Source organism: Pseudonaja textilis, chromosome 2 (assembly GCF_049901715.1).
Source record: "Pseudonaja textilis isolate UNSWEBS1 chromosome 2, rPseTex1.2, whole genome shotgun sequence".
NCBI lineage: Eukaryota > Metazoa > Chordata > Lepidosauria > Squamata > Elapidae > Pseudonaja > Pseudonaja textilis.
In genome coordinates, this window is record NC_141991.1 from 239,901,895 (window position 1) to 240,190,252 (window position 288,358).

At 41.6% G+C, this 288,358-nt stretch overlaps 2 protein-coding genes across 8 annotated transcripts; one reads left to right on the forward strand and one right to left on the reverse strand.

The window, feature by feature from the left end:
- Positions 1-26,181: 26,181 nt before the first annotated feature.
- On the forward strand, positions 26,182-228,431 carry PDZD2 (PDZ domain containing 2). 7 transcript variants are annotated; one of them, XM_026715483.2, is made up of 24 exons: positions 26,182-26,790; positions 132,793-133,210; positions 152,100-152,242; positions 156,663-156,795; positions 160,383-160,544; positions 174,387-174,507; positions 177,155-177,300; positions 178,516-178,635; positions 181,244-181,358; positions 182,252-182,325; positions 183,819-184,044; positions 188,821-188,938; positions 191,086-191,218; positions 195,548-195,629; positions 197,683-197,786; positions 202,073-202,244; positions 203,556-204,346; positions 206,207-206,351; positions 207,735-211,209; positions 213,727-213,844; positions 221,722-221,823; positions 224,345-224,609; positions 225,914-226,048; positions 227,378-228,431. In XM_026715483.2, exons 1-24 carry the CDS (start codon positions 26,306-26,308, stop codon positions 227,542-227,544), a joined length of 7,950 nt encoding a protein of 2,649 aa, XP_026571268.2. In that variant the 5' UTR covers positions 26,182-26,305; the 3' UTR covers positions 227,545-228,431. The 7 variants fall into 7 exon arrangements, with proteins under 7 accessions (XP_026571268.2, XP_087783533.1, XP_087783539.1 ...); XM_087927407.1 differs by having other exon boundaries at positions 202,076-202,244; XM_087927413.1 differs by lacking the exon at positions 26,182-26,790 and adding an exon at positions 54,706-55,194 and having other exon boundaries at positions 202,076-202,244.
- A 25,546-nt stretch (positions 228,432-253,977) lies between these two features.
- PMAIP1 (phorbol-12-myristate-13-acetate-induced protein 1) lies at positions 253,978-258,371 on the reverse strand. The gene is made up of 2 exons (XM_087927414.1): positions 258,173-258,371; positions 253,978-256,165 (listed from the first exon to the last, which is right to left on the reverse strand). The coding sequence occupies exons 1-2, from the start codon at positions 258,231-258,233 to the stop codon at positions 256,059-256,061; spliced, it is 168 nt and encodes a 55-aa protein (XP_087783540.1). The 5' UTR covers positions 258,234-258,371; the 3' UTR covers positions 253,978-256,058.
- Positions 258,372-288,358: the final 29,987 nt, after the last annotated feature.

The window sequence follows — 288,358 nt, forward strand, 5'->3', positions numbered from 1 at the left end:
ATTTATCTATCACATTTAGATAGCTGCTCATCCTACAAAAAGCAACTTTAGTGTCCCAATAACATCTTATCTGGAATGGGTTATTAGTTATCTATCAGCCGATGTTGGTAATGGGTTAAAAAAATCTTGTGTAGTGGTACTCAACTGCTTTGAAACTCATCGAACTTGGTCCTCAATGCATTTTGACATGAAAATTTTGACCCGTTATTCATTGTTTGTTAGTACTCAATGCACAAGCTAGATAGAATGTTAATGTTAGCTACCTTAAGAATCACTACATTGTTCCTTATGGAAAATATGTGTTTGATACTCATCATTTTTGGTACTTAATGCGCTTCCTGGAAGCAATTAATGATGTGTACCGGGGTACCAGTGCATAAGAAAATGGTGCTCATATTGGTATAGAAAAATATTTATCTTTCCAGTTTACATCTGAGCCTTTTTAACTGGTGTGATTTCTCATGTTCTGAATAGATTTTCATTTTGCATCTTTAACTCTTTTTCTCTTCAGGCCTTTCTGGAAAACTACTGGAAGACTGAACAATATTAATAGATGAGTAAAAATCCATGATAAATTTTTGTTTAAAAAAATCCTAACTACTGAATTATTAGCAAATAATGCAGTTGAAAAACTGCTGCTTTCAGCATTTCTTTAGAGAAGAAATTATTCCAAAATTAACAACTCCTGTTCCTTTTACTTTCTTCAAATTCCCCAAATTCTGAAGAGAAATTCCATTCCCATGAAATGTTGATCTTGCATGTCTATGCTGAAATCTTATATATAGTAAATTTTGTCTATCATTATTTTAATTTTGATGGGCCACAGGTGCAGACATGTTGAAGAGACATCAAGATTGGCTGAATAAGCATTGCCGTTGCTTTTGACTCACCACTAAGCAGACTTGGGGGAAATATCCCCACATATCAGGCATTTCCTAAGTCGTCTGAGTTCCCCTCATGTGATGGTGCTCTGTGTACTACTTCTGATGCAGGCAATTCTGGATTTAGGAGCACAATTGGCATCAGAATTTCCATTGATAAGCAACTGGGCAAAATTCCAAATGTGCATTTTGCCACAGTTGTCACTGAAATTATTTCAGGGAATCATACAGTTGTTAAAGCAAATTATGTCATTCTAGTATTGGAATTCAGCTCACCCCATTGACTTGCTTGTCAGAAATCCATTAAGAAGGTTACAAAGGGTGATCACCTGATCCCAGGACATTGCGACTATCATAAATACATGCTGGTGGCCAAGCACAAATTTTGATCACATGACATGTGAAGATGCTGAGAAAGTCATAATTTGGAAAACTGGTCATAAGTCACTTTTTTCAGCACTGCTGTAGCTTTGAATGGTCACTAAATAAATGGTGGAAATCAAGGACAGCCTGTGAATGTGGGCCAGTCTGGACTCCCCTTATTAGCCAATGAGATATATATACAGACCCAGTTAGTAGAAAATTGTTTCTTGGGTCAACTGAATGGTAGTGTGTTGTTGAAATTAACTTATTTAATAGTAGAGTTGGAAGGGATTAATTTTAATTTTGAATAATGTTGGGCTTGATTGGGTCCAAAATTACAAAAAAAAACAACAAAAATGGGGCTTCTCTAGACTTTAGGCTTTCCTCATTTTTTATTCTGAAGAGGACAAGAACATTAACAATAGGCAAGACTCCCACAGTACATGGGCTTTTAGTTATTTTTGTTGAGGTGTAGAATACAAGAAGTGATAGGTTTTTCACCTGATTTTCAGAGGTTCTGACATATTTGAAAATAGCCGTTCTCTGGTTGAATGGATTACTGACATTTTGTTATTGCCAAGGTAGGGGAGTGAGGAAATTAAATTAGTGTAGTCACTCAAGTCATGTTTGCAAATGGAATATCCTATATAAAACACTGAATTGAATCTGTTTTTCTCCCATCTCTGTCTTGTTTTTCAAAATGTGCAGAAAAGATGGTAGATTTCCCCCGCTCTGGAGATGAATAAACAGCAAACCACAAAAGCCATCTATCTAGAAATGAACTGCTCTTTATTGTAGCTAACTTCTTTTTTTAGCATTTCTTTCACAGCAGGCTGTCCTGTGAGTCTTGTATCCTCTGAGTAGAATTATACTGCCAAGATGATTTTTTGAGGAGACTAAAAGGAAATGTTTCATTTTCCTTATTCTCTAGCAGGAGTGAATCTGCACATCTGCCAGCCATGTCATTGGGCAGATCGTTGGAAGTGCCAAAGTTGGTTCTTCTGTGCGCTAAGCAGGCAGAAATGTCACTGATCCCTGGAATGATCTTTTTGTTGACCAACTTTCATTCGTGGAATGAATTAAAATGTGCTTTTGTGTTTGAAATCAAAGTTGACATTTTCCTGACGGCGTCTCATGGATTTGTATGTCAACACTTCAAGGCATGACTTTTCTAGTGCAAAAGTAAAAACGGCTGTACGTGTTTTGCTTTGGAGTGTAGGAATCAACCAAGTCCAGTTTGTTATGAGGTTCTCTTTGCTTTCAAATTGAGATCAAGCAAAAATTCATGTCCTATTAAGCAAAAGACCAGATGCATGCACATGGCATTTTCAACCTGTTTACTAAACTAACTCTCTTCTTCCCCAGAAGTAGTCATCTACTTAGAATTAGTTAATATAGAATATTAATAGGATTGGAAGGTACCTTGGAGGTCTTCTAGTCCAATTCCCTGCTCAACAGGAGACCTATACCATTCCAGACAAATGGTTGTCCAGTCTCTTCTTGAAAACCTCCAGTGATGGAACATCCACTGGAGGCAAGCTATTCCAGGGATTCATTGTTCTCATTTTTAGGAAATTTCTCCTTAGTTCTAGGTTGAATTTCTCTTTAAAGAACTTTTACCTTTTCCTGTCATCAAGTGCTTTGATGAATAGATTGACCCACTCTTCTCCGTGATAGCCCCTCAAGACTTATATCATGTCACTCCCTAGTCCTTTTCTTTGTTAGACTAGACATATATACATTCCTTAATGGTTCATCATACTATTTAGCATCCAGACCCCTTGCTCTTTTTTGTACTCTTTCTAAAATTTTGGATCTTTTTTGTATTGTGATGACCAAAACTGGACACAGTATTCCAAGTGTGGTTTTACCAATATAGTATAGAGCTGTACTATCACTTCACACGATCTCATAGTACCCCTCTGTTGGTGCAGCCTAGGACTGCATTTAATTCCAAAAATAGTAAATAAAATTATGTTATTAAATATTATCATCAATTAATATTATTGAATTATTAAATGTTAATTAGTACACCCTAATAATTCAAAAAATTAAAAACACTTTCAACATTGTGTTCAGAATAGATTTTTTTAGAGTAAGAAAGTTAGTATGCTGTTATGATTTGCTGAGGTTTCATGAAGGATGTAAAATTCATGGCTGGGGTTGAGTGAATGGGAAGCCCAAACGGTGTTCTCAATAAAAATAATAATGGATGCCTGTTTTGTTGTTTCCTGGGAAATCCACCATTACCGTGAGACCAGAATAACCTCAAGGGAAATACTATATTCTTCAGTTTTTGGCTCTTGCCTTGAAATGGCAGTATATCGTGATTTAAGTAACCACATATTTATGTTTGTAGCATGTTTCCTCTGCTGGCAGTCTAAAATAGAACATTCAAGCATATAAGAATTTCTGATAAGGAATTTTTATTGTAGAAAAATTAAAAAGTCGTTATGAAAGAAATCTAGCGATTGCAGTACGTGTTAAGTGAGACTTAGGTGTAGTCAACTCTACTTCAATTTTTTGTCTCTTTCTCCCTATAACTGATCCCCACTTCGTGTTGGGCATGAAGCCATTTTCCTTCTGTTTTGATCATGAGTATATTTTATATCAAGTTTGTGTTCGTTGAGCCTCTGAGAACTTTCAAGAGTTTTATGAAATATGCAGCATTTTTTTTTTTTTTTGGCAGATTAAGCTTCTGGTTTTCTAACCTATTTACAAAGGACTAAAAATCTCATTTGACTCAATAGAGATGAATGTGTTGTAATCAGGGCTGAAGTCTTGAATCACTAAAGCTGCAGGTGGTATCCAGAATCTTTGTGCGGACAGTTTTTGTTTTGGCAACCAATAGATCCTTCCACTGAAAATAGGCAAAATGTAAAATGTGTTTCTTCCTTTTTCTTCTGTTTTCCCATCTAACTGTGTATTCTGACTGTCATGGTGGCTTGGCTTACAGATTATCATTTAATTGTTTCCGCATTAGTGTTTATGTGGACCAGGCCATAATGGCTTATTACATGAACCCAGAGGTGGTATTCAGCAGGTTCTGACCAGTTCTGGAGGAGTGGTAGTGGACATTTTGAGCAGTTTGGAGAACCGGCAAATACCACCTCTGACTGGCCCTGCCTCCATCTATTCTCTGCCTCCAATTGGCTGGGTCTTCTTTTGTTGCCCTGCACAGGAGAACAGAGCTGGAAAGCAGGGTAATGGGGTGGGGAGGGAATGGGGTTTTGCAGTATCCTTCCCCTGCCACGCCCACCAAGCCACACCCACAGAACCGTTAGTAATTTTTTTTGAATACCACCACTCCATGAACCCTAGGTAAGTCCTGGCTTAATGTCAAGTGTGAATTCAGCATTATGTAGTAAGACCATTAACAACTCCATTGATAGCACCAGTCACTGATTATGATTGGAAATAACGTAATCATAATTTAACCACTTTGATATTAATGATTAATCAAGTACAGAGCAAACAGATAAAAAAGTATTTATGTCTTTTAACTCTGTACACTCTTTATCTTTTATGATTTTAAGCTACCTAGAATTACACTGAGGTAAGATGGGTGGCCAATAAATTTTAAAAACAAACAAAATATGAAAGAGAGTGAGGTAAGAGATTTCAGACATATTTTAATTGCCATCTATGCACTATATAAAGAATTAATGCATATTTACACATAGATACATTCATTCAGCTACAGGCATTTATAATAGGTCTTTACATAACTTCTGAATAGGAACATGTCAGTCTCTCTACATAAAATGAAAAGGAGTGTGAGAGAAATGCCAAAGCAGTGGCATAAACTGCCATCTTGATTTTTTTAAATCATTTTAAAAATTTATTTAAAACAAAGATGTTGCTTCAGAAAAGATGATATCAGTAAGTGAACTAAGAAAATCACTGAATTAATATTCCATATAGCATAAATAAGAGATAAAAAGATAAACAGAAGTACATTTAAGTAGTTTTTGTCATATGAAAACAAAGTATAAATTTTTAAACTTAGTGCCAAAATCTCTGTTATATGTTTTTACCACTCCCTGTGGACATCCCTGTGTGGGAAAGTGGATGTTGTCCTACACATCTGTTAGGACTACAACTCCCCAAATTCTCAAACAGGAACTGACCTTTGGTCATAACAATTTCAGGGAGAATTACAGCTTTTCAGTGTTTATTCTTTCTGGGTGTAGTGGAATCTACACGAAATAAGATCTAGTTTGAAATGATAATATTTATGATGATAATGATAATGCTTCTACTGCCAAAACCCCAAAAAGAGCACCCTCTTCAAAACTGTGGTGGTAGAATATCATCTGTAACATCTGGTTGTTTTTCTGGCCTTCATTTTGGAACACTTCTGGCAGATGTTTGCAGGAATAACTTAACACCAGCACACAGAAGTTATGTCCCTGAAGGCTAACCCAGAGTGAGCCATGCTTAATTTGACTTGAAGGTTGGGTGCAGTTTAGCAAAGCAGGAAATCAGGAATACTATTTTTAAATTCAGAAGACTCTTTTTTTCATTCAGAGGATGAAAAACGTTCCACATGGTTGCAGTATTTCTCACACCATAAAAATCAACTCTGGATTCCCAGGATAATTCTATAGCTATATTAAAATATTTTTATTTTATTGTTTCATAAGAGAGGGAGGGAGGGAGGGAGGAGAGACAGAAAGACACAGAGAGAGAATAAGAAATCATGTGGTGTTACGTACAGGAAATCAATCAGCCTGATTTTAAGCCCACCACTAAACTGTAACCACACAGAATAGTATTGACCAGTCTTTCTATCGCAGTAAAAAGCCAGTTCAAATTCAGAAAGCAAATGCATTTGTGATCCAATGTTTCAGAGAAGAAACCGTTTGTAGTCCTTAGTGTTCAATGTGTGAAGGGTGAAGGATGTGTGTTTGTGTTTATTTTCATGGTCATGGTCATGACGTGCACTGAAGATGGTGTTCAATTTTGTTGTACGAGGTGCAATGACACTAAACTGAACTGAACTGAACTAAACTAAACTAAACTAAACTAAACTAAACTAAATTAGTGCTCCAAAAATTCCTATTCTTTCATATGGTAATTAGTTTCCAGCGTTTGTGATGTAAACTCAACATGACCCAGTGGGCCAAATAGTGCCAGTTGCAGCTATTTGACATGGAAATCCAGTGGTGTTCTGCACCCTTACTGGCATGTTCAAAGCTTCATCCCCATGGCATAAGTGAGCAATGTTGTGATGCCCATAGAAATAGTGCCCTTTGGAACATCCTGTCCTCTAAAAGACACAAGTTGGGGAACCATGGCCCCTTTATGACTTATGGACTTCAACTCCCCAAATTCCTGAGAATTCTGGGAATTGGAGTCCACAAGTCATAAAAGGGTCATAGTTCCCCATGCCTGCTGTAAGGTAAGATATATGCCAGCCCTCCTATTCTTCCTATCCTTTAAGCAAGAATCAGTGGTGGGATTCAATTTTTTTTTACTACCGGTTCTGTGGGCGTGGTTTGGTGGGCGTGGCAGGGGAAGGATACTGTAAAATCTCCAGTCAGAAGTGGTATTTGCTGGTTCTCCAAACTAGTCAAAGTTTCTGCTACCGGTTCTCCAGAACTGGTCAGAACCACCTGCTGAATACCACCTCTGAGAAGAACCTAAAGACCTGGCTTTGCCAGTTGGACTCGGGTCCAAATGGGGAAGTTCCACACTGGAGGTGGCTACTGGATTGATAACTGACTTCACTTGTCCCCCACTCCCTCGTTCACTGCTCTCTACCTAGTATCTATCTTTCTTTTTAGGTAATCATATTAATGTATTCAATATGATTACCTACATTCATATTCATATTGATGTATTCAGGGACGTGGTGACTCAGTGGCTAAGATGCTGAGTTTGTTAATCGAAAGATCGGCAGTTCAGTGGTTCAAATCCCTAGCGCTGTGTAATGGAGTGAGCTCCTGTTACTTGCCCCAACTTCTGCCAACCTAGTTCAAAAACACGTAAAAATGCAAGTAGAAAAATAGGGACCAACTCTGGTGGGAAGGAAACAGCGTTCCGCACATCTTTGGCATTAAGTCATGCCATCCACATGACCACGGAGACATCTTCGGACAGCGCTGGCTCTTCAGCTTTGAAATGGAGATGAGCACCGCCCCCTAGAGTTGGAAACGACTAGAACGTATGTGCGAGGGGAACCTTTACCTTCTTATTGATGTATTCTTGTTGTGTTCTTTTTCACTGTTTATTTTGTCATTCTATTATCTTCTGTTCTCTTTACACCCTTTTCATGTTTTCCTTTTTATTGTTGTAAGCCTCCTAGAGTAGCCCCATGGTGAAATAGGAGGCAAATAAATTTAACAAAGAAATAGTGCAGGAGTTAACAGAATAACAGAACTGGAAGGGACCTTGGAGGTCTTCTAGTCCAACCTCCTGCTCAGGCAGGAAACCCTATGCCATTTCAGACAAATGGTTGTTTGGTTTCTTCTACAACTTCTAGAGGCAAGTTGTTCCACTGATTGTTCTAACTGTCTAGAGAATTTCTCCTTAGTTCTAGGTTGCTTCTCTCTTTGATTAGTTTCCATCCACTGCTTCTTGTCCTGCTTTGGAGAATAGTTTGACTCCCTCTTGTTTAGGGCAGCTCCTTAGATATTGGAAAACTGCTACCCTGTCCTTCTTTTCATTAAACTTCACATACCCAATTCCTGCAACTGTTCATATGTTTTCAGTCCCCTAATCATCTTTCTTGTTCTTCTCTGTATTCTTTCTAGAAGCAGAGTTTGTGTCACGAGACACATTTTGTCAAATACCCTTTGTTGCTCTTGCATACCTATGACAGAAGGTTTTTCACACACACACACACACACACACACACACACACCAACTTTCCCCCTCTCTTTCTCCCAACATGGGATACTGGGTTAAACTTAACATTTTCAAAATCTCATTTGTATCTTATTTGGTCTAAGTCCAACTTAAAACATTCAAACTAAATGAACATATTTTTATAGGGTGGAGAGAAGTTGAAACATGTGTTAGAATTTTGCAGCTTTTCTGTGGTAGGTTGAGGGAATGAAGCTCCCAGCAGAAAATACACTCTGCAAGTCTGGGTGACATTAAGAATTTTCTTCTAGAATTTTAAGAAGTCCCGAGGGAAATTAAATGCAAAGGTAATTAAGTGATTCTGATTTTTTTTTTATTAATTCTGGAGCTCAACCTTTTATAATAAAGAACTGTTTCAAAGGAACTCTTTTTTTATTTTACTGTAGTACATGACTACTTCATATAATCCATGAAGTCTGCCTCCTTATCGAAGAATTGCAGGCGGCAATCCGTTATTGGCCTATGGCTTTTAGGGCTTAATTTGAATTGGGGCTTACCAGATGCTTATTTCAAAGCTATCTGTAATGGCAGAAGCAAGAGCAAAAAAAGTCCATTCTCTGAGTATGTGCAGACTGTTTTTATCCTTACCATGAGCAATTTCTTCTCTGAAGACATTTTATAGACATCCATACTCATCTTTCAAGGTAAGCACCATGCAGAGTGAAGAAATGGAGAAAACCCCGGTAAGCCAAAGAAATTAAGATAGAGAAAAGAAAAGGAAGCGGGAGCTGCTTCTAGTAGTTTACACCAACACATTTGCTTTATGTATCTCGCTGTTTGTGCTTCCACCATGTTCCATATACTGCTTCACACACACAGGTAGTCCTTGACTTATGATCACAATTGAGCCCAAAATTTCTGCTGCTGACCAACACACTTGTTAAGTGAGGCTTGCCCCATTCTATTACCTTTCTTGAATCACTGCATATTGTTAAGTTAATCTAGCTTTCCCATTGACTTTACTTGTCAAAGGGTGATCACATGACCATGGGGCATTGCAGCCATGATAAATACATGCAGGGGTGGGATTCAGCCAGTTCAGGCCGGTTCAGGCAAACCAGACGTTAAATTAATATCTGGTTCGCTGAACAGGTAGTTGAACCAACTGATGGCCCTGCCCACCCCTTCCCTCCCCGGAGTCTCCACACAGTCCATTTTGGATGCAGGTAAATACAGAGTCCGCGTGGAGGCTCTGCAAGGGTGAAAAATGGCTCTCCTGGAAGTCTGGAAACGGGCTTGTTTTCGGCTTCTGGAGGGCCTCCGGAGCCTGGTGGAGACTGTTTTCACCCTCCCAGAGGCCCAAGGGAAGCCTCCGGACTCTGGGGAAGGTGAAAAACGCCCCTCCCAGAAATTCTGGCAGGCCACGCCCACCATGGCCACGCCCACCCAGCAACCAGGCAGAGAATTGGTTGTTGGGATTTTGGAATCCCACCCCTAAACACATGGCAGCTGCCAAGCATCTGAATTCTTTTTCCAGAAGGCAACTGGACTTCCTTGTTTTTTTTTCTTTGAAAAAGTTTCATTTCTCATCCAAGAGGATACTTCAGTTGTAACTAACTCCTCACAAGTTCTTGGATGAGAAGCAAAATGTTTTCAAGGGAAGAAACCCCAAGGAAAATGTATTTGGAACAAACTGCATCCGTATTTCACTCTCACTTTAACACTGTCTATATTTTCATTGTTTTTATGACTGACTTTTCATTATCTTTTTCCTTGAGTAACTAACCTAAATAGCATTTTTTCCTATTCTATTCCCCATTGTTTACTATTATTCCTACACAAACATTTTCCTGATCTATTTGCATCCAGGAAATTTTAAAAAATGGCAATATTAGCCGAACTTGACTGATTTTGACAGAAAGCCAAGAAAGACCATCCCTCATTAGAATTGGGTTTAGAAATGACCGGAAATCCCAAGCTTGTATGGCTAAGATTATGAAAATACCATTTTTCATACCATTTTCTAAAAAAATTGCCTGAACACATCCATGTGGGAAGTTTGCTGATCTGTTTCCTAAACAAAAGTCCACGAATGTATCTCACTATCAGGTCAAATGAGATTTTACTTTCTTTGCTTATATGCTGATGAAAGATTTCTTTAAGGTGATAGGATAAAAATTGGTGACCTAGCTGTATGTTCTAAACACAGCACACAGGTAGTCCTCAAGTTACAACAGCAATTGCAGCAGGATTGTTGTCATTGACGGATGCAGTCCTACAGTGTCATGTCAGGACCTCATGGGTCATTAAGTGGGAAGATGCTGGAATCCCAAAAGAGAGAGAGGAGATAAAAAGTTGCCACCAATAGCAGGTGCTATTGAGTGCAGGAGGATGGGAGAGCCCTTGCGCGAAGCTAGCAGGGAAGGTCACAAATTATAATCATGTGACTAAGGGAATTCTGCAGTGGCTGCAACTTTGCTTGCAAGTTCACTTTTTGAGAGAACAGTCGTAAGTCAAGGACTACCCATGTGTCCTTTTTTCCCTGCTCGCACGCAAAATGCTTCACAAAAACAAACCTGCAGCTACCCTTGCCTGCAAAGGTTTAGATGCCCCTAGTCAAATTCCATGTTTCAATGAATCCATAAGGGAACAGAAGATACTACAGAGTTAAGCACAATCTCCTTCTGCAAATTTGGATGCATGTTTAATATTTATGTGCAGTTGTTTACTGACTCAAAATATGAAACAAATTAATGTGGCGGGTGCAGAAGTTTGGATACTTTTCCAGTTGATTCAATGTTTTCTTGTTTTATTTTTATAAAGTTGATAAGATTCCAAAAGCCAGTTGAATTGTTGGGCTTCCAAGTGAACACAGATACGCCAACTCTTCTAACCTCTCAGTTGTGACTCAGTTGTTTTGTCTGCTTTCAATAACCATGGGATCCTATATGCAGCTGTCCGAGGATTTGAAACTAAAGCAGGAGAATGCTTTGCAAATATCTAAATGCTTCAAGCAAGCAATTTCATTTATGAGAGACGTTCAATACAAGGGAATATTTGTAGCCCAGGATTGAATTATGGGGTTCTTGGTGCTCTCTGAGCTTGGGGAAACATTGTTAGGAAATATAAGTTATGTGGAACTGCTGAAGTCAAGGAAAAATCCGGAAACATGAGGGGGGAAAATGCCTGAAAAACTGGTTATGTTTGTAAAGTCGAGCCCCCATATTATTGCAAACTATTTGCTGGAAAGTTTAACTGCCAGGAGTTGGCCACAGTAAAACTTTACTTATACAGCAGCAATCTACATACAGGTAGCCCTCAGCTTATAATTGATCACTTAGTAACCACCTGAAATTATGATGCACCCCTCAAAAGGTATTTCCAACCCACTTCTGAAGTTCCAATGGCTCCCTCTCCAGTGCTCATTTTGGTTGCTCATCATCAGGATGGTGTTGGCAGCATCCATGTTTATGTGACTGCAATTTACAACTTTTTTTTTTTGCTAAAAAGTTCTGATTTTCAGCAAAAATGCCTCATAGCATACAATGATGATGACGATGTTATCCATTCAGTCATGTCTGACTCTTGGCGATGGGCCAGGTCTCTCTACAACTTCCTATCTTGTACTGCTTCTTTGAATTGTTCTAGGCTCATTTTTGATGGTGTCTGACCACTGTCTTCTTTGGTGGCCTGGTTTCCTTTTACCGCTAACTCTTTCTAATGTAATTGCTTTTTCCAGTGAATTCCCGCACGTGACATGGTCAAAATACGCGAGGTGCAGTTTTGTGATTTTTGCCTTCATGGCAGTGGTGGGATTCAACATTTTTTACTGCTGGTTCTGTGGCCGTGGCTTGGTGAGCGTGGCTTGGTGGGTGTGGCTTGGTAGGCTTGGCAGGGGAAGGATACTGCAAAATCCCCATTCCCTTCCCACCCCACTAACCTGCTTTCCAGCTCCATTCTCCTAGGCAGGGCAACAAAAGAAGACCCAGCCAATCAGCTGGGACTCGGGAGGCAGAGAATAGATGGGGGCAGGGCCAGTCAGAGGTGGTATTTGCCGGTTCTCTGAACTACTCAAAATTTCCGCTACCAGTTCTCCAGAACTGATCAGAACTTGTGGAATACCACCTCTGATTACAATGGTTGCTTATCAACCAAAACTAAAATGGTTGTAAAATTGGGTCAGACTCATGATGACCTGCTTTATGTCTGTCATGACTTATGACCATGATGGTTGTAAATTGAGGAATATCCATATTATATTTGTCAAAAGGAAAACTCAGCACAAAACCCGTTGTCTAAAGTGTGCAAAAGAAAACCCTGAAAAGGAAGAGACAGGTTGGAACAAAATGCTTTGGACTGACAAAACAAAACTTGGACTCCAAATGACACAAGATCCATTTGTGTGGGGGGGGGTGGGGGGGGCGGGAAGGACATTTGAAGAAGAAAAAAATACATTTGTCAGCCATTAAGCACAGGGGTGGCTCTATTATGCTTTGGGGTTTTGCAGTAACCAAACGCATGAAAAAGAAAAGTGTGTGGGTGGAATCAAGACTGGATTCAGCTAAATACCGATATATCTTGAGGCTAATTTCTTGCAGTCAGTGGGGAAAAAAGAAGCTGACAAAAGCTTCAGTTGGGTATTTCAGCAGGATAGCCAAACAGAAAGTATTGCCAGATCAACCAGGAAGCATTTGGGGGGATGGGGTGGGGTGGGAGAAATCTTAAACATTGCTCTCCCTGCAATCGACACGACAATATTTCTGGTTTAGAAGATTCTGCAAAAACAACGGAAAGCGGGGAAGGGGAGATCCAAAAATGAGAACCAAAATGCTCTTCACTGGTTACAGGGAAGCTGTCATTTCTGCAGAAATAGGTTGTTCAAAGTATTGATTGAAAGAACGTCCAATTTCCTGCACTTGTCATACTGTCCTCATAATTGTGTTTGAAAGCCCCTTCCTGGGCTTTGACTTACAATGACTCATTGACTTGCAGTGAAATGGAAGCAGAAGACTAAAATTAGAACCAACAAGTTAGAAGGACAATTGTTCTAAGGATGCACTCCACTGTTTCTTGATACTGTCAGGCTTATTTGTAGGCACTTCTATTAGAATTGATTATTATTAGTCTATTCTCTATTAGAATAGACGTCAACAAACATACCAATCTCAATAAAAAAAAGATGACAGACCAATTTGAAGAACCTTTGTGCAAGTAAGTCCTTTCTAATGCACTTTCTCAAGCTGTCCACTGTGATGGGACGCAGGTGTATTTTTTTAATGTATGAAAATGACATCATAGTCAACTGCAATTTTTTCTTTAAAAATTTGAGTGATTAATAAAATACCTTCACCCTGAGGAATACAAGAAATACTGGACTCCAAATACAAATGATGTCTTCTCTTGCAGGGTTCTGTTCTTTATATGGGTGGGGTGGGGTGGTTGAGGGATTAGAATAGAAGAGAAGAGAAGAGTTGGAAGGGACCTTGGAGATCTTCTAGTCCAGTCCCCTGCCTAGGCAAGAAACCCTACACCACTTCAGACAAATGGTTATTCAATCTCTTCTTAAAAACTTCCAGTGTTGGAGCATTTACAACTTCTGGAGGCAAGTTGTCCCACTGGTTAATTGTTTCAGCAATCAGGAAATTTCTTTTTAGTTCTAGTTTGCTTCTTTCCTTGGTTAGTTTCCCTCCATTGTCTGATGTATTACTCTCAGGTACTTCGGAGAATAGCTTGACCCCCTCTTCTTTGTGGCAATCCCTGAGATATTGGAAGACTGCTATCATGTCTCCCCTGGTCCTTCTTTTCAGTAAACTAGACACATCAGTTCCTGCAACCGTTCTTTATATGTTTTAGCCTCCAGTCCCCTAATCATCTTTGTTGCTCTTCTCTGCACTCTTCCTAGAGACTATTCCATTCAAGCTCAGTTTAAAAACCAAGAGCCAACTTGGTCTGTGGCCAACTTGGTCTGTGGCCAACTTGGTCTGTGGCCAACTTGTTGCGGGACAAGAGTTACACTAATATTGAAGAAATGGTGGAATAGAATCATTAAAGAGAGGATGCCAAATAAGGAACAAAATAATTTTTGAATTATTTTAGGTAATTAAATTGAGTTGTTGAATTGCCCCGTGGTGAGTTGTCACTCAGAGTTGGCCACAGTGAGTTGTCCCCCAGCAAGTTGGCCATGTCAAATTGGCCACAATGAGTTGGCTGTGGCGAGTTAGCTGTGGCAAGTTGTCTCAGTTCTGTCAGAAGAAAGAGAAGGGCTTTAAATGGTCTACAACAATACTTAACATCTTAACGCTTTAACATCTTAACGTATTTCTAGCAGGACTACCCAATTCTGTAACAGTTTTGTTTCCTTTGCCATCCGTCTGGTAAACTGGCAAGATTTTTTTTTCTTGCCATGTACATGTATACATCTGAACTAGACAGTGTTATTTCTCTGTGTCATATAATATATGTGAGTATCTGCATAATTTTGTATTTATTTGTTGATTTTGTCATGTTTATGTAGTGTGTGTTGGAGATGGTGACCCTTTGAGAGGTGTATGCAATGAAATTTCATTTTAATGTATGTTGATTAGTGTACATTCAAGGTGATAATAAGGTGATTCTAAGTCTAAATCTAACATCTGGGCCAGGGGTCCTCAAACTTGGCAACTTTAAGACTTGTGGACCAACTCCCAGAATTCTCCAGCCAGCTATGCCTACATTTGTATATTAAACAGTCCCATTCAAGTCAAAAATTGATTTCCCCCACAACTGAAAAACCAGTAGGCCAGGGATGGGGAAACTTTCATGGCTCACGTAGGAATTCTGGGAGTTGAAGTCCATAAGTGATAAAAGTTTCTCTACTCCAGACCTATGCCAACAAAGTAGAATTCTAGTATTATTATTATTTTTTGCATTTCTGTTTCCTGACTTAGTCTGTCTGAAGTTGTTAGCATATGAAAATTTAATGCAAATTTGTGTGTTCCTTGTTTGGGGAGGACATTTTCTACTTTGAGAAACAACCTTATAATAATTGGGATATTCACTACCTGTACCTTAGTAGCCTCGGTAATGGAATAGATAATTATGAGTGTAAGTAGCACATTTGTGTTTTGTGATTAGTTACTACTGTTGACTGATAATTAGGAATCAGTGAGAAGCAGTGAGCAGCAGGGTCTGCCTATATGTAATTAATTTAAAGTGCATGTGAATAATTAATCTGTTATACAATTTACAGGCTGCAAAACACAGAGCAAGCTTAAATTCCACCTTACTGCTGTGTAGAACCAAAAATGAGACATGCAACATGAGATCAAAAGAAAACACACAAAAGAAGGCTAATGGAGGCAGATATTCCTGTCCCTTCTTTTCCTAAGATTACCCCACAACATTTGGGAACTCCCATTTCACTACTACATAGGTCATCCCTCTAAAGGGATGAAAATCTAGCTAGAACCTAATTCAAATACAACTTATTTGATAGATTTCAGGTAAAAAATTGTGAAGCCCAAACTAGGATATAGCAGAAGCTAAGTCTGTCAGCACTAAATGAGAAAGCTAACAACAATCTCCTGTGTCCAGTACTAATAGGCCTATAAGTCAGGGTAGATAAAAAAATGATTAAAAAAAAACATTTAAAAAATCAGATTATTAAAAAAAGTTAAATTGGATTTTTAATTTTTTTAATCAAATTTATTTTAATAAAATGCTTTTGGAGTAAAAATCTATCTAAAGGAAGTTTTCTATTTAAGATACATTAATAATTTAGTTTATTCAGCATGAAATGGAGCTTAGTTATGTAGCATCAGGTTGTATATTCTGCAATATTGGGACTGGGTGAGTCAACAGTGGGTCAGAGGAGGAGCTGCTGCAGGACAGAGATGATAGCTGCTCTTTAAAAATTATGATTTAAATCGAGTTGATTTTAAATCAAATCCTCCCTGCTATAAGTTCAAGTTCTTGGGGAAAAGCAAACAAGAGCTGTTACAGCGAGAACTGAAGTTCTCACTGTCTTTCACTGTAGATCTTTATTAACAACTGGAGGGTCACAATTTTCCCATCATTAACTTATGAACTTCCTAAGACCATTTGGCCCATCACTGTTAGATGAACGTTTGGATTGTATTAATCCATAGTTGTCAGGCACAAGGAACCAAGAACTACACAAGTTATTTAGAGTTGGTTTTTTTATTGTTGTTTGCCCCTGTAGATAGGAATCCTGCCAGATGGAAGCACAACTCTGCCTAACTCAAGGGTGTCAAACTCGATTTCATTGAGTGCCGCATCAGGGTTGTGTTTGATCTAGGGGGGCTGGGGGAGGTGCATGGCCAGGGGGCGTGACGGCACTTGTCAAGGTTCCATTTTCACCCACGATGATCTTCTGCAGGTCTCTGCCAGCAAAAATGAAGCCTGCGGCCTCCCTGGGGCTCCGTTTTTGCTGGCAGAGGGCTGCAGTAGGCCATTGCAGCCAAACACAGATAACAATCGGAGTTGGAAGGGACCTTGTAGGTTATCTAGTCCAACCCCCCGCCCAAGCGGGAGACCCTACACCATTTCTGACAAATGGCAGTCCAATCTCTTCTTGAAGGTCTCAAGTGATGGCGCTCCCACAACTTCCAAGGGCAAGGTGTTTGTTCCATTGGTTGATTGTTCTCACTGTCAGAAAGTTTCTCTTTATTTCCAGGTTAAATCTCTCCTTGTTCAGTTTCCATCCATCATTCCTTGTTTAGCCTTCGGGTGCTTTAGAAAATAGCTTCGCCCCTTGGCTGCCTTGCACTGCCTCCCTGAGCTCTTTTTTTCGCTGGAAGAGGCACCATGGGCTGGACCTTTGCTGTTTCCAGGGCAGACCTGTGGGCGAGATCTAAGCACCCCATGGACTAGATCCGCCCCCGGGCCTTGAGTTTGACACCCCTGTCTTAGATAAACCCTGTTAAGGGTTAGGGAAGATCTAATCCGGCTCTCTTCCTGCATACCAAGGATTCCAGGGTGATTTGTCTCTTAGTCCCTTTGGATTCCCTTGTTCCTGTGACTCTGTACCCTATTCTATCCATCACAATGGTTTTGTCAACTTTTTTTTTCCAGATAAACCATGATGGGATGAAACAACAAAGATATATTAACACAAATGTCAAGCATGCTGCATTATGACTGTGTGAGAATCCAGGCTTGTCTAGAGGTCTCTTACATTGATGCCATGCCATAAAATGTGGTTGTAAGAATTTGACAATTGAATCCTAGGAGGAAGGGTAAATTCCACAACAAGAGGAGAATATCTCCACTTTTTCTAGTTTTCTGCTGTCTTGCCCTCAGGTGCTTTGGAGAATAGGTGGATCCTCTCCTCTCTGTGAAAGCTCCTCAAATAATACCAGGAAGAATACCAAGACAGAGTAGTCCTATCATTCTATAAGAATTTTATAACACCACTCTGGATTTTCAAAGTAAAATTAAATATGTAAATAAATCAGAATAAATCAGGGACCTCTGAGTTGGGCTTGACTCCTGGTGAAGGCATCGACAAAGACCCACCATTCTAACTTGAAATTGTGGGACAATTCATAGCTGCTCCCTGGAAATCTCAATAATTATTTTTCCCATCTATTTCCTGTATATAAAGAAAATAAAATTTACAGTTACTGCTGCTACTTTGTCTTACAAAAATGATCACTGGATGCTACCAAACAGATATAGAAACCTCTTAACTATTGTTTGCCATCTGTTGCTCACTCTGATCTTTGCAGCTTGATAGGTATACCAAGAGATCATATTTTAATAACATAAAGCTAACTATTGCAGTGCAGGACAACACACGGGCAATGCTACTAGATCTTCATAACTCTAATAAAACCTCAAGCAAAGTTTACGCTTTGTGTGTTATGGCATACCCATGGCTTGTTTCTTAATCTATGATTTCCTGGATGCACTCATTAAATTTAAATGAATGTGGCTGGGTACAGAACACATGTTTAATCAAAAGCAAAACAGTTGTGTTATGGATTAATATGATGTATGAACCAAGTTCTGTGTGAAAGGCTACTATGTAAAGATTTTGTCAGTTGGTTGTCCACATCAACACAGATCCATCAAAGGGTTGAGCCAGCTCTATGGCCTTGATCCAAGAAAATGCATTAAAAAACTATATGTTTAGCTCTTTATATGATTTATATCAGGGATCTCCAAACTTGGCAACCTTAAGACCTGTGGATTTCAACTCCCAGAATTCTGGGGATTGAAGTCCACAAGTCTTAAAGTTACCAAGTTTGGGGACCCCTGGTCTACAGTTTTGCCTTCATAATGATATATCTGGATAACAGTTTAGATAATTATTTGACATGAAGATTCAAGGACATGATTTATTGCAAACATTAGCTTTTGCTAAATTTGGATTTGAAGATGAGGCAGGAGGTCAAACTAATCATTGTACAAAGCATACTTTTGTGCCATCAGTGCAACAATGTTGAGCTAATTTAGAGACATATCTCTTGGAGTCCTTACACAGATTTTTTTAAAATAAGCATTAAAAAGTGTTATGTTTCCATCAGAGGGGGAAGAACCCACTGGAGATTGTATATTAAGATTGCATCTTTTAGCCTAGCTATTCCTTTGAAAAATCTAGTTTGGCATAGTTGCAGTGGGATACTGAGCAGCACATTGCCTGCAATCTCTTTCTGGTTCTGTGATGATTGGATCAAACCGAGAGTAATTACCTCAATAGATTTGGGAAGTATTTATGTTGGAAGCCCCGTCTTGTTGCAGCTGGTAATAACTTCTTTGAGTCTTTGCAATCACAAGCTTAAGGTATTGATTGAATTCAAAGGGTTGGGGCTCTACCAGTGTGGCCTGCCCTGCTCTGGCCTTGGGGAAAATTGGGACTCTGAGGATTCAAAATTGGAAACTCCGAGAGTTCAGCCCTGCTCTTACAGCAACTGGCCTGAAAAAGTGGGGAAGAGAGAGAGGGAGGTGAAATGGGAGAATTTGAAGATCAGAATGAGAAATAAACACATAAAACCTGCCCATATTTTTGGGTGCATATGCCGAAATGGCCTGCTTGGAGGGTAGCCAGCATCTTTTCAGCATGAGCTCTGCTGAACATTGCTAGATTGTGTTGTTTTAAAGAGCTGTTTTGGAAGTCCCATAAAAAACAAAACAAAAATAGACATAGTGCAATGCTTTACAGATACTTTATATAGGGGTGGGGCAAAAAAAATCAAACCTGGGTTTGTGATTTCTTTTAAACAGCCACTGCTTATGAAAAGACCGTAAGGACAATCAAATATATTGAGGACATATAAAACTCTAATTACAAAACAAATAAGCATTTCATGTTAAAGCTTTAAAATATAAAAGGCTTGAGAAATTGGGGGACTGAGGACTAAAACATACGATGAATGGTTGTAGGAAGTGGGCATGGCTAGTCTAGTGAAGAGAAGGACCAGGGGAGACATGATAGCTGTCTTCCAATATTTGAGGGGCTGCCAGAGAGACGAAGGGGGTCAAGCTATTCTCCAAAGCACCAGACAAGGAATAACGGATGGAAACTAAACAAGGAGAAATTTAACCTGAAAATAAGGAGAAACTTTCTGACAGTGAGAACAATCAACCAATGGAACAGCTTGTCTTTGAAAGTTGTGGGAGTGCCATCACTTGAGACTTTCAAGAAGAGATTGGACTGCCATTTGTCAGAAATGGTATAGGGTCTCCTGCTTGGGCAGGGGGCTGGACTAGATGACCTACAAGGTCCCTTCCAACTCTGTGAATTGTTAAAACAAGAGGTAAAATCTGTTTTTAACTCTATCCTAAGTATTCCTCGACTTACGACCACAACTGAGTCCAAAGTTTCTGTTGCTAAGCAAGAATGTTGATAAGTGAATTTTGCCGCATTTTATGACCTTTCTTGCCCCGATTGTTAAATGAATCACTTCAATTATTAAGTGAATAACACTGTTGTTAAGTAAATTTGGCTTCCTCATTGACATTGCTTGTCAGAGGGTGGAAAAGGTAATCATATGATCTCAGAACACTGCAACCTTCATAAATATATGCCAAGATAAATATATGTTGCCAACATCGGAATTTTGATTACATGACCATGGGGATGCTGCAAAAATTGTGAAAAATGGTCATAAGTCACTTTTCTTAGTGCTATTGTAACTTCAAATGGTCACAAAATGAAAGGTTGTGTTGTAAGTCAAGGACTACCTGTAATTCGGCTATAGTGGGAATTTCTTTTATACTATAAATCAAGAGTCTTCAAACTTGGCAACTTTAAGACTTGTGGACTTCAACTCCCAGAATTCCCGAGCTAACATGACTGGAGGAGGAATTCTGGGAGTTGAAGTTCACAAATCTTAAAGCTGTCAAGTTTGAAGACTCTGCTGTAAATGGGTCCTGGTAGCTAGGCCATAATGAAATCATTTTAGTTATGGCTTAATGCATTGTAAACCATGGTCCATGGAGTAATATTTTTGCAGTTTAGGGCAATTGTAATTTATCCAGTTAAATATGGTTAAGGAAATCAGAAGTTACTACAATGTGTGAAGCAGAGAGTAGTTTGAAAATTATGCAGCAGCGACAGGTATGGAAGGCTTATAGAACATCAGTAAAAATAGCTGAGCTGTATCTTTAAAAAACAAGAACCAAGTACAGTAACAAAGGATACTGAGTGCTAGAAACAACTAATTCCAATTTCCACTGGTGGGTAAGTTGTTGGCCACACTGTGTTTGCAATGATCTTGTTTAATATATTGATTTTTCTGGCTCAAAATATGATTTTGCTACTCCATCATGCCATGCTAAGAAACCCATTTTTGCTATACCGTTTTATTTTTCTGCCCTATACTTAAGGAAGGATGGAAGGAAGAAAGAGCTGCCATCTGGAGAACATAATCGCTGCAGCAATTGCATTAAGTGAACTTTTATTGATTAGTCTTGCAATGGGTCTGCATTGTCAACTGCAGGATAAAGTAGGATGGTCATCAGAACTTAAGGAGACTTAAAGCCCCAGGTGATGTTCTGAAATGCCCGAAGGAATAATGCAGAGGGTCGCTATCTCCCAGGAGATTTAGGATGAGGTCTTTGTTTGGTGAGATTTTTGGTCCATCCTGTTCTGTAGATGCAAGGTTGAGAACCCAGGTCCTTCACTGTTTCTAAGAAATATAGGAGACTATATTTCTAGAATATACGGTACACAAAAGCATTTTTTTTTGCAGTCCCTATTTTGTCTCTTCTTTGTTTTCGGTTCTTTGAGTATGCCATAAACAACATTCAAATCAAAAGCATTGCATAGGTAGGTGGGTAGGTAGGTGGTAGTAGGTAGGTAGGTAGGTAGGTAGGTAGGTAGGTAGATTGATAGATAGATGATAGATAGATGATAGATATTGATAGATGATAGATTTTAGATATAGATAGATAAATGATAGACAAATTGATTGATAGATAGATGATGGATGATAGATGGTAGATAGATGGATTATAGAAATTGATAGATGAAGATAGATGATAGATTGATGATTGATAGATGATATAGATAGATAGATGATAGACAGATTGATTGATAGATGATAGATAGACGATAGATAGATGATAGATAAATAGATGATAGACAGACAGAAAGACAGACAGATGGACAGATGCATGCGTGCTCATGCACACGCACCATACAGGATTTGTTTTGTGTTTGGAATTCCAGATCTTGGAAGAGATTTGTCAGGTCACAATGAGATTCTTGTTGCTTTCTGACCAATTCTCTTATCAAAGAAATTTCCCATAGGAGGAACTAGGGAAGCAAATTAATCACATTTTCAGATGGGCAAGCATCTTGCTGAATGTCTTCGATTTCCTGGTTTCTCATGAGGAACTGGGAATAGCCAGATGTAAATGCTCTACTTCAATGGACAAAGGAGTCTGTATCTGAAAAGCTGCAATACATGTATGCATGTTGTGGTTACAAACAAGTCTTCAGATATTCTGTGTTTTAAAAATGCACATATGGCATCAGACCCTTTTGACCTGGCTTATATACATTGGGTAAGTCATAATATTTGTTCCGTTTTGGCTTAGGAAATACATGAACACGGTTATTTTAGTTTTGCCTTTTCCTTCTTTCTCCAGATTTCAGGAATACATTGACCTTATTCAGAAAACAGCTTGATCCAGATCAGAAAACTTTCTCACTTGCGGGGTGTCCAAAATAGGGGATTAGCTGATTACTTACTTACTTAGGTTTGCCTGAATTGATGAGAGCCAGTAGCAGCCCACCCTTGATTACATATCTAATTCTCCCACCTGGAAGAGAGAGACACTTTTGCTTTCATTTGGGTCCTAATTCGAGTGGTGTGTGAATTCAGGGAACTGTAGTTTCTATTAATTGAAGTATATCAGCATTGAGAATAGTCATGACTCCACTCCCCAATCAGTATATCTCCTGATCATGCCCATTGCTTCCAGTTGCCCAGAAGAGTCCAACATTCATTTTGAGATGTCTTGTCATCTAGTACTTGGAGTTTCTGGAGACTCTGACCTTGTCCCTATCAGCAAGAGAGAGTGAGTTAATGGTAAAAGTAGCAATAGCACTTCCCCCATAATGCTTTACAGCCCTCTCTAAGCAGCTTACAGAGTCAGCTTATTGGCCCCCCAACAATCTGGGTCTTCATTTTACTGATCTCGGAAGGATGGAAGTCTGAGTCAACCTTGAGCCACTCAGAATCAAATTCTTGGCAGCGGGCAGAGTTAGCCTGAAACACTGCATTCTAACCACTGCGCCACCATGACATGGTATAGCATAGCATAGCGTAGCACATAGACTTATATACTGCTTCACAGTGCTTTATAGCCCTCTCTAAGCAGTTTACATATTGCCCCCAACAATCTGGGTCCTAATTTTACCGGTCTCGGAAGGATGGAGGGCTGAGTCTACCTTAAGACAGTCAGGATCAAATTCTTGGCTATGGGCAGCGTTAGCTTGCAATACTGCATTCTAACTATTGCGCCACCATGGTAAAAGTAAAGCTTTGCCCTGCTCAGTCATGTCTGACTCTAGAGGGAAGTGCTCATCTCCATTTCTTAGCCAAGGGAGCCAGCATTGTCCAAAGACTCTTCCGTGGTCATGTGGCCAGCATGACTATATGCTGAGGCACACGGAACGTTGTTACTTTCCCACCGAAGTGGTAGGATAATCTTCACCTCTTTGTGCGCCCCGATGTTGATCCCGAGTGATAGTTCCAGGGGAATCTTTCTATATATCTACAAGATTTCTGTATCTCGAGGGAATTTTTAATGGCTTTGATTCAGTTGCTGATATTTGCCAATTTCCTAGAGAAAGAGACTAAATATTCAGTTTTAGCCCGTGTCAATACAGGCCAGGGGTGTCAAACTGGATTTCTTTGAGGGCCAGATTAGCATTGTAGCCCGGGAGTGTGGGGGAGGCAGGACAGACGCCTCCTGCAGCACCCTGCCGGCCAAATTGGAGTGGGGGGAATGCGCATGGCCTCCTGCAGCACTTTTCCAGCCAAAATGGGAATATTTCCCTGTTTTTTAGCTCAACTGATTCGCCGCGAATGGCCATGCGTCAGCTGTATTACTCACCAGCACTGACATAGAAGGTGATTTTTTAAGCTTAAAATGAGTGTTTTTTGAACACTTTGCTCACACAACGTGTGCGTGCAAATGTGCGAAGTGCACGCTCACCGAACCGGTTGTTAAACTGGTTGCATCCCACCACTGGGCAAGTGGTCTTGGTGACAAGGATGGTATGAGGGTCCTGCCTTCTCACAGTAACAACCTCACTCAACTTCAGATGCTCGTTCATTGTGGGCCTAACCCTATGAATCTGATGTTGAGATGGACCAGCTGTTATCCAGTTCAATCTGTTAAGCTTTTTAAGGCTACGAAATGCCAGAATCGTGTCTCATTTTATTGAGGATTAAAGAAAAACACTTATGAAAATAAACTGGATTAAAATGTTTTGCTAATACTCTATTTCCACTAACATTGAATCCAAATAAAAAGATGATAGTGTGCTTTTTTGAGCAAAGGGAAGGTCATAAAACACTGTTTGGATGGGACTGGAGAATGTCTAGCATGAGGTCTTTAAAAACAGCGTCTAAAAAAGATAATGGAAAACCACATCTGAAAGTTTCAAGTGGAATTCTTTTAATTACCCTTTTATTTCTTTTTGTAGAAGTCAGGAACTGGGTCTGGAGGGCTTTTTAGAAATTCCATTGGGAAGGACATATAAGGAAGGAAAAGCACAATTTGTTAGGGAATGAAACAAAAGTTTACATGTAATCAGGATATCCCAAAATGTTGTAGGACACATTTGATAAGTGAATCCGGAAAAATATTTGTATAATATTCTTGAGTATTTCACTCCACCCTTCTTAAGAAACCATTTTAAGAGAGATTTGATGGCAATTCTGACTTCATAAGATATCTATATAGAGTATCATTTTTCAGATTCAAAACCAACTGGGCAGATTTTTTTAGGCCATTCATTCATTATTTTACACACATTGGATTAGGAATCTAGCCACAGAATAAAACATTTAAAGACTTGGAAGAAAATCATACACTTTTATGAAACTGTTCAGTCATTAACATTAACAACAATTAAAAATTGCTGAGAGTTGAATGGCATGTAAATTAATAATAATGAAAAGAGAGGAGAGAACAAGTTTGACTTGAAAACTGTCATTATTAAATAACTGAGTTTGTACAGTGAACCAAGCCGACCTGTAAAGTGGCATTTTTGTATTTTGGCTTAATATCTAAGCAATATAGTGTGTCTGTCATGAGGTATGACTTAGGATATTGTATGTTCAAACCCAATTGTAGCTTACTCAATAAACCATGATTGATCATGCAATCATACGGTTGGAAAAGACCATGGAGGTCTAGTTCAACCCCTTGTCCAGGGCAGAAATTCTCAAACCATGGCATGGTGACATGTGTGAATGGCTTGCTTTTGTATGTCACACTAATCCATAATCAATTGCCTGAAAATCAGAATGTCTGAGTTCAACCGAAATGAAATGAAGTGTTGTTTTGTGATTCAGTACAATGGATGAACTTGGCAAAAGGCTGCATTTTCTTGAGATGCTCTTTTAAAAACTTTTAAAAACTTTGAATCTTGGACAAAACGTTAACATTTATTGGTATCTAAACTGAGTTTTGGTTTTTTTAAAAAGAATATTTTACTTAATAGTTTTATTTTGGCGTTATTACATTATATACTACTCAAAGCAGCAAACATACATAATACTCTTTCCGTCTCCTATTCCCCATAGCAACTATCCTGTGAGGTGGATAGGGCTGAGAGAGAAGGACTGGCTCAAAGTCACCCAGCTGGCATTCATGTCTAAGGCAAGACTAGAACTCACAGACTTCTGGTTTCTAGGCCAGCATCTTAACCACTATACCAGTCTGAAAAACAAGGAGAATTTGAGCATAAATATTCAAGATTAAAAGACCCTTCCTTCCTTCCTTCCTTCCTTCCTTCCTTCCTTCCTTCCTTCCTTCCTTCCTTCCTTCCTTCCCAAGATTAAAAGACATAAAAGAAATACCTTCCTTCTTTCCTTCCTTCCTTTTTTATCCTATGGAGATGAAGAGGTTAACTGTAAAGTGTGCCTCTGTCTGTGAAACTATCTGCATAATTATAAATTTGTCTTTGATGCCTCCTCTTCTTCCTGCCTGCAGTCCTTGTAGTAAATAATGAATAACCCACATAAGTTAACAGAAAGCAAAATGAACAGATTATAGAATTAACCAAAGAAACAAAATAATCTTAGGCGAAATCTTCTCATTATTAAGCATTGCAGATAAGCTTCTAATCCTGCATCTGAAACAGATTTATGGTTTTAATTGGGCTGTTTCCCTTTTTCTAGGTCAAGCAGGTGTTGGTGAGTGTGGAGGAGAAATTCCAGGCTGGTGATCATACATTTCTGTGTGGACAGCTGTAAAAGGAGGCAAGCATGAAATTCTGGTCTCTTCCTTTGTTCTCTTGCTATGGATCCCAGAGCAACAGTCTTCATTCCTTTTCATAAAGGCCCTCTGTTGTCCTGGCCAAAGTGGGAGTGGAAGAAGAAGCCATTATTACTATTATTATTTATTTTTTTTAATTTTGGCTGTCCTTGTGTGTCTTTTTCCTGCATTTTCTTGGTCCTATCAAGATGGCTGTGAAAAAAGCACCTAACAACCTTGGCTTGGAAAGGAACATTGATCTGACCCCATTGAAGAAGAACCATTTCTTGACATAATGGAATCCTGGCATGACCACAATGCCCATCACTCCAGAAAACGCGATGCTGTTTCTTCCCATCCTTTATCGATGGCTGCAGGGCCACCTGAAACTGGAAGCTGAGGAACCTGAGCACAGCCTTTGTCATTCGGCCATTAAGAAGCTGAGAGAGTACATCCAGTTGAACTTCCCAATGGAAGAGGGCAAGCGACACTACAGCCCCGGTCCTGTGGATATGGAAATCTGTACGGTTTACTTAACCAAGGACCCAGAAACGACGGAGCCGCTTGGCCTAAGTTTTGGCAATATCCCTGCTTTCGGGGATTATGGTGAAAAAAGGAGAATGGGGAGAAGAAAGAGGGGACATAAAGGCCCAGTGCTTGACGTTGGAAGCATTTGGGTCACTGATTTGAAAAAAAACAGTCCGGCAGGGAAATGTGGAAGAGTTCGCTTGCGAGACGAGATCCTTTCGCTGAATGGCCAGCTAATGGTTGGAGTGGATATTGGTGGTGCAAGGTAAGACGGGATGAAGAATACTTCAAGACTGATATGGATGCTCATAGTGAAATCTTCCAGATATTGGTAAATTGCAGCTCCTGGCAGTTTTACCATGCTTCCTTCTGTTTGTCTTGAAGCTGTTCTGATTGACACTATAGCTTCTAATGCTTGGAAATGGGATTGGTTTGATTCTCTGTATTCTTTCACAGTGAGCAAAATTCATTTAATTTTCTAATCCAAAGTTTAATCGCACTGATGGCTGTAAGGAAACTTGAGTTCATGCTCAGAATCTGTACATCTCTGGGTTCTGTAAGTCATCTAATGTAAATAAGAGCGATTCAAATTGCGTAATTGGAAATGCAGCTGATTCAGAAGCAGCCCAAGACTTGACAATCCAATTGTTCTGGTGTTTACAGCAAAATATAAGACTAAATCTTTGGCTTTTTGATTTTAGTTTAATGGGACCTCAGTGGGATTCTTTAGATTGGGGCAGTCAAGCTCCCAGCCTATAGGACAGATGCATCACGCACTGGCCACGCCCACATCCGATTTAGCGAAGGGGGGGAGTTCCGATACATCATGTGATGCTGCCGTGATGATGTGAGTTAGACACCCCTGTTTTAGATCACGTTTTTCTGCATTGGGATGATGGGAAATGTAGTCGAGCAGTATGGAAGATACAGGTAGTTCTCCACTTACAGTCATTCATTTGGTGACTGTTGGAAGTTACAACGGCACTGAAAAGAGGGAGTTAAGACCATTTTTCACACTTACGACTATTGTAGCGTCCCCATGGTCACGTGATTAAAATTTGGCTGCTCGGCAACTGGTTCATAGTTATGATGGTTGCAGTGTTCCGGGATCATGGGATCACTTTTTGCGAGTTTCTGACAAGCACAATCAATGGGGAAGCCAGGTTCATTGACCAACTACGTCACCAACTTAACAACTGCAGTGATTCACCTAACAACTGAGTCAATAAAGATTGTAAAATGGGGCAAAATTCACTTAACAACCTTCTTGCTCAGCAATGGAAAATTTGGCCCCAGTTGTGGTTGTAACCGGAGGACTACCTGTATAAGAATAAATCATTGGTATTTTGGGATTTCACGTTAATGGGGAATTCTTTAGATCACGTTTCTCTGTGTGGAGATGATGGGAAGCGCAACCCACAGCAATATAGAAGATACCAGCTAGAACAAAGCCAGCATTACCCAACCTAATGGTAAGACTACTGGAATCCCAGGTGGATTTTTAGATACAGGGACAATCCAATGTCCTTTTTCCTTCTATAAAACCACACTGTAACCCCCAAGAATACTGAAGCAGTGAGGCCTCTGCAGAGAGCTAGAGCTTTTGGGGGTGGGTGCATGGGAATGTTTTATTGTTTTTATGGTAGTTGTGGCCTGACTAAAATAGATATATAAAACTTATCAGGGACTTATTGCACTGATTTTTTTATCTTCTTTGGTCAGAAAATGTTGCCTGTTTGTGCTGCCAACATTTGAAGTGAGGCTTAAGAGCTTTTCTGGCCCACTGTCATTTACCTCTGGTCAAGCCTTATGTACTTCTTGGCTAATGAGTAGAGCTACAATAAATTGTGCAGAATGATACAAATCACAGTGTTGTTTAAAGAAAAAGGAAAGGAGCAATGTAAATATGGAACATGTGGAGCCAGTGGATTTGTCTTTCTTTGGAGCAGACTTTAAAAGAAGAGATAAGCAGTGGATATGTGTTTTTACTGGACTGCCGAGTTTATTGGACTAACCCTCTTTGTAGAGCGTGTTGGCAGATACGCTCGCGAAAAATCACCTTTCAGCTTCCTTAAGATTGTCTTTAGTATTGAGTTATTATATTGGGATAAACAGTTGGTGCAGGTGTTTGATGAAAACTAAGCCTGGAAACTAAGTCTCCTAAAGGAACCGAACAGGAGTTTGAACTTGCCAAATACCAGAAATAGGGAGTGAGCAGTCAATTTGGCTTCCAAATATCTCTGTTCTGGCTGGTATTAAGCCCACTAAGAATCAGGGAAGGATTAACACACTTTTGTTGGTGGGATTTTAAGCATTGGCTGCCAAGCCAAATGTTGCACAGAGAGAAATTGCTTGGGAAAATGGAACACCTGCCTCTGTCCTGTTGGTTTGCAAGAAGAAAAGATGCACGGGGAAGAGTATCAAATCCCCCCAAACAATAGCTTAATTCCCCTTCTTCTTCTTCTTTGCTTGCTTGCTTATTTTGGACTCCTGCATCTGTTGCCGTTAATGATGGAGTCAGCGGTTGTTTGCCGCTCCCAGAGTTGGAATGGTTGGATATTTATTTGGATTCTTTTCAGTAATGCTTTGATTGCTTGAAGGATCCAAATTTATTTGGATATTTTTCAGCAATGTTTTGATTGCTTAAAGAATTAGTCAGAAAGAAGATGGTTTTTCTTTGAGATTAGAAGAGGTGAACGTGTGTATGTAAAATGAAGTTTACAAATCACCCCAAGCTGAAGTGTGATTTGATACATTTTGGCTAGTTGGTTGGATGTACCCAATCAATTATTAGTCACTCAATAAACCAAACCTAGCTTAAAGTAATCTTTCCCAGCCTGATACAGCAATGTATTGGAGTCATGGCATCCAGAATTCTTAGCCAGCATGGCACAATAACTAGGAATTTGAGAATCCAACCCATTTGAGGATTATCCAACTCAGGAAAGTATAACTTAATGCAGCAGGAACACCACATATAACCAGCTTGTTGCAGAAAGAGGAATGGAAGGGACAGATAACCAAGTAGTGGTCCACAGAATGAAGCTCATCAGGTTTCATGAATCCATGGTGTCTCTGTATAGCTTGAATCAAGGCATATTTCATTTTCTGTGAAAAGATACCTCCCTCCACCTCTCCATGAAATGTTAGCAATGAAGCTGCTTCAAACAGTACATCACAACAAACAGATTAGTCTAATTTGTGATTCAAGCCATTTTACAGTCTGTAAACTGTGATTTATGGATTAGCATTATCTGTGAATTGGGTCATTATGGTTGGTTGAATAAATCATAATTAATGCAATACATTCTTTAATGTGATATATTCATCCAATCATAGTTTTCTTTGATGTGTTTAATGTTTGGAGTTATACTTTGTACCATGGCTTGCCAAATGCAATGGCTAGGTTGACATTAAGCTCTAACTAAACTGATCACACATTATAATTTTTCACAGTAAATATGTGCTTGCTGTCTTGGGAATAACTAACTGAATGTGGAGTGTATCCACAGGCTCTCATCTGACAAACTCAGGTTTCAGAAGGGTTACCCAAATAGCTAACAGTGAAATATCTATATGAAGAAAACCTACATTCAGTTCTTAGCTTAACCAGCAACTGGTATGATTGCTTCGAAAACAAAATCTTCATATCTGTTTCTTGAAGAAGAAGAAAAATGTTCCAGAGAACTTGGATCATCTGTAGAAAGTGTGCAAGTGAATTCTTCTGAATCCAAGTGAAATCATTTTTTTATTGGTTTTCAGATTTATATAGCAATAACAATAGCGTTTTAGAAGCATCAGTGCTTCAGTTGAGAACTTGTGCATCTGTAATGAGTTATTGTCAATGATGTTGTTGCAGAGACTCGCATAACTGAAGGGCTGGATGGAGAAGACTGTTATTCTAGTAGACATTTCTTGATGGCACACATGAACTCCACTGAAGAATATAAGTATGGGAATACTGTATTTAAGAAAGAAACATGATTTTTCTGTCAATTGACAGCATGTGGTGGAATGGAGACTATTGTCTTACGTTTGCTGAGGAAGATACTGCCGAGAGACATCCTGAATCAGTAGGAGGTCCAAATAATAACAAACCATAGATGAAATGCAGGCAGACAAGAAGGAGGCTCTCTTCATGTTAGCCCTAACTGAATAACAGAGTTGGAAGGAATCTTGGAGATCTTCTAGTTCAACTTCCAGCTCAGTCAGTTAACCCTACAGTATACCATTTCAGATAAAGCTCTTAAAAAGCTTCCAGTTTTGGAGCATTCACAACTTCTGGAGGCAAGTTGTTCCACTGATTAATCGTTCTCACTGTCAGGAAATTTTCCTTAGTTCTAGGTTGCTTCTCTCCTTGGTTAGTTTCCAACCATTGCTTCTTGTCTTGCCTTCAGGTGCTTTGGATAATAGATTGACCTCTCTTCTTTGTGGCAGCTCCTTAGATATTAGAACACTGCTAACATGTTCACTCCTAGTGTTTTTTTTCCACTAGACGAGACATACCCTGCAACTGTTCTTCATATGTTTTAGCTTCCAGTCCCCTATGTTTTGCTGCAGCTTTCAGCCCTGTAGCAGGTATGGAGGGATGAGTAATTGGAGTGGAATTAATCCATATTCATGAAAATTCTTTTGCATGAACAAGGACTCCTCAAGATCTTCAACTATGGGGAATCTTTGCAGATATGCAAGATTTTTCTAAACATCACCTCTGCATGTGGGGTATGGAGCACAAGGAGACATTCTGAATGAACAGGGCTACAAATCCCAAGCAGATGGAGGTGGAGCTAAGAAGTACTAGAATCAACGACTTTTCTAGATGGTAAACATGTTTGGCTTTCTGTATTTCGGCTTAACTTGAAAAATCTCTGTTGGTAGGAGGAAAAGTATTCAACATCTCAAGGAACTTTTCACCAAGCCTCATTCCAACTCACATGGATTAAACCTTGAAATATACCAAGTGGGTCCGATACGTGCATCCATTAAAAAGTAGGAAAGTGGAAATCTCTACGTAGGATTCATTTCAATAGGAGAACCGCTGTGGGTGTTTATTATCTTCTTTCTATCTATTTTTTTCCGTTCTTTCCTTAGCTTGCTTCAGGTGCAGGAACAGGGGGAAAAATATAAGCAGTTCGAAAGAAGGGATTGCTTGTATGCTTATGGGATAAAGTCCTTCCTGTTTGAACAGCTTTGCTTTCTAATTATTTGATTTGGCACTTATGCTTTCTAATTATTTGATTTGGCACTTATGCTTTCTAATTATTTGATTTGGCACTCTAGGCTTAGAGCCACTGCTGTGGGTATCTTATGTTTCCCGCCCCCTCCCTGTTCCTCCCCCTTTTAAAAATGAGTGTAGCAAGGGAATGAAGGAAGAAATGCAGTATATTAGCTATCCGGTGGCTTCTTATTACTGTTGCCTTCTATCAGGCCATTTTTTTTTAAATTATAAACTTCTCTGAGACTGCAGTGCACTTGGACTGAGTCTTTTATAGATATATTTACACTTCTTGGCCTTAGGAGGGCACTATCTTAACATACTTTAATTTCTTGGTTAAATGGAACAGCAGTAATTTAGGATTTTCCTTGCAATTTTAAAAAGAGAATTCCCGTCAAACACATTATTAAAATTGCTTTCAGTTTCGTGGCTGTTGGATCAGGCTGTAGTGAACGTCTGTCTAGAGAAAGGTTTGTATCTCTTTTATTGAGAGAGGAAAGTGAGTGATTTCCCCGCAAAATCTTCAACAGTAACTCAAATCCTCAAACTAGAACTTACTGCATTATTTAAATTAGTGTTAATTAAAAGAACAGATAAGTCTTTTTTTTTTTCATTTAATGTTGATCTCCATCCCTGATATCTGCCTTCTCCATCTTGATGCTATTGGTTTTGGGGTGGGAATTCTGGGAGTTACAGTCCCAAAATATCTATATTCTAGAGTAGGCAAGCCAAGTTTGCCTTATTATTTTCAGAGTGATCTCAGTAAGAGAAAAAAAACCCTGCAGCTTATATTTGGACAAGGAGCAAGAAGAAATTACATTAGAATAAATACAAAATGATAAATCAGTGATAGAGAACCTGATTAGGGATGTACAATAGTACTAACTGCCACAGGGATCTTGGAGTCCTAGTGGACAATCACTTAAATATGAGCCAATGCAGTCCTAGGCTGCATTAACAGAGGGATAGTATCAAGATTACATGAAATGTTAGTGCCACTTTATAATGCCTTGGTAAGACCACATGTGGAATATTGCGTCCAGTTTCGGTCATCACAATGTAAAAAAGATGTCAAGACTCTAGAAAGAGTGCAGAGAAGAGCAACAAAGATGATTAGGGGATTGGAGGATAAACATACAAAGAACGGCTGCAGGAACTGGGTATGTCTAGTTTAATGAAAAGAAGGACTAGGGGTGATGTGATAGCAGTGTTTCAATATCTCAGGGGCTGACACAAAGAAGAGATGTCAAGCACTAAATTCGAGAACATTATAACAACAATTTATAACACCCAACAGGCTAACATACTAATCAACGGTGAACAAACAGGTCCAATAAATATTGAAAAGGGTGTCAGACAGGGTTGTCCTCTCTCACCCCTCCTATTTATATTTGCTTTAGAATAACTTTTAACGCGGATAGGACAAAATCCTGAAATTAAAGGAGTAAGGTCAAAGCAGAGGAATATAAACTACAAGTGTTCGCAGATGACATGGTTTTCTTCTTAGAGGAACCTATGGAAAAAGGACATAATTTAATAAAAGAATTAGAACAATTTGGTTCAGTAGCAGGATTAAAGATTAACAGAAAGAAGACAAAACTAATGACCAAAAATTTAACAGAGACCCAGAGGAAAGAATTAGAAAAAATTATAGGGATACAGGTAACAAAAAAGGTCAAATACTTAGGCATATGGCTAACACCACAAGGTAAATCGCTTAAAGAGAATAATTACAATAAATTACTCCAACAAATCAAGAAAGACCTAGAATCCTGGAACAAGCTGCAGCTTTCCCTACTGGGCAGGATTGCCACGATCAAAATGAACATTCTACCAAAATTTCTTTATTTATTCCAGACAATTCCAATTAAGTTACCAAAAATTTTTTTTGAAGACATAAATAGGTTAACACTTAAATTTATTTGGTGAGAGAAAAAAGCCAGGGTTAATATTAAGGCCTTACGAGACGCAAAAAGTAGAGGGGGGCTAGCGCTCCCAAATTGGGAATTATATTATTTGGCAGCCATTTTATTATGGTTAAAAGACTGGGTGAATCTACTCAATAAAAGAACTCTAGCTCTAGAAGGGCATGACCTTCAGAGAGGGTGGCACGCATTTCTATGGGGAGTGGGGAAAATTAAACAGTCGTATTTTCAGACACCTTTCACAGACACCTTATTAGAGACTCATTATTAACTAATTGGAAAAAATATGCAAAAAACACTATCTAAAAATTCCGATCTGGCTTTCAACAATGGAGGCAATGGTACATCCCAACAATTTGGATATAACAAAAATGATTAAATATAAAGATTTATTAGACCCACTAGGAAAATTAAGAACTCGACAGGGTTTACAGGAACAGGGATTCAAAATAGACCAGTGGTTATACATACAAATCCATAGCAGATACAAACAAGAGTTTGTACTCTAAACAAGTTTGGAATCTATAGCAAATTGCAATATTTAGACAAAATCTTATTAGGATCAAATAAAAAGAATATTTCTAAATTTTATAAATACTTACTGGAGGTAGAATTAGAGCAAGAGATAGTGAAAGGGAACATGATAGCGTGGAGTAGGAATATTGGAAGAAGCATTACATTAACAGAATGGGAAAAGATTTGGAATAGAAATATCAAGTTTACGAAATCGGCGGCGTACAAAGAAAATATATATAAAATGTTATATAGATGGCACTTGTCCCCTTCGAGGCTGGCGAAGATGAACCCTAATATGAGCCTAAAGTGTTGGAAATGTAAAAGTACAGAAGGAACTTTCTTCCACATGTGGTGGTCCTGTAAAGCTACTCAAAAATTTTGGCAAAAAATTAGAAAATGGTTGGAGGAGATAACTAAAGAACAAATAGACTATAAACCAGAGTTCTTCCTGTTAGGGATCTCTAACAGATATCTATCCAAAAAGACAAAATATATAATAATTCATATCTTAACTGTGGCTAGACTAACGTTTGCTCAATGTTGGAAATCACCCCATACACCTACAGAGCAAATGGTTATTCAGAAAATATGTGAGTGTTCTGAAATGGATAAACTAACTATAGCCCTAAAAAACAAAGAGTCCTCAACATTTTACAACAACTGGGATTCTTGGTACAATTGGCTTATTCAGAGACAAATTGTGTAAATGATATAGGGTAACTTAAATATAATGGAAAAGCGGAGTAGATCTGATCTAACGGAGAGAAATGAACCTTACAGACTGTCACAAAAAGATATCGTCTGCTTTTAAATGTACTTTTTTATTCTATTCCCCCCCTCCCATCCTTTCCCTTTCTCCCTTCATCTTAAAGAGTCATCTAAATCTGTGCTCTGTACCCACCACTGCCACCGGCAGAACTGTAAGCAAGTCTAATAGTATGTGAAAATGACTTTGAGAGATGGAGTAAACAGAATGCTCAAGTAAGAAAGAGCGTAGCCCGTAACTTCATAATGAGTGGAGAAAAAGAGGCTCAGAAGAGCATCTTCCTAGCTCAGGGGTCCCCAAACTTGGTAACTTTAAGACTTGTGGACTGAAGTCTACAAGTCTTAAAGTTGCCAAGTTTGGAGATCTCTGTCCTAGCTTCTCGGGCTTGAAGAGATGATGGGAGATTTGTACTCCCAGACTTGCAAGATTCTGTTAATGTAGTTTTGAAATAAAGTAGAATCAGCTCATCTGGTTGTGTTTCGTGTCTGGTCTACCTGGGAAAGCAGACACAAGAAAGGACAGCAACGGAACGCTCAGGTATGGCTTTTGCACCAGGAATTATATTGCATTAATATATGGACATTAGGTAGTCATAATTTGTTAAATAAATTACAGTTGACTGCACACAGCATGTTAACTCAAACTATGGTTTACAAATCATAGTACTGGAATCACACAATATGCTAAGCCAAAAAAACCAAACCATTAACATTAAGGAAGTACATTGTATGAACCAAGTCTCAGGCTCACTTCATTACTCATGCTATTTGGAAACTTCCCTAAAGAAGCTACCATCTCTCTCCCTCTCCCTCCCTCCCTCTCTTTCCCTCTCTCTAGTATAAGCATCCATCTCTCAAAAAAGTGAGTCATGGTTAGCCCTAGCTAACATGTCATTACTGCAACATAAGAATGCTTTGATGATCTCTCTAGAAAGTGGCCATCTCATTCATGAATTGCTCCTTGAATTTTTTGAAACCTTACTGAAAGAATCTTGTGCATAGGGGAATTTTTAGATTTGAACGTTACACATGCTGGTTTTAAATTAACTTTTACTGAACTCTAAAATATCGACTACTGTGTAGATTAGCATCTTCTAAGGCTCTTCATTGAATAGCCTTTTATTATCTTTCTTGCTATATAAAATTGGATCTTATTTATAGACTAGAAATTCAGTTTAAAAGTCAGAGATAAACTTTCATAAAGAACAGAGCAACTTTGATGTATACTAACCACGCGTTTTGTAAAATGCACACAAATGTGCATTATTTTTTTTCTCCAAATTTAGATGGCAAGGTTTCTGACTGAAAACTATTTTGTTCAGAAACAGGAAAAAGCAGTTAATTCAATTTTGGACATTTCTGTTCCCAGAAATGTCATATTTTGAAATTGTGAGGTTATGAGTTGGGCAATCAGTGTTTCTTCTGAGGTTTTGTGGGATTACTCACATAGTAATTACTTCAGTTAGTTTTCAATAAACAGCAGAACTGGAAGTTTTTGCCAATGCATTCAGGTGCAAAATAAACTTTCGTACATCATCATAGGCAGTGATATCTGTCAGAGCCAGTTCTTGCTGTTTTAACCCATGTTGCAAAGAATTGTACGGAGTTGAAAAAGTAATGGACCTGCAGTGACGTAAAGTGATTATGTCACTTTAAAAATTGATTGTCATTTCATATGACTAAATCCACAAAATGCCATTCAAAATGAAAGGTTGCAAAGAAATGCCTATGCTAATTGAATGCAATTAGCTAAGTCACATTATGACTTTGTTCCTGCAAGGTTTCCTTTAAAAAAAATTTAGCCCAATACTATCATATTGCAAGTTAATGTGACCTACTAGCAAGTTTTAAGGCCCAGCAATAGCGTAACCCCATTCAGCATGTGTTAACCAGTTCATCAATGTAAAAATGTTTATATTATACCCAAGAGTAGGTTCTGCAGCTTTGGCTAGTCATTCTTCAGAAATGTTGTGGGCAAAGTCTGGTCAGATGCTTCCAGGTTCTAATGCCTGAGGAAGATAAGGTACTCCAATGGTTCAGCTGATCACCTGTTTGTTTGACATTTGATCTTATTGCTTCTGCTAGGAAGAATTGTTCAGCTAAGGCTAGGAGGTTATATGAAAGAGTCTTCCAGTCTCAACAACCCAAAAGTTCTTCATAAGTATAATATGGGCAGGCTGTTCAAGAGAGTGCATACTCGTCAGTTCCAGACACTGTTGACTGACATGACGTTCTAGAAAAGGTGTGCCCAACTCATGACCCATGGGCTATATGCAGCACCTGGACAGCTAGTAACATTGTCGCCCACAAGATCGTAAACTTTTAACTTTGTTATGTGATTTTTACAGATATTTATATACATTGACTATATCTGTGTTGGTGAACGTGTGCCGGAAGTGACATCCAGAGCAGGGGTGGGATGCTACCAGTTTGCACCTATTTGCTAGAACCGGTTGTTAACATTTTAAGCAGTTCAGAGAACCGGTTGTGAGAAGAAATCACTGGCCTAATCCTGTAAGGAAGGCAGGAAGGAAACATTCTGGTGTTGCTTACAGAAACTGCCCCTCCGTTAACCCTGTGTGCGTAGGAATGTGCTATGCATGAGGAGATCGTGCGTGCATGCGCAGACATGCTGTTTGTAGGGTGAATCGCGCACACAGATGCAGATATGCGCGGTGTGAGGGGGGAATCGCAGAGGGGGTGTGGGGGGCCCAGCACACATTGCCTTCTGGGTGCCGGCATGTGAGCATGCACAAGTGAGCGTGTGCGCAATTATTGGCACGGGAGCCAAAAAAGGTTAGCCACTGCTGGACTATATAATATACTTTATATTCAGCCCAGGCAAGCCAAATGGTTGGATACCCATGTTCTAGAACCTTTCAGTCAGCTTTAGATCTGCTTTTGGCACTAACCAAATTGCGTTAGGGCAGGAATAGGATTCAAATCTTTTAACAACCGGTTCTGTGAGCATGGCTTAGTTGGTGGGCGTGGCTTGGTGGTCATGTTATTGGCTGGGCATGGCCAACTCAATATCACTCACATCAAGGCACACATCTCCTCGCCTGGCCTCTCATGACTGTGGGGATGCTGCAACAGTCATAAGTGTGAAAAAGGGTCATAAGTCACTTTTTTCAGTGCTGTTGTACCTTTGAATGGTCACTCCACACAAGCAAAGTACCAGCAAAGGAGGGAAAAAAACCTCCAGAGAAGTTCCTGAGAGAAGAAGTCTAGTCCTGCCAAGAATGGAATAAAGGTTAACGTAGAGGCAGTTTCTATAACCAACACCAGAATGTTTCCTTCCTGCCTTCCTTACAGGATTAGGCCAGTCATTTCTTCTAACAACCGTTCTCCGAACTGCTTAGAATGTTAACAACCGGTTCTAGCAAATAGGTGTGAACTGGTAACATCCCACTCCTGCATTAGGGATAATCTTTGCTGGAAAGAGTGATATTATGAAATTCTCCTGAGCCTTTTTGTGGCTTAGTAATGCCATTAACTATGATTCTTTATCTATTTGTATCCTGCCTTTATTCTTTTTGCAAATAACCTTCTTCCTATTTTCTCCACAACAACCCTCTGAGGTGGATTGGGCTAAGAAAGAGTGACTGGCCCAAAGTCACCCAGCTGGTTTTCATGGCTAATGTGGGACTTGAACACAGAGTCTCTCCTTTTCTAGCTTGGTGTCTTAACCAGTAGGTCAAACCATCTCTCTGTGATGTATTTCTGGAGAGCTTATTGGATATGAGAGGTTCTGAATATATCTAGATAGCCATCTCCAATGGTGCTTCTGGAGGTTTTCATTGTGAGTTCTTGTGAAATTCCATTTTCTCTCTTAGGCTGTTCAGCAATTATATGGCACCACTATGTCAAATCATCCAGTGATTTAAAGTGAAATGTTATCAATATAATATGCTGATGATATACAATATAGGTCCTTTTTATCAGATCAGAATGAGGCAGCATCAGAGTCTAAATCAGTGCTTGGCTGTATTAATGAACTACATGAAGCCAAAACACTGGTCCTTGAACTAAGAGATATCATTGATGTTTTTTTAAAAATGCCTTTGACTCATAAATGTTGACTTCTGGTGACTTCCTGGGCTAGTCCATGCAATTTTCTTGGTAACAATTTAGGAAGTGGTTTGCCACTGTCTCCTTCCTGATGCTGAGAAAGAGGAACTTTTGCCCAGTCATCCAACTGTTTCTGTGTCTCAGGTGGAAGTAGAACTAATAATATCCTGATTTCTAGCTTGATGCCTTAATCACTACACCAGGGGTGTCAAACTCGATTCCGTTGAGGGCCGCATCAGGGTTGGGTTTGACCTCGGGGGCTTGGATGGGTGTGGCCAGCTTGACATCATTCGTGTCGGGGGCGCCTGTGGCGGCCTGAGCACTTGTGTCAGTGAAAATGGGCTCCCAATCTCCAATTTCATCCTCAATGGCCTCCTGTAGCCCTCTGCCAGCAAAAACAGGCAGAGGGCTGCAGGAGGCATTGTGGCCAAAAATGGGGCCTGGGAGGGTTGCACGCGGCTCTCCCGAGCTCCGTTTTCACTGGCAGAGGCACCACAGACTGGTTCTTCACTGTTTCCATGTGTCTTGTGGACGAGATCTAAGCATTCCACGGGCCAGTTCCGTCCCTTGAGTTTTGTTAGAGTTTATTGCAGAAATAAAATCCAGAAAGCACACACAGATGACTGATTCAGCAGGATTCGTTATTTATATACATAATAACATATGAGTAAATTGTACAATAACAATAGTAGATTTTTCCAATGTAACACAAACAGAGAACAGTCAGACAAGTCCAGACAAGTTTGCAGCTTCAGAGCTTAGAGCACAGAGATAAGCCACACCCAGACTCTCTCTTTAAGTTTCAGTTTCTAATTCAGCTCCCATTTGTGTTACCATGTCTCTGCCAGTTCATGAATATTCTGACAAGTTTGACACCCCTGCACTACAACAAACTGGCTCTTATATATTGTTAGTGGATGGTTTATCTGCCTGTAGCATTCAACCTGTTCAAAAGAAGATGTCCTCTCCCTAAAAGATCAAGGTCATAGCTTCTGGGTGGATGGAGAGTATCTGAATAATATTCGCTATTAGAGGCAGAAGTGTTATCTGCATCAAACAGAATCTTTTCCACTTTAGATTATGTGCTGGTTATGGCCTTACTTCAGTAAAAATAGCCTCTTTATCCATCCCATGGCAACATTTTCTGTTATGCTGTTAGAATACATTATGCATGGGAAGGCATTGTTGTGAGTCCAGACACTTCAGGTAGTATGAAAAAAATTGCCACAAGAACCATTGACCATAACTGGGATTTACTTTGGTCTTGATATTCACAGGCTCCCAGTTTGTTCATCTCAAAATGGTACTAACTTACACTATTCTGACAGTTTGGGACCACAATATAAAGGAATGCTGCTTCTAGCATGTTCCAGGTGTGGAGCTTGAAAGAGTGCAGAAAAGAACAATGAAGATGGAGAGTTGAAGCTAAATCTTATGAAGAGTGTTTAAAAGAACTGGATGTATTTAGCTTAAAGAAGAGAAGGCTAAGGAGAAACATGACAGCAGTCTTCAAAAACATGAAGAGGATATAGATTTATTTTCCACAGGTAATGAAGGCAGGACAAGAACCAGTGGATCAGTGGTGGGAAAATTTCAAAATTTTTAATACCAGTTCTGTGGGCATGGCTTGGTGGGCATAGCAGGGGAAGGATACTATAAAGTCTCCTTTCCCACCCCACTCCAGGAGAAGGTTACTGCAAAATCCCATTCCCGCCCCACTCCACTAACCTGCTTTCCAGCTCCATTCTCCTGTGCAGGGCAACAAAAGAAGACCCAGCCAATTGGAGGCAGCGAATAGATGGGGGCGGGGCCAGTCAGAAGGGGTATTTGCTGGTTCTCTGAATTTCTGCTACCAGTTCTCCAGAACTGGTCAGAACCTGCTGAATACCACCTCTGCAGTGAATAGTGTACATGAGATCTAAATTTGGAATAAAGACTTTCCTGGCCATAAACTTTCTTAGGCAGTGGAATAGCTTGCTTCCTGGAGTTATAGATGCTCTTATCACTGGTGATTTTCAAGCAAAGACTTGGTTAGCCATTTGGCTGGACTGTATTAGGATTTCTACCCCAGAGAAGGAACTGATCTAGAACAGGTTTTTAAAGGGGGTCAACATGAAGAAAAGTTTGAGAACCGCTGTTCTAGAAGATCTCCAAGGTATCCTATTATTCTATGATTTCTTGATATTCTTTTGTTTTCTTATAATTTTTAAACTTTCGTTTTCAGTTTCATTATTATAATTTTTCCTTGTATGTTATCACTTTGACTAGTTATTGGTTGCTATTATTTATATTTTATTTCAGCTTTTTAACTGTTGTTATTGACTGTTTTGTGTAAACCAGTGTGAGTCCATGTTGATTCATAGTACACAAGTTAGCTCAATGAATGTATGAGATAATAGCAATTGAGCTACACAAGGAATACTAAAGACGACTGTTGGAGCAATTGAATAACTTGTTTTCTCAGATTGTTTAGCTACTATTAAACAGCTTGGTTGGGCACCTTTCTGTTAAAAACTGGGTATGAAAGCAGCCTTTATGATTAGGATGACACATCTGTATGTATTAGACTTGCAATGTGATGACTTAAGCTATATGCAACAACAATTTCTAATTGTTTCCAGCTGGATGGCAATTGATTGCTATTTGGAGAGTGTTATTTGGCAATATCTTTCAGATGGGAACTCTCTTGCTTCGGTGTTCTCTAAAGCACCTGGTACCCTATTGTTGCCAGGTATGAATATTAAACAATTGCAAATAGCATATATTTCAAAAGAGATTTATGCCTGTAGCGATACAAAAGTTTGATGGATGAGTTGCCAGAATGGCAAGGAATATGCTTCAACTCACATTGAATTGTTAAAATGGTATCACTGATAATGAATAGGTTTACAAAAAGTTGTCGCTTCCTTCCTAAGCTGATACAGGTAGTTCTCGAATATTCATTTAGTGTATGTTCTAAGTTACAACAGCATTGAAAAAAGTGACTAATGACCATTTTTCACACTTACGACTGTTGTGACATCCCCATGGTCACATGATCAAAATTCAGATGCTTGCAACGGACTCATATTTATGGCCGTTGCATTGTCCTGGGGTCATGTGATTACGTTTTGCGACCTTCTGACAAGCAAAATCAGCGGGGAAGCCAAATTCACTTAACAAGCACGTTACTAACTTAAGAATTGCAGTAATTCGCTAAGCAACTGTGGCAAGAATGGTCGTATGATGGGGCAAAACTCGCTTAACAAAGGTCTCACTTAGCAACAAAAAAGTTGGGCTCAGTTGTGGTCATAAGTGGAAGACCACCTGTACTTTATTCAGAATGTACCCGTCAGGATTCCGGCAGTTACCCCAATTAAATCATGAGTCTGAGCCAAACTTCCAAAACTTCAAAAGGATTTATTGGGAGTTAACATGTCCCGCGTTGTCTGGGTGTAGCCAAACCAACTCTCTTTTCCCATCTCCCTTCCTGTTGGCAACTCTTAAAAAGACCATAGAAATATTTTATGAGTTGACAGTAGACTTGAATATGACCCCTTGTAGTTCTGCTTTGCAAGGGGAGGATCCTGCAGAGGAGCTTACAATTTTGGAAACCTCCATGCACAATTAAGTTGAGGTTCTACCTACCCTTATCATTCACGGTCATGTCCACACACCCTCACACACCCATGCTCAGAATTTAAATCCATTCAGCCTTATGCAGGAGTAAGCAGGATCTGATTTAAGACGCTGGTAGTCTCTGTGACTAGGTCTCCCCCTAGTGGCTTTAGTGGACCTTCTGGGATCTCTTAGAGTAGAAGTTTGATCTTGTATGGAATAATTTCCTGTCTCCTTTCCAGTGCCTCTTTGAAAGAATACAGTAGGGTAGTAGAAAGCTTTGTTATGCATTTCCTCTCAATATTTTTTTAAGTTTAGCTGCGGACACAAATAAACCCCCAGGAACCAGGAAATATGTCAGTAGTCTGGAAATGGTTAATGAACCAAGACGGTCAAAACTGGAGAGGAATCAAAGAATACAGAAGAATGCCAGAATGTGGGAATATTAATTGCTTGGTTAAGGCTGGATTGAAACAGGAAACTTTCATTTTCCTAACAGTTTAATGATCACCTTGAGTGACAACGTTTGTATGAGACTTCAACACATTAAGTTGAAAGTAAGGCCACACTTGGAATACTGCATCCAGGTCTGGTCACCACAATATAAAAAAGATCTTGAGACTCTGGAAAAAGTGCAGAGAAGAGCAACAAGAATGATTGGGGGTTAGAGGCTAAAACATACGAAAAGTGGTTGCAGGAATTGGATATGTTTAGCCTAATGAAAAGAAGGACTAGAGGAGACATGAGAGCGGTGTTCCAATTTCTAAAAAGACAAAGTAACAGTAGGGCAAAAGTAACAGTAGGGCAGAACAAGAAACAACGGATGGAAACTAACTAAGAAGAGAAGCAACCTAGAACTAAGGAGAAAATCCCAAACAGAGAGAGCAGTCAACCAATGGAACAACTTGCCTTCAGAGGTTGTAGATGTTCCATCACTGGAGGCTTCTGAGAAGAGATTGGACAACCATTTGTCTCAAATTGTATAGGATCTCCTGCTGAAGCAGGGGGTTGGACTAGAAGACCTTCAAGGTCCCTTCCAACTCTAAAATGAAAAAAAAATGTTGTCTAAGAGACATCTCACACAGAGAACAATGGCACATGACCACATGGAATACACAAATGCAAAATATCCTGATTTGAAGCCTTCGCTTTTGAAAATGTTCCGTCAGGGTGACCCCAAAACCACTTACAGTGGTAAGTGCTTTGATGTTTCTTAGAGCTTCTTCTATTCAGAAGTATTTCCTTCCACTTCAGTTGAGAGGGATATTTCCACGCGTCATTTTCTTAGATTGTAGGTTCGGTTGTAACCCTGAAATTAATGGGAAATGGCACTTGGGAGTGAAAGGGTGTGTGTGCTTTGTCGTTTCTGTCTTTGATAAGCCAAAAAAACCCATGGGTTTCAGAAGAATGACTCATGGGTTCATTTAAACTTTCCAGTTATGCCAATCACATTTGCAGCTCCATCTATCTAAAGACCACACTATTTGTGTGTGTGTGTGTGTGTGTGTGTGTGTATGTGTGTAAAACACAAACTAAGAGTTGGATGGGATAATGCAATGCTGTCACTTACAGGATTAAAATGTCAGGAGGACGCCAGGCTTGGCCAGTTTCTCTGATTCCAAACTAGGCCAACAAACTGTTTTAATCTTTCTGTTTTAATCTTTCTATTGTAAACGTATGAGTAAGTCATATTAACACAAGCAAGAAAGAAAGGCAGATTTCCATCAAATGAGATAGAAAGGTCGAATTACCTGATTATCCTAGAAGGTGGGATTATCTGATTATCATAATGTAACACAATTTATTCATGGATGCAGACAATGTTGGTCTCTTTTTCCTAAAACTGAAAAGCTTAAGGAATGCTTCACAGGTAGTCCTTGACTTAAAACGGTTCATTTTAGTGAACAACTGACAACCATTCATTTACTTCTAAGTTACGACGGCACTGGAAAAGGTAACTTGTGTCTGGTTTCCCCACTTCCGATAGTTGCAGAATCCGCTCAGTCATGTGATCAAAATTTGGAAGCTTGGCATGCATTTATGATGATTGCAGTCTCCTGGATCGTGTGATCACCTTTTGCAAACTTCTCATAGGCATGGTCAATGGGGAAGCCAGGTTCACTTAACAACCACGTTGCTAACTTAACAATTGCAGTGGTTTGTTTAAGCTCTATGGCAAGCGATTTGTGGGTCATAAATGAAGCAAAATTTACTTAACAACTGTTTTGCTTAGCAGTGGAAATTTTGGGCTCAGTTGTGGTCGTACGTTGAGGCTACCTGTACCCTCTATTTTGAAGAGTTTTTATGACTTGACTCATATCTTGCCTTTTCTTGTATCTTAAACCCCGATAGCTGGTGGAATGTCATACAACTGAATTTCCACCACACCAGTTGGACTTTACAGATTGAGGTGGGAGGCAGGAAGCAAATGTTTGGCACATGTTTCCTTTTGATAGAGTGGAACTGAAGCTTTAGGAAAGAAGCACGTTGCTCAGGGAAAGCAGGAAACTCTGAATCATAAATTCATCGTACAAATAGAACTGGATAATGTGGTTAGAGAGCCATGGAATTAAATCATTCATTACTTACGTTGCAGTGAAAGTGATAGCTAAAAAAAAAAAATTAGAGTTGGTGCCAAAGAATTATGGTATTCAGATGGCAAAACCTTCGGAATCAGGCTGAGGGTTTTAATTCATCACACACTCAACGACTTCCAAAAACAAAACTTGAAAACTGCTTCTGCCCCTGCTTTAAATTAGCGTGGTTTGCTGTATATTTGCAGATGTTCTTTTAACCATTCTAGCTCTCACCGATCAGGACGTAGATTGTACACAGCAGGAATTGAGGGTCAGGTGAGCAGAGCATTAAGTACTAAATCCAGTGGCCCTTTAAGGTTCTGATTATTCACTGAGCCTGATAATAGGCTGAAGAATGACCGTGGGTGCTAAGAATCTTGGGATTTGTAGTCCTAGCAGGTAAGGCATCAGGATGAGAGTGGATGCTGTAACATAAGTTTTTTAACTCACCGCCATTTCTATGTGAAAGCCTTGGAGAGAAGGGCTCTTAGTGAAGGGATGGAGGCAGGGAATTCATAGCAGACCAATAGGGACCAGATTGGGATGAGACAGGCAAGTTGGTATCTGTTCTAATCAAGGCTTCCTAGATCGTAATTACGCACACGCTTAAACAAGTCTTATTTTATTGCAACGCTGGGAATTGTTTTCATTCCCAGCTGGTAAAGAATCTTAAAACAGTCCCTCGAGATAAGCACCCACCTTTCTTTTCTGTGAAGTGCTGCCAACAACAGAAGTGTCAAATGAACTAGAAAAAAAACCAACTGAAGTACAAAGAGATTCAAGAATGAATCTGAACTGAATGAATTACTTTGTTTCCTGCAAAGCTTTCATCATGGAGGACTGACTTTTATCTCTTACGGGAGGGGCAATCACCTCCCAGCCTTACTCCAGAGCCACCCCTTTTGTTTCAGCTGCTCTCGCCTTCTAGCAGCTCTGTGCACACACACACACTGGGAACAGGCTCCCCTGGGTCCTCTGCTTCGCTGCTGCCAGACTTCGAAGGCTCCAGAGGCAGCACTCCACTCCCAGATGGTCCTGGCTCCTTCTCTGCATTGGGCGCAGGACCCTCGTCCGAGTCCTCTCCCAGCTCCTGGACCGATCCCCGTTCTTCCCCACTGTCCGATTCTGCTGCCGTCTGCACAGGCTGCCAGCAAACCACAACAGTACCCAAATAATTCAGTTTTGCCTAGAAACAGGTGAGAAAGCCATTGGGCGATGCCCTGCCATGCAGTGGGGCACTTGGCCAATGGTATTGAATATTGAATATTTTTTCCCTCATGTTTTCTTGCTGGAAATGACCAGGGTTCGTCCCATGAATCCTAGGATGTTCGTAGTCTTCAAGTTAAAGCATTCCTTGGCAATGATAAATATAAGGCAGAAATTGGAGAGCAGAGCATGTGTGTGGTCTGAAGAAATTTTCTTGAAAAGCATAAATTACAATTACTATTTTCTATAATGGAAAAGCAAAAATGCAAATAACCTTTCGATTGCTGTGGTCCTTTTGGTTATATGCGCTCTGTAGGCAACTTCCAACATGAAACAGAATCCAAGTTAAAAATAGTGTTTTTGTGTGTGTTGAAATTATTCTTTGGAGAATAAATGTCTGTGGGTTATTTTTTTGTAATCCTGACCTTTGCATGAGATGAACAAAGAATGTGATGTGCATGTTTTTTACTGAATAAAAAAAACATACTCTCAGGGACACAAATATTAGGAAGAAACTAAAGAAATGATGGAACAAAATATTTTTTAAAAGTAGCAAAACAGAAACAAACACAAATAAGTTATTGGCTGTGTTTTCATGGCACGCTATGCCAGTAATTAGCCATTCACATATTTGTCCTGGTGTGTTGTGTAAACTCAGTTGGTAGGTTTTGTTTATGGTTTAGTATAGAGGTAGTGAACCTGTAGCCAAAATCCCTCAAGGCCTCCAAATCCTATCTATCATTTCAACTCAAGATGATTGATTGGTACAGTACTTAAAACAACAGAAAGCTCATCTTGCGTTGGAAGAAACACTTATTGAAGTATCGAATATATCAAGTGGACATATTCCAGAGCTTGGGGTAAAAGCTGAATTGTAAGAGCAGTGGTCCCCAACCTTTCTGGCTTTGTGGACCAATAGCAAAGCGGGGGGAGCGGGAGAGGCAGTTGTTTCGTGCACGCATCTGCCGCTTGCACAGTCCAGTTCCCAATGGACCACTCACCAGGTCAGGGCTGTGGACCATGGGTTGAGGACCTCTGTGTTAGAGAATGTCTGAAGGCTTGCATCTTTCACCAAGAAAACTGTTTCAGAAGGGGGAAAATGATGAAAAAGTTTTTTTAATAAATCCTAAAACAGGCATAACACAATAAAAATAAAACTCTTCCCTGGGCCTCAGTCCCTTTTATACAATATGGATGGGGGGTGGGGTAGCATATTGTGTGGCTGGGCCTGAGAGCCCATGCGTTGTGGTCTCTTGTCTTAATGTGTGATGTGACTATTTCAGACACAGCTCTGATTGTTTCTTACTTCTCCAAAAAAAAACCCAACAACAACAACCCAACCACAAAAAGGGATTTTCAGAAGATCTTCATGAATGTTAACATATCTGTAGATGGGTTAGAATGGAAGCAAGCTGAGTCATGGTAACTAGGTCTTTCTCTTTTTTTTCTCCAATGTATTCTAAGGAAGAGAAATAAACTTACTGGAATATGCATTACATGTTCAAAGCTGTGGAACATTAGATTAGTAAAAATTATGTTTGAGTACAGCATACCACTCCAAACCCAGAAGAGACCCTCCACCAGGGGTGGGGCTGCTGGGGGTTCGCAGGGGTTCGGGGAGAGCCCCTAGCTAAGATTCTGTGCAGTTTGGAGAACCCCCCAATCCCACTCCTGGCTGGCCCCACCCATCCTGCCCCTCCGTCCCAGGAGTCCCCACGTAGCCCATTTTGGATGCAGGTAAGTGCAGAGCGCATGTGGAGGCTTGGGAAGGGCGAAAAACAGGCCTCCCGGAAGTTTGGGAAGGCTGGAAATGGCTCGTTTCTGGCTTCCAGAGGGCCTCCAGAGCCCGAGGAGGCCATTTTTGCCATCCTAGAGGCTTGAAGAAAGCCTCCAGAGCCCAGGAGGGCAAAAACGCGCCTCCCCGCCCGGTGCAGGAGGATGACTAGGTCACGCCCACAATGGCCACGCCCACCCAGCAACCGGGCAGAGAACCCATTGCTAAATTTTTGAAGCCCGCCCCTGCCCTCCACCCCCAGTATCCCTCCTTTGCTTGTCATAATGTACAAGCAAACTTTGTATGGTCCAACCATATATGAGTCTAATGATTAATTGACTCTTTCAACTACCTTTCAAGATATTATGTAATTGAGGATAATAGAAGACTAATGCATCTGAAGGGCACCAGGTTGGAGAATAGTCTTAGAGGGTTTAAGTTAAGGAGGTTGTTCTTCACAACTATAGGAGGAGGAAGATGTGTTGGATATGTTTGCCACCTTGAGTTACTTGTAAAAAAATAATAAAAGTGGGATACAAATGAATAAATAAATAAAAATGGAGACTGAGTTTTATTTTGGAGATGTCCAGCATTTGCATGCATGGTCTTTGGCTCCTTCTCACGGGACACATGAATCATGGACTCTAAGTTGTGAATTCCAGATGCAGGAGGTCCAGATAAGAGGAAGTTTCTGCGTGTCTGTTTCTTGTCAGCCTTCGTTGGCAATAGATCTTTCAAAGAATTCACGTACAATAATGCATTGTTTATGTTGCACCATGGGAATGTTCTGTATGTCTCTTTCTTTCTTCTCTCCCATTATGCATTCCAGTTCTGAAGCTGGTTTCATGTTTTTTTCTTTTAGGTCTAATGCAAGCAAACAAGGTTTGCACCACGTTTAAACAACAATGGAATGCGAATGCAATATAGTTTCATGTGCTGAGAGGATAAACTTTTAGGCTAAAAAAGAAGTTGCTAAACCTCGCTTGAGGCATTATCTTGAAAATTATTCTACGCAAATTCGGCCAATGTTTGAAAATGTATGTAATTCAGTACAAGTAGTCCTCAAATTATAACTATTTCTTCAGTGACTAAAGTTACAATAATATTGAACGAAGTGACTTATGACCAATCCTCACAGTTATGACTGTCACAGCATACCGACGGTCACATGATTAAAATTTAGGTGTTTGCACTCAATATGTACTTATGGCGGTTGCAATGTCTTGGCTTCACATGAGTGCTTCCTGGTTAAAAGATTAGGTGGTGACATCATCCTTGTCTGGCGGATGCCTGATTGAAGGCTCCTTACATGTCCACATTAATGTGCCTGCCAAAGTGGTACCTGTCTATCTACTCGCAATCACGTGCTTTCGAACTGCTAGGTTGGGGGACCTTGCCCCATCTCAGATGTGACTTATTTAACAACTACCTTGCTTAGCAGTGGCAATTCTAGTCTCAATGGTATTATAAGTAAGTAGGTCATAAGTTACCCATGCTTGAAATTCTATGGAGTTTATAGTTAATGTTTAATAACAGAGAATTTTTAATTGGTGATACTTAAAGGAATTGCATAGATAACATACCAGTAATACCATGCTCTGCCCACTACTAAAGATTTTGCAGCTGTTTTTGGACTTCTGTAAATATTTATTTATGCCAGCCTTTCTCAATCCTGAAGGTGTACTGGATAACAAATCTCATCATTTCCAGAAAGCCCCGTGGTTGGAGATTGTAAGATATTCAGTCCAGCATTTCTAGGAAATCACAGATCAGAGAACGATAATCTAAGCCATTAAATCTCAACCAGGTTGGGGCCAGGGTATTTCAAGGTGGCCACAGGTGAAAAACATGTTACAACATGAAAAAGTAAAGGAAACCCAAATAAGCTTCATCACTCCAAGAAATGGCTTGTAAAACTTTAGCTTATTGTCGTTTTTTTTTCTTTTGAAACAGATGGACACAACATTTCCAAGTTTTAATTTCCTTTATTTTCTAAGAATGCCTACAGGGCCCAGTTGTATTCCTGTAAATAATGATATGAAATAATACCAAATCTAGCAGTTTGCTTTGTAGAACATTGACTTCTACTTTTTTAAAAATAAAAAAAGGATTCTATAATAAAATGAAGTAAAATAGGGAATGGAGGCCAATAGACATCAAAAGATGTATTAACAGGGGTACTGATGTAAATGATACCATGTTACTCACCTTTGACCTAAAGATTTACAGTAAGTAGTTAGAAAGTACAGATAGTCCTCAAGGTATGACCATTTGCTCATTGCCTGAAATTATGATGGTGCTAAAAAGTGGACTTACGATCCGTGCCCAAAAATGGGTAGAAGGCAAATCAAGCTGTTGATGACTTAACTATGCTCCTACAACCTGCAGATTAAAATCAATTGTAGATCTAGCCAAGGCTCAGGCATGCAACAGATGATTATCCATACCAAAGGTAGAAATCCTATACTATGAAAATCCAGCACCAATTTTTACTGTAGTACGAAATTGAACTGAGGCATATTAAATTCAGAAACCTGGTCTGGAGTTCTTGGAGACCAGAGGTTATGGCAAGTTCTTGTTGAAGACTGTGGAATAGAGGAAGGAGCCGGAAAGACCAAGCATGTATATCTAGAGAGAAGAATTGTCACTGAATTCTGGCCTTGTACATTTGCATACTTAACCAGGTATGCAACCAGGCCAGGGAAATTAAGGGGGAATAATTGTGTTAGGGCAACAGTGCAACTGTTTCAGCCTCCTTTTTACAGCCAATGTCAGCTGCCACCTCATGCTCACGCTGTGCAACTGTTCGGTATCAGCTGCCATGAGCTCAAGGGGGCCTGGATGAGGGTGTGTGTGAGGGAAATAAAACTTAATCATATCTCTCCAAGATGGGCTTCAAAGTTAACCAGCTGGCAATGGAACACAGTTGCACACCAAACATACACTTGAAGTGACTGTTGTAACATCTTATTTGAATTTGATTGGACATGGGGGCCCAGTAATGGAAAGTGATTAAGAGAGGGAAAAGTTAGGCTTGGGTATTTTGGCACATGGTTCTCCATTTTGGCTATGTAGTACTGTAATTCACTTGACTTCTAGTAAACTATACCTTTATCAATAAATGGAATTAAGGATCGTCCTTACTTAGAGGTTCAAGCTGAGGCGGGTCTGACAGCCTTAGACATCTTGGGCAAAAGGGAATGGATTTGGATGCTTTTAGTTCTCATCTTGGATATGATTTAGTTCAGTTGCAGGTAGTAGCCCTATACATCTAAAACTAGTTGGTCTTAAACAATCCTGCAATTTATATTTCTTTTCACCAGATGATCAGTTTCTAGACTTGAAATCCTACATGTTGGAAAGTTCTTGGCCAGTGTCGATGCTGTGATATTTTTCTGTAGGGCCTCAGAATAGTTTACAAAAGAACAACTAAAACAGTCTTAAAAGCTATCCGTCTACAAACAATTCCCTAAACCAGCTATCCTAAAAGACAGGAGGTGTTTTTTCTCTTTTTTTTTAGATCAACCAATCTGAAAGGCAGACCAAACAGCACTGCACTCCTGACACAATTATCATCCAAATGTTTGGTAAATATGCATATTTAATGCATCTTCAATCATTGTTTAAATTAGAAGAGAGCTTCTGTATTACCAATAGGTGGCAAGAGACAGAAATCTCTAGGTCTTTGCGATCACCTGTTGGTGGCCCAGTTTTTTGCATTTCATAGATCCATTTTACTTGAGACAAACACAAACACATCCTGGGATGTTCCCCTATCCCTGGTCTTCTTGAGACAAACACGTCTGTTTTTCTTCACAGATCTTGTTTTTGTAGCCTTGGCCATTTTTATCCTCTGTTGACTGACATCTTCCTTGAAGCGCAGTGTCCAGAATTAAACGCACTGTGTAGTTTAAGGATATGTTGAAGGCAGTGTTTAGTTTCTGGCTGCATCCTAATTACACATAGGGATTTTGCGCTCTTGGCTATTTTCTCAGGGTCATAAATAGGCTTGTGCAGTGCACAGTTAGTATCCCCAAGGCCCTCCCATTGCCTTTACATTAATTTTTAACAGAGTTTTAACCATCCTTGCCTTTTTAGATTTTTAACTGTTTTTAAAAATATTTTAATATTTTATTGACATCGCTCCAAGTCCCTCTGTGAATGGATGAATGAATGAATTCTTTATTGGCCAAGTGTGATTAGACACACAAGGAATTTGTCTTGGTGCATATGCTCTCAGTGTACATAAAAAGAAAAGATACTGTGAGGCAGTTCAAAAATGTGATAAATAAGTAAATAGTGTGATCATGTGTGTGTGTGTGTGTGTGTGTGTGTGTGTGTGTATGTATATGTATGTATGTATGTATGTATGTATGTATGTATGTATTGCTTAGTGTGGTAAAGGAATGCAATAATTATAAACCATGCTTTCATCACCTGGCATTTTGGACAGATCCAAGTCATTTGGACAGCTTGAATAAACCACGATTAAGCAAACCATAAATTAATCCCAAATGTGAATCCAGCCTATAGGCTTGCTTGTGTAGCTCAATCACAGGAAGTTTAAAACAGAGTAGTGCTCTTTAACAAAACAGTGTGGCTTTAAAATGATTGCAAGAGGCCCAAACCCAATTTGGTCTAGTGGTTAAGGCAGTGCCCCCCCCAGTCTTTTGGGTACCAGGAACCGGCTCTGTGGAGAAAGGATTTTCCACGGTCTGGAGGGGGCCTGGTTTTGCATGCTGCCTGCATCCCACGGATGGGGCTTCACTTGTTTCCGTGGCCCAGTTGCCGACACGCTGTGGACCAGTTCCGGTCCGCCAACAGTGGGACTGGGGACCCCTGGATTAAGGCATCAACCTAGAAACCTGGAGATGCTGACTTATAGTTCTGCCTTAAGCATGAAAGCTGCTTGGGTGACTTTGGCCTGATCGCTAGGAGATGGTGAATTCTAATCCCCCCTTAGGTTTGGAAGCCGGGTGGGTGACGTTGGGCCAATGACTCTCTCTCTCAGCCCAACCCACCTCACAGGGTTGTTGTTCTGGGGGTTAAAGAGGAGGAGGAGGAAGGAAAAGGTTCTGACTGTGAGAACAATCAGCCAACGGAACAGAAGTTGCCTTTGGTAGTTATGGGAGCTTCATCACTGGAAGCTTTCAAGAAGAGACTGGACTGCCATCTGTCAGAAATGGTGGAGGAGGGTTGGACTAGATGACCTACAAGGTCCCTTCCAAATCTCTGTATCTCGAGCCGTCAGTTATGTGAAAAATAATAGTAAAGGCGAGAGAAAAACAATTAAAATCAGACATGGTACCTTCCACAGCCCTCTCTCCATTTGGGGAATTTGGTTTCCCTCCAGACAAAAAGTCCATCCATGAGGCCTGTGAGAAACCTTAGGAGAGGGCTTGGGATGCTCCGGTTTCTTTGGCCAGGAGGACCTTGTCCCGGCCGTTCGTTGCCCAGGTCCCCGCACAGCCCTGAACAAAAGTTTGCAGGAGAGCCGCCTTGGCCAGCCCACAGCGGGACTGTGAGGTAAATCTCCAAGCAACAAAAGCGTTGCCGCTTCTTGCATCAAGGCGGGAAGCCCTGAGGAGGAGCGCTATAAGCAGCTTAGCTGCCTCGGTCGCGCTTCTTAATCACTTTGCAGAGGGGGAGGGGGCGGGGGGAAGGAAGGGAAGCGGGTAAAAAAAAGGCTGTGCCCCTCCCGGGGTGGGGGTGGGGGAATGATCCTGCCGGCTGAAGTTATCCGAAGCAGCGAAAGGAACTGCGCGCAGGGGAAGGTGGAAAGGAAATGCTTGAGCGGTGCGGTCAGATCAGACCCTGTCACTCAGCCAGCTGGGGCGGGGGTGGGGGAGGGGAGGGCGGAGGTCTCCTCTGACCATCGCCTTCCAGGGTCGCCTCCAGGCCCTTTTCCTGCCCCAGGCCTCGCCGGTGCCTTCTTGAGGTTAGGGAACCAGCCATGCCAGGAGCTCGCGGGATAGCCGTAGGGGCGCACCGATCTTGGCGCTGACCTTCCTTCCTTTCTTTCTTTCTTTCTTTCTTTCTTTCTTTCTTTCTTTCTTTCTTTCTTTCTTTCTTCTTCTTCTTCTTCTTCTTCTTCTTCTTCTTCTTCTTCTTCTTCTTCTTCTTCTTCTTCTTCTTCTTCTCCTCCTCCTCCTCCTCCTCCTCCTCATTTTTCTTCTTCGCCCCCCTCCCCCAAATGTTTCTCGGCTTGACAGCAAAGTAGTTGAGGGTTTGCTTATTCCCTTCTCTAGCGGGGTTTGTTTGGAAGGGCCAGCTCTTCTCGCTGCTGCTGCTGCAACCCAGAAATAGGTGAGATTTCACCTGCCCGTTGAAAGCCCTCTGGGGCTTGTGCCCGCTGAGGCTGCCAATCTCTCCGTGGAAGAGGAGGAGGAGGAGGAGTGGACGGGGTTTTCTCTGCCTCTTTGACAGCTGAGCGCCTTGCAACTGACAGAGCAGCGTCAGAAATGCCTCGCGATCTATTTGTTTTCCTTTTGCCAGAAGCATCGAGGAGGAGGGGAAAACACGCCCTCCGCCTTCTGGAAACTCAATGAAGCAGCTCCAGAAACCCTTACTTCGTTCCCCCCCTCCTCCCCATGCATAAACAAATCCATTTGTGGGGGAAAAGAGCTTTCCCCCCCAGCAGAAGCCAAGCCAGCAGCAGCAGCAGCAGCAGCACTAGCTGCTGGATTTTGCTCCTTGAGTATTTAAGTTCCCCTTCTCCTTCTCTTTCTATCTCTCTTTTCCTCCCTCCCTCTCTCTTCCTCCCTCTCTCTTCCTCCCTCTCTCTTTCTCTCTTTCTCCCTCTCCCTCCCTCTTTCTTTTTCTCTCTCTCCCTCGTCTCGGGTGCCAGTCAGCGATTAAACTAATTAATAGACTTAACGGGATTCTAAGCCACCCGCTCACCGATTAATCCAGAGATGCCAGCTGCTCCTTAAAGAAATTCCACAGAAAGCAAGTCTTTTAAAGAGGAGGAGGAGGAAGAGAGAAGGGGAAAAACACCTCCAGGGAGATCTCAAAAGGAGAAGAGGTAGGAGTAACGGATGGTGAAAGTCTTTCAGAGAAATGGGCGAGTATTTGGTCGCTTCTGCGTAAACGGAACTGGGAAGCTAAAAAAGAAAAAAAAAGTTATGTAACTAAAATGACAACTCCCACGCCAGTGGTGCTTTCCTCGGAAAGGTAAAACTCTGGGGAAATGGATATCCTTTCATTATGGCTAATTGTTGTTTATGGTTGTGGGAAATGCCCGGTTTGCACTCTCTTTTAAGAACGTTGTTTAAAATGACTTTGGTTTGTGAAACCATTGCCACAGCTGTGCGTTTGAGCGACAGTGCCTTCTTACCAGTGCTTTTGGCTTCGGTCGTGGCTTTGCAAGGAACGTTTTTGATCAGATTTGGTCTCGTTTGATTAAATGGAGAAGATGCATCAGAACTCATGAAGGGCTCCGTGGTGCCAGAACTGAGCCCCGGGGACAGTGTAGAGCTGCGACAGCAGCCTCAAGGAAAACCAGGGATTTTGGAGAAATTGGATGTTGGAATCCTCAATAAATCAGAGCAAGCACCGCTTGGGGACTCCTTCCCCATCCCTTGCTGGATTTGAATTTTCAAGAATGCAAATATAGACAGACCTAGATTATTGTCCCAAAGAGGTGAACATTCACTGAGAATGTTTTACAATTACAACCAGCAATTGTTTTACCAAAAGTTGTATGTGCTAATGCCCACGGACTCACCAAATGGTTCTTATCCCACAGGGACCTTACAGTAATAGTGATAACATTCAGTGCAGAAAGTGAGAGGTTTGTTTTAACAAGGCTCACCTTGTTGTATGTGCTTGTGGGTTTATATGGGTGTGTTCTACGCTACTGAATGAAATGGGTGGGGATTGGATCCTGTAGGAAGAGGAGCTTTCTATTCAGTGCTTCGATGAGTGTGAATTTTGCTACAAAAATGTGAAGACTATATTTTTATAGGTAACCTTGAGCTTGCAGGGATTGGCTTGGTTAAAATAAACTTTATAAGCATGCATGCTATTAGTGCTGTTTTGGTACGGCTTTGGCTCACAGTGAGACCACAAGAGGGAGTGGGTGGGCAGAAAAATTGTGTATGAAACAAATACATGATAGTCCTCACTTAACAAACATTTCCTTAGTGACTGTTCAAGGTTACAACCGTGCTGAAAAAGAGAGACTTACAACTAGTATTGCACTTAAGCCCATTGTAGCGTCCTTGTGGTCACATAATTGCAGTTTGGATGCTTAACAGTGGACACACATTTCTGACTGTCACAGCATCCTGCAGTTACCTGATCACCATTTGTGACCTTTCCACTGGCTTCCAAAATGCAAAGACAATGAGGAAGCCAGCAGGAGGTCACAAGTAACAGTCATATAATATTTCATTTAGTGACTGCAAGTGATTCACTGAATCACCATCACCCTGGCGGCTGGAACTGCTTGTGATAAGGGCAGTCATGTGATGTTTGAAGTGCATCAGAACTCATGAAGGGCTTCACTTAGTGACAGAATTGCCAGCCCAAGTTAGGGCTGTTAAGCGAGGACTACCTGTAAGTAAAATATGGGTTAGTAATAAAAAGTAGCAGGGATTCTTTAAATGTTTCGTTATTCAAAAGTATTCTTACTGTTAAGAGCAGCATTTTGCCAAATCAGTTTGTAGCCTTGGAGTCCTATTTTCGGAATGCTATTAGCAACTCTACAGTTCAAGTTATCAGTATGCATACCGCTGCTTCAAATAAACAAATGCATAAATAAAGTATGGTGGGATGACCTCAGGGCTGCTTAGCATCTATCTCCGTGATAGACAAGTAGCGTCTCTTTAAATACATTTGTGTCAAGAATTCCCTTTATAAAAGATCATAAGCTGGAAAACTGAGTGAAGCTTTTGCTCCTTCTGTGTCCTTCCAAATTATGAAGCCCAGAAATCCTGATACCATGTTGGAAAGCTTAATGGGGAGTTCATGTTTTTCCCGTACAGACTCAGTATCTAGTAGCAAGGATGGGAAAGATTGTTGCTGGACATTGGGGGGAGTTGCTGACATCGGTTGATTGGACAATGCAAGGAAATTCGATAAAAAAAACCCATTTCCTATGAAGGTAAAGTTACACAGTCAGAAAGATCTGTCCTATCTTGGAATGGGGACAGTCCGTCAGTCAAAAGCATCCTTCCAGAAGTACAGATTACAGAATAAGAGAGCTAGAAGGGACCTTGCAGGTCTTCTAATCCAACCCCCTGCAAAGCAGGCAACCTGTGACGGCGAACCTATGGCACGTGTGCCACAAGTGGCACACAGAGCCATTTGTGCCGGCACTCAAGCCACAGGCAAACTTACCTCACTGCGCATGCGCACGCCTCACAGCTGATTCTATTTTGGTTAGTTTGAGGCCTTTTTCGGCTTCCCGGAGGCTTGGAAAAAGCCTCTGCAAGGCTTTTCAGGACGAAATAGGCCCGTTTCATCACTTCCCGTAGTACCGGAAGTGATGAAACAGACATATTATTCAGCCTAAAAAGCCTTGCAAAAGGCCTCAAAAATCAGCTGTGAGACGCAGTGCAGGTAAGGGGGTGGCGGGTTGGTGGGATTGTGTGAGCATGCGCAGGGTGTGTGTTGGGTGCGTGCATTGCATTCTGGGTGCTGGAATGTGAGTGTGCATGCGCTAATGAGTGCCCAATTTTGGGCACAGGAGCCCCAAAAGGTTAGCCACCACTGCCCTATACCATTTCAGATAAATGGCTGTCCAATCTCTAATTAAACACCTCCAATTCTTCTCTGACTTGAGTTTTGCTGCTAGTGGTTACTGTCATGTCCTTTCTTTTCTATATTTGATCTGTAGACATTTGTAATTTTATAAACTGCACCTTTCCAGCAATACGCTAACAATTTAATCTTTCTTAGCCTTATCCAAACTGTCACCATTAGAAAGGGTTAAACGTAAACATTTGGGATCCATAGCCACCATGGCACCAGTTTAGGGAAGACTGCTCCATTCAGTCAGCCACAAGAAGAACATTCTGTCCAAAAATGCTTGTAACCTAATTTTACCGTGTCACTCCTACCAATAAAGCTTGCAGTAAGAAAAATGTATGAATAAACCATAGAACCGGTGTTCATTTGTTTGATGTTACCTTAGGCACTTGGCATAAAATAATAGAATCTGGTTCAGCCAAAATCATCATAGTCCAAGTAATAAACAGGAACATAAGAAGTGGCTTGGATCACGCAACAAGCTAAGTTATATTGAGTTTTGTTCATTTTAGATTTACTATGTTTGTGAATCCATCCATCCACTGAGGCTTATATGCCCACTGCTTACGGCTTTGCAATTTATTTATTCATTTATTCAAGCTGTTGTTAAACAATGGTTTACTGGGTCACTGAATTAGATTACTAAGCCATTTAATTTTGAAAAGACTGATCCAGGGCCATGAGTACAGTAGCATCCTGGAAAATGGCAATAGCTCAATATTTTTTGTAAGATAGTGGCCTATATTAAAGGAGTTAAGCTCAAATCAAAGTTGATTTTATTTATAGCTCCTTTCCCAACTTGATATCCTCTTGATCTGTTTCTATAACCATAATTCTCAGCTACAATTTTGGTCATGCAGGCTGGGGGGTATGGAAGATGAAGTTCAAGGCATCCAGAAGGTACCAAGTTGACAGTAGGGATCCAATGGTAAATAGGAGGACCTTAACATGTTTTTTGTGATATCCTCTGTGCTCAGTCCATTCATACTTGGGTTGCAGTGTCACACACAACTTCATAAGATGCATTGTAATGTCATAAAGTAAACAGATGTTTCATTTACTTGACCACCTTGCTTCTTGCATATGCCTATATCTGTTTTGATGGCAGAAACTTTTGTAGAGTTCTTTGCAAGAATATGAAAATTGTTCATCATTGTCCTCTTTCAAGATGTTCCTTAACTTCTCAATCTTGTCTACAGCTTTGTTATTTCCTAGTGGTTCTTCATCCAAGTAGTAACCAAGCGTGATCCTGTTTAGCTTTTTGAGATAGGCCAAGATTGGCTAGGTGTGCTACTTAAATGGACCAGAAACTTGAAAAGGAACATAAAAAGCAAGAATTATCATGTGGAAATGTTAGCATTAGTTCTTTCCATGCTCCAAATGGTTTAAAGGTACAGTATCTCCACATTTGTTCAAAAGCAATCTGATGTCAGATTGGGGGACATCTTTTAAATCGGCCTTCCTGTGGTTTAATGTGGCGTGCAGTATGGACCATGGGAACTCTTTGTGACTCAGTTCACTTGATCCAAGAATAGTGATACTTTCCTTCCTGCCTCCCTTTCCATCTTAGAACTCGGTTGAGTTTAGCAGTAAATGGAGTGGAAGTGAAGCATTCATTGATCATCTTTAATTACAGGCAATTTGTGAGCACCGCAGTTTATGCTGTGCTCAGATTTCAGCCCAACAGACAAGGGAACAGATTAAAGACTCTCATTTGTCTGGTGCCAAAGTGACAATTGTTGCCCAGCAACATGGAGGGCGTGTATCCTTCTCAGTGTATGAATGAAGAATTGCTGAATTACTAGCATTAACAACATTCCATATTTCATTCTTTGGGGCAACTTCAAAACTGGTTCTATGTATAGTGATTCTGGGATCCAACTCTTGAACTGTTTCCCATTTTAATCTAGCATTCTGTGAAAGTATTTATTTAGAATATGACAGTTTCCTAGTTTCGGTGCTGTTGACATCAGTGACCCCAAAATAAATGTGATTAACTTTTCTATTTAGGAATAGGCTAAAGATCTTTGGAATCTTGCCTTAAAATCTTGCTGCTTCTTCAGGATTTGCATAAAAATTCTGTTAGGTAGAAGTTAAAGGTCGTTCTCAATTTATGATTGGTCTTTTAGCCACTGTTCAAAGTTACAGTGGACCTTCCAAAAGCTACTTATGGTTCTGAAATTCCAATGCTCCCTCTCCACAGTTACGTTGAGTGTATTTTGGGTGCTCGGCAAACAGCCTGCATTTATGGCCATTTACAGTGTCTCATAATGATGTAACAGGCATAAAAAAGGGTTTGCTTACATGATGTCCTGCTTTACAACTCTCATGACTTATAACTGTAATTGCCTGGCTAAATAATGGTCATATGTGAAGGACTACCTTTGTACTGATATATTGTAGTAATACTCTGATTTTGACCTTTTCGTTACTGGTATGTTAAGACAGCCAATTAGATTTTTAAACCATGGCTTGTGAATTGGCATATAGCGCCAGTCCATCCCATTGTGGCTTTTTCATTTAGTCTGGTATATGATTTAAGGTCTGTTAGCATCCACTATCTTAACAGGGAAGATTTAAAAAGAGACAGTAAAACTTAAGACGAGTTTGAACCCCTGGCATTCTTCAGATGTATCATGACTGTGTTCCTAATGATTAGGGATATTAGGAGCTGAAATTTCTAATTTCATATCTGAAGAGTAATTGTGGGGTAAAGGCTGGATTAGATTATTTTGGTTAAATGAGAATCACTGCTAGATAATTAAATTGTAGTGACAGACAGAAAAGGTTCTTGGATTTCTAAGGTTGTTTGATATACAGTATTATCATCCAGTTATATTTGTTTATCTAAGTGACATTAACTTGATAAAGGAATGAAAGAAAATGGGAATATATATGTAGATATTGAATAGATTTAGAATACTCCAGTAAAATACTATATCGTAATTAGACTTCATACCTCTTGAGATCCTTATTTATTGTGATAAGGATAGCTCAGTATAAGAAAATCTATATAGCTCAGGCAGGGGTGGGATTCAAATTTCTTAACAGCCGGTTCTGTGGGCATGGCCTAATTTGTGGGTGTGGCTTGATGGTCATGTGACTGGGGTGGGAGTAGCTTGCTGACTGGGCGTGGCTAGGTGATCATGTGACTGAAGAGGCCCCGGGCAGGTGGCCACGTGACTGGCAAACCAAATTTAAGTGGTCGTCGCTTAATGACCAGATCCTCACTTAATGCCAGTTGCTTAGCAAGTATTTTTTGCCACTTTCCAAGGCCAGGGGAGCCCTGGAGAGGGCAGGGCAGGTGGCCATGTGAATGGCAAACCAAATTTAACTGGTCCTCGTTTAATGACAAGGTCCTCACTTAATGGCCAGTTGCTTAGCAAGTATTTTTTCCCAGTTTCCGAGGCCTGGGGAACCCTGGGGAGGGCAGAGCAGGTTGCCATGTGACTGAGAACCTGAGAATGGATTGATAATCTTAAAGTTCTACCAAAGCAGTACATTCAGATATGAATATTACCTTCATCCAACTGCATCCCCATGAAGATGAAGAGAACAAATTGAACTCAAACTCAACTATACAGTTTTCTTGACAATAGTATGGAAATGATTTCCCACCACTGTCTCCTGGGATGTGTTTGGATATATTGTTAGAACTTGATGGAAAGGAACTTGAATGGAAGCCCTTGTCCAAGGAAGACAGCTCTAGCATTGTCAACCTTCCCAGGTAGAACAGACAGGGAAAACGAGCAGATGAGCTAATTCTACATTAACAGAATCTTGCAATGTTTCTGCAAGTGCGCATATCTTGCAGTCTCCTTTATAGTCTGAGAAGCTAGGAATGGTCTCTTTTGAGTGCCTTGATCCACTCGTTTTGCAGCTGTGGGCTGTGCCCTCTCTCTGACCATTCTCTAGGCAGCATTTCTTCGTCCATCTTTCAAGGTCTTTTTTCACTTACTGTACAGGTGTTCCCCAGAGGGCCCCCATCTAGTTCTAACCAGATTCCTGCTTAGTTTCCAAGGCCAAACAAAGTCAGAGGACACAACTATGCTAAGGAACATCTCCGTTACACCAAGTGTAATGCTTGTTTTAATAAAGAGTAAATTTAGGGTTTTAGGAGCAGTAATTTTACTATATACAAAATTTTCTATACTTCCAAAAATGCTAATTTACATGGGAAAACTTCCAATAATTTGGCAGATGTAGTGTACTTCCTGGTGGAACACTGTGTACAATTTTATAGGCAGAGTTAAAAATCTGAATTGCATCTGAATTGCGTCTTTTGAACTGAATCTTATTAGAAAAGCATATAATTAGTTATTTGTGCTCATTTAATACGGTAAATTTGAGTTTGTATCTCAATAGAGAAGATAAAATAATGCCTACTTTAGTTTACTGTCTTATCTGTTGGAATAGAATAGAATAACAGAATTGGAAGGGACTTTAGAGGTCTTCTAGTCCAACCCCCTGCCTAGGCAGTAAACCCTGCACCACTTCAGACAAGTAGTTATCCAATCTCTTCTTAAAACTTCCAGTGTTGGAGCATTCACAACTTCTGGAGGCAAGTTGTTCCACTGATTAATTGTTCTGTCAGGAAATGTCTCCTTAGTTCTAGGTTGCTTCTCTCTTTGATTAGTTTCCATTTGTTGCTTCTTGTTCTGCTCCCAGGTGCTTTAGGGAACAGTTTGATTCCCTCTTCTTCATGGCAGCTCCTGAGATATGTGTCAGGCGCACAAAACCAGGATCCAGAATAGAATTCAAAAACATTATGAGTTTATTCCATGCTACAAGAATCTGAACGGTGAAGGCAAATTGGCACCAGATAACAGTCAATAGACTTAGGTCTCTTCTGGGGGCGTAGTGACTCCAAACTGATGATATGTTTTACCACGCCCTCAGTCTCAGCCTGGTCATCTCCTACATTATGCCTACTCTGATTCCCACCCCCGCTTCTATTCCTCCTCTTGAAGTATGAGTGTTTGTGTTGGATTTCAGGATCCAGGACTGCAAAACACAAAAGAAAACAAACAACACCCCCCCACCACCACCTTTCTCCTTTCAGCCATCAGAGCACCAATGGAAGGGCAGGGCAGGATAGTGAAGACTGTGAAGAGACATTTGTGTGTAGAGAGAGAAAAACACAGGGAAAATCCTACCACTCTTGAAATGACCTTTCAGTGACCAACAGATTGCGCTAGCAATTCCTTATCAAATACCATTCATTCAAAGTTTTAATCTTGTGCTTAGTTGTTGCAACTTCCTTTAAAATTCAGCTGCTTTTCTTTCTGTTTGGTATTTTGTAGCTGGAAGACATTCCTGAGCTAACCCGCAGTGGCCTATAGCCCCTATGTTTTGGAGAAAGTCAAAAAGACAAAGGATGTGTCAGAATGGATTTTTAAAAAAGCAATAAAAGCAATTTCTTGCCTACCCATTTCTAAACTCATTCAGAAAAAGACAGAAAATTTCTACTGGCTCTAATCTTTAAATTGTTTTGGATCCCCAAAAGTTAATGGGGGAAAAAAAAAGGAGGAACAGCCATGAAATTTTCTTTATCCAGATCTGAAGTCAAAAGTTTAGGACAACCAAGGGTTATCTGTAATTATTCCCACTGGAAGACTTCAAAAGACATTCTTATTGCCTGTTCTGGTTTATTTTCCAGAAGCGGTTGTTTAGAAACTTCCAAATGCCATTCACAGCTGCAAATTCAATTTTCTCAGCTACTATCATGGAACGTTTAAGAAAACCCAGCTGCTTTTAAAGGAGAGCAGCGGAATCCAGTTAAGCAAGATCTAATAAGCATGGCAAAACAGCGGCTTCACCCTTCTCGCACAGAATTTGTATGAGAGCTAGTCTACAGAAAAAATGCTTGGACTATTTTAAATTTAGAGGAAAGCACTGTACGCCTGAATGTGTCACACGCCAAACACGGTTTCTTGATTATAGATAGAAGGATGTTAAGAGGACGAGGTTTTTAAGGCAGTGTTTTCCAAAAGCTAATGAAAAGGGGGATGCTAGCTCTCTGGGCATTTCATTCTATCAGTTCTGACCTCAGGTTTGGCTTTTCCTTTGCAGAAAGGCATGGTGCACTGCTGAACACTATTAATCGGGTTGGCTCCTTTTGCAAAAAAATAAATAAAATAAAGAGAATAGATTGTTTATTTGGATAAATTTGCTCCTAGGAAGAAGCAACCTTTTGATGCAAACATGGTCCTAAGGCATAGTATTCAGCTTTGTAGCATTGATTGATTGTGCTATCCTTCTGGCCATCTCCAGGGGTTGGGAGAGGGGTACTGTTCTGTAGAGATCTTGTCCTTCTTTCGGGCATGGTTTTGTTTAGTGGTGGGGGCAGGAGAGGGATAAAAACCTACAGCTCTTTGTTGTGGGTGTTGCACGGATCAACTCTCTGGTCCTTCCTAATTCATGCCTATCTGAAGGGCCGCCCGGGAACAGCTGTACAGGCAGAGGAAGAAGGCTGAGGAGGAGGCATTGGGCTGCTGCTGATTGGTCATTGAAACTAGTCAAGAGGAAAGAAGGATTGGGGGTGACATGATAGCAGTATTCCAATATTTGAGAGGGGACAAAGAAGAGGGGATCAACTTATTTTCCAAAGCACCAGAGGGCAGGGCAAGAAGGAATGGATGGAAACTAGTGAAGGAGAGAAGCAAGCTGGAATTGAGGAGAAATGTGCAAACAGCGAGGACGATTAACCAGTGGTGTAGCTTGCCACCAGACATGGTAGGAGCTCCATCACTGGAGGTTTTTAAGAAGAGACTGGACAGACATTGGTCTGAAATGGTATAGGGTCTCCTGCTTGAACAGGGGGCTGGACTAGAAGACCTCCAAGGTCCCTTCCAGCTCTATTCTGATTGGATTGGATTGAAGTCTTTTAATGAGAGAAGTCTTTTAATGGCATGGGGTCAATTTAGAGGGTAAGAAAGATGACCTTGATGAAAATATGCAACAGCCATTATCTTCCCCAACCCTTAGTCCTAACCCTAACTTCCCCACAGCTCAGAGGTGGTTCTGACCAGTTCTGGAGTAGCTGCGAGAACCTGCAAATCCCACCTCTGACTGCAGAGTTTACAGAGTTTCCCCTGCCACGCCCACCAAGCCACGCCCACAGAACAGTAGTAAAAAAAATTGAATCCCACCACTGCCATAGCTACTTTTGAACTAGTTTCAAAATTACAATGGCTCTACACACACACACACACACACACACACACACACAGGGAGGGAGGGAGGGAGGGAAAGAGAGAGAGAGAGAGAGAGAGGTGATGGGAAAGAGATTTTGAGCATTTGACAACTGGCTCACTTTTATCACTTCTAGCCTGTGGTCATGCAGCCATTTGCAATGTTATTTTTTCCTGGTTTCCAGTATTCATTTCTTGTTCCATTAAAAAATGGCCATTGGAGAAAATGAATTTTCTTAACGACTGTGGCATTCTCTTTAACAACCATCACAAAAAATGTGTCTGGTCATATGATGCCTCATCTTATGATTACAACGGCTGACGGCCATGATTCCAGTCTCAATTACAGTCATAAGTCGAGGCTTGTCTGTACGACACAGTGTTTCTTAAACTCTTTTGCTCTCCGGACCCCTTACCATTTTTCATAATTATGGAGGACCCCCAAAGAGCTTTTGCTTATATGGGTCATATATTTATCAACTTTTACCCTAGTCAAAATTAAGTGATAGACTATTTATTGAATCGTATAAAAATGACTGTATTAAAATATTAGGTATTAATATAAAGTATTTTACATGAAAAGTTTTTAAAAAAACAAAACAAAAAAACAAATAATAATGAGAAGAATGAGGGTGTTTTAATTTTTTGCCAGTATCTTCAATTCTGCCAAATAATTTTGATTTTGTGAATGGATCTGGTGACCAGACTTTAAGAAATACCAACATAAGGTATAAGAAAGGTGATAACTGGCTTAGCAGCAGTATTTGTGACAAGGATTACCTTAATAGACTACAGATTAAGCATGGACTACAGTGTATAGCAGCTTTTAAAGAACCAATGCAATCTTTGGCTGCATCTGCAGAAGGATGACTTCAAGATTACAGGACTTGATAGGCCTGCTGTAGGGTCTATGGTGTAGGGCAGAGGCCCATTAGCCACGGCGAATGGCTAGGGGAGGACCAGTGGAGGTGGAAAGCTGGAGATAAATGGGTAGAGATGGGAGCTTGGAAGAGAAGGAGGCGCAGCCAAAGGTAGGAGCCTAAAGGTCTCTTTCTGCTGCTGTACACTGCAGGGTAGGACCACACTTAGAATACTGTGTCAAAAAAGGATGCTAAGAAACCAGAAAGAGTGCAGAGAAGAATAAAAAAAAGATATGGTGAGAAGATTGGAGGATAAATCCCATTAAAAGAGCTGGGTAAGTTTAGCCGAGAGAAGAGAAAGCTAAGGGGAGATAGGATAGCAATCTCCCACTATTTGAAGGACTGTCAGAAAGAAAAAAGGATGTGAATTTATACCCTGTAATGGAAAGAACAAAAACCTGTGGATGGAAGCTTTCCACCTTTGAAATAAGGAGGAATTTCCTGCCTGTCAGAGCTATTGAGCAATGAAATAGCAACCGAATGAAGAAATAGCATCGCCAGTGCCTATCACTCACTTGAGGCTTCAAACAAAAGTTGGACAGCCATTTAGGATCGCCTGTGGATTCCTGTCCTGGTGAAGAGTTAGACTAGAAGACTTCCAAGGTCCTTTCCAACCCGGTGTTTCTATGATTCATCATGTTTCCTTCAACTGTCTTTAAACACTCTCATCTATTTTGAGCTCTGGATTACTGGTGTTAATTGGAGATAGAAATTAATTGGTAGATGTAATAATATATGAAAATGACCTTGTGGGTGGGGGGGCAGGCAAAGTCATGTTGCCTAGGGAACAGTCAGATAAGATGGAGCATAGTCTACGGCTGCATAAAGGGTGGGGCAAGAGGCTTAGAAAGAACCCACCCCAGTTTCTCAGGCTGTAATAGGGACTGCAGAAAAATTGTACATTCAGACGTGCAAGATTCTGTCCGCTTTATGATATAAAGTAGAATTCGTTTATCTGGCCGTGTTTCCTATCTGGTCTACCTGTAAAGTTGACATCAGTCTTTTAAGTCTGAAAGTATAATTGTCCCACTGGTTCCTTTACATCCCCATAACTTAGGGAGGGTTCCCCTTGATCTTCTTCTCTACCCACTGTGTAGCTGTGGGGTATGTTCCTTCTTCCCTGACTGTTCCTGTCTCTTTATCTGGTCTACCAAGGTCATTCCCACCTACCATTACAGTAAATGGGTTGAAACAGATGCATGTATGGTAATGATGGTTTCTCTATGGACACTCATTCCTTTTGACTCAGTTTTCCTGCTGGTGAAATGGGTTGTCCAGGCCTTCTGAATTGGGCTGTGGTTGTTCTGAGCGCATGGCTTATTTCATGGCTCCGTTAATTTGCTCAAAAAAAAACCCCACCCCTTCCCTCTGTCTATCTATGATAAATGGCTGCCCTAGTGACAATATTTGTGAATGGATGAATCATAGGAGGGAAGAAAACGTTTTGTTTGGCTTCAGGAGCATCTGCCAAATTCCTTATTCTCCGAGAGTTCAACATCTAATGTGCAGAGAGTCTCTGTATTATGTATTATGTTTGGCTACAGGAGGCTTTACAGCTCTGTAATTGGATACTTATTCCTATATAAAAGCGATTGCTCCATAAGAGAAGCAAAAGGGGAGCCAAGTTATGTTCCGTGGAGAGTTTTGGGTGGCCACTAAGGAACTAAGTTCAAATGCAGGAAGCGAAAGAGATCAAGGGCAGGCTTCAAGAAAGGAAAAATGAGTGGGGCCTTTGGTCTTAGATTATGAATGCACCTTCTTTTGCTCTGCCCGTATCTCTAGATCTATTCAGACAGATTATCTTGTTTATGCTAGAGCTCCAAGGGGCCCTTTGCAAAGTTTGTTGGCATGAGCAAAGGTCCGTCTTTTTGCAGCCCCTAAAAAAGGCGTACGTGGCCACTTCAAAAGCCCACTCAGATTGCCGATTCATGCGCAACCATAACTCTCCCCTCCTCCCCAACCCATTCCTCTCGGATTAATGGTGAATGAAGCAGATATTTGTGCAAGTGAAGACAAGAGAAGTCTTATCTGCTTGCCTGATGCCCAGTTTTTCAGGGGAAGAGGTTGCTCAAGATACAAGGCCTCCGTGCATCAACATGTTCTTTTGACTGCTTTGCAAAGCCCAAATTTATGTATCTGTCAGCCTGATGCCTAAGTCCAGCAGATGCCTAAGAGAAGCCCCGAAAGAGTTGAAAAGGATTGGTACCCAAAGATGTGAGGACTGCTAGATTTGGAACTTTATAGGTAGTCCTCAACTTACAAATGGTTGCTTAACAGGGGTGGGATTCAAATTTTTAACAACCAGTTCTGTGAGCATGGCTTAGGTGGTGGGCGTGGCTTGGTGGTCATGTGACTAGTTGGGTGTGGCCAACTCAATATTACCCACATCGAGGCATGCATCTCTTTACCTGGCCTCTCATGACTGTGGTGATGCTGCAGCAGTAGTAAGTCTGAAAAATGGTCATAAGTCACTTTTTTCAGTGCCATTGTAACTTTGAATGGTCACTCCACATAAGCAAAGTACCAGCAAAGGAGTTGAAAAAACTCCAGAGAAGTTCCTGAGACAGGAAGTCTAGTCCTGCCAAGAATGTAATAAGGGTTAACGGAGAAGCAGTTTCTGTAAGCAACACCAGAATGTTTCCTTCCTGCCTTCCTGACAGGATTAGGCCTGTAATTTCTTCTAACAACCGGTTCTCCAAACTGCTTAGAATGTTAACAACCTGGTTCTAGCCAATAGGTGCAAACTGGTAGAATCCCACCCCTGTTGCTTAACCATTCAAAGTTATAAGGGACCTCCCCAGAGGTTCTTATGACTCATTTTTAAAGTTACCATGGCTGCCTCCCACCCCACAGTCACTATCACTTTTCAAGCACTTCTTGGCAACTGGCTCTACTTTACAGCATCCCACAGTCAGGTGACCATGATTTGTAGCTTTTTAGCTGGTTCCAGGATTTACTTCCGGTTTCTGATTAAAAAAAAAAAGGCCATTGGAGAAAATTGTACTTAACTACCACAGTGTGTTTGCATAACAACTGCTATGTTTGCTTGAGGACAGTGGCATTTGCTTAATGAGCACCAGAAAAAAAATGCCTGGTTATGTGATGCCTTGACTTTCAACCAAAACAACTTACGACCAGAATTCTGGGCTCAATTAAAGTCGTAAGTTGAGGACTCAACCGTCATACGTAGTAGCAATTGATTAGTCCAGATGGCTGAGATATAGGATCAGAGGTGGCTATTAGAATTGAAGAATTTTTTTCCTTCTTTTTCTTCTTTCTGCTCTTTCTCCTATCCTGTCCTCTGCTATCCTATATCCACTTTGCTCTTTTCTCAGTTTGCCAGCTTTTTGAGAATAAAGTCTAATTTGTCAAATGGAAAGTTTATTTTAAATAAGCCCACATTAAAATGCTTGTCTGTTTTGTTCCATACTTCTTCAGAGGTACATATCATTCTGTGTAATTTTGCCCGGTTTACACACACTTGTAACACGTGTTCATACATTATTCTCATGCATAGATGCAACTTTCCCATTTTTTAAAAAAAAATCTCAGGGGCATTGCAAAATTTGGCAGGTTCCAAATTTAATGTATTTATTTAAAATGACAATGTTGGAAATGTTTATGTAAATGTATTTTTCCCCAGTGCCTCACTACAAGGAGAAGGTCAACCATGGAAAGGCGGACTGTGTTGGCCTGTCTAACTGAAGGTTCTGCCTTCCATCTGATTTCTTCTATTGCCTCCTTGTTCTTCAGCCCACTACCATAGCCGGGGGTGGTTTTCCAGGGTTTTGGCGGGTTCCATACATGCTGTATTTGGAAAGGAGTGGCAGTGAAGCAACCTAGAGAAGCAGCCATGGCCAAGTGCGGTGTTCATTTCATATTAGTTCACAGCACTGTTTTTTTTTTCCTTTATCCATTTGGCCCTCGGCCATCACGTTGGCTGTAGAAGAAGCAAGTAAGATGCATGAATATGTAAATTAACCACGGCTCCGTTGGAAATACTTCGTGGTAGCCAGAAGCTGTTTTATGACAACACAATGAAAAAGTGTAATTGGCAATGCTCTGCAATTGTAGCAGCCGTCATACTTATAATCTTAAAGTTTTGTCCTTAGTGCCACACAAATTGGCAAGTTAGTGATGGGTGTTGCCTCATAGACTTCACAGTAGTGGTAAGTAGAGCATTGTCCAACTCAGATTCAACTAGACAAAATAGAAATAGATGCCTCAGGCTGGGAGGTATGTTAGCAGGATGTTGATTTTTTGCTTGATGGCTATAAACTGTCGTGAATTGGCAAGTCAATGGGTTTAATTAACCCTTGGTATGTTAAAAGGAGGATTGGGGGAAATTTCACTTTTAATTTCCCCTTCCACGATTTTTATTCTTTTAAATGGAAAGATTGCTCATTGCGGCACTAAAGACGTGCTACTCAATTTGTGCAGGATTCCTGCAGCTGTGCATTTGGGATTCTCTAGGGAGAGCCATTGAAAATATGCATAATCTTAATCCATTTGGGGAGAATAATTCCTCACCCTAATAGGAAATCCAGTAACAGTTATAATCCAGTGAACAAAAGAGGTAAGTATTTTCCTCTCTGCACTGAAAAGGTGTGAGAAATCCAAGCAAATTCTTTTTATCTGGATTGCATGTGTGTGCGTGCACATACATATACACATGCATACACATGCAATCTAAATAAAAAAGAATTTGATCGGATTTCTCACACCTCTTTGGTGCAGAGGAAAAGACTTATCTCTTTTGTACACACACACACACACACACACACACACACGTGTGTGTGTGTGTGTATATATGTGTGTATATATATATTCATCATCTTCAGGCTTGTGTCTTCGGCTTTGTGCTTCTCGGAGTAAGAAGCACTTTTACTCCAAGAAGCACGAAACGTCGCCTAGATACTTCCAATTTTACGCGGGAGAAAACCCGAATAACCAAAGATCCACATACCTGTGAAAACCTCAGTATATATGTATGTATGTATGTATGTATGTATATATATATATATATTACAATCATAAAGCAAATTATTTTAATTATTAATGTTTATCTACCTATCTATATCTAACTATCTGTTCTCTCTCTCTCTCTCTCTCTCTGTGAATTGCTTAACTAAAATTACTTTATGACTGACATAAAATGGTTGTAAAATTGAGTTTGGTCACATGATGATTCAATATACGACCACAATGACTTACGACTGAAATTCTGGGCTCCATTGTGATCCTAAGTTGAGGACTACCTGTATTAATCAGAACTCTATTGTTCTTTGGATTAACTATTTCCATTCCAGATTGATAAGAAGGAATCTTTCAATACACTTTTTTTATATTTGCTTCAAATGAAAACCTTTCTGTCTGATCAAGAATTGAAAATAATACAGGTGGTCCTTCTTTAGCAACTGCTTCATTTAGCGACCATTCATCCCTATGACCATGATGAAAAAGTAGCTTGCTGATTAATCCTTATATTGATGAGCTTTGTAGATCTGTAAAGCAAAGGAAAGCTGATGTAGGAACATAAATACAGAGGTGGTTATACTTCCAGTCGCAGCTGTTTTGTTTAATGATTGAGTTTCTGGTGCCAATTGTAGTTGCTAAACAAGAACTACCTGTATTCCAGATCAGGGTGTTCTTGCAGAAGAAAACATAGTGCCTCCCCAAACAGGTGATTTTTCATCATTTTTCAGAGGAATGCTTGCGCTTTCTTGCAACAACAACTTATAGTAAAGGGGTGTCCAACCTTTTGGACCACAGGGACCACCAAAATCATAATTTTAAATCCTGCGGACCACCAATATGGATTTTGACTGACGGCAGCTTGCTGATGTTGGTGGGAAAGTCGGTCCCATATTCCAGAGCTGCAGTTGTCACAGGACTGGCCCTTTGGTCATCCCGGAGCAGCTGCTCCTCCACCTGGGTTCACCGGCCTGCCATGGACTGGAGGAGCTACTCTGGGATGACCAAAGGGTCAGTCTTGTGACTACTGCAGCTCTGGAATATGGGACTGACTTTCCCACCATCAGCAAGCCACCCCGGGGCGGATTTCCCTCCCCCGCTGTTGGTCTTACCTTCCAGTTCCAGCTCATGTGGCTCTACTCAAGGTAAGCTTTGTGCTTGGTTGAAGGTTGGGGGCCAGCCTTGTGTTCCTGCGCAGCCTGGATTAATTGCTTTGGGGGGTGGTGCTTTGGGGGAACATTTCTCTGTAGACCACCAACATTTTCTCATGGCCCACCAGTGGTCTGTGGCCCACCGGTTGGTGACCACTGTTGTAGAACATTAAGACATTTCTTTTGGCGGCTCTCTGTGCAGACTAAGCTTTATTTCAATACATTTTTAGAGTTTTTAGAGAGAAGGCAATCCCCTGAAAATTGTGGCAGGTCAAAGACAGAGTACTGTGAAACACAGGCAGTCCTCGACTTACAAAAGTTTGTTTAGTGACCTTTCGACATTACAACAACACCAAAAAAAGTAACTTCTGACCATTTTCCTCATTTATGACCAATGCAACATGGCCATCATCCCAAGATCAACATTCAGACACTTGGCAACTGACTCATATTTATGACCATTGATTGCAGTGTCCCGGGATTGCATGATCCCTTTTTGAGACCTTCTGGAAAAGCAGTGTCAGTGGAGAATCCAGATTCACTTAACGACTGTGTTACTAACTTAACAAGTGCAGTAACAACTGTGTCAAGAAAGATTGTAAAATAGGGCAAAATTCACTTAACAGCTGTCCCGCTTAACCACAGAAATTTTGGGCTCGGTTGTGGTTGTATGTCGAGGACTATCAAGTATGAACACTGGCTCAATGGAAAAATGATCTCTGTGCCCATGCACAGTTGGGTCTGCCAGGCAGAGATTTTACTGGTGCCAATTGGGTTGCAGACGTTCCTGAGGGGTGAAGTGGTGGGAGAATTCCTCGTAGTCTCTCGCTTAGTGAGCCCTACAACCATGCGCTGAATTCCCTAAGTTTGACAGTTTGGTGTCCACAATTGCTCACTGTTTTCTTTAAAAAATGACCCACAAATTTCTCTGTAGGAATCTTGGCAGGATGAATGTGAGCTCCATTCTTCTTGTAGGTGGGTTGAAATTTTCATTCTGGTAGACGTCAATGGTGGTTTTGTTCTTAGCTTGAGAACCCAGAGAATAATTTGGCAGAGAGCGTGAAACTTCTTAAAGAAGATTAATCCAGAAACGTGCAAACTTTGCTTCCCTCCTCAGAAGAGCTCCCGAGCTTATCAATTTTATGCTGCCACTAAATTTTTGCATTTGACACAGCCCTGGTCACTTCTAACTCTGACCATCCTGGAAAATTGTTTATCCTTAATTGGTACTTTCTGAATTTGTACATTTGAATCCTGGAAATGCTGTAAGCTAAACACCTTCTCCAAAAAGAAGAAAGGAGGAAAAACTTCAAAGCCTTTTTTTTTTTAAAAAAATAAATCTATCTGTATAAGCTTCAATTTCACAAGTAAGCACTACCTTTGAGGTTGAAAATCCTGATTGACAGGCTCATTGTACTGGATATGAAACTGAAATCTCAATTGGATAAAAAGATGTATTTGGACCACTCTTGATAGATGGATGGGAGAAATCTTGAGGGTAGTATAAGTGCTTCAGATCTTAGTAGAGTCATATTCAATTTGGTGCCTTCTAGAAGCATTGGACTTCATCTCAATAATTGTCTATCAACCCACAGTTGGGTTTTGTGGGAGAAAGGGGAATAAGGGAGTGATTCTTGAACATCCTGTCCAGCATCTGGAAGTTGTGGGGGCCCGGATGAGGTGCAACAGAGTTCAGCTCAATGAGATGTCTGGAACCTCTGACAGCAAGAACTTTCCATTGTCGGTCTTGGAAGAGTGACCTGCCTCAGACAGACTCAGTGTGAAGCCCTTCTGGACTGCCGGCTCCTGTTGAAAGAGCAAGTGGCAGCCATGGCTAGGAGGAACTTTGCACACCCTCAAGTTGTGCACAAGTTAATGGACCAAGAGGCTCTGCTCATTGTCTTCCATACCTCATGATTCCCCATCTAGACCATTGAAAAGCACTCTACACGGGGCTGTCCTTGAAGAGCATTGGGGAGCTTCAACTAGGTTCAGAATGTGGAAACGTGGGTGTAAAGGGGGCTAATTATTTGGTGCGTGTAAAACCTGTATTTAGTACCATTAACTGTTATATCCTTCTGGACTATCTTAGAGGGTTGGTAGTTGGGGGCATTGTCCACAGAGGTTTTTCTTCTTTCTTCTTTCTGTGTCTGGGTCTAGTTGGTGTTGAGCCCAAAGCCTAGGGTCTTTAGGGTGCCACAGAGTTTGGCACTCTTACCCTTCTGGTTTAACATATACAGTCATGTGATCAAAATTTGGGCACGTAGGCAATTGATATGGTGGTTGAAGTGCCTCGGGGGTGCAGTGGTTAGAGTGCACTACTGCAGGCTATTTCTGCTGACTGCCGGCTGCCTGCGATTTAGCAGTTCAAAACCCACCAGGCTCAAATCCCACTCAGCCTTCCCTCCTTCTGAGGTGGGTAAAATGAGGACCCAGATTGTTGGGGGCCATAGGCTGACACTGTAAACCGCTTAGAGAGGGTTGTAAAACACTGTGAAGCGGTATATAAGTCTAAATGGTATTGCGAGTGCTATTGCAGTGTGCTGGGGTCACATGGTCACAATTTGAGATCTTCCCTTTCTGGTTTCCAACACGCAAAGTCAATGGTGGGAAGCCAGATTCCCATCATGATTGTGTGATTCACCGAACTGCGGTGGTTCGCTTAACAATTCTGGCAAAAGTCATAAAATTAGGCATGACTCACTCAACTGCCTAGCTTAGCAATGGAAATTCCCAACTGTGCTCATAAGTTGAGGAATACCTGCACTGCTACTATCCCCACTAAAAGTAGTAGTAATAATAACTACGGGTCATCCTCAACTTATAACCACAATTGAGCCCAAAATTTATGTTGTTAAAAGTGAGATATTTGTTAAGTGAGGTTTGCCCCATTTTAACGACTTTTCTCATCACATTTGTTAGGTGAATCACTGCAGTTCTTAAATTAGTCACAGGGTTGTTAAGTGATTCTGGTTTCCCCATGGGGCTTTGCTTGTCAGAAGGTCACAAAAGGGGATCACATTGACCAGGGGACATTGCAACCGTCATAAATGTGAGTCAGTTGTCAAGCATCCTCATGTAAATCACGTGACCACAGGGATGCTGCAATGGTCATGTGTGAAAAATGGTCAGAAGTCACTTTTTTCGATCCCGTTATAACTTCAAATGGTCACTAAATGAACTGTTGTAAGTCAAGGACTGCCTGTATAATAATTTATATCAACATTTTTTTTAGTTTGTTTTGCCTTTAAAACAAAAACAATTCAGTCATCATTTTGTAATGTCTGTGGTAATGAACGCTCTAGAAATCCTGACATTAAATCAAAACTTTGTTGTTGCCAGAGCTTTGCAGTCAAATATATTTATAACTCTGTTTTGTTTCATGCCTTTCTTTGGCAACTGTAGTTAGGTTGACTTAAAAGGTAGAGAGCCAGGATACTTTGGGACAGATGAGAAACAGATTGCATAGGAGAAGGGAAGAAAAATGGAGAATTAATCTGTTTCTCTATTTTAGGAATGCTTTTAATGCTTGGCCTGAAAATTATAATCTTTTACGCCCCATCCCACCCACCACTCCAAAAAAAAAGGTATTTATGAAGTCAGGGTATATTCCAGCCAAAATTAAATACAAAAGTATACCAAGTACCTTTTTAGATCTGCTAACGTTCATAATCGATCACTCTGTTCCCTATAGGTGACATCTAAATGTATTTATTCAAAATCAAAATAAGCATGCTTATTAAATTATTAAATTATATGTATGTATGTATGTATGTATGTATGTATGTATGTATGGTATTCAGCTTTGTTCGGGTATTTTCCCACGTCATTATAGTTGTCTACACAGACAAACACAATACAGAAGCCTGATGATGGCAGATGAGATTCTGCCGAAACGACGTTGCTACAACTTTAAAAGCACAACTACAATGACGGGGAAAATACCAACAAAGCTGAATGCCATACATAGTACCAAAACTTAGAATATATATATATATATATATATATATATATATATATATATATATAATTATTAAATAAATATTAATTAAAATAAATAGTAGATAGTTAAATAAATAAATTTAAAAAAATAGAATAGGTGCCTCCAGGGCTTAAATAATTTGGTCTAGGATTAGAAGTAAAACAAAAACAAAAACCCCTGTTTTTGTTGGCTATCCATCCCTACCTTCTACCTTGATACTTGAATATCCACTATTAATGCTTGTGTATAATTTGGTACTGGTGGGTGAGAGGTCCAAAAGTGTTACTGATTTCCAACCAGGATGGGGAACAAATTTTTGCCTTTTCAAAAGAAATTAATTATGTCGACTTTGCAGATCTCACGCTTCACAGTTCTTTCTCCAAGCATGACACAATCCTTGATTGCCCTGTGATAATTTTCCATTTATCTGGGGTCACCTTGTCATACGATGGCAATGAAACTCCTTAGCAGGATGTTCCTTGCCTGAGTTTATAGTTAGGAATTATTGCCTTGGGCTGCCAAATAACTCCCCGGATGATGAGAAACTCCCAGTATTGTATCTAGCAAAACTTCATTGTCACGCTGCTTTTGCATGACTTAGAATTGCTTTCTCTTTTCATGGCAAAAAAATAGGCAAGAATCTGGTGGCACCTTTAAGGTTAATGCCTATATATTTATATAGGTGTACATTGGCTTATTTTCAAAATGCCAGAAGTTTTTTTTTCCTGCTGCAGTAGTAAAGCAGCCCTCTAGACATTAATTTAAACATTAATCAGGTAGTGCTTTGATGATATTTCAGTCATGTAGGTAAGGAACAAATTCTTGCCTGTGTGAGTTTGTAGCTATTTGTATTTGGGAAGCTGGAAACCAAAGAGACAGAAAAGGACAAGATACAAGGGAGGACAAGTGGTAAGTGCTCAGTATATTTAATATTTTTTATTTCCCCCACTACAATTTCACCTAACCCAATGCCAAAATTGCAGCCTACCCTTGTCAAATCAATACAGTGTTCTTGAGATCTAGTGACCTGTGAATATTGCTATGTCTGTATCTTCTTTGAGGAGTTTTCCCCCCAGATGATGCTCATGAGTTCTGATTCAGCTATGTGGACCATTATAGTGATTTAATATGGGCATTTGCACTATAAGATATAAGCAACATCCTTTCCTTCTTCAGAATTAGAATAGGAGTCCTGTGAACAACCTTCATTAAATAAATACCATAAGGACAGTTAAAGAATTAGCAATGTTACAGGTCTAGTCTTAGACCAGGTCCTTTATTGGCTATTGACTGTAACTCTGCCATGTCTGGCCTAAAGTTATAAGTCCCTGGAATTCATTGGTTGGATTTCCACCAGAGATGGTATTCAGCAGGTTCTGATTAGTTCTGGAGAACCGGTAGCAGAAATTTTGAGTAGTTCAGAGAACCGGCAAATCTCACCTCTGACTGGCCCCACCTCCATCTATTCTCTGCCTCCCAAGTCCCAGCTGATCGGTTGGGTCTTCTTTGGATGCCCTGCACAGGAGAATGGAGCTGGAAAGCAGGTTAGTGGGATGGGGAGGGAATGGAGATTTTGCAGTATCCTTCCCCTGCCACGCCCACCAAGCCCGCCACATGCACCAAGCCATGCCCACAGAACTGGTAGTAAACATTTTTGAATCCCACCACTGATTTCCACATTGCGTTAAAGTCGAACGCAAGGTTGTCAAACTCGATTTCATTGAAGACTGCATTAGGGTTATGTTTGACCTCGGGAGGAGGGGCTGGGGGGCGTGGCCAGGGCAGGTGTGGCCAGCTCAACATCACTTGTGTTGAGAGGCTCCTGTGGGGGCCCGAGCCCTCTGCCAATGAAAACGGGCTCCTGAGCTCCATTTTCAGCGGTGACAGTCTCCCGTACTCCTTTGCCAGCCAAAACGGAGCTCGGGAGGGCTGGTCCTTGCTGTTTCCAGGGCGGGACCATGGGCCAGATCTAAGCACCCCAGATCCAGCCTTGAGTTTGACACCCCTAGTCTAATGTTTAATTTTGACTTAGTATATTGTGTGAACCCTGTCACTATTGTTCTTAAGCTACCTTACCACTGTAGCTTCCATCAGCTGTAGTTCAAGTAAAGCATATTGTACGTGTGTGAACCCAGTCACAGAGAGTCCTTATATGAATTTGAAATCTCAGTAACTGGGCTTAATCAGGAGCTGATCTCCTAGGTTAGATATAAACCAAAGGGAGTAAACTCAAGGCAGGAAACTGGTACAACTAAAAGAGATGTTCTGCTGCATTCAAGCATATCCTGTTCATAGGTGGAATGCATGAATATATAATAAATGCCTTATCTGGAATATTTTGCAGTCATGTCACATCTTCCTTGAGAAATCAAACCTGTTCTGGTGCTTCCTCCTTTCTCTCTCTCCCCCCACCCCCGATTCCTCTGTACTGGAAAGCTTTGGAAGTGGATATTCTTCAACTGTAATCGCAGCATCCTCAAATCTTGGCAAGAGAACTCTGACAGGCCATCTGCTTTTGATTTTAAGGCTTTCAAAAGGGCAGCTGGAAGACCAGGAACCTTACCAATGAAACAAGATGGAGAGAGGAGCAGCAGCCCATGAAACAGTCTTTTCAGGGCACTCCACAGGTTGTCTAGGTGATGGGCCACTAACAACTGTCTTCTTGTCTGGCTCTCATTCCAAGGACAATGGTTGTGTTTCCTTTTCAGGATAGGCTAAACCAGGGGTGTCAAGCTTGATTTCATTAAGGGCCACATTAGGGTTGTGTTTGACCTCGGGGGGCAGAGATGGGTGTGGCCAACATGACATCACTCGTGTCAGGGAGACACCTGTGGTGGCTCAATCACTCTGCCAGTGAAACGGGCTCCTGAGCTCCGTTTTCGGCTGGGACGGTCTCCTGCAACCCTTTGCCAGCAAAAATGGAGCTCAGGAGGGCTGCGCCCAGCCCTTGCAAGCTCCATTTTTGTTGGCACAGGCACCACAGGCTGGCTCTTCACTGTTTCCAGGGCAGCCCTGTGGGTGAGATCTAAGCACCCCATGGGCCTTGAGTTTGACACCCCTGAGCTAAACTAAAATTGCCTTTAAGTTCTTCTGTTGGGTTTCATAGAAGTACACGAACAGCCACAGTGAAAACAGAACTTTGTACAACAACCTTGACTTTGAGACAAATCCAGCCAATATTGGGATTCTGAAGGCAGGAGATCAAGTTTTTAGAGTCTAAAACAAGGGCCTTCAAACTTGGCAAGTTTAAGAGTTGTAGACTTCAACTCCCAGAATGCCAGTGCTAACATGACTTGAGGAGGAATTCTGGGAGTTGAAGTCCACAAGTCTTAAACTTGCCAAGTTTGAAGACCCCTGGTCTAAAGAGATGGTAAGACAAGGGACTGCCATGCTCTTGAAAGTATATTCAAAGCCCTTTAACTGTCACTCCAGTACCAGGAGAGGGTAAGTTAATCAGGACCAGGGAAAAAAAATACGTGCAAATGCATTGATTGGCCCTTGCTTCTCAATTCTAGGTTCCGCCATATCACAATCACTGTCAGTTGCAAAAGGAATAAATGAAATGCAGAGATCTCAACTGGCACAGAATAATCATATCACCTTATACCTGCTTGATGGAGGGAAGAAATTTATGGATCATCTCCTCTGAGTTGATGCTCTAGTCCACCATCTTCCATCTCCTGATCCAGCCCAGACATTGTTTGAAACCCAACTTTTGGCTTCAGCCTAGGAATGAGAAAATTGGCTGTTACCCTTTTTGCTTAAGTTAGCTTTCTCTAGAAGACTATCCGGCTCAGTGGTGCCTTTACCGAGCCGGCTTTTAGGTCACTGAAGAATTGATCTATTCTTAAAATCACATTTATCTCTATCTTGCTACGTGTCACAGGCTGAAAGTACTCTTTATACAGCCTTCCCCTTCCAAAGGAAAAAAGTTTGAAAGTGGCATTAAAGATTTAAAAGGTGATGACAGTGACTTAAATGGTGCCCTCTGAAGCAGTTTCCTTTTTCCTGGGAAGTGTGCAAACTAGAAACTTGCAGAAATAGTTCATTCCAGGACATAAAGTGGGACTCTCGTATTGGCTGTGATAAAACCAAATATATTCTTGAATTATTTTACTCCTGGGATTCAGGATCCTAAAAAGGCACCCCCTTTTAAAATGGTAACAGGTATTTATTTATCTCCTCCCCATCTCACAAAATGTATGTATCATCCTTTTTATTGAGGAGAGACTAATCAGTGTTCTCCTCTTGGCAAATTCTTTCCCCTGAAGTTCCCTATTGAAAAACTTTAATATAAATTCGCCTTTAGAGAAAGGCTTGTTCTAAATTCTGGGTTAGAGTGTCCAACCTTGGCAACTTTTAGACTTGTGGACTTCAACTCCCAGAATTCCTCAGCCAACCATGGTCTAGATTGTGTGTTGTTTTTTTAAAAAGAAACCTGATATTGTACAAGTACCAGCTTTTTACTCAGGATTTTATTTTCCTAGTTCTGCCCTTTGATGGACACGTCTAACTCACATCTCTTTTTAAAAATCTCTCCAAGGAGGATTGTAGGTTTGATCAGGTTAGGAAGTAAATTCACCTGACCTACTTTACTTTGATTTTATAATACTCATATCCCTGACTCCAAAAGCTGATAATATAATTCCTTAACATAAAAGCACACATTATACTAAAAAAAAATGACATTTAGTAGTTGGCCATTGTGATTATCAAACTGCTAGATATCTATCTGTCTTTGAATTGTTGGTTGCACATGAAAATGCAAAATATTGCACAAGTAGGATTTACTTTTCTTTTCATCAATGCTTGCTTCTTAGTCACTGACTTAATAACTCCTGGAGGTAAAAGGTTAGAAAATCCGTGCACCATTTTGACTTGCTGTCCTTTTGCTAGAAAAATGTGCAGAATCCACTTCTCTAAGAAGTTACAGAATACTGTTAGCTTTATTCATGTATTGCCTCACTAAAGAACAGTGTAATAAAAAAATGTACAACTGTAAAAGTAATGGCATGAATCTTCCTCTTGCTGCTTGAAGACCAAAGACTTTCTGGGAAAACTAGATTTTCACTATTATCTGGAAATTCATGACAACGAGGGGGCCATGTTGTTCTGAGGGTAAACTGTGCCTTTGGGGGGCGGGAAGGAGAGGAGCAATCTCCAAGGATACTCATTTCCCATCTTTATTGTTTTTATAAATAACTTAAGATAGCGAACATGCGTAATATTCCTTCCACCTCCTATTTTCTCCACAGCAAACCCCGTGAGGTAGATTGGGCTGAGAGAGAGTGACTGTAAGTTTATGCTACTTTATATTTTCTGCTCTTTATTTATAGGCGTAAGTCTTGCAACCTAGGCTAGGGTTGTCGAACTCCCAGCCCTCGGGTCCGGTGCATCACGCGCTGGCCACGCCCACCCCTGGTTTAGCGAAGGCGGAAAAAGCCCCGATACATCACGTGACACTGCCATAGCAACATGATTTTGACACCCCTGACCCAGCCTGTCACTTAATTAGAGGTCTGCACAAATATATCTCCTTCCTTCCTTCTACTCATACACACAACACACACACACACTCTTTTCTCATTGTCCTATATTTGTCAAAACTATTACATTCTCATCCCTGGCAAAGACAGACTTGCTTAATTAAGTGCAGACATTGGAGTTTGCTCATCCCTGGGAGAAAATCTTGGCTAATATTTTTAGAACTAGTACAAACAAACGAGAGCCTTTTGTTGGTTCTGATTTTGCATCTTTGCTTGCTCCATCCTCAGGAATCACCAATCCTTCCTTGCTAACACAAGAACTGGCTAGGATCCTCCTAATAAATTAGGGCTTGCAACATGAGTAATATGACTTTTCCCTATCACAAGCTGGAACCTGTTTGCCTAAAGTAAAGTATGTTGCAGGTTAGTTTTTCACTTTTGGGAGGTACATTACTCAAGTCCATTCTTTGGTAACTTGAAATGACTCACCTTGTATATGTCATGTCTTCCACATCCAAGAACATCTTTACATTGAAAATTAAAAGAGACAATATTCCCCGCAATAATTGAAATATAAATACAGGTAGTCCCCGACTTACAGCAGTTCGTTCAATGACTGAAGTTAGAACGACACTGAAAAAAGCGACTTATATCTGTTTTTCACCCTTAAAATTCCCACGGCCACATGATCAAAATTCAGACGCTTGGCAACTGACTCGTATTTATGACGGTTTGCAATGTCCCAATGTCACGGGATCCCCTTTTGCAACCTTCTGACAAGTAAAGTCAATGGGGAAGCCAGATTCACTTAACAACCGAATTACTAACTCATCAACTACGGTGATTCACTTAACAGCTATGGCGGGAAAAGTCATAATATGGGGCAAAACTCACTTAACAAATAATTTGCTCAGCAACAAAAATTTTGGGCTCAATTGTGGTGGTAAGTCGAGGATCACCTGTAAATAACTATGCTCTTGTGAGAGAGCTTCCTTCGGGTAGTTAATCTTCTGGAGACTTACCTCTTAGTTTGATCTTGTTGGTGACCCCCTCATTTATGCCTATTTCTGTTTTACCTGTCACATCTCTCTTTGCAATGTTGTAAATAATCTCTCACCTTGATTCGGGTAACTTCATCCTTTCTGATCTTCCACTACAACATTGCTATCCAAAACGAACCACACCAACATATATATTAAAACTTGGTACTTGCTTTTTGTCTGCTCCCATATGCAGTGAAAAACTCATTTTAATACAATTAGAGCCAAGGGTGGGATTCTACCAGTTCTCACCTATTCGCTAGAACCGGTTGTTAACATTCTAAGCAGTTCGGAGAACCAGTTGTTAGAAGAAATTACTGGCCTAATCCTGTCAGGAAGGCAGGAAGGAAACATTCTGGTGTTGCTTATAGAAACTGCCTCTTCATTAACCCTTATTACATTCTTGGCAGGACTAGACTTCCTGTCTCAGGAACTTCTCTGGAGTTTTTTTTCCCCCTCCTTTGCTGGTACTTTGCTTGTGTGGAGTGACCATTCAAAGTTATAATGGCACTGAAAAAAGTGACTTATGACCCTTTTTCACACTTACGACTGTTGCAGCATCCCCACAGTTGTAAGAGGCCAGGCAAGGAGATGCGTGCCTCGATGTGAGTGATGTTGAGTTGGCCATGCCCAGCCAGTCACATGACCACTAAACCATGCCCACCAACTAAGCCATGCCCACAGAACCAGTTGTTAAAACTTTTGAATCCCACCCCTGGTTAGAGCCTTGTAGTTTAGGAAAGAAAACGAATTGGTTCATACGGTAAAAAGTGAATGAAATTAGGCAGGATATGGAGAAAATACAGAGAAGATTTGAGCCCTTCGTACCATAAAACATCAGACTTCCCAATGAAATTGAACAATCAGAGAGCTAAATTAGATCAAAGGAAGAATTTTCTAGTGTACCTGAACAGTGGAATTCCCTTCTAAACATTGAAGTGTCCATTTGGGATGGTTTTAAAGGGAATTTTGATTGATTCACAGAAAACAAGAGTTGTATGGAGTTGATTTCTGAATAAGATGTAGGAAGATGCTATTCGCTTAGGTCGCATTGAGCTTTCACATAGACACCAAACTGGTCATGATAGCAAAGATGGCACTAGAATTGATGGCCCTTTAGTCATATTTGGCAGGGCTGTTTTATATTTTGGGTTCTCCTCTTTACCTGCTTACCCCTGCTTACGTGTCACTCAGATTTCACCCACCACACTTATCTGTTGAAGGTTTCCTGTCTTCTCAAACAATTTATTCCTCCTTATATGATGTCAGTTTTAACTTTTTTTAAAATTTGCTGCCTGGGAAATTTTGGAAGTTGAAGTCCACAAGTGCCAAGGTTGAGAAACCCTGGGTTAGTGCAAAGAGATGCATATAAGGACCTGCCTTTTAAAATAACCTGAGAAACTTCAACCAAGCCAGAGTTGTCAAGCCAGCAAGACAACGGTATTGAACTACGTAGTCTGATTAGAACAGCACAGAGTTTGTGTGCTCTAGCATGGCAAATTTAATTTTGCATGTCTTGTAAAACTAGGAGGACTCCATAGACCCACTTTTCAGGAGGGCTTTGGGGATTCAATAATTAACGTTCAGTCTCTGCTGTGTTTCCGATACCTGTAAACCAAATTTCCAAGGTTGAGAAACGCTGCTCTAGGGGTAGATAACTGGTTGTGTTCGAGTGTGGCTTGAGTAAACTTCCTCTGCTCCTTAACCTCTCTCAGAAGCCCATCAAGTTCTCATAAAATTCCATGCAACATAGTTTGAAGAACCCCGGCCCACATTTGCACTCTAAAATCCACACCATTTTTAAAAGCTCTAACCTCAAACCCGAGAGAAATTGGAAAGGGTAGGCAACTACGCTACTGCAGGATCCAGTCTGCAAACCAGAAGTTTTGTTGTCTTGAGTTTTTGGACTCGTGCTGGAGCCCGTCTTCAGGGAACTTCTCTCTAGCAAAATGGGACAGCTCTTTGGGCTGTTGATACTGTGCAGCCCATTATAGCTAGTCTATTAAACCTGCCCTTAATAACGTCTCTCTCCAAGAAGTTGAGCAGAATCCATTCCGTTCCATCGTCCATTATTTCAGATTGCTTTTCATGTGGAGGTGCCAGAGGTTGATCAGAGGGAAGAGGCTTTTTACAGGTGGAGCACAAGCTCTCATCAGCAAATGGCAGGTTCCATGCTCCATAAGGATACTCACGAGAAAGTCCTGCCAGCTAGGCACTTGGTGGAAAACTTTGATGTGTGTGTGTGTGTGTGTGTGTGTGTGTGTGTGTGTTATGAGTGAAACGTCTCCTAGGCTCCTTGCCAGAATCCATTTATCTTTTCTGTGTTTTAGTGAAACAAGAAGAATATTACTTTCCCCAATACGTACTAATTGCCTTTTTAATTTTCATGAATGAGATGCTTTCTATGCTCAAACACAGCTAAGATTAGCCAGCTTGCCTGCCCATATGCAGTCTCAAAGAGCTTAGCTAAATGAGAATTGGAACGGCCTGGCATCCCTGTTTCAGCTTTCAAGGCAACCACAAAATATTCCCTTTTAGCCACTTATACTAGCCTGGGAAACCAGTCAGGCGTAGCATTTTATTAAAGCAGATGCATTCTTATTCTGTTTCTCTCTGAAATTCTCTCATATATATATATAGAGAGAGAGCAGAGTGTATAGCAGAGTGTGAATGTTAATTACTTAATCCTCCAATCTCTCATGAAAAGAGGGTTTGTGGAGTCCTCCTAGGTTTTACAAGACATGCAAAATTAAGATTGCCATGCTAGAGTAGACAGAGTTTGAATACCAGCATTCTTAATACAGGCTAGAAACAAAGCATATGCCAGCAAAGATGACAAAACACTGGTCTTATGGGACCATGTAGTTCAGCCCTAGTTGTCTTGCTGCTCTGTTCTGGATTGGTTGAAGTTTCTCAGATTATTTTAAAAGGTAGGTCCTTATACATCTCTTTGCAGTAATCCAGGTTTCTTAATCAACCTTGTCACTTGTGGACTTCATTTCCCAGAATTCTCCAGCTGGCACGCTTGAAAAAAGTTGAAAGTGACATCATACAAGGAGGAAGAATAAATTGTTTGAGAAGACAATTGAGCAGATAAATGCGATAAAGCAAGATTTTGCTCAGGTGGCCTAAAATATTCATATCCAAAATAGGTAATCTGCTACATTTTCACTCTCCTCCATCTTTACTTTGTTTTATTCTTCTAATTAAATAAAATGTTAAAGCTGGTATGTTGCAAAGCAAAGCATTTGTAGGGAATCACATGGGCACAATTTTCTTTATTACACACAACATTGTAATAGGGTTGACAGAGTTCGGATGGAAATACATAAACTCTTCTGATATTTATTATCTAATGAGATGGTAAAGGTTATATGGCGGATTTTGGATATGATTGGCTTAGTCATAGTAGATGTCGGGCTTTATTATAGGTAGATAGCTCAAGTTCAGGAAGATAACTTGAAGGTCTAAAACTTGAAATTTAAATAACTTGAAATTTAAAATGTCAGGTTGGTTCTTTGGTGGATGAAAAGGGATAGAAAACAGAGTCCATGTCCCTCTGACTTTGGTAATATTGACTAAAGGTCCTGACTGAGTTAAGCTCAAGAATTTACGGTGAGAGAAGTTTCCCCTGCCTGTCATTGTAAAAAGATCTGCCTCCATCCATGGTGCCACCACCAAGTCTCTGCTTCTTAAACTATAGAGAAAGACCCTAATTAGTAGACAAGATCTAGTGCAAGGGTCTCCAACCTCGGCAACTCCTCAGCCAGCGCATGCACTGGCTGAGGAATTCTGGGAGTTGAAATCCACAAGTCGTAAAGTTGCCGAGGTTGGAGACCCCTGGTCTAGTGAGGGAGATAGCTGTCTTTTGTGTAGGAAAGTTATCCTTAAGTATAACTTAAGGGGACCTCTGCTGATCTTTAAAATATGAGTACTCTTGTCAGAGTATATTCATGAATTGGAATAGAACATGGTAACAAGGTCAGCCAATGAATAGGCATAGTAACAAAGTCAGCCAATGAGAACTGTTTGGAAACTGAAAGTAGAAGTAGCCTAGGAGTGGCTCTATCTTAAGCTCTGCAGTTATGTTAAGCTCTGAGTCTGTCTATTGAAAATGTAACTGCTTTTCTCCTCGGGCTGTGTTTTTTGCTTGCCTCCTGAATGAAAGTGAAACTGATGTCTGTTTCTGAGCTCCTGAGTTGCTGTTCTGCTCTAAACTTGTAACATGTCTGCTTTTGTTTGAGTTTGCTCCATGTTGGAAAAAATCTACAACTGTTATTGTAAAATTTACTTAATATGTTTGTAAAGAAGTTAAATGAAGCCTCAGCCATCTGTGTTTGCTTTTCTGGTGCTGAATTTATGATACAAAACTCAGAACAACTCTTATCCATATTTAATGAATATAGTTGTAGTACTACAGTCATAAAGCAAAACATTGGTTAGTTCTCCTTCTTTGGATTTATACCAGAGGAAGATCAAGAGTAGGCAATAAAGTAAATTTGGCCAACCATATCTGGTTATTTCCCTTTCTTCTTTCAGTCTGGAGATGCATTGAGTCAAAGAGGATCTCCCTAATTCTGAGAAAGGAAAATACATTTTTTTTTTATTGAGAAGGATAATGAAGGCTATTAATGCCTCTTCCCACTCTCCTCCCCACTTTTTCCACAACTCTGGAGAAAAGCGATACCTAAGCATTCCCTCAAGTTATATTATAAGTATTCCTCAACTTACAATTGCAATTGGGACCAGAATTGCTATCATAAGTCATTGCTGTCATAAATTAAGTCACGGTGTGATCGGACCGGATTTTACAATCATTTTTTTATGGTGACTGCAAAGCGAGTCACAGCCATCATTAAGCATATCATGTAGTTGTTAAGTGAATCCAGCTTTTCCGATGGCTTTGGGTACACCGCATCCCTAATCCTAGTCACCACAAATCCCAGTCACATGACTGGAGGGTATTGCAACCATTTGTAAGTGCGAGGCAGCTGCCAAGCATCTGAATTAGGATTGCATGACCTCAGGGAGGGTGAGGGGGCAACTGTGCAACAGCCTTAAGTGAAAATTTAGGTCACAAATTACTTTTTCAGTGGCTGTCATCATTCCAAACCATTATTAAAGCAAAGACTGTCAAGGTACGAGTTAGTTCTCTGAGCTTTGGGTTGATTCCTGAACGTTTCATTACCAGGCTAGGTTACATCTTCAGCAGAATTTAGGGGAATTATTCAGAAACCAACCCACAAGCTCGAGGAACAAACTCCCACCTTCATCCTAACCCCTGAGCTACAGATATATTCCATTGTGAGCAGGGGTGGGGCTTCTGGGGGTTCACAGGGGTTCGGGAGAGCCCCTAGCGAAGATTCTGTGCAGTTTGGAGAACCCCCAAATCCCACCCCTGGCTGCCCCCCCCCAGTAGTCCCCACGCGGCCCGTTTTGGATACAGGTAAGTGCAGGGCGCATGTGGAGATTCAGGGAGGCCAAAAAACGGGCCTCCTGGAAGTTTGGGAAAGCCGGAAATGGGCCCGTTTTCAGCTTCCAGGGAGCCTCCGGAGCTGGGGGAGGCCGTTTTCATTCTCCCGGAGGCTCAAAGAAAACCTCCGGAGCCCGGGGAGGACAAAAACACCTCCCTCACCCGTGATGCAGGAGGCCGATTAGGCCACGCCCACCACGGCCATGCCTGCCCAGCAACTGGGCAGCGAATCCTTTGGTAAAATTTTTGAAGCCCACCCCTGATTGTAAGTCAAAGAGCTACCTGTCACGTTAATTTCAGGCAGAGCAATTTGAACAATGAATCACGCTGCCTCTACAGGGGCTGTGTTTAGCAAGTCCCAGGCTCCAGCGTTAAAAAAAAAAAAAAAAAATTCAGACTTTGCAGAAAATTGCATCCTGTACAAGCCACCTTTGCTTCTGTAGCATCCCAGCTGTACCATACGCAACCTGCTCGGGGATATCGCACCCCCACTCACCCCCTGCGCTTTTCATGCTAGAATTCAGTTCACAGTTTAGCTTGTTTCAGCAGTTCCTCATTTGGCTGTTTGTTTCTGAGGTCACTGCCAGTTCATCAAGCTCACAAGCTGGTTGAGGCAAACGGAAATCACACACAATTCATTGTTGGAGAAGGCTATGGGAAAATAAAGCTAAATAAGACAACAAGGGACTGCAGCTGTCAAAATCCATAAATACTTGAAGGCTGGAGCTGGCTGCGAGACTGGTAGGTAAAGAAACTAAAATCCTGATTAGGTATCAGGACCTTTTTGAACTCGTTAATGTATTTCATAAAAGCTCACTTTGTTGTCACTTTGTTTCGTTTCTGAGAAAGATGTAACCTTCTTTATAAAGACTTCAACTATCTAGGAAAAGGACAATCAGCAAAATCATTTAATTTGACTCCTGATGGCCTTTCTCGGATTTAATCAAAAGATGATAAAAGGATTTTTCTTACGAGGGTAATTGAATCTCACAGGAATTCTATCATCATAATTCCCAAGCTATGTTAAGCATGAAACTCTAAAGTTTGCATCGGTGAAGAATCATTGCCATTCTCTAAGCAGAGAAAAAGCTGGGCTTTTGGATCTAAGATTATTTACATTTAGGGAGTTCCTCTTTCATTGAGAAGGCATTAGACAAGGATGAGTTATGAATGAAATAAAGCCGTGTCCTACACAAGAGAGTTGAAAATTGAGCAATTTGTTTGGTTAAGGTTGAGTTAAAGTCTCCCCCGATGAAGCACCCACAATTTCTGAAGGCAAATTAATAGTTCTCACAGTGAAGAAATTTCTCCTTAGTTCTAGGTTGCCTCTTTCTTCCTTGGATTAGTTTCCAACAACAATGGATTGAAACTCATCATGGAGAGAAGCAACCTAAAACTAAGGAGAAACTTTCTAACACTGAGAATAATTACCTAATGGGACAGCCTGTGGTCAGAAACTGTGGGTGCTTCACCCCAGGAGACTTTTAAGAAGAGACTGGACAGCCACTCATCTGGAATGGTTTAGGGCAGTGATGGCTAACCCTTTTGTTGTAGCGTGCCAAAAGTACATGCTTGCACGCATGTCCAGGGGCGGGATTCTATCAGTTTGCACCTATTCTCTAGAACCGGCTGTTAACATTCTAAGCAGTTTGGAGAACCAGTTGTTAGAAGAAATTACTGGCCTAATCCTGTAAGGAAGGCAGGAAGGAAACATTCTGGTGTTGCTTATAGAAACTGCCTCTCCATTAACCCTTATTACATTCTTGGCAGGACTAGACTTCCTGTCTCAGGAACTTCTCTGGAGTTTTTTCCCCTCCTTTGCTGGTACTTTGCTTGTGTGGAGTGACCATTCAAAGGTACAATGGCACTGAAAAAAGTGACTTATGACCATTTTTCACACTTACAACTGTTGCAGCATCCCCACAGTCATGAGAGGCCAGACGAGGAGATGCGTGCCTCGATGTGAGTGATATTGAGTTGGCCACACCCAGCCAATAACATTTAATGGATAGGTGATTAATGAATATATAGCCACACCCACCCAGTCACATGGCCACCAAGCCACGCCCATCAGCTAAGCCACGCCCACAGAACCAGTTGTTTAAAAATTTGAATCCCACCCATGCGCATGTCTACACCTGTAATGCAATGCACGTGCGATTCCCCCCGCATGACCCCCACCCCCTGCATATGTGCATGTGCTCTCCTGCGCTCCCCCTGCCCCCTGTGCATGCATGCATGCGTGCCCCCGCGCTTCCCCTCCCCTCTGCGCATGCACACCCATCTCCCACATGCACTGCGCCCCCCCCCCGTGATGGGCTGCAGATACTCGAAAATCAGCTGGCTGGCGGGAGGTGGAACTGAGCTGGGGTGATGGCTCACGTAGCGGCAGAGATGGCTCTGCGTGCCACTTCTGGCATGCGTGCCATAGGTTCGCCATCACAGTATAGGGTCTTCTGCTTGAGAAGGGGGTTGAACTAGAATAGCTCCAAGATCCTTTCAAACTCTGTATTCTATATCCTAAATTGTCCAAGGTTAATGTTATTTGAGTCACTTCAATGGAAGCGGTTGCCTTACATAATCTGGGCTGGGCTCAAAAGATTCAGAAGTGCATCTTCTCTGTTGCAGCATCTACTTTCTGGAATGAGGGTCTCCCTCCCCAGCCCCGAGACCAGAATGGCTCCACCCTTTTGTTGTTAGAAGGGCTTTGAGAACCTTGACTTTTGAGCCAGACCTTTGGTGCAAGCAACAAAGACCCTTTGCTTTGTCCTTGCTTGATCTGCCGTTCTTGATTTTATTTTATTTTTTAACTGGTTAGCATTTTCCTTGCTTTAGTCACTGTGAGCCATCCACAGCTATTGGGTGATATACCAGATTTGATAACATCATTTTAAAAACTCTGTACTGCCAATGGAGGGTAGCAGCAGTGTTTTTCAACCTTGGCAACTTTAAGAGGTGTGGACTTCAACTCCTAGAATTCCCCAGCTTGTGTTGCCCGTGCAGTTCACACATCTTCAAGGTTGAAAAACACTGGGTTAATGTCAGCCCTTTGAGGTGCTGTTATACCTTTATTATAATAATAAAGATTATAGTAACAGAATATTGCAAGTATGAAAGCCGTTCCCTTTCCCCTGCCTTTGTTTGTTTGTTTTATCCTACTTTTATTGTTTTTGTAAATAACTTAAGGTGGCAAATAAACCGAACACACCTTCCTCCCCCTATTTTCCCTATAACAGCAATCCTGTAAAGTGAGTTAACCTGAGAGAGAGTGGTTGCCCCGAGGTCAACCAGGTTGCTTTCATAGATAAGCTGGGACTTGAATTCACAGTTCCTTGGCTTTCCAGCCTGGTGCCTTTAACCGCTAGACCAAACTGGTTCCCTCTTTATTTTCCAGAGTACTAGAAAGGTCCCTTCTGTGGTGTTTCCTGTTCTTCCACTTTCCTCTGAAGGTTGAGATATTGGTTATTAGACTGTTTTCTAGGTTGCAATTCTTCCTCCTGTCTCCCAAGGTCATTCTCACAGCCTTTTACATATAGGATACAGCAAGAAAGTGAAATCACATTCAAAACAAAAAGTCAGGGTTGTAGATAATCTGGGAAGGCTTAGATTCAAGGCATAAATAATATACTTTACTGGAAGTTGCTTCAGAACTTTTCTGTTCTCAAGTTAAAACTTCAGTTTCTTTTGGATTTCCCAGTGTCTAGCTAGTTTATTAATTGCAGAAACTGGTTTACTGGGTATAATATATTTCTGAATATGCCACTATTCCCAGGATATTTTTTGTAGCTCTCATCTGGCTCTTTGCCCTTTGGTTCTAAACTTGGAATGTCCATCTCTTTTAATGATAGGGTAATCAATCTGAATGGGATTTGGATTGGAACGGATCCCTAGGATCAAACCTGTCTATCCAGTGCCTCATTCAAGGCCTGGATGAAGATCTATCCAAGAAAGTTGTGGTAATTAACATTTGCTAAGATAATTTTGGATCAGGCTACATCAGAACTTCCTTTGTGAATGTGCAGGTAGGCCTCCATAAACCTCCATAGTTGTCCACTGTGGAGGACATAACTAGGCTAAATAAGTCTGTGGTTGTTGTGTTCTTTTGCTGCTCAGAATAGCCCATGCTTTGGATGGCAGTGAGAACATCTCTCTTTTTTAGTATGCCAAATGTGTATCGTTGTTTCCATCTGAATGCAAATTTCATTATTAGTTTTATGGAGGAATTCTACTGTCCGTAGACCAGTTCCAGATAGACAGTTTTACCTATATGAGTTAGACTGTATATGTCTAAACACAACGTTATTCAGTTGTGTATCTGTTCTCAGTCCAGGTGACATCAGATAAATCATCTCACAACTCATGCGAATGATGTAATTTGTGCCTGTCGAATCATGATGCGAATGCAATACACGGGATTAATTCATGTTGTTTGTGCAACCATGTCACAACACACATAATGTTTCATGCCCCAACTTCTGGATTCCTATACATGCACTGCTATTGTGGCTGCTTAGAATCGCTGGAAACAAGGAGAAGGCATTTGGTAGGTATCGAGAGCACATGCCTGTTCCCATATCATGGGCTGGATTGTAGAGTAACCCAGCTCCTCCGTGTTCCTGCAGATTCAAACATTAAAAGAAAGAAGAGCAGAGAAATTTCCAGGCAATTAGTTTATGCCTCTTTCATTCAAACTGAGTTGGAGAAATAGATTTCATGCGTGCCTACAAATGTGGATTAATTTTACTGCCTGTTAAGGATAGATTAATGCAAGTATTAAAGCTGCATAACTGCCTTCCTTCTGCTGCACTGCAGTGCCCGTGTGGTCACCAGACCAAAATTCATGCCCTTGGCAGTCCAACACACGTATTTGCAGAAATGCTTCCATTCTCCTTCCATGCTGCTTTTGCCAGTCCTGCCACCCTGTCTTCGGCTAGCCCCACTCACCTTCACTGTCTTCTTCCTCCCGCAGCTGATGAAGTGCACCTGGCCACACAAGTCCTTCTTCCTGAGGCTGTGTGCGGCCTTTGTCACTGGTGCGCCTTCCTCCTGCTTGTAAACTTCCCTTCCAAAACTCTTCTGGGAAGTCTATGTGCAGCCAACAGCTTTCTAGCAAAGGGCCAGGAGAGCCACGCCTCAATAGCAGTGGGAGCAGAGGTGATATTCAGCAGGTTCTGACCAGTTCTGGAGAACCGGTAGCATAAATTTTGAGTAATTCAGAGAACCGGCAAATGCCACCTCTGACTGGCCCCGCCCCCATCTATTCTCTGCTTCCCGAGTCCCAGCTGATTATCTGGGTCTTCTTTTGTTGCCCTGCACAGGAGAACGGGGCTGGAAAGCAGGTTAGTGGGGTGGGGAGGGAATGGGGATTTTACAGTATCCTTCCCCTGCCATGCCCACCAAGCCACACCACGCCCACAGACCTGGTAGTAAAAAAAATTTCAATCCTACCACTGAATGGGAGATCACCTGAGAACCAGCAAAACCCAGGGCGGTGGCTCAGATCTGGGGCTAGGGCTTAGTGCTTGGGTGCCAAGGTGGCTGGCCATGGCAAGGGGCTTGCGGTGGCACTCCTCAGCAGCGGTGGTGTTGCTGAGCAGTGCCATTGTGCAGGGCAGCCAGTACTGGTGTGAGATAAGTGGCTATCAAAATTAAATAAATGAAAAGGGCGGGGATTGTGGGGAGATAGGTGGGTGGGAGGAATTGAAGAGGAAGCTGTCCTTTACGGAATCTCGGGACTTAAAGGGCCTCAGCCATAAGGGTTGGGTTCTTGCCTAGCAAGGGATTTTTGCTTAATGACAGCAATCGGTTTTGCAAAGGTTGTCAATAAACGAAGCTGTTCACGTGGCACCACACTTTATATCCTCGTTGCTTAGCAACAAAAATTAGGATCCCAATTACCGTTGTTAACTGAGGTAGTTCGATTACATTACATTAAATGCTTCATGGTAGTTGCAAATAACACCGTGAGAGATTATTAGCCTTTGCATCTTGCTTAGAATTTCTGAGTCACCAGAAATTACTCACTGTTGTGAATGAAATGGAAGGCAAAGCAATCAGGCTTCAGCTCTGAACATGCCGAATGAGAATTTGGGGAGAAAGCACCAGGCTGGGGGAAGATAAGAGAATCTTCACCAGGGAAGATATTTTTAAGTTTGTTTGACCTGACTGCGGCATATCTTGTTTATAGACAAAACTAGCCTGCTGTCAGGAAAGATGCTTCCTTTTACGTCAAGTCAAGATTTGTCCTAGAAAATATGGATTTGTAGGAAAGGAAGTCATGGGGAGCAGCAGGAGGAAACAACGTGGAGGTTAGGTTAAAATGAATGAGAAGCCTACAGAATTCATGGTATTTTGTGCCACTCAAAATGCTTGCTGTGTGTGTTGGTTTGTGTGCTGCGTTAGGCTGGTATCTTAAGGAGGGAGGGTTTAAGCCCGTGATGGTGAACCTAAAGCACGTCTGCCAGTGGTGGCATGCAGAGCCCTCCCTCTGGGAACACCTGCTGCCCTTCTGGGTTCCAGCATGCATATATGCGGTGGTCAGTGGCACTTCCGGGTTCTGTCATGCGCCAAACAGCTGGTCTGGTGTGCATACGCACTGGTCAGCTGCTCTCTTCTGGTTTCCATCGTGCATATGTATGCTGGCCAGCTGATCTTCGCCAGTGTGCATGCAAGTAACGGAACCCGGAAGAGAGAAGCAGGCCAGCACGCATGCACATGATGGTACCCGGAAGTGTCGCTGGCTGCTGCACACATATACACCGACCAGCGCTCTCTTCCGGATTCCTGCACACTGGTGCGCACATGCTCCAGTTTCGGCACTCTGTGCCAAAAAGGTTAACCACCGCTGGTTTAAGCACTCATTGGCATCCGTAAAGGACTAATAGGCTGTGTGTTCCAAGATATAGTGAGAAAAAGTGTTGTTGTTGTTTTTTTTAAAAAAAGAACCCTCACAAAAGCCCAGATCAATGTGCTGGAAATGCAGACTAAAGGGATCTTAATTTACATTGCATCAAAACACAAAAGTGGACTAAACCGTATTGCAAGGTGGTAATTACTTTTAGAAAGAAAGAAAATCAATGGGTACTGTATTCGATCTAACCTCTGTGGTAAGAAAGGAATAAAAGTTCTCACACTCAAGCAGGAAATAAGATATTTAAATGCTGGTGGCTGATGGTGGAAAAAGTTATGTCGCTCCTGAGTTGTTTTAGATGGAAAAGACAAGGCTGGAAGAGGATATGGAACCATTCAGGCTTATGAATGGTTATAGACATAACCATCTACCAGGGGTCCCCAAACTTGGCAACTTTAAGACTTGTGGGCTTCAGCTTCCAGAATTCTCCAGCCAGCTATGCCCAGAATATATAGCCGTATGGAGGTTGAGCAGAGCCATTTAAGGACCCAACAGATTTCAGAGGATGCCATTGCCACCATACAAGCATCCAGACGGTCCTCAACAAATCGTATATATGAGGCTACGTGGTCCGCTTTCTGTCGCTGGTGCCGGGGGTCTAAGATCGATCCAACTGCCCCATCAATAGGACAATTATTGGACTTTTTACAGGAAGGGTTGACCAAGGGCCTATCTCCAAATACTTTACACAGACAGGTGGTGCCCTTAGCCTCGGTGATATCCTGGGGTGACCTTCATTCCATAGCATACCATCCACATGTCCGCAGCTTCCTTAAGGGTGCTGCAAACTTACGGCCTCCTGTAATTCACCGCTATCCCACTTGGGAGCTCAACAAGGTGTTAACTGCACTTACATCTGGCCTGTTTGAGCCTTTAAGAACTGCTAGTCTCAAATTCCTGACATATAGGGTGGTCTTCTTAATTGCGATCACATCAGCAAGGAGGATTTCCGAATTGGCAGCATTGTTGATGAGAAAGGACCTGTGCGTATTTCATGAGGACAGAGTGGTTCTCAGATTGGATCCATCGTTCACCCCTAAAGTAAATTCAGTCTTCCACAGAGCACAGGAGTTGGTGCTTCCAAATTTTTGTCCGAAACCATCTCATAGACTGGAGCATCAATGGCATTGACTTGATGTTCGAAGGGCGTTGAGCATCTATCTGGACTGCACGGCAGCATTTTGAAAATCTGGGGCTCTATTCCTATCCTTCAACCCATCCACTTTAGGACACAAGGTGTTGTTGATGACCATTGGTAGATGGTTGAGAGGCACCATAGCTAAAAGTTATGAATGCCAGTCCATCTCAGTTCCTAAGGGCATTACAGCCCACTCAACAAGGAGTGCGGCAACATCAGCAGCATGGGCCACTCGGGCTTCCATAGACGAAATCTTCAGAGCAGCAACTTGGGCTTCACCATCGCCCTTTGTCAGAAATTATAAAATTGATGTCTATGCCTCAGCAGACGCTTCATTTGGCAGAAGTGTTCTGCAGAGGGTCCACAGAGTTTAGGAGTGGATTTCGATCCAGACAGAGTCCCTCCCTAAGGACAGGCCAAGCTTTGGTATGTCCCACTTCTGGATGCTCTGAACAGCTCATGGGAGAAAGGGCGTTGTTACTTACCTGACATGCCCATTCTCTGTGAGTTGTGAAGAGCATCCAGCCCCACCCATTTCTTTCCATCTGGTGGGGTTCCGTTCCAGTCAGGGATCTAGATTAGGTGATGAGTTCCGGACTTTGGCACTTAGTCTTTGCAAAAGACTGAGGACACTGAGGAGGTGTCCGGTGGAGGAGGAGGAGCGTCCCGGAGTTTTAAGCCCAGCCTTTCCAGAAGAGACTGAAGCACCTCCCGCTTCTGGATGCTCTTCACAGCTCACAGAGAACGGGCGTGTCAGGTAAGTACCAACGCCCTTTTTCAACGTCCTTGAAATTTTTGAATGGAGATTGTTTTGTATGCCATACCAGGAGAGCTGGTCCTGTCTTATGAATCAGACCGGTCACACTGCACATCTACTTCTACCTTTCCTACTGAAATCATTTATTCATTGAATTCAGATGTAAACTAGGTCATTTTAAAAAAAAAGCCAGGCTGGCTGGTTTACTTATAATTCAGAGTCAGACTGGCTGGATTGGTTTTGAATCACTTCGTAGCAAACACCACACTCTCACTCACTGTGATGTGGAAGTTGCTCACTGAGATACGTAGGTCTGACTCATCCACAAGGTGAAATGAAATCATCCTTTTCCACATTTATTTATTTATTTAAAACATTTATAAAGCTGCCCATTTTTCAGCCGATGCTGGATGGTTCCCCATCAAAGATTACAAATAGCAATAGGACTTAGACTTATATATCACTGTGGTTTACAGCCCTCTCTAAGCGGTTTACAGAGTCAACCCCAACAATCTGAGTCCTCATTTTACCCACCTCGGAAGGATGGAAGGCTGAGTCAACCTTGAGCCTGGTGGGATTTGAACTGCCAAATTGCAGTCAGCCGGCAATCAGCAGAAGTAGCTTACAGTATGGCATTCTAACCAGTGTGCCACTGTGCCACAACAGCATTAGCCATAGCACTTAGACTTATATACTGCTTCACAGTGCTTTACAGTCCTCTCTAAGCAGTTTTACAGAGTCAGCCTATTTCCCCCAACAATCTGGGTCCTTATTTTACCCACCTCGGAAGGAGGGAAGGCTAAGTCAACCTTGAGTCTAGTGAGATTCGATCTGCCAAATTTCAGGCAGCCGGCAGTCAGCAGAAGTGGCCTGCACTACTGCACTCTAACCACTGTACCACCGAGGCTCACAAAACATATTAAATCATTTTAAAAGCTATAAAACACAACCAGGTAAAACATGAAACATTAAAACAGACAAAACCGTGATGCCAAACACAGCTAATGTGCTATCATCTAATCTCCCAACACTTGAGGGGGGCGGGGGGGATTAGGTCTCTAAAGCTTTATGGAAGGCTTAAAAGAGATGGCTGAAATTCAGGGGGCAAGATGTTCCATAGGGCAGCGGCTATATTGGAAAAGACATGCTTCCTAGATAAGCCTTGACAATACCAGAGAACTCATGATTTGCTCCCAACAACTTGCTGTGCGCAACCTCCCCTTTTAAACACGGTGTTCCCAGATGCAGCTAATGAAGAGAATCAGGGCCCTTTCCTCCCCCATAAGCCATGCAACCCACATTGCTCCCTTCTTTGTTCCTCCCTGCATGCCCTAGGATGAAGAGGGGGGTGGGCCTGGATCTTCCTCTGAATTCCTTCTACCTCTCCCCTGCTCTACCCAGCCGGACTTTGCCCTTCCCCAGTTTCTTCCACAGCCAATGGAGCCACACTCCCACTCTGTCAGCTGCGCGGCCTCCCCCTCCGAATCAGATTCTGACAGAGGTATGACAATATGCCACTCTGTGCTTTTAAATACTTTGTGGTTTCACCATCCAGAGAAATCCGGAGGGTAGAAAGAAAGTTTAAAATAGAAATATTGTGTAGGGAACTCTGGGAAAGGGTTCCTTTGGTTTTTCTGCCTTCTATTTACATTCGTCCACGTTATATAGAAACGGGAGGAATTTCTATTTTTGTAGAAAAAGCTCCAGAGTATAAACAAGCCTATAATGTAATTAAGGAGCAATGATTAAGAAGTGGTTGTTATTAAGCCTGTAATACCGCTGACCTTTCAGGCTGTGTGTCCTTGTCATCATCTGCAAGAATGAGCCTTTGCAGCTTTATAAATTATGGAATGGAGGGCAAGAAGAAGGAAAAATGCTGATAGAGAGAATAGGGGAGACAACCCAGCCGAGGAGACGATTTTTGATGCTAAGTGATATATACCAGGTGGTCCTCAGCTTGCGACCACAACCGAGCCCGAAATTTTTGTCGCTAAGTGGAACATTTGTTAAGTGAATTTTGCCCCATTTTACGGCCTCTCAAGCCGCAATTATTAAGCGAATCGCTGCAGTTGTCAAATTGGTATCCCTGTTGTTAAGTGAAGCTGTCTTCTCCATTGACTTTGTTTGTCAGAGGATCACAAAAGGGGACTCACTTGACAATTTCCTTGCTCAGCAACAGAAATTCTGGTCTCTATTGGGATCATTAACCAAGGACTACCTGAGTGCATTCACATAGCTTAATGTTAACCTTGGATAGATCTTTTTTGGGCCTGGTATGCAGCAGCTCCTTTGAGTAGGTTAGACTTCAGTGTATTGTGTAAACTCAGGCAGTTGTTAATGTAGTAACTAAGTTAAGAATGGTATGCAAACCCAGCTCCAAAATTATTAGCACTTTACCCCTAACCTAATAATTAAGTGCATTTGATAAATAACTATTTGAAGCCACAGTACTATAGCTAGTATAAACTTTACTTCAGCCTTGTTTTAATAAGCACATACCATTCCATAGAAGAACACATGACTAAAGCAAAATTTGAAGAAAATGAAGACAGTTGATTGCCAATGTCGATGCATATGTCCCTATGTGCATATGTGCTTTTGCTTATCTGAATATTCCTGTTGCTGTGGACTGTTGCATTCATTTAGTTTTTAGTAGTTGCTCTCTGTATAGTGTTCATGATCAAGAAGACAAGCTTTGAACTTCTGAATTTCCATAAGGTGGAGCTCAAGAGAGATGCAAACAGGGCAGAAATTTCACTCATTTGATTACAGGATTGCAAAGCGAGCATCTAAAATTTTTTTCCTGTTTACATTCTGATGGGAGAGAGGCTTTCTTATCTTGCTGAATATTCATTACCCAAGAATGTTCTGTGCAATGAAGAATGTCAATGTAATGTTTTTCTGGCATCTCTGTCAGTTTTTTTAGGGTTATCAGTCTCTGCTGCTGAACATGTCTGCTGTTGCTAGATTTAAACATCTGAAAAATATCAACTGTTGGAGGCTAGTTGACTTCTAGCGTACTGCTAGAAATGTTGGGTTTCTACCTGACCAGCTGTGGCTGGATATAAAATGGCAGTTGACAGATCCAGCAATAAGGAACTGCTGTTTCCCTTGGAAGGCTTGATGCTGTGGGAAACCATGTTAAGGGAATCAACCAGGCATGTCCAACCTGTGGCCCACATCATCTGATTAACAGAGTTGGAAGAGACCTTGTAGGTCAGAAGTGTCAAACTTGCATCATCACGGCGGCGTCACGTGACATATCATTTACCCTTCACTAAACTGGGCATGGGTGCGGCCAGTGCATGACACATCCAGCCCGCAGACCATGAGCCCTGTTGAAGGTCATCTAGTCCAACCCCCCCCCCCAAAGCAGGAGACTACCCTACACTATTTCTGACAGATGGCAATCCAATCGCTTCTTGAAAGCCTCCAGTGGTGAAGCTCCCATGACTTCCGAAGGCAAAGCTGTTCCATAGGTTGATTGTTCTGTCAGAAAGTTTCTCCTTATTTCCAGGTTAAATCTCTCATTGTTCAGTTTCCATCCATTATTCCTTGTCTGGCTATTTAGAAAATAGCTTGATCCCTTCCTCTCTGTGGCAGCCCCTCAAATATTGAAACTCTGCTGTCATGTTCTCTTCTCTAGACTAGCCCTGCCCAATTCCTGTAATCATTCTTCATATGTTTTAGTCTCCAGTCCCCTAATCATCGTGGTTGCTCTTCTCTGCCTCATTCTAGAGTCTCAACATCTTTTTTATATTGTGATGACCAAAACTGGATGCAGTACTCTAGATGTGATCTTACTAAGGCTTTATAGAGTGGTATTAGTACCTCACTTGATTTTGATTGTATCCCTTCGTTAATGCAATTTAGGATTGCATTGGCTTTTTTGGCTGCCACCACACATTGCTGGCTCATATTTAACTGGCTGACCATTAAGACTCAGGATTAGTTTAGACTCCTTGCTTTGCCACAAGAGATCCAAGTCCTCCCCTTCTTGAATTCTATTGACTCTTTATCTAGCTGACCATTAGTTGACCAGATTCTTGTGTGTAGGTTGGAATCAATCTTCAATGCTGCAACTTTACAAGTGATCCAGATTCTTTGCGCCTGACACTGGACAGCTAGTAATGTGGCCCTACGAGTTCTTAAAAAAATATAAAAAATAAAAGAAGCTTGTTATTCAGCTATATTACATATTTTATATGCGGCCCAAGATAATTCCTCTTCGCTCAAAAGTTGGACACCCGTGGTATAAGACACAAAGTTTCAGGTTTAAACTCTTCAGTAGTGAAATCCTAAATGCATTCTTAGACTAAGTATGGTGGCTATGTTAGATCAGGGTCTCCAGCCCCCGGTGTGATGACCCGGAGCGTGGCACAAAGGCAACATAATTAGATAATAAGAGTCCCTTTATTAGCTCCAACTTTGCCCCCAATGTCCAGGTTACCTTCTGGCTGGAGAAAAACTCTCCCGGGAACAGCCTTTGACAGCAGATAATGAAGTCCAAAAGATGGTCAACACAAACTGTAACTTTAAATCCAATCAAGCCAAACTGAGGTAATTAGTTTGGCAGGGAGGAGGAAGAATTCCAGACTTGAAGGCATGGCAAAACTCACACAGTTGGGAAGATGCCAGGAACTCAGATAAGCAATGATAACACATGATAAAGTCATACTTGTTCCCAGCAGCTGCTGCACGCAGCCTGACTTTCTTATAAACTGTCTCCCCAGGTGTGGCTAATGAAGGGAATCAGGACCCTTTCCTCCTTCGTAAGCCACACAACCTACATTGCTCCCTTTTCCGTTCTTCCCTGTGTGCCCTGGGATGAAGAGGGGGTGGGCCTGGGTCTTCCTTTGAACTCCCTCTCCATTGCTCTACCTCTGCCCTGCTCTGCCCAGCCAGACTTTGCCCTTCCCCAGTTTCCTCCACACCAACGGAGCCACACTCCCACTCCCTTGCAGCTGTTTGGCTTCCTCCTCGGATTCAGACTCGGACAGGGGCATGACACCAGGGCTGCAAAACGGTACCAGTCAGTAGCCTGTTAGGAAACAGGCCACAAAGCTCAAAGATGAGTGACAGGCAAGCGAAACTGTGCATGTGATCTAGATTTCACGCTCCTCCCACCCCGCAAGGCCATGGAAAAATTGTCTTCCATGAAAATGGAAGACAATTGTTGTGTCAGATGCTTATGAACCTGAAAGCATCTGCTCCAAAGGCAAGAACAACTCCATTTATTCATTTATTTATTAAAAACCTTTTTATTAAGTTGTAAAGTATTATAAAGGATAAAATACAAAAATAAATAGAAGAGCAGTGAGTGGGGAGGGGGAAGAGAAGTGAAGAAAGATAGGCGGGAAGAAAAGAAAAAGAAGCATTGACTTCCGACGCTCTCTGTTACAGTAAAATAAGGCATTAACATCAAATCAGAACTTTTGGCTTTTCCATAGTAGTATAAACAAGCCATTTCTATAAAGATCTATCAGTCTACTAATCAGGAAAACCCAAAGCCAGAGTTTCATTCTTTTCCACATCAAGCACAAAGTTCAGAAGCGGTTTCCAGGTGGAAACAAAAGTACTCATGTTTTTTCTTTAACCAAAGTAGAATATTCTGAAAATGGAGATAAAAATGAAACAATATTTTTTTTTTCCTTTTGGGTCTAATAAAAAAGAACTGGAGAAAAAATTTGGAACTTTGGCACTATATATGTTGACAGCAGCAAGACTATACTTCCATCCCTACTATGGAAGAATGGTTGAAGAAGTTGATGGAGGTGGCTGAAATGTCAAAGCAAGCACAACTTTCATCAGGTGCAATGTAACCTTCTCAGAAAAGTACCTTCAGTCTCTGATTGGCTTTACCCAACCAGATTGCTCAGCTTCCCACTGTAATTGATTCTTAGTTGGACAATAAGGTCTGTTTCAGAGTTAGGGGTTGCTGCATTCTTAAATACCCTTCAGTTCCAGATTGTAGGTTATTCCTTAGTTTAGCTCCTAGGTTGTCTTTCAGACCTAATATGCTCTTAAATCCTAAATCTGTCTTCTTGGCTCAGTTCAGATTACAGTCTGTCATGTATTTCATGTATCATAATTGTGTTTCTCGTCCCTATAACCATGGAGAATCTGGTTCCTACCATTTCTCCTTATTGGTCACATTCTTTGAAACTGATGAAAATCTTTATGAATGTATGAATGGGTCACCATGATGAGAGCAGACTCAGCCATGTGACACCTATGCTAAATTGGTGCTATGGCAATTACCAATTTGGTTTCAGGAATAAATGAAACTGCTGGTTACAGGTAAACCCTGTTTAGTGATTTTCATTTCTAGACTGTTTGCAGCTAGATGAAAAAGTAACCTTATAAGCAATCCTTACATGCTCTTTTGTATATGCAGCTTCTGCAAATACATTGTTTTTGGACACATCTTTTACCACAAATACATGCATGTATCTGGGTCTCTGGAAACTAAGTAATGATGGACTGAGTTTGAGGAATTACTAAAATAAACCCGTGATGAATTGATATTATACCCCTAATACAAAATATTGCCTGGCTAGATGACAGCACATAAAGGATCTTGGCCAATCTTGGAAAATGAGCAGGGTTGATCCTGATAAATATTTACCTAGGCCATCTCCAAGAAATACTGTGATTATATTTGAGATAGGACATGCCGCAAAGAAAGCAATGATTAATCCCTTCACACTGTTGCCAAGAAAATTTTATGAACCTCATGAAATAACTAAGCTTGACTCAAAAGAATTTCCTTTAATATATACTATTGGGAAAGAGCAGAAATATCCCCTGGATTGGTTACCTGTTGTGTACTGTTTCTTAATCTTGGCTACTTATAGATGTGTGGACTCCAATTCCCAGAATTCCATAGCCAACAAGTTGTGGAATTCTGAGAATTGAAGTCCACGCAACTTCAAGGTTGAGAAACAATGCTGTGTTGAATGCATTTTCTTTTCACAGACAGATTTTTTTTCCCCACTTGAGTTACATGGTCATGGAGAATATAGGTTAATATTGCTTTTCCTTCTCAGCATGGTATCAATTCAGAGCAGTTGTTTTCTCTCCTTGGGGATCAAGCATGGGCAACATCTGCTCTGAATGAGGCTATCAGGAAAAAGCATGGTTGGGGAATCTATGAAGCTGTCCCAGTGCTCCCATGATTTCCCCGTGTGGCTCTGCTAGTCCTTAAGGTCTTTAGCCATCCAGAGAGATGTGGCAATTTCAGCTATTTCAAACACGACCAGGCTTAGTTTTTTTATGAAGGGCAGTGATTGTTCCTGTGAGCTTCAGATTCTGGTGACTGCTATACTTCGAATTGAATACCTGAATCTACATAAGATGGATATTACCGAAGCAAAGTATTTTACTGCTACATTGATTATTGCATTATTTTGATCTTATCTTGCTGATCTCATTGTTTAGATATGGTGAATTAGTGATATTATTGTTTGAGGAGATTCTCAGTCATTCATGTCAAAGTTGTCCCAAAGGCACTTTTTCAAAAGGCAACTGGATTGTTTTTTTCCTTGAGGAAGAAAACGGTGTTTTGCTTCTTCTCCACCACCTCCTCCTCCTCCCCTTCTCCTTCCCCTTCTCTTTCTCATTTTTCTCCTTGTCCTTCTCTTTTTTCCCTCCCTCTTCCTCCTGGAAAATCCAGTCCAGTTGCCTTTTGAAAAAGCACCTTTGAGACAGTGATTCATATTCTGATCCAGATAGTCCTTGTTTAATGCATATGAATTTAAATATTAATATTATTACCGTATTTTGGGGACCATAAGATGCACCTAGGTTTAGAGAAGGAAAACAAGAACAAAATAGGGTTTTTTTGCCTCCACGGGTCCCATTTTTGCACGTTTTAGTGTGAAACCACAACTGCCAGTACTTTAGTTGGTGTTTGCCTTCCTATACATTGAAGAACCTAGGATGTTGTAGTGTATCAATCCAAGCAGCATGGCTTTTTGTAATTGATGAATGGACTTTTTTTTATCAATGAGTAAATTTTCTATGTAGCATCCAAGATTTTCTGCGTAGGACATCCTAATTGCCAATAACCAGAGACCACCATCGCTGACTTCTGCCATTCAGATCTTGATATTTTGTGGTCTTTTTTCAACTTTAGAACTAAACTACAAGAACTTGAGATTGGAAATGTATTTTAATTTATTTGCTGCCAGACCATACTAAGGAAGCTGCCCTGATATTGCTGCAAATGATTAGGAATTCATGATTCATAAATTACATTGAGCTCTTAAAGTGTTTACTGCTTTGCCAGAAGGTTGGAAAGTGGTTTGGCTTCCCCTTTGACTTGGGATTCATCCCAAGGGTTCCTCCAGGACATCTGGAGATAGACCTGGGGAGTTTAGATCTTTGGATCCTTTGCGTCAGTTTCAAAATCAAGGACCTCCGTCTCTTGACTTTTGGAAAGAACAGATCTTCTCGAACATTTATCCTGAAATAAATGTTTATTCTGGAGAAAACATATAAAATTTAGCCAGCTAGTTTTTATGTGGAAGTGTGGTTTGGTTTGTTTCCATGATACGGAACAGGACCTGACAATATGCAATTGGTCGAATCATTTCAGGTACAACTCTATTTTTCCCACTTCATTGGGCATTAATATCTCCTTGCCTTGTGTCTAGACTAAATTGTCTACAGGTGTTTATTTTTCTGTTCCTTTCCCTGTACTTCTCAACTCTGTTTGCATTTCTGAAAAATGTCTGCTGCGCTCATGCCAAATAATAGTTGGAAACAAATGTCTTCTCTTGTAGCCCAGCCAAAGCAATAGATAATTCTTCTAAGGACTCCATTTAGCTGGGAGCATTTTGAAATGAAAATACACGGAATGGATTTGGGTGGGGCCCGCTTGTGCCCAAGGAGGTGAAGTAGAAGGTGGAGAATTAGAGAGGCGGAATCAAACGTGGGACATGTTTGTAGCACGGTCCATCAGCAGGAAGTCTAAGGCAGGGCTCTGAGCTATTTTGCATTCTCTACAGAAAGCCATCGTGGGAAACAGCAGGTGGAACCGTAAGAAAAAGGGAAGACGAATGCATTTCCTTCTGAACCGGTTGGATTTCACATTACAGAAATTGTCAGAATAGAGTTTTGCAGGTAAGGGGAGGCGGGTTTGATGCTCACCGTGCTAAGGTTCAGCTGTGTTACAACTTGTCAAAGGGTTCCTGTGACTTTTGCTAAACATGTGCTCAGACAGCTCCTTCTTAGAGTTTAATTTACGGGCGGCTTGAAAAATTGTGCATTCGGAAGGGATTTCGTTTCTGCTAAAGTTAGATTGTAGTTGGCTTGTTTCTGCTGAAAGAGGAGAAACCGCGTATGGAACAGAGAACGGGCGGGCTGGAATTCCCCCTGTATCTTGTGTTCATTAAACATTAAACATGTTTTTCCTTCGTCATTGTTGCATATGAAAAATGTACTCTTTACTTTTGTAATTCAAAACAAAAAGGGATATAGTACACTGGAAAACCTATAATTTTATAGAGAGACAATATTTTTTTTTCCTCCAACAAGTTGCTTTCCAAATATATTGCAATTCCAAAACACCTAGAGAGAGGCAGATAGAGAACGCTGGAAATAATAGTTTTTATTAGTACTATGGACTGGATACGGAGGGAAATTGCAACCAATCTGTGCATTACAGTGATTCAGAGGATACTAGCCCATTATTAGGTGGGATAAAAATACTTTGGGGTGGCCTGGGTTATAAATCAAAGGAAGTGCGATTCATCCACTCTAAGGGCTTACTGTGGAAAATGGTGAGGGTGTGTAAATTTAATTTGAAGTTGGGTAACACGTGCACAATTGACTCACCTTCACTGCTCAACAAAATTGCCTGCTAATACTGAGCAGCAATCAAGTGATTGTGAAAATAAGACCTGCAAAAAAGACGGTTGGTTTCACACATCTGAGCCTTTGTAGCTTTTGGGGGACACAATAGTACAGATAGTGCTCGACCTACAACAGTTCATTTAGTGACCGTTTGAAGTTCAAACAAAAATAAAGTGATCAGTGGAAGACAACGCACATATTGTACACGTAGGTTTTTCACACGACCATTGTAGCATCCCCATAGCTACATGATCAAAATTCAGATGCCTGGAAATTGACTCGTATTTATGACAGTTGCAGTGTCCCAGGGTGACCTTCTGACAATCAGAGTCAATGAGGAAGCAAAATTTACTTAACAACCGTGTTACTAACTTAACAACTGCACAGTGGTGGGATTCAGTTTTTTTTACTACTGATTCTGTGGGCGTGGCTTGGTGGACATGGCAGGGGAAGGATACTGTAAAATCTCCATTCCCTCCCCACTCCACTAACCTACTTTCCAGTTCCGTTCTCCTGTACAGGGCAACAAAAGAAGGCCCAGCCAATGGGAGGCAAAGAATAGATGGGGCGGGGCCAGTCAGAGGTGGGATTTGCCGGCTCTCCGAACTACTCAAAATTTCCTCTACCAGTTCTCCAGAACTGGTCAGAACCTGCTGAATACCTCTGCAACTGCAGTGATTCGCTTAATTGTGGCAAGAAAGGTCGTAAAATGGGGCAAAATTTATTTAGCAAATGTTTCATTTAGCAACATAAATTTTGGGCCGAATTGTAGTCGTAAGTGGAGGACTCCCTGTACATTGTTGTGTTAAAAACAACATATTCAGTTAAAGCTGTTGAATGAAGGATTAACTGCGTGTGTGCATGTATCCCTTTGTATTTCTCTGACACTAATAATTATACAGAGGGGGAAAAAAAAACCCCACCGTATAGTAAATCTACTGACTTTGTATGTGTTGGATTTTGCAAGGGTTTCTCCTTTTGCGGAGTTGCTGTCATTGAGAGTGTTGACAGGAATAATGTTGCATGCTGTGTTACTAGTGTAACCTTTTCTCCTTCCCACATTAAATTGTGGGCCGCACAGCAGGGTAATGCATAAGACACAGATATGGATTGTAGGCTTCATTCAGTGCCGTAGCCAAATCAGTGAATGACAGTGCACATTTGTTGCCTTACACATGCACAAATCCTTCTGTAGCTTGCAAATGAGGAGCCATTCTGGCACCACCATTCTGGTTTTGGATATAGCGGTCATGAATCTCCAAGACACATATGCTACGGGTGTCTTGTCATGTCTGGTCTTTTTTCCTTTTCTTCCTTTTCCTTTCCCTTTCCTTTCCTTTCCTTTTTTGAGGTTGCAGAAAAGAAAGAAAGATGTGCTTGGTGAAGGGTTTTTTTTTCTTCTTCTACAGAAGCAGTTTGGCTGTCCTTCAAGTATAAACCAAAAGCTGTGAAAATGTTGACCTCACACTCAGGGAAAGCTGCAAACAACCCGCCTTGTCTTTGGTTGAATTGTTTAATTAACCACTCTGAGTTACCAAGAACTCCTGGGGTTTTAGTTGTTATTCGACATACTTTTTAAGGTGGAGCTGCCTTTTTGAGAGGGTGGGAGGGCCGAAGCAACTTTAAAGCTCAGCTCAGAAGAATAGGTGGAGGCCCTAAGGCTATCGGAATGCCAATCATGTGAATGGCTTCTTGCAGGAAGGGCGATTCTGAAGGTTCCCCCCCCCCCCACCTCCAATAAAGGAGAATAGTTGTAACTCAGGGCTGAAATTGATGTTTTCCAAACTTGGTTGTTTTCTTGCAGATGTTTCATTGCCCAAACTAGATAACATGATGAGTGCTAGTAAAAGTGTTTTTATCTCCTCTGGGCCTCTGTATTATATATACTGAAATAGAGGTCAGTAGCATGGTAATATCTGGAATGTAGGGCCATCCCCAGCCCCTGTGATGACCAATTTCCAAGAGATGAATATTTAAAGGGGTAAGGTTTCAGCAAATAATTGACAGCTCTGAGTAGCCAATCAACACATTGGGGATGATGCAGCTGTTAAATTGAAGCAGGATTGAAGTTCTTGCATCGTCAGATTGGCCTTCTTGTTTCAGATGTGGAAGCATTTCCCCACACAAAAGAGGACAAGTTGAATGGCTTTGCGGTCTCTTTTCATGGAAAATAGTGGGAGTGAAACTGCATAGAAAACAGAGGGGGGGGGGAGGGAGGAGAGTGGGTGGAGAGAGATGTATCCCATGGGTCATACTTCTGTTCATTAAAAGAAATGTGGCATTGGAAGGGACTATAGAGGCTATCATGTCTAAACTTTACCCAATGCAAGAATCCATATCAAAATATCTAATTGTCCAGCTTCTGCCTAAAGTCTTCATCTTATTAATTGATGGAGTTGATTTTTATACATCCAGCAAAAGGTAGTGGATCACCTCTTGTTGATCTATTCTTATAATAAGATACTTATCCTAATAATCAACTGATACCTTGATAACCTTAGAGAGGCGTTTTGGGGACTTTACTACATTACACGAACATTAACTCTTGATACACTTATTGATGTTGACCTCCTCCTTGTACATTTAGCTCTCAATCCTTTCCATTAACTGGCTGTTACACCAGTCTTCCTCTATCTGGTTTTCCCATTCCCAGGCATATTGGAATGAATGCAACTCCCATGCGTTGTCTGAAGATTATGACATGCCTCTTTGAGATGTCTTTGATGTGCAGAAACACTTTTCTCATTTGAGATCAACCTGTGAATGTACTTCTGTTCTTTGGTTGGTGCTTGGATGCAAATTAGATGTGAGAAAACCAAACTTCCCATTAAGAGTGGAGCGTTAGTCTTTCACTTGATTTTGATGCCTTCAACTTTTGCTCAAACCAGCCATTTTACATTTTGCAATCGTTCAGATTTTTCCCTTTGGAGTAGAAGAGGAAGTAGGCCAGCTGAATAAAGACCAATGCTTGGCTGTCAAGAACTATTAGGTAACCATGCCGATTTTGATACGTAATATGTGCCTTGGAGACAGCCCCCTCCAATATATTTGGGGCCCCATAATCTTTCCATTTGTGAAGTGGATTTCAGCATTTATACGTTCACACCTTCCAAAGGCATGGAATGCTAGCATCCATCTACAAGACTCTAACTTGTAGAAAAATACTTACGCTTGAGAATAATCCCCTCAATAAATTTCATTCTATTGAGAAAGTTCATTAAAGTTTTTTTTTAAAAAATCATGCTCCCTATTCCTTTGCAGTTGATAAGTGGACCTATTTTCATTTGGCATATCTTGGAGGTTGTCCATTAGCACATTAGTAGCTTGTGAAATTCCAGTCTCTTTAAAGTTGCATGTTAGCATTTAGCCGTATCTAAAGTAGCCAAGACGAATCTTTAGTCTTACTGATCTAATTGTTGTGTCATAGTCCTGGCTATGTATCAGTGATACAGATTTCTCTCTCTCCTCCTCCTATTCTCAAATTTTGGTATGCATGCTTTCAACAACAACAAGAAAGGATGTTTTATGCTGGAATGCCTTTGAATAAACTGTGTATGTATTCCATCTGGTTCTCTGCTTAAGAAAAACATTTTTTTTTAAAAAAAGAAAGTCGCCCAAAGTCATTGTTGAACTGGGCAGCTTCTCCATCAAAACAAACCAACTAATCATTCAGATGCCCTTTGGGGGCCAATTTATCCATGAATAAAATGGAACATTTATCTGTCTGAGTGTCTGTCTGTCCATCCATCCATCCATCCATCTACCTATCTACTATTTATCTACCTATTTATCTATCTACCTATTTATCTATCTACCTATTTATCTATCTATCTATCTATCTATCTATCTATCTATCTATCTATCTATCTATCTATCTATCTATCTATCATCTATCACCATCTATCAGTTTGTGTGTTTACTGCCTAGGCTTTGCAGCGTGTAGCGCTTCAGTTTTTGATTCACAACTTGTGCTTTTACAGAAGGTGTGTAGGAGGCGGAACAGAAATATTTCGTACAAAGGAAAACCACCATTTTTGCTTGATTATTGACTCTTTCTCCCAGAGCTGTTCATAGCAGTTGTGGGCTTTGCTTTGTCTTTCTTTCCCCATCTAGGCTTCTTTCACCTGTCAATCTAGAATTGTTCAGCAAATGTGATGACATCATCGAGGACAAATAGAGCCCATTCAAGGCAGGATTTTCTCACTAGGCACTTTGATCCCCTTTGCGGCAGGAAAAATGGAGGTATTTAGTCACCTTTTATGCTGGCAAATCATGGGTGAAAGTTCCTGCCCTACTTTTTAGCTCTGTCAAAGCTTGCCTTGCAGCAAGAAAAAGTTAACACCATTAACAACATAGGCAATCACATTGTGCACTCCAGCGTACTTTAATGTTCTCAAATCAATCCTAATTCATTTTAAACCTGATTTCACAAACCACTGTTTATTGGTGTGCCATAGTAAGCCCCTCTTTATTATCAGTGAGTCCAAAAACTTCTTAGTTCTACATTTACTGTACGTATTGTATATTCAGATTTTATCTTTCTGAGGATACCCCATTTATCTTTCTTCTGTAAGATCTGCTCAACCCATCATTTCCTGTAAGCACATTTCTACTTTTTGTGCTGGAATTTCCAGCAGTGCCTCATGTCAGACGCATGCAGTTTTACGGATGAGTACATTATGTGTTGCAGTATTTTTTTTTTCTCTCCATGCATGGCTCCCAGACAGTCCTGTATGAACAGTTCAACCAATTACCCCTCCTCTTGTGACTCACTTCATTCTGCCTTAAGCCCGAGATTCAGTTGCCTGCAGAGACCTCTCCTAAGGTTTGTGCCTTGGAACAGGGGAGAAAATGCTGTGGTTAAGAAAGGAATTAGGCGTCCCAGGTAGAACGTTCTACATAAACTACATTTGATGAAAGCAGCTGATGTCAGGGAATCTGGGATTTTATCGGACTTCCTTAAAAATGGCTCATATGGTGCTAATCACTGAGTTCCGTCTCATTCAAATTAGTCTTGGGCCATGGTGTTGATTGAAACCTCCTTCCTGGCAGTTTTCATTGCCTGCTCATTTAGAATAACAGAGTTGGAAGAGGCCTTGGAGGTCTTCTAAACCAACCACCTGCTCAAGCAGGGAACCCTGTACCATTTCAGAGGAATGGTTGTCCAACCTCTTCTTTTAAAACCTCCAGTGTTGGGGAATTCACAACTCCTAGAGGCAAGCCATTCCACCGATTAATTGTTCTCACTATCAGGAAATGTCTCCTTAGTTCTAGGCTGGATTTATCGTTGATTAGTTTCCATCCATGAAAATTGGTGAGAGAGGTGATAAATATAAATATAAAAATATATTTATATAATATATATATTTGTATGTGTATTTGTTTTCTTAAGTTTTCGCGGGTACTTACATGTATGGCATTTAGCTTTGTTCGGGTATTTTCCCACATCATTGTAGTTGTGCTTTTAAAGTTGTAGCAACGTTTCGGCAGACTCTCATCTGCCATCATCAGGCTTCTGTATTGTGTTCGTCTGTGAGTGAGACTTGAGTCAGAAACAACTGTAAAAGTCATTTTATATATATATAAAATGGTAATAATACAAATAAAAAACATACATTAAATGTTTGGATTTAAGGCCATGAAGTGCTACACCAAAGATCCATTCAGTCGCAATGCTAGGAAGAAAAAGAAGCAGCTAGGAATTTAAGCCCCTGAGGTCATAAATGTCATTTATAGCTTTTTATCCATTGTTGGCAATCAATTGTAGTTTCATTTTTGTCTGCAATAAAGGTTCTAATCTAGAAAAGCCACGTCTGTAAATCCCTTAGTGGAAAAGTCCAATTACAATAAACCAGATCGATGGTTTACTACCGAATGCAGGTCAAGAAGCCTTGAATCTCTCTCTCTCTCTCTCTCTTTTTTTTTTTTGGTCTCCCATGTCTGATTTTTGGACATAACATTCTCTCCAAACACCAATTTTTCTGTAATCTTCATCAGCCTGAGCTGGAACATCAAATAATGGAGCCCGTTTCCATATCCAAGATGCAGTGCAGTTGGTCCTTGACTTACAACCGAACATTTCTGTTGTTAAATGAGACATTTGTTAAGGGAGTTTTGGCCCATTTTATGACCTTTCCTGCCACCCTTGTTAAGTGAATCACTGCAGTTGATAATTTAGCTGTTTAATGAACCTGGCTGCCCGCTTGATTTTGCGTGCCAAAAGATTGCCAAGGGGGATCACATGACTTTAGGACACAGCAACAGTTGTAAGTATGAACCAATTGTCAAGAATCTGAATTTTGATCACACGATCATAGGGATGCTGTATGAAAAAAATGGTGATAATAAGTCACTTTTTTCAGGGCTGTTGCCAGCTTTGGAAGCCATATTGAGATTCGATGGTCCCACGCTGCCACCATTGAGCCTGGGAAAGTGGGAGGGTGGGAATTCATTTGAGGATATCTAGTTAGACAAAATACATTTCTTTTGTTGCTTCAAGGTCACGTAGCGTTGCGCATAGGGAAAAGGAAAGTTTACTTTGGGGACAGATGGTGATTGGGCCATGTGATGTGATGATGGGTATGGGGGGTTGGATTTGTAGTTTTTTACTTTTGCAAGGAAGCCCCAAACTTTCAGATTCAGGATTCCACAGATGCTGGAACGCTGACAGCTGTTGTAACTTTGAATGGTCACTAAATCAACTGTTGTAAGTTGAGGACTACCTGTATCTCAAACCAACCTCTTACTTCTGCAAGTAAGCCCCAAATGTGCTTCCATCAAATTGTGCCTACTATCTCAGCAAAAGAAGGGACTTCTGGCATAGGAATGAGGAGTTTCTTTGGCTGGGGCCAGTGCTCCATAGAAAACGAAGGGACACGAACTACCGCATTCCTTCTGCTTAAAATATGTAAACATATTTAAAATTTTAACAATGCACAAGGGCCCTTCTGTGCTGCTTTTGCTGAGATCTTGGCTGCTTCGGTTTCAAGAGCTTGAAGAAGCAGATTGGAGCTTTCAAAGAGGAGAATTGCCGGGATCCAGAGTTTTCCAAATAGTAGAAATAAGATGTTTGCTGTCAGACTGCTTTAAAAAGCTGATAAAGCATACCAAAGATGAAAGTGGTGCTTTAAAGCTGCTGGCAGTCTGAAAAAGTCACTACCGCCTTGAAAAGTAGCTTGTTCTGGAGACAAGCCCTTGATGGGGAGAGATGTGATGGCTTCTCTTGTGCTGGTAGCAAAGATAATAACCATTGGGTGTGTATGGCTTTGTCTAGGGATGCTGTTTAGATTGAGATGCACTGAATCTAGGGTGACATTCCAAAGGTTACTTTCAAAAAATAGGTCATTCCGGGAATATAAAGGTGGAGCTGAAAGAAGAAAACGGGTAGTTCAAGATTTAAAAAAAGAGAGAGAGAGAGAGCAGGCTATATACTGTATATATATATTTAAAATTTAATACATTAAGGACATAAATAATTTAAGAATAAGAGCCAGCCAGTTGCAGTTCTTTCCGGCAGAACAGCATCAAAAATCTTTGCAGGCAGGAAGCAAATTCTTTTCATATCTAGACACACCTCCACAGATGCACACACGTGCACACACATGTGCCTGCACACACGTGTATGCTTCTATCTTCTAGCAGTGCTATTTTTCACTTCAAATTACAGATCAACTGCTTTTAATTTTCACATACACTCACTTGTGCACGGATTTACAAGCAAAACCATTTCCTCCATTTGGTCATCCAGTAGAGCTTTCAGAAAGAAAAGACAAAATGCAATTTGGAAGATGAGCAAATCCAATCCAAGATATTTAGGAAGCTTAACTTTATTTGCATCTATATAGTTTTTCATTCATCAAAATCTCTTCATAGCCCTGAGCCCCTCTGACGTTCAGAGAGCTAAAATCTGTTTTCAGGAGATTTGTCATATTGGCAACAAAGGAGACAAGAACTATAGAAGTTTCAGGGAGCCTGTATCTAGTTGGCTGCTTTGATTAATTTAGATGTACTGCAAAGTTATTTGCATGGCTGTCAATGAATGGATAAATAATAATTTTCTTGATGTGTGCTGTAGATCCTTTTAAAGGAGCTTATCCCGGAAATATTCTAAAATATTCTAACATTTCATTGTTTCCGACCACATATTTCTCTCTCTTCAACTGAAGACAATAGAACCGAGGCTACAAATCAAAGCTGCATTTCCTAGGGACTGAGCTTTCATTGATTTAAATTCTGAATTAATGTTAGGATCTCACTATTTAACCAAGTTCTCTAATATTTTACATCTTCCAAACTCCCAGATAAGTTAGTATTCAGGGTATCAGGTTTATACTCAACTGTAGTTTGATTATGTCCTTGGGTTGGTTTCTATGCTGGGTAGAGGCAGCACAATGCACTCAAATGAATCAAAGTAAAGCTTGTCTCAACTTATAGCAAGGCACGATTCAACATGTTAGAAATGAAAGTGTCTTTCACTGGCTTAGGCTGTCTTCCAGTTTCATTGATCCTAGTTATGCTGTCAAGTTATTCAAACAACTGGTGCATTCAGTCTTTCTTTTATATCAGTTAATAAGTCTTCTTTAAAAAAAATAATAGTTCACTCACTGCCGCCCCCCCAACCCCCCGCCCCCCAATGTTCTTTACAAAACCAAAGAGAAGAAAAGAGAAAGGAACTAAAGGCTTGAATTGCAGGAGGGAACTCATAATGAGATAACAGACTGATCAAATCCAAACAAAAATTAAAGAGACAGAGAATATTTCAGTGGCTATTTGATGTTGCTCTAGCGGAAATAAGATGAGCTTTCTTCCTTGGTGCAAAAAAACATGTTCTTATGAAAGCCACTCGGTCTGGCAGAATTACTTATGAAAATCCTTGATGAAAGAAGCCATGAGAAGCAGTGGATGCGATTCATAAATATTTGCATAAGAAGAAATTGCCATGGAGCTCGGGAAATCCTATACTGCTGTCATGAATTTCAAATCCGCTTAACACTTTTTGAATGCAGCCCGAGTATTCTCCCAGTTCATATTGCGGAATCAGCAATGTCGTGGATGTGATGGTGGATGTGAAGAAAAACTTAAGACTTGTTTACTATTTCTTTTATAAAAATCGCTTTAGGCCTGCCCTATAAGTACCCCAGGGATGTGCATGGATCTGGTTCTGAAGATCTGCCCAAACTTCTCCATTTCATCCGTTTGTTTGCATTTCCTTTAACTGATCCAATAGTTTTATATTCTGCCTTTTCTCATACGGTGTGATGACCTGGGGAAAGGCATGGAGGCAACATGGTCAGTTGATAGTTCAAGCTCCCCTTCATTGCTCCCAATTTTCCCCCAAACACTCCCACATTTATGGCAAGTCCTGGAGCAAAGTGCTCTCACACACACACACCTCCAGCAGCCTCTGGCTGCAAGCAGCCTAGCAAAATGCTGTCAGCACAATGGTTTCAAGGCAAGAAGTCCAGCGGGCAAGGGAACAAGGCAAGGAGTTCAATGAAGCAAAGGAATAAAGCAATGAGTACACAAAGCAAAGGAACAAGGCAACTATAAGGCAAGAAGTCCAGAGAACTCCAGTTGTCAGCAACGGCACACAAAACTCCACAAATGCATACTTGTTTCCGACAACCACCCTCCCTATAGCGTCTCCTTAAGTCTCAGTTCCCAGGTGTGCCTTGTGAAGTGGGGTGAGGCACTCTCCTCCCAAATTGTCGGGTCAGCCTGTGCTGTTCCTGCCTTCTCTCCATTCTCCATGTCTGGGGATCAGGAGGGGGGTGGTCCTTGCTCATTCCCTGAGTTCCACTGGTCATCTCCACTGCTTGCCCTCTCTTCCCCCTCCTCTCTTGGTTATCCTTCTCCTGTTCTTCCCTGCTGGCAAGCAGTCCCAAGGGACCCAGGGCTGCCTCGTTTTGTCCTCCCCGTGTTCTTCTGAAGCCAACGAGGCCACCCCCTCAGCCTCCATTGACCTCCAACTCATCATCCTCCACGGACTCAGGCTTCGAAGGAGCCACGAAATAGGAGTAACGTATGATTTGTTATACTATCTCCATCACCACCACAACCATGGGATGTAGCTTGGGCTGTGGAGTGTCATCCAGTGTGTTTCTGTGGCTGAGAAAAGACTTGAACCTGGATCTCCTCAGTCTTGACCCCTTCAGTAATAATAGGGAATCTCCCATGGAGCAATCCCGAGAGTTAACATCCCAACACACCTGAAGGCTTCGACTTTCAGAAGGCCTTCACAGATGTTGAAAGGCATCTGTCAAACTTGGCCAAACAGGAATGCTATTTGTGTTTAGGCTCGTAATGTGACTCACTCATTAGAAGTAATTATTGTGGCAGCTTAGGTACTAGCTGCTGGTTTGTTATTTTGGAGCTTGTTCATATTATCTTTCCAAACAGGTGTTGCTGGCTTGCCCAGTTCTTGCAAGCTTGAGAACCAGAATTTGACAGAATGAATGAATGGCTGAAACACCATTAAAAGTAAACAACTCTCTGTTCTAGCTTAGAAAACCAAAAGGGGTTGGATTGCTGATTGATGACCAGCAACAAGCATGAATTATTGTTCTGCCAGTGGCTTAGAAACAAGATACTATGGTGCCTCCCAGTACTTAATAACAAGTACTTTGTCCTTCCATTGTGTAACATCAGTTAAACCTTCAGGCCAATCTGATACAAAAAGATGTCAATTTTGAGTGACTTGCCCAGCATGTTTTGGTCTAGTGTATTCTTATCTTGGTCTTTTTACATCAGAGCTGGATGTTTTAGGTGATGCTTGGGCTACTGCCAATTTGCATTAATGGCAGGATTCTAAAAACCAGGCTTTCAAAGGTCCCAATGCTTGGGTTGGTGTTTTGATGTTCAGTAGTCATTTTTATAAATTATTTTAGCCAATCTGCATTTTCTTCTTTGGGTTGAGCAGTGCTGGCCCTGTCACTGAATAGGGTCAGGTAACAATGCCAGGAGATAGCAACAAAGTGTTAAAAGCAGGCTGGGTTTGATGTGACACAGCTATGTTTGTGGCCTTAGCATCAGAGCGTGTTAATAATAATATACGGAATACTAATGCTCTGATGATCATTTCAGAAAATTGTTAGTGAGTCCCTAGAAGCCAAGAGGAACATACGTGCCAAATTTCAAGTTTGTAGGCTTTACGGTACTGGAGATTTTATGATGATGCGTGAATTATATTTCGCTTTTATATATATAGATAGAATAGAATGTTGTACCTGCTATTCTTCTCAAAGGAAATTAGCTGTTGGGAGGAAAAAATACAGGTAGCCCTCAACTTACGACCACAATTGAGCCCAATATTTATGTTGCTAAAGTGAGATATATGTTGTGTATTGCCCCAGTTTACGACCTTTCTTGCCACAGTTGAACAGTTGAACAACAGTTGAACCACAGTTGAACAACTGAAGTGAACCACTTCAGTTGTTAAGTTAGTAGCAAGGTTGTTATGTAAATCTGGCTTCCCCATTGACTTTGCTTGTCCGAAGGTCGTAAAAGGGGATGGCATGATCCTAGGAGGTCATGTGGCAAAGGTCATAAGTTGACCTTTTGCCAAACGTCTCAATTTTGATCACATGACCATGGAGACGCTGCAGCAGTCATAAGTGTGAAAAACAGCAATAAGTCACTTTTTTCGTTGATGTTGTAACTTTCAACGGTCATTAAATGAACTGTTGTGAGGGAGGATTACATGTACAGCAAACTCTGGAAATTTCAGGATTAACCTACTTAATGATGATTAGTCAATCATCATTACGCTAGAGGTGGCCTATGTAAATTTATGGCACAATAAAAAGGAGCATTCTCTTTAAATTGAACCTACCTCTTGGTGGCTTCATCCAGTTTTCTGGGCACAGTGTGGATGGCACTTTCTTCCTTCAGAATGCTTTTTTTTTTTTTTAATTTCCAGTTTGGCCTACATACAGTTACTAACCCCAAAGGGACAAGGGAACTCGTGTTGGTATCTGAATAGGTGAAGTTCACCTCTGCAGAAAAAGCCTTGCTTTGGGGAAACAAAGAGAATTCGGGGAAAGAGAAATGACAGTAATTTGTCACACAGGGTTCTCTTAATTTCCAAACTGCTGACACAGATGTTGTCCACATGGAATGTCAGTGATTTTTGCTCAGTTTTCCTGCATTCTTTACCTTCCAGATGCCTCAGCCAGCATGCCAACAACGGGGCTGTAATCCAAAACATATGGAAAGCAGAGGAAGTCTACCACATACCATAGCAGCTTCCTTTATTTTGCAGTGTTATTGGCCTGTGTAAAATACTCACCTTCTGAGTTTGTTTGCTTAAATGAAAGGATATGGTATGCCTTGTGGGTACACAATGATGGTTGGTGATGTAAGGCAGCTTTCGCCAGCCGTATGCTCTCTATGTTGGACTTTTACTGGAGAATTGTAGAAATTGAAACCCACTGAAGCATATTTAAGGAACCTAAAAGAAGGAATGTACTGTACACTTTGGTTGTCTACAAATGTAGACATTTCTGAGAAGGATGCATGTTACACCATGCATATAGTATAATGTGGTAGAGAAGAGGAAATTTACAATTTTAAAGTGCAACCCGTCTGAAATAATAATCTACAGTCAAAATATTTTTGTCTGTTTTCATTTTGTTCTTCCATTCTTCATTTCTGTTTTAAGGATTTGGGGGCAATTTAGACTGGGATAATGACAGAGAAAGAAAGGGATCCAGATTCTTAAATACATTTTTCCAATTTTGCATCTGTCAATCCATCCATCCAATTCATATTCAGCTTTCGCTCTGAGACCTCAAAATAGTGCACAGAGGAACCCTGCCTCATTTTATTGTCACAGCAGTGAGGTGGTGATTGCATGTCTCACATTTACCATATTTTAAAACATTTATCTGATTTAGAAGATGGATATGGAAACTATAATTCTCTAAAGGGAAGCTAACAGAGAGTTTTCAGGGAAAAAATTCCACAAGTTTTTAGGTATGCCAGAGAAGATTTCATACCAGAACTTTGTCAAGTAAATTGCATCTTTTTTGAGACATCCATCTTCCATAACTGAGTTCCTTCCAAATTCACCATGGTTCATGCTAGCTGAGAATTTTGGGAGGTGTAGTCCCAATGCACCTGGAAAGTAGTAGGTTTAGAAAGGCTGTTCCAAGATGCAGTGCTGTCATTTTTTATTTTTTCTGTCCATCTTGTTTGAGGTCAGTTTACACGCTGAAAGAGAAGGCAGGAGTGTTTCAAAGTAAATGACTAATTAAATCACTCAGCTGCCTGACAACTAAAGCTTCAATATGAAAAAAAAAAAAAAACCAGAATAACTTCACTTAAATGAGGACAGTGAGATGAGGACAGCGACAATTATATGTGTTTTCTTGTTCTACTTGATTAATTCTGTCAATTGATGTTCCTGTTGTGAGATATAATTCTAAAAAGCAGCTTGCTATACCTTGCTCCCTTTCTAAGTAAATCCCATCTTGTCTGAAAGCACAGAGTGGGATTTATTTAGGGCACTTTTAAGATTTGTTTTTCCAAACGTATTATGTTAACCACGGTACCAGGAATCGAAGAGTGGCAACTTCTTATATTAATCAAAGAGACACAATTATAACTGATGCTACAGTTAAGACTTAAGGTGAAGGGGCCAAAAGATGCAGTTATATCTCTATGGAGATTCTCAGTCATCCAGGTCATGGTTGCCCAAAGATCCTTTTTCAAGAGGCAACTGGACTTTCTGGTTTTTCTTTGAAAACATTTTGCTTTTCTTCAGCTTCCTTTTTATAGGTTGCCTTTCTGCATAAAATAGAATAGAATAGAATTCTTTATTGGCCAAGTGTGATTGGACACACAAGGAATTTGTCTTGGTGCAAATGCTCTCAGTGTACATAAAAGAAAAGTTTCATTTGTTAAGAGTCAAGAATCATAAGCTACAACACTTAATAATAGTCATAGGGTACAATCTAAACGAAAGAAAATTCCACCTCACCCTGTTATTTTGTATATATTGATAGCCTAACCCACCTTGTACTTTGTTTCATCTCCCCTCTACGTTGGACCCTTGTTCCCTACTTAAACCATGATCAAGCCCCATTCTTCAGCTTATTAAATCTTCTACACTACTTCACTCCACCCAACGTATTCAGTTGATTGCCTTATCACATCTTGAGCTGCTTTCAAGATATCTATCTCAGCTCCTGCTTTTCTGCACAATGTTTATCCTTGTGATTTGCACCCACACAACGTGCTCTTTGGGCTCAAAGTTTTGGCTCAGAATAATCAAGAATTTAAGTCTAATCCAGCCATTACCAAAATTGCGACCGCGTTTTGTTGCCAATGCCAGTGCCGGCGGGAAGTGAATGCTATGTATGGTTCTTGAAGAAGCACGAAGGCCTCTGCCTCTTTTGACGGTTTCCTCAGTTGACCTCTGCTTCCCAAGAGACCTTCTCACAACAAGTAAAGAAATTTAGTACTGGTGGCTTTGTGTCAATGAGAGGAAATATTCAAGCTCCACGGTAAAATAATTATCATGGAGGTTTTAAATGCTGTGAATGAATTAATTAAGTGGAATCTGTTACCAGCTTCTTAAGGGTTTTAATTGAATCCACTTTCAAGCAGTGGAACCCTCCCTTTGCCAGAGTGAACATTCCAGTTACACAACAGTGATTACTGCAGTTTCTGTTTTCAATATCAGAGCTCCACTGAGATCTGGTTAGCAATATACTCTTCCTTTCCTTTTTCTAAAAAAAAAAGGGGGATAGCTTAAAATATGAAAGCAATCGTTTTCCACCAGAGCCTAGGGCTTCCAAGCTGAAAATGAGAGGAACAACACAAGCAGCCTGAGAATGGTGTGGCAAATTTGAATATAAACTGGATTGAAATCCTGAAGGCATATGGAGTTTAAATGCTGAAAATAAAGCACAAAACCTCCTGAATATTCTGAGGCTAGCTTTATTGAAAGTTTGACTCATTTCAAGCACTCTACAAGCTGCCAGAAGTGGGGTTTGGGGTCCTATTTATCCTGCTGGCTGCCAGAACAAAACAGATTTGATAGAATCCAGCCTTTATTGGCAGGGTGCTACAGACTGGAGTCTCCTATTTTTGCCTTGAATATAGCAATCTGTGTCCAATCTTTGAAGGAGCCCACAAGATAGGAGAGAGGGCTCCAGGAAGAGGTAACAGATCTCACCAGCAGTAACAATATGTGCCACAAGGTTGTGCAAACCATAAGAGCCTTGGTGGCACAGTGGTTAGAGGGCAGTACTGCAAACTACTTCCGCTGACAGCCAGCTGCCTGCAATTTGACAGATCGAATCCCACCAGGCTCAAGGTTGACTCAGCCTTCCATCCTTCTAAGGGGGGTAAAATGAAGACCCAGATTGTTGGGGGCAATAGGCTGTCTCTGCAAACGGCTTAGAGAGGGCTGTAAAGCACTGTAAGTAAGTCTAAGTGCTATTGCTATTTCAAAGAGGGTTGGTGTGGATTCAGCAACTGCAAAGAAGGCATATTCATATAGACACATAGGCGTCATTCACAAATAATGCTAGATCAGATTTTTTTAAAATTATGGTGGGTTAAGCAAGCCATAATGGCCTCCTAGCTCAGCCATCCCACTAGCAAGTGAATCAAGTTCTGGTTTGGCCATAGGGTTCTACAGTGCTTAGAAGGAACTGGTTTAGCCAGGATTCACCTTAGCACGGAGGAACTTCTATCTGCATGCATGGTCTTTATGAGAAAAGGAACCGTCTCAATCTTCTCATATCTCCAACAGGGCTGCGGTGGCTTCGCTTGGTCACCTCACAAAGTTTTATAATCATTGTGCTTTTAACATTTGAAGACGTCCCGCTCTGACCCAGCTCCCCAAACACGACAAGCCCTCTGTAGCTGAAGCAATGAATCCTTGATTAGGAGCACTAGTAGCCTCTGCAAAAAGTTTCTCTCTTACAGCAGGCTAACAAGTCTGTCCGGCAGGGAGATGAATAGTTGTCTGCCACATCTATTAATCTCCCTGCCCACTGCCTTTTATTCCCAGAGCTAGGGTGGGGCTTTGCTAGCAGCGGTGGCTCTTCTGTCCCAAGGATCAGCCCACAGATTTCCACTGCTCTCCTCTCCTCTCTGCCTTCTGTGCATCCGCGTGTCAGGCACTGGACCCAGCTGGTCCTCCTCTTCCTCATCCACCACCTCCATACCTGGGGCTGTTGACTCTCCATCTGAGGGCTGATGGATGGCCCAGGCCCTCTCTCTCTCTCTCTCTGCCAGCTCTGTTCCCTCTTCCCCCTCAAGCTCTCAGGTTGCCTTGATGCTGATCCTGATTCCCATGTCTCCTCCTCCTCCTCCTCCTCTAATTCAGCTGTTGGAGGGTTCGGTGGCCGAGGGGCCAAAACACATCCCATTGAAGCTCCTCTCTCAAAACCTGGACCTTACCTGAGATTGTTTTTAAGCCAAATCGAATTTCTCATCCTGGAAGGCTTTTGGGTCTTTAATTGTCATGCAGCGGTGGCAGTCTTGAAAGTGAAAAATACTTTAAATATAGCAATAGCACTTAGACTTATATACCACTTCACACTCTGAGTGGTTTACAGTGTCAGCATATTGCCTCCAACAATCTGGGTCCTCATTTTGTCGACCTCAGAAGGATGGAAAGCTGAGTCAACCTTGAGCTGCTCAGGTTCAAACTCTTGGCTACGGGCAGAGTTAGCCTGCGATACGGCATTCTAACCATTGCACCACCACCAAATATTAAAACCCATTGAATATAATATTGGAGAAGCTGAAGCTCAAATACTTTGGCCATCTAATGAGAAGAGAGGACTCATTGGAAAAGACTGGGAAAGATTGAAGGCAAAAGAAGAAAGGGACAGTAGTGGATGAGATGGTTAGATGGTGATCAACACAATGAACATCCATTTGGGCAAACTACGGGAGACAGTGGAGGACGGGGCCCCCTGGTGTGCTCTGGTCCATGGGGTTGTGAAGAGTTGGACACAACTTAGTGACTGAACAACAACAACAAATACCAAGAAGGGTAGATGGGGAAAGAGCTGATACAGGATAGCATAGCTTCAGGTATCAGCAAGCCTCTTAACGCTACAATGGCTTTCAAGAAGATCTATCATCTATGCAGTTCTGCTTCTCTTGCTTTCTCACTTAAGATCTGTCAAGATCTCCATTCCCTGGGTGTTGTAATGACGAGTTTGGTTACTGCTTAACTTTCGTTACTGTTTAGCACAGTAATCCATACAATTAATTATCTCTAGTTAAAGTCTAACATATGTTTACTTCCTCTCTCTAATCCTCCTTTAGATTGGTGACTTTGTTTACCTGAGTTGTATTTGCTTGGAAACATTCTTTATCTGAGGTTTGCCATCCGAGATGGGGCGTTGGTTCTTACCTGATACGCTTCTTTTCGTAGAGCTGTTGAGAGTGTCCAGGTTGGGAGGAGCTCCAGTCTCGGCTCTCACAGGCTGAGCTTGAGATTCAGGCACGCCTCTCACCATCACATGGTCCTCCGGGCGCGCCCCAGTTTTGCGAAGACGAGAAGGAAGGTCCTGTTCTCATCTTACTCAGGAAAAAAATATTAGTTTGCTCGGTCGAACAGCAGGGTTTCCCACCAGACGGCCTACGGGTGGGGCTGGACACTCTCAACAGCTCTACGAAAAGAAGCGTATCAGGTAAGAACCAACGCCCTTTTCCATAGAGCTGTCTCGAGTGTCCAGGTTGGGACATACCAAAGCTTGGCTAGTCCTGCGGGCGGGCTCCCGTCTGGAATGGGACCTCTCCTGGAACCCTGATGACCCACTGGAGGGCACGCCCAACAGGAGAACCCCTCGGAGGTTGGAATGCCTCAACGAGAGGGCCTGATGAAGGAGACGGGGCTGTCTAAAGGTAGCCCTGCCGGGATGCCACAGATGCTTACTGAGACCGTGGGGCAAGGAGACTAGGTAGAGCGGCCAAAACCTTGTTAGGGACCCGTGCACGAGGAGCCCGGGCAGAGGCGAGGGATGGAAGTTCCCTGAAAAGACCTAGCCAGAGTGAGGGAGGCGCCTCAATAACCGGAGGGTCACCGCTATGAGGGTGGCAATGGGACGCCCTAGGGTGTTATGGGATAGACCCTGTTGGGAACCCCCTGAGAGAACTCCAGGTCAGAATGATGGAGGGAGACGAAGGAGTTCCCAAACTGTGACCTGTGCTAGTGGGGACCAAGTTTGGTTCCGCCCAGAGCGAGGCGGTCGGCCCTGCTCAAGAGCCAACTGACCGAGGACCGCCCCAGAGGGAACTAAGGGTAGTAGTGAGGACCAGGGCAAGGGGTCCGTGTATCTGGATTATGAGGCTGTGGGCCGGGGCCCAGAGAAGGAACCCCAGCTAACATGGGGTGGGGATAAATGTGTTGCCAGCCAGATGCCCTGGGGCAAGGTGAGGAGGACAAGGGTGCTCCAGACTATGAACCTGCGTCCGGGAGCCGTATGGTCTACCGGGAGTCTTGGTATGGAGAGGTAAGGCAGATATGAGGATTAGGCTTCCCAACAGTTTGGGCAAGGCTGAAGAGAAAGAGATTTTGCAGGAGTTAAGTGTCAGAGTGGAGCCAGACTAGGCGAGAAGCCTGAAGAGGATTGGCTTTCTTGCTCTCCTTCTCCTCGTCTTTATACTTGTTTCTTTCTTTCTTTCTTTCTTTCTTTCTTTTTTTTTTTTTTTTTTTTGGTGGGGCAGCCACCTGGGGGTGACTGCATTATCGGGACGACGGAACGAACCTCTCCCGGATCCCCGGGAGGGCTTCCTGACGAGGTGCCTCCGGACCTGTCTGGTTCCGATCGGTCGGGAGGCCTGTAGGGAGATGATTGGTAGTACCTGGGGAAGGAGGAAGAGCGGGAAGAACCTTGGCGAGAAGAGGGAGAGGAACCTCTGAAATCAGACCTCCTAGCAAGAGAAGGGAGATATTTGCGCTTGTTGCGGGTCTCGGCCAGGAATGGGTCGAGAACCGGTCCAAATAGCTTCCCCCAGAGATGGGGGCTGATGCTAGCTTAGCCTTGTTTTTACGTCCGCCTGCCAGTGGCGGAGCCAGAGAAGGCGACGGGCAGTGACCTGGGACGAGATGGCCCTGGTGGAGAATTTTGCAGCCTGGAAGGTGGCGTCTGCAGAGAACTCGGCTGCGGCCAGGATCTTGGCAATATCCTGGTGCGCTCTGAGATTAGCTGCGGGACGTGCTGCTTGAGCTGCTGGAGCCACTTGATGGAGGTTCTGGTGAAAAAGACGCGGCCGTGGAGGCCCTGACCGCCCAGGCATCAGAGAGATGAGCGCGGCGCAGGGCCAGTTCAGCCTGCTTGTCCTCGGGCTGGAGAGCTTCGAGGGACTCGCTGGGAGTTGAGCGGGAGGCCAGACTCTACTACGGGCTCGTCCACAGGGGGGATCGAGCAAGGTAGAGAACTGCGGTTCAAGATTGAAAACCGCTTGTCCTGGGCGTTGGGAGGGGAGGAGGCCCCGAGGAGGCTAGCTGCCTTGAGACCATGTCAGAGAATATGGGTGGGACAGGAATCACTTCGGTTTCCACCACAGGCTGGGAGAAAATGGAGTCGGGAGGAACCCCGATGCCGCTGGGTTGGGTGGGGGGAGGGTTCAGGCCCGAGGTATTCCTGGCCTTGAACAGGAGGGACCTAAATAGATGTGGTTTAAACAGCCCCAGAAACGCGGCTGGCCTGGAGAGAGGCCCTCGTCCTCCGACATGTCCCCTTCTGGGGGCTTGCTCCCAAGAGGAGTTCACTGCTCACGACAGACCCCACCGAGATCCTCCTCGTCCCCAAAGAGGGTAGGGTCCCCCGAGTTCCTGGGCTTCCATCTCCTCCATCTCCAAGGGCAGGGTCAAGTCCCCGTGGAGAGCTACCTGACCATGCGAAGTTGCTGATCCTCGAGCCTCGGGGGCCTCAGGCCTAGGGGCCAGACCGGTCAGCTGCTGAAACTGTTGTGCTATCCCGTGCCGGATGGCCAGCTCCATCGCTCGTTTGAGATTTTCGGGATTTCCACCGTGGGGGTGGGTGAGGCTCCTCCGGGCGCAGACCTGCAGCAGCGGGGGAAGGTGGCCTCAGGGGCCTGTCCAGGCTGCGATGAAGAGGCAGAAGCAGGGGAGGAGGGAGGATGGGTGGAGGTAGAGGGAGTGGGATTGGAAGGGTCCAGAGGCACAGAGCTTGACTCCTTAGAGCGTCTGTCAATCTCCTTTTCAAGGGCCCTGTGTTGCCTAAGGGCATCCCTTTGAGAGGCTTTGGATGTTTCCTGTGCTTGTTTGCTCAGGTGGTGAGACTTAGCCTTGGCCTTCAGGGAAGTGCCACGAGATGCATTGTCGTCTGCCATCTGGAGAGGAGAAAGGAGGAAAAGTTCTTGATTAACGTGAGGTGATTAACAAGGCTGGACACAGCCTAAGCAGGGGCCGGAAACCCAGTACTGCGTTTCGCACCCCCTAGGTCAAGGGCAACAGAGGTGCTTTGCACGTTGTTGAGAAGTAGGGCCCAGCCCAGAAGCCAATTGCCAAAGATGGACGCTAAAAACCGCCCTGCCGGGCGGACCGGGAAGGGGATGGCGGAGCTGCTACCTCCCTTGCTGGGGAGAGACTGTGTAGCCAGTAGACTCCTATATCTAGAGGAGTACCAAGGCAGGATTGCAAGGTACCAGCAGGGATTTGGACATTCCAAGGATCTGCCCAGGAATCAAACACAATGCGGCCTGCAGGTAGGCCTCGAGCAGTGGCAGGCGTCCCTGGGGCTACCAACCAAAAATTTTAAAGTAAAGTGCCATCATGGGTCCTCGGACAGTTGCACGTTTGGATGCGGCCTACGAGAGGCCGGGATCCTAGAGCACGTTCGCACCCCTTTGATCAAAAATTTTTTTGTATTTAAAATAGGAGGCTGTTGCACAGCAGGGCCTAGCCCAGAAGCCAATTAGCCAAAAGTTGAACGCCAGGCAGCTACCCCTGCCGGACGGACCGGGAAGGGGATGGCAGAGCTGCTAACTCGCCTGCTGGGGGAAGGGCTACAGAGCCAACTAACCCTGGTTAGCCTGATAGAAACTAAGCGCAAACAGGTAAGGATATAGGCAGTCCGGAGTCTGCCTATAAAACATTAAGAAAAACCCTGTTATAGGCCTCTGAAAAATGGCGCCCGGCCATGCGGCCACACACAAGATGGCGGCGACTCCTGCCACTCCCAAGATGGCTGACACCACAGGGAGCCCAAAATGGAGGGCGCAATGACGAGGCAATCCCCAGCGGCGGCTATCACCCAGGAGAAGTTAAAAAGGCCCGGAGGCCACAAAGAAGTACCTGGGAGAGGCAGGGAAGCATCTCCTGGGTTAGAGGGCGTTCGTGGGGGAAACGGCCAAAGAACAAAAACAGGCAGGAAAGAAACGATGCAGCTTCGCACGGAGCGAAAAGGCAGCAATCGGAGGGGGGCAGCGCCGAGCGCTGGATTCTCCCTTAAAAGGATAGTGAAACAATTCCCCTTAGAAGAAAAAGGCTCCTAGGGAGCTCAAACCTCAGTTTCCTGCGCTGTCTGAGAGTCCAAGTTGATCAAAAAAAGAAAACACGAGGTGCTAGAACGACCAGGAGAAAAAGGAAAACCAGCCTGACTGCCACGAGGCTGAGCAAAAAACTGGGCGCGCCCGGAGGACCATGTGATGGTGAGAGGCGTGCCTGAATCTCAAGCTCAGCCTGTGAGAGCCGAGACTGGAGCTCCTCCCAACCTGGACACTCGAGACAGCTCTATGGAAAATGGAACATTCCTGCAATTACAACTCTACACCTGGGCTCTCTCCTGGTCTTATTTGTTCAAGGTTTCCTACTTGGTGTAACTACATTTAAATCTTTAATCAGAGACAGTTGTGAGCATAGACACATCCCTGAAGTTATTTACAGAGCTCTTTAACCCTGTAGGTTGAGTGAATATAATGAAGATTTGCTCCCGATTCCACGTCAGTTTTAAATTCTGTAAGGAAATAATTGAAACGCTTTCCTCATGAGAAATTCCAAACTAATAAATATTCCAATTTTCCTTAGAATCACTGCATTTGAAATTCATTTTTTCTTTAGAAATTAAATTTACATGTGTACACACTGTTCTCATATTTCACTTAAATTAGCTCAGTAGACCTTATAAAACTTTGCTGTATGTTATTTTAGGGTAGCACCTTATTATAATTGGGAGTGACTGAGGACGAAAGAAGGGTTGTAATGAAAATGGGAATTATTAAGTCAAGCATCAAGAGCACACCAAATTGCCTATTCCTGTTTGAAAGCAATTTCTGTGTTCTTCAACTAGCTGTTCCTGGCAGTAAATCAATGGTGGGTTTCAAAAAAGTTTCTTATTGGTTCAAAGAGCTCGCTTTGCACTCAGGGCTCAAACACCAGCCTCTGTATCAACGCTGGTGAGCTGTGCTGTTTTTTTAGCTCAGCTGAGGCACGGCAATCCGCTGTGCCACACGAATCAGCTGAGCTAAGAAACAACAGAATATAGCAGAGGAAAGAACAGGGGTGGGTGAGCAGGCCTGGCCAGAGGTGGTATTTGCCGGTTCTGCAAACTAGTCAAAATTTTTGCTACCAGTCTGCCAGAACCCATCTGAACCGGCTGAATACCACTTCTGCAGTAAATGTAGTATCAAACTATCAGTATCTTTTATAGAATATATATAGAATAGAATATAGAATTCTTTATTGGCCAAGCGTGATTGGACACACAAGGAATTTGTCTTGGTGCAAATGCTCTCAGTGTACATAAAAGAAAAGATACATTTGTCAAGAGTCAAGAATCATCAGGTATAACACTTAATAATAGTCATAGGGTACAATAAGCGATCAAATCATACTAGGAAACAGTCAATAAAAATAATTAGGATACAAGCAACAAGGTTACAGTCATACAGTCATACGTGGGAGGAGATGGGTGAAAGGAAAATGGGAGGATTAATAGTAATAGTAATGCAGACTTTGTAAATATTTTGACAGTGTTGAGGGAATTATTTGTTTAGCAGAGTGATGGCGTTTAGGAAAAAACTGTCCTTGTGTCTAGTTGCTCTGGTGTGCAGTGCTCTATAGTGTCGTTTCAAGGGTAGGAGTTGAAACAGTTTATGTCCAGGATGTCAGGGGTCTGTAAATATTTTCACAGCCCTCTTTTTGACTTGCGCAGTATAAAGGTCCTCGATTGAAGGCAGGTTTAGTTTAGTTTAGTTTACTTTATTGTCATTGCACCTCATACAACGAAATCAAACACCATCTTCAGTGCACATCATGACCATGAAAATAAACAGAAACACACATCCTTCACCCTCCATACATTGAACCAAAAACCCCCGACACCCCAACAATACTGCTCTATACAGAATTGAAAAAAGCTACTGCCCTGGGATAGAAGCTGTTTTTCAGCCTATTTGTCCTTGTTTTTATTATTCTGCCAGATGATAATAGTTCAAAAAAAAGGGTGCCCAGGATGAGATGGATCTTTGAGAATGTTTTGAACTTTCTTAAGGTAGCGGGAGCTATAAAGCTCTTCCAAAGAGGGGAGAGGGCAACCAATGACCCTCTGGGCAATGACGTTAACCCTCTGGAGTGCTGTCCTGTCTGTCACTGTGCAATTGGCAAACCATACAGAGGTGCAGTATGTTGAAATGCTCTCTATGGTGTAGCAGTAGAAGGTCACCAGCAGTTTTCCATTCAGTTGTTTTCTGAGAAGTCTCAGGTAGTATAATCTCTGCTGGGCCCTTTTGACCAGTGATACAATGTGAGCACCCCAGGTTGGTAATAATTGTTTTTTAATATGAGTCCTGTGAAGTTTCTGTGTTGTGATCAGTAAGCAATTGGAATATTTACGATCCTTCCATATCGTGCTAAACATCTCAGACTGTGGAGGTCTCTGCAGAGACAATTCATTCATGCATTCATTACAATGCAGTACAGGTAGCTCTCGACTTACAGCCATTCATTTAGTGACTGTCTAAAGTTACAACGGCACTGAAAAAAGTGACTTATGACTGTTTTTCACACTTATGGCCGTTGCAGCATTCCGATGTCCTCACGTGATTTACATTTGGATGCTTGGCAACTGACTCACATTTATGACGGTTTCAGGGCCCCCGAGTCACATGATCCCCTTTTGCGACAAGCAAAGTCAATGGGGAAGCCCGACTCACTTAATCCCATTAGTAATTTGACAACTGCAGCAATGTCAGCTTTGGAAGCCATATTCCACGCTGTCACATAGCCTGTGAAAGTGGGAGGGGGTGATTTCAATGAAATAGCTCTAAGTAGACAAAATAAAATTATTCTGTTAGTTCAAGGTCATTTAGTATGGCGCAGGATGAAATAAGGATCTTACTTTTGGATGGATCGTGATTGGGCCATGTGATGTGATGACGACCAAGGAAGGATGGATTTGTAGTTTGGGAAACTGTGGAAAGCCCAGAAACTTTTAAATTCGGGATTCCACAGATGTGCCAGGTGCTATTCTAATAAAGGTACTTTTGAGATATGCCTGTCTCGGAATTACTGATTGGAATGGACGTTTGCTGGAATGCTGACAGGTGATTCGTTTAATAAATGTGGCAACAAAAATCATAAAATAGGACAAGGTTCGCTTAACACATTTCTCACTTAGCAATATGAATTTTTGGCTCAATTGTGGTCATAAGGACTACAAGGATAGTTTGAGGACTATCTCTACAGGTAATCCTCACATACAAGCTTCTTGGAGCCTGCCATTTATGTGATAATGGTAAAATGAGTTTATGACCTTTTGTGCAGCAGATGTACACGGCAGTCATAAAGTGAACACAGGGAACATTCAGGGAACCCATTATTTGATATGGTGTGGTTTTACTGAAAACTTCTAAGTTAGTGCTGGTTTTCAGCAAAACCATCGCAAAATGTGGTCATTGGGATGCTGCAAACAGATGTAAATGCAGTTGGGTTGCTGAGCACCCAAAGCGTGGGAGGTGGATAACCTTCAGAACTGGGTTGTAACTCTCTTTTTTCCAGGATGTAACTTCGAACAGTTGCTAAGCGACTTGTCATAAGTCAAGGACTATCTATATTTGTTCTTAGGCTTTTCTTTGGGAAGTTTATTTGGCAACTTTCCATGAGGGATTTGGAAGGGCTTCACATCAGTGTCCCTTCAATCCCAAGAAATGCTCCATTCCAAATGGATCAGACTGTAAGGGGTTGTTCTTTTCCGCACGTGAAACCATCAAAACCGCATTGTTGCAACTTATACGGAATCCAGAACGGGTCTCTGAAGAGTTGATTCTATATGAAATACAAGAAATTCATGGGGAACGCTTGACACAATCCAAATGAAACGTCTAAGCTCGCGTTTCTAACACAGATTCAAGATTCAGTGTGCAGAGCACGGCTGTCCAACTCCCGGCCTGCAAGCTGGATGTGTCATGCGCTGCCCACGCCTGGTTTAGCGGAGGGGGGAAAGGTCCTGGTTTGTCACGTGACGACTCCGTGACGACGTGAGTTTGACACCCCTGCTATAGAGATTCTCAGTCATCCAAGTCATGGTTGTTCCAAAGGTGCTTTTTCAGGAGGCAACTGGAATTTCTTGTTGTTTTCTTTTGAAGACAAGAACCTTCTTCAGCTCTGACAGGATCCATTCCCCACCATCCTGTCAGAGCTGAAGAAGCTTCTTGGATGAGAAGCGAAAGTCCACTTGCCTCCTGAAAAGCACCTTTGGGACATTCAAGATGCAGGGTGCTTATTGATTGAGGTCCCTGTCTACCTTTTTCTAGCTTTCTCCATGATTCAGCATATGTTAGCAATTTGATCTCTAGTTCCTCTGCCTCTTCGAAATCCCGCCTTTACTGCTTAAATGGACTCCAGAAGATGATAGAGGACTAGAAGGCCTGGGGGAATGTTGTCCATAGGGTCACGATGGGTTGGACATGACTTTGCAACAAACAACAACTACCTTTCCCAAGCAAATATATATAAAAGCTTGCATTTTTCTTTCTTCTCTCCTCCCTGCAGTTATCTGGCTGATCAGTGCTGGAATGGCGGCTTCATCTACTTGATCATGTTACGCCGAATCAAGCGCAAGGCCCCACTTCCTCCGTCAAATGGCAACAACAGTAAGAGCACCGAACCCAAAGCCAGGCCTACCTCCGAACCCAGTGGGAAAACCAGCCAAAATGGCAAAAGGACGAGAAAGTTTGGGGTCATTACCAGAACTGTTTCTGGGGGTAAGGACAACAAGAGCACCTCCAGAACTGAGCAGGAGAATGGACATTGCACCCTGGATGGGTTGCACTCAGTGGCATCCAAAGCAGAGAATCAAGGGGATGATCAGTTTCTCACAGCAGACTTCCCTTTTCCAGGAGACCATTACCGCTCCCGTCTTTCAGATGGAGGCATTCTAGACCTCAACTCCAGTGAATTATCCTTACAGGTAAAGACGTCAAGAACTTTCAGTACTTGGGTACCAGAAATAAATAGTGTCTGTGTGTGTGTGTGTGTGTGTGTGTGTGTGTGTGTGTGTGTGTGTAAAAATTAAAAAAGAGGTACTTGTTCCTTCAATATTTAAACCTTCTTTGAATATTGAACATTTAAAAAGATTAAAATGGTCCATTGAACCACGTTGGCGCAGTGGTTAGAGTGCAGTACTGCAGGCTACTTCTGCTGATTGCCGGCTGCCTGCAATTTGGCAGTTCTAATCTCACCAGGTTGACTCAGCCTTCCATCCTTCCGAGGTGGATAAAATGAGGACCCAGATTGTTGGGGGCAATAGACTGACTCTGTAAAACCACTTAGAGAGGGGCTGTAAAAGACTATAAAGTGGTATATAAATCAAAGTGCAATTTCTATTGCTATTTATTGGCCTGGGAGTTCTGGGAATTGAAATCCACACATCTTAAACTTCCAAGGTTGGGAAACACTGCTCAAATGAATCAGTGCAAGGGTGGGATACTTGAATGTTAAAGCAACCGCATCTTTTCGGTAAGACCGTTTCGAATACCTTCTTTGGTTATTTTTGTATGTATGACTATATAGATATTTCACATTGCTGATGGTTCCAGTGGAAATGTGCGCTATGCATCATGTACATATGGAGAAAATATGGAAGAGTTTTAAAGTAGCTATGGGGAACCTTCTGGAGGACATGGCTGCTTTAATGCTTTAAGATTAGGTCTTTCCTTGTACTAGTGCACTTCACAAAGTGCAAATGCACTGCCTATTGTATTCTGGACTGGAGCTTCAAATTGCCACTCCACAAGTAAACACTAAAAATTCAAGCATGCTATTTGAAAAATAATTTTTGGCAGCAAGGCAGAGGCCATTTCCCTAGACCTAATCATTGTATACTTTTGTGTGTTTAATGTTCATCATTAGTGCCAAGTTAGTGGCAATAAGAGGCAAGCTGTTGAGCTAAGAGCTGAAGTGTTGTGTGTTTGAGGCAAAATATTGAATATTGAAATGTTGAATGCTAAATATGAAGCTTTTAGCTCGGTTAATGCTCCTGGCAAAACTGAACTGAGAGCATGGAAATAATTCCTGCCATGGTTCTGCAGGCTGTTTACAAATATGCGAAAACCCAGTTGCATTTTCACTGTGTCTTGAGCTTAGTTTTTTTGTGGCTTAACTTGATGTATAAATACTCATTGTATCATGTAGATCCAGAAAATATGTTACAAACATACAGGGTAATTCCATCTGATTAGAATGTAGCTAAATGTGCAACTGCGAGCCCATTTTGCAGATCTGCAGTGCAGGGACTAGAAATACTGAGCAGTTCAAATGGGTATTTATGAATATTTTCAGATCTTCACTGCAAGACTAGCATCATGCTGCAATTCTCATTAGTTTTCCTTAACAAAAGCGAGTGGATTTTATTTGTTTTCCATGTGTAAGAGGGCGGAGGGACACCTGCTGAGACCACAAAACCTGATGAATCTTCATGATTACAGGGGAGAGATCTTGCAAACCAAGAGCTGAAAATGTTGGCATAGCTGTTTGCAAACCAAATGAGCTCTAGGGAATAGTCTTCCATCAGCACTCAAGGTCCTGACATAATTTCCTTGGCAAGACCTTTAAACTTTCTTCAGGGTTATTGCAACCACCTGAACAAATATAATCCCCCTTTGTTTTTAAAATTATTTAGAAACACTATTTGCCTGGACTGACTTTCTTTTTTTGCAAAGCTGGTTCTCTCTTCACTTGCTCATATCTTCTTTTTGCCTTCATCTAAGTAAAGTTCACCTCGAGCCTTTGACCTTACTAATGTATAAGCACTCATCCGTAGATCCTACATGGAGCAGACCAACAAGAAACAGCACATCTTAGTATTTATAAAATACCTTTTCCTGTGTCAGAAAGCACCTCCTGGGATACTTGTTTATCCAAAGGTACAAACCTGTAGAAGTAAAAATAGGTTTATTGTTTTTATTCATCTTCTGAATTAAAAGTTTTATTCACATGTTCATATCTGTTCCACCTAGTCTTATTGACTAGGCTGGGTTAGAAGAATCAGATTGTGGGATGTCCATCATCTATGATACCTTGTTTTATATGATGGCTGCAAAAGACTACAATTCCCATACATTTTTTTTGCTCTCCAGTGAGGCTTAATTGGTCTCTCAAACATTGTCAAGTGTCACCTTGACAGTTCTCTTCCCTCTCCTGATTCTTTCCACTAGAACAGGGGTGTCAAACCACTCCCACCCACCCCAGCTCTGTGAAGGGAAAAAAATGTTGCAATACATCACGTGACAACAATGTGACGTGGCGAGTTTGACATCTGTGCACTAGAACATCATTATCTTATCCTGAGGACTTTCAGTTGTTTTGAAGCCATGTTATATTTTCAAAACCTTTTTGTGTCTTCTTCAAAGTCAACATTCTCTATATGGTTTGTAAGCTGAAATTTGTCTCCCTGCTTTTTGCGCTGTTTTAGATGGGCTTGTAGAACCTGTCTTTTATAAGGGGGCTTTTCATATTTATGCCTAATGTAGAACCACATCTGTATTCTAGTTATACTTTTAGAGCTGTCCAATTCAACCAAGATAACTCTGGATGGGTCCCCAAAAATTCAACAAAACCTACAACACAAAAGAATAAGATAAAGGTAAAGGTTCCCCTCGCACATACGTGCTAGTCGTTTCCAGCTCTAGGGGGCGGTGCTCATCTCCGTTACAAAGCCGGAGAGCCAGCCCTGTCCAAAGATGTCTTCATGGTCATGTGAACAGCATGACTAAACACAAAAGGCACAAAGAACACTGTTACCTTCCCACTGCTAGGTTGGCAGAAGCTGGGACAAGTAACGGGAGCTCACTCCGTTATGTGGCGCTAGAGATTTGAACTGCTGACCTTTCTGATCGACAAGCTCAGCGTCTTAGCCACTGAGCCACCTTCAAATGTGATACAGTAAGAGAAATCGGGGAAAGTTGGAGAGTTGGAGAGAGGCTGTAAAGAAAATCCAGATTTCTTGATGGCCTGTGGCAGAGCTAGCATGAGGATGGTAACTCCATCCTCTTGCTCCTTGATCCCTCACTGGTTTGCAAGACCATCAACCAAGGTATCCTTTTAAAGCCACAATTCTACAAACAATAATGAAACAATTAAAATAAAATAAAATAAAATGGTGATCCCAATAGAAATAACATCAACATCCAATTGGGGCTCCAACCAAAGGCTCAGGGAAAGAGCCATGTCTCAGCAGGCTTCCTGAAGACCAGGACAGTTGGTCCAACTGCATGCCAGGAGATAGAGACCACCTCCAAATGCATACATAACAGAACAGTACAACAGAGTTGGAAGGAACCCTGGAGGTCTTCTATTTCAACCCCTAGCCCCGGCAGGAAACCTATACCATTTCAGACAAATGGTTGTCCAATCTCTTCTAAAAAATACTTCCAGGGTTGGAGCATTCACAACTTCTGGTGGCAAGTTGTTTCTCCTTAGTTCCAGGTTGCTTCTGTCCTTAATTAGTTTCCATCCATTTTTTTTCTTGACCTGCCTTCAGGAACTTGTTTGAATACTTCCTTGGGACCCATGAGATTAGAGCTACCAGATACCTGAATCAGCAAAGGAGGATGTGGGCCATTAGAAAGAAGGACAAATGGAGGTGGGGAGAAGAGAACACATTAACTTTTTAACTATTTTGGCATCTGCAAGAAAAATCACAGTGGAAAACTGCATGCAATAAGAAAAAAAAGAGAGAGGCCTGCGTGTGTAAGGAATGACTTGCTGGCATCAGGCTAGTTTTTCAATCCCAGGAATGTGCTAGAGCTGGTTAGGAGGCAAAAGCTTTCAGTGTGTCACTGATTCAATCTTTTCAGGAAGAGATCGCTTGTAGATTAAAAAAAAAAAAACAGACAATACCTGATTTTAACACTATGCCTGTTAATACATGTTCTTCTTTTGCTGGCAACCCTATATACTAACGAGATGTTTCATTGTTTGAATGAAGAGATCCGAATCACGCCTTTCCTATCAGAGCATAAGGGGTAGGAAGATTAGGGATGCAACATGGATAAGCAGCATTGTGAGTGGCGCTTGGAAGCTGCCTGGGAACCAGTGCAGCTCACCGGGTAGTGGCAGCATGCAGACTTAGTGAGAAGCCTCCTTAAACATGAGTCAGCAAGTGTGGGGCAGCAGGCAAAAAAGCTCATACGATCCTTGTTTTTAAAATTATTTAGAAACACCATTTGCCTGTAAAATTGGAGAGAGAACGTCTTAGAGTGATTGATATCGTGGATACTTTCTGGATGCTTGACAATCACATGAAGTATTAGTACTGCTTTATAAAGCCTTAGTAAGACCACACCTGGAATATTGCATCTAGTTTTTGGTCACCACATTACGAAAAAGATATTGAGACTTTGGAAAAAGTGCAAAGAAGAGCAACTAAGATGGTTAAGGACCTGGAGACGAAGACATACGAAGAACAGCTGCAAGATTTGGGTTTGGCTGGTCTAAAGAAAAGAAGGACCGGGGGGAACATGATAGCAGTATTCCAGTATTTGAGATGCTGCCACAAAGAGGAGGGGGTCAACTTATTTTCCAAAGCACCAGAAGGCAAGACAAGAAACAATGGATGGAAACTAATCAATCAGAGAAACAACCTGGAATTAAGGTGAAATTTCCTAGCAGTGAGGACAATTAACCAGTGCAACAGCATGCATTCAGAATTTGTAGGGGCTTCATCACTGGAGTTTGTAAGAAGAGACTGGACAGTCACTTGGCTGAAATTGCATAGGATCTCTTGCTTGATCAGGGGGTTGGACTAGAAGATCTCCAAGGTCCCTTCTAGCTCTGTTCTGATTCTGATCCACAATCACCCATGATGCTGCATTCTGGACCAGTTGTGCATTCCAGATGGTCTTCAGTGGCAGCCGCATATAGAGTGCTTTGCAGTAATCCTACCGGGATGCAAGTAAGGTTCTGAGAGAATAAAATAGGGCCAGCAACAGGCACACAAGACAAAATTGTGCAAAGATCCTCTTGGCGACAACTGCCAGTGGTGGCATTCAAATTGTTTTACCACTGGTTCAGTGGGCGTGGCTTGCTGGGCATCTTTGTGTGCATGCAGAGGCTTTCCTATTGACCTTCTCCTGCACTCCTTCACTCTCCCTGTGTCTTCAACAGGTGATGCGTAGCAATCAGCTGTACTGCATGTTGCAGCTGAGCATCAAAAGAAGCAAATAAAGGTCAGTATGGAGCCGGAGCTGGTGGAATGGCCCAACAGCTGATTGTTGGAGCGAACTGGTTCACTCCCAGATTATCTTCAGAGCTACCGGTTTGGCCAAACTGGGCCAAACCGGTAGAATCCCACTCCTGACAACTGCTAAATACTCCTCAAGCAGGATCTAGGAGTCCAGGAAGGCTCCCCAATTGCATACTGAGTCTAAGCCGGGCAGTATCACCCAGATCACTTTCAAAGTTGGGGATTATCCAATCCTTGGACTCAAGGACCCCAGACCCACAGCCACTCAGCCTTGCCCTGGTAAAAACTCAAACCCATTCTTCCCCATCTAAGCACTCCCAGCCTCCAGGTATTTGAGAGCTTCATCACGGTGGCTGGAGGTAGAGACGTACAATCGACAAAACCCCCTAGGAGTAATGATTTCACTATCTGGAGCAGTGTTTCTCAACCTTTGCAACTTTAAGACCTGTGGACTTCAACTCCCATCATTCCTCAGGAATTCTGGATGTTGAAGTCCATAGGTCTTAAAGTTGCCAAGATTGAAAAACACTGAACCAGAGACTGACCTTTGCTCTAAGTCTTTTCTCTCTCTGAAACTATGACCTGGATTGAGACTGGTTTGACTTTTGACTTCTAGACCAACTCACTGATTCTTCCTCTATTTTTTTCTTTGGCTATGCATAACTTTTTGGAATTTAGCTTTGCACTATAAAATGGAAGTTTTGCTATTTTCCTAAGCCTACACAGGAGAGATAGTAAAGTCCAAGTGCTCAATTAACAATTATAGAATAGTGAAGTTAACTCCCCGATTCCTGGGGTCTTCCTTTGTGAACGAATCTTCATTCTTCTGATTTGAAAGGAAACATTCCTCTTGAGATGAACTTTCATTCAAACCTAGTTTCTTTTAATGAATGGAAATCCTGTTTAGGGGATGTCCCTGTTCCAAGTATTTTCTCTCTTTTGAATATAGGTCCCAGGAGGCTACTCGAAGGCCAAATATAATCCTTATCCTGGAACAAATTATACACCCTGCTTTATGTTATTTATGAACCAAACTAATGTGGTTAAACCAAACCGTGATTTAGAATGACAATATATTCCTAACCAAGATTTATGGCCTGTTTCCAAAGGCCTTGGATGCGTTCTCTGGCTCCCCCATTATGGCTTTTCTTATTCCTGTCATTTTCTGCTCCAACAACTCATTACATTCAACCTAATTTTGAAAGCTTATCTTACTACATTGAAGAAAGCTGCAGGAATTTTCTTTTCTTCCCATAGATTACCAGCGGTAGAATTAATTCTCTGCAGATAAAGCGTAGACTGATATTACTTCCCGCTCAAACACTGAAGGGCTGATCTTGCACATTCTACAAAATAAAAGTTTAGGTTTACGACTGAGTGCAGTTGAGTAAGAAGCTACTGATAGTCATGCCTCCCATTGTGCATTTCCATTGGGGGCGTGGGGAAGAGGGCAAGTGACATGCAATATAACTATGTTAATTTATAGGATAATGCAGTGGTGGGAATCAAATAATTTAACAACTGGTTCTCTGCCCTAATGATTTCTTCCAACAACCAGTTCACCAAATTTCTCAGAAACTTAACAACCACTTCTCCCGAACTGGTGTGAACTGGCTGAATCACACCCTGGGATGATGTCATGAAGTTCATAGAGATAGTCCTCAACTCCCAAATTGTCACTTACTGGTTCCAAGTTCCAAAGGATTCTCCTGGGGGATACTTACAGCCTGGATTCAAACTTGATTATGATTATGCCCCTCCCCATGTAGTCATGTGACTTCACTTTGGGCACTCAGCAACCAGGCTGCATTCTGCACTTACAGCCCGTTAATCGTGTCCTGCAATTTTACAACAGTTCTGCCAAATTCTAGCATTTACTTTCAGTTTGCAATAGTGGCGATATCTGTAGGATGAGCTTGGGGGGTTGGTTTCTGAACGTTTCATTACCAGGCTAGGTAAACCTGTCCAGTGGAGTTTAGGGTGTGTTTAGGATGTTGGTGTACTTCTGGCCATAAGGGCTTCAGGTGTGGGTGTGTCAAGTGAGGGTCTTGTGATGGGTCAGGTGTGAGTCCTCCGCAAGTCTTGTGATGGGTTTTGTGATAGAGAGACCTACATCAGGTCAGGGTTATTGGGAGGTGAACTGCTAGTCCAGGGGGGTGTTTCGTTAGCAACCCACCAGCAGTTCACCTCCCAATGACCCTATAACTATATGGTCAAGACTCCGCCCTTTTTATCCTGACTTTTTTGACCTCCCCCTCCTCAGTCACATCTGTTTATTGATATGAAATTACCTTGAAGTTAAGAATTTAATCAAACACTTCTCTAATAGTTGCACTAGTCACTTGGAACTAATTATACCAGTGGTGGGATTCAATTTTTTTTACTACCGGTTCTATGGGTGTGGCTTGGTGGGTGTGGTAGGGGAAGGATATTGTAAAATCTCCATTCCCTCCCCACTTCTGGGGGAAGGTTACTGCAACAACCCCATTCCCTCCCCGGCCCACTAACCTGCTTTCCAGCTCCGTTCTCCTGTGCAGGGAAGACCCAGCCAATCAGCTGGGACTCGGGAGGCAGAGAATAGATGGGGGCGGGGCCAGTCAGAGGTGGGATTTGCCAGTTCTCCAAGCTACTCAAAATTTCCGCTGCCGGTTCTCCAGAACTGGTGAGGACCTGCTGAATACCACTTCTGAATTATACTTTTGGGCGGAATTGTAATAATTGTATAAAAAATAAACTTTATTCTCTTCATTTTTTCTCCCAGCATTCAGAGTGGTTTCTGTAAAAGCATATTGGGAAGTATACCATCGCATTAAAAATCTTTTAATGTCTTTTTCAGAATAGAAGGGAAGCAATAACACCATTCATAGATCTGAGCACGTGTGTAAAGCTGAGAGCCTTTTAATGATCGCCCCAAATTGTGTTGTAGCCACAATGGGTTTATTTCCTTAGTCCTATATTCTGGAATGAATAATGGATTATTTGATTCACTTAAGGGCTAAATTCATACTTTTGTTCACAGAATAATTGCAGACGCCTCTGGCAAATCTGAAGATTTGAAGCTGCAATGTTATTTATCATCTAATAGTTTTTTGGTGCCCCATATTACAAATTAGCTAAGGTCTGGTTTTATATGCAACCCATAAGATAGTTCACATTCCTGCTTCTCAGTTTTGTGCTAAAATCGCAATCACATTCAGCTCTACTGTGGTCATTACAGATAGCTCTCAATTAGTGTGTTTAATGAATCCTATGAATTGGCCTCATTGTTTGAATTCAAAATACCTGAAGTGACATTTCTATGGAAAATAGAATAATTGGTTCCAACTTGATGGAAACAGGCAATAAAAAATTTTTTAAACGTAATGTTTATATCTATCTTAATGAAACATTACAGTTAAGGGTAAAAAGAATATCATTACAGTTTAAATTTATGGTTAATAATGTCAGAGAGTAAAGCAAAATAAAAATCAAAACAATCCTACCGTAAATTCAAGTTATTCCAACATCTTGTCCTAATTTAGTGTTGCTATGACTACATTCATGTTGTTCAGTTGTATCAAATTTTTGTTCTAATGTTATAATGAACTTTTAAAATTTTTATTGTTTTCCTGATTTTTTTTCTCTATTTTCCACACATGAAGATTAGTAGCAACTGAAATCCCAACCACAACTGTGTACATCTCATTAACTGCATTTTGAGTCCGTTAAACTTCACCTGGTATCAAATTACAATTCACACTAAATCAAATATTGCAATATTTTAACTCGCAACTTGAATGCAAGTTATAGAATAAGTGGAAGGGGTGTTTGATATGTTTGACGCATTGAGTTATTTGTAAAAATAAAGATGGGATGCAAGTAAATGATAAATAAAAAATATATATAAAGCAATCTTTTTAGGTTGTTTTATAACAGAGAAATAATACAGGCACTTCTCAGGTTATGACCATTTGTTCAGCAAGGTTTGAAAGTTCTTTGTTACCTCACTGCTGAAAAAAATGGTACTTATCATGGGTCCTTACCACTGATGGAATTCAAAATATTTTACTACTGGTTTTGTGGGTGCACGTGGAGTGTTCTAAAAAAAAAAAGAATAGAATAGAATAGAATAGAATAGAATAGAATTCTTTATTGGCCAAGTGTGATTGGACACACAAGGAATTTGTCTTGCATATGCTCTCAGTGTACATAAAAGAAAAGATATATTTGTCAAGAATCATAAGGTACAACACTTAATAATAGTCATAAGGTACAATAAGCAATCAAATCATACTAGGAAACAGTCAATAAAAATCGTTAGGATACAAACAACAAGGTTACAGTCATACAGCCATAAGTGGGAGGAGGTGGGTGAAAGGAAGGATGGGAGGATTAACAGTAATAATAGTGCAGACTTTGTAAATAGTTGGACAGTGTTGAGGGAATTATTTATTTAGCAGAGTGATGGCAATTGGGAAAAAACTGTTCTTGTGTCTAGTTGTTCTGGTGTGCAGCACTCCATAGCATTGTTTTGAGGGTAGGAGTTTCATATAAGCATGAAAACTTACCTTACCATCAGTGCTGGTGAGTAAAACAGCTGAGGTGTGGCAATTTGCTCTGCCTAGCCTATCAGGTGAGCAACAAGGACAGGAAAGGGTGGGGGCAGGAAGGTGGGACCAACTGCTGACCAGCGCTACCTGATCGCTAGAACCGGTGTGAACCAGCAGAATACCACCATTGGTCCTTACAATCCTAGCCACGGCAGTATCCCCACAGTTCCCAATTATGATTTCTGTCAGCTTCCTGCAAGCAAAATCTGTGGGGGAAACCCTCCAGGAGTGTTGGAAACAGCGGTCATATGAGGTCCTTGCTTAACAACCTGTGCAGTCTTTGTTAATGCTGAGAACTGGGGATTTATAGAATTGCCGTTGCTAAGCGACACGGTTACATGATGTTGTGATGGCAATAGTGGTCCCAATTGTCATCATAAGCCATAGATTACTTGTATTTTGCTTTTCCTCTGGAAAGGGAATCAAATCTCACTCCTTTCCATGTCGTTTATGAAGCCATATCTGCTTCAGCAGAGAGAAAGTCTCATCTCCTTGTAAGCTATCTGCTTGTAAGCTATCTGCTTTAGAGAGCTGTTGGCAACAAGCTTGTCAGCAGATAAATTGGGCTGAATATTCTAGCAGTCTGACTGGATTCATATAGTACTCTAAGTCATAGTTTATTTAATTGTGCTTTCCTGAATAAACTACACTTGGTTAAGTATAAAACTTCAATTATAAGCTCCGTATGATTGGGTTTACACAATATACAGAGTCCAAATGAAACAGAATGTAATTTATAGTGATGGCAAAAGATCCATCATTGATTGGGATTACATTTCTCACTAAACCAAGATTTGCTTAACAAGTGATAATCGGCTTCATGCAACACATTATGACCTAAACCATGGTTTAGTAAACACAAATGCTGGATTAACACAAAACCAGGTGACAAGAAACACATGATATTTACACAGTATGCAAATCCAGTCTCTGTGTGAAGAGTTTTACTAGCTCCAGAGGTTTCACACAAATAAAGGGGTAAGGCAAAGGTGTATCCTGGCCCCATTGTTATTATTAGCTCCAGAGGTGGCATTATTCTTCAACCATTTCTTTCCATTTTACTGATTTATAATATTTTAAACAGCTGTAATTATAACCAATTCTAAGTAGTGTAAATCAAAGCAAAGGACATAAAGTCACAAATAAAATAACAAAAAGATTACAGAAGAGGTTGCCTGTAATCATCACAACTTAAAGGCATTAATGACCAATATGGTCTTGTGAAAATGCAAAGAGGACCAGAAGACAGCTGTATCTCCAGACTAGAGATTTCTGAAAAGACCAGCTATTTATCCTGAGTGAGATCATCAGATCCTCTTGCAAAGTTTCGACTGGACCAGCAGAGTCATATTTGGCTAGAAGGTTGCTGATGTATTTCAATAGAGTAGAGTAGAGTAGAGTAGAGTAGAGTAGATTAGAGTAGATTAGAATACAATACAATACAATACAATACAATACAATACAATATACAATACAATACAATACAATACAATACAATACAATACAATACAATACAATACAATACAATACAATACAATACAATACAATACAATACAATACAATACAATATAATACAATACAATACAATACAATACAGCTGGAAGGGACCTTGGAGGTCTTCTAGTCCAGCCCTCTGCTCAAGCAGGAGATCCTATACCATTTCAGACAAGTGATTGTCTAATCTCTTCTTAAAAACTTCCAGTGATGGAGCTCCCGTGATTTCTGGAGGCAAGCTGTTCCATTGGTTAATTGTCCTCACCGTTAAGAAGTTTCTCCTGAATTCCAGATTGCTTTACTCTTTCATTAGTTTCCAACCATTGTTTCTTGTTCTGCCCTCCGGTGCTTTGGAGAATAATTTGAGTCCCTATTCTTTGTGGCAGCCCCTCAAATAGTGGAACACTGCTATCATGTCACCTCTAATTCTTCTTTTCTTTAGACTAACCAAAATGTGAGCAATCTTGCTGCAGCAAGTCATTTCACAAACCATAAAATTCATTACACTTAATGCAGAGCTGCTTCCCAAAGCTCCAGAAATACAGCACAATTTATGTAGATTCTAAATGCTGAATTGGGCATCTCTGCACTTTCATCGAAAACTTTTATTTATTTATTTATTTATTTATTTATTTATTTATTTATGCCATCTTTACAATTTAAAGACTGTTCAGACTTGTCTTACAACTACACAATATTCACAAAATCAGGGCAACAACAACAACAAAAGAGCTTAATGAAGGTTGCCCAAATGAATAAACTTTACATGCTGTCAATTTTATGTTGCCGAGGATTTCTTCAAATCAATTCCCATTGCTTCTGTACAGTTTTTTTTTTTTAGACCTTATTGCAAATGACAACATAAACTCTGTTTTTGCTTGTGGAAATAAGCAAACAACCTTCCGTTTTGATTCATTAATGATGAAGCTGCAGTATGTACGAAAGCAAAGAATTTAAGCATCCTGTCTGATCTGGGGTACAACCCAGGTTTTTTTGGCACAATCCTGATCTGTCTCTCAAAAGTTGCATCATAGACTTGCAGTTCAAGATATAGATTGCTCTCAATATAAATGCATCTTTTTCATAGCCAGTACTTTCCTGACGCAGGCAAATAACTCCTAGAAGCAACATGATTATTTTTAAAAAAATGCTATTCTCATTTGGGGCCTGTTGTATAAGATAGATAACCCATTTTTCACACATAATGAGATAGAAAATTACATTCCAGCTCCAGCCTAATTGTCTTTGTAGCATATGCATGGAGACATTTATGCTTCTTTTAAATGCAAATTTCATCTAGATCTCTTTAAGTGATGCAAACAGAAGGGAAGTTCAGAAACAAGTGGTGGGGGAATCCATCCAAAGTTAAGCATTTGCCCTACTAGACTGAGTGGGAGCTTATTGATTGATTCAGATAGTTCAGTACTGCCTCTGTGGAGTTGCAGCGATCACTGGGAATAAACCAGGATATTATGCAAAGCTCAGTCTCTGGCTTCATATCCTGGCTTATTCCGTGCTAGTAACCGTTTCCCATACTTCTGAAAGCAGGAAATTAATAAATTTGCATGTTTGTTCAAAGGAGCTACAGATTTTTAAATGTTTTTTAAAGGAATGGTTGTAAGTTGTCTTGTTTGGCTCTGCAACCAAACAAGACAGAGACAGACTTCAACAAATAATTAGAACTGCAGAAAAAGCTATTACTACCAACCTGCCTTCCATTGAGGACCAGTAATCTCTGCGAGTCAAAAAGAGGGCCGTGAAAATATTTTCAGACCCCTCACATCCTGGACATAAATTGTTTCAACTCCTTCCCTCAAAATGATGCTATAGGGCACTGCACACCAGAAGAACTAGACACAGGGATATTTTTTTCCCAAATGCCATCACTCTGCTAAACAACTAATTCCCATAACAGTTTCAAATTTACTAAGATTATATTACTATTACTCTTCTCATCCATTTCCAACTTATGACTATAACCTTGTTGCTTGTATCTTTACAATTAATATTGTTCCATTTGTTTCCTAGTATGATTGATTGCTTATTAGTAACCTATGACTATTAGTAAGTGTTCTATCTTATGATTCATGAAGAATGTATTTTATGTATACTGAGAGTATTTGTACCAAAGACAAATTCCTTGTGTGTCCAATCACACTTGGCCAATAAACTTCTATTCTATTCTATTCTATTCTATTCTATTCTATTCTATTCTATCCTGCTCTGCTCTACTCTACTCTACTCTACTCTACTCTACTCTATTCTACTCTACTCTATAGACAGGGACAGAGTGCCAAATTCTGTAGCAATCCACAAAGAAGGGGCCATGGGTAAAATCTCCCCTTGCCTGTGAACTTCAGTTGAAACCAGCCAGAGAAAGGAGAGAACCTATAAAACACTAACCCCCTACCATCAAAGGTGGTTTAAAAGGATACCTTGGTTGATGGTCTTGAAAACCAATGAGTGATCAAGGAGAAAATAGGATGGAGTTGCCACCCTCATGCTAGTTCTGCCACAGGTCATCAATAAATCTGGATTTTCTTTACAGCCTCTCTCCAACTCCCCAGCTTTCCCCAATTTCTCTTACTGTATCACATTTGATCCTGCTCTGTTCAGTTTGGCAAGAATTATCCTGCCAAGGGATGAATAGACTTCTACGCTTTCCTTTTGTATAATTTCTTTCAACCTTTCTATCGAACTGGAAAGGATAAAAAGGGTAGCTTCTTCCTACTCTCTGTTTCTCTATCTTCTTTTCCAGCCAGTGAAGAAGTGGAATGGCATTGCAAGAAACAGCTTTATTTCACTCCCAATGTCAGCCTTGGAAGCCATTTTTTACTTGGAAGCTTCGAGGCTGCCACATTTAGTGCCTGGGAATTTGGGAAGGGGGATTTCATAGTGAGGTAGAAGATTAGACACAACAACATTCTTTCTCAGAGAGTCAAGGACATGTGGCCCTGCACCTGAAGTGGAGTGACTGGGGGGATGTCTCCAGTTGGGATGAAGATTTGATTGGGCCATGTGATGGATTGATGAATGCAGGAGATGGATCTTTGATTTCTCTTTTGGGAAGGGAAAACCCAGAACTCTCAGATTCAGGTTTTCCCAGATGTGCCAATATGGCAACTCCAATAAAATGGAACTTTAAGGAAACGCTTGTCTCAGAGTTCATTGGTTTGGAGTTGGTTAGTTGGAACACTGACACCCAAAGCCAAATTAACTAATAGTAAACAGCAGCCTAACAAACCCTATCTCCTCTAGCACTGATGATGGGACGTAGTTTGGTAATGAAATATCTGCAAGAAAACAACCAAGCTCAGGGAGCATCAAGGACGGTACAATTCAACTCTGAGCTCCAAATATTCTCTTCCATCCATGCCAATTTCTTGATTTACATAATAATGTGTTCTATGAAGCAGATGCAGAGGTAGTATTCAGCAGGTTCTGACCAATTCTGGAGAACCGGTAGCGGAAATTTTGAGTAGTTCGGAGAACCGGAAAATCCCACCTCTGACTGGCCCCACCCCCATCTGTTTTCTGCCTCCCAAGTCCCAGCTGATTAGCTGAGTCTTCTTTTGTTGCCCTGCACAGGAGAACGGAGCTGGAAAGCAGGTTAGTAGGGTGGGGAGGGAATGGGGATTTTGCAGTATCCTTCCCCTGCCACACCTACCAAGCCACACCACGCCCACCAAGCCACGCCCACAAAACCATAGTAGTAGAAATTTTTGAATCCCAGATGTAATATAGAAACAGTGTGGCATGTGACTAATGACTCTTCTCATTAATAGTACTGTAATTCTCTTAAGTCTGATTCTGTGGAGTGTATGAATATCAGTGGGAGCGGATAAAAGGAGCTGGAATGCGATATAATAAGCACCAGAATTTCGAGTAAGTTGCCCTCAATAGTGGAAAACCTTTACAAAGGGGAGAAAAAGCTTTCTAGCCCTGAAATCTTTATCATCTGTAAACTGATCTGTTCTATTACCGCAAACATATTGCTCTTCCTCCTAAAAGAATATTAGACTAAGTCCTTGGGGCCTGTTGCCTGCAAAATATTGCTAACAAGGAAGTTATGAAGCAACTGTTGTGCTGTTACTGAGAAGAAAAAAAAACCCTGCCAGATGTAGGGAAAACATCCCCTCTTGTATTCTTCCCACCAATAACCTACCCTCTTTCAAGCATTCCAAGCATACTGAAGTCTCTTTTTTCAACACAAAGGAAATGCCAAGAAAAACGATATCCAGAAGCAAGGTGTGCTGCTTTTCACCAGAGCCTGCTGGGTTTAGAGCCAGGAATTTGTGCAGATTTCTAAAGGGCTAAAATGGATCACTTCAGAACATTCAGGATGTATTACAGGTTTCCTCCCGGATTCAGTTTGGAAAGTTTGTGCGCGTATTTTGTAGTAAATCTCTCAGGTGTGTGTTGGTGGAGACAGGTATTTTGGGGGGGAGGGGGGTATATGCATAACTGCATCTTTGTGGATTGTTTTCTTCCTTAGTGAGCCATTAGGAAAAAATCTGCCTTTCATGCCGTTGTTTATACAGGTATTCCATGGCGTACAGCGGTTTGTTTAATAACTATTCAGAGCAATGACAATGCTGAAAAAAGTGACTTACAGCTGCTCTTCGCACTTACAACCATTGCAGTGGTGTGTAGGCAGGGGTGGGCGGCTGTGGGTTTGCATGGGTTCGGGCGATCCTCAAGCTGAGATTGTGCGCAGTTGAGCGAACCAGTAAATCCCACCCTCCTGGCTGGTCCTTCCCACCCCGCCCCTCCCAGGAGTCCCCACATGGCCCATTTTGGATGCCAGGTAAGTACAAGGCTCGGTGAGGGCAAAAAATGGGCCTACTGAAGGCTCTAAAACAGGGGTGTCCAACCTTGGCAACTTTAAGACTTGTGGACTTCAACTCCCAGAATTCCTCAGCCAGCATTTAAAGCAGCCTCGAGGCAGCAATTCTGAGGGTTGCAGTCTGGACATCCTGGTCTAACCACTCTGAGAGCTGCAATTCACAAAGCTGGCTGAGGAATTCTGGGAGTTGGACACCCCTTCGTCCTCTTGGAGGCTCACAGAAAGCTTCCGGAGCTTGGGGAGGGTGAAAAACAGGCCTCCCGGAAGTTCCGGAAGGCTGGAAACGGACCCATTTCTGGCCTCTGGAGGGCTTCTGGAGGGCCTCTGGAGGTTGGGGAGGCCGTTTTCGGCCTCCCAGAGGCTGGAGGAAAGCCTCCAACACCCAGGGAGGGTGAAAATTATTCAGCGTTTTGCAGCGTTAATTCCGCGCCAGAAAAATAAACACAGATGGCTGATGCTTCATTTAACTTCTTTATAAACACAAGTAATTTTTTTTACAATACCAGTTGTAGATTCTTCAACATGGAGCAAACTCAAACGGAAGCAGATACGTTACAGGTTCAGAGCAGAGCTCTAGTCTTCAGCAAGCAAGCAAGTTAGTTTCTCTTTCACTTTAGTTCAGCAGGCAACCAAGAGGAGAGAAGCATTCATTTTCAATAGGCTGACTCAGAGCTCAGCAGAGCTTCAGAGCTTAATACAGAGCCCCGCCTAGGCTACTTCTAGTTTCAGTTTCCAAATAGTTCTCATTGGCTGACTTAGTTGCTTTGCCTATTCATTGGCTGACCTCGTTATCATGCTCTATTCCAGTTCATGAATATACTCTGACAAAAATGCCGCCCCCGCCATGATGCAGGAGGCTGGTTTGGCCATGCCCACCATGGCCACGCCCACCCAGCAACCAGGCAGAGAACCAGTTCCTGACATTTTTGAAGCCCACCCCTGGGTATAGGATACTTTGTCCCGTCCGACTCGCCCCAGCTAATACCGTGGGACAATTCAATACAGAATAACTCTCAAGAGAGAGAGAGGGAGGGACGGAGGGAGGGAGGGAGAGAAATGGATTGCAGTGGGCTTTGTCTTTCTTTAGGTATGAACCATCTCAACTTAGAAGTCCTCAAAGCTGGGGTGAGCTGCAATTCTATTTGCCCCTCTCTCGAGTTATTCTGTGTTGAATTGTCCCGCGGTGAGTTGTCGCTGGCGAGTCATCCTGCTGCAAGTTGGCTGCCATGAGTCAGCCAGGGCGGGTTGCCCTATTTCAATTTCAGTGTCCCTGTGGTCACATAAGGGGGCGTGCATAAGCACACCAACGTGCCTACCGTCCCTGTCCTATTGTTTCTTTTATTTTTCTTATATGTACCCATTTCATGTATTCATAACTATGTTTATTCTTATACCTATTATCTTGTAAGCGATTGACAAATCAAATTAAAAATAATCAAAATAATCAAAATTTGGGAGTTTGGCAACTGGCAAGTATTGAAATGGTTGCATGTCCCAGAGTCATGTGATCACCATTTGTGACCTTCCTTTTGACAAGGAAAGTCAATGGGGAAAGTCAGATTTGCTTAATAATGCTGTGGCTCACTTAATGACCACAGCAAAAAGGTTGTAAAATCAGAGACGACACACCTAATGACTCCATCACTCACTGACAGAAGTGCCAGTCCCAAGTGTGGTTGTAAGTCAAGGACTACCTGTATGTTTGTGAGTAAAGAGTGTTGCTTACAATAGAAAAACGTACCGTTCAAGGAATGAGCTCTTCTGTATTATGCCTGACTGTGGTAGGTCTCTTTATGGCTCCAGGCCCAGCTAGTATCAATCACTTTGAATTGGAAAGCTCCCACACCAGATACTTTTAATGCTTACTTTGGAATTCACAGGGTTGCTATAAACCAAAGATACACAACTTTTGACCTAAAACCTTAGCTAAGACCCTCAGAGAAAACAAGTTGCTGCCGTTTCATAATTTTTTTAGGTGGCCGACATTGAGTAGATGTCATCAGATTTATTGGCTTTAATGGTGCTTCCTCGTTGTGCCAACACATGGATTTTCTTGGCTGACAACTTCATGACCTTTCTTGTTAAAAAAGCTAGCTCTCCAGCAGGATAAAATAGATGCAGTTAGACCCAAAGGTGTTTTTTCAAGAGGTAACTGGACTTTCTTTGTTTTTTCCCCTTGAAGACATTTCATCTCTCATCCAAGAAGCTTCTTCAGTTCTGACTGAAAAAATTCCAGTCAGAACTGAAGAAGTTTCTTAGATGAGACGTGAAACACCTTCAAGGAAAAAACCCAAAGAAAGTCCAGTTGCCTCTCGAAAAAGCACCATTGGGTCAATCATGGCTTGGATGACTCAGAACCCCCATAGGTAGCAATAGCACTTAGACTTATATACCGCTTCACGGTGCTTTACAGCCCTCTCTTAAGCAGTTTACAGAGTCAGCCTATTGCCCCCAACAATCTGGGTCCTCATTTTACCCACCTCAGAAGGATGGAAGGCTGAGCCAACCTTGAGCCTGGTGAGATTCCAACTGCCAAATTGCAGTCAGTCAGCAGAAGTAGCCTGCAGTACTGCACTCTACCCTCTGCACCACCGTGGCTCATAAATAAACGCAGTTAGAAGGATTTCCCACCAACTTACTCCCAATAACAAACACAATAGGGACTCTCTTCAATTTCTCCTCCCAGAGAGAAGGCTGTCGGATATGGAAGATGACCATGATGAAGGGAACCGACGGGCTGGGAATCCAGATCACTGGAGGCCGTGGATCTAAGCGCTCCCCTCATGCCATCATCATTGCCCGGGTGGAAGAAGGTGGATCAGCTCACAGGTAGCATTTGTTGTGTGGGTCTTTCAATGCAAGTCTGTCTCTTCCAACTTTTAATTAGATACACTTGGGGATCAAAAGCTCAAGGACAATAAAACCAGATATCATATGTACATTATTTGATTTATACTTGCTTGTTGGCCGGGGTTGGTTCTCAAAGTAACTTTCAGTATTAAAATCCAACATATAACAACAGCAATGAATAAATAAACTGGGAGACTTTTAGTTCTAGTCTGGCCTTAGGCATCAAAGCCGGTTAGAAGACCTTGACCCAGCCATTTTATCTCCACCCATGGAAGAAGGCAATGGCGAGCCACTTCCACTATCTTGCTGAGAAAAGTGTGTGGAAGGGAGGGAGGGAAGGAGGAAGGAAGGAAGGAAGGAAGGAAGGAAGGAAGGAAGGAAGGAAGGAAGGAAGGAAGGAAGGAAGGAAGTATCCCAAAGGTGCTTTTTCAGGAGGCAACTTGAGTTTCTTGGTTTTTTTTTTCTTTTGAAGACGTTTCGCTTCTCATCCAAGAAGCTTCTTCATCTCTGACAGGATGGCGGGGAATGGGGAACGGGGAGTGAATCCTGTCAGAGATGAAGAAACTTCTTGGATGAGAAGCGAAACGTCTTCAAAAGAAAATAAACAAAACAAAAAACAAAAAAACCCCAAGAAAGTCCATTTGCGTCCTGAAAAAGCACCTTTGGGATAACCATGACTTAGTTTGAGGATCTCTACAGAAGGAAGAGGTGATTTATTGTTATAATTTTATTATCATTACATTTTACTGACAAGAATGTCTTCTCTACCTCGTTGCCAGAAAAGTTTGGCAATCTTGGTGGCAAAGGGATCCATTTGCTCAATCTTCTGAATTTATCATGTTGCCTTTGTTTTTGTTTTCGCATTCCCAGAATAACTCCTTGCTAAAAATATTTCCTAAGCTTTTCCTCTCAGAAATATTTTTTTTCCAAGGTGTCCCAGTAACCCCGAGTAGCTTATTGGTAGAGAAAAAAAAACATGCTTGTTCTTGTTGCTATAACCCTCAGAGAAACAGATCTCTGTATCTAGAGATTTAGCAAGAAAATTAAATGTAAGACTTGAAAAATAGGGAAGTAAAATGACGAACTTGCTTTGTTCTCAAAACAAAACCTGCTAAGGGATAAAATCCTTTTGATGGGGTGTCCTCCTGCCTGTGGCAGATTCAAGGTAAATAATGCTTCTCCCCCACACCCCTTAGGTTCTTGAATCCTCTACACAGATTGTTTTACTAGTAATAAATTTAAAGTTAGAGAAAACTGAACAGTTTTGAACAGGCTGCTTCTGGAAAGTTTAAGACTTCAAATATATTAAAAGGACAATGCTAACTGGTACATATAGCTAGTCCCTACCTTACAACCACAATTGAATCCAAAACTTCCATTGCTAAGTAAGACATGACTAAGTAAATTTTGCCCCGTTTTTTGACCTTTTTTAACCACAGTTGTTAAGTGAATTAGCACAGTTGTTAAATAATTGACATGGTAGTTAAGTGAATTTGGCTTTTCATTGAATTTGCTTGTCAGAAGATCACAAAAGGTGATCACATGGCCCTGGGGTACTACAGCCGTCAAAGTACATGCCAGTTGCCAAGTATCCAAACTTTGATCATGTGACCATGGGAATTCTGCAGCACTCATATGTGTGAAAAACACTCGTTGGTCATTTTTTTCTAATGCCATTATAACTTCTAATGGCCCCTAAACAAATGGTTTTAAGTTGAGGACTCCCTGTATTCATCTTTTTAACCTTTCTACAGATAATTGTGCATATTTGTTTTTAAATCTATGCATTCTTGAACATGGATGGAGCCAAGGTATCTGCAGGGTAATTGGATCTTTTTTTTTCTCAGCAAAGTTATTTTGAATAGAGGAATGAAAGAAAAAGTTGTTTTGGAGATCTGTCAAATGAATGAAGGACAGAGGCAACTTATTTCTTGGGGGAAAAAATTCTCTGTTGTGATTGCACAACTTGGATATCTGGTGCTTTTCAACAACTAAGCCAGCCTGCCTTCACCACTTTCTTATTCTCCCATTGTATGGGTGTCAAACTCGCTGCATCACATTGCTGTCACGTGACATATCATGACATTTTTTCCCCTTCTGTTCTGACCGAACCGGGTTCCAAGGGAGCAAACGCAGACAAAGGCAGCAACCCCCATCTTTTAAGGTTTAATCACAAATTCTGTTCCTTCCCACTAAGAAAGAGCCTTGCCAGGTTGTTTGTCAAGGCTGCCAAAAACCCAGAGATAAGAACTAATTTACAGGATTTTCCAAACATGAACTATGATGTCCACGAGGCTGAGTCTCAGAGCATCTTTGCCGTCTGCAAAGAACGCTTCTACAAACCTAGCTTTTATCCTCTTGAGGGAGGGGCCATTACCTTGCAGCCTTACTCCCGAGTCGCCTGTGCTACTATAACTGCTCTCTCCTACAATCAATCATGTGCGGCACAGGCTCCTCGGGAACCTCCTCATCACTGCTGCCAGCCCCCACAATCTCTGAAGGCAGCAATCCACTCCCTAATGGTCCTGGCCCCTCATCAGAGTCCTTGCTCTCCTCCATCGTCCGCACCTGCTGCCGGCTAACCACAACATCTTCGCGGAACTGGGGTGGGTGTAGCCTGCAGGTGACACAGCTGGCCCATGGGCCACCAGTTTGACACCCCTAGACTATAATTCTCATAGTTCCAAGTCCAGTTGGGAAAAGCAGCAGTAGGCACCTAGTCCAGGACCTTCTGTAAATCTAAAGCCAAAATACAACTACAACTTAAGTGTTTCCTTCTTCAACTCAATTTGTCTTGTGGCAAATATAATCTCACTCCCAGCATTAGGAATCAGCATTCTGCCTCTTTCTGCAGAATGGAAGAGTTTGTAAGTTTAAAAAGAAAAAGAAAATAAGCCAACCTTTTATAACATAATTTACTGCATGTAATCTGTCTGGCCTGCGATAGAATAGAATAGAATAGAATAGAATAGAATAGAATAGAATAGAATAGAATAGAATAGAATAGAATACTTTATTGGCCAAGTGTGATTGGACACACAAGGAATTTGTCTTGGTGTAAATACTCTCAGTATACATAAAGAAAAGGTACATTCATTAAGAATCAAGAATCATAACGTTCAACACTTAATGATAGTCTTAGGGTACAATCAACAATCAAATCATACTAGGAAACAGTCAATATAAATCGTAAGGATACAAAGTTACAGTCCTACAATCACAAGTGGGAGGGGATGGGTGGTAAGGAGTGATGAGAAGATTAACAGAAATAATAGTGCACACTTTGTAAATAGTTGAACAGTGTTGAGGGAATTATTTGTTTAGCAGAGTGATGGCTTTCAGGAAAAAACTGTTCTTGTGTCTAGTTGTTAGATGATAATAATAAGGAATAAAACTTTCATTAGTATTGGAAAAGGGATATAACTTAGATTTCAAGGTCATTAACCTGCTCTACATCCAAGCCCAAAACCATGCAAGAAAGAAAGGAAAAAAAATGTTGACGTTTTACAAAGTTGTAGCTTTTGAGAGTTGTAGAATGCACAGGTCCAGGAAAAAAAATTCTTGGCATTGGCCAACCTAGGTGAAGCCCATCAAAGTATTGAAAATACAATCCATATTGGGTGGGTTGCAATCTGACTTTTAAGTACTAAACCTTAAAGGGAAGTTCTTAAAAGAAAAGGGATCCGTGGGAATTCTTGTATTTAAGAATTCTCTTGGGAAGGATTTTTTGTTTGTTTGCTTTGCTTTTGTTTCTGACATTAGTTTCTGCCAGTGGATTGTGGGATTTCCTTTCCCAAATGAGAAATTAGATCAAATTCTCAAGCCTAGGAGTCTTAGCGTGGACTTTTCCACTGACAAAAAAAAATGCTTAAAGGAACGTGTCCATTAAGACTAGCACCTCAGTATTTAATACTGGGAAGGATCAAGGGCTAGGACCAGAATGAGTCCATGCAGAGTTAACTACTCCAAAACAAATGAGTGAAAACTCAGCAGTAGAGCTGACCTACTTACTAGTGATGCTGTTCGAGTTTATAAAGCACTCTGAGACTCTCCAGAGGAAAGTGTTAAGTAAACATGAAGTTAAATATTCATTACTAACAAAATGCAGACACAGCCTCTGATATTCACCTTGAAATTTCCCTCTGAAGAGGATGGAATGGAGCCATATTTTCCAGATCAAGCATGGACACTTATTTGTCTACGTCTTAATCTTGGGATGGAGGTAAACATTTACTAAGGAATATTTTAGCTATAAGCCAGCATTGTCTCTGACCTCTCATATCATCATGAATTTTCCAGCTTGTCAAGTCCTCTTTTAAGGCTGAAGAAGCTAAGCAGGCGAGGCAGGTTTTTCTTTTTTGGGATGGCATAAAGCCTATTTTGTTCTTCGTTTTCTTAGAGATGGCAGGCTGAAGGTGGGTGATGAGCTTCTAATGATCAATGGCCAGTCTTTGGTTGGTCTGTCCCATCAAGATGCTGTCGCTCTACTCCGGTCAGCGGAAGGCCTTGTGTACCTCGTGGTGGCAAGCAGGGTAAGTAATTTTGTGTATATGATTTCATATTTTGAACAAAACATAGAAGATTACAAGATTCTTTTTTTAATAAGATATCATCACCTTTAGTGTTGAAAATGCAAAACTGACTAAGAAAAAATAATGGATGGATGGACATCAACTTTAGGAATCTACCTTATGAGAGGATTTGATCAATTAGCTCAGGACTTGAAAAACTTATTTTTCTATGAAGGACCAATAAAAACCATGGAGGGAATCAGTTGAGAATTTGAGTTGATAGCAGGTGGAATAAGACTATTTTTAAAATCAGGATGTTATACTGTAGATCAGGAGTCTTCAAACTTGACAGCTTTAAGACTTGAGGACATTCAACTCCCAGAATTCCTCCTCCAGTCATGTTAGCTCAGGAATTCTGGGAGTTGAAGTCAACAAGTCTTAAACTTGCCAAGTTTGAAGACCCTTGCTGTAGATCAAAATGGATGCTTTAAAACCTTGCAGTTAAATGGTTAAATGGTTAAAGCATCCATTTTATTTTTTAAAAATTCTGAAACTTCCTCCCAGCAATTGTGGGCATTTTTTGCAGTGAGTTTATTTTCAACATGGTATAGAAATCCTGGTTCAACCTTTAGCCAGGTAGAAGCTCCATTTCCCTGTTCTGTAGGCATCTAATCAACCATATCAAACTATATGTAAAATTGATTGAATCCTATTATGACTCTTGGAGAAGGTGCTTACTATATTGTGATACGATAACTCAGGGAATGGGAAACCAGCAGATAGCTATCGTTGACCTCTCACATCAGGTTGGCTAATTAGCAGGAATGATGGTAACTGTAGTCCGAGTGGTACAGTGGCCTAGCTGTGGAGCTCTTGCCTCACAATAAGGAGGCTGTGAGTTCAATCCTAGGTAGAGGCAGATATTTCTCTCTCTGGCCACGATGAGAATATATCTGCTGAATATAACTCCGCATTGGCAACAGAAAGGGCATCTGGCCAGTAAACACTTGGCTCCATTCAGTTGCCCAGACTCCACTCCTCAAGGGATTATGGGGTCATTAAAAGATGATAATATGGTGGTAACTGTATTCCAACAACAGCTAGAAGGTCAAAAATTGCCAATCCTTAAAATAGACAATAAAAATAATTTCAATTGTTCAAGTACATTTTCAGAACGGATATGTATTGTAAGTCACGGGTTTCCAACCTTGGCAACTTTAAGACTTCTGGACTTCAACTCCCAGAATTCCTTAGTCAGCCATGTCTTGAAGTTGTCAAGGTTGGAGACCTTTCTATAGATGATTCTGTATAAATTCAAATTCTTGTCCTATAATTGAACAATTATCCAATTGCATTCATGCTTAGTGGAACAAGTCTTAAGGTGTGCAACACTAAAGTAACTTCAGCAACCGTTGGAGTTATTAACTATCCAACATATTTGGCTTTTGTCTCTCATTGGTATCAGTTAAAGCCAATTAGAATAGCTGTCAGTAAGCTTGTTCTTAGCTGATGGAGTTCGGCTCCTTGCCAAATTGCTCCATGTTTCCATAAATTCTTCCTGCACTTACACCTTCTGTGGAACTGGCTTAAAATCTTGGAGGAAGTAGCTCTGCCAAAACATGTTTCATGTGAACTAAAAGCATACACTTCTTTTATTATTGCAACTGGGGTGGATAACAATATGCATTTTATCAGTTATACATCAGTTATGCAATAAAAGCACAAAGCTAACTAAACTATTTAAAAGCAGTGTGGCACCCATTTTTGCAAGTGAAACCAAAGAGAATTTTTGCCCAAACTTGTTTGGTTCTTGATCTCGTATCATTTGGAGAATCAACTGTTGTCTCTGAATGGCATTTGTCAAATGGAAGCCATAGAAAAGACAATTCTCAGCCGTACTATGGAGTGAATGTACTGATTGAGAAAGAGCTGTGAATGTTTGGCTGGTAATACTGGAAACAAGGGTTACCCTCTAGTCAAGATATCCACTCTTTCAGATGCAGTCTTTCAATTCCTTTATCCTAGAGCAGGGCTGTCAAACTCAAGGCCTGTGGGCTGTATCCGGACCGTGTTGTGGCTGGATCCTGCCCACAGGGCCTGGAAAATGTAAAGGGCAATCCTGCATCGCTTCAGCCTGGTTTACCCGCATTACTTTGGCCTGGTCTACGCATGTCGCTTCGGCCTAGTCTAACCAATGAGAAGAGGAAACATTGGGCCAGCGTGGCTTCAGCCCCGTTTACCCAATATAAAGAGGAAACATGGAAGCCGTTTGGGGAATGGTGTTACACTGGCCATGGCCACCCATTCAGCCATACCCACCCGGCACCCCGAGGTCAACCACAGCCCTGATGCGGCCCTCAATGAAATTGAGTTTTATACCCCTGTCCTAAAGTAATTTTCCAAAAATACTACCTATAAAACCAGCTAAAATATTTTAGAAATAGCAAAGTGGGAGGCTGGAAACCTACTACATGGCAACTATATGAAAAGTAATTATTTTGTAATAGATTGTATGGAGATGGACAGGCTAAGGATGAAAATAAAAAACAGAGAAGATTCCATTTACTATAGGGCCTGGGATGCCTGGGATGAGTGGTTTAGAAATTAAAATAAAATAAAATGGCAATTAGGAAAAGAATGAGGGAATACGTAAATATGTGAATATACCATGGAGAAGATTGAGAAGTAAGGATAAAAGATATTGATTTACAGTCAGAGTAAGATGTAATGGTAAAGGAATAAGTAAATACATATACTGAAAAATGTGAAGAGATGCAAAAGATGTCTTGATGTTGATAACAATGTATTAAGTTTTATTTTATGTTTTTAAAATTTGGAAACTGAATAAAATTTATTTTTAAAAAAAAGAAAGAAAAGGAAACTGCTGCTTATTTATGAAATTTATGTGGTGCCCATCTCACTTAGCAGCAACTCTAGGCAGGTTGCAACAAAGTGTTGGTATTACGGAAATAGGCTGCCTACAAGTATGGAAGGATTGTAGGTAACCCTTATTTAGGACCACAACAACCACGACAATTTGATATTAAGTGAAGCAGTCCCTAAGTGAAACTATGATTGTGCTTATGATCTTACTTCAGTTTTGCTTTGCTCTGTAAACATCATAAATGCAGGAATTGGTCACAAAATTACTTTTTTTAATCACAATTGCAAACAATCACTAAACAAGGCTTTTATGTATATTTGAATGATCTTCAGCATGTCCAATGATCTCCTCAGATGCATCAAAGATGGAAATTAACTTTTTTAAAAAAACAAAACAAAACCTTTTTTCCAGTATTACTATGGCAGCCAAGGGAAATCTTGGCAACTGATCATTATTTATAGTGTGATGCTTATTTTATAGAATAGAATAGAATAGAATAGAATAGAATAGAATAGAATTCTTTATTGGCCAAATGTGATTGGACACCCAAGGAATTTGTCTTGGTGCATAAGCTCTCAGTGTACATAAAAAGAAAAGATACATTTGTCAACAATCATAAGGTACAACACTTAATGATAGTCATAGGTTGCATAGTTGTGGTCCCAACTATTGAATGAATATACTCATATATGTAATGGCATGTATTGTTCTTCCCTTCTTGTAGGAAAGAGCAGAAGAAGATGTTCTTCATTATCCATCTACAAGTTTGCCAGACCTAATTAGCACTTGTTCTGCTCAGGATACGGCCACCTGGATTGACAATAAGGAGAATGAAGCACCGGAAGAGGAGGATGGAAAGGCTCCAGAGTCAGGAGTTCTGGAACCTGTAAGTATGATGTCTGTGAAGATGCTCAATCATCCAGGTCATGGTTGTCCCAAAGGACAACTGGACTTCCTTGGTTTTTTTTTCCTTGAAAATGTTTCCTTTCTCCTCCAAAAACTGAAGAAGCTTCTTGGAGGAGAAATGAAACGTTTTCATAGAAAAAAAAAAAAAAACACAAGAAAGTCCAGCTGCCTTTTGGAAACAGCCCTTTGGGGGCTGTAGATATGAACTTTCACAGGAAACCATATTGGGATATGCCCTGCCCAACTCAGCTTTGCATAGCTAAAAATCTCGCGTGGTTGGTCTCAAAAAGCTAAACAAGCTGGTTTCCAAAATCAAAAAGTTGAAAATGGTTAGTACTTGGCGATCATTACAAGCCAGGTTTCAAGGCTAAACTGGGAAATTGAAGACGGTAAGAAGGCAGTGACAAATCACTTTCATAATGTTGCCAACAAAGCTACATAGATGTCTATGTGACATCATAAGGAGGAGTCAACTTCTATTGAAAAGATACTTTTCTTTACAAGTCAATTCCACTCAAATTCTTCTGTTTTTAAATAATAGGCAAATTTTATTTATGTACATGTACACATTCTTGGAGGTATGTATTTTGTCTGCATGTATGGAGCCTTGTATCAGAAAATTGAGATAAATCTGCATATGAATTTAGGAAATGTGAATGATACAAAAGCTGTTTAAAATTGCAAGTCAAATGACATTTATCACTTCCCTGGAATGCTATTTGAACAAATATTGATTAACAAGATGGTCATCTCTTTTAACAATTGCAGCTGTTTTAGAGGTATATCAGAGAATCATATTCTGCTTTCTTCAGAAAGACTATCATTGCAATTTACTAAAAAAAAATAATTCAGATATAATGTTCTTTGCTAAATAAATCATGGTGCCTTATTAGATCAAGATTGACTATGCTCTTGTGTTTTTATAAAGCATAATGAAAAATGGCCAGCATCAACCACAGTTCTCCCTCACAAAAGAAACTGGTTTAATTTGACTAGAAGAGGAAGGGAGCAGATAAGCACAGTTCCATTTCAGTCTACTTAAACCAACGTTTATTGACTTTCAGCGATTGGACTTCAGTGTGTCATTGTGGATTACTTTCATATTTAATATTTCATTTTAACCAAACTCACACTGAACTCATTGTGACCTTTGTAGAAGATATTGTACTTTGCGTAAATAAGTCGGTTCCTTTCTTAGCTTCTTCTTACCTCATTCTTTATGCAATATATTTATTCTGGATCTGCTGTTGATGGCTGTTTTAGTGACCCATTTATCAATTACCATCTGGAGCTTTTCAGTTTGAGGTAAATATTATAGAAATCCCTGCTCCAAAGAATTAAACAGGACCTAGGAAGATATGGAAGCTCCCCCTTGATCACTTTGGAAACCTGTCTGGTCCAATATCTTCTTTCCTATAATATATAATTGCTTGTGGCTATTTCAAATTCCAAGCAACCGACTATGGGCAGAAAAACAAAAGAGAGCAGGATATCTTTGGGTAATTGAAGGGGTTAGAGCTGGAGGATAAAACACATCTAACCATAGAGGAATAAATTAAGATAAGGAACCTAGCTTCTTTATTTACATTAAGCATTTTAGCCATCTATTTGTAGGGTTAAGCATGCTTGGAAAATGATCAGAAGTGCTTGGGTATTTGCACAATTATCTTTCTGCTACGCATTAAAGAGCCACATCTTTTTTCAGGCTTCTTTAAGAATCACATTAAAAATACAGATGAAACAGCCCTTTAAGGAGCTGCAGATTTGTGCATAGCAAAAGAGGCAGTGGCTTTAATGAGGAATAGAGAGTGGCTCTCCTTGCAAAATGTCATAACTTATTTTCTTAATAGTTCTTTTTCCAATGTATACAGTGGTGTTTCTGGTGCAGAATATAGAAATCTTTAAAGGTTAGGATGTGTTAGATTTGGGAGAGATCAGGTCAGGGGTGGGCTTCAAAAATGTCAGCAACAGGTTGTCTGCACCAGTTGCTGGGTGGGCGTGGCCATGGTGGCTGTGGCCTAGTCGGCCTCCTGCACTACAGGGAGAGCATTTTTGCCCTCCCTGGGATTCGGAGGCTTTCCTCAAGCCTCTGGGAGTGCAAAAACAGCCTTCCCCGGGCTACGGCAGCCCTCTGAAGGCCGGAAACAGGCCCGTTTCCGGCCCTCTGGAACTTCCAGGAGGCCTGTTTTTCACCGTCCCTGAGCCTCCGCATGGACTCTGCACTTACCTCACATGCAAAACAGGCCATACAGAGACTCTTAGGAGGGATGGGGTGGGAGGGATAGGGTGCAGTGGGCAGGGCCAGCAAGTGGTAAGATTTGGCGGTTCTCTAAACCGGCCATAATGTTAGCTAAGGGTTGTCCCGAACCCAGGCCTATCCATAGCAGCCCACCCCTGGATCAGGTGACTAATATAAGAGTTTGAAGATAGGCGACTTATGGTTAGAACAATAAAGCGAGTGAATTAATGTTCTGGTAAGCAGTTGAAGTAGGTGCTTCATCCCTGGAGGTTTTTAAGAAAAGACTGAACTGCCACAAGTCTGAAATGGTATAGGGCCCTAATGGTGAACCTATGGCACACGTGCCGGAAGTGGTGTACAGAACCATCTCTGCCAGCACATGAACTGTCGCCTTAGCTCAGTTCCACTGCGCCTGCACGCACGCCTCCCGCCAGCCAGCTAATTGTCAGGTACCCGCCCCACATACATGGGGGGGCAGGGCGCATGCGGGAGATGTGTGTGCATGTGCAGGGGGTGGGGGGGAGCACGGGAGGTCACACGCGCATGCGCAGCGTGGCATGGGGAGCACACACGTGCATTGCATTATGGGTGCAGGCACGCTTGTGTGAACGCACACTTTTGGCACGCGACAACAAAAAGGTTAGCCATCACTGGTATACGGTCTTCTTTTTGAGCAGGACTAGAAGACTTCAAGGTTCTTTCCAGCTCTTTTCTGATTCTGATTCAAGCATATTCCGTAACGGAAAAACTACAAAAAGATCCAAAAAGTGTCAACAGCCGTTAGGATTTTAAAACCTTGATCAGCTACTGCAGCATTGTCAATGTTGAGATAGGGGATTAGTGGTTTCACCCTGTAAGGCAACTTCCTTCACATTTTGTGTAGAAATGAGAACTGCCCAGGGAGACAGATCAATCCACAGGGGTTTTACAGGAATTATTCTGTTAGTTCAGAGAATGAGATACAATAGAGCAAGCACATATTTGAAAGCACAAATTGGATCTAACTGTCTAATTGAATCAGAATCTGAAAGGCAAGTCTATAATTACAATAAAATATTAAAGTCCAAGCATTAAAATTTTATAATTGAGTAATTGAATAGATTTATGCCCAGCTAAGGGGTAGCACCTGCCTATTCTTCTCTACTTCCAGAAAATAGGTCACTTGTGGTGCAGTAGATTGACTTGTACATGCACAGAATCACATGGCAGCGAGAGGAGCAGCATATGAATTTAATAAACAAATACCCAAATAAATAAAGACATGTTAAGACAGGTAGTGCTTGAGTTATGACCACAACTGAGCCCAAAATATCTGTTGTTAAGTGAGACATTTGTTAAGTGAGTTTTGCCACATTTTACAACCTTTTTTTGCCACAGTTGTTAAGTGAATCACTGCAGCTGAAAAGCAAGTAACCTGGTTGTTAAGTGAATCTGGCTTCCCGGTTGACTCTGCTTGTCAAAAGGTCAAAAGGTTGCAAAAGGGAATCACATGACCTCGGGACTGTGAAAAATTGTCATGTCTCTTTTTTCAGTGCCATGGTAACTTTGAACGGTCACTAAATACACTGTTTTAAGTTGAGGACTACCTGCAGTTGTATTTGAAGAACCTGCTTAACACATTCAGTTGCATTCAGACAACACACTAACCCTGCAAGCCATTAGCAGCTTTTGTGTGAAAGAAAACAGAGACCAGATGACTAAAAGGAATATAAATCCTTCCATATTGACCTCAGATTTCCCCCAATTTTTTATTTCAGGAGACTGATTTAAGTAACATTGACAATTTACTGTAGATTATTCTTAAAGCTATCTCCACCATTAAGCAACAAATTTTGGATGCCTTTTAAAATCAATAAATCTTAACTTCTTAATGCAATGTGTAATGTATTTTTAAGTATCAGTTGTTTGTGGGATTTTCTAATTTGACTCTTCTGGGCTAGCCTGGCCCTGTGCCTTGAGGTTTTCTTACCTTCCAAATGTGTTGGACTTCAGCTACTGTAACTCTTAACCAACATAGCCTTTGGCCATCCATTTAATACAATTTTGCAAATAATAAAGGCATATTTTCAAAACTAATCATATGAATAATCAATCTTGGGATTAAGATCTGCACATGAAAAGCTCTGATCACAAAATGATAGTGGGAAAATTACATTTTGCTTCCATGTGGAGTTGCAAAAAATACCATATAATATTGCTGCAGGTGTTGAAAATTCTAAGATATACACGTGTCATTTAACATGCATTAAAACAGCATTAAAACATGCTGTTTTAAAAAAGCAACCATTCATTTATACAAAAGGAAAAGGATTTTGCTGTGTATTTTATATTCAACAAGAATTAGTTGTATCATCTTAACTCTCTCCAGGCTGCTAACTTTCACTGAACAGATTGCATTTTTCAAAATTATTTCTACCTTCTTATGTAGTTGCCACTGTAATACATCTACGGTATGGAATGAATTATGTGGAGTAATGCGTGGGGCAAACTTTTAGCAAATAAGATTGCTTACTTCGAATAAAGGTACCCAATGGGAATTTTCTTATGTAATGTACAGAACTTAGGTTCTTTATTAAATACATCCAAATCCAATCATTTAGTAATCTCTCGTAGTTTGTCATTTTGGAAAGGGGAACATTAGGATGGGCTCAGCCAGGCTTTTCATTTAAGAATCTCAACAAATACAAGACGTTGTCATTTTCATTCTATGCAGGTTTGGTCCTGAATCAGAGGTGGTATTCAGCAGGTTCTGACCAGTTCTGGAGAACCGGTAGTGGAAATTTTGAGTACTTCAGAGAACTGGCAAAACCCACCTCTGACTGGCCTCGCCCCCATCTGTTCTCTGCCTCCCGAGTCCCAGCTGATTGGCTGGGTCTTCTTTGGTTGCCCGGCACAGGAGAACACAGCCGGAAAGCAGGCTAGTGGGGTGCAGAGGGAATTGGGATTTTGCAGAACCTTCCCCCAGGAGTGGGGAAGGAATGGAGATTTTACAGTATCCTTCCCCTGCCATGCCCACCAAGCCACACCCACCAAGCCATGCCTGCCAAGCCACATCACGCCCACCAAGCCATGTCCACAGAACTGTTAGTAAAATTTTTTGAATCCCACCACTGTCCTGAATGCAAAGAAAATCTTTATTGCAACAGAAACGATTTACAGAAAGATGGAATTGGATCACCTCACTTCAGCTAACTTGCCCCGACTGACTCGCCCTGGCTATCTCACCACAGCCAACTTATGGCAGCCAATTTGCCATGGGACAACTCACTGTGGCCAACTCGCTGCAGGACCACTCACCGGGGGACAATTCAATGTGGGATAACTCAAGAGAGGGACAAATGAATTTTAGCAGACCCTGCCTTGCTTTAACTTGCTTGAATCTAAAAGAAGACAAGACCTGCTGCAATTTACTTGCTCCTCTCTTGAGTTATCCTGCATTGAATTGTCCCATGGCGAGTTGTCCTACAGCAACTTGGACGCCGTGAGTTAGCTGCGGCAGGTCGGCTGTGGTGAGTCGGCTGCGATGAGTTCTCCCACACCCACAGAGAGAACTCTTAACAAATTCTCCTTCTGATATCATATGAGTACACAAAGTAATTTAGACTTTTATTAGAAAGCAGGCAAAGAAGAACTGTAAAGAAGCTTGCCCACAGGTGATTTTAAGAGCCAGTTCTGGTTCCTCTACCATTTTTAGGCAATTAATCTTCTCTTTATAATCTGTCCTATTCCAGAGGAAAATTGAGAGACCCTATGTGGAATATTCTGCATATACAACAGAGTTGGCCTCTATGACTTAGTTCAGCTGGATCTTAAGCTTCCTTCTGTATGGTTCCCAGTTTATCATATCTATTCTAGCTTGATGAAGGCTGATTAATGTATATTTCAAAATTAATTAATTAATCAAATAGGCCCCAAACAGTATCCTGCCCTTTGGAACATCTTACCCCCTGAGGTGAGATCAACTCTCGCCATTCTGATCTTCCACAAGAGCTTTAAGATCTGGTGCTCCCAGATGGCTTGGGACCCCAACAGGGAAGCATCATACTGGAGGCGGTTGATTAATTAAGAGCTAATCCCATTCTCCCTTGTATCTGGATCCCCCCTAGATGGGTAATGAAACATCTGCTAGAAAACAACCAAGCTCAGAGAGCACCAAGAACCTCACAGTTTAACCATGAGCTACAAATATTTTCTTCTATTAGTGAAACGTATATCCTTCACGTCAGTCTTCACGCCTGGTGATTGTCTGGACAAATTCATGCAGTTTTCCTGGCAGCATTTTCAGAAATCGTTTCTGCCATTTACTTCTTCCAGGGCTGAAGGACAACGACTGGACCAAGCTGGCTTCATGCCTAAGACAAGACAAGAACTGACACTTTCTCAGCTTCTAGTCCGGTGTCTTTAACAACACTACACTAGCTGTCATAAATAAGTACTGATAATCAACAATCCATAGAAAAAGTAATGTATAATAATGGGGAATACAATAATTAATGGCTGAGATTAAAACCTCTCTGGCAGGAAAAATGGTCCTTGTTTGGACAGGAAAATATGAGAACGTTTTATTCCTAAGCCTATTAAAAGATAAAAGTATGTATATCAGGAAGTGAGTTAACTATTTAATCATCAAAAGTCCCTTGTAATTTGAATAGGTGGAAATGTTAAAAAAGCACACCAAAACTTTGAAAGCCCTTCTTAAAAGCAATTAGAGGCTACTTGACTCCTTCATTTCCCCAGTGTATCATAAACAATATAGCAATGAAAAATGAAGTATGCAAGAGAGTTGGCTTTCAGGATACCTATTTTACTTACTAATCAGCAGTGGTGGGGGAAAGTGGCTGTATCTCCTTCCAAGCAAGAGATAAGCAATGTTCTGTGTCCAAGGGGCCACCCAACAAGGCCCCAACGGCGGTAATGACCTGTCTCTAAAAAAAGACAGAGATGAAAATGTTTGTTTTTTCTTGTTGGATTTAGTGAGGCTGCCAACCTCTGTTTCCTATATATGCTACATTTATCTTCAGCATTTTCTGTGCTCCAACAGAGAAAGTAGCAAGATTTTTTTTTCCCCAGGTTAAATAATAGTAATAATAATTTTCAGGTTTGTCCTTTTATTTTTTTCTCAGAAAACATTATCACTGTACATATCCTACACCGATAGTCATTTTGTTTTCTTTCTATATTTCCATGTCACAAGGAAAAATAGGTAAACTCTGATTCAGAGTCTCATTCCTCCCCTTAAGTAACAGAAATCCTGCAGAGATGCAGAGTAACACTCGGCTCCCGTAGCAAATGCCTTTTGACTCTCACAGTGAACTGTGTATGTGGGCTCTACGTGCGTTCGTGTGTGTGTTTCTGCGATGAGCTGAGATGCATATGAAGTTATTGTAGGTAGCAGGCTAAACCTTTTGAGCTCTTTCTTGCCTGTTGTGAGCAAAAAAGATGCGCTTGGGAAAAGCTGCCTCTTGAGAAAAATCAGCCAAGTTTTCTGGATTCTTTAAAATCCTGTTTTTAATTAGCAATATACATTCAGAACTGAACAAGCATAATTTCCTGGAGAGTCAGTTACCTCCTATGGCACGGTTACTGTCTTGGCAGATGGGCAATTTGTTGGTCACTGATGGCTAGGCAAAAAGAAGAAGAAAAAAGGGGGGAAAAACCCCCATGCATTTTCAGTGGACTGTGGCAGCCAAAGATTACAAACTGGGGCCCATGAGAAACTCGTAGAAGCTTAATGGGTAGAATTTCTGTTTATTTTCAGAGCAGAATGATATCTGGGGTTTGGGGGAAGTAAAAAAAGCTGGAGTGTATACAACACACTGCACATTTTTGGCATGAGTGGGAAAATCAAGAAAGCTTTCTCTTTTAGTCTTTGTTATTATTTTTCTCCTGGCAAAACTGTGTTCACTTCTTTGTGTGCATTTTTCCCCTTTATAGCGCTCTGAAATGAGCAAGTGATAGATGTGCCAGTTAAAAGATTATAATATAATCATGTGTCTTTTTGTTAACACTACAATTACTAATATGCATGTTTAAATTACACTCCAGTATAATTTTGTCAGCAAATCTTGCCCTACCTCTTATGATAAGCTTGCATTGTTTCTCCCTATAAGATAAGTTCCTGAATATATTTTAAGAGATCTATAAGTTGATTTCCTAGGGTCTTTAAAATGAATAAATAAACAGAAACGAAGAAAGTTTGGTTTGAGACACAAATGCTGCATAAGGAAGCCTTTACATCCAGAGTCATAACTGGCTATGTTCCCACAACATACTTAACTGGTCAGTTGAGGCTTAGCGTGGCATGGGAATGCCAGAAAGGGTTAATGGTCAACTAACTCCTGGGGGGTTAAATTTAACCCAAGACAGACCCTGTCATATAGAAAGTTACACTCGTTGTCTCCCTGTTGAATTGGGTGATGGAACATTTAAACTCAATCCATTAATTTTTTTTGAGTATTTAGACCTCCAAGAAAAAGAGCTGGAGAAAATAAAAGTCAGTTAAACAAGAACCTGAAAATTCTGCAGGGCTGATTGGCTCACCTAGCTAGGCACTTTCAACTGCTGCTTACCTGGCCAGTAGCAGGAGGCTAATGATGTCAGGAAGGCTTGCCAGGTATACAGTTAGATGCATGAGCTCTTAGGCCAGTGATGGCAAACCTTTCGGGCTTGGAGGGTCAAAAATTAGGCAAATGCTTAACTTGACTCTGCTGGTGTGTCAGACACCACTTGCCCTCCACAAAAGAAAAACAATTCTCTATCTCTCTCCCTCCCTCCCACTGAAGCCATGCTGAAGAACAGCAGTCAGTGGCAGTGCCAAGGATGGGCTAGGCCGCAACTTAACAGAATAACAAAGTGAGATGGGACCTTGGAGATCTTCTAGTCCAACCTCTGCTCAAGCAAATGGTATAGTAGACCCTTATACAATTTCAGACAAATGGTTGTCCAATCCCTCCTTAAAAACCTCCAGTGAAGGCAAGCTTTCCCGCTGATTAATTGTTTAACTGATTAACTGATTAATTTCTCCTTAGTTCTAGGTTGCTTCTCTCCTTGATTAGTTTCTGTCCATTGCTTCTTGTCCCGCCTTCGGGTGCTTTGGGGTGTAGATTGACCCCCTTGACTTTGTTGGAGCCCCTCAAATATTGGAACACTGCTACCATGTCAGTCCTAGTCATTCTTTTCATTAGACTACAGCAACCCAATTCCCACAACCGTTCTTCATATGTTTTAGCCTCCAGTCCCCTAATCACCTTTGTTGATTTCAGGCCTAGTGCTATCACTGCCACTGTCACTTGTACTGCCCCCCAAGATGTGCAAGCCATGGGAATGGCAGGTTTGAACCCTGGTCCAGCTCTTCCAAGAATCTGTTGTACATCACTTACACATTGTACATCTCTTTTTGTTGACATGCCCGGGGTGGAATTCAAAAATTTTAGCAACGGGTTCTCTGCCCGGTTGCTGGGTGGGCATGGCCATGGTGAGTGTGGCCTAGTCAGTCTCCTACACCACGGCCGGGGTGGGGTGTTTTTGCCCTCCCTGGGCTCCGGAGGCTTTCCTCAAGCCTCTGGGTAGGCCAAAATAGCCTCCCTGGTCTCCAGAGGCTCTCTGGAAGCCGGAAACAGGCCCATTTCCGGCCTTCCCAAACTTCCAGGAGGCCTGTTTTTGCCCTCACAAAGCCTCCGCGCACACCCTGCACTTACCTGCATCCAAAATGGGCCACGTGGGGACTCCTGGGAGGGGTGGGGTGGGCATGGCCAGTCCAGGGGTGGGATTTGGGGATTCTCCAAACTGTACAGAATCTTAGCTAGGGGCTCTTCCAAATCCCCGTGAACCCCCAGCAGCAGAACTCCTGGACACGCCCCTGCAGTCTACTCTAGGTTGCTATGGGTCACATAAGGCCCTTGTTAGCTTGAATTCTGAATTAGTTTTGAGCCGGAAGGGACCTTGGAGGTCTTCTAGTCCAGCCCCCTGCTCAAGCAGGAGATCCTATACGATGTTAGCTGCTTTGGGGAGTGCTCTTGCACAACCTCTGCCGCCTCTGAAAACTGCACAAAAGCATGCCCCGTTCTTGCCCCATTTCCAAGAAAGTCCATGGAACACAACCCACCCTCACACCTCCTTCGCAGCCCCCAAGCACTGCATGAGAACAGGGTGTGCTTTCGAGAATACAGACAGTGGTGGACTTATGAACACAGTGGAACCCCAAAATGTATGTGGCTGAGTGAGACATCTGTTTCGTGAGTTTTGCCCCATTTTACGACTCTTCTTGTCCCAGTTGTTGAGTTAATAACCTGGTTGTTAAGTGAATCTGGCTTCTCCATTGCCTTTGCTTGTCAGAAAATGCCAAAAGGTGATCACATGACCTTGCAACACTGCAACCGTCATAAATATGAATCAGTTGCCAAGCATCTGGATTTTAATCATGAGACCATGGAGATGCTGCAACAGTTGTGAGGAAAATGGCCACAATTCACTTTTTTCAGTGCCGCTGTAACTTCGAACCATCACTCAATGTTATAAGTCAAGGACTACCTGTAAGGTTCTTGTCTGGCAATGGGAAAAAGAGGCACTGATTTGAAATCCCACCCAAATATTTCTAATATTATTCTGGTCACTGTCGTTCAGCTAGAGTAATGAATATATCAGTTATGATTCAGCCTACTTTCTCATTTTTCCAAGGCAAACCAGGGTTTACAACATTTTGGTCTTCTAAATTCCGAAAAAATTAATATGAATTTCTGTTAAAGCATATTGTAGGTATGCATTTTCCCCCACCAATTTTCCCTGACGTATTTTTGAAAACTTTCCCCCATTTCTGGGTAGGTTCTTTCCATGTGTGCTTTTTAAAACTGGCACACTGCAGTAACAAAATCAGGAAAATATCGATTTCAAAGGGCAACTGTGTTTCAGTTTATGCACTGAATTAAGATGTATATATTAAATCAAATGGCACTCATAGATGAGCTGAATGAGTTTTTCCACATCTGTACTGTCCACACTGTGCTGTTTACAAAGTGGATTGACAGTCTTTTCTTTCAAAATTAGCTTTCGAAGCATTTCTCCATATGTGGACTGTCAAAATATTACACGGGAACAAAGATTTAACCATTTAGTGGTTGTCTGGATTTTGCAGCCTTAAATATGGTGCCTCTACTGTTGCTGGAAGCAAGTGTTCGGTGGGGGGGCGGGGGGGCAGGGTCCAAAGTGGATCTCTCCATTCATCATCCCTTCCCCTTTTTGTCTCTTCTCTTCTCTTCTCTTCTCTTCTCTTCTCTTCTCTTCTCTTCTCTTCTCTTCTCTTCTCTTCTCTCCTCTCCTCTCCTCTCCTCTTCTCTTCTCCTCCCCTCCCCTCTCTTCTCCTCTCCCCTCCGTCCGCTCCCTCCCCTCTCCACTTCTTTCCCCCCAGAAATTGCTTAGGGCAGGGGCGTCAAACTCAAGGCCAGTGGGCTGGATCCGGCCCATGGGGAGTTTAGATCTGGCCCATGAGGCCTCCCTGGAAACAACAAAGGACTGGCCCGTGGTGCGTCTGCCAGCAAAAATGGAGCTCAGGGGGGCCACGTGAGTTTTCAGTTGCGACGGCCTCCTGCAGCTAGAAAAAATGGAGCTCGGGGTGTGTGTGAGGGAAGCAGAGGGCTGCAGGAGGCCATCATGGCTGAAAACAGGGGCACACAGACACACCCCAGCTCCATTTTCACTGGCAGAGGGCTATCAAAACAAACTAAAAACAAAACAAAAGGAGAAATGTTTCCCCTTTTGCATTTGAGCATGCAAGAAAAGACAAGAAAGAAGAAAGGCAAAGGGGAAAGGCAAAGAAAAAGAAGGGAAGATGGGAAGAGAGCAAGGAAGGAAAAATAAGGAAAGAGGAGAAGGAAGAAGAAAAGAATATGAAGAGGGAAGGAAAAAGAAAAGGAAGGAGACTATAATGAGAGTGAGAAGGGTCTGAGGGAATTCCTGCCTTAGCACTTGGCCATCACAGGTGGCCCCAACACGAGTGATGTCAAGCTGGCCGCGCCCACCCCAGCCATGCCTAACCCTGGCCACAGCCACCCCGGCCCCCCGAGGTCAAACACAACCCTGATGCGGCCCTCCATGAAATCGAGTTTGACACCCCAGCTTAGGAAGTTAATCATTTGCTGAAGTATTTTGAAATTAGGATGCTTCAGGCTACCAAGTTACGGTCACTATAATTTATCATCATCAGGTTTTCTTCCTTTCCCTTAAATGCTTGTCTGGTGTAGTAGTTAAAGCTCCAGGCTAGAAAGTAGGAGACTATGAATTCTAGTCCCGTCTTAGGCACAAGGCCAGCTGGGGAACCTTTGGCCAGTCATTCTCCCTCAGTCCTAAGAGACAGACTAGGACAAACCACTTCCGAAAATCTTGCCAAAAAACCTACAAGTAAGTAGAAGTCAGCGGTGATTCAAAGGGACAGATGCACACACAAAAGCTAGAAGTATCAGAAATGGAAAGTCTAATTGCTTGTATGTAAAGGATGTATTTTGCCACTGACCACCCCACAACCCTTCATATCACATGTGCCTTGTTCCTGCAATATTATCAGCCCTTCCTGAGAATAGGAATGATTCCAATCAGAAAATTGGCATATATTTGAGAGGAGGGAAACATTTACCTTCTCCTGTTCTAGTGCCCTATTCCAAGATTTGGTTCTTTACTCTGAAAAAATAAAGCTTCCTAATGTATAGAGTATATTTTATTTGTTGCCATAGGCTGTCAGCTGTAATCTGTCCATTATTTGGTGCTGCAGATCACCTTCTAATACCAGACTTGATGTTCTCTACAAAGTAATTTATTCTAAAAGGAAATGAAAAATGCTTTCTTCTCTCTGGAAAATAGAAATTATACTTTTTTTAATTTATATTGCAGGATCAGTTTTTCATCTTAGGATCCTTTTGGCAAATTGAATAAAAGAAACATAAAAAGTATGCTTTCAGCAAGCTATTGAAACCAACGACAAACTCCACACCCCTGGTCTCCAACTCGTAGAGGTCTCATCTAGTGTATTATGGAAAGAAAATTAAGTCCTTGGGGTGGGAATGAAATCAAGGTTTAGCAATGAATGGAAGTCAAGGGATCTATGTTGGGGAGAGATTCAGATTTGATACCATTTATCTTGATTTTATTCGTTCTGTTTTAATCTGCAATGTTGAAAACAGCTTACAAATAAGCATCAATGTGTCTGTGTGCAACTAAGAAATAAAAATCCTCTTCCAAACCACCTTGTTAAAACAGACCGATAGAAAACAAACAGAAAAAATATGCAGTAACATAATAATCTACAAAATTGATCTTTCTGTGCATTGATGTTCTCACTATGAAGTTCTCCCATCTGAAAAAGATAAGAAGCATCTGTGTCTTTCAGTAGATTCCGGTGTCCTAAAATCTAGGACAAGGAAAAAAAATCTGGTGTGTTTTTCCTGGTTACAAATACCAGTGCAAATAAGCTGCAACAATTCTGCTTGAGATCCTCATTTATAGCTTCCTTGGGATAATACGTAATTTAGCTGTGGAAAGGATGACACATCCTAGAAAATGTAGCTGGACTTTTTAAAAATATCCCTTCTCCTTCAGATGACACACCTGACCGATATGGACAGGTCCTCAGATCTTACAGAAGACGAGAGCTCCAAAGAGAACTGTCAGAGCCCAACCCTCGGAGGTGGTATTTTGAAGTACAGGAGCCGATCTCAAGGTATGGTTCCTCTTTTTTCATTGGATGAAGAAGCATGGGAAGATTTAGAAGACTGTTTGAGGTCAGGTTTGCCAGCATACTGTACAGGGTGGTATTCTACCGGTTTGGATCAGTTTGGTCGAACCGGATGTTAAATTTGCATCCGGTTCACCAAACTGGTATTTGAACTGGCCGGCTGGCCCCGCCCACTCCACCCCTCACTTCCAGGAGTCTCTACACAGCCCATTTTCGATGCAGGTAAGTGCAGGATCTGCGCCGAGACTCTGGGAAGGGGAAAACGGGCCTTCTGGAAGTCTGGAAACAGGCCTATTTCTGGCTTTCTTAGGGCCTCCAGAGCCTGGGGAGGCCATTTTCACCCTACCAGAGGCCCGAGGGAAGCCTCCGGACCCTTGGGAAGGCAAAAAGTGGCCTTCCTGGAAGTACCAGAAATCCAGAAACAGGCCTGTTTTCAGCTTCCAGAGGGCCCCCAGAGCCCGAGGGAGACCAATTTTGCCCTCCCAGAGACCCGAGGGAAGCCTCTGGATCCTTGGGAAGGCAAAAAATGGCCCTCCTGGAAGTACCGGAAGGCCATGCCCACCCAGCAACTGGGCAGCGAACCTATTGTTGAGATTCTTGAATCCTATCCCTGGTACTGTATCTCCTTGAGAAAAGAGACTAGTTCAGAGGAAGAATAAAGAAAAAATATCCATGAGAAATACTTCTGCTGGAGTTCTTAAAAGTGTGTGGCACTTAGAACTAAATCATACTGAGCTAGATAGGTGTATCATTGCATTACCAATACAAGAGCAAATTTCTGTACACCAGAGGTCCCCAACTCCCGGTCTGAGGCTCACTGTTGGGTTGTAGCCCGTTTGGAACTGAGGCGCGGAAGTGGTGTATGAGCATGTGTGTGTGAGTACATGCATGAAACTGCATTTGTGAAAGCGGCGCACACATCCACAAAACCATTCTCTTTTTCCTTCCTCCACTAATATGCCGAGCCAGAAAGACGAGAGACCACTGCTCTACATTTATGTTTGAAATTAGATTTTTAAGGTTAAAAGTAGCGCTGGACCAAAAGACTTACATTTTTTCCTTGTTACTAGTATGTTCCTCGCCGAGTCATCTCCTTTCCATCTCCTTTAGTTATTTGAGGTATTTATGGTCTCTGGATTTGCAATCTTTGACAGATAGAGCATGTATCTCAAATAAAATTTTAATAAAATGATAATGAGAAGGATCAAAGCCTTTGAAAAGATGAAACACAAAGATAATTATGGAAGCTGACTAAAAAGAGCCATCAGGGTGTAAAAAACATCTTGCTGGTCTGCCGTGTGAGGACAGAGAAACCTATCAATGGTTGCAGCTCTGAAAGACTGTATCAGGTGAACCTCTTCAAAGCAGGTCCTCCACAATTTTAGGACTATGATTAAGAAAGGTGTCATCTTTGGAAGCCATATTTTTACTTAGAAGCTCAAAGCTGCCACATTTTTAGTGCCTGGGTATTTGGGAGGGGGGATTGCATAGAGTGGTTGAAGATTAGTGTCAGTGTGTTTGCAGCGTGACTTCTATTGTGAGACAATTCAGCAGCAAAGCACAGCACACACAGAGGCTTTGTCTTTTAACAGTGGTTTATATACAAGACAGCTATATGCATACATATACATGGTAGGCAAATACCTGGCAATCAATCAATCTTTACTCTGCATGGAGAACCACAATGGAGATACAACATGAGGAGAGAAAATACGCCCTCTCATGGCCTCCTATATATAGACAGCTTCTTAAAGTGGTAAAACCCTGTGGAACCCATCCTCACTCTTAAAAAGGCAATAACTCTGTTGACTCATCCTCATTGCATCAGCTTTTACAGTAGCTGGTCAGCAGCTACTGCAGACTCAACAACATTATTTTCATAAAGTCAAGGACAAGTTAACCCGCACTTGGGAAGGAGTGGCTGGAGGAATGTATCCAGTACATGTGATGTACTGATGGGTGCAGGGGATGCGTTTGTGATATTCAGATTCAGGTTTTCCCAGATGTGACAGTATGACTTCTTCAATAAATTCTCACTTGGATGAACTTTGTTGCTGAATGCTGGATGAAATGGAGAGTTTCACTGGGACGCTGACATGTGTTCTTCATATTGTCCTCTGGTTGGCAGCAGGATTTGGAATTGGATTATTGGTGCTGATTGAAGTGCACAGGATAGAAGGCATGAGTCAAAGTAATTCGTAAAGTTTCTCACTGTCTATCCTTTGAGGATTTTAAAAATATGAACCTGCACTTGATTTGATAGCATGCATAAACTATTTTTCCTTTTGTTTTGTTTACCTGGAACTCAGATACAATATAAGAGTACTGTCTTTTTTTAAAAATCAGTAAATAGCGCTGTTTGTGATTAAATAAGCATTTCGATAAAAAGTGTCTTCTGTCATTGCTTTAATAAATTACCCCTGCCCATATATCCACATGCATGCCTGTACACACACACACACACACACACACACACACACAAAGATAAAATTTATTACAGTTGTTTAGATGTTTTAAGAAATGCATCCATCCATCATTTCTCCATGGACATTCTAAATTCCATTAGAACTGACAATCTTAAAAGGGGCTTTGATGAATATATAATAAATTGTATCTCTGGGTTATTCTTTAGGGGCGGCAACTCGTTTAGAGTCTGTGGGAGAAGATGATGAGTTGACGGTAGAAAATGGAGATGTGAATTATGAAATACCAATGAAATATTCCCGGGGAGGCCGAAAGCATTCCTTACCGCAGCATTTGGACACAGGAACCAGACAGGTGAGGAGGAGAAAAAAAACGAATATATAGCATCATCTGAGATTTTACAGCCAAATAATTCCTCATTTTAACTATTGGTAATTGATGGAGGGACCAAAGATTAAAAGAAATATAACTCAATCATGAGCCAGAATGCAAATGCTGTATAGGTAGTCCTTCACTTACAGCCACCATTAGGAACGCAACTGTGGCTAAACAAGCGTGGTTGTCGCATTTGATTTAACAACCTTTTTTTTTTGCCACGGTTATTAAGCGAATCACTGCAGTTTTTTAAGTGAATTGTGTGGTTATTAAGTGAATCCAGCTTTCCCCATTGACGTTGTTTGTTGATGGAGATCACGTGACTCTGGAACGTTTTGCAACCATGGTAAATAAACACCAGTTGCCAAATCCTGGATTTCAGTCATGTGACCATGGGGACTTTGGCTGGTCGTAACTCATTTTTTCAGTGCTGTTGTAACTTCGGACAGTTGCCAAATGAACAGATCTAAAGTGAGGACTACTTGTAATTCATGTGCAAGCAAAGATTATTCGGATGGCTTATTTGTATATAGTAGAATATTTATTTAATTTGAATAAAAAATATAATGTATTGCAGAATATTTTAGAAGACACTTCCTTGTGTTCTCTGGTACTTGATTTATTTTCTACCTGATTTTCTTTGGTGTGTGTGTGTGTGTGTGTGTGTGTGTGTGTGTGTGTACAGGTAGTCCTCAACAGTTTACTTAATGACTGTTTGAAGTTACAACGGCACTGAAAAAAAGTGACTTGTAACCATTTTTCACACTTATGACCATTGCAGCATCCCCATGGTCATGTGATTTACAGTTGAGATGCTTGACAACTGACTCGCATTTATGACTGTTGCTGTTTCCTAAAATCATGTGATCCCCTTTTATGACCCTCTGAAATGCAAAGTCAATGGGGATTCACTTAACAACCGTGTTACTAATGTAAGAACTCCAGTGATTCACTTAACAAAGGTGGCCAAAAAAGCCGTAAAATGGGGCAAAACTAACTTTAAAAATTTCTCACTGAGCAACATAAATTTTGGGCTCAGTTGTGGTCAGTTGAGGACTACCTGTATTTAAGCACTTACATGTAAAAAATGTAACCATGTTCTAATGACTATTTACTAACCAGAAAGTTAACCTATAACTGAGACATAACCATTCTGGTTCTTTCACAATTATTGTGATTATTTTATTTCTGAAGGAATACCACATTGTTAAGAAATCCACTCGTTCGTTGAGTGCAGCTCAGGTTGAATATCCCTGGCGACTTACGCAGCCATCTATTATTTCCAACATTGTTCTGATGAAGGGGCAGGGCAAGGTAAGAACAAAGTTAAAAAAAAAAAGACTTGAATATTGTGTATCTGTCTAGGAATCTAAGTCAAGAGTTCTTCTGAGGACCCAAGTTACAAAGGGCGGTTCCAGAAAATCTATTTCAGAAAAATAGATGCTGTTCCAGAATTTAGAACCACATCATAGTTGGTACAGTGGAGTGGTGCGGTGGCCTTGAGGTGAAGCTCTTGCCTCACAATCAGGAGGCTGTTGGTTCGATCCTAGGTAGAGGTAGATATTTCTCTCTCTGGACACAATGAGAATATATCTGCTGAACAAAACTCCGCATTGGCGACAGGAAGAGCATCCGGCCATTAAACACTCTGCTAGCTTCATTTCAGTTGCCCAGACTCCACTCCGCAAGGGATTATGGGATCGTTAAAAATGATGATGATGATGATAATAGTTGGTACAGTATAGGAGGGAAAGGTGCTTTCCATACCTTTTGAGAATATGGGGTCACTGATGGTAAAAGATTTGGGGTCTTTATAAATACTGTATATCCCATTTAGGATTATTTTACACTGAAGAGCCCACTCTTTGTGACTAGAAATTAATCAGTGCTGAGAGCCGCTTTGGTTAGTGGTTAAAGCATCAGTCTGGAAAGTAGGAGACCGTGAGTTCTAGACCAGTGGTGGCTAACCTTTTTGGGCTCCTGTGCCAAAAATTGTGCGTGCGCTTGTGCATGCACGCTCACGTGCCAGCACCCAGAAGGCAATGCGCGCACCCCCCCTGCACAAGTGCATACAATCCTCCACCCCCTTACCTGCACTGCGCCTCCCAGCTGATTTTCAACCTGTTTGAAGCCTGAAAAATAGGCCCGTTTCGTCACTTCCAGGATTTCCGGAAATGCAGGAAGTAATGAAACAGGCCTATTTTTCAGGCTGCAGAGGCTTTCCTCAAGCCTGGGAGGCCGAAAAAGGCCTCAAACCGGCCGAAAATCAGCTGGGAGACCCGTGCAAGTGCAGTGAGGTAAGCTTGCCTACGGATCGCGTACCAGCACAAATGGCTCTGCGTGCCACCTGTGTGTGCCACCTGTGGCATGCGTGCCATAGCTTCGCCATCACGGTTCTAGACCCATCTTAAGTGCAAAACTAGCTGAGTGACTTTAGGCTGGTCACTTTCTCTCAGTCCTAGAAAGAAGACAATGGCCAATGATTCAGGGTGATAAAAAAACCTTGACGAGAAAACCTCAGGGAAGACCAAACAAAAAACCCCAGCCTCAATAGCCCAAAATGTCTTATATCGTTTTTTTTCTGGTTGACCAGCTGTTGGATATCATTTGGGCAAGGTAATTAATGCTGTTAAGCTGTCTTGCTGGATTATTGGGTATGTTTTAATTGGGTTGCCTCTGAAGAAAAGTCAGGGAATTCAGTGCATAACTTGATTCCCAGCATTTTAACAGATTCAACAAGGTTTGCCCACAGAACTCTAATTTTAATTGGATATTTGCCTATTCGTTTCAGGGTTTTTTTTTTCCTTTTGCAGTCTGCCCAAAACATCTTAAGATATTTTGCCAAAGCTGTATTTCAGGCTCTCATTGAAAACACAGCATGCAGCTACTTCTGCTAATTCTAAAACTTAGCATTGTGAGGAGATAATATATTCTTCCTTCCTTTTAAAACTACTTTTTTTTAACTGTTCTTACTGTTTAAGAACAAAGATTTTTAAAAAACACAGTTTAGTTAGTTTAGTTTACTCAGTCAGATGCCTGTTCTTTGTGATTTGGGAAGTTATGGGGTCCCAAAGGTCCTTTATCGAGCAATTGATCTTTCTGGTCTTTCTTTGAAGACATTTCGCTTCTCATCTGAGAAGCTTCTTCAGCTCAGCTTCAACAAACAACAGAGCTGAAGAAGCTTCTCGGATGAGAAGTGAAAGGTCTTCAAAGAAAGACCTGAATTCCAGTTGCCTCTTGAAAAAGCACCTTTGGGACAACCATGATCTGGGTGGCTAAGAATCTCCATAGACATAGAAGTTATGGGGTATTTGCTTATGGAGATTCTTATGGGGTACTAGTTCAATACCTGTGCTTCAGTACGAAGCTATATGGTGGGATTTAGTTTTGGGGGAGGAAAAAAGTGGGGGAGGGAATTCTGCCTTTGCCTACCAGCATCCATCTGTATTCATGTGGCTAGTGTCTTGTCAGTGTGTGGGAGAGTTGAGGGCTGTTTGGAAACTGAAACAATATTTGCTGTGTGAGCAAGAAGGAGACAGCAAGGAGCCTGGGTGTGGCTTAGCTCAACTGTTCTGTACTAAAGCTGGTTGCTGCTGTGAAACCGAATCTGAAATTCCTCTCCTCTACTTGTGTTTTGCCTTTGGAAGAGATTTCTTTTCAGGTGGGAGGGGAGCGGGAGTAGAACTCCCTAGTATCAGAGCGTGTTAATAATAATAATATACGAAATACTAATGCTCCGATGGTCATTTCGAAAAATCCTTTCTTAGTGAGTCCCTAGAAGCCAAGAGGAACATACGTGCCAAATTTAAATTTGTAGGCTTTACGGTTCTGGAGATTTTGTGATGATGTATGAGTCGTATTTTGCTTTTATATATATAGATTTCTTTCTATCCCTCTGTCTTAATTTGTACCCATGCTGCAGGGTCTTGGATTCAGCATTGTTGGGGGGCAAGATTCAGCCCGGGGTCGGATGGGCATTTTTGTCAAGACAATTTTTCCAAATGGGGCTGCAGCAGCTGATGGCAGGTTAAAAGAAGGTAAGTTTGCAAAAACCAGATTTTTGTTAGCCTAGCAATTTGCTTAAATTAACCACTTCCCAAGCCCATATTTACCTATTCTACCTGTTCCTCCTGCCAAAGGTGCAAGTGGGGGAAAAAAGCCTCATGAATAGTGAATTGACAGAATCTGGTTTTCGAGATGCTACTCCTTCGTGGCCAGAGCAAAAGAAGGAGAAGTGGTTAATATAAACTCTCCTCTTGGGAGCCATGGCTTCATTCCTTCCAGATACTTCCTTCTGATATTTCAGATGTTTCCAAGGAGAGACATCTGAAATATTGATGTTTTAACACAATATAAACCAGAATTTTTCTTGCCAAGGGAGAGTAGGGGACAGCTCTTTCCATAGTTTGTGTAATGCAGTGTAATGTCATGATCGTGTAACAAACCATATCCAGGAGCCCAAAGTTTGTGCTATATCACATTTGGTAACAAACAGTTCTTCACCCAAGATCCAGATCATAATCCAACCTCCCATTCCTACCTTTAAATCATTCTGAATCCTGAAATTGGAAGAGATTTCATCCAACAAAGTTCAGCTGTTCTGCTTCTGGCCCATGTATTGTGAGCCATTCATTCCTGAAAATGCTCTTTTTGCTACCATTAATGGATAAGAATGACTGCTAAGCCTCCCCCTCCTCCCCCTTGTTGGGCTTCCAAAATTCCAAATGCACAAAATGCTTCCAAATTTATATAGTCTAATGAAAATTCCAGGTCAAAAGTAACTTTTTAAAATTTAATTTATCCGAGCAAAGCAAGAGATAAAATATGTTGTAATATAATAATATGGAAAGAACTAGAATGCCTTTTATTTCTAAAAATAGCATTTCATTACGTCTAAATGCTGATAATACATTTTGCTTTGGGTTTCCAGGAGACGAACTTCTGGAAGTTAATGGGGAATCATTACAAGGGCTGACGCATCAGGAGGCAATTCAAACATTCAAAGTAGGTAACAGAATTGCAGGGTTTTAGTAAGTCTGCAAAACTTAATAGTATGTTCATAATGCAAACATATCTGCCACCTGGTCAGCATGGCATTCCCACATGTAACTTATCCAGACTGATGTCCTTCAAAACTCTCAAAGTTCAGAACCAGTCTGATCTTGTTGGCTGAGAAAAAAATAAAAGTTATAGTACCACACATCTGGATGGTATATCCAGGTGGGTGGGGAAAGCTGTAGTGTCCACTTTTTTATTTTTTTTATTTGTTCTGTCTTAAAAACAAATTGCTACTACTGAGTGATGGGGAATTTCAGGTTCAGAAAGGTTGTTTGTTCCAGCATCTTTTTTTGGGGGGGGTGGGGTTTTCATGGGTCCTGGACAAAGCAATGTCAATACAAAGAAAAATAATTTTCATTGGCATCTACCTTTTCTATAACCATAATAGATACCTTAGGCAAGGTTGGTAAAAAATATTGCTTAGGCAAAGGAATGTGTTGAGACTGGTAGTCCTCGACTTACCACAGTTCATTTAGTGACCATTCAAAGTTACAGTGGCACTGAAAAAATTGGCTTAGGACTGTTTTTCACACTTACAACCATTGCAATATCCCAGGGGTGGACTTCAATAATTTTAGCAACGGGTTCTCTGCCTGGTGGCTAGGTGGGCGTGGCCATGGTAGGTGTGGCCTAATTGGTCTCCGGCACTGGAGACTTTCCTCGAGCCTCCAGAAGGGCAAAAACAGCCTCCCGGGCTCCGGAGGCTCTCTGAAAGCCGGGAATGAGCCGGTTTCGGGCATTCTGAAACTTCTGGGAGGCCCGTTTTTTGCCCTCCCTGAGCCTCCGTGCCTGCCTTGCACTTACCAGCATCCAAAACAGGCCACCTGGGGTCTCTGGGTAGGGGCGGGGTGGGGTGGGCAGGGTCAGCCAGAAGTGGGATTTGTGGGTTCTCCTAACTGTGCAAAATCTTAGCTAGAGGGTCTCCCAAACCCCTGAGAACACCCAGCAGCCCACCCCCCCAGTCACGTGATCAAAATTCAGACGCTTGGCAACTAACTCGTGATGGTTGCAGTGTCCCAGGGTCACATGGTCCCCTTTTGCGACCTTCTGGCAAGCAAAGCCAATAGGGAAGCCAAATTACTCTAACCACCACGTTCCTAACTTAACAATTGCAGTGATTCACTTAACAACTGCGGCACAAAAGGTTGTAGAATGAGGCAAAATTCACTTAACAAAAAAATTTGGGGCTCAACAGTGGTCATAAGTCGAGGATTACCTGTACACACATAGGCAACAGAACTTCTAAATCAAATTGTAAAGCATGATCCACTGTGGTGATCAATTCCCACTGTACTGTATTTTTTTTAATCAAGAGCAGATGTTCCACTTAATGATTCCAGACATGTTCCAAGATCTAGATGTGTAATTCATATCTTGGTTTTTTGAGAGAAAGGAAAAGTGGAGATACTAGAAACCTAACCACCCTGTTGCTTCTTTAGCAACTCAAGAAAGGTGTGGTGACTCTCACCGTGCGAACCAGACTTCGTAGCCCAAGCCTGACACCGTGCCCAACTCCCATATTACTGAGCCGGTCCAGTTCTCCCAGCTCCAATGCCAGTGGAGGAGCCTCGTTTCCCTGTGGTGAAGATGGAGATACTTCGTCTTCTAGTCGTAAAGGACCGGGACCAAAGGACAGAATCGTCATGGAAGTCACTCTAAATAAAGGTTTGAGAAAATGCGACTGTTTTTACTCTGGCAAAAATAACCATGGGCCAAAAGTGCTTTGGCAAGGCTGAGAAAACCTCCTAAGGAACATTTTAGAACAGGGGGAAATGAAGATTTTAGTAAGTGTTGGACTCCTTTTTCTGTAAATCTGAGATGGGATGGTTAGTAATCAAAATTTTTGTTCTGGCGTGTCTAGATGGAACTGAAATGGGGGAAAGGCTTTGGGAACAGGTAATGGAAACTATGCTATAAAAGCAAATTGGTTTTGTTGAAATTCCAGTGAAATTTGTGGATGGGAAATTTCCAACATTATATGTAAAAATTAAATCCCTTACTATCTTCTGTCTGCTCCGTGCAAAATATTAAAATAGTCACATAGAATCACATAGAAGCTGATAATATACCAAGAGCTCTGCATGAGTAGATTTAGCACTCCCCTGGAAGTATTTGTCTAGCCACACTGAAAAGAAACACATGGGACTTCTTCCTGTTGGGGAGGATAGAAGCCAATTCAAGAAATCCTTGTGACACAAAGACGAATTATGTCAACTTATTTGATAGGGAGTTACGTTTAGTGCTGAAGATCCTTTACAAAAGGGGTCCCCAACTACCGGTCTGTGGGCTGGCTCCGGTCGACGGCATGCCAGCAACTGGGCCATGCAAACAAGTGAAGCCCCATCTGCGGGATTCAGACAGCATGCAAAACCACGCTCCTTGTGGACCGTGGAAAAACCTGTCCCCAAAGAACTGGTCCCTGGTGCCCCGAAGGTGGGGAGCTGCTGTTTTGCAAGACCTGTGGAAGTCCTAAATATGTAAAGTCCAGTGGTGGAATTCAAAATTTTTTATTATCAGTTCTGTGGGCATGGCTTGGTGGGCGTAGTGTGGCTTGGTGGGCGTGGCTTGGTGGGCGTGGCAGGGGAAGGATACTGCAAAATCTCCATTCCCACCCCACCTCACTAACCTGCTTTCCAGCTCCGTTCTCCTGTGCAGGGCAACCAAAGAAGACCCAGCCAATCATCTGGGACTCAGGAGGCAGCGAATAGATGGGGGCAGGGCCAGTCAGAGGTGGTAATAGCTAGTTCTCTGAACTACTCAAAATTTCTGCTACCAGTTCTCCAGAACTGGTCAGAGAACCTGCTGAATACCACTTCTGTTAAAATCTCCTTCAAATTGAATTTGATGCTTTGTGATTTTGTGGACTTATCCATGCAGTTTTCTTGGCCGTGTTATGAATATGGCATGCCTTTGCTCTTTTTTTGCAAGATGTTTTTTATTTTCTAAATTTCGCTAGGTTTTTTTTTGATAGCTCTAATCCGAGGATTTACCATGTCCAAGTTTTTTTTTTTAAGAAACTATCTAGCATTGGAATAAATGGCCACTGAAGTTGAAACAATCCTCCCCATCATTAAGAGTTGAAAAGGAGGCTCAGAGCATATTTATTTAAAAAGGCACAGATGTCCTTGAGTTTTCCTGGTAATGTTCCAGGGGTGGTTTGCCTCCTGGGAATTTTTATTTTTGACTTCCTAGCATAACCCAGAAAAGATGAACCGTGGCTGAAGCCATGTTTATTTCCTCAGGGTTTGGGATGGTGTTTTTTATTTCTCCTTGTAAATCTGAAATTGTTAGGGAAATAGGTGACATATATATTTAAAGATATTGATGAATAGAAAGCACCAAAGGTGTAACAGAGAGTGGGAGGACAGGGACAGGAAAAATATCCTCTTACAGCTACTTTCTTGGATCAGCTGGATTTCAACCCTCTTGCATCCCTGGAAGCTGAAAAGGCCAACAATCTACAAGTAGTCCTTGACTTAAAACAGTTTGTTTAGAGACTGTTGAAGTTTAAAAAGCGACTTATGACCGTTTTTCATACTTTGCAGCATCCCTTGGTCATGTGATCAAAATTCAGACATTTGGTAACTGACTCATATTTATGATGGATGCTGTGTTACATGATCCCCTTTTGCGACCTTCTAGCAAGCAAAGTCAATGGGGAAGCCAGATGAATAGAATATAATTCTTTATTGGCCAAGTGTGATTGGACACACAAGGAATTTGTCTTGGTGTAAATACTCTCAGTGTACAAAAAAGAAAAGATACATTCATCAAGAATCATAAGGTACCACACTTAATAATAGTCATAGGGTACAATATGCAATCAATCATACTAGGAAACAGTCAATATAAATTGTAAGGATACAAGCGACAAAGTTACAGTCATACAGTCACAGGTGGGAGGGAATGGGTGATAAGGAATGATGAGAAGATTAATAGTAATAGTAGTGCAGACTTTGTAAATAGTTGGACAGTGTTGAGGGAATTATTTGTTTAGCAGAGTGATGGCGTTTGGGAAAAAACTGTCCTTGTGTCTAGATGTTCTGGTGTGCAGTGCTCTATAGCGTCGTTTTGAGGGAAGGAATTGAAACAGTTTATGTCCGGGATGTGAGGAGTCTGTAAATATTTTCAAAGCCCTCTTTTTGACTCGTGCAGTATGCAGGTCCTCGATGGAAGGCAGGTTGGTAGTAATTGTTTTTTTCTGCAGTCCTAATTACTCTCTGAAGTCTGTGTCTGTCCTGTTGGGTTGCAGAATCAAACCAGACAGTTATAGAGGTGCAGATGACAAATTCAATAATTCCTCTGTAGAACTGTAGTATTAGATAACAGTTATAAGTATAAACATAATTATGAATACATGAAATGGATACGAATAAAAAGGAACATTAGGACAGGGACGGTAGGCACATTGGTGCGCTTATGCAAGCCCCCTTACAGACCTCTTAGGAAAGGCGTGAGGTCAGCAGTACTCAGTCTGAGGTTAAAGTTTTTGGGGTTTGGGGAAGAAACCACAGAGACAGGTAGTGCATTCCAGGCATTGAAATGCAAGGAATTGCTTAACAACGGTGGCAAGAAAGGTCATAAAATAGGAAAAAACTCATTTAACAACTGTCTCAGCAACAGAAATTTTGGGCTCAGTTGCTGTCATAAGACGAGGACTACTTGCATTCATTTTTATGACAGATAATTTCAAATGGATCATGATGGGGTAATTGGGAGAGGCAGAAAAATGTGCCTGCCTCTGTTAAAATGAGGTCCCTGCTCCTTAAATCATTTCAGAATTGCTTTCATATCCTTCTCAGATTTAGAAGAATTTTATGGTGTTTATCTTGCTTGGAGTTTTCTATCTTATAACTGATTTTCAACCTGTTCTTTTCTTTCTGCCCCCCCTCCCCCGCTCCCAATCCTTCCCATGGGCTCCTTTGTCCTTTCGAATCTTTCACATGGCATTAACCGGGTTTTTATATTTTACTAATGTTGTGACTCTACTAATGTTGTGGAGGGAAAGGTGCTCCGATTAAAAACAACGGAAAGAACAAATCAGATTAATAAACAAGCGTTGAGTAGAAAATCAGGTTAAATCTGTTTAAAATTTATAATACATAATCCTTGCCAGCTTTCGCAAAGACTTTTCACTGGAAGAATTTACAATTAGACCCTGGAAAGATATTTCATCGCAATTTTGAGCCTGAGGAATAAGAAGGGTACATTACATATACGGAATTAACAAGGAAGATGTTTGTAATGGCTTCTTTTATTACATTTGGCTCCTGAGCATAAACACATTTGGGGTGGAGAGATGTCAAGAATCACCACAGAATCAAATGTTTCTGTGACTTTGTTTCACTTCCTATCAGCTGTCATCAAGATGTCTTGATCTCAGGGATGAGGGGGAAGTGTCGAAGTCAAATGAAGAAAATACAGCAACTGAGAGGAGCATCGTCTTCTCATTGCTTTAAAGCATGGCTGGCTCAGGAGTTCTGGGAGTTGAAGTTCACAAGTCATAAAGGGGCCATAGTTCTCCACCTCTGCTTTAAAATCATCCTTAAAATCCTTAGTAGAAGAAGGAAACTTCTGATCCACCCTGACTTATTGCAGTGGGTGACTAGGATCTGGTTCAAAGGTTCTTAGTAGCCATTTCAAGATCTATGAATAGAGTAGAGTAGAGTAGAATAGAGTAGAATAGAGTAGAATAGAGTAGAACAGAACAAGAGAACAGAACAAAAAATAGACTAGACTAGACTAGACTAGAATAGAATAGAATAGAATAGAATAGAATAGAATAGAATAGAATAGAATAGAATAGAATACTTTATTGTCACTTTGAATGTACACTAATCGGCATACATTAAAATGAAATTATGTAGCATACAGGTCTCAAAGGGTCTCCACCTCTAATATAAACATAAACATGACAAGATAAATAAATACATAAAAATTATGCACATACCCACATTTATTATATGACATGGAGAAACAACAGTCTAGTTTGCATGTATACATGTAATGGCAAGACAAAAACGAATCTTGCGAGTTTACCAGACAGATGGCATAGGGAACAAAGCTGCTACAGAATCATGCAGTCCTGCTAGAAATACTTTGAAACCTCCTCCCAGAGAGGAGCAACAGAAACAGACCATAAAGTGGGTATGTGGGGTCTCTGACAATGCTGACATAGCACTTATAAGCAGTACCCTGAATGACAGGAAGGAAGCTTCCTATAATCTTCTTGGTTGTCCTTACCACTCTCTGTATGGATTTTTTTTATCTGAGGCAATGATTCAGTTTGTTAAAACACTCTCAATAGTGCCTCTGTAAAAAGAGGCCAGGATAGAAGGGTTCCTACAAAGAACAATTCTTAAGAAGTACTTTTATGCCTTATGGCTGTTCCAGTGAACAATAAGTTAAACTATTCTCAACTTTATTTTCATTTCATCACAGAGCCTGGGGTTGGCTTGGGCATTGGTGTTTGTTGCCTCACCTTGGAGAACAGCCTTCCAGGTATATATATTCACAGCTTGGCTCCAGGATCTGTGGCTAAAATGGATGGAAGATTAAGGTTAGTCCTGAACTGTTTTCTTAAAAAAAGTCCCCCCCGCCCCCCAAAGCATCATTCATTTGGTCATTCAGTTTAGGGGTCACCCAGCTTCACAAAACTCTGAGCAATTTATGACATGAAAAGCAGAGAACAGTAAAGTACCAGGAACAAAGGTAAAGGCCACAGAGAGGAGGGGGTCAACCTATTTTCCAAAGCACCTGAAGGCCAGACAGGGAACAATGGATGGAAACTGAACAAGGAGAGATTCAACCTGGAAATAAGGAGAAATTTTCTGACAGTGAGAACAATGAACCAATGGTACAGCTTGTCTTCGGAAGTTGTGGGAGCTTCATGACTGGAAGCTTTCAAGAAGAGACTAGACTGCCATTTGTCAGAAATGGTGTAGGATCTCTTGCTTGGGTGGGTGGGGGTTGGATTAGATGACCTACAAGGTCCCTTCCAACTCTGTTAATTTGTTAAAACCATTACCTTAGCAGATGGAGCTGAGCTGAGCATAGCTTAAGTTCAGAATTATGGCATAGGGAGGGTGTGGTGACCTAATGATTAAGATGCTGGGCTTCTCAACCACAAGGTAGACAGTTAAAACACTCTGAGTTTGTCAGCTGGAAAACTAACAAGACCCAAATGTTGCGTCCTGTCCTTGCGCCACTCCTGCCTACCTAAGAGTTTGAAAGCATGAAAATGCATGTAGATAGATACCACTTTGGTGGGAAAGTAACAGTGTTCCGTGCACCCCGGCATATAGTTACGATGGCCACATGACTGCGGAAACATCTTCCCATAGTGCTGGCTCCTTTGGCTAGGAAAAGGAGATAAATACTGCCCCCTAGAGTCGGACAACGACTGGGCAAGGAAAACATTTACCTTTACTATAAGATACGGTTTGGAAGTATTTCACTTCCAAATGCCTTCCTAATTCACTGAACTATAAGACGGAGAAGGAGATACAAAACAATTGTAATTGTAGCTTCCTGGAGTTGATTTCCTCATCTGGTCTCTCTGTGGGGCTATCACAGTGGTAGGAAGGGCTTACAGTGAGATTCCTTTTACGCTCAAAAAAGCCACAGAAAACCCAGTTCATGTTTTTGAACCCTTAGGAAATGCTCTTCTTACAGTTTGTGGCAATCCAAGATACTTGGCCATGACTGCGTTCTAATAGTAGTTCTGGATTATCTCTAGATATTTCATTCTTTTTTCTTTAAGCTTTGTTTTGGATCACGTTAAGACACAAGATGGCCACAACTTGCTGCTGGAAGCCTTAGTGGCATACACATTTAATTACTATTTCAGGTAGTTCTTGCTTAACAGCTCCAGTGATTTCTAGCTAGTTATGCAATTTTTAGAGTTTCAATTCTGATTTTAAAGGATTTTGGCTCGTCGCTTAGCTGGCTATTAGAGAAGCCCACCGAAGAGGAAATTCTTCTGCTTCTGATTAGATCTTTAGAATTTGGTTTCTTTTTAAAAATTGAATTAGCAGAGATGGCAAAACTAACTGGTTTGATTACAGACAATGGACTAGGCAGCTTTATAAGAGACTGGAAGCTGCTTATGGACTTTCTACATGTTAAATACAATAACTGATGGTTATTAGAGGGATTTGAAGACTGTTGTAATGTTTGGGCTATATATGTGTGTGTGTATGTGTGTATCCATATATGTGTGTGTGTGTATATGTGTTTGTATATGTGTGTATTTATATATATGTGTGTGTGTGTGTGTGTGTGTGTGTATTGTTGTTGGGTCAAATTGATTATTAAATAAAGATCTCATCTGGAATTTGTTTATATAATGTAGTCTTCTTGTTAAATAAAGATGAAAGTTTAAAACTATTTGTAGACCCATAATGTACGGGGAGGATAATTTATCAGGTATTATTGTTGTTGTTATTTTGTTTTGTTATTGTTTTATATTTAATGTTAAACTTATTTGATATTTGGATCATTTTCCCCCTTTTGTACACAATTTTTTTCTTTGTAGTTATTGTTGTTAGTGTTGAATGTATGTATGTTTTCCAGTTTTGAATTTTGGATTTATAGTTAAGTTGTAAATGCTTTCTGTCTGAACTTTTGGAGGTGAGATGTCTCCTTTTTTCCTTACATCCTGTCTGTGAAATGGCACTATTAAAGTTAATGTCCATCTTTCTTTAGCCGTGGTGATCAGATCCTGGAAGCAGATTCGGTCAGTTTGCGTCATGCAGCGCTGAGTGAAGCTTATGCCATCTTGAGTGAATGTGGACCCGGCCCAGTTAGCCTTATTATTAGCCGGCATCCTAACCCAAAGGTATGAAACAGAATGGAAGATATTCAGTTTTTCTCTGCAGCATTTCCCCCTGAGCCTTGCACCATGGTTTTACGTGTGAAAAAGTATATATTAGAACAAAAAGGCATGGATGTACCCCAGTTTAAAAAACAGCAGAATTGGTATTACTGATTAGTGCAGGATTGCCCAATTTGGTATATACCTGAATGGATCAACCCCCTTAACGTTCTGCTAACATGGCCCAAACCCACAGTGACTGGAGTTGTGATAATTGACATCCAAGGTATCTAGAAAACCTGGGTTAATATATTTTTATTTTTTTCTCACAATCTACAAATAAACATGTTAGGCTTTTTCAGGCCCTAAGCAGCCTTATCACTGTAAAATCTCAAAGAGTAACTACTTAACTCTGTTTTATACTTTTAAACATTTTTGCTCTTTGTTGTGTAAATAGTTTACACCACTCATTTTATGATTTATTCTGGTCCTCTAAGGCAGAAGCAGGTAATTTATATGATCTTTATAATACCCCAGACTAAGACTTCTACAGTCCATTGCTATCCTGTATTAATATATAATAAAGGGCCTTTTCTATATTTGTACTTGTCTATTTACATTCATATACAAAAGCTGACTTATCAGGTTTCTGTGGGTCAAAAGTTATAGTTTCCACAGCTGGGTTCACATGAAACTCTAAAGCTTGTGTGTATGAACCTATCATGGTTATTTACTGATTTGATATTATTTTATAGTATCGTTTTCCAAAGATTCCAGAAAACATCTATGGCTTGTTCAGGTTGAGCAAAACTTGAATTTTTTTAAAAAAAATCTGATTTAGTATCGTGTGAATTTAGTTGTAAGGCACCTAGTTTGCCCATTTATTCAGTACAGGGGAGGAGGGAAGCCTCTATCTGCCCTTATACTATTTATATGCATTAACATATATATAAACATAACATATAAAAGATGCATTAACAGAGGGATACAATCAAGATCAAGTGAGGTACTAATACCACTCTATAAAGTCTTAGTAACACCACACCTAGAGTACTGCATCCAGTTTTGGTCACCACATTACAGAAAAGATGTTGAGACTCTAGAAAAAGTGCAGAGAAGAACAACCAGGATGATTAGGGGACAAGAGACTAAAACGTATGAAGAACAGTTACAGGAACTGGGCTTGGCTAGTCTAGTGAAGAGAAGGACCAGGGGAGACATGATAGCTGTCTTCCAATATTTGAGGGGCTGCCACAGAGAGGAAGGGGTCAAGCTATTCTCTAAAGCACTTGTAGGCCAGACAAGAATAAGGGATGGAAACTGAACAAGGAGAGATTTAACCTGGAAATAAAGAGAAACTTTCTGACAGTGAGAACAATCAACCTATGGAACAGAAATTGCCCTGGGAAGTTGTGGAAGCGACATCACTTGAGACTTTCAAAAAGAGATTGGACTGCCATTTGTCAGAAATGGGGTAGGGTCTCCTGCTTGTGCAAGGTGTTGGACTAGATGACCTACAAGGTCCCTTCTAACTCTGATTATCTGCTATCTGTTATATGGCTTATTCTGTTCAAGGATTTGTATCCTTTGATGTTCTAGAATAGAATATGAAGATACTTTTTTTTTCTATAGAAGATCATAAGACAAACAGGTATTATTCTGCGCTTTGTAATATAAATATTTTTTAAAAAAACATTAAATACGAAGATCACACATTAATTGAGGGGTGCCTGGACTCTTCTTCATACCTTTGAAGGAATTTTCAAAGGAAATTCATGTCAGGCTGATTTCCAAAGCATATCCTGCTAATAAATAAAAATTTGAATGTTTTAGTTTGGCCTATTTTTTTAGAGATTACTTTTTACTATTTTGCACTTTGTAATTGCTTTAATTTGTATATATAAAATTCTCTCTCATCATTGTTCCTTTATTAAATTTGGGGTGTTGTTCTTACCCTTTCTCTTTCATTTTATAGACAATTTTATGGACACAAACTACCCTTCTTTAATATACATATTTTATACCTAATGTACATTCCATCAGACAGAATTATTTTGTTCCCAAATTACCTGGTATTCTTCTTTTTTTAAGTATTTCCAAAACCAGTGCCACAGAATATATTTTTCTTTCTTTGTTTTTTGAGTAAATATGACTCTGAAAGCTGATTTAAGCTACTAAGTTTATTTTGGAATGCATACAGTTCCTTTCAGTTATAGGAGTGTGCCTTGAGTTTTGAGTTACCCCAAAGTCAAACAAAAAAGACTGGTTCTACATATACAACCCTTTCCTTTGCAGTTGCCACCTTTAAATCGAAATGCTGCAGATGGCTTGTTGGAGGCTAAAGTATCCCACCTCCATTTTTTAAAAGCCGCTGGGCAAGAAAAAGGAAACTATAACAACAAATGCGATCTTTGCAGATAAATTCAATTAGAATGAGCCTCAGTGGTGCAGTGGTTAAGAGTGCAGTACTGCAGGCCACTTTTGCTGACTACCGGCTGCCTGCAATTTGACAGTTCAAATCTCACCAGGCTCAAGGTTGACTCAGCCTTTCGAGGTGGGTAAAATGAGGACCCAGTTTGTTGGGGGCAATAGGCTGACTCTGTAAACTGCTTAGAGAGGGCTGTAAAGCCCTCTAAAGCAGAATATAAATCTAAGTGCTACTGCTATTGCTATAATTCCATACATTTGTATAATATTTTAGGAATCCACTAACCCAACTCCCTTCCTAGTGCAGAATCTATTAGAATATTTCTAATAATGGAATCATACACATGAATTTCATTCTGACTTGGAGACAGTTACCATCTAGAGAAAACCAACCAAGAACTAAAGTGAAATTTCCTGGCAGTTAAAACAATTAATCAGTGGAATAACTTGCCTCCAGAAGTTGTGGGTGTTCTAACACTGGAAGAGTTTAAGAAGAAATTGGACAACCATTTGTCTGAAATGGTAGATTTCCTGCCAGAGCAGCGGGTTGGACTAGATGGTCTCCAAGCATTGTGATAGCATCTTTTCAACTAAGCATCAGCTTCTGCAATTCCATCCTCAATCATCTTTTCTGTGGGTTGTATACCTCCAGATTCTTTAGTCATTCTTCACGGTCTTTCCTCTTCACTCATATTTCAATTCTACTACAGTTTTACAAAATTTCACATTATGCAGATGTGCTTGTGTTTATCTACTGGGAATTTACTTCCTCTCCTTCCTCCTCAAGGATCCAGACCTACTAACTCCCTAGAGGAGATCTGGGGAGGGAGAGGGCAAAGGGCTGAAGGAGAAATTTCCACGAGCAGCATCTGTTTTGATGGCAGCCTTTGTGGCATCTAGGAGACACGTACAAGAAAAGATATGTGACGGTTTTGGGCAGATGGTTGGGGAAATTGCATGGAGTAATAGAAAAAATAACAGAGTTGGAAGGGACCTTGGAGGTCTTCTAGTCCAAGAAGACCCGTTATTCTATTTTGGTGTTTTGATGCCGGGGAGCTAAGGCATAGTAAAAGCATTATATCCAGGAACAGGAAGCTCAAGTTCAAAGCCCAAGAGAAGGTATAACAAAACTCCCACTCTCAACTCCATGTGGTCAGCTGCACCAGAGCCACAAACATGGAAAAGTTCAACATATTACATTTAAATTTCTACATGTAAAAAAGATGTAAATACCGTACTGCTAAAAGGTGGACTTTTGCTGCATCCTCAGCTGCGCAAATTTAGAAAATGGCACAGGAATAAAAGAACTGGTACATACCACAGTTTGTACATCATTATTCAAATGGTTGCCATAATTAAACCCAACCCTCAGAACATGTAGACAATAACAACAAACAAGGGCCATTGATTAATTTGATTATGTACCATCCCGTTGGTGTCTAGTCTTAGCAGAATGTCTTATAGAGACATTCTTTATGTCTGACAGTGTTGCAGCCATCCCACTGTAATTGAAAAACAAGGGCCATACAATTAATAACGTCAAATGAGTAAATGGTTTGCGGAACTAATTGTTCTCAGAGCTGCTCTATGTTTGAAGGTGCCTAAGCCAAGATGTTCTTTGGTGGATTCATTTTTGTCTTCTAGTTCAGAGAGGGGTGGGGTTTTTTTTTTTTTTTTGGCTCCTGATGCCACTCCATGCAGCGCTAGATTTTAAAATGTGGTTAGCAGGAAGGTTTATTTCAAAATCACGAAAAGAAAAAAAAAAGAAAGAAAAATCTATGTTACACAGCCTACGTCAGCACTTTCAAGATTTCCAATTTCCATATTAAAAGAATATACATGAACTTTGAAGTAGTACATTTTGTTATTTCCTGAATACACCTTTAGATCCTTTTTAACCCCCCCTCCCCTCCAATTTAATAATAGGTTTCTGAACAGGAGATGGATGAAGCCATAACACGAACCACCCACAGAGAAAACAGGGACGTCTCTTCTCCTCATTCCTCAGGTATGCATCTGTTTCTAAAACGGTATCAGATTTGGCTCTTGATTTACAGCATAGATACATCCCTAGAAAGTTTGTTCTACACACATTTTATGCAAAAGAATGTTACGTTTTATTTTTAATTAATTGGACAAACGAGCACAAATGTCTGCTGGGGGAGCAAAAAAAAAAAATCAAGATGGTAGCCATAGCTATGCAATCATAGAGTCATAGGGCTGGAACAGACCTTGGAGGTCTCCATTCCAGACAAATGGCTGTCCAATCTTTTCTTGGAGACTTCCAGCCATGAAGTACCCACAACTGCAGGAGGCAAACTGTTCCACTGAAAATCTCTCCCTCTCTTTCTTTCTCTCCCTCCCTCCCTCCCTCCCTCCCCCCTCTCCCTCCCTCCCTCCCTCCCCCCTCACACACATACACACAAACAACAACACATAAACACAAACACCATAAAAAAAGAAAAAATTCAGGAATCAGTTGTAACTACAGTATAATTGGAGTTTCTGGATCTCTTAAATTCTACCTTAGCACAACAGCTTGTAAAATTGGCTCTTATTTACTCATAATTCTCTGGCTAGGCATTTAGAAACCTAGCAACCACCTTTTCCATATATGACCAACTTTATCTTTGCTGAAAAGATGAACTGATTTAATGAACTGATTTATTAGTCCACACATGTTTTAGTGCCAACTTTTTTCATCAAAAAGCAGTGGAATAAAATAGAAAGCAATTCACATGTCCGTATTCAGCAAGGGATGATGAACTAATTAGGGGATATATAACTTTCTCCAGGCTGAGAGCAGAGTTGTCCTTTAACTGATGAGGGACAGAACTAAATCAGATTTAACTGACATTACATATGGCTACAAATTCTGGAAGGCTTCTTTATAATTCCCACCCCTACTTTTTCTTTATTGCTCTGCTTGTCAATTCGAGGTTTATGGATCTTTTATTTCTCTTGCACATATTTAAACTTCTCTGGTTGATAGGGATAAGAAAATAAAAAAGAAATAAATCCAGTTAACACAATAATTCCCCATGGATTCCAGTAGCTTTCCCTTTTAGTCACATTAAAAATGAAAAAATTATCACATGTAGATGAACGATTGATTATGGAGGAAGCATGTAACCCTAACATTGTAGACTAAGCATCCCTGATCCAAGGCAATATTCTTGCTTGCTGGTCACGGTGGATCACAGTCTCTTAAAACTAGATTGGCTCAAAATGATTCATGGTGAATTCTCCTTCTCCTCCTTTTTCTCCTTCTCTTTCTCCTCCTCCTCCTGCAAAAAGGAATTTTCCTCCAAACTTAACAGAAAACATATCCTTTTCTTTTCATGCTGCATTTTTATGGACATTTTTTTTTAATGTTGCACAATTGAGAAGCCTGCTCAGTTTGGACTCATCAAAAGAGCAGTACACTGGTATAGCAACAGAGCTGCCTGGTTAAAAGTTGCTGGAGTACTCCAGCTTTTCCTGGCCAACATTGTCTCTTTCTGTTCTTACTGCCAAGAGGGGAAAGATGTGGTCAGTGCAGCAGTAGGAAACGGAGAGAAGGAATGTCTCATTCGTCTTTAGCTCTGGCTTCCCTTTGTTCTGCACTCTTGGCTCTGTTGACGGCGGCTGTCCTGGAGGACAAAACTTTCTTGGCCAGCCAGCATCGTCAGATTCTAGACTCTTTGGAGGAACTGGTCCAACACTGAACTACTCTTGGGTAGAGTTAGAATCCAAAGGGGCCCAATTTTCCATCGGGTTAAAACAGCCACAAGCTCATGCTGTGCAAGCTGTGATCTGTGTGCTACTCTCGGCCAGTCAATTGTTCTTGGATGAGAAGCGAAACAAAGCAAAACCAGAAAGTCCAGTTGCCCTTTGAGAAAAAAAAAGCACCTTTGGGTCTCCACAAGTCAGCGAGCGATGTGAAATTGTGTAGCCTTTTCCAGAAAGACAATAAGAAGAAGCCAGCCTTCCCTCCCAAGTAAAGTCAAATGTGGAAGCCCTGTGGGTGTGTTATGTCGCATGCTAACGTCTTCTCTGCCGAACCCAATTGTTTTTAACAGGAAACCTGCCAAAAAGTCCATCTCCAAGCATGAAGTCTAAACAGACAGAAGCCTCCTCGCCTTTGAGCTGGACAATGAAGCGTTTCTTGGAGCCGGCGAGTCGGGTAAACCTATTGAGATTCCACCACAAGACTTTAAAGGAGGGTGGGGGGGGTTTTCTGTGGCCTAGAAAAAGTTGGGACTTCCTTGTACACACACACACACATACACACACGGGTGTCCTTCAAGGCAGAGAAGGTCCAGTAATTCTTCTGCTTCTTGTCTTGTAGGTAGAGTAGGGAGGGGAGAAGCAGGAGGACAGGTGGGGGAGGGAGGGTGGCTTTTCTCATTGGTTGTATTGTCCCACCGGGGATTTCTTTTGTCAAAAGGCTGTTGCAGAGGTTACGTTCTCACAAGAGGAAAATACACATTGGAACACAACACCTGCCAGAAAGTTCCCATGCATGACAGAGCCGAGTCCCTCTTCCTCTTCGTAGCTTCAATACATCAAATAGTCAAGTCCCCGAAGGTCATCTTGTCTGTCTAAAAGTTTCTGGGCACGTTCCAGCAAATGTGCAAGGTCCTTTACTACAAAATGTATCAGGGTCAGAAACAGAGATTGTAGGGCCTGCTTTCTCATTCTTGCTCTCTGCCCTCATTTTTTTTTTTAAGCCTTCATCTGTTCAGGGAGAAGGCTGACAAAGAGTTGAATTCAACGGAAAAGGCAGACTTTACCACATTAAGGAGCAATCAGATTTTTTTTCGTTTTGGTTTCCAGTCTTTTTTTTCCCCTTTGTTTCATGTTGCTAGTTAGAGCGAGTCTCCTTGAGCAACATTCAACAGTATGTGAAAGGCAATTGAATAATTTGGAAAATGAATCAAATGGTAGTAAAAAAAGAAAGAGTGGCGGAATCTTAAACCAGTGTTTCTGAATCTTGGCAAACTTTAAGAGGTGTGGATGTCAATTCCCAGAATTCCCCAGACAGCATGGAATGAAAGATCCAGAGCAATTCTGAAAGTTGAAGTCCATCCAACTTAAAGTTGCCAAGGTTGAGAAAGACTGATTTTAAGGAACGAACCATTTGAGAAAGAAAAACAATAGGAAATAGAGCAAGGACTTTTAGCATGGATGATGATCTCCTGTCTTGGGCAGGGATCCCCAAACCTCCGGGCTGCAGCCTGCTACTAGGCTGCGGCAGTGGTGGGATTCAAATTTTTTTACTACCGGTTCCGTGGGCGTGGCTTGGTGGGTGTGGCAGGGGAAGGAGACTGTAAAATCTCCAGTCAGAGGTAGGATTTGCTGGTTCTCCGAACTACTCAAAATTTCCGCTACCCGTTCTCCAGAACCTGGTCAGAACCTGCTGAATAGCACCTCTGGGCTGCGGCCTGTTCGAAGCTGGCCATGCAAGTAAGCTCCACTTATGCAAGCGGCAGTGCTCACATGCAAAGCTCCACACTCGTGTAAATAGAGCTGTGCATACTTGTCTGTGCCACTCACACAATACCATCCCCACTTCCTGTTCTGACCTAGGCTTCACAAAATCACAAAGCAGATTAGATTAAAGACAAAGAGTAGATTAAAGACAAAACTTTTTATTAGGTTAATGTGATTTCCTCTCATTCACATCCAGCAAACAGCCTTTCTTTTTCTTTTTTAATAAAGTTTTTATTTGGGTTTTCACACATACAAAATACAAGTAAAACATCTTTTTTGAAAATAGCATGGTCCCGGGTTGAACTTCTTTATACAGACACAAAACTCAATTTCATGCTCCTTTTTGTATTCTATTCCATATCTTATACTATTTTACATTTTCTATATAGTTTTTCCCCTCTTTTAATTTTCTCAATTTTGTTTTGATTATCTCATCTCATTTTAAATCATTATATTTATACTTTTGTCTGTTCTGTTTCAATTTCATATTATCTTTTCTTATTAAACAAATTTTCTCCTGTAGTTACTAATTGGAGTATGACACCTTTATATCTTTTAATTACATCCATTCAACTCTTATTTAAATTTCAATATATACCTTAAGTTTATGACCTTCAATATAATACATAATACATAACTTCCAATCGAATTCTGCTTGGTACATTCTTATAATACACACTATATTCTTTAAAAAAAAAGAAAGATTGTAAATATATGCAATTATAAACCATCATTCCATTCCAGTTCAGTTCTATCATTAATAATCATTAAAATCTGAACATCTTTAATACTTCTTTTCAATTAAATATCATACTTCCTTAAAAACACATATAATCTCCATAATTAATTTTGCCGTTATTTCTCTTCACATGTTTTGTAAATCATTAAATATTCATTTTGTTACATTTATTTATTAACAAGCATTCCACTGAATTACAATAGCTATTTTATCAAACATTTTAATCATACATTGTTTCATATTTTCTAAAATTATTTCTGTTTCTTATATAACAATACTATCTTATGTACCTTTGCAGAATCCCTTTTTCCATTAAGTTTTCACCCATTATCTCTAAACAGGCCCTGTTTCTCTATATTTTGCTTCTGTCCTTTATAACTTCTTTTCCTTTCTTCCTTCCTTCTCATCTTCTCCCTCTCCTTTTTACCCCCTTGTCTCTCTACTTCTAATTCTCTCTTCTGCATTTCCCTCTTCTGTTGCTTTCTGATTTTATACTTATTTTTCACTCTATTTTTTGGGGGGGATTGCTTTTCCCAATCTTAAACTTTCCATTCTCTTTCTCCCCTTTCCATTTTTCCCCCCATCTAAGATTACTTGTTCATTAAAGATGGCTTCTTCTTTGTTGCAATCTTCTTGTTCTGCAGGCATTTCTTGTTGTTTCTCATAATTCCAAATCTCCATTTCTAAAAACTGAAATACGACGCCAAAAGAACCTCTCCCTTCTTGCGCATCTTCTTTGTACATTTTAAGTTCCATTTTTCAGTTCTTCTAAAAGTGGAGCCATTTTAAACAGTTTTAAACAACCACCCGATTGATTTTAGTCATTCAAAACAATAACCAAGCATCCAGAAATCATCAAGTAATCCAGATAGTCCCGAGTTATATCTTCTTATTTCTTTTTTGACTTTCTCTTATTGGGGTTTTTGTTGCGATATTTCAGTTAGAATGTATCTTTTGGAAGTCTTGTTGAGATTTTGCTGTAAGTTCTTTTTTAATTCCAGGCAGTCTCCTCCCTTCCAGATCCTACCTTTTATTCTTTTTCTCTCCTTTTCTGTTTTTAAAAGCTTTTAATTATCCAGAAATCTTTATTATCCCTTTGACTTTTTATTTTCAGCATTAAATGCTTATTGATGTCAAAGTGGATTTTTTTCCAATTTCTTGCACATGTCTCTTAGCTGTCAATATAGGAAAAGGAGAAAACCAGATCATTTCCCTTTTCTCTCTCCTTCGCAGCTTAAAAATCTTCTTAGGGAACAATGTTATTGTTTTTTAACAATTTCAATTCAAGGGTACCTTATTTGTTGCTTTTGTTCTTTGACCTGGTCAACCAAAACTTTCTCTTCTTATCTTCCTCCTGCACATTCTTTTCCAGTCAAGTTCTTTGAGGTGGCCATTTCTGACCACCACTGTAACTGCCTTCAGGAAAGGAAGTAACGGCCAGCTGAGGAGGAGAGATGCGGCTCTCCTCAACCCTGCAGGCAGTCTCCCCCCTCTTCATCACCTCTACGGGGTGGCTTAGCCCCAAAACCAGCTGGCTCAGGGCGCTCCAGTGGCGAGCACGGATCGAAGCCTCGGAGAGATGAGGTTTCGGTCTGTCGCTGAAGAAGCTCAAACTGGAAGTCGCAAACAGCCTTTCAAGAGTAATTTACAACCACAGACCTTTATCAGGCTTGGAGAGTTGCCAGACCGATAGCTTTGAAGCGCAATGCTGTACCAGAAAATACTTGGCAAGGAGTCAGGAACAAATCTTCACCCTAATTAAATGAACTCATTGTCTCCTGCAAACACCACTCCCTTTCGCTCCTCTTTATTCCCTATGGGAGGGGTCATTCACTATCCACTTTTTTCTTTACTCCCAAGTCGACCCTTGTTCCTTAACTGTTTCTGTCTCCTGGCAGCTCTGCTCATGCGCACATCGGGAACAGGCTCCAGCTGTTCTTCTGCCCCACTGATGTCCAATTCCGAAGCCATCTGATAACTGTCGGAAACCCCCGGCCCTATCTCTGCCTCCAATGCAGAGCACTCATCAGAGCCTTCCCCAGACTCCAGGACTGGCCCATGTTCCTCCCCAACCTCCTCACTGTCCAAGTGTGCGGCCAACTCCATTGGCCACTGGTGGGCCACAATACTTCCCCTCCTCCCCACCGCTGGACTGCCAAGCTCGAAAGTTATGGGACCACGGGTCTTGGGGACTGATTGCTGCAACATGGCATTTTCTTTTTCTGTGTTTATTTCAGCAGAGCTCTCTCAATTCTGAAACGGAGCTTTCCCAATACTTCTTACAAGATGGGGTGAGCCAATTGTCTCTCTCAGAGACTACTGTGACGGGATCCAGTGATGAGGAGCAATTTCGGCCCAAGAGTAGGAGCAGTTCCCTAGAAGAGAGCCTTCTTTCTTCTGGTAATCCAGGTAAGCTACAGGAGACATTGGTAATACTTCTGACTTTATTGTCCTTTTCTTTTGCATAGAATGCATTATTCTTTTATAGAAGAGGTGGGGAACAATGGCCTCTCTATGACTTGTGGACTTCAACTCCCAGAATTCCTGAGCCAGCCATGCTGTATAGCATCCTAGCCTTAATTTGCCCAGTAACTAGAGTTTGCTAAGTAGATTGCAGAATTATTTACAAGATTAAAAAAATAAAACAGCAGTTGGGTAAAGCATATGTATAAATAACTCAGTGAAAATGCGTGCAAATAAAAATGAATAAAAACTATTATATAGAGAGAAACACAACAAGAGAGGGTGTGGGTTAGAGCCAGTTTGGCATATTGGTTAAGGCACCAGGCTAAAAACCAGGAGATTTATGGATTCTAGTCCTGCCTTAAGCACAAAGCCAGCTGGGTGACCTAGGGCCAGCCCCTTTCTCTCTGCCGTAGGAAGAAGGCAAGGACAAATCACCTCCAAAAAGAAAACTAAAGAAACTTCAACACCAACTTGAAGGCAGATACTCAGAAAGCGTTGCATAAAATCAAAATAATGTCATACAAATTATAATGTGTGTGTTACCCTAGTCCCCAAAAATAAGCACCTGAGAAGATAGGTGGAACCATCTCCATAAATAGAACCCTACAATTGAATGGGTTTGCCTGTTTTGGAGCCCTGAGTGCAGTTAAAAGGTAAAAGTAAAGATTCCCTCGCACATACATGCTAGTTGTTTCCAGCTCTAGGAGGCAGTGCTCATCTCTGTTACAAAGGCAAGAGCCAGCGCTGTCCGAAGATGTCCCTGTGGTCATGTGGCCGGCTTGAATAAATGCCAAAGGCACATGGAACACTGTTACCTTCCCACCAACGTGGTCCCTATTTTTGTACTTGCATTTTTACATGCATTCAAACTGCTAGGTTGGCAGAAGCTGGGACAAGCAACGAGAGCTCACTCCGTTACACAGTGCTAGGGATTCGAACCACCGAACTGTCAACCTTTCTTATCTTTCTGAGTACAGTTACTACAGCTAAAAAGATGCCTTCCCCTCTGATTTCCCATCTTCCTTCCTTCCTTCCTTCCTTCCTTCCTTCCTTCCTTCCTTCCTTCCTTCCTTCCTTTCTTTCTTTCTTTCTTTCTTTCTTTCTTTCTTTCTTTCTTTCTTTTTACAAAGTCATTTTTATTGCTGTTTAGGAGAGAATAGTAAGAACAGAGAGGAATATGGAAAATAGTGATAGATTAGGTCATTACGTTATAAGATAATATTGCCAAATTATATACCATGTGTTTATTCTTAGCTACCAAAGAATTGAGTCTGTGCAGTTCCCCAGCTACTGGCAATAGCTCGCCGGGTCCTCTCAGCAAGCCAAGGGAGACAGCTGCTCGGCACGTTAGTTTCAGTGACAGCCCCAAAGGGCCCCAGTCTGCTTTCCAACGGCAGAGAAGGATTGCTTTTTATGATGGAGACGTGAGTGATGAGGATGACTTTGCCAAACAAGATGGAGACTCCTTCCAAAGAGGGTCGAGGTCGAAAGGTCAAAGGAAAGGAGACAATGACTGTAATATTTCCACTGCAGCTCCTTCGGTGCAAAATGGAGATACCAGCCAGGAGAGAGAATCTGTGGCAAATATCTGCAGTAACTTAGCTGCTAGGAATCTGGCAGAGACCGTTGGGGAGCATACAGGGGATACCCCTTTTCTCCCAGCTAAAGAGCTTCCTCATCTTCCAGAGCTTCATCCGGGCCACTTGAACGTGAAGGACTTTCAGGACGAACCGCTAGAAACGAAGAGGTCTCCCAAATTGGAACATAAAGCCATCACCCGAGTGAAAAGCCTGATGAGTATTGAATACCACGGAGTCCCAAGGCCCAAGAACAAGGAGCACGGTGCCTGCACCAGAGCCAGTGGGAAGGTCCTTCCATCCATCCAGAAGAATGAAGCTCAGGAGGTTCCCCTGGAGCTGAGCCATGTGGAATCCATTACTTTATCCCGGAATGAAAACGAGTCATTTGGCCTGGATCTCGAAATCCATGCCAACCCTTTGCGCATCGTCATAACAGGCTTGCAACCAGGTGGAGCAGCTGAAAGGGTAAAAAAAATAATGTCTTTATTATCCCTCATAGAATTTTAGTTCCGAGGGAAGTTGAGATCGTGCAAGAAATGGACATAGTAACCTCAGGAGAAATGTGAATGTTGTGAGTTTTGCCTCATGTCTTACTAGAACCTTAGTCAAACAGGCAGTCAATGAATTGATTGAGCCCTGCTTCCCCGCCCTACCATCTTAAAATTCTCAGGGCAAGGAGACCACACTATTGTTCATTTCATTAGTAAATACCGCTCACTTTATAAAAAGCTTAACTCATTTAGAAACAGAAGGCATTACGTTTTAAAAGGTACTGTATGCAGCTTGTTGACAAGGAAGAACAACTATACTGCCATTCAGGGGTTTTCAGATTATTTCGAAATGAGCATCTTTTGGGAAGCTGATTTGTTAAGTCAAAATGTTTCTCTTAGTGACAGCATAGAAGATCTGTGATGGCTTTAGAAAGGAATTTCTGCAATGGGAACAAATAGGAAAATCCCATTTGTTTATCTGAGCTCCTTCGGCTGTAATCTGATTCAACAAGGCAGTTACTATTATTTGGATTATATTACAGTATATATATACAGTATTTGGATTATAATACAATACAGTGCTTAAATATTACACTGCATAAAATCCAACAACGATTGTTGTTGTTGTTAGTCACAAAGTCATGTTTGACCTGTCGCGACCCCATGGACAACGTTCCTCTAGGCCTTCCTGTCCTCTACCATCTTCTGGAGTCCATTTAAGCTCACGCCTACTGCTTCAGTGACTCCATCCAGCCACCTCATTCTCTGCCATCTCCTTCTTCTTTTGCCCTCAATCGTTCCCAGCATTAGGCTCTTCTCCAGTGAGTCCTTCCTTCTCATTAGGTGACCAATGTTTGGGTGTAAAGGCAACTCACTCGTTTGCATTACCAGAATGAGTTTTACTCCATGGGTAAAAGGTGAGACCTTAGTGAATGTTTGAGAAGGCCTGACAAAACGTCGCAGAGAATGGTCTACATGTATTCTGCCTCCCCAGATAGTATCTCAGCCGCCCAAGGTATATTACCATTTGCACATTTCCCTGTTAACAATATTTCTACAACTTTATGAACATTGCAGTGATTCTGTCCTACATATTGTGTCCCCCGAGGCACATAATGTAGGGGAAGCCTGCCCCATTATAACTGATTGAAATCCAGTCAATTTAGCTTAGTACTCTAGGGAGATGAAGATAGGTAAGTCAGGTGTGGCGAACAAGGTTGGCTTGTAGAAAGGCAGAAACAGGCTTGTAAAGAGAGACTCCTGATGGCTAAATCTCTTCCTAAGAGACAGCAAACAAATGAAGCCTTTTACAAGACAATCAATTTTGCAAAGAATTGGAGGGGTGCCCCAAAGGTGCTTTTTCAAGAGGCAAGTGGACTTCCTGTTTTTTTTTCTCTTTGAAGACATTTCACTTCTCATCCAAGAAGCTTCTTCAGCTCTAAATGGATGGTGGGGAAGCTTCTTCGGTCAGAGCTAAAGAAGCTTCTTGGATGAGAAGTAAAATGTCTTCAAAGAAAAAAAAATCCAGAAAGTCCACTTAACCGCTTGAAAAAGCACCTTTGAGACAACCGTGACCTGGATGACTGAGAATCTCCATACCTTGGAAGGGTGATTACCTCAACTTGATTTTACCCTCTTAGACTTTTGCCAGGTTAAGGAGTTGGCGGTTTCTCTGGTTCAGAGGATGACAAAAGGTCTCTGGGCTCTTGCCAGAAGGACCCTGAATATAGAATCCATTCCTCTTTCCTGGTGAAGCAATTGAGCTTCATGTTATTCCGCATCCTAAAATTGTGAGGCCATTACAGTATTCTGTTAACACATGCATTCTTAACAGGCATCCATGGGAAGGTTGGTTCCAAGAGATGAGATCCTTTCTATCAATGCTATCCCCATCTATGGATTCTCTTATGAAGAAGCTTGTCAATATGTAAGAAGTCTTCCCACTTCCATTACCCTGGACATCCAGAAAGCCGCTTTGCGTAAGATTTTGTCTTCCTTTTCTCTTCTATGGTCAATGGGCAGATGTATATAGGTATCACTGAACTAATTCAAGACATTTTTTTTTTGAGAAATCACATGTCTGGACGGGAACCAAAGCATTCCATATTTTACTGTCATTCATGCTGTTGTGGCCAAGATCTGTCTCACTTAAAACAACCAAATGACTCGAGGATACCTCTTAAGCTTATTAGACAGACTCAGCATAAATTATAGCCACCTAGCAATGCGGAGTTCGGGACAGTTGAGTTTGTAGCCTCTATAATCAAAAGGCAGTATTGGATGGAAGTAGCACTTCTTTTTGCAACCAAAATATATTCTCACTGCTAGCATAATTAATATCCTTAAATCCTGGCAGACTTTATTATATTTGAAACATGGGCATCCTGCTTTTTTCCTTACAAATAATTGAAATCCTCCAAGAGAAGGATTCAATATATACCAAGAAAATATTTATTGAAAAATTGAAATCTACCAAATGTTAAAATCCATGAAAATCCATGAAAATAAAAGCACTTTTTTGTTGCCCCCAACTGAGAAAATTTGAGCTAAAGAGTTTCAGTTGAAAAAGTAGTAGGGGATAGTTTCTGAAATGGTTTGTGTATGGATTTTAAGATGCTTCAGGAGAGGAAGGGTTCATAATGAAATCTGTCTTGCCTGTCTTACTGGTTGAATATTCAGGTAGCCCTCAACTCCTCAGCCCTTTCCTAGGAAGTCTGTAGGGGGCGTGCATAAGCGCACCAATATGCCTACTGTCCTTATCCTATCGTTTCTTTTTATTCGTATCCATTTCATGTATTTATAACCATGCTTAAACTTATGTTTAACTTATGACCACATTTGGATGAGAATTTACATTGCTATGTAAGATGGTTGATAAGTGAATCACACAATCATTAAGCAAATCAAATTTCCCCCATTGACCTCACTTGTCAGAAGCTAGCTGGGAAGATGACAAGTGGCAATCTATAAATGTTAGTTGTCAAGCGCCCAAGTTTTTATCATATGACGGTGGGGATGCTGCAACATCAGAAATACGATGTAAGTCACTTTTTTTTAGTATCATTGTAACTTTGAACACCTACACGAATGGTTGTAAGTCAAGGCTACCCGTATTAAGACCAGAAAATGAACATTTAAAGGTCTTAATCAGCATGCTGAATTGTATCTGGAAAGATAGTGATAAGTAGATCGTTAATAAAACTTAACTTTTCAACATCTTAATCATTGCTGAATCCAGCTGAACCTCTAAAATTAAACACTAGTGTAAAGTTTTAATAATTGTGTAATTGAGAGGATGGAAGTATTTCCTTGATTCTTTATGCAGCCTTTTAACAACTTTGCAAATCTCTTTGTGTCTTCAGAGGCAGATGAGGCAGTTCAGAAAGAATCAAGCAACATTGTTATGATCAAAGAAAACAGCTCTGCATGTAAGAAAGAATCTTTGGAATCTCCTCTGGATTGTATGGCAGAAAAGATAGGATTCGTGTCAGATGATAATACTAAGGTGATGCTAGCAGATCCCTCAGAAATTCACTCTATTCAAGACACTTCTGTGGTGCTATTAGAAGAGATTGATGACTTCTCTGGCAAAAGGAATTCCCCAGAAGAAAAAGATGGTGACTGTTTATTAATCAAGGACAGGCACACCAGGGAAAATAGTTTTGGGATGGCAGAACAAGCTCAGCTGAATTCTGTATCACATATAATTAAAAATGATCTGATAGAAAGAGCTGCGAGTTCTGTTACTAATACACAAGAGACCTTGGGTTTTTCTGTCCTGGATTCTATTAACGCAAGGGAAATTTTAACTGTAAACCAAAGCTGTCTCAGTACCTATTCAAGGAATTTTAGCAGTCTTAGTGATGATCATTTGCCTGAAATTGAAACTAAAAGCAACACTATTCCAAAATCTATGTATGCTGCTGCAGAAGATTCTAGTTCAGACACAGAATCCTTAGCCGAGAATCCTGGAGACACTTCATCACTCTTACTATCTATTTGTGATAATCCCTTGGCAACCCATAAACTAGTTGAATCAGATGAGGAGCAGATAGAAATTTGCAGTCTGAATTATGACCAACATTGTATTCAAAAACAGCTGGACACATCTCCCATAAAATCATCTCATCGTCCACCAATTTACCATTCTTTGAACAACTGTTTGCAGGCAGAAAGCAAAACAGAAATAGATTCGTTGGAAATATCCAAAGGAAAATTTACATTAGAAAAATCACACTTATTGAAAAACTCCAGTGCAGAACATACGCTTCCGTCAACAGCTTTTCAATCTTCTCCAGATGTTTCTTCACAAGCAGTAGACAGTTTGGCTCAAGACAGGCCAGTCTGCTCTTCCCTTGAGAATGTTTGTTCGAGGAGTGAAGGAGGAAATGGTCTACAGAACCAAGGAAATCTGATGGAAATATGCAGACATTCTGCGCCAGATATACACTGCTGTCTGACAGAAAATATCAGCCGCTGGGATGGCAACATACTAGGCCAAGACGAACCGGGGAAAACCCAAGAGTTGCAGGTAGAAAATGATTTCATGGTGGACTGTGGAAGTAATGGAATTGGTAGTCCTTCTGCTGTGATGGGGAAAGGGACCAGTGGTTCATCCCAGTTAAGGAGAACGGACAGTTATACTATGAAGAGTGCAATACAAAAAATAGTAAACAGTCCTAAATCTCCCCTTTTGCCCAAACCAAAACCTTTGGGCAAGGTCTCTTCTGCTCACAATTTACTAGGAAAAAATGAAAAAGCAAACACTGTTATCTTGAAACCCTCAAATACCAAATCCCTGAATTCTGGTCAATGCAAGAGCTTTGGTATTACGTACAGCCCCTCTTCTTCCCCTAAATTACATCACGAAACTAAAGGTGCTCCACCAAAGAGTATGGTGGAAACTCTTTCAAATAATCACCAAAACAAAGCAGGGCCTAAAGGGAAGGCTCTCACTATTAAAAATAAGCCCAGGGCTCATTCTGAGGCTCTCGGCCCTGCTCCTGCTAAAGCTGAGGGCACTGATCAAAAGAAGATAACCCTCCCTGCTCAAGGTTCACCCAGGCTCCTTTCCAAGAAAGGTTCCTCACTCCATAACTTAGCCACACATCTGGAACCACCCAGCAGGAGCCTCTCTATGGGTTCCAAGATATTTCAGCAGCAGGAGGAAGTTCAACCTTCTTTGCTGGAGCCCCAGGCCCCCACTCTGCCCGCGTTGAACGGCGAGAGCAGCGTTACGAAAAATAAAAATAAATCCACCCTCAAACCAAAATTTGGCAGGGCTGGAATGTCAGGATCTCCTAAAATGGAAAAAGAAGCACCGGTTGCCAAGTGGGAAGTGGGGAGCAGCGAAAAAGTGGGGAAGGCCAGCCCAGATCATTGCCCAACAAGAGACGGCCCTGCTCAGTCAGATGCGCCTTCTGAAGCCGTAGCCAAAGCTTCTTGTCCGAATGACAGAACCGAAAACAAGGGGATAAGTTTGAATCATGATGGATTACAAATGAAGCCATTAAAATCTGACCATGCGGGGCTTTTTAAAAAGGAGTCCTCCGGCCTTATTCATCCCCCTGCTTGGCAAGAGCAGCCCAGCCAGGAAATCCAGCGCACTTTCATTGAAGTCAGGTTATCTTCCTCCTCCTCCTTCATTCCTGACTCGCCCCTAGAGAAGAAAGAGGATGACAATAAGGCCAACCAACTCAGAAGCAAGGCACTGGATTGTTGGGAGAGCGCTCTCCACAAGGAAGATGCTCTCAGTGCATTAAAACCCGTGACAAGGACCTATTCGGTGCCAGCACGATTATCCAATCACTTAAGGGAAAACAGCAACGATCGGGATCAACCAGGCCATCGTATCCAGGATACGGTGGGTAATGTTTCGAGCGCAAACCCTTCCGATGCAGAGTTGGGCATGTTGAAAGTTGTCCACCTCAGTCTGAGTAATCAGGATGCCAAAGCCACATCTGCTGGCATCCTGAAGCCCAACAGTGACAACGGCAGCCCCATTGCCCAAAAACTGAAAAAGGGCAGGAGGAACTATTACTACTACGAACTCAATTGGCCACATGATCCCGTTTCTTCTTTTTCTGTAAAGCAGCGGATCAAATCGTTTGAGAATCTGGCTAATTTCGACAGGCCTATGGTCAAAGCCATAGACCTCCATTCCACCACCCTGAACTCTAAACTGCCCATTGGCCGAAGATTGTCCAGTGGCATTTCAGCAGTTTCAGCTACCAGCGTGAATGATGCGGTCCACGCCCTGCGACGGAGCTTGAGTTCGTACTGTGGAGGCGAAGCCCCAACATCTCCAAGGGTCACCAGATCTTCAACCAACTCGACATTAACAAATGTGCAACAGAACTTCCCCAAGAGCAGCAAAGACGATGGTCACTTGGAGAAGAGTGAAAGGCACGCTTTTGAAGAACCGGTTAGTTTACCACCATCTACCACCAATGTCCGAAGAAGCAGAGCCTCAGGTGGGCATATTAGACACATGCCTTTGTCTCGCTCCAAACTCCGGGAGCTGAGAGCTCTGAGCATGCCAGATCTTGATAAGCTCTGCAGTGAGGACTTCTCTATGGAGTCTCAACCCTCACCCCTCAAAACCGAGCTGCATCTTCCCTCTGTTGTGAGATCCTTCGATGCTCCCGTTGAAAAGGTTTCCAAGCTGAATGAATGCTCGGGATTATCCAGTCCTAGGATGGCAAGCAGGCAACCTTCCAAAGAAACCAGCCCTTGGAATAGCGGCTCTGGAACTCCTGGATCAACCTCTGATGAGGAAGGGCTACAGTATGATGGCGGTCTGAATAAAGTGAACTCAGGGAAGAGCTGGTCTATCAGGTTAGTTTTAACGTTTTCTTAATATTAGCCCTGTACTAGGAGAAGGCAAAGGTTTAAAACTTGAAAGCAAATATTTCATGGGCGGAGGAAAGAATCGAAAAGATTTGCCCTGGTTTGTGTACTTTGCATTAAGATACACAAATTCTCAACCCAACCTATTTGAGTTTTGCACCAAGAAAAACGGGATATTGCAATAGTTGGCAAGTTGTATGTTTTCCTTTCATGTGTATAGTTTCATTCTTAATGTCAAAGCTCTGTGAAAGGACTTGATCAAAGCACTGAATGCTCACCCCAGCTCCCCAAGGTCTGACTCAACAAATTGTCAGCTCCTGATATTTTACCAGGAGTGCTCGGGCATTTCAGAGTTCTAAGAATTACAGACTTAAGATACTTAAAGAAACTACAAGTAAAGGTTATTTGAAGCCATATTCTCCACACAGGACCCAATTATACTTTTTTCTGCCGCTCTTGCAGAATGAGTTGCCATAGTCCCTCCCGATTGACATCCAGCTCAGGTAGTCCTTGACTTATAACCATTCATTTAGCAACCACTCAAAGTTACACGGCACTGGAAAAAGAGATCTGCGACTGGTCCATACGCTTGTATGGACCGTTGCAGCATAGCTATGGTTGCATAACCAAAATTAGGATGCTTGGCAACAGGCATGTGTTTGCGATCAGTGCAGAGTCCCAGGATCACATGATCTCTGATTGTGACCTTCCCAGCTGGCTTCTGACAAAGTCAATGGGGGGAAGCTAGACTTGTTTAACAACCACATGATGCAGTGTTTTCCTTAATAACTTGCAAAAAGGTCATAAAATCAGGCATGGCTTGCTTAACAACAGAACTTCTGATCCCAACGATCATGTCAAGGACTACCTGTACTTTTTCCTTTCCAAAAACATCTTTACCACGTCTGTACTTTTCTTTTCGTTTCTCTTTATCGGTTTTCTCTTTTCCTTTCCTTGATTTCCCAGTCTCATTCCCTGTAAATTAAATTGCAACAGATTCCACCGTGGGCCTTACTCCCGTTTGTGACTCCAAAATTTTAATAGTCGGTTGATTCAAACTTTGTAAGGTTCAAAACCATATTTTCACCATCATTCCTTTAGATCAGGGGACCCCAATCACCGGTCGGCGGACCGGTACCGGTCCATGGAACATTTCCTACCGGGCTGCCAGTTTGCTGAGTGCCGCCATCTTGTTTGATGAGAAAGTGCTTCCGGGTGAGCTTTTCCGGTTGGAAAGAGGCATTTTCCTCGCGCCTTAGTTTCATCGAAGGGGGGGGGCTTCGAATGAAACTAAGGCGCAAGGATTCTTTCAGCACCCAAGGCAAGGCGAGCCGAGCGACCGTCCCGAAGCCGTCCCGAAGCGAAGCCCATCGACAAAGGTACAAAGGAGGAGTTGAAGGTGGCGGGGAGAAGCGGGGGACGGCTGGCTGGCCGGTCGCTCGGCTCGCCTTGCCTTGTCATGCGTGCTGATGCCAGTACTGGGCCACGGATCATTTTGTGATGCCGGTACCGGGCCATGGCACAAAAAAGGTTGGGGGCCACTGCTTTAGATGCATGGAACAGAAATAGAAGGGAAAGAAAAGGAACCATGGATCCAGTTTTTTATCTAATTCCTCAAAGGATTGTCCTTTGTTCTTAATCGCAGTCTTAGAATTAGCAGAGGCAACAAAGGAGAATCATTTCCACATCTGTTTGATCAGGAATATTTCAGGAGAGTGCTTGTTTTTGTAAGAAAGGACTAGATAAAGGGAAGCAAAGTCTTATAAAAAATTTTTATTGCTTTTTAATTAATAAGAAAAACAGAGCAAACTTCAAAAATAATAGCGATGGTGAAAAAAGCATTGCCAAAAAGAAGAAAAAGAAAACATTAAAAGACAATTGTTTAATACACTAGAAATATATACATGCTTGAATAATATTTGCATTAGAAATGTATCATTATAACTGTTTATTGTTATAATGACCTATCTTTTCTTTTATCATTGTTGTGTTTCTTTCACCTTTTTGTGCTAAAGCACTTTTTATGGGTTCTTTGTTTCCCCTTCTCTTTGAAAATATATATATCACCATGAAGGGAATCGAAGTCTTAATATCTGCAGATAGAATTTAGGTGGCTTTTTCTCTATGAAACCAGATTTTGTTGGGTATTCCAATTATACTTCCTGGTCTTTTCCATATTTAGAAATAGCCATTTGAGATATTATAGCAATAGCACTTAGTCTTATATACCCTTCACAGCCCTTTCTAAACAGTTTACAAAGTTTACAGCCTGTTGCCCCTAACAATCCGGGTCCTCATTTTACCCACCCCGGAAGGATGGAAGACTGAGTCAACCTTGAGTCGGTGAGACTTGAACTGCCGAACTGCAGGCAGCCAGCAGAAACAGCCAACTGTACTGCATTCTAACCGTTGCGCCATCACAGCTCTATTATCTGTTAATCACCAAACAAGGCATCTTCTTTCTTCAGCCTCATCCAATGTCATTTTGTATATTTTATATTTTAGCTTGGATGAATTATTGATTTCTTCTCTGGATCAGCAGAAATTGCAGTCTGTTTTGTCTTTGGTGACAACGAAAAGTGATGTTTCTTCTTTACTTCAGGAAATCCAAGCACAAGCAGAGGTAAGCTTTAGATATACAGCTACGCACATGGGTATATGTGTGTGGGTGTGTGAGTGTGTATCATCATCTTTTAATGAGCCCAGAATCCCTTGCAGGGTGGACTCTGGGCAACTGAATGGAGCTGAGTATTTACTGGCCGGATACCCTTCCTGTCACCAATGCAGAGTTTTGTTCAGCAGATATATTCTCAGTGTGCCCAAAGAGAGAAATGTCTGCCTCCACCTAGGATCGAATTCACAGTCTCCTGATTGTGAGGCGAGAGCTCCACCTCTAGGCCACCATACTACTCTGTGGGTGTGAGTGTGTATAGACCACTCCAATCCCTTGCAAAGCTGTTGGAAAGTAGTATGAGAACACCTTAAGTTCTCTTTAGCCTCACAACACAGGGAAGGTGTAAAGGACACAATGAATCAATTATACGTTCCACAACTTTCCTTTTACCTCACCAAGACAAATCTATAATTCAGTCAGTGGCTAGCCCCATCCATGGTATAGTAACAGAAGGACCTTCTTCCATTGACACAAAGCTAAAATAAAATTCTCTTCCTCGCACCTGTGTTTTCAGTAGATATATTTCTCTGTGTTTTATAACTGGGGGAAAAATTCAGAAGGGTTGCTATGTTTGGGAAGCTGTGTTTGTAAAAAAATATACCAACAAAAGTACTGATATCTCCCAGAGGCTTTGCGGTCCTTTTTCTACAATCCTATTATTGCCTTGAAATCCCCTTGTGAGCTGTGAAGGTGAAATGAAAACAGTTCTGAAACTAGCAGCAAGGATCGTCTTTAAATGTTGCTATGATGAGTGGATTGGGAGAAGACGAATCTGAAACCATTTATACAGAAAGAGACCAGCTTTAGGAACAAACCACAGAATTACTGTGTGGTAAGTGAGGTGGGATGGCCCTGTGAAGTTTTGAGGCCAGAAATCTGGAAGTGAGTGAAGAAGAAATTGCCACCAAGGAGTGGAGGAAGCTGTTCAGGAGGGTTGCAGAGCTGCAATTATCCTGAGGGGATGGGGAGAAACTTCACTGGGGTTTTCAACAAATCAGAATAAAGTCAGAAATCAATTGATTCTAATTTCCAAATGAGACTTGCAAAAAAACCCGTTGGTGTGGAATGATGTCACCCATCTAACTTTAAATGCTTATAAATATATGTGCATGTTTGCAATAGTTTCATTACCTTCTTTGTTGGCATCATTATTATGATTATTACCTTTTGCTAATTTTGATTATTATTAGGAGTGATGCGATAGCCTAGAGGCCTCCTAGATTGTGAGCTCTCGCCTCACAATCAGGAGGCCGTGAGTTTGATCCTAGGTAGAGGCAGATATTTCTCTGCCTGGGCATAATGAGAATATATCTGCTGAAACAATCTCCGCATTGGTGACAGGAAGGGCATCCAGCCAGTAAACACTCAGCTCCATTCAGTTGCCAGGACTCCACCCTTCAAGGGATTACAGGGTCTTTAAAAGAAGATGATGGTTTTGATTATTATTACAGGTAGTCCTTGACTTACGACTACAATTGAGCCCCTGTTGCTAAGTGAGATATTTGCTAACTGACCTTTGCCTCATCTTACAGCCTTTCCTACCATAGTTGTTAAGTGAATCACTGCAGATGTTAAGTCAGTAACATGATTGTTAAGGGAATCTGGCTTCCCCATTGACTTGGCTTGTGAGAAGGTTGATCACATGAATATGAGACACTGCAGCTGTCACAAATAGGAGTCGGTCGTTAAGTGTCTGGATTTTGATCATGTGACCATTGGGATGCTTGGAGCAGTCTTAAGTGTGAAAAAGGGTCATAAGTCACTTTTTTCAGTGCCATTGTAATTTGATCTACAAGGTCCCTTCCAACTCTGATAATCTGTTCATCTGGGAGAAGACGTGTGTAAAATTTCAGACAGTCACTACATTGAACTGTTGTAAGTCAAGGACGACCTGTACTTTGTGATTTTGCACATACACTGTGAGAGCTTATGCACTGGAGGTAAATTCTTTGTGTGTCTAATCACACTTGGCCAATAAAGAATTATATACTATTCTATTTACAAGAGGGATAAAAAAGAATGAGGCCAGGAAAGGTCCAAAAGGTCAAAAGGGCCCAGCAAAGATTATACTACCTGAGACTTCTCAGGAAACGACAACTGAATGAAAAACTGCTGGTGACCTTCTACCACTGCACCATAGAGAGTATCTTAACTTACTGCACCTCTGTATGGTTTGGGAATTGCACAGTAGCAGATAGGGAAGCACTCCAGAGGGTTAACGTCATTGCCCAGAAGATCATTGGTTGCCCTCTCCCCTCTTTGGAAGAGCTTTATAGTTCCCGCTGCCTTAAGACAGTTCAAAACATTATTAAACATCCATCTCATCCTGGGCACCCTTTTTTTTTGAACTATTACCCTCTGGCAGACGGTACAGGGTAATAAAAACAAAGACAAATAGGCTGAAAAACAGCTTCTATCCCAGGGCAGTAGCTCTTTTGAATTGTGTTGTATACTGCAATATTCATGCGATGTCAGGGGTTTTCAGTTCAACGTGTGGAGTGTGAGGGATGTGTGTTTGTGTTTATTTTCATAGTCATAAATTGTACACTGAATATGGTATTTGATTTCGTTGTACAAGGTACAATGACAATAAAGTAAAGTAAAGGAAGGTAGTAAATCTTGAAAAGGGTTTATTAAGAAATCGCCCTTAAACAAATTTACAGCATCAGAAGGTTATGAGCTGAAGTGGGGAGAAAAAGTTCTGAAAGACAACTCACAATTAAGGTGGGAAAAAGGGGTAAATCTTATGGCTCTTTTTCCCCTATTCTCCTCCCCGCCCCCCTCAGTTTGGAGTCCTCACCTTGGCTCTGAGATCACTAACAAGGGGCAATTAATATCTGTATTAACAAGGGTGGGATTCAAATTTTTTAACAACCGGTTCTGTGGGCGTGGCTTAGGCGTAGGCATGGCTTGGTGGTCATGTGACTGGGTGGGCATGGCTTGGTGGTCATGTTATTGGCTGGGCGTGGCCAACTCAATATCATTCACATCGAGGCACGCATCTCCTTGCCTGGCCTCTCATGACTGTGGGGATGCTGCAACAGTCGTAAGTGTGAAAATGGTCATAAGTCACTTTTTTCAGTGCCATTGTAACTTTGAATGGTCACTCCACACAAGCAAAATACCAGCAAAGGAAGGGAAAAAAACTGCAGAGAAGTTCCAGAGACAGGAAGTCTAGTCCTGCCAAGAACGTAATTAGGATTAATGGAGAGGCAGTTTCTGTAAGCAACACCAGAATGTTTCCTTCCTGCCTTCCTGACAGGATTAGGCCAGTAATTTCTTCTAACAACCGGTTCTCTGAACTGCTTAGAATGTTAACAACTGGTTCTAGTGAATAGGTCTGGTAGAATCCCACCCCTGTGTATTAACACTCATTGGACAGGAAGTGATTATAAAACAAGTAAGCAGATACACAATGGAAAATACATATAGAATACTTTAGCCCAGGCTGTTTGCTTATTGTGCTGGAGCTGGGAACCACTTAGGGCTTAAGCCAGGGGTGGAGAACTATGGCCCTTTTATGACTTGTGGACTTCAGCTCCCAGGATTCCTGAGCCAGCCATGATGGTTCAGGAATTCTGGGAAAGTCATAAAGCAGCCATAGTTCCCCGCCTCTGTCTTAGGCAAAAGAAAGCCTTTAGCAGGGGCGTCAAACTGGGCCAGATGCGTCACACACAGGCCATGCCCACCCCAGCTCCGCGAAGGGAAAAAAACTTGTGACACGTCATGTGACAGCAAAGTGACGCCTCAAGTTTGACATCTGTGCTTTAGGGTGAAACTGATTAGGGTCTTGCCAGTTTCAGGCAGTAGTGCAAGCCAGTTGAGAGTGCTAATTAACTAATTCAAGTCACAGAGCTGAGGTTGTTAACCAGCAAGCAGGTTCGGGAAAAGATAGCTTGTTTCAGTAATCTTTCCTCTCTTCAGGAGGGTGGGGGGAATTCTGCAAAGGGAGAAAGGAAAAAGGAAATACAAAAAATATGGATTATGGAAACAACCAAACCACCACCTGCCAATTCTGGGCTTAACACCCACTGAGCTGGTATCTCTGTGCCAATTCATTGAATCTGAGAATTCAGAGGTTGCAATTTGGCCATCAAAAACACTTATAAATGTGTTATAAAAATTTAAGTGAAGAGGAATATGAAAGAAACATGAAAAAATTATGGAAATATTATAAGTGTTCCTAGAAGTGTGATATCCTATTGAAAAGAAATGTTAAAGATGTCAAAGATTATAACTAACATTAATGATAGAGCTGAATTGGAATAGAATAAGTATTTGATTTATTATTGTTATATATATATATTTTCTCTTTAAGAACTTAGTTCATATTTTAAGAATGTACCAAGCAGAATTTGACTGGAAGTTATGTGTTATATTGAATGTTATAATTGTAAAGGCATAAATTGAAGTTTAAATAAGAGTTGAATGGATAAAATTTAAAAGATACAAAGGTATCATACTCCAATTAGTAACTACAGGGAAAAATTTTGTTTAATGAGAAAAGAAATATGAAATTGAAAGAGGACAGACAAAAGTATAAATATGATGACTAGAAAGGTATTGAAACTTATTGAATTTAGAAAGGAATGAGAATTTGAATTTAGAATTTAGAAAGGAATGAGATAATTAAAAGTAAGATTAAGAAAACTATGGGAAGGGAAAAATCATTGAGAAAACATTAAAATTGTAATAAGATATGGAATAGAACACAAAGATGAATATGAAATTGAATTTGTGTCTGTAGGGAGAAGTGATAACCCGGGACCATGCTATTTTTTTTTTTAAAAAAAGAAATTTTACTTGTATTATGTTTTGTGAAAACCCAAATGAAATTTTTATAATAAAAATAAATAATTTTTTTTAAAAAAAACAATCCCTTGCTGAAAGCAAGAATCAATTGGACGTCTTCATTTGATGATATTCAACAAAAGAGAGCTCACACCACTCTTTACGTAGCTGGTTTTCCTATCAAACTGCTCTTAACTTTTCAGAAGGTTTTCTCTGAACTTCAATCACCGTCTGTCTTTTTGTAACATTAGTCCATTACTCTTTCTGCTCTCTGGAATAAGAGGCAGTAGGCTTTGATCTTTGTGTGATATTTTTGAAAAAAATTTTTTTCCTGAAATATTATTTCTCCACAGGCTTCCCACCCCTCCCCCAGCTAACCACGTCCAGCTTCTTCAGTCTCTCTTCATAGAAGAGTAAATGCTCAAGCTGTTTGATGAGTTTTCTGCAGACCAAACTTGAGGGTTCAAATATGAGTAATTCTTTGAGTAGGAGACTTCCCACAGTCCCTTGGTTTTATTCCAGTACCTGTTTAAAGCAAGTTTAATTGAGTCAGGTAGGCTTGGCATATTGTGCCAAAATACCAAGACTGGATTATGTTCTCAGTCAAGAATAATCCAGAGTCGTTTTAAGTATTTTCACATGGGTCTCGGGGGAAATTGTTTATTCATGCCAGTTTGCAAAAGTCCAAGAACTCAAATATTTATGAAACTCAATGCTTTTTGGAAAACGGGCAGTGTCTGCATATTTCCTCACATCTGCTATTAAGTCCAAAGTGGCACGGGAGCTGGAAAATATTATGCAATTCAGAACTTGTCCTTTGAGTACAGAGCAAGACAATTCTCAGAAGTTTTCTAATTTTTCATCATCGTGTCTTTCATCTCGGGAATCTTGAGCCAGGTTTGTCATCTTGGTTTCATGTTTGGCTCATTCTCTGCTTTTAAAGAAATTAAAAATGGAACATTTTGTTTGGTATCTGTCAAAATATGTACATACAGATAACAGAAAGACCGCAATATTTTTTTTGTTTTTGTTTTTAAGGAATAAGTCCAAATGTGGAACTGACCAATTATCCATTCAGGGTTTGCTGGCATCATTTTTTTTTTTGCTCCCTCAAAATTCTTTGCGATACCATTGAAATTTACCAACAAGCAACAAGTTTCCCACAGGTTTTATTTGTGCAACTTATTTATTTCTCTACCATCTCAATCCTCATGGATTCCAAGTGGTTCATATGTGTTAAAATAGCAATATTTTGAACAAGGAACAAAATAAAGTAATTGCATGAGCCATCAAAGTATCTTAGCACACTTTTAAAATATTTTTTTTTAGCGAAACACCGAAATAAAGGCTAATTACCTGAAAAATGCCAACCTTGCTTACTGTAGTTTTGAGCAACCAGAAGAAATAAAAAGCAACAAAAGAAAAATGTATGGCTTCTGGGCCACAAAAGTTTGCCTATTTAGCAGATTCTGCCACATCTCTGGCAATTAGGATTCAAGTTAAACCCTATCTCCGGGGTGTGGCAGCCTGCGGGCCAGATGCATCGCGCACAGGCCACGCCCACCCGAGCTCCACAAAGGGGAAAATGTTGAGAAACATCATGTGATGGCAATGTGACGTGGCGAGTTTGACACCCGTGCCCTATTTGGTCTGGCTGAACGGCTTCTGTAATAGAAGTCTTTCTATCAAGGGGTTCCCAACCCCCCAGTGGGACTGGCACCACTCTGTGGCATGGTAGAAACTGGGCTGCGCAAACAAGCAAAAGTCCCATCTGTGGGATGCAGGCAGCACACGCAACCACACCCACTTCTGGTCCGTGGAAAAACCTCTCTCCGCGGAACCGGTCCCTGGTGTTCTAAAGATTGGAAGCTGTTTTATATTGGACTATGTCAAAGCTACTACCTGAATTTTAGCATTTTTATACTTCATTTTTATACCCCATGTGAACGTAAGTATTCCAGATTGGACTTAAAGTAACAAAGAACAATAAAAACCAACGATCAAAGGGGTCACTTGTTAAGTCATGTTTTCATTGTTCCTGTCCCCCTTTTTGGATTCTTTTGTATCACAGTTTTGAAAGTGCTAAACATTAGAAGTTATACTGCAGGCCTGCAGAAATGATTTCCAGAAAGGTGAAACTGCTCTTGGGTATAGCCCATTCTTTTATTCAGCAGTAAAACATTCAGAAAATAGTATGAAAAAGTAATCAAACATTAACCTAAAATTAAAATAAGACTGGGAGAAGCTATAGGTCTTTACCTGAAGTTAGAAACTGGTGAAATTTCCCTGGACAGAGGTTCCCATAAATTGGGTGCTATCTCAAAAAAAGTAAGACCTTAGTAGTCACCATTTATTCACCTTGCCTTTCACAAATCTGGAAAAGATTGCCTGTTGATCATCTCCTAGCACAAGATGGAGATAGGAATCCCTATCAAATAATATTTTGATTTCTCTAAGCTTTGAATTGCTTAGAGGTAGCTCAGTTCGTAATGAGATGGGTTCCCATCGTCAAATCCAATCCAAGACTTTGTGCACAGGGTAAAGTTGCACAATGTGAGGCACCTTGACAACTCAAAATTGAACGGCTGGACACATGTTTTGCTTTGTGTAACCCACGTGTGCCTGTCGGTCCATTTCTTCTTTTCTGCTTGGAGAGATTAGAGGTTGGCTACATGTGCAGACGACACTTTTCATTTTATTACTGACTTGATGGATGGAGGTCTGTGCCTGGGCACTGAAAATCAATTCCAGGCCTGAACTCTGGAAGAGGCAGTTTATTTGGGTTCTTATACTTTTTTTTAGTGACATTAAGTATACTCAAATCTCTTCTTCCCTTTAATTTCTGAAATTGATGTTATTTCGAGATTTAGACTCTTCTTTTTTAAAAAAATAAAAATAAAAATTCCAGATTCCGTTTCCAGGCATTTTGTGTAAATTGTGGGGTATGTTATTTCAAGGGTTTTTAATCTTTGGATGTTTTGTCTTGTCTCCCTTCCCTTCTCTTCCTTCTCCTCCCCCGTTTTTGGGGGGCTCAGAGCAAAGAAGATATTTACTTTGTAGTCTTGAATAAAGAGGAAGGTTCTGGCCTGGGCTTTAGCGTGGCTGGAGGAATAGACCTGGAACAAAAATCCATCATCGTAAGTAGTGACTGCTTTCTTCTTTCTAAGTGGGCTGCAAAGCCAGTTGGAAATTAGATCGAGAACTCATTTGTCAAGTCATGCGTGAGCTGTACGATCCTATTGTGAACGTTTGCTTTCATTTTGTATCCCATCTGCTGATGCTATCAGAGAGGAAAGTGGGCCTACGTGCCAGATAAACCCTGATGCATGCAAGTTTGCCAAGTGAAGTGTCTGTGATAGGCTCGCACAGATCTTGGCAACCGGAAATCCTAACATTAGCGCCATCCAAGCCTTATCATAGTTCCAAATCATATGCTTCATATTCCAGGATTCCCAGACTGCACTTGGTCTTTCTACTGGGACCTGAAAAAAACGTTTAAAAGGGCTGCAGGAAATTACATTAACTAAACATTTGCGGCTTATATGAATTGCAACTGCTCACCTATGTACAGCAATGTTTTAGGAGCATTAGATTTTTGGTAATATCAAAATGGAATCTTACTTATGTGATCCAAATTTATTTATTGAATTTGTTTCGTTTCTAGTTGAACACCTAGATAATTTTATTTTGGGCTCAGCTACAGACTTTTGACCCTTGGGTGAATTTGCATTTATTTTGTTTTTATTTTATAGTCCATTTGGGAGTTCAGTGCAACTTGCCTAGTATTTCTGTGTGTTTTTCTGAATGGTTCCATTCATTTTACAGAAATTCTTTGATGGTAGAGATGAATTCCTTGAGACTAAAGGCAAAGCCTTTCTCAAGTGAAATTCAGTGGTTTGCCATTGTCTCTTTTCTGGTGTTTTACAACTTCCCCGTCAGCCCTGGGACTTCCAGGCGCCTCCCATCCAAATACTAAACAAATCTAACCCCGCTTAGCTTCTCAAAGTCAGCCAAGGTCAGCTAAATGCTGCCACCTGCTGGGACACTCAGACACTAGGACTGTGTCAAAGGTGGGTGGGTTGGTTTGGCTTCAGCAAAGCTTCAGATGAAATTTTGTGAAGCTGCGAGCAAAGTGAAGCTGCCATGTTACTTTGCTTATTATTTTGGGATTTCCTCTGGTATTTCCCTTTGCTGAAAGTATATGGAGAAATCTTCAAACCAGCCTGGAGGCAAACTGCATAATTTCTGCCCTTGAATGAGGCAAAGAGCATCAATTTTGTGGAGCAAAGAATCTTGTTAACCCAAAGTGCAGCCCCCTTTTCCCTTTCCACTCAAAATCATCTTCCAAAAAGTATGTGTCTGTCTTGGGAATTTGGCTCAAAATATTACAAGAAGCATCTGTTTTAAACATTAGAAGCATTTGTTTCTGAGTTTGGCTGACATTCCTACAGAGTGCTATATTATCTTTCCATCAACTTCTACAGAGACTTGGCTCACGTATTCAAACTCATCTGCATTGTGTAGCTATTCGAGAATTGGGCAGGTGGGTTGGTCTGTTTCACTAGCGTTGGCACCCTTTGGGCAAGAGAACACATTCCTTTACTCTCTGTATTTTTCCTGGCTTGAAAGCTTCTCTAAGGACAGAATGCCAGCCTAGATTGGCCCTTAGGTAGCTCCAGTTATTTAGTCCATAGGAGTGCAACGGCTCAGAAGTTAAAGACACTGAGCTTGTCAGCTGAAAAGCTGAGAGCCTGGGTTTGACACCCGAGCACACCACACAACAGGGTAAGCTCCCATTTCTTACTCCAGCTCCTGCCCACTTAGCAGTTCAAAAACATGCAAATGCAAGTAGGTTAATAGGTACCACTTTGGTGGGAAGATAACAGCATTCCATGCATCTTTGGCACATAACCATGCTGGCCACATGACCATGGAAAATGTCTTGAGACAACGCTGGCTCTCTTATGAAGAAACGGAGATGAGGATTGTACCCTAGAGTCAGGCACAACTAGACAGGGGCAAATTGTACCTTTACCTTTTCTTAACCTTCTGAAATACAGGATGGTTAGCTTCCAAAAACTATGTCTCTAACTAACAGTATCAGAGAAGTTTTCCATAATAAATTGGGCTGCCAATTTACATATTCGCTAGATTTATTGGCCTTCATTTTTAATCAGTTGATCATTCAACATGCCTTTGTTTCTTTAACATTTGTTTTGCTCTAGGTTGGGTGTTTTATATTTCATAATAATTGACAAATGAAATGCTACAGCTGGTGTTCTTAATAGGAGCCAGATTCTGTTAAATTGGATATTATCTCACATTTCTTCCAACAGTTCAAAAGGCACCATTGCTGAACTTCTGTTTTAGGGAAGATTTATAGAAAGCAGGAGAACTTGAGCTCTAGTTTCACCTTGGGCACAAAGCCAGCTGAGTGACTTTGGGCCAATCACTGTCTCTCATCCCTAAGAAGCAGGCAATGGCAAACCACTTCTGAAATCTTGCCAAAAAATGTGCAAGGTCTTGTCCAGGAAGTTGCCAAGAGTCAAAACTGACTCAAAGGCACTCACGAATCAATTAGTTAAAGGAGAACCTTTTAAATCTGCTAACAGTTCTTTAACCCATTGACAATCTTCATCCTAATGTGTCTCCTTGAAGGTCCATCGGGTGTTTTCCAAAGGCGTGGCTTCCCAGGAGGGGAAAATTCACCGTGGTGACCTCATTCTTTCTATCAATGGCACTTGTTTGGAGGGTTCTGTCCATGGGGATGTCCTCAACGCACTCCATCAGGCCAGGCTCCATAAATATGCCATCGTGGTCATCAAGAAGGAGAAAGACAGAGGAAGAATGCCTCCTCGGAGCAATGAAATCCCTACTTCAGATAGGCCAGCTTTGGTGGCTGCAGCCACAGGAAGTGAAGCAGGTATCGTACAATATGAGTTAATTGCAGTGGTGGTATTCAGCCGGTTCACACCGGTTCAAGTGACCTGGAAGCAAGAATTTGGCCTGGGTTGCCGAATTGGTAGTAACTTCTAGCAGGCCATGCCCCTGACCTGGTCGCCCGGTCGCTTCTCGCTCACTTGTCCCTCCCGCCCCATGCTCACTCACCCCGCCCACCTGACACTCGTCCCGCCCAGTCACTCCATAAGGTATTTCTTTTTTTTCCACCCTCCCGACAATCAGCTGTTCCTACGATCAGTTGTGCCGGGATTCCCCTCGCTGTCTTACTGCTTCGCCCAGGAAGGCAAAAAATGGAGGCCCCCTGCTCACTGCGCTCCATTTTTTGCCTTCCTGGGCACCAGGGAAGCCTTCTGGGAGCAAAAACGCCCCCAGGAGGCTTCCCTGAGGCCCAGAAGGCCCCAAAATGGAGTGGGGGTGTGTGCTGCACGGCCCCTCCTGGCTCCATTTTTTCTTTCCTGGGCCCTTGGGAAGCTTCCTGGGAGCAAAAACACCCACCCCCAGGAGGCTTGCCTGAGGCCCAGAAGGAAAAAGCCCTGCCCACCCAGTCACATGGCCATGTCCACCTAGCCACGCCCACCTAGCCATGCCCACAGAACTGGTAGTAAAAAAAATGGAACCCCACCATTGGTTAAGTGGTGTTTGAAATGAATTCTCCCACCCCTCTACTCTGTCAAGAAATCATAGCAATGGTGGGGGCAGCTGTCCCCATAGGATTCATACACCAATTATAAATTTTTGGATGGAGTAAGTGAAAATATGAAAATACATTCAATTGTCAATTGGAATCCTTTAGTATCCAAATAATCCTTTTAAAAATGGGAAGATTCTTAAATATTTCAGGCCAAAGCAGAAATTGAACTGCTAGATTTTCACGCAGAGCAGTTGGACATCGGACAGTAGCTTTTGGTTTATAAATCAGATAATAAATACGAAATACTTTATTCCCAGAGACATTTAGATTTATAGGCGTTTGTATAATCCAAGTCCAAGTATTCCAACAGCATAGCTGAAGTCCTGCTGTCACAGCTAAAAAAGAAATCTCCGATGGTCTGCTCTCCATTTCAAAGAATAGAAATAACATAAGGAAGGCAGGACTGCAAAATATGATGTATACTTTCCAAAGATTTGAAGAACCAGACATATCTCTGGTGTATTTGTCAAGGTCTGTTCTGTGCTGTCTGTGGTTTGACCTCTCATAGGTGGTTAACCTATATTTGATCATTAGAGCGAGTTTTCTGAATTTTTTTTTTTTCTCTCTCTCCAAAGGTTCAAGCGGAGACCTGAATGGGGCCATTTGTGTTGAACTTTTGAAGACTTCTGCTGGCTTGGGTTTCAGCCTGGATGGTGGGAAAGCTTCGCTATCCGGAGACAGGCCTTTGCTCATCAAAAGAATTTTTAAAGGTAACTTGGGACAGTTTTCGGAAAATCCTGCTTTTTTATCCTCTGCTAAAGGCAATCCGAAAACGCACTGCCCTCTTTGCAAGTCTGAATGTCTCCTATTCGGCGCACGGATTTGGTTCTCTTTTGCAGAATCAAAAAGGAGACCTCTCTTCCCCCGCACAAAATATTGATGTCAGCATTAACAAAACGACGCGCTCCGCAATCCCTCCCTGATGTTTGTCCTAGTGGAATTCTACCGGTTTGGCCCAGTCCTGGCGTAACCGGTAGTGCTGAAGATCAGCTGACAGAGAACCGGTCTCTCTGACACTCGACAGTTGGGCCCACCTGCCTGCCCCTGCACCTTGGTCCTTTGTAGCCTGTCAGCTGTTTGGCGTGGCAGAGCAGATTGCTGTGCTAAACAGCTGGGAAGCACAGTAGCTTAGTTTTTACTGTTTAATGCATGCGCCTGACTTGCGCGACGCCCCTGCAGTCACGCCCACCAAGCCACACCCGCAGAACCAGTGGTGGGAACTTTTGAATCCCACCACTGATCTGTACTGTCCAAAATTCCAGCTTGGTTAGGCCTCACCCAACAGACCAGCCAATTCCTAATCTGCTTTCTCTGTGCCAGGAGTGTCAAACTCAAGGCTCGGGGGCCGAATCCGGCCCATGGAGTGCTTAGATCTGGCCGACGGGGCCAGTCTGGAAAGAGCAAAAGACTGGCTGGTGGTGCCTCTGCCAGCGAAAACGGAGCCGGGGGGGCCTCATGCGGTCGCCCGTGCCCCGTTTTTATCCCCAACAGCCTCCTGCAACACTCTGCCAGCGAAATGGGGCTCGATGGCAGTGCACGCTCCGTCCCCGAGCTCTGTTTTCGCTGGCAGAGGGCTATCAAAACAAACTAAAAAACGAAACAAAAGGAGAAATGTTTCCCCTTTTGCATTTGAGCATGCAAGAAGGGACAGGAAAGGAGAAAGGGAAAGACAAAGAAAAAGAAGGGAAGGTGGGAAGAGAGCAAGTAAGGAAAGGGAAGGAAGAAGAAAGGAGAATAAAGAGGGGAGGAAAAAGAAGAAGGGGAAGGTACAAAGGAACGAAGGAAGGAATTGAAGGAAAGAAAGAAAGAAGGAAGGGGATTATAATGAGAGTGAGTGAGGGTCTGGGGGAAGTCCGGCCTTACCACAGGTGCCCCCAATATGAGTCCCTTGTCATGCCCACCATGGCCATGCACATGCCCAGCCACGCCCACCATGGCTATGCCCCCCTCCACACACATACACACACACACTGGCCCTCTGTTTTCTACCCATCTGCACTTGGATATTTCAATCCGCACTTGGATATTTTTGCCAACAGGTGGTGCTGCTGAACAAGCTGGGAAACTGGAAGCGGGTGATGAAATTCTTGCCATTGGAGGGAAATCCCTGCTTGGACTCATGCACTACGACGCGTGGAACGTCATCAAGTCTGTCCCAGAGGGGCCCATTCACCTGCTGATCAGGAAGCATCGGCCGCCGGAATGACGGATCCCAACCCCTGAGTTCCGCTTCCCTTTTGAGCGACAACCTCACCAGTTTTGTTTGCCGGGAGCCGTAATGTTGGCATCTGGGATGTTGTTCTCCTAGGTCAGAATGGTTTTATCAGCCGAGAAGCATCAATTGCAAGACTGGTGTCGAGCATCAATATGGTTCAGGCAGCTACCCCACGTTTGGAGTTCGTTAGATGGGCACAGTTTGGTTCTTTTAATTGCAACCGACTTGTTCAAAAGAGAAAAGATAAACCAACCCAGAACTTAATAGCAGGAACACAAGATATCACAGTGGCTGCTGCCTGCACTGGCTGTCTGGATAGGAGGTGCAGCAGCTCATCAAAACTGAGGCATCTCCAAGAGAATCCCCTAAACCAGAGGTCTCCAAACTTGGCAACTTTAAGACTTGGTGGACTTCAACTTTGTGGACTTCAACTTTGTGGTTGAAGTCAACAAGTCTTCATGTTTCCAGGTTTGGGGACTCCTACCCTAAACCCTGGAGCTGACCTAAGCCAGGAACTGATTTAACGTGTTCTGGTTTTGCAGATGGTGTCTTTCTTTTCACCCTCATGGAAGGTGCCATAATGTCTTCCTTCTTATTGAATTCTTCCTCATTCTTTGCCACAGGCACTCAGGAGCATTGCTTTGTGTTTACAGTCTGCTCCCTCTTCAGTACACCCAGGAAGTGGGGGAACATAGGATATGAAAAGGCTACGAAGGAGCGGGTGCAGAATGTAACTGCCGCGTAGCCTGATACCCACTAGATAAATCCAGAGCAATAGTCGAGGGGGGAAATCCCTGCATTTTATAAATTAAATCAGTGGTGTCTGTGTTCTTTTGCTTTTAATGCCAAAGATGGCACAATAAAATATTTTGCATTGGTTCTATGGAAAGTTCGGTAGTATACAGGGGGCAAAAAAAAAGAAAAGGAAAAAAAAAGGATTGCGTTTGGTTTCTTCTTATTACAACGGAGAGTTTTGGTATCTTGTTTTCCATCACATGGGGTGATTGTTCTCAGCATTTGTAACTCACTGAAAATGAAGCTCTCAGATTCAGTTCTGGGTATCACCAACTCAACGGTCTTGGATATCAGAACCTGCAGACCTGGAAAAGGATTTTGCCAAAGATCCGGAAGAGCTGTTGCCAATCAGAACAACAAATGCTTAGCTTAGAAGGACCAGTGGCCTGATTTGGTGAAAGACAGCGTCATATATTGATCTGGAAGCCACTGGCCCTCCACAAAGGACACCTCAGGTTTAGCCATGAACTCATTTTCATGGTCCTTCTTAAACTCTTAGCACTCAAAGAGAAGTATTTGCCGTAAATTTTGTAAACTGATAACTATTTATTGGGAAACGTACTATGTATTAGGAAACCTGAGTGTCTTTTAAAATGTCTGAGTGATTTGAATGTGTCTGTCTGAAATTTTTACATTTTGTAACTCAAACTGAGTGATGAAATTGTCCAATATGGATGACTGCAAGGGTTTTCTAGATATACCAGGCAGTTTTGACTTCGGCTGCTTTTGTGGATCCAGCATGCTTTTACTTTTTAAAAAATGAGAATGACTGGGGGGGCGGGAAATATGTGTTTTCTATTGTGGAGGTAAGAATTTTTTGAGGACTTGGGGAATGCTAATGAAAATGTCTCAATGGTCAACATTAAATCACCAAATCTGGATGTGACACTATATGCACATTGGAGAATAGATACAGGGAGAAAATATAATTAGAAACAAATGTTGTGTTTCTAGGACAGTTTAGTAGGAATATAATGTTCAGTGTTTATCATTCAAAATCACAGTTATTGGCCTCTAGAATTTAAATTAGACAAATTTTAGAAAAATGAGTCTAGCATCTTCCTAATATCGAGGGAGATAGATGTTATTACAATAAGGTAGTAATCCAAGATCACATTTTTAAAGAAATGCACTCTTGATTTGCCTAAAATTGCAGTCAATACTTTTAAGATGAAATGGAAGGAACAATTGATTAAGACAGTTTCAGTCATGAAAGTGAAGATTATTTTAGTTGTGCTCTATTCCTGATTACTACATGCATGTATCCATTGTTTTTTGTCTTGCAATGGTATGAAATCATTTGCTGTCATCCACTTCATTTTTGCTTCCTAGTCCTTGACTTTGAATTCTAGTCTACAGCTTGTGTTTCCAGATTGTTCCTCATGTAAGAGATCACCAGGTCTGATCTGCTTTGTCTTTCTGAAGATCTGCCAGGTGTTGCCACCTGCTGTGGCTTTCAAAACAAAGAGAAAACAAATTATAAATCCCGGCTTGAAAATGTGGGTTTTCTGGATTTCAATTCTACATGGCCATAACTTTCAATTCTGTTCTAAAGTGTTGCTTTTAGCAGTTTTTTTGTGCCTCTGTGGTAGCAGTTTCTTAAATAGACTGTAAAAGATTCTGTGTGATTGCACGTGTTCCCTCTAGATTGTGGAAAATGTGTATGTAGTTCACCATCTCAAAATGAACAAAAATTACTTCTATGTACTCGCTTCATCACAGTATCACACGCACTACTTCTGAATACTTCTCACATAGTCAAAGCACATGCCTGACAAATCATTTTAGTGGGGAAATTATTTTAGGCAGAGAGTTAAATGTAAGGGAGGTTGGCCTAGTTTTGTTTTGTCTTGTTTTTAAATAAACCAGGATGATGGGGGGTTGGGGAGAGGCAGGTATCAGCACAAAGCGGTATGATAATCCTTAAATAAATTGGGGGGGGGGGGATTAGTTTTCAAGGAAATGATAAATACTGGAAATTAATTAAATATATATCTTGTTCCTGTTGCCTTAAATTCCTATGTCAGTATCAAACCCTCAATTCCAGATTTTGAACACCAAATGAGATTTATATTTATGATGGATCGTCTACACCCAGCCATATCACCCTCGTGGTGAGTGGATTTATTTTGTATATTTGTTCGAAGCCACATATTCACAGGATGGGACTGAAAACAGTCAAAATGGCAGCTGCAACCAATGGGATTCAAGCAAAACCTCATTTTTATGTGCATCAGAATGTATCTAAATAGAGGCAGGGCTTTGATTTTTGGGGAACCCCCTACAGACGACCCCAATCCATATGGGCATTTACAAGAAGTGCTTTCAGAAAAAAAAAACATTTAATGGAGATGTATTGCAAATGGATTGCAATCTACTTTACTGCCCCTGTTGGTACAACATACAGTATTTAATCTGGTTAGTTTCTAATTCAGGGGTCTGCAACCTGCGGCTCTGGAGCCGCATGTGGCTCTTTCGGCCCTCTGCTGCAGCTTCCTGTTGGCTGATCCCACCACTGGCTGGCCCCTCCCCACCCCGTCACTCCTCGCCTGACCTAAGAAAGGTGATGGCGGGGGATGGAGACTCACTCCATATTCCAGAACAGGAGGTAACTGGGTGGGAGTGAGTGATGTCAAGTTGGCCACGCCCACCCAGTCACACCGGTTGTTAAATTATTGGCTCCCGGTGTTTTCTGTGGGAAACAAGTCCAAATGGCTTTTTGTGTGTTTAAGCTTGTAGACCCCTGCCCTTACTTCAAGTCATATGTTTTCCAGCACCTTGGACAGCTCACCATCATGCTAGCTCTATTAAAAGTAACCATTTCAACCAGTTAGCATGATTGTATTCCACAGCCCTATTCACTTTCTGCAAGATGGATTTAGTAGGCCACAAACCACTATAATGAGGTTGGCAAGGCAAGGTCTCATTATACCATCAGTCCCTTCCCTATTGGTTAGGCAGGCAGCAGAAGGTGGAACTTGGGACTGTGCAACCAATCAATGGTTGAAAGAAGTGTTCTGCAAAGGAAAAATTAGTTTTCCCCCCAGAACCAATGTATTCAGTTCTTTTTCTCAGAGGATTGGGGCAGTTCGCAATCTGAGGCTGAAGGGAGCTTAAACACCCATTTTCACTCCCATATTAATGTTTGCATAAAAGACCATTTCCATAAAATACTTCAGTTTCCTTCACAGCGGTCATAAAACGAATTGGTCACATGACCAAATGCCAGGGTTGTAAAGTAACTGCTGTGGTTATTAAGTGAACCCATGGCTTCCAATTGTCCAGTTTTGCCAAAAAGCAGAAGTAAATGCTGGTTTTCAGAAAAACCATGGTAAACCACAACCATCGGGCCTCAGGTTGGTCATAAACAGTCACAATTGGCCATTTGGCCCGGTAGCCAAGTTCTTGAAGTTCTTGAAGTTCTGAATGTGACCAGAGGGGGGCTACCATCAAAACTTTGCACTCAGATCATAAGTACTCCCCCTCCTTCAAGGTTATCCCATCAGAACTTCAAACAGTTGCTAAGCAACCAGTTGTAAGTCAAGGACTACCTGCATCTTTATACAGAAATGCTACATTTAAATTCTGATTCAGAATCACCCTCTGTAAATCTTCCTCAGCTTGCTATTTCCATTTTTTTTTTCCTGTTGAAGAGTTGAGTTATCTCAAGCTAGTGCCATGCAGAAGCAGAGGAACTACAGACCTCACAATTCTGTAGCCTAACGTGGCCAAAAGAATCCTGCTACTTTGTAGTGCTGATATAATATTAAATTAGAGCACCGGCAGTGAAGTTTAAATCTGAGCACTGGCTGATACGTTGTCTACCATTGCACTGTGGGCATGCTTGTGTTTCCTTCCTGAATTGCTAGGCTATAGACACTTTTAAATCAAGATGTTTTGGATCCGACTTTGCCATCAGTCGCTTGATGTATACGTGGAAAGTGAACTTAATGTATTGTAATTTTATAAATATTAATTTGGAATCATGACAAGGGCATTCAGACTGTAAGTCCATCTGTTTGCCAGACACAAAAGTTAATTATGTGAAAAAAAAATGAATATCATTTAAAAGTTATGATTAATTTTATTTTGGTTTTTTTTTTTTACCTTGCTCTAGACAACAATTATCTGTCCCTGTTACTGATGAGCTGTCATCTTGATAATAATAATTTTGGATTAGTGGGATCTGAAATTAGCGTATCGCAGAAGCTGTGTGGAATATATATTTGTCATGTCATAGAAAGTGGCATCTTGTAGGAATTAATTGAGCAAACAAGTTGTATAGAAACACAATGGAAGTTGGGAGAACTCAAAACCACAATTGAGGAGATAGTAAACATTGATTATAGAGAGCAAACTAGATGCTTAGCAGGTTAATTTCTACCTTTGGAACATTTAGGGGACTCAGCTACACTTGGACATAGGTTTGCTACCCCCTCTTACCCAGGGAGTGTGTCAGTGTGTGTCAAAAGATTCAAAATGATCTCCGCAATCAGGCAATCAAAACACATGTAAAAAGGGGGCGGGGCTTTCAGGGGCTTCAGCTGCCATCTTGATTTGGGGGGGGGGGCTACAGCCGTCATCTTGATTTGTCCTGCCAACACCACTGCCTCTTACCCTTTTGTATGAAACAGGCCACAATTCTGCGTGGGTTTTTTTTAAAACCGCGACACATTACTTCCAGTACGATGTTGTATATTAACGTTGTCATTTTTATAAATATATCCTTTGTGTTCAGATTATTTTTAAATGCCTTGTTGTAAAAAGATAAGTGCAATAATAGGATGTAGACTGTGTACCTTTCCAAGTGTGCTTTATTCCAATTGTCTGAATGAGCATCTCTTAAAAAAAAAAAAACTTTCACTGCATTTTTTTTAGTGACTTCTGAAAATAAATAATAATGTTCCTTTATTGGGTTACTATTGGCGTGGAAATGCAGGAATCTTGAACGTAAATTTTATTTTCCAGTGCGTTACTCATCTTGCAGTGTTGACACATTGTGCTAAACTTTTAATTTACTTCAGTATGGTTTATTTAAATCATAGTGGCCTAGGTTTAGAGAATGTACTAGCTTATCAAGCATGGACTATAGCAGGGGTCTTCAAACTTGACAGCTTTAAGACTTGTGGACTTCAACACCCAAAATGTCTCCTCCAGTCATGTTAGCTCAGGAATTCTGGGAGTTGAAGTCCACAAGTCTTAAAGCTGCCATGTTTGAAGACCCTTGGACTATAGGATGGTTGAAAGGCGCACATTATACTCAAATGGATATACCTAAAAAAGGGGTCCCAAGAGAGCTGCTCAATGCTGGAGGTGCCTGATGAGCTAAGAAGACCTCCCATCCATCTGTCTCTTTGTTCTAGTTTCAGTATAGTTTTAAAATCCCAATCTTTAATGTTTTAATATTTTAATTATTTTTCTACTTGTGTAATTTGTAAGCCTCCCAGAGTCATCTTATAGGGGAAATAGGCAGCATAAATATTTAATAAATAATTAAATAAATTAAATAAACAAATAAATGTGTTAACGGGGGTGCCCTCACAAAGGTGACAAAATAGATTTCTTTTTCTATTTACAAAAATGGCCGTTTTCCCTCATGGAGGGCATATCCACCAAAACAGTGGATTTTACCTGGAAATTAACTCCCCCTCCACCCTCCTGATATTTCTACTATCTTAGTGAGGTTTTTTAGGAGAGTCAGATCTATTCTTGCAAAGCAGTAAATTATATTTGCTTTGAAACATGTTTGCTTCCAATTTGTTTACCTCTTATTGAAACATTTTTTAAAAAAAAGTTCAGTCAATATAGAAAAACTAGGGAATAGCAAACAAGGATTGAGAACTCTATACATATCCAATATTCTCAGTTTGTTTAAAGAAACTAGGATACTGGGAGACCTCAGGCAAGAAAACAGACTTGGTGACTTTGGTCTCTCATCCCAACTCACCTCACAGGGTTGTTGTGGGGAAAATAAGCGGAGGAAGGCATATTAGCTATGTTCACCAAGTTGAGTTGTACATGAAAAAAGGGAATTAAAAATAAATTTTAAAAAATGGGGAGCCAGTCTGGTGTAAAGGTTAAGGCATCACGCTAGAAACTGGGAGATGGTGAGTTCTAGTCCTAACATTAGGCATGAAACTAGCTGGGTGATCTTGGGCCAGTCACTCACTCTCAGCCCTAGGAAGGAGGCAATGGCAAAACATTATGGAAAAAAAACTTGCCGAGCGAACTACAGGGACTTGTCCAGGTGGTGTCTGAATATCAGACACAATTGAACAGAAAAAAAAGAATGTCTATGGAGACTCATCCAGGTCTTGGTTGTCCCAAAGGTGCCTTTTTCAAAAGGCAACTGGACTTTGTTTTTTTTCTTGAACACATTTCACTTCTCACTCAGGAAGCTTCTTCAGTTCTGACCGAAGAAGCTTCAATCAGAACTGAAGAAGCTTCTTGGATGAGAAGCAAAACCTCTTCAAGAAAAAACACAGTCCAATTGCCTTTTGAAAAAGCACCTTTGGGAAAAGAAAAAGAAACAGTTTACCCACTAGGTGGCAATAGATACAGCAACATATAGGTATAATCGTATATACAGAAGTAGTTTTGCAGTTCTGGTTTAACAATAGATTTCAAACGTCAGGGTATTTAAACAGAAACACTTTCTTAAACTAACAGCAGCTTTGAAACTACTTTCTAATGTATGGGAGATTTGCAGTCATCTATGCTCATGAACATAACCAGAGTGTTGATAATTAAATATTAATAATTCCACTAATTGATATCAACTAGTTTTCGACTCCTAGCTAGCATACAAATAGATTATCTCTACGATAATCTGTCCCTAGCTTTGTCCTTCAGGTCATCCAACAGTGCAATTCATCTAATAATTCTTCGTTAATACTAAGTACTTGTTAACTATTTCTTTATATTTTCTCGTTATTTGGAGAGGGCTGTATTTTGCTATTACTTCAGCATTATTTGGGGTTTTCTGTGTATTGGTTATTTCTCTAAACAAGTATACCTCATATTTCAGGAAACACATATTATTTATATACACATTCACATAAGCAGATATCTCATTACAAAAGGTTGAACACAGAAAAGTGGGGAGGAGGGGGGAGATCAGCAATTGTGCAATACTTTCACAGTATTTTACAAGCCCTGGAGGGAGGCGTTTTTCTAATTCTTGCAGCCCCAAATTGGCATACATCAATTCACTAACTTGAGACGCACTTTGGTTTCTGACACAGCTTTATTTGAGGGTGAGGAGAATCATAACAGCTTCTGATACGTTTTCAAAAAGCTTACAAAACTAGAGGTATTCATGGGTTTTAAAGCTAACCACGGATTATGAAAACATAGCAGATTTTGCAGATGACTGCAACACAACATTAGAACCTGTGCTAGGTGAGAGAAATTGTTGGATTTAGATAACGCCGCAATTTCGCCTCCCTCCCTAACTTTGGGCCTAGGCAAACAACACAAGAAGCAGAGTTTATAACAGAAAACCTATTTATTGTTTCAATTTCAAGTTCTTTTTCTATACATAGAGAGTAAGGGGAAAATCCAAGTGCTATTGTGTCATTCATTGCTGTGGCCACAGTTCAACCACAATTCCATTCATGTGGCTTCTGAGTCATTTCTATGGCTCACAAGAATGCCTAGGAAAGAGTCAAAGCTACAGCAAGGTCAATCCCAGAGGTGGTATTCAGCAGGTTCTGACCAGTTCTGGAGAACCAGTAGCAGAAATTTTGAGTAGTTCAGAGAACTGGCAAATACCACCCCTGACTGGCCCCGCCCCCATCTTTTCTCTGCCGCCAATTGGCTGGGTCTTCTTGTGTTGCCCTGCACAGGAGAACGGAGCTGGAAAGCAGGTTAGTGGGGTGGGGTGGGAATGGGGATTTTGCAGTAACCTTCCCCTGTCATGCCCACCAAGCCAGGCCATGCCCACAGAACCAGTAGTAAAATTTTTTGAATCCTACCACTGGTCAGCCCCCCTTCCCTCCGCCCGCCCACCGGTACAGCCGATCCTCGACTTACAACACCTTGCATAGTGAGCGTTCAAAATGAGTTGTGACTGTTTTCACACTTAACAACCATTGAAGTATCCCTGTGGTCACGCGATCAAAATTCAGACACTTGGCCCCATATTTATGATGTGGGTCATGCGATCTCCTTTTACGACCCCCTGGCAAGCAAAATCAATGGGAAAGCCAGATTATTTCAACAGCTGTGTTACTGACTTACAACTGCAAGCGATTCACTTAACACCTGAGGCCTGAAAGGCTGTAAAATGGGGCAAAACTCACTTAACCACCATCTTGCTTAGCAACAGAAATTTTGGACTCAGTTGTGGTTGAAAATCACAGGGCTATCTATATACCAGACAGGAATGAACTAATTCTACTTTATTGTCAGGCTACATTAACCTGGGAGGGGAGGGGCAGGGTGGGTGGGGCGGAGCCAGCTGGTTGATTCAAGTACCGGTTCCGCAAACGAGATGTAAATTTAACATCCAGTTCGCTCGAACCAGTCTGAACTGGGTGAATCCCACCCCTGGGCTCCACTGGTATGGACCTGTCCTGAGAGGAGCACCATCCACCGTGGCCAGGACTGCCTACCAACTGGAAGTCAATGGCAGGTGACTTCACGGGCATCCAAAACAGAAACGGTAAGACACTAACTAAACAAAGATATGCAAGCCTGCGCCCTGGAGATGCAGCTGAGTGTGCAAAGTGGCGTCCAATGATCTGAAAAGTAGACACTGCACTTGCAGGAATTCACTAGGACAAAAAAGAAGAAGAAGAATATTGCAAGTGAGGTAACTGTGGCTCTTCAGCAGTTGCAGAACAATTCCTAGTGATCTGAACCAGCTCTGCCAGTCACAAGCACGATTACAGAGCTGAGCATTTGCAAGGTGGAGATCATAAGGTAAAGATTATGGTTGTAATTATGTGAGCAATTAAAGTCCTTTAAAAGCCCATCAAACGGCCTTTTAAAGTCCGTTATATGTGTGCCACATGTTAAAAAAAAAGGCATGGCTTTGATTGCCCAGTTATGGGTACTATTTTGACTTTTTTGACCACCTACCCCTGTGCAGGAGCTGTAGTTCAGCACCCCTGGAAAGCAGAAACTGTCCTCCTCATGGTTTCAAAGTTTACATTGCTAGATTTTGACCAGGGAGATCTGAATAGCAGATTGCTGAAAATTCCACCTTTCATTCCAGTATATAAGCAAGATGAATTACAGTTAGAACAAATAAGATAGACTCCCAAGACAAGGGAGTTAATTGCTGGCATATCTTATCCTTCCCTATCTCTATCTGCTCGGCCTTTGATATAAGTATCTCACTGCTTGGGGAAAAAAGGCCTTAGTATTTGATCCCAACATAATGACATAATCTTGAAGCCTGCAACCTGGGACTTTTTATCTGGAACAAAGCCAGAGGGCCTTCCTTCTGGATAGACACCCACAAGACTCATTGCTATTACCGGGATTATTTTAAGCATTACAAGCGCAAGTGAACACTTGTTTTAAAATAGAATTTAAAGCAAGGAAAAGTTTCCATTATTATTATTATCTCCTTTTTTGTGAAATATTTTTTATTGTTTTATATCATACATTTCTTTTCTGTGTTGAGCAGTGTGCTCTCTAGGTGTCCAAGGTGTTAACATACAAACATCATCGTCATTATGATTTTTATATATATATATATATATATATATATATATATATATATATATATATATATATATATATATATATATATACGCACAATCATCAGGCTTCTGTATTGTGTTCATCTGTGAGTCAGATTTCACAGCCGTTTCAGTTTCAGTTCACTAGCCATCTTCAGGCTGGTGCTTTCGGCTTTGTGCTTGTTGCGAGCAAAGCAAGCACAAAGCCGAAAGCACCAGCCCGAAGATGGCGAGTGGGACCTCATCGAAACGTCGCCAAGATACTCTCAATCTTACATGGGAATAGACCCAAACACACCTAAACCTGCATACCTGTACCACACACAAATATGGCAATAGCACTTAGACTTATATACCACTTTATAGTGCTTTATAGCCCTCTCTAAGCAGTTTACGGAGTCAGCCTATTGCCCCCAACAATCTGGGTCCTCATTTTAATCACCTCGGAAGGATGGAAGGCTGAGTCAACCTTGATCCTGGTGGGATTTGAACTGCCAACTTGCAGGCAGCCGGCAGCCAGCAGAAGTAGCCTGCAGTACTGCACTCTAACTACCGCACCACAGAGGTTCCTTATGCAGTAATATATAAACAAATATGATAACATCAATCATATTATAACATATACTATCTTCCATTATAGTATTGATTATATAACCATCAGAAATATTTACTTAATTGTTTTTCTTTCTCCTATAAATCATATTCCACCTAATTCCACTCCTCTAACCTCAAGATCTGTCACTTAACCATTTATAGCTGTGATGGTGAACCTATGGCATGCTTGCTGGAAGTAGCACGCAGAGCCATTTCTACAGGCAAGCGAGCCATCGCCCAGCTCAGTTCCACTGTGCATGCGCGTGCGCACCTCCCGCCAGCCAGCTGATTTTTGGGTATCTGCCGTGCATGCATGAGGGGCAGGGTGCATGCAGGAGATGCATGCACATGTGGAGGGGGGTGGGGGAAACGGGGTCCCGCGTGCATGCACAGGGGGTTGAGGGGAGTGAAGGGCGCATGCATTGTATTACGGGTGAAAGCATGCATGCGCACTTTCGGCACGCAACAACCAAAAGGTTAGCCATCACTGATTTATCCAATAGTTCCCATGTGATGAAATAGTCCGAATCTTCTTTTCCTTTAATTTTTATTGATAGTCTTGCAGGCTTTGCCTCCAGATGAAAGAATTACAGGTAGGTCTCAACTTACAACAGTTTGTTAATGACCATTGAAAGTTAACAGATAACAGATAATCAGAGTTGGAAGGGACATTGTAGGATAACTAGTCCAACCCCCGCACCCAAGCGGGAGACCCTACACCATTTCTGACAAATGGCAGTCCAATCTCTTCTTGAAAGTCTCAAGTGATGGCGATCCCACAACTTCCAAGGACAAGCTGTTCCATTGGTTGATTGTTCTCACTGTCAGAAAATTTCTCCTTATTTCCATGTTGACTCTCTCCTTGTTCAGTTTCCATCCATTATTCCTTGTCTGGCCTTCGGGTGCTTTAGAAAATAGCTTGACCCCCTTCCTCCTCTCTGTGGCAGCCCCTCAAATATTGGAAGACTGCTATCCTGTCTCCCCTGATCCTTCTCTTCACTAGACTAGCCATGCCCAATTCCTGTAACCTTTATATAACGGCACTGAAAAACACGACCGTTACAACCTTTGCAGCATCCCCATGATCATGGCATCAAAATTCAAAGGCTGGTTCATATTTATGACCATTGCTGTGTCCCAGGGTCACCTGATCCCCTTTTGCGACCTTTTGACAAGCAAAGTCAATGGGGAAGCCAGATTTCACTTAACAACCAGATTACTAATTTATCCACCGCAGGGATTCATTTAACAGCTGGGGTACAAGAGGTCATCAAATGGGTCAAAACTCACAGAACAAATGTCTCACTTAAAAACAGGGCTCAGTTATGGTCGTAAGTCAAGGACTACCTCTACTAGTGGCAATTTCACTCAGAAATTCAAAACTTAGCTCCGTTAACCTATGCAGCCAGAGGAAAAATAAACAACTGTTTCTTGATCAGCTGCTACTGTCTGAGACATGATTTTTCTCCTCCTGAGAAATACACACGAAATCCTCGACATAAAACACTTCATTTAGTGACCATTCAAAGTTACAACGGCACTGAAAAAATGTGGCTTACGACCGTTTTTCACACTTACAACCATTGCAGCCTCCCCACGGTCAGGGGATCAAAGTTCTGATTCTTGGTAGTAATTAGCTCAGATTTATGATGGTTACAGAGCCCAGGGATCCTGGGATCCCTTTTGGCAATTTTCTGACAAGCCAAGTCGATGGGGAAGCCAGATTCTTTAACCATGATACTAAATTAACAAATAATGGTTCACTTAACAAGTGTGGCCAAAAACAAAGAAAGCATTGTAAAAATGGGGCAAAATTCATTTAATAGATGTCTCACTTAGCAACAGTTGGGCTGAACTGTAGTTGTAAGTTTGGTATTCCACCAAAGTGTTGACAAGGAATCTGGAGGGAGTCTAGAAGGCGTGTATATGCACAGATGGCTCCATTATCTCCACAAACCTTCAAGGCCATGGAAGGTCGCCAAGGAGAACAACACCAGGGGTGGGATTCTACCAGTTCGGGTGAGTTCGGATGAACCCCTAGCTCCAACAATCAGCTGGCAATGAACTGGTTCCCTGGGACGATCATGTACTTACCTATATCCCCTCATCTGATTCACGCAGCAGAGCAAATTGCCACTCCTCAGCTGTGTTACTCCCCAGCAGTAACATAGCAGGTAAGTTTTTTCTGAAAGATATTCACGCCCGCGAAGTGTGTGATCACTGAAATGGTTGTTACACTGGCAGCATTCCACCACTGGAGAACACCCAATGTCCTAAGACAGCCAGGAACATCCAGTGGCCTTAAGGGACCACCCAAAAGTACCAAGGATGTACTTATTTTATTTATTTATTTGTATTTGTCAATTGCTTACAAGATAATAGGTATAAGTAAAAACATAGTTATGAACACATGGATACATATAAGAAAAATAAAAGAAACAATAGGACAGGGACAGTAGGCACGTTGGTGCGCTTATGCACGCCCCCTACAGACCTCTTAGGAAAGGGGTGAGGTCAATAGTAAACAGTCTAAGGTTAAAGTTTTGGGGGTTTGGGGAAAAAAACCACAGAGTCAGGTAGAGTATTCCAGACATTGACCATTCTGCTGATGAAGTCGTATTTCCTGCAATCAAGTTTGGTGCGATTAACTTTGAGTTTGTATCTATTGTTTGCTCTAGTGTTGTTATGGTTGAAGCTGAAGTATTCATTGACAGATAGGACATTGCAATGTATGATTATATATATATAATAGCAACTGGCTGGTTGCTTGGTTACTCTACTGCTCCTCTTTCCAGCCACCTACTGAAACGTCCTTGGTTCCCACAGGAAAACATTACATTTAGGCTACAAAACTCCAGATTAAGGTTCACTCCAGGGTGGACAGTTGGAAGGGACCTTGGTGGTCTTCTAGTCCAGCCTCCCCTGCTCAGGCAGGAGACCCTATACTATTTCAGGCAAAAATTTATCCAACCTCTTCTTAAAAACCTCCAGTGTTGGAACCCCCACAGCTTCTGGAGGCTAGTTGTTCCACTGATTAATTGTCCTGTCAGGAAATTTCTCCTTAGTTCTAGGTTGCTTCTCTCCTTGATTAGTTTCCATCCATTGCTTCTTGTCCTTATGGTGCTTTGGAGAATAGCTTGACTCCCTCTTCTTTGTGGCAGCCCCTAAAATATTGGGACACTGTTGGGTATATGAATACTCCAACTGGTTTGGGTTGAATAAATATGTAAACCTAGCTTTAAGTGTTTTGTAGCTTTAAGCACAAGAAACTGCAATGTCATTGTGGGTGCAGTTGCAGGCAGTAATATAGGTAGGAAGGGAAACGTAATAGACCCTGCTTCTGGATGCACCTGGTTCTGTTCCTGGTCTGCTGCCTGCTGTGTGCTGAAACGTCTATCTGCTTACTTTGGAGGCTACTGTGCCAGATACCATTTCAACTGAACACAAGGACTGTTTACTTGGTGAGCTGTTTACTCAGCGTTGTCTTTGAGAGAAAGGTATCGGGAGGAGAAGATTTACAAGCAGATAAGGACATTGTATTTACTGTTAATGGACTTGATAACTGGATGGATATACTGGATAATGATATATGGACTGAATGACACTTCTTAATCTCTGTGTGAATTAAATAACTATTTTAAAACCACAAACAGTGTTTTTGTCTCCAGTGTGTGTATACTCTTGGGCCCACTCTCTCTCTCATTTGCCTGCCTGGCTTGACTGCTGCTGCATACTCTGCTTGGGGGTTTATCCCCAAACACTAACATTGGTTATGGGCCCAGCAGTGTGCACAGTCTAGCTAACCAGGATATACCAGTGAGAGTTTGGTCAAGAGTTATACATTGCTGTAAAGACAAACTGTTTGTTAAATAGTTATTTTTCTGCAGAGCAATGGCACAAGTAAATTTACCAAGTCTGTCCATGATATCCAGGTTAGATGGAACAAACTATGTTTCATGGTCAATGAAGTGTAGTTTACTGCTACGAAGAGAAGGTTTGTGGGACATAGTTACAAACCCACCAGATGTATCCAACTTGGATCCTACTGTTGATGAGGATGCCAGAAAGATACAGGACTATAAGCAAAAGAATGAACAAGCTTTGTGCATCATAGGACTAACTCTCTCAGACCAGCAACTGATACATATCCGTGGAGAGGAAAGTGCTGCTAATTGCTGGGATAATCTCAAGAAGATTTATGTTCGAGACAGTGTAGGAGCTCATATCAATCTTACACGGAAGCTGTTTAGAACACATCTTGAGATAAATGGAGATATGTTGACTCATTTAAACTGTATGAAAAGCATTTTTCAAGAATTGCAAGAAAAAGAGCTTATATTTAATGAGTTGCAACAAGTATACATCATATTGTCTTCATTGGATCGAAGCTATGATGATTTTGTGACTGCATTAGAGGTGTTGCCAAAAGACAGTTTATCAGTAACTGAGATTACCGGCAGGCTATTAGAAGAAGCCAGAAGAAGGAGTGAACGTGACCAGCTGAGAGCAGATAAGCCTAAGGAAGAGAAATTACCTTCAAAGCCTGAAAGAAACCAGCTATGTAAGCTGAAGCACCCGGAGGAAGAGAAGTTATCTTCGACGGCATACACAATTAAAAAGTGTTTTAATTGTGGAGGCAGAGGACATTTGGCAAGGTTCTGTAGAAAAGGAAAAAGCCAGAATGTAAAGAAGCCAAAGAAATCCTCTGAACTGGCCATGTTTGGCAATTGTGATATGAAGAATAATAAGTGCATACTGGAAAGAGATGGCAAAAGGGTAACTGCAGCTTTAAATGGAGCATTATATGTCTTACATGATAGTAAGAAAGGGGAGGCACAAACTGTATTTAATAATATCAAGCCTCATGATGAATGTATCCATTTATTGCATAGGCGTTTGGGGCATGTAAATTTTAAAATGCTAAAACGTACAGTAGAGTTATCTGAAGGAATAAGGTTAAAACCCTGTGATAAGTATTTGCGTTGTAATGTCTGTTGTGAAGATAAGAGTAAAATATTGCCTGCAAATAGGCTAAATGGTTTTAAAACTAAAGAACCTTTAGAAGTAGTATTTGCAGACATTATAGGTCCAAAGAAACCCAGTATGGGGGGTGCTCGATATATACTGAGCATTATGGACCATTACTCTAGATATCGGTTTTGCTATTTAATGAAAAGCAAAACTGAAACATATCAACATTTCTTCAACTGGTTAAAGTTTGCAGAAAGAAAGACTAAACGGCAACTGATAACCTTGGTGACAGATAATGGTACGGAATTTGTTAATAACAAATTCCAGAATAGATTAAAGGCAGCTGGAATAGAGCATAAGAAATCTGCACCATACAGACCACAACACAACGCATTTATAGAGAGAAGAGGCCAAACACTACAGGCAATGGTTAGAACAATGTTAACTGATTCTGGATTACCTGATTCTTTGTGGGGGGAGGCTGCAATGTGTGCTAATCACTTATTAAACAACGTGGTTAACTCAACCACTGGTGAAATACCATTCACCATGTGGCATGGCAAGAAGCCTAATCTGAGTTACCTGCACACATTTGGTGCACCAGCATGGGTGCATATCCCTACACAACTCAGGCATAAAGGGCAACACAGAGCTAAACAATTATTCTTCGTTGGTTACCAAGCTAACCATAGGGCATATAGATTTTGGGAGAAAGGCACATCTAAGGTGTTATGTAGTGCTAATGCCCAATTTCTAGAGCACGTAGGATGGGATAAATTAGAGCAGGATAACAATAACGAGGTGATTATTGAATCATATAGAAATCCCATTAAGTATCCCTGTAACTTTAAAAATAAAATAAAGAGTGAAGTACAGGAAGAGATTGTGCCCATAGAAGAAGAAAAGGAAGAAATAGCTCAGCAAGATGAGGAAAAGGATCAAGTAGTAACACAAGAAAGTCCTCATACAAGCCCTGTAATTCCCAGAAGGGCTACACGTATATCTAGACCGCCTGATAGATACCAGGCTAACACAGTGTGCCAGGTAAATAGAGTTCCATCTACTGTGGATGAGATTAAAAGGTATCCTTCTAAAGAGAAAGAAAATTGGTATGCAGCAATTAATAAAAAATTGAAGTCTCTGAAGGATATGAAAGTGTATGAAAACGTGAGATTACCTAGTAATGAAAAAACCATTGGCTGCAAATGGATTTTTAAAATAAAAACAGATAAGGATGGAAACACAATCCATAAGGCACGGTTAGTAGCCCAAGGCTTTAGACAAAGTGCAAAAGACTATGATGAAGTATTTGCACCTAGTCTGAAAGCAGCAACTTTAAGGGCAGCATTAGTGTGGGCAGCAAGCAAGCAATATATAGTTAACCATTTAGATGTGGAAACTGCTTACTTGCATGCTCCACTAAGACATACTGTTTATATGAAAAGGCCTAATGGATTTAAAGGAGACAATAATAATGATTGTTGGTTATTAAAGAAGAGCCTTTATGGTCTTAAACAATCGGGCTATGAATGGAACCAGTATATTGTAAAGGAACTGACCAATATAGGGTTTAAAGCTGGTTTAGCCGACCCATGTCTATTTAAGAGAGAGAAACATGGGAAAATATCATTATTATTGTTGTTTACTGATGATATTGCTCTGATTACTAAAACTAATGATGAAGCAAATGAAATAATAACATCATTAGCCAAGAAAGTAAAAATCAAGCAATTAGGTGAGATAAAGAGATATCTAGGTTTGAATATATTGAAAACACAGAAAGGGTTTAAGATATCTCAGGAAGATAAGATATCTAAATTGCTAATAGATTATAAGATGGAACTTTGTAAGCCTGCAAAGACTCCTATGAGTCAGGATATTTGCAAAATGGATACTCAAAGTCCCAAATTTGATAAGGAACTGTATCAATCTTTGATTGGTAGCTTATCATATATTAGCAATTGGTCAAGGCCAGATATTGCTTTTAGTATTAATCAGCTGGCACGGCACAATAATGACCCGCTTCAATGTCACTGGATAGCATTGAAAAGAATCTTAAGATATCTTAAAGGAACATTACACCATGCACTGTATTTAGAACCAGAAGGTGATCTCATATTGAGTGCTTATGCAGATGCTAGTTTTGCAGCAGAAAGAGATACTAGAAAGTCGACTTCAGGAACAGCCATAATGCTGGGTAAGACATTAATAGGCTGGAAGTCAATAAGGCAACAGCATATAAGTTTGTCTACTATGGAGGCAGAATTCTCCTGTTTATCTTTATTGTGTACTGAGTTAATTATGTACAAGCAAATGTTGAAGGATATGGGTATAACTGTAAATTACCCTATAGTTGTACATGAAGATAATCAGGCAGCAATTCAAATGGCCACTAATATTGCAGTTAAAACGAGAAGTAAACATACAGATTTGAGGTATTTTAATGTAAGACAATCTGTACAGAGTAAATTGATACAGCTGGAGTACTGCATGTCGGAGGACAATGTAGCTGATCATTTTACTAAAGCCCAAGGTGCTATTAAGCATCTAGAGAGTTGTGAAAAATATGGGTTTAGAATGTAAAGGTTATATATTTATGTCACCCAAAAGGGGAGAATGTTGGGTATATGAATACTCCAACTGGTTTGGGTTGAATAAATATGTAAACCTAGCTTTAAGTGTTTTGTAGCTTTAAGCACAAGAAACTGCAATGTCATTGTGGGTGCGGTTGCAGGCAGTAATATAGGTAGGAAGGGAAACGTAATAGACCCTGCTTCTGGATGCACCTGGTTCTGTTCCTGGTCTGCTGCCTGCTGTGTGCTGAAATGTCTATCTGCTTACTTTGGAGGCTACTGTGCCAGATACCATTTCAACTGAACACAAGGACTGTTTACTTGGTGAGCTGTTTACTCAGCGTTGTCTTTGAGAGAAAGGTATCGGGAGGAGAAGATTTACAAGCAGATAAGGACATTGTATTTACTGTTAATGGACTTGATAACTGGATGGATATACTGGATAATGATATATGGACTGAATGACACTTCTTAATCTCTGTGTGAATTAAATAACTATTTTAAAACCACAAACAGTGTTTTTGTCTCCAGTGTGTGTATACTCTTGGGCCCACTCTCTCTCTCATTTGCCTGCCTGGCTTGACTGCTGCTGCATACTCTGCTTGGGGGTTTATCCCCAAACACTAACAGACACTATCATATCACTCCTAGTCCTTCTTTTCATTAAACCGTCAGCAGTGATTGCGTGGGTTGTGAAGAAAGTCAATAGTTCAATCATACACAACAGTGCAAAGATCTGGCTGCTTTTTATTCGGTTGTGGACCTTCCCATCTTTACGGCTGCCAATTTATCTATCTATCTATCTATCTATCTATCTATCTATCTATCTATCTATCTATCTATCTATCTATATCTATCTATCTATCTATCTATCTATCTATCTATCTATCTATCTATCATCTATCATCTATCTATCTAGAATGTAGAATACTTCATGGGCCAAGTGTGATTGGACACACAAGGAATTTGTCTTGGTGTAAATACTCTCAGTATACATAAAGAAAAGGTACATTCGTTAAGAATCAAGAATCATAACGTATAACACTTAATGATAGTCACAGGGTACAATCAGCAATCAAATCATATTAGGAAACAGTCAATCTAAATCTATCTATCTATCTATCTATCTATCTATCCATCCATCATCTATCTATCTATCTATCTATCTATTTTACCATATCCTGCAAATGTCCTTGCACTTGACAAAAAATTAAATAACTGTCATTCCAAAGCTTTTAGAAGTTTGAAGTGTTGAGAGGAGGCTGATGTAGGTTGGTGAGGGATCCTTCATTCTTTGGACACACTAAGGCAGCTAGTAAGGATGTCTCCAGGATATGGTAGGAAAAAGTCAGGGAGGTGACTGTGATTTCACCATCGAAGTTCTACATGGATTTAATATGCATCACACACATACAAGATGCATAAAAAGAAAATCGAGCTTCAGTTGCACCAATGTCTTGACTTTTGATCTCAGATACCGCTGAACAGCTTTTTTCCCCTGCTGGGACTCAACTGACTAAAACGGCTGAGGATTGCACTCTGGGTGAAGCTGAGCGGAGAGGAAAAACCGGTATTGCAAGTAGTCATATCTCTGGCTCAGGTGAAAGTCTTCCCTCCTGAATTAGCTAGGCTGTTGTGTCATTATTTTCCATATTCTTTTGCTACTTGGGATGTTGTTTTTAGACATACAGTACAGAGACCTTTGGGGAAACAATTTTTAAAATAACTTCCAGGCTACAAATAGCCTTTCTTTCTTTCTTTCTTTCTTTCTTTCTTTCTTTCTTTCTTTCTTTCTTTCTTTCTTTCTTTCTTTCTTTCTTTCTCTCTCTCTCTCTCTCTCTCTCTCTCTCTCTCTCTCTTTCTTTCTTTTTCCTTCTTATTTTTGTTTTTTCCTCTTTTTTCCCCTTCTTCCTTCTCTCTCTCCCTCTCTCTCTCCCTCTCTCTCTCTCTCTCTCTCTTGGCATGAAAAGATAACCATAAAACAGTGTTTCAAAAGTTTGCTGTGCATTTTTCTGCAACTCAGTAGGACACAATAAAACAGGATGATGCAAGAGAACCTTTACAAATGTTGCAATCCTCTCTTCTTCCTCTTTTTTGGGGGCACTATACCTCCTCAGCCCAAATTCTCAGATTAGACACTGTACTTTTTCCATTCTTCCTGGGAAAAAAAAAACCCACACAGATATTTTCTTCCTGCTAACTTCACCCTCCTCTAAGTATATTAGAACTAGCAAGGTGTTTCAGTTAGTGGCCAAAGTCCAGGGAAAAATCCAGATGATTTTTGACCATCATTCTTAAGCCAACATTTCTCAAGATCTGAAGAGCCTATAAATCCAGTAATTAGATGTCTTTATCATTGGTGTTGCTGCGGCTGTTTGAATCTTGCTGCTTCAATACACTGGCAATTTGCCTTGTGATGTGCAGGCAGTGGGGTAGGGTGTGTGAAAATCTGCAGCTTTTGATATCCACACAGGAATATCACTATGATACAATATCATACTCTTTTTGGGAGGTGGGAGAGAGTTGGTTGCTTTATTTCACACACACACACACACACTTGGCAACTTTAAAATGAGTGGACTTCAACTTCCAGAATTCCTCAACTCCCATACTGGATGAATTCTGGGAGTTGAAGTCCACTCATCTTAAAGTTGCCAAGTTTAAAAAAACACTGTTTTATATTCTATTTTCTTCAGGAGCCCAAGTGGGGACCTCACTTTCCGTTTTCCCCTGCACCAATAACCCTGTGAGTAGTTGCTCACTCCCCTAGTCAGATTCTACTCTCACCCTCTACATCAGAGGTGAGAAACTAGGGCCTTTTTATGACATGTGGACTTCAACTCCCAGGATTCCCAAGCCAACATGGCTGGCTTGGGAATACTGGGACTTGAAGTCCACACATTATTAAAGGGCCATAGTTGCCCACCCCTGCTCTACACTGTGCTAGGTCAACACATTAACACCCACAACAAGGCTCATCTCAGCAGATGAGGAATGCGGGCCACAGTCATGAGACACAAAAATGAGACACAGGCTCTCAAGCCCTGCCTGAAGGTACCTGCCAATTGACTCTGAACTAGCAGGTTATGCACTGAGTCATATCTAAGGCACTGGAGCTCACGGTTGTGAGAAGCATGACGCGATGTGGCTATTAAAGCAACAGGGAATATTTATACCCGTTTCAGGGTAAGGCGTGGCTAGCTGAAGGGTCATCTCCATGTTAATTCCTGTTTATTCAGTGATGGGAGGGGGAAGTGTCTCAGAGAAACACGCTTATCAGCTGCTCCTGAATTCTCCAGCCACAAACAGTGCCAAAGCAGGAAGCGAAAACAACCCGAATTGGTTGCAGTTTGAACCGATACCACAGAAAACAGGAAACTCCAGAGCATAGTAGCTGCCCCAACATCAAAACAGGTCAACGAACTCCTTTGAAAACAATGTCAGGTAGATTAAGGAAGGACCATCCCACTGTCTTTTCTGACCAGACCAACAACAAGGGCTTGGTCCTTTTGGGGGCGGGGAGGGGGCATCAACAGGGCCTGTCCCTAAAATATAAAAATGAGAGCAAACCCCACTTGCTTCTTGCACTAATGATATATTACCTAGTTTGGTAATGAAATGTCTGCAAGAAAATAGCCAAGCTCAGAGAGCACCAGGGGACCCCATACCCTAAGCTATAAATATTCCTTTCTAAGGGGCATTGCATTTGAAGAACCAGTAAACCAGGGACTTCAAACTTGGCAGCTTTAAGACTTGTGGACTTCAACTCCCAGAATTCCTCCTCCAGTCATGTTAGCTCAGGAATTCTGGGAGTTGAAGTCCCCAAGTCTTAAAGCTGCCAAGTTTGAAGACCCTTGCAATAAACCAAGGCTTGCCCACTGAGAATTCCCACCTGTGCTGGAGCTGGGACTTTCAGGTGTCAGCCTTACTAGGTAGGCCAGATAACCTCAGTTTACTCATTTGTAAAGCTACATTAACAGAATCTTGCAAGCATGAAAATACGAATCTCCCACTGTCTCCTTTACAGCCTGAGAAACTTGGGAGGGTCTCTTCTGTACCTCCCCCCCCACCCACTATGCAGCTGCAGGCTGTGCTGTCTCTTATCTGATTGTTCGCTAGGCAGCCACAATTTGCCCAGTCTCCCAAGGTCTTTCCCGTATGCCATTACATAAGGCTGCTTGGTCAGGCAGGGCACCCCCAACTCAAGTGAAGAGGATTGTGAAGTTCTGGTTGCCCTGACAAAAGGACAACCCAGTGACTCATGCATTTGAAAAACAATTGCCAAGAGGAATATGACCACTGCTTCCAATATAAATAATTCCCGAGGAGCCTTCTGAAGGTGGCCCAATGGCCAAGTGGTGAAGAGGCTGAGCATGTCAACTGAAAAACCGACAGGCCAGGTTTGAGACCTGAGTACTGTATGATGGGGCAAACTCCTGTTATTTTCCCCGGCTCCTGCCAATCTAGCCTTTCGAAAGCATGCAAATATGTGTAAATAAACAGGTAGTTCTTCAGTGTTAAGATAATAGCACTCTGTGTTTTGCTGCACGCTCTACCCTGCTGCGTGATGTCATGGTGCCTATGTGACCACGGAAATATGTTCAGACTGTTGGCTCAAAGGCCTTGAAACAGGGGTGGGATTCTACCAGTTCGCACCTATTTGCTAGAACTGGTTGTTAACATTCTAAGCAATTCGGAGAACTGGTTATTAGAAGAAATGACTGGCCTAATCCTGTAAGGAAGGCAGGAAGGAAACATTCTGCTGTTGCTTATAGAAACTGCCTCTCCATTAACCCTTATTACATTCTTAGCAGGACTAGACTTCCTGTCTCAGGAACTTCTCGGGAGTATTTTTTCCCTCCTTTGCTGGTACTTTGCTTGTGTGGAGTGACCATTCAAAGTAACGGCACTGAAAAAAGTGACTTATGGCCATTTTTCACACTTACAACTGTTGCAGCATCCCCACAGTCATGAGAGGCCGGGCGAGGAGATGCGTGCCTCAATGTGAGTGATGTTGAGTTGGCCATGCCGAGCCAGTCACATGCCCACCAAGCCATGCCCACCAACGAAGCCACGCCCACAGTGACGGTTGTTAAAAAAATTGAATCCCACTCCTGCCTTGAAACGACCATGAGCACTGGCCCCCTAAAGTCGACTGTTAGGAGAATAAAATCCATGTGGCCTTCTTTATCCTTTACTTTAACTTCGACTCTGTCCCTGCCAGGTGTTTGTGAGGAGGGGGTTAAACAGTGAAAAGGGCTGCTGCAGCCATGTGACCCCATCCATCCCTTTTTTTGACACGTCATATCCCAATGGGCAGGAAAGAGCAAGGAAGACAGAGGTGGTATTCTGACCAGTTCTGGAGAACCGGTAGAGGAAATTTTGAGTAGTTCAGAGAACCAGCAAATACCGCCTCTGACTGGCCCCGCCCCCATCTATTCTCTGCCTCCCGAGTCCCAGCTGGGTCTTTTTTTGTTGCCCTGCATAGGAGAACAAAGCTGGAAAGCAGGTTAGTGGAATGCAGTGATGGGATTCAAAAAAATTTAGAACTGGTTCTGTGGGCATGGGTTGGTGGGCGTAGCTTGGTGGACATGGCAGAGGAAGGATACTGCAAAATCCCCATTCCCTCCCCACCCCACTAACCTGCTTTCCAGCTCCGTTCTCCTGAGCAGGGCAACAAAAGAAAACCCAGCCAATCATCTGGGACTTGGGAGGAAGTGAATAGAGGGGGGCGGTACCAGTCAATGGTGGTATTTGCTGGTTCTCCAAACTACTCAAAATTTCCGCTACCTGTTCTCCGGAACTGGTCAGAACCTGCTGTATATCACCTCTGGTGGGGTGGGGAGGGAATGGAGAGTTTGCAGTATCCTCCCCCTGCCACGCCCATCAAGCCACACCATGCCCACCAAGCCACACCCACCACAGAATCGGGAATAAAAAAAATTTTTGAATCCCACCAGTGGTGGAAGAGGTTGTGTTGGTGAGGAGAGAGTGAGAGAAAGTCCTGGAAGGGGAAAGCTGGACACCGCAGGGTGGCATGGACAGAACTGGGCATTTGAGGGATTCTCTAAAAGATTTCTGGCCCAGGAGATCCTTCAGCGCTCTCCCCCCCCCTCCCCCCCCCGAAGCTGCCTCCTTCTTCTGAATTTTGGACTTTCAACTGCAAGAGTTACTTCTTGTTTTGAGGACAGGGAACCAGGAAATGCCCAGCCGATAGGAGGTGTCAGATGTGACTCATCTCTCTGAATTTGGATCTGTTTCTGTGTTGCCCACTTGCCTGCCACTCGTAAAAGTGCGGGGGGCGGGGAGAGGGAGAGAGGATTCAGTGGGAAACTGAAGCCATTTCACAACTAAGCTGGGTTGATAGGAAATATGTATGACAAAATATTTCATCCATGAAGCCAGTGGTACCCAAACTTGGCAACTGTAAGTTGTGGAAGTCCACAACTCTTACAGTTGCCAAGTTTGGAGACCTCTGCTTTAAACCCCAAAAGTTAAGAACTTCTGCTGGAGTTCTATGGCCACTTCAGCTATTGAGGACCTGATGGGGATGTGGGCATTTGAGGTCTCTTTACAAGCCTCGCTGGAAAGTTTTTTAAAAAAAAATCCACAAAAACCTCATGTTTAAATGGAATAACAAATAATTATTTGATAATAAAAACAAGGACAAACAGGCTGAAAAACAGCTTCTATCCCAGGGCAGTAACTCTATTGAATTCTACTGTATAGTGTAGTGTTGGTGCAGTATCAGGGGTTTTCAGTTCAGTGTCTGGAGTGTGAAGGATGTGTGTTTGTTTATTTTCATGGTCATGATGTGCACTGAAGATGGTGTCCGGTTTCATTGCATGAGGTGCAATGACAATAAAGTAAAGTAAAGTAAACTAAACAGGGGCGACATTTGCAAACCTTTGAAACATCCTACAGGGACTAAGCTGACTTATAGCAGTTCATTAAGTACCTGAAGTTATGACAGCATTGGGAAAAAGTGACTTATGGCCATTTTTCACATTTAATGACCATTGCAGCATCCCCACGGTCACATGATCAAAATTTTTGGCCTGAAAAATGGCCAAAATGGGCTGGAAAACAGCCCCCAAAATGATTGGGGGCGGGGCCAGCCAGTGGTGGGATTTGCTGCTGGTTCACCGAATTGCGCAGAATCCCGGTGCGAACCAGCAGCAGTCCACCTCTGGGTGTTATTGTCTTCCGCAAACAATAACAACACCCCCCCCAAAAAATGTTCTTGCCACGGTTGTTATCTCCCTCCCTTAAGTGTTCTGTTCTGGGGAAGGGATTGTCAGATTCTAGCCTCAATTAATGTTTGCCTGGATGGATAAAGCAAACCACAATTTGTGATTTCATGATCCTGTAAGTGATTTGAGCTGCTGTGGTAGTGTTTGAAGAACAAGTAAGCTCTTGGGCAGCCAAACTGAATCTGCACGTTCCAGATCTGCTGGAACATCCATAGCAAGTCAACATTTCCAGATTGCTCTGGTTTGAAGACGACTGCCCAAAAAGCAAATATCAGGTGTTGTCTTGTGTTGAACACCTCTCCCTCACTTCTGATGGGAAACTGGCAGCTGTCTTTTATTTAAGAGGAGGCTTAAACAAGGCAAGATACTGGCCACTATCTTGATTCTTTTTGACCACTCAGTCCATGCAGATGTGCTAGCAAGCGGAACTTTTTTTAAAAAAAAAAAACCATGTACAATAGATATAAAATCAGCAATCACAGAAAGGCAGGAAGCATGTTCAAATCCCATGGAAATTATATTCTGAAGCACATTTTTTTTGAACAACAAATCAAGTTTATTAACTTAACAGTCGCCACATAGAAGGAATAATTTTTAAGACATGGACAAAAACAATGATTCTTACAGAAAGCTACGTATGACTTTTGCAAGAAAGCTGGCACAGAAATGTAGCCCGATGGCTATGAATGTGCTCCTTAAATACTTCTAACTGGTTATTTTGCTGTAAACACATCTTCACCAATGTGATGAGCTCCAGTTATTAACTTCCAGGCCCAGATTTATTAGGTAGCATGACCACCGAACAAAATTCTGGCCATCATCGTTCAGTGTACTGGATGAAACAGATTGGATGCTGTAAACTATTCTCCTGACCCTAACCCTAACCCAAGCTTAGCAAAACAATATAGTGTGCAATACTCCCGTATGAAAACATGCACAGAAATTTTTTTTGCTATCTCTCAGTCAAAACAAATGGTTTTGCCCCAGCTCTGACAGCTGCCATCTTGATTTTTTTTTGACTCCCCTTGGTTGTTCTCAATTAAAAAAAAAATACTAGGACTGTTTATTGAAGAACCATGGCCTTCAAATGAGACTTCATAATTCCACAATTAAAGTAATGCTAAGACGACATTTTTTTAAAAAAAAAGAGAGCCGTTGAAGAGATTTACAAAAAAGGAAGGCTGACTTTGAGATGATATATCCAACAATTCTAGTTATTTACATTTTTATTCAACCAATATTGGGGAATGATTGGGGAACATAGCGTGATTTTGATATATGTTAGTGTAACCATGGTCAGACTACTAAGTTACTTATGAATTCAACTGAAATATCTTTAGAGGTTTATGTTAAAGAATGTTACAGAATAAATACTGAAATTGTTGAGCCCCAACTCAGAAATGTGTTTCAAACTTAACAAATCTGCTGAAAATCTTTGTGGTTGATTTCAGAATTAGCACTTGATCCTTGTAGATACTTTTGTGTGTGTGCAATTCAACTTCTTAAACAATAGTTAGTGTATGAAAACAGATCCATATCAAGATATGATCTCATGTGAATTTCTAGACTGAATATGACTCCTGCATGTTTTTAAAATGTTCTGACATTTTTCATCCAGCTGACATACATTGAATAATTCTTTTGCTTAGTGAAAAACCAGCACATTGTTTCATTCCCAAAGTTGTCATCTTAATGTAACTTTTGATCTGCATTTTCTTTTCTAAAGCTTATATTATTTATATAGTTCTAACACTATTAGGAATCTATCACCTATAATGCATAAACAGACCTCTATTTTCTTAACTCATAACTAAACATGTACCAATTCATTCTGTAAAGCCAAAAATACTGTTACTTTAAAAACTGAAGATGATTTGGTAACCTGTTAAAATCTGCTCTGATGCAGAATGTTTTGAACGTTCATCCTGAATCTTTAGTCATGGTTAATAACCTGAAAACAAGTTCGCACAAAAATAAATATACTAAAAACATCTTACCCATAGGGCATATGTTATAAAGTTGGTAATCTAGCCGTACCCAGCTCCACTCATAATTTAAGGGCACTGCAATATAATACAATTAATCATAAAACAAATGAACCTCTAACAAACTACATTCATTTCAACAGAACAAATTCATATGTAACATACTTCTTCTGGTTTTCTCCAGGTAGGTTTCCAAACTCCAAAATAAGAACAAAAGGACTGATTTGCATTTGTCAAGAAAACCAGAAGCCACACCCAAAAATCATTTTCCCTACACATGAAACAATGCTTAATATCCAACACTGAACACGGTTTCAGCTCTGATGGCTCCTTCATCTTCCAGGACCAATTCAGTCAACGGTAACATCCAGTTTTCTCCTCTGTCTCAGTAGCTACATTTGCATTAACTCACAAACTTCCCGAAATGGTATCTGAGAATATTACACAGGAGCTTTTGTGGTTGTTGATGGAAACAACAAACAACAAAATCCTTTAAACATTTCATTTCTTCCACCTCACGGGTGTTCTCTTTCATAAATTCGAGTAGAAAAAGTTTGCATCTTCACAGACATTTTTTTTTCCATTTCCTTTGTTGTTGTTGTTGTTGTTTTCGATTTCCTTTTCTCTCCTTTTGAGACTCTTTCAAGTTCCTGGGCAGAAGAGCTTGGAGAAGAGGTTCAGGATTCTTTGCCGGAGATTCCATTTGTCTCCAATTCTGCGTAGCTGCAAAGCTATCATGACAGAGCACTCTGTAAAACAGACAAGCACGGTATTGCCACTTGCATTGATGAAACAATCGTGTTTCTTGCAGCCTCCCTAATGGACTCATCCCGACTAAGAATGCTCTTGTTGTGCATTGACTGAATTCCTGCAGTGGGGTGTGTGTGTGTGCGTGTGTGTGTGTTCCCGATTCAGTTAAATGCAGGGGAATAAACGGAGGGGGAGAAGACTCCCCGAGTTAAATTAACACAGAGAGTCTTCATGCAGGGGCGAGCCTAGGATTCAGGTTATAGGGGTCACTGCTAACCCTAGTGGTATGTTGCTGCTGAAAGTACCTTCTGAAAAATTTACCCAGAAGACAATTGTCAACATGACGCCCTTCACACCTCTTTGTGCTGGAGTTAGAGCTCTCTTTAACAAGAAGTTGAGGATGGACAGCAAACAAGCACTGAAATATTCAGAGTAGAAATTAGGCTAACACCAATTAGGGGGCAGAACTGGGTTCTACCTGCAGAAGATCCCATCCTAGCAACTCCTGTTTAAGAGATCAGAGGAAGGAGCCTACACAGACGTCCCTGAGGCAGAGCAGACGTTACTGACTAGGGAACACTCTCCACGTCAAGGCAACTTCCTAATGTCCTTAAAGTTCTACAACTTCCCACAGAAAGTTCTCTTTACCTTCAGTGGAAGCTGCAGTTCTTTGTCTCTCCTTTCCTCCCCTCAACAAATAATAAAGCCTTTCCAAGAAGACTGTGAGCCCCTTCCTCTTATTCTCAGACTGTTGGGTCTTAGCAACTGGCCAATGTAGACCCAAACCAATGTGGGGGGAACAACCTCCAAGAATAAAGTCACGCAGAACATCAAGAGTCAATAACGGTGAGCTCCAAGTTAGATTAACAGAGTTGGAAGGGACTGTCTAGGTCATCTAGTCCAACCCTCTTGGCCCAAGCAGGAGACCCTACACCATTTCTGACAAATGGCAGTCCAATCTCTTCTTGAAAGCCTCCAGCGATGAAGCTCCCACAGCCAGGTTTGCTCTGTTTGTAATTGGCATCTAAGGGCAACCATCTCAGCACACACAGAAGAAGCTGGTCAAATGTCCTTCTACTAAGGGGGGTCCCCAAACTTGGCAACTTTAAGACTTGTGGACTTCAACTCCCAGAATTCTCCAGCCAGCATTCTGGGAATTGAAGTTCACAAGTCCTAAAGATGCCAAGTTTGGGGACCTCTGCTCGACTATATTGAATTTGGTGCTTTTTCTGAATAATGGGGTCGATGGTAAAAGCCCCCTTCCAGAGAGACAGGGTGGGTGGTGGGTGGGGGTTTTTCCTAGATAGCCCAGGCAGCAGGTGATTTGTAGCAACCAGCCAAGGTATCCCAAAAGTGCTTTTTCAGGAGGCAACTGGACTTTCTTGTTTGTTTGTTCTTTTTCTTTTGAAGACGTTTCACTTCTCTTCAAAAGAAAAAAAAAACAAATTGCACCTTTGGGGCAACTACGAGCTGGAGGGTGACGGAGAATCTCTACCGACTTTCAGCCCAGGGACCCCCTGCTTCTCTTAGGCTTGGTGATCTTGGGAGAGAAGCCGGGGAGAGAAAGGGGTAGGTGGGAGAAGAGCCAGACTGGACCTGAATTTTGCATTATGCAGTTGAGGTGACAGGCGGGAAGGCTTCGATCGCAGAGGCGGACAGGTCCCGGCACCCGCTTCCTTCGGCCAAGGGGGCGAAGAATTCAAGAGCCGAGAGCCGATTCTTCCGAGGAGAAGAAACTGGCTGGGCTCCGGGTGGGGAAGGAAGCGGTCTCGGCGCTCCCGTTTCGCCCGCGACCCCTCCATCCCCGGTGGAGCGCTGTCTCTTCGCCCACCCGCGCCGCCTGAGATCATCAAGCCGGGTCCCGGTTGCTCCATCGGGGGAGCTCCCGGGACCCGAAGACGGAGAGAGAGGCTCCTCTCCAAGGTGGTTCCCAAGGCCCGCCCCGCCTGGAAGCCAACGGGCTTGCGGCGGGGACGGGGACCCGGGGACGGGGCGCGCCCGGTTACCCTTACCTGAGGGCGCCGGGTTCTGCAGCGCGGGCTTGCGCGGCGTTTTGGTCGGCATCATTTCGGACAAGGAGGCTCGGCTCCTTTCGACTCGTCGCTTCGGAAGGCCGGCGTGGGAGGGAGGGCGGCAGGTCCGCTCGGCTCGCTGGCAGCTTCCGAAAAGCCGCCTCCAGCGCGGACGCCCGGAGCTAAGGCCAGGGCCGGGGTTTCCCCATGACGTCACCGCGGAGTCCTCGCCTCCTTTCCCTGGCGAGACTTTCGCCCGCCAGCCAATCAGAGGCGAGTACCCGGGCAAGCGGGGACAAGTTGCTGGCCCTGAATCGGGAGTTGGGGGCGGGGGGGCTGGGCGGGGGTGGCAGCGCGTCCCACAGCAGGCTGGGCGGTGCAGGTGATCGGTTGCTCTCTCGCTCGCTCGGCTCTCCCTCCCTCCCTTCCTCTCTCTCTCTCTCCTTCCCTCCCCTACTTCCTTCTCTCTCCTCTCCCTCCTCTCTCTCCTCCCCTCCCTCCCTCTCCTCCTCTCCTCTCCCTCTCTCTCTCTCTCTCTCTCTCTCTCTCTCTCCCTCCCTCCCCTCCCTCCCTCTCCTTCCCTCCCTTCCTCCTCTTCTCTCCCCCTCTCTCCCTCCCTCTCCTCTTCTCTCTCCTTCCTTCCCTCCCTTCCTTCTCTTCTCTCCCTCCTCCCTCTCCCTCCTTTCCTCTCTCTCTCTCCCTCCCCGCCCCTCCCTCTCCTCTTCTCTCTCCTTCCCTCCCTCCCTTCCTTCTCTTCTCTCCCTCCCTCTCCCTCTCTGTCTCCCTCCCTTCCTCCCACTCCTCCCTTCCTCTCTCTCTCTCTCCCTTCCTCTCCCTCTCTCTCTCTCCCTCCCTTCCTCCCACCCCCTCCCCACCCCCGAGCCTGACCTCGGCTGCTCCAGGGCAGAGAAAAGGAAAAAGGCCCAGGAGCTGAAAGAAAACAAACCCCCACCACGTCCCTGTCCCCCTCCTGGGCAGCCGATGGCCAGGGAGGTGCCAGGTGTATGTGTGTGGGGGGGTGGGGGGTGACAGCCCGTGGTGGCGGGCCCCAAATGGCAGGAACCGCGGAAAGGCTGCGTTCACAACACAACCCTCAGGAAGCGGCATGGGTGCAACTTTGCCAAGCGAGCTCGGTCTTGCCCTCCCGCTTCTCTCGGTCTCCCCTCCGACGAGCTGGAGGCTCGGTGTGTTGGTTAGGCACATCCAGGAAAACAGACAAACAAAAACAGCCTTTTTTTTTTTTTCATTTCCTACCGGGCTAAGCAGGCTGTCTGAGTAGTACAGCAAGAGGCTTGCTCTCCCTTGAAAAGGGAAAGGAAAGAGGTATAAGAAGTAATGACACATACACAGAGAAAAGACACACACACACACAAACACACACACAGAGAGAGAGAGAGAGAGAGAGAGAGAGAGACAGAGACAGACAGACAGACAGACACACACACACACACACACACACACACACAGAGGCAGGCAGGCAGGCAGAGCCAGAGAGGCTGAAATGTTTTGGGGAATATTAAAAGAGGCAGAATATTATATTTCCCCAAAGGAGAAATGGAGAAAAATCTTAACAAAGGCAGTGTAAAGCAGCCCCCGACAGCCTCCAGCTTATGCCCAAAGTCTTTAGAGATGGATATGTTATACCCATTAAGAAATCCGGGCCAACCTATTCACAAACAAAACACCTTCAGGTCCAGATGATGGGATTAAGAATTTACATCAACTCCCCACCCCACCCCCCAAAAAAAAAATTCTAAGAGGAGGACATGATCTTTAGGACCTAATAGGATTAACTCACCACCATTGGAGTAGCAAAAGGCACCAGGCTCACTACACTGCACAACCCCCTGCAGCATCTCAGAACCCAATAAAAATCCACGTATTCATCAAACCGATTTGTCAGCTGTCCCGGGACTACATGCTATTGTTGGTTCTGCTCATCAATAAACAGAGTCCTTCTTTCCAATCAAGCCTCCAGTTTTATTTCCAGCATCTTTCTCCCAGCTTGAAAGCAGATTGGATTTTTCTTCCTACAGAGGGAAGGGAGGGAGGCCCAGGAAGAAGAAAAGAACAGGTGAGAAGAGAAACTGAGAGAGGTTCCCAGAAGTTTGGGCTAAGGGTTCCCCCTCCAAAAAAACCACCTTTGCACAGAAACCCTCAACTCTGGCCACTCCTCCAGTTCTGGTTTCAGGGTTCTTTGTTCAACGCGTTGGCTTTAAAACACATAAAGCTAGTTCTCAACTTACAGTCATTCGTTTAGCCACCTTTCAAAATTGCAACAGTACTGAAAAAAGGTGGCTTGCAACCACTGATCTTTGCATGTCCAACTGTAGCAACATCCCCACAGTCACATGATCAAAATTTGGGCACTTGGTAACCAGCACATAGTTTGGACAGCTGTAGATACGTGATTGCCACTTGCTACCTTGCCCAGCCAAATTTCCGGCAAGCAAAGTCAATGGGGAAAGCCAGATTCACTTAACAAGCCCTTGAATCGCTTAAACAACTGCAATAATTTGCTTAACCCTGGCAAAATTGGTTGTAAACTCTGCTGGGATTCACTTTAGCAGCTGCCTTGCTTAGCAATGGGAATTCTCATCCCGGTTGTGGTTGTAAGTATTGCAGCTGCAAGTTTTGTGGCATGAAAGTACTTTTTACTTGCCCCTTAAGGCTCAACCTTATTTATTTTATTTATTTATTTGGTTTGTCAATTGCTTACAAGATAATAGGTATAAGTAAAAACATCAGTTATGAATACATGGATACATATAAGAAAAATAAAAGAAACAATAGGACAGGGACGGTAGGCACATTGGTGCGCTTATGCACGCCCCCTATAGACCTCTTAGGAAAGGGGTGAGGTCAATAGTAGACAGTCTAAGGTTAAAGTTTTGGGGGTTTGGGGAAGAAACCACAGAGTTAGGTAGAGTATTCCACACATTGACCACTCTGTTGCTGAAGTCATATTTCTTGCAATCAAGTTTGGTGTGGTTTACCTTGAATTTGTATCTATTGTGTGCTTTTGTGTTGTTATGGTTGAAGCTGAAGTATTCATTGACCAGTAGGACATTGCAATGTATAATTTTACGTACTATACTTAGACCGAAGGCAGTGTAGTTCTAGGTTGTCTAGGTCTAGAATTTCGAGTCTGGTGGCATAAGGTATTTCGCAATGAGTAGAGGAGTGGAGAACTCTTCTTGTGAACTATTTCTGGACTTTCTCAACTGTGTTAATATCAGATATATTATGTGGGTTCCAGACTGATGAGCTGTATTCGAGTATTGGTCTAGCAAATGTTTTGTATGCTCTAGTTAGTAGTGTAATATTACCAGAGAAAAAGCTATGTAAGATTAGGTTAACAACTCTTAACGCCTTTTTGGCTATGTAATTACAGTGGGCTCTAGCACTTAGATCATTAGAGGTGAGTATTCCAAGATCCTTTACAGAGCTTGGATCATCAACAAGGTCTTGACTATTCAGCTTCCATTTTATTTTCTGATATTTTTTTTTGCCAATATGTAAGATAGAGCATTTATTTGTTGAGATTTGAAGTTGCCATTTGTACCCATAAACCTTGTACCCATAAAGATAACCCCATACAATATAACAATATTTGGTAGCCACAATGTAAATAAGAAGGTTGAGACTTTAGAAAGAGTGCAGAGAAGAGCAACAAAGATGGGACTGGAGGCTATAAAACATATAAAGAAGGGTTGCTGGAACTGGGTATGTCTAGTCCAGTGGTGGCTAACTTTTGAGCTCATGTGCCAAAAATTGCATGTGCACTAGCACTCAGAAAGCAATGTGCATGCTCCCATGCCTCCTGTGCATACACACGTGATCCCCATGCACCATGCATCTGTGCACATGTGTGTGAGGCCCCCGCATGCCCTGCGCATCTCAGTGCATGCACATGAGTCCCCCCATGCACTCTGTGTGGCTCTGGGCATGTGCGTGCATCTCTCCCGCCCCCTGCATAAGCACACCAGATACCTGACAATCAGCTGGCGGGCAGTGGCACGGGCGCATGCACAGTGGGGCTCTTCCAGGCAACCTCTCCCATGCCGGCAGAAGTGGCTCTGTGTGCCACTTCCGGCACACATGCCATAGGTTCACCATCACAGGTATATCCTGATAAAAAGAAGGACTAGGGGAGCCATGATAACAGCATTCCAATATCTCATGGGCTGCCACAAAGAAAAGGAGGGGTCAAGCTATTCCAGGGGTGGGATTCAAATTTTTAACAACTGGTTCTGTGGGCGTGGCTTAGGTGGTGGGCATGGCTTGATGGTCATGTGACTGGGTGGACATGGCTTGGTGGTCATGTTATTGGCTGGGCGTAGCCAACTCAACCTCACTCACACTGAGGCACACATCTTCTCACCTGGCCTCTCATGACTGTGGGGATGCTGCAACAGTCGTAAATGTGAAAAATGGTCATAAGTCACTTTTTTCAGTGCCATTGTACCTTTGAATGGTCACTCCACACAAGCAAAGTACCAGCAAAGGAGGGGGAAAAAACTCCAGAGAAGTTCCTGAGACAGGAAGTCTAGTCCTGCCAAGAATGTAATAAGGGTTAACAGAGAGGCAGTTTCTGTAAGCAACACCAGAATGTTTCCTTCCTGCCTTCCTGACAGGATTTGTTGGGTATATGGATACACCAACCAGGTTTGGGTTGAATAAATATGTAAACCTAGGATTAAGTGTTTTGTAGCTTTAAGCACAAGAAACTGCAATGTCATTGTGGGTGCGGTTGCAGGCAGTAATAAAGGTAGGAAGGGAAACGTAATAGACCCGGCTTCTGGATGCACCTGGTTCTGTTCCTGGTCTGCTGCCTGCTGGAACGTCTATCTGCTTACTTTGGAGGCTACTGTGCCAGATACCATTTCAACTGAACACAAGGACTGTTTGCCTGGTGAGCTATGGATTCAGCGTTGTCTTTGAGAGAAAGGTATCAGGAGGAGAAGATTTACAAGCAGATAAGGACATTGTATTTACTGTTAATGGACTTGATAACTGGATGGATATACTGGATAATGATATATGGACTGAATGACACTTCTTACTCTCTGTGTGTATTAAATAACTATTTTAAAACCACAAACAGTGTTTTTGTCTCCAGTGTGTGTATACTCTTGGGCCCACTCTCTCTCTCATTTGCCTGCCTGGCTGGACTGCTGCTGCATACTCTGCTTGGGGGTTTATCCCCAAACACTAACATTGGTTATGGGCCCAGCAGTGAGCACAGTCTAACTAACCAGGATATAGCAGTGAGAGCTGGTGTGAGTTGCACATTACTGTAAATACAAACTGTTTGTTAAATAGTTGTTTATCACAAGAGCAATGGCACAAGTCAATTTGCCACATCTGTCCATGATATCCAGACTAGATGGAACAAACTATGTTTCATGGTCAATGAAATGTAGTTTACTTCTACGAAGAGAAGGTTTGTGGGACATAATAACAAACCCACCAGATGTATCTAACTTAAATCCCAATGATGAAGAGGATTATAAACTGATACAAGATTATGAACGAAAGAATGAACAGGCTTTGTGCATCATAGGTCTCACCCTGTCTGACCAGCAACTCATTCATATCCGTGGAGTGGAAAATGCTGCAGACTGCTGGGAGAATCTCAAAAGGATTTATGTTCGAGACAGTGTAGGAGCTCATATCAATCTTACACGGAAGCTGTTTAGAACACATCTTGAGAAAAATGGAGACATGTTAACTCATTTAAACTGTATGAAAAGCATTTTTCAAGAATTACAAGAAAAAGAGCTTATCTTTAATGAGTTGCAACAAGTATACATCATACTGTCTTCTCTGGATCGAAGCTATGATGATTTTGTGACTGCATTAGAGGTATTGCCAAAAGACAGTTTATCAGTAACTGAGATTACCGGCAGGCTATTAGAAGAAGCCAGAAGAAGGTTTGAACGTGACCAGCTGAGAGAAGATAAGCCTAATAAAGAAGAGAAATTATCTTCAAAGCTGGAAAGAAACCAGCTGTGTAAAGTAAAGCACCCGGAAGAAGAGAATTTATCTTCGACGGCATACACAATTAAAAAGTGTTTTAATTGTGGAGGCAGAGGACATTGGCAAGATTCTGCAGAAAAGGAAAACGCCAGAATTTAAAGAAGCCAAGGAAATCCTTTGAACTAGCCACATACAGCAACTGTGATATGAAGAATGATATATGGGTGGTGGACAGTGGAGCATCCCACTGCATCACGAGAGATAAGACAAAGTTTATAAAAATGTCTACAAGTTCTCAACGTATATCACTTGCCAATGGTTGGCACCTCAAGGCCAAGGGTGAAGGTATTGCTTATTGTCCATGTTTAAACCAGAATATAAAAATGTTGTATGTACCACAGTTAAAGATGAACTTACTTTCTGTAAGAGTATTAGATAAACTAGGTTATGTAGTTACATTTAAGAATAATAAGTGCATACTGGAAAGAGACGGCAAAAGGGTAACTGCAGCTTTAAATGGAGCATTATATGTCTTACATGATAGTAAGAAAGGGGAGGCACAGACTGTATTTAATAATATCAAGCCTCATGATGAATGTATCCATTTATTGCATAGACGTTTGGGGCATGTGAATTTTAAAATGCTAAAACGTACAGTAGAGTTATCTGAAGGAATAAGGTTAAAGCCCTGTGATAAGTATTTGCGTTGTAATGTCTGTTGTGAAGATAAGAGTAAAATAATGCCTGCAAATAGGCTAAATGGTTTCAAAACTACAGAACCTTTAGAAGTAGTATTTGCAGACATTATTGGTCCAAAGAAACCCAGTATGGGGGGTGCTCGATATATACTAAGCATTATGGACCATTACTCTAGATATGGGTTTTGCTACCTAATGAAAAGCAAAACTGAAACATATCAACATTTCTTCAACTGGTTAAGGTTTGCTGAAAGAAAAACCAAACGGCAAATTATAACCCTGGTGACAGATAACGGCACGGAATTTGTTAATAGCAAATTCCAGAATAGGTTAAAGGCAGCTGGAATAGCTCATAAGACATCTGCACCATACAGACCACAACACAATGCATATGTTGAAAGGCGAGGCCAAACATTGCAGGCAATGACCCGTACTATGTTAACTGATTCTGGGTTACCTGATTCTTTGTGGGGGGAGGCCACAATGTGTGCTAATAATTTATTAAATAACGTGGTTAACTCAACTACTGGTGAAATACCATTCACCATGTGGCATGGCAGGAAGCCTGATCTGAGTTACCTGCACACATTTGGTGCACCAGCATGGGTGCATATCCCTACACAACTCAGGCGTAAAGGGCAACATAGAGCTAAACAATTATTCTTCGTTGGTTATCAAGCTAACCATAGGGCATATAGATTTTGGGAGAAAGGCACATCTAAGGTGTTATGTAGTGCTAATGCCCAATTTCTAGAGCACGTAGGATGGGATAAGTTAGAACAGGATAACAATAACGAGGTGGTTATTGAATCATACAGAAATCCCATTAAGTATCCCTGTAACTTTAAAAATAATGTAAAGGAAGAAGTACAGGAAGAAGTACAGCCCCTAGAGGAAGAAATAGCTGAAGATGAGGAACAGGTAGTAACTCAACCAAGCCCAGTAATACCCAGAAGGACTACACGTATTTCTAGACCGCCTGAAAGATACCAGGCTAATACAGTGTGCCAGGAAAATAGAATCCCAAGTACTGTGGATGAGATTAAAAGATATCCTTCTAAAGAGAAAGAAAATTGGTATGCAGCTATCAATAAGGAATTGAAATCATTGAAGGATATGAAGGTATATGAAAACGTGAGATTACCTAGTAATGAAAAACCCATTGGCTGCAGATGGATTTTTAAAATAAAGACAGATAAGGATGGAAACACAATCCATAAGGCAAGGTTAGTAGCCCAAGGTTTTAGACAAAGTGCAAAAGACTATGATGAAGTATTTGCACCTAGTCTGAAAGCAGCAACTTTAAGGGCAGCATTAGTGTGGGCAGCAAGCAAGCAATATATAGTTAACCATCTTGATGTGGAAACTGCTTATTTGCATGCTCCACTAAGACATACTGTTTATATGAAAAGGCCTAATGGATTTAAAGGAGACAATAATGATTGTTGGTTATTAAAGAAGAGCCTTTATGGTCTTAAACAATCGGGCTATGAATGGAACCAGTATATTGTAAAAGAACTGAACAATATAGGGTTTAAAGCTGGTTTAGCCGACCCATGTCTATTTAAGAGAGAAAAGAATGGGAAAGTATCATTATTATTGTTGTTTACTGATGATATTGCTCTGATAACTAAGACTAATGATGAAGCAAATGAAATAATTGCATCATTAGCCGAGAAGGTAAAAATCAAGCAATTAGGGGAGATAAAGAGATATCTAGGTTTGAATATACTGAGAACACAGAAAGGTTTTAAGATATCTCAAGAAGATAAGATATCTAAATTGCTAATAGATTATAAGATGGAACTTTGTAAGCCTGCAAAGACTCCAATGAGTCAGGATATTTGCAAAATGGATACACAAAGTCCCAAATGTGATAAGGCATTATATCAATCTTTGATTGGTAGCTTATCATATATTAGCAATTGGTCAAGGCCAGATATTGCTTTTAGTATTAATCAGCTGGCACGACACAATAATGATCCGCTTCAATGTCACTGGATAGCATTGAAAAGAATCTTAAGATATCTTAAAGGTACATTACACCATGCACTGTATTTAGAACCAAAAGGTGATCTCATATTGAGTGCTTATGCAGATGCTAGTTTTGCAGCAGAAAGAGATACTAGAAAGTCGACTTCAGGAACAGCCATAATGCTGGGTAAGACATTAATAGGCTGGAAGTCAATAAGGCAACAGCATATAAGTTTGTTTACTATGGAGGCAGAATTCTCTTGTTTATCTTTATTGTGTACTGAGTTAATTATGTACAAACAAATGTTGAAGGATATGGGTATAACTGTAAATTACCCTATAGTTGTACATGAAGATAATCAGGCAGCAATTCAAATGGCCACTAATATTGCAGTTAAAACGAGAAGTAAACATACAGATTTGAGGTATCTTAATGTAAGACAATCTGTACAGAGTAAATTGATACAGCTGGAGTACTGCATGTCGGAGGACAATGTAGCTGATCATTTTACTAAAGCCCAAGGTGCTATTAAGCATCTAGAGAGTTGTGAAAAATATGGGTTTAGAATGTAAAGGCATTACATATTTATGTCACCCAAAAGGGGAGAATGTTGGGTATATGGATACACCAACCAGGTTTGGGTTGAATAAATATGTAAACCTAGGATTAAGTGTTTTGTAGCTTTAAGCACAAGAAACTGCAATGTCATTATGGGTGCGGTTGCAGGCAGTAATAAAGGTAGGAAGGGAAACGTAATAGACCCGGCTTCTGGATGCACCTGGTTCTGTTCCTGGTCTGCTGCCTGTGTTCTGGAACGTCTATCTGCTTACTTTGGAGGCTACTGTGCCAGATACCATTTCAACTGAACACAAGGACTGTTTGCCTGGTGAGCTGTGGATTCAGCGTTGTCTTTGAGAGAAAGGTATCAGGAGGAGAAGATTTACAAGCAGATAAGGACATTGTATTTACTGTTAATGGACTTGATAACTGGATGGATATACTGGATAATGATATATGGACTGAATGACACTTCTTACTCTCTGTGTGTATTAAATAACTATTTTAAAACCACAAACAGTGTTTTTGTCTCCAGTGTGTGTATACTCTTGGGCCCACTCTCTCTCTCATTTGCCTGCCTGGCTGGACTGCTGCTGCATACTCTGCTTGGGGGTTTATCCCCAAACACTAACAGGATTAGGCCAGTAATTTCTTCTAACAACTGGTTCTCCGAACTGCTTAGACTGTTAACAACCAATTCTAGCGAATAGGTGTAAACCTGTAGAATCCCACCCCTGAGTTATTCTCCAAAGCATCTGAGGGCAGGACAAGAAGCAATGGGTGGAAACTAATCAAGGAGAGAAGCAACCTAGAACCAAGGAGAAATTTCTTGACAGTTAGAACAATTAATCAGTGGAACAACTTGCCTCCAGAAGTTGTAAATGCTCCAACCCCTGAAGTTTTTAAGAAGAGATTGGATAACCATTTGTCTGAAGTGGTGTAGGGTTTCCTGCCTAGGCAGGGGGTTGGACTAGAACACCTCCAAGGTCCCTTCCAACTCTGTTATTCTATTCTATTCTATTCTATTCTATTCTATTCTATTCTATTCTATTCTATTCTATAATTGGGGAAGGTCTTTCCTAGCCAATCGATGCAAAGCAGTTACCTTCCAAGTTGGGTCTTCCCTTTTGCTTTGTGACACCTTGGATGTTGACAATGGTGAGGTTTGAACCCAACTGGTCTCCCTCAGTTCAAGGCAGCTTATGTGTATTTGAGCAACTATCCTGTGTGGTAGGCACCCACCATGCACGTGAATCTTGGGCTCCCCAGGTGCAGTCCAACCCTTTAACAATTCCACTCCTGTGGAACTGAGTTTCAACTCAACAACATGCAATCTTACTTACAACATGTAATGTTTCTGGCCTGATTGCAGATATCCTGGCCTAATTCTGCAACCCTTGCAATTTTCTCATCTCGATTCCTGCAGAACCGAACTCACACGTTCAGTGAAAATGTTGCTGAATCTCTTGCGCTCCCCCTCATGACTTCTCTGAGTCTACCAAGCTTCTGCACATTTTCATAGTCATTTCAGACTAGGAATACGTTAGGAAATGGACAATGCAATCCTATTGCCCTTTTACAGGTAATTGCAGGGCCCAGAGGAAGTTGCAAAATCTGGAGTCTGAATAAAAGAAAGGAAATAAAAAGAGAAGTTGCCATTTCATTTTGCAACCCCTCTACAATTTTATTTCACCCTCTTGTTTCATCCTCATTTCTCAATCTCAGCAACTTTAAGAGATGTGGATTTCAACTCCTCAGCCAGCTAGAATAGATAGATGCAGTGGTGGGATTCAAATTTTTTTTTTTTACTACAAGTTCTGTGGGTGTGGCTTGGTGGGCATGGCAGGGGATGGAGACTGTAAAATCTCCAGTCAGAGGTGGTATGTGCTGGTTCTCTGAACTACTCACGATTTCTGCTACGGTTCTCCAGTACTGGTCAGAACATGCTGAATACCACCTCTGGATAGATGATAGATAGATAGATAGATAGATAGATAGATAGATAGATAGATAGATAGATAGATAGATAGATAGATAGATGATAGATAAATAGATAGATATATAGATCTAAAGAAAAAAGAAAGAAAGAAAGAAAAAAGAAAGAAAAGAAAGAAAGAAAGAAAGAAAGAAAGAAAGAAAGAAAGAAAGAAAGAAAGAAAGAAAGAAAGAAAGAAAGAAAGAATGAATTCTGAGAGATTACATCCAGACATCTTAAAGTTGTTAAAGCTAAGAAACAATGCTCTTCAGTGTCAGACCTCTGGTGTTGAGAAAGGCCTAAAAATGAACAAACAATGGAAAGGCAACTGTGATTTCTTTTTAAGTCGGGGAAAAAGAAAATACCTTTCCGTGGTTCCTCTTTGTGTGAACCCAGGAGGATTTGAGATGGAGTGGTTCTTCCATCTTTTCTCCTTGTATGGACAGAATCATTCTGCTTAATTATTCATAAGCTGAATTGTGAGTTACATGAATCATACCCAGAATTGGAGAGTTGGAAGGGACTTTAGAGGTGTTCTAGTCCAGCCACTTGCCTGAGCAGGAGACCTGGATAAATGGTTGTCCAATTTCTTCTTTAAAAGCTCCAGTGATGGAGCACCAACAACTTTCACAGGCAAGCCATTCTAAATATCCCATTTCAAAATTTGAGGCTTTTCAGAACAACCTTGGAAGAAAAGGTGTTAACGGATGGGTTTGTGCAGAGGCCCTTTCTGAATATTTATTCTGGCCACTTTGCACACATTCTTCCCACAATGAGGTTCTCTCATTGCTCTCACCTTTGACAGCACGGGTCACTGAAGATGAAATGCAAAGGAAGAAGGACACACACACACACACACACTTGCACACCCCCCCCAAACCTTTCTCCCAAGAGTGATCAGCCCTCTGGACTTGGAACAAAACACAAAAAGGCTATAGAGGAGGCTGATCTTATAGTTCAGCTTTCCTTGAGCAGCTTATGAATGCATGAGGCAATCTATTGACATATGCAGAGATGACCTTATAAGGGAAAGGCAGAAAGAGATGGGGTCCAATCCCTGAGTTCAGGGCCATGGGACTTCCCAGCTCCCTTGTGCGGGAGCTGGCCAAAAGTTGTCATTTCAACAAACATGGGGCTGAAAAATATCACAAAAGGAATTCCAGTGAGAAACGCCCTCTGGGTATCTTGGATGCTCCATTTGGTTGGCTGGGGATTTGGGGAATTGTAGTCCAACCGGGCTGGAAGGCTTTCTGTTTGTTTGTTATTTATTTAATTCCACCCACCTGATTCCAAACTGACTCTGGAAAGTTCACAATATGACAAAATCATAAAATTCCCGAACGGCATCACTCTGCTAAACAAATAATTCCCTCAACCCTGTCCAACTATTTACAAACTCTTGTCATCACTCCTTATCACCCATCCCCTCCCACTTGCGACTGTATGACTGTAACTTTGTCGCTTGTAACCTTATGATTTTTATTGACTGTTTCCTAGTATGATTTGATTGCTTATTTGTACCCTATGACTATTATTAAGTGTTGTACCTTATGATTCTTGGCTCTTGATGAATGTATCTTTTCTTTTATGTACACTGAGAGCATTTGCACCAAGGCAAATTCCTTCTGTGTCCAATCACACTTGGCCAATAAAGAATTCTATCACAATACAAAATTTTTAAAAATATGAGATCTGGTTGCTCAGCCTAAACAGAGACAAAACACCTCTAACAAGAGGCCTCCTCCATCTCAACCCCAGGTCTAAGAGGACAATCAGATCTTCCAAGCCTTGCAAAATGTCAACAGGGTGGAAGCCAGTCGAATTTCCAGAGAGCAGGTGCTGTGTCAGAGAAGGTGCTGGGTTTTGAGACCTGGTACTTTGATTGAAGGGACCTGGATCTTGCCAACCTTCCTGGTTGGGCAGAATGTATGGGGCATTGGTGACTCCTCAAAAAGCTTGGCTTTCCAGTGGTGGAATTCAAAATATTTTACAGGTTCTGTGGGTGCTCGTGTGCATGGAGCGTTCTAAAAGGGACAACTCTAAGCATGAAAACTTACCTTACCATCAGCACTGGGGAGTAAAACAGCTGAGGTGCAGCAAACTGCTCAGCCGCATCTATCAGCTGAGCTACAAACAAAGGAAATATAGGCGAGGAAAGAGTGGGGGCAGGTGAACAGGGCCAACCGCTGACTAGCACAACTGGATCGCTAGAACTGGTGCGAACCGGAAGCATAGCACCACTAGCTCTATGTCATGTAGGACTTTATAAGGGACGACTAGCACTTTCAGCGACACCTGGAGTCATACTGGCAACCAGTGCAGCTCATGAAGCAGAGATGATGTCACATTGCAGCTAATGCCACTGGGCATGTACAGTATGTCTGCTAACCCTGGCTTGAGTTGCGGCCTAGTTTGACTGGCATTGCATTTCCACTGCAAGCTTGGGACATAGTTTGGCTGTATTCTGAGAAATGGAGTGGCATTTGGAAAAGCAAGACACAGCTATGACTAAGAGTTCTTCTAAATTGATTCAACTAACGTATCACTTAGCCTATCCCACAGAAAGATCTTCTAAGGAGTCTCCCTCCTGGCGTAAGTCAACCTTTGCTACCATATGTGTTGGACTGTGTTTCTCGTACTTCCTTACTACCATCAGGATTCGTGGAGGTTTTTTTTTAAAGTCACAGTACAATTTTTAAAAGCGTATGTATTTATTTGTAAGATTTCCATGGCTATTGTGTAAAATAACACAGCCCTGGCAGAGAGAAGCATTACATGTTCCATTATGATCATAAGTTGAGGACTTATATTATCAAGTACCATAACTGTTGTGGTCCGCCAGCAGCCTGTGGAGATGGCAGCAGAGTCAGACAGTGGCGAGGAACATGGGGTAGTCCAGAAGTCTGGGGAGGTCTCGGACAAGGATCCTGCATCTGACACAGAGATGGGGCTAGGGCCATTTGGGAGTTATGTGCTGACTCCAGAGCCTCCAGAATGTGACATCAGTGAGGTAGAGGACCAGAGGGAGCCTGTTCCCAGTGCGCACCTGCACAGAGCTGCCAGAAGGCAAGAACAATTAAGACAAAAGGGGCGACTTGGGAGTAAGACTCCCGACAATGATGATGGTGATGATGATGATGATGTTACCCTTTCAGTCATGTCCAATTACTGGTGATTCTATGAGTCAGGTCTTTCCACATCTTCTAATCTTGGACAGTCCCATGACAAAACTACAAATGCGAGGTTTCCCTTTCCGCCTCTCCCAGTACCTGGGGGAAGCCAAGTCTTAGAAACCTTCTAGAAGGCAGAGGGAAATCTATTCCATAGTGCAAAGGTATCTAGAGAAAAAGGTTTGCTTCCCAGGATCCATCCACATGTCAACATTTAAGAACCAAAGAAGCATGACAGTGACATATTGTTGAACAAGGATACCTGGAGATTTTCCCTGATTTTTTTTGGGGGGGGAGGCGGGGAGGGCGAAGATGTTAATAACTTATTTTAACGTTTTCCAAAAATGAGAAAAACTTCATAACATCATAATTTTATTGCTGAATATTAGAGAGCCACAATTATGCAGCCGGGCTGTGTATGACCTGTATCTTTCTGGTATATCAACTCAATTTAATTCATTCAAACTGTTTAATGCAGTGGTGGGATTCAAACATTTTTTATTACTGGTTCTGTAGGCGTGGCTTGGTGGGCAAGGCAGGGGAAGGATACTGCAAAATCCCATTCCCTCCCCATCCCACTAACCTGCTTTCCAGCTCCATTCTCCTGTGCAGGTCAACAAAAGAAGAGCCAGCCAATCAGCTGGGACTCAGGAGGCAGAGAATAGATGGGGGTGGGGCAGTCAGAGGTGGTATTTGCCAGTTCTCCAAACTACTCAAAATTTCCACTACTGGTTCTCCAGAACTGGTCAGAACCTGCTGAATACCACCTCTGGTTTAGTGTCAATATATACACACACGCACACAAATTAAGGGATTTTTCTATGTGAACTTGTTTCCCTCCTTTTTCTGGGTCTTTTTGGTTGTGATGTGATCCTACTGTAAATATGCACCGAGGGGTCAATCTAGTGATCAACTTTAATTATTTGCCCTTGCTACGTTAATAAACTGGATGAAGGGCACTAACCAGAATTGACAGTGAAGGTACAGGTTGTCCTCAACTGATGACCATAACTTAATCTGGCAATTATGGTCATAAGGCATGACACTTGTAAAGCAGGTCGTAGTTGGCATACAACATATGGCCCACTGGTAGCTGGAGCTCTTACAAAGAGGCAGGTCCAAAATATTTGGATCTTTTGGACCTGGGGATATATAAATCTTTTGAGATGTCTATTTGGCATCTTAAAATCCTTCCTCGTTGGAAATTCAATTTGGCCACTCCTTGAGAGAGTTATCAAATTAAAAATTGAAGTACAGCCCACAGATACAGGAAAGGTTGCACCTGTTTCAGAGACACAGAGGGAGAGAGATGGAGAGAAGAGGAAGAGGAGAAAGATGAAGGAGACAGGAGGAGGGGGGAGGGGAGGAGGAAGAGAAGGAGAAGGAGGAGGAGGAGGAAGAAGAAGAAGAAGAAGAAGAAGAAGAAGAAGAAGAAGAAGAAGAAGAAGAAGAAGAAGAAGAAAGAAGAAGAAGAAGAAGAAGAAGAAGAAGAGGAAGAAGAAGAGGAAGAAGAAGAAGGAGAAGGAGAAGGAGAAGGAGAAGGAGAAGGAGGAGAAGGAGGAAGAAGAAGAGGAGAAGGAGGAAGAAGAAGAGGAGGAGGAAGAAACTTAGGAAGACAAGAGATGGGGAAGAAGTGGAGGGGGAGGAGTTTACTAGCTGTATCTTACATCATTTTGTTCCGATGAACTCATGGGCTTAGCTGAGCTTTTTTTAGACAGCATGACCTAGGGTGTTTTTTTAATAACTGTGGTCATACCTGATTTTTCAGATTATAGTTTTTGTAGATTGTTCATTAACTCTAAATCATCTGATATGTAACTGTATGTGAGGGAAAGCCAAGAAGGAAATACTTTAATTAATGAAATGATTACACATTTGAAGGCTGCCTTGCTTGGTAGCAGCACGGAGCCAATTTTGGCTGGTTTTGAACAGGAAAGCAGAGGCAGAACCTGCCTATCAGTAGCTGAAAGGAGGCCTAGCTAGAAATGCCAAGATTGAAAGTTAAACTAAGTAGTTTAAAAAAAAGATTCTCAAAGGCAAGTCACTTCAATATTGTTGTCAAAAATAATCTGCATGCCTAATCCATCAAATCCCCAGCACCTAAAACCAATCACATCTGCCTTCACCTTTATCACCTTTACCTTTGCATATCAGTTAACATATCCATTGCAATGAATAGCATAGATATGTCTGCATACAATGAAATAATTACCTGTCTGGTTATTAAAGAATAAATATCCTTTAATTCAAGACAAGCAACTTTTTACATTTTTATACCAGCTGGGAAATTCTAGGAGCTGCTGATCAAATACATTTGAAAGGCAGGGCTGGCTCCAAACTGATGTTGAAAGGCTGGCAAATGCCTTTCTTCTGAGGATTCATTTTCCTGCTGGGAGAGCTCCGGTGCAAGGATACAGACAACTGCTTGAAACCTGGTTCTTTTTATTTTCCAGGAAGGCGAGAGATAGCAAGAAGTCTGCGTTCCTGGGGCTAGCTAGCTTTGTATGATAAGCCCCTGATTTTTTATACCTTTTCTCCTTTTGTGTGTGTGTGTGTGCTTGTGTTTGTATTTCTTAATGTTTTAAATCCTGTCAGGGGTTGTCTTCGTTTCCGCCGGAGGGTAAACTCTGCGGGGTGGTTTGATTGGATTATCAGTTTCGTCCTAATGTTTTCTTATATTTGTTTTGTGGCAATCTCCTGTCTGTCTCCTTTGCAATATATTTTGTGTCTATTTGTTTTGCTGATTTGGCATGACCTGTTTGTAAGGGATTTCTTTTTCTTGTTTCCCTAGCTTTCTTAATTTCTTGGCTTTTGTCTAGGGGGCTTCTTTCAATACCTTTTATTAAATCTCTTTTCCTATGCAAGTTTGTTTTATGGCTGGCCTGATGTTCCCTTTGGGCTTTTCCTGCTTGGGTGTCACCACTGTCCTCACGAAGTTCCCTTTCCACACTGAGGCTGAGTAGGTTTTGGCCTAGAGATGCCAAATTTTAGCAGTTCCTAAAATTGAAAAGACTTCCAAAAAGGCCATTAAAAAGTAACAAGTCGTAACTGTTCTTTTTGTGAACCAACACACCTGTTCAGAGTTAAATATAATTTGTAGAATAAATATAGCATGAAAGTGTCTGAGAAAAGAAAAGAAATTGGGGATGAAACTCCTAACTGTAAGCTTCAAAAACTCAAAGAAAAACAAGAAACGAGAGGATGCATGTTCAGTGCTAGAACAGAGTGAGATTTACTCTTTGTTTACATAAAGTAGCTTGGCCTTTCAGTATCAGTAGTGTGTGTGTGTGTTGTTGTTGTTTTCTTAGTGAGAGTGCTAGTCCATGGGTGTTTTTTTATTTGTTGGTATCAAACTGAAAGTAGGTAGTGAAAAGTTGATGAGATCCATAATTCTGGATATTTTGGTCTTAGTGTATTTGGTTAGGTTGGGTGTGTTGTGTAGTACAGCTGCCATGGCTTTTTTTTTTTTTTGCTTAGTTTGGGTCTATAGAGTATTGACATCAAACGAAATCATAGTCTCACCTTTTTCTATTATTAGCTCTTTGAGGCACTGTAGCTGGAATATTTACCATCTTTTTTCCCCCAGTTTTATATGAAGAAATCAGACAAACAGCCATGGGATCACCACTCTCTGGACTCATAACACAGGCTGTATGAAAACAACAACACCACCAATACTTGGCAGGGCAAGCTACTATATAAACAGAGCAAACCCCACCCACTTCTAGCATTGAAGATGTTATCTAGCCTGGTAACGAAATGTCTGCAAGCAAACCAACAAGCTCAGAGGGCCCCAAAGGAGTCCACTGCTCAACTCTGAACTACAGATATTTTCCTCAAAAAGGTGCTCTCTTATAAAAGAGAATATCTGCAGTTCACAGATATCCTCAAAGTTAAAACAGGAGCTAAATCTTAGGAGGCACCAGAATGTGACTTTATCTAAGGATGCCAACAAATCTCAACAAATAAATGCTCTGTCTTACATATTGGCAAAAAAAAATCAGAAAATAAAATACAAGCTGAATAGTCAAGACCTTGTTGATGATCCAAACTCTGTAAAGGACCTTGGAGTGCTCATCTCTAATGATCTAAGTGCTAGAGCCCACTGTAACTACATAGCCAAAAAGGCATTAAGAGTTGTTAATTTAATCTTGCATAGCTTTTTCTCTGGTAATATTACACTACTAACTAGAGCATACAAAACATTTGCTAGACCAATACTTGAATACAGCTCATCAGTCTGGAACCCGCATTACATATCTGATATTAACACAGTTGAGAAAGTCCAGAAATATTTCACAAGAAGACTTCTCCACTCCTCTACTCATTGTAGAATACCTTATGCCACCAGACTTGAAATTCTAGACCCAGAAAACCTAGAACTATGCCATCTTTGGTCTGATCTAAGTATGGTATATAAAATCATACATTGCAATGTCCTACCGGTCAATGAATACTTCAGCTTCAACCATAACAACACAAGAGCAAACAATAGATACAAACTCAAGGTAAACCGCACCAAACTTGACTGCAGGAAATACGACTTCAGCAACAGAATGGTCAATGTCTGGAATACTCTACCCGACTCTGTAGTTTCTTCCCCAAACCCCCCAAACTTTAACCTTAGACTGTCTACTATTGACCTCATCCCTTTCCTAAGAGGTCTGTAGGGGGCGTGCATAAGCGCACCAACGTGCCTACCGTCCCTGTCCTATTGTTTCTTTTTATTTTTCTTATATGTATCCATGTATTCATAACCGATGTTTTTACTTATACCTATTATCTTGAAAGTGATTGACAAATCAAGTAAACAAAAAATAAAATAAAAATAAGTCTACTTGTTCCATTCCATTCAGCTGAAGGGCAACATTTTGGTGAAGAAGAAATTGTCCCCTCCATCCATTCCTTGTAGACAGCTGGTCATTTGCATTCTTTTAGAGAGTTTGAAGCGTTCTTTGAGTTTGTTCAGAGGAAAAACACACACACACACACACACACCAGAAAGTCCAGTTGCCTCTTGAAAAAGCACCTTTGGGACAACCATGACCTGGATGACTGAGAATCTGCATAGACACATGTCCTCCAGATGTGCTAGGACTTGGGCATGGTGGGAATTGTCCTGACACATCTGGAGGGCACCCAGTTGGGGAAAGAGGCCATCAGTTTTTAGAGAAAGAATGAGGAGGAAAAATATCATTGTTGTGACATTGGGAAGGAAAAAAAAAAGAGCAAGGAGAAAAGATTTGGAGATGGAGGGCAGGAGAGCTCTTGCAGAAGAAATTTATTATTGGAAAAGAAGAAAAGCAAACTATGGCAAAAGCTGAACTCAGCTCAGCAAAGTAAATAGCCTCAGGAGAGAAAAATGCAGCAAGGTTTACACCTGCCTGGGGAGGAGAGGGACTTATTCTTGATGAGGTCATTGTTAGCTCCAAGAGCCAGGAGGCCACAGGAAGGAGGCCCCTTTCAGAAGCTTCAGAATGACTCATTGTAGTCTAAATATAAGCATGGGTTGTGGTAAAAGTAAAGCTTTAGCAGTGGTGTAGCACTCCTTCCTACACACACACACACACACACACACACACACACACACACACGGCCTGCAAAGAAGAAGAAAGGGCCCCGCACATATCATCACGAGAAGAGGAATCTCAGTGTTTTCAAAAGGGCTTCTGCGTGTTGGTTTCATCATGCATTCACGCGCACATGAAATTTGGATGGATGGGGACAACCAGCAGGAGCAGGTTTGCCCCGGGGCTAACCGGGAGTACAAAGTAGGACATTCGTCCGAAAGGTGCTTTTTCAAAAGGAAACTGGACTTTCTTTGTTTCTTCCTGGAAGACGTTTCGAAGCAAACATAAAGAAAGTTCAGCTGCCTTTTGTTAAAGCACCTTTGAGATAACCGTGACCTGGATGACTGAGAATCTCTGTAGAGTAGACAAATAAAATATTTGTTTTGGTTCTGGTGTCGGGGTGTCTCCCGGTGACTGCCTGGGCTAGTCACTGCTGTTTTCTTGACAAGATTTTGAAAGTGCAAATGTGATTAGAAAAATACTAGACTGTGCAGAAATGAATAGGTTAACATTAGCAACCCAAGAGAAGGAACAAACTGAATATTATATGATATGGAATTTATTTTATTAATGGTTGGAAAATAAAAATGGAGGTTAGGAACTAGAGAAGACTAGCGTAAAATAGTAAAAATGTGGTAAGAATTAAAAATGTTAAGATGGGGAACGTTAGAAGAATTAGGTATATGATGTAGATTAGTATGAAGTCAGAATAGTGTCAGTGTTCCAGAAAACCACCACTCCAACCAATAACTCTGAGACAGATATCTTCTCAAAAGTTCTTTTTATTTTGTATAGTAAACTGGAACAACTGGGAAATCCCGAATCTGAAAGTTCTGGGCTTCCTTGCAATAAGTAAAAACTACAAATCCACCCCCTGCACCCATCATCTCATCATATGCTCCAATCACCACCAGTCCCAGTTTGAGATTTCCCCTCACTTATGCGCAAAATAACATGACCTTGAATTAGAAAAAGAATGTTATGATGTCTAACTACATACATTCCAAGAAATTCCCCCCTCCCACTTTCACAGGCTCAAAATGTGCCAGCGTGGGAGCATCTAGTCTCAATATGGCTTCCAAAGCTGACAAATAAGAGTATTAAAGTGAAAGCAATGAATATGTATAAACTATAATGGTTATTGCATGAGATATGTATACTCAGATGACACACTGTTTAAATAAAAGATGGAATGTTTGTATAAATAAAAAATTTTTAAAAAAATTCGAAAGTGGTTGGCCATTGTGTCCTTCCTAGGGCTGAGAGAGAGTGACTGGCACACAAGATCAGCCAACTGGCTTTGTGATCAAGATGGGAGTAGAATTCCCGTTTCCAGCTTGGTGTCTTAAATACTAGATCAACTTGGGTCTCTAAGTAGATAATCCCACCATAATTAAAGCTATTAGCCCGAGAAGGCTAGTGCAGAATAGAATTTTTGGCCTACTGGGACCTTATTAAGAAAAAGCGAAGAATCTTTAATTTTAGGATTTAAGTGCTCCCCCTCAACCTTCCTTTTTCCAACTCCATCTGCTAAAGCTCCCTCTGATCACCCCTGCTGAAAATGGACAACCTCATGTCTTCTACATGGCAGCCTCCTTGAAAGCAACCAGAAAGTTGCAGGTAGCATGGGACTTAGCTACCTACTTACCTTCTGCTGGGATTCAGTTTAGCAGAGTAACATCTATGTTGCAGTGAACGAACTGGTCACCAATAGATTTCTGAATGCTCGTTATTACCTTTCAAGACCTTTATGGCTGAAGTCCTCAATCTATATACAGATGGGAGGTTGAACAACTAGCCTTGTGGTGTGACCGGAACAATCTTGAACTAAACACACTGAAAACTGTAGAAATGATGGTAGACTTTAGGAGAAACCCTCCTATATTACCACCTCCTACAATACTAGGCAACCCAGTATCAACAATAGAGAGCTTCACGTTTCTAGGTTTTATCGTATCTCAAGACTTAAAATGGAGACGTAACATCAAAAACATCATCAAAAAATGTTCTTTCTGCGCCAACTCAGAAAGCTCAGGCTGACCAAAGAGCTGCTGATTCAGTTCTACAGAGGAATTATTGAGTCTGTCATCTGCACCTCTATAACTGTTTGGTTCTGCAACCAAACAAGACAGACATAGACTTCAGTGGATAATTAGAACCACAGAAAAAACAATTGCTACCAACCTGCCTTCCATTGAGGATCTCTATACTGCATGAGTCAAAAAGAGGGCTGTGAAAATATCTACAGACCCCTCACATCCTGGACATAAATTGTTTCAACTTCTACCCTCAAAACAATGATATAGGGCATCGCCCACCAGAACAACTAGACACAAGGACAGTTTTTCCCCCCAAATGCCATCACTCTGCTGAACAACTAATTCCCACAACACTGTCAAACTATTTACGAAGACTGTATTACTATTATTCTTCTCATCCTTCCTATTACCTATTTCCTTTCTACTTATGGCTATAACTTTGTTGCTTGTATCATTACAATTTATATTGTTTATTTAGTTTCCTAGTATGATTTATGTTGACTGCTTATTTAGTATCCTATGACTATCCTAAGTGTTGTATCTTATGATTCATGATGAATGTATTTATGATGACTATGATCAGGATTTATCATATTTTTATGTACACAGAGAACTTATGCACCGAAGACAGATTGTGAGGTTGTTGTTTTTGAGGAATTCTGGCTTTACGGTTTCTGTTTTTCTAATTATTAACCCACCAAGCTCACAGATCCTGTATATACAAATAGTTGTAAATCAGTCAATCTCATGTCCGTCTGTCTGTCACTGTGTGTGTCTGTGTGTCTTTCTAAAAATCTTTCACTGCAATGGCAAACCTGAATTCTTTGCCAAATTGAAAACAAACAGGGAGATATTTTTTTGTTGAACTACAATGTTTAATATAACATTACTGCTAAATCTTTGTTAATATATTGAAACAAATGGGAATGTACGACTGTGGGATATTACATAGGAGTGTCCATGGGCTTAAGGGGACAGGGGAGATGCTGAAACACACCTCACAATGTTGCAATGCTTATTCTTCTTCTTGCATTTGCACTACAGTGTTACATATGAGGAGGAACATTTCATTGCATCTTTCTTTCTTTTTTCTTTTCGCTCACACTCATGAGACTGCAGAAGGACAGAAAATGGACAATTGTACAGCTGGATGCTCTTTTTTTAAAAAAAAACCTGGAAGGAAATCTCATCCGAGAGGACATTTCACTCTTATGTGGAAAGTAATCTCACCTTGATTTGAGAGACTTTCACATTACTTAGGAGGAATTTCATTCTTACTTGAAAGAAAACTGACTCTTTATTCAAGAGGAAATCCACAAATCTTCTGAGTTGACCTGCCTGTTTCCTTCACCCATCTCTTCATCTGGAGAAGCTTTCTCAGCTATTGAGAAACTCTGTTGAGTTGCTGTAAAAAAATCATAAGGTCCGGACCATTCAAAACTGACTGATGTCAATCATATATTAGTTCCCAAATAGTCCAATCATCAGAGTATCACCTGGGTGGTCTTCCATAGCTTGATGTCCTTTCAAAATTGTGTCTGAAAACCCAACTCAGTTAGTAGCCACATGTTGTGAACATTGGCTCCAGGGAATGATAAAAGCAGGTCCAAAGATGTACAAAACATAATCGCAGATACAAGATAAATAAAATAAAACTTAATATCAAAGTTAGTTAGTTAGTTAACTAACTGACATCAAGGATTGTATATTTGTAAGTGTGTAGCCCAGTGTTTATCAAACTTGCCAACTTTAAGATGGGTGCACTTCAATTGCCAGAATTCTCCAACCAGCCATGGATATGGTCCTGGTATAGTCAATGAAGGCTTTGCATTGAGTGTTTGTGCAAAGATAGATATAGCAGGATCCAATCTGGATCGATCACTGGAACCAGAGATTTAGTCTTCCAAGCTTTGGATTTGTGTTGGAGCCCATCCTGAGAGAACTTCTCTCTAGCAGAGTATGCTTTGGGCCAGGGGTGTCAAAATGGCAACTTGTGGGCCGGATGCGTCATGCACAGGCCACACCCACCCCAGCTCTGGGAAAGGAAAAAATGTTGCAATACATCACGTGATGGCAACATGATGTCATGAGTTTGACAGCTGTGCTTTGGGCTATTCTATGTGTGGTATTTATATGGTGCCTAGTTGTATGCAGCTTTTAGTTGTTGATTGGGGTTTTGAAGGCCAACTGTTTAGATCAGGGGTCTTCAAACTTGACAGCTTTTAAGACTTGTGGACTTCAACTCCCAGAATTCCTCCTCCAGTCATGTTAGCTCAGGAATTCTAGGAGTTGAAGTCCACAAGTCTTAAACTTGCCAAGTTTGAAGCCCCTTGGTTTAGACTAAAACTAAACATCTGGTCCTGGTGGCTGACCCAGAATGGATCCTGCAACATTATCCTGGGACACACATATTCTCCTTCATTCGTGATAGCTTGATATAACTATATGCCTATATTGGTAGTAATGAAGAGATATACAGAATAAACATGAGATAAAACAAAAGTTACACAGTTAACTGATCTGGCCCTGCAACAAATCTTGTTATATATTTAACAAGATATACAGCAGGACTAGTCCTCTGTTTGATTAAGTCTCAAGGCCTCTCGCCAACCCTTAGTGCTTTCTGTACAATCCATTTCAATTGATAATTCAATAAATACGGTTTTTCAGCTCTTTGCAAGTCATTCAAATAGCCTGGATTTGCATAATATGCAGTTCCATGAAACTTTGAAAGATTCACAACCAACACACTTACCATGCAGTACAAATGCAATTAATATGCAATTATTTCTCCTGGGGGGATTGTGGGGTATCCAGCAAGGGGTGGTATCTTTGGTGGATAGGCTGCCACACCTCTTTTAAAGTTGCTTGCCCATCTTTGGTTTCTACTTGCCGCTCAGCACCCACCCGTCACTCCAGATAATTGTAACACATCCACTGGACGCACCCCAGTAAACTGTCTCAGCAACCGGACCAAACTAGGTGAGGGTAGCCAATGGGTCTTCAAGTTTAACCCTCTGTGAGGTGGGGGATTGGTCTATCACAGCATGTGAAGTCTGGCCTTGGCAGATTGAGCAGTGGAGACCATTCAATGGTCCAATGCAGTGGTGGTATGCTACCGGTCCAGATCAGTTCGGCTGAACCGGTAGCAAAAAAAAACAAAAAAAAAACGCCTCCCACGATCAGCTGAGAGGAGGAAAAAAAAGCCTCTGCCAATCAGATGAGAGGAGAAAGAAGAGAAAAGCTCAGGATTGGCCCTCCCACCCAACCCTGAGCTTTTCTCTTCTTTATCCTCTCAGCTGATTGGCACTGCAGGCTGGGATGGGATTTTACCGGTTTGGACTGGTTCTATAGAACCGGTTGTTATGATTCTATGCAGTTCGGAGAAATGGCAAATCATGCCCTGGTTGGCCCCTTCCCCCTCCACCCCCTCCCCTCCCCACCCAGTTGGTCCTTAACGTGCATGCGTGACATCATTGACTGCATTCTCCCCTGTCCAGTCACGCCTTAAGGTATTTCTTTCCCCCCACCTCCCGATGATCAGCTGTTCTGATGATCAACTGTGCCTGGATCCCGCTCGCTGTTTTACTGCTTCACCCAGGAGGCTTCCCTGGGGCCCAGGAAAGCAAAAAATGAAGTACGGGGGGGTACACTTCCCCCCTGCCCCCCATGCTCTGTTTTTTTTTGCCTTCTTAGGCCCCAAGGAAGCTTCCTGGGAGCAGAAATGCTCCCCAAGAGGCTTCCCTGAGGCCCAGGAGGCAAAAAAAAAAAAAATAGGGAGGGTGCTGAAAAAAATAAGAAGAAGCCACACCCACCAAGCCACGCCCACAGAATCGGTTGTTGAAAAATTTGAATCCACCCCTGACTGCAGGCCTCAGCTGGTGTGGGGAAAGCTGTGCACGGGTATTAGGCACGCGTGCACATGAACACGGTCACCGAACCAACAGCGGAACAGCTAGCATCCCACTGCTGGTCCAATGGCCAAGAAGGCAGGTCCAGCCAAGCAGGCATTGGTGGACTGCTAAAGAGCAGGACGAAACTCTTAGACATCCTGGTCATCCACTGCAGCAGGAAAAGTCTCCAGCCATGACACTTGTCCCTGTCACTGGATTAAGGTATCTTCTGTTGAGAGTGTGGGACAGCTCCTTTGCAATGGCTGCTCCACTTAAAACTCCATCTGGCACAGGTTTCTATTGTGGAGTTCATCTTCATCTTTACAGCCTATCAGTAATTTAAAAAAGTTCTAAAACAGAGGCCTCCAGCAACATCCAGGGCAGCTGGAAGCCCTTTATATAAGTGGTTGCCAACTGGTGGGCTGGGGACCACCGGTGGTCCATGAGAAAATTTTGGTGGTCTCCAGAGAAATGTCACCCCCAAAGCAATTAATCCAGGCTGTGTGGGAACACAAGGTTGTGTTGCCCACATGGCCCGTCCACCCGCTGGCTCCCACCCTGCGGCCAAGTGCAAACTTTACCTTGAGTAGAGCCACCTGAGCTGGAACTGGAAGGTAAAACCAACAGCAAGGGACGGAAATCTGCCCCGGAGTGGCTTGCTGAGGTTGGGTAGGCAAGTCGGTCCCATATTCCAGAGCTGCAGTAGTCACAAGACTGGCCCTTTGGTCATCCCGGAACAGCTCCTCCAGTCCATGGCAGGCCGGTGCACCCGGGTGGAGGAGCAGCTGTTCCAGAATAACCAAAGGGTCAGTCCTATGACTACTGCAGCTCTGGAATACGGGACCGACTTTCCCACCAACGTCAGCAAGCCACCATCAGTCAAAATTCATATTAGTGGTCCACAGGATTTAAAGTTATGAGTTTGGTGGTTCCTGAGGTCCAAAAGGTTGGCGACCCCAGCTTTATATGATAGCATTGTCCACCCTTGCATGATGGAGGAGTTTGAAAAGGTACTCTACACAGGGGGAGGAACATAGCTAGTGTTTGTTTAACGAAATGAGTACCAGTGACCATGTGCATTTTACAATGTAAGATAACAATACCTTTATTGGCTTATAACAAGGTGCTTTCCTACAGTTCAGGTTTTTGTTAGCTAACCACGTGTCTGTGGCAGGATGGCATGATCAGCCCAGAGCCATTTATCTCTCCAACATCTGCTAACCTGAGATACCCTCCTTCTAATCATGATTGCTCAATTTAATCAGCACAATCCCCAGGTAATTGATGGGACACTATTCTGAACAGATTTGGCTTCAAGAAAACGGGGAAGATTTTTGAGCAAGTTTTTAGGTTTGCTTTCATTTCAGCTTCCTGGTTTGAGAGATGATGAACTCCCTCCAATAAGAAACAAGAAAAAACAAATACATGTTTCTTGTGCAACACATCAGTCTCATTTTGTATGGGACACAACATTATGTTTTAGTTTAGAACTCTTTGGAAATTGAACCACTAGGTGGTGGCATTTAGCTCACCTTGGTAGGCCTTGAAATCTAAGCAGGATTTCAGCTGGTTAGTCCTTGGATGGAGACCACTTCCATATATCAGGGCTGTAGACTAGAATGGAAGTTGAAAAATCATCCCAGAATAAGCAGCGGATTTCAGTCAAGAAAGCAACACTTGGCCATCACCAAACAACATAGTTCAACTCGAAGAACACCACTTTTAAATCTCCAACTGGTACTTTCCAGATAGGTTGGACAGCAAGCCCTGTCATTTCCCATTCAACACAACCATTAACCATGCTAGCTGGGAAATAATGGAAGTGGTAATTTCACACTTCTGGAAATCACCAGATGGAGAAAGTCTATAGATAGTCCTCAATTAACAACCACTCATTTAGCAATTATTTGAAGTTACCACAATACCACTGAGAAAGAAAAACAAGAAATCCAAGAAGAAACCAGCATGGCTACACAAAGATCTCTCTGGCAAATTGAAAGAAAAAAGGGACAAGTACAAAAAATGGAAAGAAGGACATACAACTAAGGCAGAATATCAGCACATAGCCAGAATCTGCAAAGACGAAGTCAGGATAGCAAAGGCTCAGAAGGAGCAAAGACTTGCAACAAAAGTCAAAGATAATAAGAAAAGTTTCTTCCAAAATTTAAATAACAAGAAAAAAATCAAGGAAACTGTCAGTCCACTAAAGAGAGAAGATGGCAAGGAAATAACAGGCAACAGAGAGAAAGCAGAACTGCTTAACTCATTCTTTGCATCCGTCTTCACACAAAAAGAAACTATAGCTCAACCCACCAAAAACATAACTGTAAAAGACAGACCAGAAATAAAAGTTAAAATAAGCAAAAAAATAGTAAGAGAACACCTGTCTGATCTTGATGAAAACAAATCACCAGGGCCTGATGGATTATATCCCAGAGTTTTAAAGGAGCTGGAAGAGATCATCTCAGAACCACTGCACCATATCTTTCAAAAATCCTGGAACACCGGGGAACTACCAGAGGACTGGAAAAGAGCTGATGTGGTTCCCATCTTCAAAAAAGGAAAAAAAAAACAGACCCAGGAAACTATAGACCAATCAGCCTAACATCAATACCCGGGAAGATACTGGAAAAGATAATAAAAAGACAGATCTGCCAACGTCTAGAAACAAGTAAAGTAATAACTAGCAGTCAGCATGGGTTTGTTAAAAACAGATCATGCCAAACCAATCTTAATTCATTCTTCAACACAGTGACTAAATTAGTAGACCAGCGAAATACTGTGGACATAATACTGTATATTTAGATTTCAGCAAGGCATTCGACAAAGTAGACAACAACCTACTTCTTAGTAAGCTAGAAAAAAGTGGAATAGATAGTACCACCATTAATTGGACTCACAGCTGGCTGGCAAACCAACTCAACGAGTAATCCTTAATGGGTCTAAGTCTACATGGAGGGAAGTAAGCAGTGGGGTGCCACAAGGTTCCATCTTAGGCCCAGTACTCTTCAATATCTTCATTAACGATTTAGATGAGGGAATAGAAGGGGAACTTACCAAATTTGCAGATGATACTAAGCTGGCAGGACTAGCTAACAACCAAGAAGATAGGCTCAAGATCCAGATGGAGCTTGACAGACTAGAACACTGGGCCATATCTAACAAAATGAAATTCAATGTAGAGACAAGTAAAGTCCTACACTTAGGCAAGAAAAACCAGAGGTACACATATAGACTGGGTGAAACCAGGCTCAATAGCAGTGAGGGGGATCTTGGAGTCTTAGTGGACAACCAGCTAAATATGAGCCAGCAGTGTGCAGCAGCAGCCCAAAAAGCTAATGCAATCCTAAGTTGTATTAACAGAGGGATACAATCAAGATCAAGGGAAGAACTAATACCACTCTATAAAGCCTTAGTAAGACCACACCTAGAGTACTGCATCCAGTTTTGTTCACCGCATTATAAAAAAAGATGTTGAGACTCTAGAAAAAGTACAGAGAAGAGCAACCAGGATGATTAGGGGACTGGAGGCTAAAACATACAATGAATGGTTGCAAGAACTGGGCTTAGCTAGTCTAGTGTAGAGAAGGACCAGGGGAGACATGATAGCGGTCTTCCAATATTTGAGGGGCTGCCATAGAGAGGAAGGGGTCAAGCTATTTTCTAAAGCACCTGTAGGCCAGACAAGGAATAATGGATGGAAACTGAACAAGGAGAGATTTAACCTGGAAATAGGAGAAACTTTCTGACAGTGAGAACAATCAACCAATGGAACAGCTTGCCCTTGGAAGTTGTGGGAGCGCCATCACTTGAGACTTTCAAGAAGAGATTGGGCTGCCATTTGTCAGAAATGGTGGTGGTGGGGACATTATCCTACAATGTCTCTTCCAACTCTGATTATCTGTTATCTGTTACAACGGTGCTGAACAAGGAGACTTATGACCAGTTGGTGAAGTTGCGGCCATTGCAACATCCAAGCAGTTGCATGATTTTTGATGTGTGGATACCTGGCAATCAATTTACAATTACAATAATTGATGAGTCGCTTGGCTACAGATTGCCATTGTGGCTTTCATTGCCAGCTTTCTGCAGCAGAAACATCCGGGGAAGAATTACGCAGCTGCAGCTTTCATTTCGTGAACAATGTTTTGACATAGATTGTGCTCAGACAAGCTTACACTCCTTTGATATTGGTCATCTCTTCATAATTAAGTCATAGGGTTGGAAGGATCTGGGAGGGGTCATCTAATCCATTGTTTCTCAACCTCAGCGACGTTGAGATGTATAGACTTCAACTCCCAGATTCCCCTGGCAAGCAAA

What these genes read in the sequence shown, in the direction of transcription:
- PDZD2 (XM_026715483.2), top strand. Translation starts at nt 26,306, where the DNA reads ATGACCACAATGCCCATCACTCCAGAAAACGCGATGCTGTTTCTTCCC. An exon ending in AAAATGGATGGAAGATTAAG is followed by an intron (nt 188,939 to 191,085) that starts GTTAGTCCTGAA and finishes ATCTTTCTTTAG; the next exon opens with CCGTGGTGATCAGATCCTGG. An exon ending in TCTTGGAGCCGGCGAGTCGG is followed by an intron (nt 197,787 to 202,072) that starts GTAAACCTATTG and finishes TGTTTATTTCAG; the next exon opens with CAGAGCTCTCTCAATTCTGA.
- PMAIP1 (XM_087927414.1), bottom strand. Translation starts at nt 258,233, where the DNA reads ATGATGCCGACCAAAACGCCGCGCAAGCCCGCGCTGCAGAACCCGGCG. An exon ending in CCCGGCGCCCTCAGGTAAGG is followed by an intron (nt 256,166 to 258,172) that starts GTAACCGGGCGC and finishes TCTGTTTTACAG; the next exon opens with AGTGCTCTGTCATGATAGCT.